The sequence below is a fragment of the Lethenteron reissneri genome, chromosome 32 (assembly GCF_015708825.2).
Source record: "Lethenteron reissneri isolate LAM-NWPU_2019-01 chromosome 32, ASM1570882v1, whole genome shotgun sequence".
Taxonomy (NCBI): domain Eukaryota; kingdom Metazoa; phylum Chordata; class Hyperoartia; order Petromyzontiformes; family Petromyzontidae; genus Lethenteron; species Lethenteron reissneri.
In genome coordinates this window covers 7,752,315-8,036,332 of record NC_083810.1, presented here as the reverse complement: position 1 = coordinate 8,036,332, position 284,018 = coordinate 7,752,315, and the positions used below count along the sequence as shown (strand labels likewise).

The window sequence follows — 284,018 nt, the reverse complement described above, 5'->3', positions numbered from 1 at the left end:
GTAAGCGGCGTGATGCGCACGGCGGCCATCTTACGTAGGGGGAGGCGTGCGTGACCTGAACGAGCGCGCCACTCGAGTGAATTGTATGGTGCAAAAAATAAATCACAAAATACGTTCGTCAATGATTAGGGACATTTCCTTACCGTATAGAATGATGATTAAAAAAAAATTGGTCATCGGGAAAATTTAAAAAAATGTTAAACTCTCGTTCGACTCCACGGTGTAAACAAAATCCAGCCTCCGACTTATTCTCCACTTTATTTCTTTTTGGCCGGTCTATTTACGTCCCACGAATAAGGTCCATTGCCCGAAACGTCGTACCTTTTGTTCATATCTCTTTTCAAGGCAGGGTCCGAGTGCTCGTGACGGAGCCCTCGAGTTATAGAGTTTCTAAACCCTCCTGTGACGTCACACGCCGGGGGGTGTGACCCCCCCCTACCTAAGATGGCCGCGACGCGCACAGCCACGCCGGGGGAGGCGCGTCCAGCTCGAACGCCATTGGCTCACGCTCACCCACGTGACCGCCGCCGAAGCCTCGCCTTGTACGCGCGAGGAAATGCAAAATTCTCTGTGTCTATCTTGTGTCTCTCTGTGTGTGTGTTGTGTCTCTCCCTATGTGTCTGTATGTGTGTCTCTGTGTGTGTGTGTCTATGTTGTGTGTGTCTATGTTGTGTGTCTCTCGCTGTGTGTGTCTGTGTTGTGTCTCTGTCTGTGTCTCTCTCTGCTTGTGTGTCTGTGTTGTGTCTCTCTGTGTGTGTCTCTGTTGTGTCTCTGTGTGTGTGTCTCTGTGTGTCTCTCTCTGTGTGTCTCTCTGTTGTGTGTCTCTCTCTGTGTGTTTATGTTGTGTGTCTCTCTCTGTGTCTGTGTTGTGTCTCTATCTCTATGCTGTGTGTCTCTGTATGTGTCTCTGTTGTGTCTCTCTCTGTGTGTGTTTGTGTGTCTGTGTTGTGTGTCTCTGTGTCTGTGTGTCTCTCTGTGTCTGTGTTGTGTGTGTCTCTCTGTGTGTGTCTCTGTGTTGTGTGTCTCTCTCTGTGTCTCTGTGTTGTGTGTGTCTCTCTCTGTATGTCTATGTTGTGTCTCTCTCTGTGTGTGTTTGTGTGTCTGTGTTGTGTGTCTCTGTGTCTGTCTGTGTGTCTCTCTGTGTCTGTGTTGTGTGTGTCTCTCTCTGTGTGTCTCTGTGTTGTGTGTCTCTCTCTGTGTGTCTCTCTCTGTGTCTCTGTGTTGTGTGTCTCTCTCTGTATGTCTATGTTGTGTCTCTCTCTGTGTGTCTATGTTGTGTCTCTGTGTGTGTCTATGTTGTGTGTCTCTCTCTGCTTGTGTGTGTGTCTGTGTGTCTCCGTGTCTGTGTTTTGTCTCTCACATTGTTTGTATTGCAATCGAAACGTCGTACTCTTATTATTTAACTTATTTTCTTTCTACGTTACTTTACCGAAAGAACCAAAGAGTATGCTTGGATCTTTCGGTAAAGTCACGTAGAAGGGAAGTAATAAAATAAAAATAATGAAGCATACTATTAGGTTTTGTATTCTATTAATATAATTGTATTCTTTTATTATTTCCCTTCTACGTGACTTTACCGAAAGATCCAAGAATATGAATCCCTACAGTCACGAAAGCTTCAAATCAAGTTTAAATGCAAGAGTGTTTAAACACGCAACAGTGGGGCTTTAGCGGCCAAATGTTCTCTTTAATAGGGGTGGGTTTTTGTTCTTTGGTGGGGTATAAGATCGCGTAAATATAAATGTGTGGCGTTAAGCCCACCACCACCGACCACCCAATGTAGTAAGATGTGTCACGTCAACACAACGTGTCAATTAGCTGCTGGTACAGCAGCAACGCCGATGTGTTGCAGAGTAAACCCACAAACATTACGAATTGGCGGGTTTAGCGACACGTTTATATTTACACGATCTAACATCCGCCCCCCTGCCCTCCCCTAAAAAAATTAACCTCTATTATGGCAAATACAAAACATCCCCAACCCTTATAATCAGTTTGCCTGTAGAGGCTGACTCCTTTGCCTGATGACGACCGCGCCTGTGTTGCGATCGAAACGTCGTGATTTGTTTTAATTGATTTTTCTACCTACGTGACTTTACCGAAAGAACCAAAGAGTATGGATTCCTGCAGTCACGAAAGCTTCAAATCAAGATAATACCAAGACAATTAACACATTCCTGCGGAGGGAGCTGGTAGGAACGTTGGGTTGCTCGGTCAATGGCCAGGGTCAACGGCGGCGTGGTGTATTCCGCAAATATGCCCGACTGTGAGGGCGGGCACAAGCCGGCGTGAGTAGGTTAAACGTTGAGTTTTATAAGGGCACCACGGGGTGACCAGCCCCTCCCCACCCAGCTCCACCCCTCCCACCCCCACCTCCCACCCAGCCCCACCCTCCCCACCCAGCCCCTCCCCACCCTCCCCTCCACACCCAGCCCAGCCCCACCCCTCCCACCTCCCACCCAGCCCCACCCTCCCCACCCAGCCCCTCCCCCCACCCTCCCCTCCACACCCAGCCCAGCCCCACCCCTCCCACCTCCCACCCAGCCCCACCCTCCCCACCCAGCCCCTCCCCACCCTCCCCACCCACCCCACCCAACACCACCCCTCCCTCCCACCCCCCACCCAGCCCCACCCTCCCCACCCTCCCCACCCTCCCCTCTCCACCCCTCTCATTTTTGGATGCACGACGGACGGACGGACACAATAATCCCCTGTGGGCTGGTGTAACCAGGAGGTTCCTACCAGTATTAAACTTGATGGATGTGATGTTGAACTTTTTTCGCACGGTTCGTAGCCAACCGTGCACAATCGGAGTTCTCGGGGGAAGGACAACAAACTCAACACAAAAAGCAGTCCTAAACAAATTCGTTTTCAGTCTAGATGATTTAAAAGAGGAAATGTCTCGGTGGCAACCTAATATCGGAAGGAAGAACGTTCCAGACGGCCGCAGATGCGCATCTAGACCAATTGAGCGTTGTCAAGCTCGCGTTCTAAAAACTAAACACAATTCACCGGCAAAACCGTTAATACCGATCATAAACATGTAATCATGCAATTTACCCGCAGGATCGTTCATTTTAAGAGATAAGTACTACTCTAAGTGGCCGATAACGGGGAGTTTTCACTGCATTAGGCAGGGCTGTAACTCTTCGCCAACGTTATCATTCATCTTCATCCAGCAGTGGACCGATCATGGCTGATGGAGATAATTGGGGTACATTGTTGCAATACGGGCTTTGGTCGAGCTTCGGATTCGAGGAGAATCAATGTTCATTTGGTTTTCCTATTTGGTGAATGTAGCATCCTCTAGTGGCAGCACGTGGTAATTGAAACCGTGAGTACATACACAATGGAGGTAAGTGTACGTATTGTATATCAAAATACAATACTGTGGAGTCATCAATTCCTGTCCTCACTATTAGATAAATTACCGTATATGCGAATAATTTTAAACGAGTATTAGTGAATATGAGACCCAAACTGCTAATGTACTCGCACCCACAATGAAACTGCATTTGCGATTTTAAGAAAATAAATTCCATATTAGTATAATATTATCTTCGTTCAAAGCGAAACTTGAATTTAAACAATACACACGCAGCCATTGTTAGGACTTACACAAGAACACACGAAAACTGTGCACGCATTTTTTTTGTGTTAAACAGGCTCTCGTGACTTTACCGAAAGAATCAAAGAGTATGGATTCCTGCAGTCACGAAAGCTTCTAATCAAGATTAGGCTCCCGTTATTTAGATGGAGTGCTCTTGCCAATAGCATCTGTTAACCCAAGCAGTAATTATTTAACAAGCCTGACCCTGTCGATGACACGCAGAATGTTGATACCGTTGCAGGGTTTGCTAACTTCAACACACCTGCTTGAACAATATTGCTATGGAAAGCCAGTGCAATATTAAGTTGGCACAGTGGTAACACTCGTGCGGACCTCACACCAATAAGCACCTGGGTTAGACTCCCGATTTGGATACCTATTTTTGCAGTTTGCACGTTTTGACCCTGTTCTTCACCGGTTTCCTTTGTGTTCTCTGGTGTCCTACCATATGTAAACAAAACATAATGTCATTGGTGTGGTCCAAATAACTTAATGTAGCAGGACCCTCATGAAAATTAGTCTTCGGACTCAGTTTAGCTTGCCTGGGTAAATCTGGAATTGTATATGTTGAGACAGAACGTAGTTATGTTCATATACTGAAACTGCTGCTTTGTTTTACAATTTCTAGAAATGTCTGTGTCGCCACCTGCTGATTAGTCTAGAGCAGGGGTCGGCAACCAAAATAACAAGAAGAGCCATTTCTTTCCAATTCGGTACAAAATTCAGTATTTCAAGAGCCGCAATGCATCTGAGTACATACTGTACATATCGTCAAGAAGCAGCCTGTAAAGAGCCGCATGCGGCTCCGGAGCCGTAGGTTGCCGACCCCTGGTCTAGAGCATTTCAAGTGTTCAACAAAGCCTCCCGGCTATTAGATGAACTATGGGAATCTTCAATAATTTTCCTTTTAACAAAGAAAATGTGTGGACGTAATTGAACCCATTAAATGGTTTTGTATAACTGCACACTGGTCAATTTGTTTTAAAATGGTTCTGACAAGCATTGTCTCGTATTTAAGCAGTTGAACGAAAATGGACAGATAACCTTATGACATTGGTGTATGTAATTGTATTCAGAAATAACAAAAATACCCACATTCTTCAATAACACTGTGGCCTTCAATGAAAAGATTAGGCAACGGTGTTCGGCAATTGCCAAAATTGGCCCAACGGTTCTAACCACATGCCACGCAAGGGAGACAACATAATTTTGTTGTCCAATTTCACAACAGTCGCCACTCGCCACGAAGTGGTGGCGATGTGCACTTTACACACACTCTTTAAGTGAAACAGCAACCCTGAAATGACACTCAGGGTTAGCTAACTACTTGAACTTGCTTGAGTTAAGTGTGGGATTAAATTGTGGAAAAACATACACTCTAGATTTGAAGCTTTCGTGACTGCAAGGATTCATACTTTGAGGTTTTTTTTCGGTAAAGTTACGTAGGTAAAAATGAAAAATACAAATAAAAATAAAATAATAATAATAAATGCAAAAAATGAAATAAATCAATGAAACCACGTCGTGAAAAGAAATAAATTAAATCACGTCGTGATTTAATTGATGTATTTTCATTTATTATTATTTTTTACCTACGTGACTTTACCGAAAAAACCTAAGAGTATGAAAAACATACACTTCACGTACAATTATCGTCAATCATGATCCATCCACTGCTGGATGAAAGCCTGTCCATGCCGTGGCCATCTCTCACCGTCTTGTAATCCATATAAGTCACACACACAACCAACAATCTCTGCCACAGCTACTATGAATGCCATAACGAAGCTCCGTTATTTCTGAGGCTGTCTATACGGGCACGTTACACGCGTCAGTGACTGGATTTGTTGGTACTGTTGTTTTATTTATATGTCGGCATTATTTTTCGTGTAAATAATTCGTTGTTTTTGCTCAATGTCCAGTAAATTGCTGCCACTGTCAAGATAGTCTTGGGCTGTCTTCGTCCACGTAAACAGAGCTGCTTAGCTCAGTGGAGCCCTTACCAGCTGCAATACAATCGTGAGTCAAATTTCATTGCTCCGTCTCCACAATGGTGGTATTTTCGCGTGTGTTTATTACTCCTTTGACTTTCACTCCATCCTTAGTCTCGACCACCGTCCATCATCCACCCATCCGTTCTCGCCATGACGTTACTTCTCAAATTCGTGGTTTTCATTTTGCTTTCTCTCGTAACTCCAAGCATCCACCGCCTCTTTACGTTCTAAAAACGACAAAAAGTTTTTTTTTCCAGGTAAGGCCAACCGAGCTATGTAGCTCCTTATCAGAAGCTCAATGAAATGGCTTATCGCGTGGAAATCTATAACAGCAGCCACATGCTCCAAACGCAAGTTTGATTAATTAAACTTTCCACTTTTCAAAATGGGACCTTTTTGCCAGTATCAAAGTATGAAAATGATAATTGCTATTTACCCTTTCTGGCAAAAAAACAGGTGTTAAGATGTTCAAATGTCAAAAACAAGGTTTTTATTTGGCATTTGAACATATTAACACATGCTTTATTGCCAGAAAGGGTAAAAACTATTCCATTTTTTTTTCATATTTCCACTTTTCGTTTCACATCCGTCCCTGTCCATATTACTGTGCCATGTCACAGCAGGTAACCCAGCAAACAGGCGCCGTTGGCAATCTCCTCGAACCGATCTGTTTGATGCAATTAATCGATGCAGACGATTATTTCATCGATTTAATCGATTAATCGATTAACGCTGACACCCCCCACCTCCCAACCCTCCAACGTTGCAGGCAGGAGCGTCACCCCCCTTCCCCCCTCCCTCCCCCCTCCCCTTGACCACGGGAGGAGGCAATGGCGGAGCAGACGGCCGAGCGCATCAACTCGGCACGGGAGACGCTGGACAGTAGGAGTCCCACGTACCCCCCTCCTCGGGCATCTTCCTTCCTCGTATCCCCTCGTCACCGGGACCCCTAAAGAACCCCCTTTGCCCCCTACCCCCCTTTCCTATCCCGCTGAGACCACCACCCCCGTGATCTCTCGTTGTAGGCCTCAGACCACGGGCTCGCCTAACGCGCGGCCGGGTTGCGAGGCGCCTAGGGCGGCCTGGGGCTGGAAGCACGCGAGGCCGAGGGCTTCGCGGCTCCACGACTCCCTGGCGGATGTTGTAATAATTGTACAAGTACAATCTAGATTTGAAGCTTTCGTGACTGCAATAATCCATACTCTTTGGTTATTTCGGTAAAGTTACGTAGGTATAAAATAAAATAAATCACGACGTTTCGAAAACAAACACAAGCGGTCGTCCTCCGGCGGAAAAAAATATAATCCAGCAGTGAAACTGCTGGATTATATACCTACGTGACTTTACCGAAAGAACCAAAGAGTAATTGTACAAGTATATTGTGCAATTTGTATAGCGGGTTTGATCGTAGGTCAGAACGCTGCGTGGAAGTAATGGATGTGTTTATTTTAGAGACCACCGTTCTCTCCATGTTGAAGGCTGCATCATTGGTCTCTGTGTACCGTCGCTATGCTGAGAAACGGTGGGGGATGTTTGTTTTGTGGCGAGGCAGTCGTAGGCAGAGTGAAACAAAAATAAGTTATTGAGTCTGGACTTAAACAGGGACCAGGGAGTTCATACCTGGCAGCCTCTTAGCAGTGCCCTAGCTTATTACAGCCCAATTCAGACCTTATTGGGTTACCCCGTGTACTTATACATCTCCTACGTTCCTCCTACAAAGTCCCGTCACAAAGGAGAAACAAACAGATATTCATAATAAAGGCTTTTGGGTTAGATCGCGTAAGTATAAATGTGTCATAACCTTCCACCACTCGACACAGCCAGTAAGGTTTGTCACGTAAACAACGCGCCAATTAGTTACTGCTTCAGCCCACGGGTGTGTTGGAGAGTAAATCCACAACATCTCCAACACACCGGTGGGCTAAAGCAGTAACTAATTGCCGAGTTGTTTACGTGACAAACATTACTGGCTGTGTCGGGTGGTGGGTTGCGACACATTTATACTTACACGATCTAACCCAAAATCTTTTATTATTAATATTGTTCGCGAAAGCCTATGTGTTAAATTGACAATTTATTTTTGCCCGCATGGGCCTGAAAACTCAATTTCCCTGCTCAAGAATACGGGTAAAGCGTATGGCTTGACACGGTATGGGGAGTTGGCAGCACTGAATGCAGGGAGGGGTCCAATGGAGTTCCACCAAAGCATAAGGCCAGCAGAGGAGAATGAGCGACCTCGCACTGAGCAACGGTGGACTGATTCGACGGAAAGCCTCGGTTGCCGAAGCAAAGGCGGCGCGGAGTGAGAGGACAGGGGGGAGAGGTGGGACAGTGGGTGGTGAAGAGTAGAGTGTGATGGGAGAGGAGAGTGCGTTGAGGGAAGTGGAGTGAGATGAGAGGGGAGAGGTAGGATAGTGTGGAGGAGAGTGAGATGAGAGGGGAGAGGTAGGGTAGTGTGTGGGGGAGAGTGAGATGAGAGGTAGTGTTTGGAAGAGAGTGACGTGAGAGGGGAGAGGTAGGATAGTGTGTGGAGGAGAGTGGGGTGAGAGGGGAGAGGTAGGATAGTGCCTGGAGGAGAATGAGATGAGAGGGGAGAGGTAGGATAGTGTGTGGAGGAGAGTGAGATGAGAGGTAGGAGCGAGTGTGTTGAGAGTGGAATGAGAGGGGAGAGGTAGGATAGTGCGTTGGAAGCGAGTAGAGTGAAATGAGAGAAGTAGGAGAGTGCGTGGAGGAGAGTGGGTTACGGTGGGAGAGCTATCTGCTGTTGCAAGAATAAAAAAGTATCGCGAAGAGGCACTTCTGTTTCTGCTGAGGATTTACTGTAACTGTTGCTCCTGCTTCTGAAGCGGACGGACGTTACTCTCTGTAGTCGGCTAGGTGGGAAAGTCCTCCTCCATACTGTGAAATAGAGGTCACTTGAATGGGACTTCAGAAGTCATCCTGCAATCTCTGCTTCTGTGGGCCGTCCTTAGACACTAAGAGTCACAGCGACCTGTGAGAGATGCAACTGCATACTTGGTGTCGTGGCATGATGCCGATGGCAAAATCAGAAGAACTTTTTGAAAATACAGTAATACTTTTTATTATGAAGCCATTGGAAAAACTCTTAAAAGGTCTTCGTGAAATGCATACGATGACATCTGTAGGCATAGACTCGTCACCGCTATAAAAACGTGGAATTTCAACCAGTGGCTCATGACCTCAAACTAGGGCGAGTCTATTCCCTTGGCAACCACGCTCGACTTAATATAAAGTGGTACAAATTTGATCAACCGTGAAAAGGCTTTTATGCAGGTTGACCTTCGAACGTGTGATTGAAATGCTCTCGCCACAGCTTCGCCTATAGATAGGCTTGTAACGATGCATTGATTTGTCAACTGAAGTCGATGATTGCGTTCATGATCCAGCATTTGAGTCGTGCGTGTCAATCATTTGCGAGAAGGGGGGCACGAGAACACAGCGCAGATCATGACACATCCCCGGGTCTTTCTGAACAGGAGAGCTGTTGTATACCGGCACCGACCCGTGTAGGATTAGATTTGTTATATACCAGGCTAATGGTACAAACGTAACTGTTTAAATGAGACGGTAAAAGCGTGACGAACAAGTCAATATTTTAATCGAGTCACCATGCCAAATCGTGGCAATTTGCGGAATCACTGCAAGTGGGAGGAGGAAGGTGGGGGGGTGTGTGAATCGATATGCGCTTAATGATCGATGTGGTCAGTGTACGGTTGATCGATTTGAGGTCAGCGTGTAGTTGACGTTTGGTCGGCTGTTTATAGGACATGCAGCCGTTGTCCCTACGTGCGTTGTCTGCGTGCGTGTCTTTTGTGTGTACGTGCATGTCTGCGTATTTATTCGTGTCTGCGTGTGTCTTAACGTATGTGTGTGCATGGCTGTGCATATCTGAATCTGTGTATTCATGTCTCCCATGTGTGCATGTGTCCTGCATGTGTGCATGCATGCCTATGTGCATGCGTAATGTCTGCGTCTGCATATGTCCATTCATGTCTATGGGTATGCGTGTATCTGTGTGTGTACATGTCTACATGTAAGCGTGTGTCTGTGCGTGCGCGCCTGTGCGCGTCTGTGTGTATCTGCATGTGGGGAGCGGTGGTGTAGCGGTTAGCGCGCTGCGCTACGAACCTGGCGACCCGAGTTAGATTCGCACTCACGACCAACATCATAGGCTTGCTAACAGTACTTATCCCAACAATCTGTTAATGCTATACAGGAGATCTTTGTCTTTTACTTGTGCATCTTTGTGTTTCCCACACTTCCGATTAGCACGGTTGTCTACTTACGGTGCGAAAGAAGTTCAACATATATCTGCCTATGCGCGTGTGTGTGTGTACGCGCGTGCGTGTAAGTGCGTATGTGTACGCGCGTGCGTCAATGTTCTCTCGCCCCCCTGCAGCGCTCATGGAGATGTCGCGGCTGCTCAACACGGGGTTGGACGCGGAGAGCCTGGCGGTGTGCGTGAGGCTGTGCGAGCAGGGAGTGAACCCCGAGGCGCTCGCCAGCGTCATCCGGGAATTGCGGCGCGAAGCTGAGGCACTGCGGGTCCGTGAGCAGCTCCACCGCATGGGGACGGTGGGGGGGGGGGGATGGTGTAGAGCAGTGGTTCTCAATCGGGGGTACGTGGAGCCCCTGGGGGTTACGTGGCAATGTCCCAGGGGGGGTACGTGAGGTGATTTATAAATGTGTGAAATTATATCATACGAGTCATTGGTAAACAATCACGTGTGAATCTGCCAATTTCAAATAACTACGGTAACATTAAAATCCATATTGTAACAGAGAACGCAATAAAGACCTTTCTAAACTCATTGATCGTAAAGAATGTGGTTTCCAGGAGTAACCAGCGAGCGCAAACAAATTACGTCGCGCATGCAGAGCATCCGTTGATTTTTTAAAAAAATTAAATTTTTTATTCGCTTGCAGTTACAAGCTAGTTAGGATACCTCACAAAATGGACAATTTGTTAAAATATTGACAATCATTATTCGTACATTTATTTATCAGAACCATGTTGGGTCATGCAAAGGGGGTATTCGGTTAAAACTAAATTCAACAAGGGGTACGGGAGCAAAAAAAAAGACGAGCCGCTGGTGTAGACGCAACGGGGCAGGGCATGTGAACTGAACTTTTCACCTCAAAGCGGATGCTTAGGGGGGGGGGCGGGGGGGCGGTAGGTTAGTGCAGAGGTAACACTGGTGACTCCACAGCAATTAGGGCCTGCGTTTGATTCCGACTCAGGTGCCTTTCTGCGTTGAGTTTGTATGTTCCTCCAGTGGTCTGCATTGGGTTTCCTCCGGGTTTTCCGGTTTCCTGCCGTAGCTAAAAAAAGACATACAATGTAACGAGTACATATATAGATTTCAGGTTTCCGCAGCCTTGCTTAAAATAAAACGTTCAACTTGATTCATATCCGAATAAAGTAAAAAAAAATGTTATTGCAACTGATGTTGGACAAACATCCTAACTCAATTGGGATTACACAAAGCAACATCGTCCCCGACTACACAAAAACTTTGCAGGATCCTCCTGAAAAAGAGTCTTGAGACTCTTATTAGGCTGTGAATATTTGATTATTGCCTTCGACCACATCATCCGGAATGGACACCCAACAAAGAACATTTAAAAGCTGAAAAGTGTGAAAATAGAGTACGGAAGGGGTGCACATTTGTAATCACATTGAGAGATGGAGGAACTCGCGCATTAGGAGGCACACGTAAGTTTGGATCATTGTATTGACCATTGTGGAGATGCAGCGATGAAATCCACTGTTATGCAAGTGGTAGACGACTGCTTGTTACTTTGCAAGAAATGGTGACGGATTGGGGAGGCCGTCGTCAAAATGTTGTTCCTTTTTTCCCCCGCTTATTCTGTCAATGTATGTATTTCCAATCTCATTTCACTCCTCAGGGCCACTTATATTGATCATTGCAGACACCACCTGCCCATGTGCCTGTCCAGGAATCGAACTGGGTTTCCCTGAATTGTTAGGCAGCACATGGATCACTGCAACACCCACCACTCCGCTTTACTATAAGCTGTGCCGCCCTCACTCCATATCCCACCTCGCCGCAGTAAATGAACGATAAATCATTCTTGTAATCATCGACTGTGGTCAATCCACTGCTGGACTAAGGTATCCCCAAGTTGTTGCCACCTCCCGTGATCCTTTGATGTAACAATCCAGCTTGCTCTGGCACACAGACGTCTTGATTTCATCGCTCTGTCTCCTCGGCGTCTTCTCAGATCAACGCTGCCCGATAATCCTCGGTGTGCGAACATGCATCAATTTAGATTGGAGCCCACTCCACCGCTTCTACGAATAATAACGATAAAAATAAAATAACCCCCACTCACCCTCTGTCTGCGTTAACCTCCAGGGGTCGCTTCCACTACAGCGAGAATGACCACTTCATTATAAATTATGACGCTTGTAATTGGTTTATCCGTGCATTGATTTCTACTGTACATGCAGTCCACGCAGCACTAAATTGCATCAATTGCTGATTACGGGGAAAAAATAAAAACTGCGGGGAGAGGGGAAAAAAACAAGGACATTAGCATTCACTTGGTGCAGCTTGGCATTGGCCATTGCCCCTGGGGATGTCGGGTGGAGCTTTAGGCTTTGAGTAGCCTTCCTTCCCTTCATTTTATAAATTCTGTCCCCCCCGATGTAATCCAGATTGTGCTATCACCGTCGCGTTGTCATGAGACGCAGAATTCATTGGGTTCTCTCGCAAAGCAGTGTGACCCTTCATATTAGAGAATGGCCCACGCAAGTGGATATTGAAGAGCTCCCTCCGAGATTACTTCACGTGACCTCTGGGGCTCACAGTAGAGGGCAACACTTTCTCACCCACCCCCCCCCAGCCACCGATGTTTTTCACATGACAGTCAAACCTAGATTTTAAATTCTCGGAGCTAATGTAGTCATTGGTGAAACAGAGCTGATTCCATCAACTCACCACACTTCAGAATCTAGTTTCATCGGAAGCGGCCGAAACCCACATTCCAACCCAGGATTTCATCGTTGCTGGCTCAGCACCCTGTCTATGAACCCACTGGGCCACCTCATTTTCTTTACCTTCCTACAGGATTGTTCATCTTCCGTCTTCTGCTTGTCGAACGACTACCGCTTGTAATCGTATCACGGGCACGTTTGGTATTCGCGTAATTTCGCTTTAGCGCAAGGAAGGTGCTAATGTTTCACAGACGAGTATAGTTTCACTCGAGGGGGAGATGTTGCCACGTGGCAATTAGACAATTTGTGAGTACATCTTTCAAATTCAGACACCTGCTCACGTTACCTGCTCCTTGTAAAATAACGTCGCCGGATGTTTTAACGTCCACTGCGAGTCGTGCGTCGCGTTTTTTCCGGTTAACGCCCACCGCAGTATTAATCGGGGCAGCCGCCGGGCTCTTGGGCCCTATCGCCGCTTTGGTTTTTAAAGCCCCTTTGGTGTGGGTGTGACGTGACCCACAGGCCGCGGAGAACGCCGTGGGCGGGAGGCCCGGGTGAAAATCACCGCAGCGAGAAAACCCCAGGGGGAACTTGACGGTGCCTGCTCCATTTCACCCCCACCCGTCGATCGCGATGAATCCATGACCTCTACACACAAGACGCTGCGTGCACGTTGTGTTGCGGGTTGCTTCAAACTCCAGTCCCCTCGTGACCCACCACAGTTCCTTGTTCAGCGGTCTTCGCTGTTCAAACGCAACCCTAGGCCCTTACATGCTGCACGAGCCCGATAATTGATAAACGGTAGTCACCACGTAACGTAGAGAGCGCTTCTTAATCGGCATGCCTCATTTTGATAGGCACGACCAAATATCTTCTACATAGCCTGTAACAAACTGCTATTCGTGAGCACTTGTGAAGACTGGCACGGCACGCGAGGAGATGGGTGGCCAGTACCAAGCCCGATCACTTTGGCCTCCCCTGGGCTGATATCATCCTGCACTAGGTACTAATTTAAGGCTGAGTCAAACTAAAGGAGGCCCAGGATCTTTTGAGATATAATGTGGAACACATGTATACACACACACACTTGAGATCTCGCTCTTATTTTCAATAAGTTCTAAACAGAATGTGACGGACACGTACACACCTCTGATTTTAGATTGTCAGTCTCTACGTGACGTGTGACAACAAGAACGACAACAGTCGTCACTTGCCACGAAGGGACGGCTCACTGGCAGGAAGTAACACGGGACAGACCCAGGTGTTATGGGTTATCCGACTGATATGCCTAGCACCTTAACTCCCCACGCCGTTCCCGACCTGTCGTGTGACGCACAGATCTTAATTTGAACGGGCTCTCTTGCGCGTCACACAATGCATTTTCTCAGTCATCGGGCTCCTTCGTGCAGCTCATAACCTCTCGGAATTTTGTTGCAACGGTGCGACACCGGTACACTTGCAAAGAAGTGCCATGGTGAGTCGCGGGGACTGGTAGTTTCGGAGGGGTGAGGGGGGGGGGAACGCTGGACTCTGTGATTTCCATAGTACACTTTGAGCACAGCTTGCATAAATCCTGCACGTTCACTCCCTTGCACACACGGCGGCGGCATCAGCAGCAGCAGCAGCTGTTCCATGCCCGTGACAGCCTGGGAGGGAGTCGCCCACCTTTTGTCGTGCTGCTCTCGCTGGCAATTTACTCCCTAACAATGTCACCCGCGAGTACGTTCCGCGATGGGTTTTGATGTCGCGTGTTTGTAAATAAAAGCCCGTTTCTACTTACGCGGTCATTTGCAAATGTTTTTTATGTATAATTTTTCGCCGTAATTATATTTTAATTGCACCGCCGCGGTCGCGTGCCTAGGTGACAATCTTTGTTCGGAACTCTTCCCAGCGAGCAATGCACCCCCTCTCCCCTCCCCCCGGTGTGCACAGCCTTGGAAGATGGATGCCTCAGAGCGAACTGTTTCTGACTTCACTGAAATTGGCCTCTCGGTCCGCACCAGGAATCGTCATCAGCCATGATCACTCCACTGCTGCATGATGGCCTCACCCCCATGCAGTCCGCTGTCTCTGGCAGTTCTTGCGACGGAACAGTCCGTCGAGCACCTGCACCACGAGCAGATCTGACCGAGAGATGGTGATGGGTTGGGGGACACCATGCAGCAGTGGATCGATCATGGCTGATGGTGAGTGGTGGTGTTATGGCACGTCGATTCAACGGGTAATCGATGTTTTTACTCACGACGATTGTGTGCAACAATAGATTTTTTTATTTGGATGTTAGATATGGTTTCAGATGACCCCCCCCCCCCCACTGCTTGAGACCGCTATACTCGTGTATTTTTTACATCGCTTATTGAATCGACCCTGAATCACAACAATGAATTGAATCCTCGCAGGAGTTTGTTATAAGTGTCTGTTGTTGAAACATTTGGATTTACCCTTATAATCATATTTTAAAGGTACCCAATGGTCATCAGATTTCACAAGCTAAGCATGGCCGGGCCTGCATATTGCTTGGATGGGCGACTGCCATGCGTTGCAGGTGGTTCGGCTACTGGGCTACGTTTTGGCAGCAGAGAGGACAGCATACAACTCCATTTAACGTCTATGCCCCCCTCCACGTCCCCCCCACCTTTAACCCACACTGACGTGGTGAAATAAGGTCAAACAACCCCACATGACCCGGCACATGGAGACTGAGACAATGATTCTCTGACCTGCAGTGAGCCACCATGTGCCACTAGGGGGCGGACTCCACTAGTCTCGGAGCGGCCTCGGAGAACTGCGGCGATGGATTTAGTTTCAATGGCCAGGCAACGGCACTCGTCTTCTTGGTTCTTTCGGTAAAGTCACGTAGAAGGGAAATAATAAAATAATACAAATTAAACATAATAAAATAATTCTCACGACATTTCGGCCACAACGCAAGCAGCCGTCCTCAGGTGAAGACCAGGTCTGTTCAGACGCTGTCTCCCCGACAGACCTGGTCTTCACCTGAGGACGACTGCTTGCGTTGTGACCGAAACGTCGTGAGAATTATTTTATTATGTTTTATTTTTATAATTATATTATTTCCCTTCTACGTGACTTTACCGAAAGAACCAAGAAGATGAATCCCTGCAGTCACGAAAGCTTTAAATCGAAATTCAACGGCACTCGGTTTGGGGGCAGAGATGAATCAATGACTTGGCTGGAAAGTTTGCCAAGACTCAAGCCTCGCTGAGTCTCAAGACTTTATATTTCCGCTGCTGCATGGAGGGGCGATGTGGTCACGTATAATGGTCACTACAACGAATGCCATTTTTTTAAATAAGTCGACTCAATCTTTATTTGATGTGCCAATACCGCCCTAAATAAAGTATCAGTGCACATTACAGCAGAACGGGAACGGTACAGGGACCTAGAGCAACAGGACAGCCGACTGTCCTGTGAATGACACTCGTCATAGGAATGTGGAATTTCCATCAACGGCTCATTGGTGTGTGAGAGCCCATTGAGACACCGGTGTATGTTTCTGTCTTCGCGGCTAAAAGAGGGGACGTGTGGATTACATAATAATCACAAGTTAGAGACGGCATGTTGACTGCCGGGACGAGTAAGGGGCCGTCCATAAATGACGTCACGCGGTTTTGGACGATTTTTGACCCCCCCCCCCCCTCGTCACACGGCGTCACAAAAAGTCAGACCCCCCCCTCAAATATGACGTCACGAAGCTCTGCCCCCCCTCCCAAATAAAACATGCTTCAAATCGCTTTAAAATATTGTCATTGTAGTGCGTATTTAATGTGGCGCTGCACTCTGATGTTGTAGGAGAAACATTTATTAAAAAGTCTAATTAAGTAGAACGTGTTTATATTTATTGAAAGTTGCGCATTTTTAGGTGACGTCACATTTCTCAACCCCCCCCCCCCTCGTCACACATCGTCACAAACGTCTGACCCCCCCCCCAGGTGCGTGACGTCATTTATGGACAGCCTCTAAGTCAGAATCAGAATCTGTATTTATCCTGGAGGAATCCGATGATCTATGATGTTCTTTTTCACAGATGTCCAGCGTCATCAGCAGCAGCATCGGCGTCATCATCATAATCATCATAATCACCATGTGTACGGATGCCTACTTTGTTGAAGGCGATATTGGTAGAATAAAATAAAGATTGAATGATTGGCCATGCCAATCATCATCAACAACAGTAGCATCATCACGACAATCATCAGCAGCAGCAGGGGAGCATTTCAAGTGGGGAGCACATTGGCGTTGGAAGTGATGACGGCCCGCGGTCGAGACTAACAAAGGAGTGGCAGCCAAAGGATGGAGGTGGTCACACTGCCGTGCAGTGGGCTTGAGCAGGGACGAGAGGAATAACGGAGTGACAGCCAACACAGGAGGTGACGTGCCCAGAGAGGACGTCCATCGCAGAGACGCAGTGGGATCTGAGGATGGAATTGCGCATTCGACATTTAAATCATTATTAGTGATCTCGTACAAAGGATGGGCCGTGATTCATATCCTTAGGTTTTTTTTTCGGTAAAGTCACGTAGGTAAAAACATTAAAAAATAAAATAAAAAATAAAAAATCACGACGTTTCGGAGGCAACACAAGCTTCCGTCTTCAGGTGGTACCGTCACAGCCACGACAGCTGTATCAAGTAAATGAGAGATCTCAGGAGTTACCACTCCGGTTATATAATGGTTGGAGAAGGTGGTGGGGCATGGGCCGCATCTTTATTGTTATTTTTTATTTTATTTTACTTTTATTTTATTTTACTTTTTAATGTTTTTACCTACGTGACTTTACCGAAAAAAAACCTAAGGATATGAATCATTGCAGTCACGAAAGCTTCAAATCTAGAATAGATGGGCCGTGAGTCGCACCGTCGGACCGGGAGACAGTTGGCAACGTCTTGGGGGAGGCCTTCATTCAGCAGTGGATAGATCACGTCTGACGATGGTTGCGATGGTGCCGTAAAGGATAAGCATGGAGGAGGAGACGTGTGGGTGAATGTGCCGTGTTCGCCAGATTACAAAGCACGCGCAGCAAACGTGCGCCCGGTGTCAAAGCAGCTCTACAAATGTGATCACGCGCACACTTATCGGATTATAAGACGCACCACCCCCACCCCTCCCCAACATTTTGTTCAAAATACAGGGGAGGGGGTGAGGAGGAGGGGGCCTATGGAAGTACCTCTCTTATAATGGGGGGGGGGGGGGGGGGATGGAATGTGGGCTGCTGATGATGAGGCGCTGGAGGGAGGGGACGAGATGGATGCGAGTCGGGGTGGTCTCGCATCTCATTGCTTCGCCTCTTATCGGCCACTTTGACAGCCGAGAGCCGTGATGTCAGTAGGGGTGGGGGTCGTGGCGGGGGGTGACGGTGGGGAGAGGGGGGGTGCACCCCTGTAGCGTCAGGGGGATGAATGAGGATGACTCCCCCCCCCCTTGTTTTTTTAAGGCTTGCCCCCCCCCCTCCCCCCCTTCTGAATTCTTATCGTAAAGTGAAAACTATTAGTAGATTTAAACTAAACAGTTTTTGTTTTACTTTCCCAGGTAAAGCCCACTGAGATATGTAGCAGTTTTGTTTTGTTTCCTTCCAGAAGCGACCCAGCCACAAATGATCGCGCAACGAAGTGGCTTTCATCAAGTGGACATTCATAGCGGCCACGATACTCTTCAACGCACGTGTCTAAATGTATCGGAGGGCAACATCGGAGGTCCTGAATGAGTCACCCTCATAAAGAGGGAGGAGTCTGGTGCTCGCAAGGGGCGGGGCTAGTGGCGGAGTGGGCGTGGCTATGTATTAAGTGGGCGTGGTTTAGGGAGCGAGGGGAGGGGCTGCCGGCTCAACTCTGGCTGTCGCCTGATGATGCTGGTTGTCATTACCGGCGAAACGTCGTACTCGAATTGTAAATGTCGTGGGTTTACGTGACAAACATTACTAATTGGCTGTCGGGTGGTGGCGGGTTTAACGACACACTTACGTTTACGCGATCTCACCCAAAACACCTATTATGGATATTGGTCGCGAATGCGAATGCGACCAATATCCATAATAGGTGTTTTGGGTTAGATCGCGTAAACGTAATGTCCTGGGTTGAGCTTCGCTGTAATGTCCTGGGTTGAGCTTCGCTGAAATGGTGCAGCAGGTACCCGCATCTGTGGTGCATCGGCCAGTCATCTCAGTCGACCCATGGCACCACCTGGGTCTGTCCCGTGACCTCCTGCCAGCGGGCGTTCGACACTTCGCGTGGCCTTAACGTGCACATGGCCTGGCACAAACGCCGTGGTGGCGTCACCGCCACTTAGTGGCAAGTGGCGGTTGTTGTTGTTGGTCTTGTTGGTGGTTTGCGCATTGCACCACGAGCTCGAGTTTTATTCCCAGGCCACGGCTATAAACGTCAGCGGCGTGTGAAATCCGAACTGGTCCTGGGCCTCTCCTCCTTTCATCAACCCTCACTGACCAGCGTGGTGAAGTACGGTCAAACAAATCCACATTACTGACACAGAGTGGGAAGGACTTCGTCTGTGAATTATTATTATTAATTTAACCTCTCGGTGAAGCGGATGTGTGGTGATGCACACCTGTGATCCAACGCGTCGGAGGCAAGTGTTGGTGGATCACGTAGAGATGCCATATAACAGTAAAGAGACAGCAAGCTGCTAAACCATCTGTGTAGCCCACATTTCAAAAGTCATGTCCTCTCTCTGTACGCATGGCGACTTTGCTGCGTGTACTCCAGTTCGCCTGCCACGTGGAGCCAAAATACTAAACTAAAAATGTCTCAGCAGGTAAGGCCCACTGGGCTGTTAAGTTTATTTTTCAGAAACGATCTGGCCACATTTTTCGATTTAAAGCTTTCGTGACTGCAGGGATTCATCTTCTTGGTTCTTTCGGTAAAGTCACGTAGAATGGAAATAATAAAATAATACAAATAAAACATAATAAAATAATTCTCACGACGTTTCGGCCACAACGCAAGCAGCCGTCCTCAGGTGTTGTGGCCGAAACGTCGTGAGAATTATTTTATTATGTTTTATTTTTATTATTTTATTACTTCCCTTCTACGTGGCTTTACCGAAAGAACCAAGAAGATCTGGCCACAAATGATAACTCAATGGCTTATCGCGTGGACATGTATTGCAGCCAAATACTCTCAACGCACTTTTCGAAACGTGGAGGGGAGACAAAAAAACAACCCCGAGGACCCGGAGAAGAATCCACACGGCCACGGGGAGATCGCGCAAACTCCAAATGCAGAGCAGGCGTCAGGCTCGGGATCGAACCCATGAAACCTCCGGTATACAAGGCGAGGTCGTTAACCGCTCGCCACCCCGGCGCCCATCAATAAGGGGCCGTTCATATATGACGTCACGCGATTTTGGACGATTTTTGACCCCCCCCCCCTCGTTACACGGCGTCACAAAAACCCCTCCTCAAACATGACGTCACAAAGCTCTGCCCCCCCCCCCAAAACCATATTTCCATTTAGAAAATTAAACATGCTTCAAATCGCTTTAAACTATTGTGATTGTAGTGCGTATTTAATGTGGCGATGTACATTTATTTAAAAGTCTATTTAATTAATTAGGTGTTGTCTATATTTATTTAAAGTTGCGCATTTTGATGTGACGTCACATTTCTCAACCCCCCCCACTCGTCACACATCGTCACAAATGTCTGACCCTCCCCCCAGGTGCGTGACGTCATTTATGGACGGCCCCGAACAAACAAAACAACGAATCGGTCTAACGTCCCAATGTGGCAGGACCCTCCTGAAAGCGAGTCTTGAGACTCAGCTGCGCTTACCAGTGTGAGCATTGTCACAGCAATGGGTTTTCGCCGCCTCCGCTGTTGTTGCGGCCGACGTTTTAAAAAGGAATCTCCACTGTTCCCGAAGAAGCTTCCAGCACGTGGCGCGAAACGTCGGACGTCGTGCTAAACAGCAACATTCGGCAAACGACTTGAATACGAGATTACATCTTCTTGGTTCTTTCGGTAAAGTCACGTAGAAGGGACGGCTGCTTGCGTTGATGCTGTCTCCCCGACAGACCTGGTCTTCACCTGAGGACGGCTGCTTGCTTGCGTTGTGGCCGAAACGTCGTGAGAATTATTTATTATGTTTTATTTGTATTATTTTATAATTTCCATTCTACGTGACTTTACCGAAAGAACCAAGAAGATGAATCCCTGCAGTCACGAAAGCTTTAAATACGAGATTACACTCTTGTGTGATTACTCGTCGTACTGTAGTGGGAGTAGTATTGTCGAACACGTGCTGAGGTTAAGCCGTCACTAACGCTAGCGTAATTGTGAAATGTGTCGACCTAAAACTTACACTTACGGAAGCATTATGTCTGCAAACGGCAATTTGAAAAGTAATCATTATAGAACAGCTTCAGAACAAAGTAGAAAATCTCTGGGCGGTGCACGGGCAAATTAACATTCATAGGAAACGTCACCGGTAGGTCTGCGAGTCAGACTCTCTCACTGCGGATTCATTAGGCCGGCGTGTGGCGAGATGTTAAGGGGCCGTCCATAAATGACGTCACGCACCTGGGGGGGGGGGGGGCTCAGACATTTGTGACGATGTGTGACGAGGGGGTGGGGTGAGAAATGTGACGTCACATAGAAATGCGAACTTTAAATAAATATAGACAACACGTTATACTTAATTAAATAGACTTTTTAATAAATGTTTTCTCCTACAACATCAGAGTGCAGCGCCACTGACAATAGTTTAAAGCGATTTGAAGCATGTTTTATTTGGGGGGGGCTTTGTGACGTCATATTTGAGGGGGGGGGGGTCTGACTTTTTGTGACGCCGTGTGACGAGGGGGGGGGGGGTAAAAAATCGTCCAAAATCGCGTGACGCCATTTATGGACGGCCCCTACCTCGCCTGGTATACAGGAGGTCGTGGGTTTGATCCCTACCCTGACGACGCCTGCTGCTGTATATTTGGAGTTTGTGGTGTCTCTCTCTCCCAATGATGGCGTGGATTTTTCTCCAGGTCCTCCGGTTTTCCCTCCACATTTAGAAACATGTGTTTAGAGTATGCGGCTGCGAAACATTTATACGCGATAAGCCACTTCGTTGAGCTATCATTTGTGGCCAGGTCATTTATGAAAGAAAGCTATAAAGTAAAATTTTGTCTTACCTGGTAAAAGAAAAAATATAGTTTATAGTTTGATTCTATCTCCAAATTTCCAGAGCGCTGCTTAGACTGGCTGGCTTACAAGGTTTTATCAGCGGCGTAAGGAACTATACGACTAGACTTGCAAGTTACACCTATCCATAACAATCCTCATAATATTGAACCCTATGTTTTGATCGATACCACACTTTGGGGACGCAAAGTTGACAGTGGTTGGAGTTAAAGGACTCGTCCCTGCCATGGTAATGTGGAATTTACACCACTGGCTCTGCAGGGATGCAAACAGAAGATGAGCACCAATGCCTCGATGCTCATTTGAGAAGTAGGAACTCGCGGTGACAGTGTCCCTACGGTCCCATGAACCGGTGCATGCAAGGATATACACAGGCATTCCCCGTTTAACGCGGTAGATACGTTCCTGAAGTGAAAAACGCGTTAAGCGAAAACGATTTCCTCTAAATAGTGTAACGACGACGTTTGGCGAGATACGATGTACAGTAGCCATGCACCCACAGTAAGGCGGCGGGACACATAAGTGAGGGTACGCTGCCGCGTTACTGTATCATTCCGCGTGCTTGAGCCAAGCAGCTCAAGAAAGTAGTTCGTTGTCGACTACTCAGAAATCGCGTTATAACGGTGCGCGTTCCGCGTTATAACGGCGCGGGTTTCCGCGTTGTGCGAAATGTGTCCCCAAATGGAAGAGCCGCGTGATGGCGACAACGCGTTCTAGTGTGACCACCACATCCCCGAACCGACCCCGCAATGAAATCCCTGGAGCCACCAGCGGTTGTGATTAACGGGGGGAGGTGGAGGTGGTGGTGGGGGGGGGAGAATGTCGAGGGGCTGTCTGGTGACTCGTCAGTCCGTGTTGTATGAAGCGAAACTTCTTCCCACACCACCACCACCGCCGCCAGACATCAACCCTCGCCAACTCCCCCGTGTGACCTCTCGCCCCTCCCCCCCTATTCCCCACCCGTACCCCCCCCACCAAGCTACGCCAGGACCCCACCGCCACCCACACGCGTTCACCTGTGATCAGCGGAGGGGAACACAGGCGGTCTCAGTGTTCCCGATTTCTCAGCCCCTACCCCCGCACCACCGCCAGCATCGTGACCACCACCACCACCTACTACTATCAAAACAACCGCCACAACCACCACCACCACTGTCAGCATCACCACCACCACTAATTTTCATCACGACCGTCACCACCATCAACACCACCACCTACTATCAAAACAACCGCCACCACCGCCACAACCACTACTTGCATCGTGACCATCACCAACACCACCACCACGTACTACTATCAAAACAACCGCCATAACCACCACCACTGTCAGCATCACCACCACCACCACTAACTTCCATCACGACCGTCACCACCACCAATCACGCACCACGACCACCGTGGAGAATGAGTCAGGGAGTGTGGGAGGTAGACACGTGCCCTGAGACAGATGGTAAACGGAGACCGACGGAGCAGACAGACGCATCAAATAAAATCTGATTCAACAGACACAAACACGGATGGGGCAATACATTTGACAAAAAACAGCCAGACAACCAGACAGGCAATACAGTCACATGGAGCAAAGCCAGACAGACACAGATCTAGACATACTGCCTGCTAGTGAGTCAGCCACGCAGACACGTACAGCTAGACAAAGACACACACATACAGCTAGACAGCCAACCAGACACACACAGATACAGCTAGACAAAGACACACACATACAGCTAGACAGCCACCCAGACACACACAGATACAGCTAGACAAAGACACACACATACAGCTAGACAGCCACCCAGACACACACAGATACAGCTCGACATCCACCCAGACACACACACGTACAGATAGACAAAGACACACACACACAGCTAGACAGCCACCCAGACACACACACATACAGCTAGACAGCCACCCAGACACACACACACACATACAGCTAGACAGCCACCCAGACACACACACATACATACAGCTAGACAGCCACCCAGACACACACACACACATGCAGCTAGACAGCCACCCAGACACACACACACACATACAGCTAGACAGCCACCCAGACACACACACACATACAGCTAGACAGCCACCCAGACACACACACATACAGCTAGACAGCCACCCAGACACACACACACACATACAGCTAGACAGCCACCCAAACACACAGCGAGAGTCACCCAGACACACACACACAGCGAGAGTCACCCAGACACACACACATACAGCTAGACAGCCACCCAGACACACACACGTACAGATTGACAAAGACACACATACAGCTAGACAGCCAACCAGACACACACACACAGCGAGACAGTCACCCAGACACACACACGCACAGCTAGACAGGCAGACAGCCACGGTCCAGCCATGCCCCCCCAACTCCCCTCCTCCAACTCCCACCGCCTCCCCACCGCCCACTCACCTCCCGGCCCCATCTCAAATTACCACACAACCAAATAATACAGCCCTTCAAACACAAGTTAATTAAAGAACAGATATACCCCCTCCCTCCCTCCCCCCATCTGCCCCCCACCAAACCCCCCCCCTCCCTGCCCCACAGTTCACTGAGCCAAAACGAGGAGGCAATCGTTGGCGATTATGGCCACTGCATGGGATATTTTGTTTTCTGCGAGCGAGTCAGGGGCAGGGGAGGGGGCTCAGAGGGTCTAGAGTTGGGGACAGCAGGAGGCGAGGGGTAGGAGGAGGGTGAGGGGGGGGGGGCTATGCCGCCGCCTTTATCTCCCCACGTCGTGGTGGCTTCACTCACCTCGGGACTCACTCACCTCGTTAAATTGGCGAGCCAGGTGCGCGGCGCGCGGCGTTTCGATGTCCTCCCCCCCCTCCCCCGCTCTGTCCCACCCACCAACCCTCCCACCCCCTCCACTGGGGCAAAGATCCTCCTCGGGTAGCCTTTAGCTGGTGGGGGCCAAGTGCCGTTAGCGAGCAACTCACGGATGGATGAAGGCCGTCATTGAAGGGGGTGGGGTGGCCGGCCACCTTTGTCTCCCCCCATGGTAATCCATTTTTTAGCGCACCGGGTCTTTATTTGAGGCCGAGTCGACCTAGGGAAGAGGCCCATGACCGGGTTCAGCTAATTGCCGGCTGCTGTTGGACGTGAGCGGGAATCGAACTCGGGTCGCCGGAGTGGGCTCGTAGCGCAGCGCGCTCACTGCTGCACCACCACACACAACATACAAAGATTCCCCGTATAGCCTGTAACAGACTGGTGGGGCAAGTGCTGCTAGCGAGCACTTATGAAGACCGGAACGACGTACGACAGGGTGGGTGGCAAACACCACGCCCGGCCGCCTTTGTCTCCCTAGTGGCGATGTTTACACACCGTACCAGGTACTCATTTGAGGCTGAGTCGGCCTAGGGGCAGGGCCCACGATCGGTTTAGATAATCGTCACCGGCGTTGGCCGTGAGCGGGAATCGAACCCGGGTCGCCGGGTCCGCTACACTGCCGCTCCCCACACACGGAGACACACGGAGAGACACACACGCACGGAGACACACCGAGAGACACACGGAGAGACACACACGCACGGAGACACACGGAGAGACACACACGCACGGAGACACACCGAGAGACACACGGAGAGACACACACGCACGGAGACACACGGAGAGACACACACGCACGGAGACACACCGAGAGACACACGGAGAGACACACACGCACGGAGACACACGGAGAGACACACACGCACGGAGACACACCGAGAGACACACGGAGAGACACACACGCACGAAGACACACGGAGACACACTCACGGAGAGACACGGAGACACACGGAGAGACACACACGCACGGAGAGACACACAGAGACACACACGCACGGAGACACACACGGAGAGACACACACACACGGAGAGACACACGGAGAGACACACACGCACGGACACACACGGAGAGACACACACGCACGGAGAGACACACAGAGACACATACACACGGAGAGACACACGCACGGAGACACACGGAGAGACACACGCACGGAGAGACACACGGAGAGACACACGGAGACACACGCACGGAGACACACACGGCAGCGCTGCTTGATAATGTATTGCATTCCATGCGGGTACACTCTCCATGTCTCATAGAGAGGGCAATTGTTCCACTTCTTCTGGAGGAGGAGGGAGTTGGAGTTGCGGTGGGGGTAAGGGCTGGGGGGGGTATGAAGAGGGGGTATGGGGGGATTAAGCGGGGGGTGGGGTTATGAAGGGGGGGTTATGAAGGGGGGGGGGGGGTTCATGAAGGGGGGTAATTCTACCTGTTAACGCAGAGCGATTGAATTTGGGTGGAGCGGAGTGCTGGAGGTAACTCGCTCAAGCGCGTACACGGAGACACAAAGGCGTGTGTGTGTGTGTCTTTGAGCGTGTGTGTGTCTTTGTGCGTGTGTGCGGTGGGGAGCGATAGTGTAGTGGTTAGCGCACCACACGGCCAACACCAGAGGCGGTTATGTGAGCCAGTCCCTCCCGCCTTGCCTCCACCCCCACCTCCCGCACCCACACTAGGTCGACTCGGCCTCAAATGAGTACCTGGTGCGATGCGTGAACGTCACCACTCGGGAGACAAAGGCGGCCGGGCGTGGTGCTGTCCACCCACCGCCTCGTGTCACCCTTCATAGGTGCTCGCTAACAGCCCTTGCCCCAGCAGGCTATACGGGACACCTTTGTCTATGTGCAGTAGGGAGTGGTGGTGTAGTGGTTAGCGCACTGCAATGGAAGCCACACGTCTCCCCGTCTATCTCCGTTCTCAAAGCTAGCAGCCTTCAACAACAGCAGCGGGGCGGGCGGCGGGGGGGGGGGGCTTCCGGACCGCCTTTGTATCCCCGTCAAACTGACGTTGACATGCGCCTGCTCACCGAAGGGTGACTAATTAAAAACATCTCACGCCCAGCCATCTTTTCCCTCCCCCTGCCTCTCCCCTCCCTCTCTCCCCAACTCCATCTCGACCACCTCACTCACCCTCTCCCCTCCCTCTCTCCCCAACTCCATCTCGACCACCTCACTCACCCTCTCCCCTGCTCACTCGACAAGCTCATCCGATCTACTCGGCAACTCCTAAGGGGAGGACGTCCACAGAGTGAAGGGAGCGATGAAATCAGCTCGTGCGTGGGAGCTGTGTGTGGATTGAGAGGGGCCTTCATCTGTGATGATAACAAAATAACGATTCCAACTTTATTACCTCGAATAAAGAGAGAGGGAGACAGAGACAGGGAACGGGTCAGAGGCGCGAGGGGCAACCCACGCACGAGTGGAGAGGCAGCGACAGCAGCCACGCGCCGAGCCGGCGCCAACAATTGCCCAAGCTCTGCGATCCTCTACAGACCAGTGACGTGCGGAGAGGTCAATGGCTGGGGAGGCACTGGCTCGTGTCAGAGCCAGATTCACACACTGAGGGAGGCGTGGCCTCGTGGAGGGGGCGTGGTCTCGCCGAGGGGGCGTGGCCTCGCTGAGGGGGCGTGTTAGACACGCCCCCCTCAGTGAGGCAGATGTGATAGCTGCCTCCCCTGGTGCTTTTTCATTGCAGTTTCACGACGAGACCAGCGAGCCTAAATATCTTTATACACATACGTGAAATAAGTTACCTGGAGTATGGAAGGAGAGGACATGATTAGAAGGGGTATACAAACATTACATTGGTGACATACTGAGATAGTAACAGGCACGCGCTTATTGCCCGCGCTCCATCCAGTTACTGAGGGGTTGCGCAATCAGAGGGGAGGCTGAGCTCGTCGCTGCCTCACCTCTCGTCTCTTCCTGTATTTGCAGCGGAGCTCCGCAAATTTGGCGATTTTTACTATAAAAATGATTGGAATCGTACAGAAATTACATTTATAACACAGATCAGTCGAAAAATCTTAATATTTATTTGATTTGATTATTTTTATTACTTTTCGTAACAGCTCCCCTGACCGCACGTCCCTGCTACATACCAAGGTGCTGTCAGCTAATTAATGAGTGTCTGTTTACATTGGGAAAGAAACCGGAGCACATGGAAACAAACAAAAAACCCCTCCGCGCACGTGCGAGGGACGACACTCGATCCCATACAGACGGAATACAATGGAGCCCACATTTGCCACGCGGTCTTTTCCCAGCGAGCCAGGGTACGGCTCCTTCTCAACGCCTACGGGAAGGGAGGTTCACAATTATGCTTTGCGATCCGCCAGCCCTTACTGCCTCCGCAGTAATTCGGTTAAAGGCGTGCGTAGCCACCACCATTCATTTATCCCGCAGTGGATTGGTGATGGCTAAAAACGTTTTCCTTACTGAACCTTTTGCTTACTGCCGGCCAAGCAGAACTTTCAAAATCTATTTGAGGGTATGTTTGTATGTGTGTGTTGAGTGAACTTGCCGATGACTGGTACCAGCGGTGTCAAGATCGGCCTCTGTGGAGGAGGCTCGTGAAGGACGCTACTGGGCAGTTGGAGGCAGTCGCCCTCCAACAACAACGGAGGGCAGAGGAGCGACGCTCACAACAACGAGCGGAGCGCTGGGTGTCTAAAGCACAGCAAGTTGGTACAGTAGGGGGCACAGGTGGCGCATCAGCCAGTCATCTCGGTCATCTCGGTCAGTCGACCCGTGGCACCTGGGTCTGCCCCGTGACCTGCCAGCAGGCGTTCGACACTTCACGTGGCCTCAAGGTGCACATGGCCTGGCACAAGCGTCGTGGTGACATCACCGCCACTTAGTGGCGAATGGCGGTTGTTGTGTGTTGAACGTCTCTCGCACCGTACGTAGCCAACCGTTGCAAATCGGAGGTGTGGAGGGGTCCACACGTCCACAGATTCACACCCACCCACCCACACCTCAGCAATATCCAAACCAAAGTGCGTGTCGACCGAGTGTAAAGGGGCCCTGGCAGTGACGGAAGTGGCCGAGCACTTTGTAGCCAGGCTCAAAGTGTCCCCCCCCCCCCCCCGAGTACCTGATCAGTGCGGCCAAGACGCCCACAGTGACGCATAAACACCGCTTTGGCGATCGTTTCCAAGTCGCAGGCCGCATATTGTGGCCGTAGTGGTTGGGTGAAATGAGGTCAAAGGCCGCGTGTGAAGTGACGTCACGGGCCGCGTGTGAAGTGACGTCACGAGCCGCGTGTGAAGTGACGTCACGGGCCGCGTGTGAAGTGAAGTCACGGGTCGCGTGAAGTGACGTCACGGGCGGCGTGTGAAGTGACGTCACGAGCCGCGTGTGAAGTGACGTCACGGGCCGCGTGTGAAGTGACGTCACGGGTCGCGTGTGAAGTGACGTCACGAGCTGTGTGAAGTGAAGTCTCGGGCCGTGTGAAGTGACATCACGGGCCTCGTGTGAAGTGAAGTCACGGGCCGTGTGAAGTGAAGTCTCGGGCCGTGTGAAGTGACATCACGGACCGCGTGTGAAGTGACGTCACGGGCCGCGTGTGAAGTGAAGTCACGGGCCGTGTGAAGTGAAGTCTCGGGCCGTGTGAAGTGACATCACGGACCGCGTGTGAAGTGACGTCCCGGGCCGTGTGAAGTGACATCACGGGCCGCGTGTGAAGTGACGTCACGGGCCGCGTGTGAAGTGAAGTCACGGGCCGTGTGAAGTGAAGTCTCGGGCCGTGTGAAGTGACGTCCCGGGCCACGTGTGAAATGAGGTCAAAGGCCACGCGTGAAGTGACGTCACAGGCAGTGTGTGAAGTGAAGTCACGGGCCGTGTAAAGTGACGTCACGAGCCGCGTGTGAAGTGACGTCACGGGCCACTTGTGAAGTGACGTCACGGGCCGCGTGTGAAGTGAAGTCACAGGCAGTGTGTGAAGTGAAGTCACGGGCCGCGTGTGAAGTGACGTCACAGGCAGTGTGTGAAGTGAAGTCATGAGCCGTGTGAAGTGAAGTCTCAGGCGGTGTGTGAAGTGACGTCACAGGCCGCGTGTGAAGTGAAGTCACGGGTCACGTGTGAAGTGACGTCACGGATCACATGTGAAGTGACGTCACAGGCGGTGTGTGAAGTGATGTCACGGGTCGTGTTTCGCTCACGGCCCGTAAGTTCTCCACCCCTGTCGACAACTGTAAAATTAAATGATTGCAAAATAAATTACGCACACACATCGCAGGCAGGGGTTAAGTTTACTCTTACGACGCACAAAAAAATCCGACTTTTAAAATTGTTTAATTTTAATAGGCTATTCTGAAAAAAAAACTAATTTAATATTAAACCGAAGGTGATTCATTATAATTTGGCAGATAACAAAAGACAAACACGCTCACACGAACGAACGCACGCACTCGTGTGTGTGTGTGCAGGCCTGGCTTTGGCTGCGCGTTTGTGCGCGCGCGTGTATGTGTGTTGAGGTGGGGGGGTAGGGAGAGACCCCAATGCTGACTTGTTGTACAAATACTAGCTTAACTCGCCAAAACCGCGAGATGGATATGCAGATGCGATAATGAATTCCAAGAGAGAAAATTAACTGTCAAAAATAATTAGATTTCCCGTGAAAATGTTGGCTTGCGTGTCCCGCCGCTCTGCGCATTCCTTTCCAAGCTGCACAATGACACTCCACGTGAGCGTCGACGGGGACGCAACGAACGGATGAGGGTTGCCGTAGGGGGGGGGGGGGGTGCTCTGCTTGCTTGTTTGTTTTGCGAGCGCCTATTAAGGCTTTTCTCGGGCAACTTCAGCAACGGCGGTGGAGGGTTGAGGTGCGGCTCACGATGGGAAAGAGGTTCTCGAGTTCGAATCCAGGGTTGGAACTCGACTCGGTACCATCATCTATCCTGGGAGAGTCGATAAAATTGGGTACCGCTTTGTGAATGTACAATCGTTTACACCCCTAGGGGAGTACACTGGAGATGGGCACTAATTGGCGCAAAGCTCGTTTGAGCAGAAGATCCCTTCGGCTTACGAGGGCTTGGAGTTAGAGCGGCGTGGCCAACACCACGCCCGGTCACCTTTGTCTTTCCACTACGGATCTGCAGTGCGGTGCGCTGACACCCAGAGCACGCGGCCCATCACTTCAGACCGCGCGTGGCACGTGACTTCGCTTCACAAGCCTGAAACGTCGACTAGTCGTTGTCTTGTTATGCGTGCTTAGGCATCGCTGCCAACGCAGAAGCATCGTGAAGAAGCTGCATTATATCCTTAGCAGGGGGTTGCTACAGAATCAAACTCGGGTCGCCGGCTTCGTAGCACAGTGCGCTAAGGGGCCGTCCATAAATGACGTCACGCACCTAGGGGGGTGGGGGGGGGGGTCAGACAGTTATGACGATGTGTGACGAGGGGGGAGGGGTTGAGAAATGTGACGTCACATCAAAATGCGCAACTTAAAATAAATATCGAATTGTTATAACACTAATTGTTATAACAACACTCCTACAACATCAGAGTGCAGCGCCACATTAAATACGCACTACAATGACAATAGTTTAAAGCGATTTGAAGCATGTTTTATTTTCAAAATGGAAATATGGTTTTGGGGGGGGGGGGCAGAGCTTTGTGACGTCATATTTGAGGGGGGTCTGAGTCTGACTTTATGTGACGCCGTGTGACGAGGGGGGGTCAAAAATCGTCCAAAATCGCGTGACGTCATTTATGGACGACCCCTAACCACTACGCCAGCGCTCCCGGCATCAACACACACGCACTGGCGTGTCTGTGGGGAGCGGTGGTGTAGCGGTTAGCGCGCTGCGCTAACGAACCTGGCGACCAAAGTTCGATTCCCGCTCACGGCCAACATCGGTGACGATTATCTGAACCGATCCTGCGCCTCCCCTAGGTCGAATCAGCCTACTCAAATGAATACCTGGTGCGGTATGTAAGCATCGCCACTAGGGAGACAAAGGCGGCCGGGCGTGGTGTTGGCCACACTCGTGTGCCTTGTCGGCCTTCATTAGTGCCCGCTAACAGCACTTGCCCCAACAGTCTGTTAAGGCTATACGGGGGATCTTTGTCTCTTTTGTGTATTCACGTCACATTGTGCTGCGATACGAACCCGTTGGCCCGAGTTTGATTGCCGCTCGCGGCCAACAACAGTGACGATGCTGGGCTTCCCCTAGGTCAACTCAGCCTCAAAACGTGTACCTGGTGCGGTGTGTACATCGCCACTGGGGAGACAAAGGCGGTCGGGCGTGGTGCTTGCCACCCACCCACCCGCTCGCGTGCCGTGCCGGCCTTCAGTGGTGCTCCTCGCTCTCAGCACTTGCCCCGGACAGTCTGCCGAGGCTACACGGGGGATCTTCGTCTTTGTTGTGGCGCGTCACATTGATCAGCAGCAGCATTTGAGGCGGGCGGGGTGGGGGGGTGGGGGGCGCCGGGCTAAAAGTGCCACTAATTGCGCCGGACATGGAACTCGCCCCCGCCGACGCCTCGTCTCGTGATGAACTGACCACTTTGCGAGACGCGTTGAGGTTGCCGCGCGATCCGTGCTGAGCACTTGGCGCGGCTCCGTTCCGCGCCCATTAACGACCGCTGGAGGCGGCGAGACTGTAATGGAACTCGCCGACGTGGTGGTGGTGGGGGGGTGTTGGGTGAGATGATGAGTAGAGGATGAGGACGTGAACAAGAGGGGAGGACGGGGAAGAGATGGGATGGGAGGAGGGGGGAGGGTGTACTCACCCCCTCCCCCCAGGCAGAGATTAGCGACCTTGCTTTATTATCCATCTCTGTGATGCAACTGAAGACTGCGAGGAATGACTTCTGTGTGTTTGCCCGGACTGCACGCTGCAAGATGTGGGGAGCGGTGGCGGAGCGGTTAGCGCACTACGAATCGGTCGGCCCTGGGTGTAGGTATGTCCACCTAACACGGGGTTTTTTTGTGGCAGTGGTAGGCTTGCGCGACCAACATTATCCACAATAAATGTTTATTTGGGTTCAATATAAGTGCGTTGTTAAACCTGCCACCGCCAATTAATAGTAAGGGTTTGTCACGTTAAACAAAGCGTGTCAATTAGTGACTACTCTTTCACATCCGGTGTGCTGAAGCACTAACTAATTGGCACGTTTTGGCAAACCTTACCGACTGGTTATTGTCAGGTGGTGGCGGCTTTAACAACATTTATATTTACGCGATCTCACCCCCGAAGAAGAAACTTCGATATGAGGGCTAACATTGTTCGCGAAACGCTGCTACTACTATACCACGTGTTAAACAGCGCCCACCTTGGACCCTGGCAGTAGACGCATTATGTGTGTGTGTGGGTTGGGGGGGGGACATCCTTTGCGGAGGTGGAGCGATGAAAGATTTTGAAAATCAGTCTCGTGCGCGGCTGCTCGGGTCGATTGCTCGAGGGGGCAGCTGTAGCCCAGCACCTTGAGCGCGCTTCGAGCCCGGCGACCCGAGTTCCATTCGTGCTCACGAAGGGTTCAGGCGCACGTGTGAACACGAGCGCGTTTGTTTGTGCACAGCAATAAGCGAAGAGGCTGTAATGCGTGAATGGGCATCCATGTGGGTGTGTGCGTGTAGTGGTTAACGCGCTGCGCTACGAACCCGGCGACCCGGGTTTGATTGCCGCTCACGACCAACACCCAGTGACGATTATCTGAACCGGTCCAGCGTCTCCCCTGGGTCGATTCAGCCTCAAATGAGTTCCCGGTGCAGTGTGTAAAAAAACATCGCCACTGGGGATACAAAGGCGGTCGGGCGTGGTCCTGGCCGCCCACCCCCTCGTGTGCCGTGTCGGCTTCATTAGTGCCCGCTAACAGCATTTGCCCCAAAAGTCTGTTCCTGCCAAATACCACACGGCTCAGCCGCAAATACCCTCGGGGACACACTGACCATGGCCTGGGTCGTGCCGCTCCAAAACACTCGACCACCTCGACTCCACCTGGGTGAAGATGCAGAGGAGGAGGAGGTGTGGGTGGGTGGGTGGAGGAGTGGGTGGAGGGGTGTGTGGCTGGAGGAGGAGGTGTGGGTGGAGGAGGTATGCAGGAGGTGTGGGTGGATGAAACGATGAATATCGATTCTTCCACCTCACGATACATACATCGATTCCCGTACTATATGAATCGACATTTCGATTTGTATAAGTTGTACACCATTAATAGATTTACGCCCCAATGATGAATGATAGTTGAACGTCAAGTTGGTAGAAATGTATCAATGAATTGATTAATATCGATTCGGACGCTCTCGATACAAGCATTGATGTGCATGTACAATAATAGATTACTCAGGATGTATGTAAATGATATGCAAATGTTACCTTCCAGCCAATGGAAGGAACGCGGGAGAACAAACGAGACGGAACAATACAAACGAGATGGAACAATACAAACGAGATGGAACAATACAAACGAGATGGAACAAAGGGATTGATCAAACAAAAGAGACAGAATAATACAAAAGAGACATAACGGACGATAATTAAGAAACACATTTAAACGAGACAGAACAAGTAAAACAATTACCATCAAGGCGGATATAATATTGCATCCAATCGTGATTCTGAACCGTGTTAAATTAGAACAATGTCGAGTTGGGAGGTGGTGGAGGTGATGGTGTAGGTGGTGTTGGAGGTGGTGGAGGTGATGGAGGTGGTGTTGGAGGTGGTGGTGGTGGTGGTGCTCGTGGTGTCGGTGGTGGTGTAGGTGGTGATTGTAGGTGGTGTTGGAGGTGATGGTGTAGGTGGTGTTGGAGGTGGTGGAGGTGATGGAGGTGGTGTTGGAGGTGGTGGTGGTGGTGGTGCTGGTGGTGTAGGTGGTGGCGGAGGTGGTGCATGTGGTGATGTAGGTGGTGTAGGGGTGGTGGTGTAGGTGGTGGTGTTGTTGTAGGTGGTAGTGGCGTTGGTGGTGGTGTAGGTGGTGGTGATGTAGGTGGTGGTGTAGGTGGTGTAGATGAGTTGTAGGTGGTGGTGGTGGTGCAGGTGGTGGTGGTGGTGTAGGTGTAGGTGGTGGTGGTGTAGGTGAGTTGTAGGTGGTGGTGTAAGTGGTGGTGTAGGTGGTGTAGGTGAGTTGTAGGTGGTGGTGGTGGTGGTGCAGGTGGTGGTAGTGTAGGTGAGTTGTAAGTGGTGGTGGTGTAGGTGGTGGTGTAGGTGGTGGTGGTGTAGGTGAGTTGTAGGTGGTCTAGGTGGTGGTGTAGGTGTAGGTGGTGTAGGGGTGGTGTAGGTGGTGGAGGTGGTGGTGGTGTAGGTGAGTTGTAGGTGGTGGTGGTGTAGGTGGTGGAGGGTTATTTTGTTAGGACGCCACGAGTCGCGCTCTCTCGCTCGCTAAGGAGGCAATCACTGCCAATCATCTCCGGACTGCCGCAATGAGAGACACCGCTCAATCACGCGGTGTCAGCGGCATTAACCTGCTCACACGTCACGTTTCAGGGGGGTAAACGCGCTGATGAGAGGGGTGGAGGTGGTGAGAGGGGGGAGGGAGAGTTACCCCCTCCTCCATCTCCTTTCCTCACTCCCCCGCAAACCCCGCACTGCTCTCGACCCCCCCCCTCCCTCACTCCCCCACAACCCTCAGGCACCCCCCCCTCCTCTCCCCCCCTCACCCCCCCCCCCATTCCTCCTCTCTCCTCCCAGGGATAATTGTCAGAAGAGGCGCGCTGCGTTTCACGCTCGTTGGACCCCCTGCGTGGAATTGTCGCTGTTACGATGGCCGGGGGGGGGGGGCGCTTGAGGGAGGGGGGAATCATTGTTTTAGTGGTGGTGGTGGGGGGAGGTGGTGTGGGTGGTAGTGGGGGGAGGGGGGTTGAGGGGAGGGGCTGTGCCCCCGGTCTCTCTCTCTCTCTCAAGAGTGGTCGCGTTAATCATTGTGACGCGTGGAGTGCTGGAAAGCACTGAAAGGCACCGAGAGGTCTTGCGACCTCGGAAGATCGGGTTCGATCCCTGACCCTCCCCCCACCCCTGCCCCTTTGCACTTACATCTTAATGTATCGATAGAGAGATGGATTATACCGGACTGTATATATCTATACAGAGAGAGACAGAGCTACAGACAGATGGACGGATTTCGATTTAAAGCTTTCGTGTCTGCAGGGATTCATCTTCTTGGTTCTTTCGGTAAAGTTACGTAGAATGGAAATAATATAATAATAAAAATAAAAACATGATAAAATAATTCTCACGACGTTTCGGCCACAACACAAGCAGCCGTCCTCAGAGAAGACAAAGTCTGAATGACAAGCCCCAGGCTTAAATAGTCGCTCCAAGCCTGGGGCTTGTCATTCAGACTTTGTCTTCTCGACAGACCTGCTCTCCACCTGAAGACGGCTGCTTGCGTTGTGGCCGAAACGTCGTGATAATTATTTTATTATGTAAAATTTATTTTTATTATTTTATTATTTCCATTCTACGTGACTTTACCGAAAAAACCAAGAAGATGGACGGATGTCACGATAATTATCGTCGTCGTCGTGAGCCGTGGTCACTCCACTGCTACATGCGCACTGCAAACGGATACACAGACGGAGCGCGTGTTTTTTTCCCCACGCACAGTGTGCATCTTGCTCACTGTGCGCTACTTACTCGTCGAGACAGACGGTTGGATGGACAGAGATACGGACGGATGGATGTGTAAGGGGTGATAATGGGCCGTGGTCGAGGCGGATGTCGGATTGGCAGCAAAAGGAGAGAGTGAGCTCAGTGCCGGATGAAGCAAGTGCGGTGCCTGGAGCGTGCGATGTTATAAAGGGGCCCTAAATGAAATAAAAAAAACGTAAATATTAAAACACGAATATTTTACGAGCATACAGCCAGATAATACACGAACAATCGCTAACCTTAAACACCCAGTCGTTCATAAAAGTTTAAGGCAGTCTAGTACTACAGTAATAGAGCAAGTGCAGAACCACCGAACTGGAATTGATAGCTTAAAAGCATTTAGCGCGGGGCCCTTGAAAGTGCGGGCTACTACATATGTAGTAGCTACAACATATACTTGTGTAGCTACTACATATGTAGTAGTATATGTAGTAGCTACTACTATATGTAGTAGATGTAGTAGTAGCTACGATTTGTGTGCTACTGGGGCTACTACATATGTAGTAGCTACAACATATACTTGTGTAGCTACTACATATGTAGTAGTATATGTAGTAGCTACTACTATATGTAGTAGATGTAGTAGTAGCTACGACTTGTGTGCTACTGGGGCTACTACATATGTAGTAGCTACAACATATACTTGTGTAGCTACTACATATGTAGTAGCAGAGGTGTGGACTCGAGTCATGTGACTTGGACTCGAGTCAGACTCGAGTCATGAATTTGATGACTTCAGACTCGACTTGGACTTGCATAACAATGACTTTGTCCCACCTCTAAGGTGTGGACTCGAGTCATGTGACTTGGACTCGAGTCAGACTCGAGTCATGAATTTGATGACTTCAGACTCGACTTGGACTTGCATAACAATGACTTTGTCCCACCTCTGTGTAGTAGTATATGTAGTAGCTACTACCATATGTAGTAGTAGATGTAGTAGTAGCTACTACCATATGTAGTAGTAGATGTAGTAGTAGTAGCTACGACTTGTGCGCTACTGGAGCTACTACATATGTAGTAGCTAGAACATATACTTGTGTAGCTACTACATATGTATTAGTATATGTAGTAGCTACTACCATACGTAGTAGTATATGTAGTAGTAGCTACGACTTGTGTGCTACTGGGGCTACTACATATGTAGTAGCTACAACATATACTTGTGTAGCTACTACATATGTAGTAGTATATGTAGTAGCTACTACCATATGTAGTAGTAGATGTAGTAGTAGCTACTACCATATGTAGTAGTAGATGTAGTAGTAGTAGCTACGACTTGTGCGCTACTGGGATAATCTGGCGGCTGCGAGAGCTCCTCGTGCTGACGGAAGTCACCGGGAGCTGAACGCTTTTAAATCCAAGACGTACTTGATGTGGGACCCACTGCTTTTGTGTGTGTGTGTGTTTAGTTTGTGTGTGTGTGTTTAGTTTGTGTGTGTGTGTTTAGTTTGTGTGTGTGTTAGTTGTGTTAGTTTGTGGTGGTGTTAGTTTGTGTGTGTGTTTAGTTTGTGTGTGTGTTTAGTTTGTGTGTGTGTTTAGTTTGTGTGTGTGTTAGTTTGTGTGTGGTGTTTAGTTTGTGTGTGTGTTTATTTGTGTGTGTGTTTAGTTTGTGTGTGTGTGTTTAGTTTGTGTGTGTGTGTTTAGTTTGTGTTTAGTTTGTGTGTGTGTGTTTAGTTTGTGTGTGTGTGTTTAGTTTGTGTGTGTGTTTAGTTTGTGTGTGTGTTTAGTTTGTGTGTGTGTGTTTAGTTTGTGTGTGTGTGTTAGTTTGTGTGTGTGTGTGTTTAGTTTGTGTGGTGTGTTTTAGTTTGTGTGTGTGTGTTTAGTTTGTGTTTAGTTTGTGTGGTGTGTGTTTAGTTTGTGTGTGTGTTTAGTTTGTGTGTGTTTAGTTTGTGTGTGTGTTTAGTTTGTGTGTGTGTTTAGTTTGTGTGTGTGTGTTTAGTTTGTGTGTGTGTGTTAGTTGTGTGTGTGTGTGTTTAGTTGTGTGTGTGTGTGTTTAGTTTGTGTGTGTGTGTGTTTAGTTTGTGTGTGTGTGTTTAGTTTGTGTTTAGTTTGTGTGTGTGTGTGTTTAGTTTGTGTGTGTGTTTAGTTGTGTGTGTGTTTAGTTTGTGTGTTGTAGTTTGTGTGTGTGTTTAGTTTGTGTGTGTGTGTTTAGTTGTGTGTGTGTGTGTTTAGTTTGTGGTGTGTGTGTGTTTAGTTTGTGTGTGTGTGTGTTTAGTTTGGTGTGTGTGTTTAGTTTGTGTTTAGTTTGTGTGTGTGTGTGTTTAGTTTGTGTGTGTGTTTAGTTTGTGTGTGTGTTTAGTTTGTGTGTGTGTTTAGTTTGTGTGTGTGTTTAGTTTGTGTGTGTGTTTAGTTTGTGTGTGTGTGTTTAGTTTGGTGTGTGTGTGTTTATTTGTGTGTGTGTTTAGTTTGTGTGTGTTTAGTGTGTCTTTAGTTTGTGTGTGTGTTTAGTTGTGTGTGTGTTTAGTTTGTGTGTGTTTAGTGTGTGTTAGTTTATGTGTGTGTGTTTAGTTTGTGTGTGTTTAGTTGTGTGTGTGTTTAGTTTGTGTTGGTTTAGTGTGTGTGTGTTTAGTTTGTGTGTGTGGTGTTTAGTTTGTGTGTGTGTGGGTGTGTGTGTGTTTAGTTTGTGTGCGTGTTTAGTTTAGTTTAGGTCTGTGTGTTAAGTTTGTGTGTGTGTTTAGTTTGCATGTGTTTAGTGTGTCTTTAGTTTGTGTGTGTGTTTAGTTTGTGTGTGTGTTTAGTTTGTGCGTTTAGTGTGTGTCTTTAGTTTGTGTGTGTGTTTAGTGTGTGTGTGTTTAGTTTGTGTGTGTTTAGTTTGTGTGTGTGTTTACTTTGTGTTTAGTTTGTGTGTGTTTAGTTTGTGTGTGTGTTTAGTTTGTGTGTGTTTAGTTTGTGTGCGTGTGTTTAGTTTGTGTGTGTGTTTAGTTTGTGTGTGTGTGTTTAGTTTGTGTGTGTTTAGTTTGTGTGTGTGTGTTTAGTTTGTGTGTGTGTTTTAGTTTGTGTGTTTGTTTAGTTTGTGTGTGTGTTTAGTTTGTGTGTGTTAGTTTGTGTGTGTGTTTAGTTTGTGTGTGTGTTTAGTTTGTGTGTGTGTTTAGTTTGTGTGTTTAGTTTGTGTGTGTGCGTTTAGTTTGTGTGTGTGTGTGTGTGTGTTAGTTTGTGTGTTTGTTTAGTTTGTGTGTGTGTTTAGTTTGTGTGTTTGTTTGTTTGTGTGTGTTTAGTTTGTGTGTGTGTGTTTAGTTGTGTGCGTGTTTAGTTTGTGTGTGTTTTTAGTTTGTGTGTGTGTTTAGTTTGTGTGTGTGTCTAGTTTGTGTGTGTGTTTAGTTTGTGTGTGTTTACTTTAGTTTGTGTGTGTTTAGTTTGTGTGTGTGTTTAGTTTGTGTGTGTTTAGTGTGTGTGTGTGTTTAGTTTGTGTGTGTGTGTTTAGTTTGTGTGTGTGTTTAGTTTGTGTGTGTTTAGTTTGTGTGCGTGTTTAGTTTAGTTTGGGTCTGTGTGTTAAGTTTGTGTGTGTGTGTTTAGTTTGTGTGTTTGTTTAGTTTGTGTGTGTTTAGTTTGTGTTTGTGTGTTTAGTTTGTGTGTGTGTTTAGTTTGTGTGTGTGTTTAGTTTGTGTGTTTGTTTTGTTTGTGTGTGTTTAGTTGTGTGTGTGTTTAGTTTGTGTGCGTGTTTAGTTTGTGAGTGTTTACTTTAGTTTGTGTGTGTGTTTAGTTTGTGTGTGTGTCTAGTTTGTGTGTGTGTTTAGTTTGTGTGTGTTTAGTTTGTGTGTGTTTAGTTTGTGTGTGTGTTTAGTTTGTGTGTGTTTAGTGTGTGGTGTGGTTTAGTTTGTGTGTGTGTTTAGTTTGTGTGTGTCTAGTTTAGTTTGTGTGTGTTTAGTTTGTGTGCGTGTTTAGTTTAGTTTGGGTCTGTGTGTTAAGTTTGTGTGTGTGTGTTTAGTTTGTGTGTTTGTTTAGTTTGTGTGTGTTTAGTTTGTGTTTGTGTGTTTAGTTTGTGTGTGTGTTTAGTTTGTGTGTGTGTTTAGTTTGTGTGTACTTAGTTTGTGTGTTTAGTTCGTGTGTGTGTTAAGTTTGTGTGTGTTTAGTTTGTGTGCGTGTTTAGTTTGTGTGTGTGTAGTTTAGTTTGTGTGTGTTTAGTTTAGTTTGTGTGTGTTTAGTTTGTGTGCGTGTTTAGTTTAGTTTGTGTGTGTTTAGTTTGTGTGTGTGTGTGTGTTTAGTTTATGTGTGTGTTTAGTTTGTGTGCGTGTTTAGTTTAGTTTGGGTGTGTGTTTAGTTTGTGTGTGTGTTTAGTTTGTGTATGTGTGTTTAGTTTGTGTGTGTTTAGTTTGTGTGTGTTTAGTTTGTGTGTGTGTTTAGTTGTATTTGTGTTTAGTGGTGTGTGTGTTTAGTTTGTGTGTGTTTAGTTTAGTTTGTGTGTGTTTAGTTTGTGTGTTTAGTTTGTGTTTGTGTTTAGTTTGTGTGTGTTTAGTTGTATGTGTGTTTAGTTGTGTGTGTGTTTAGTTTGTGTGTGTGTTTAGTTTGTGTGTGTGTTTAGTTTGTGTGTGTGTTTAGTTTGTGTGTGTGTTTAGTTTGTGTGTGTGTGTTAGTTTGTGTGTGTGTTTAGTTGTATGTGTGTTTAGTTTGTGTGTGTTTAGTTTGTGTGTTTAGTTTGTGTGTGTGTTTAGTTTGTGTGTGTGTTTAGTTGTATGTGTGTTTAGTTGTGTGTGTGTTTAGTTCGTGTGTGTGTTTAGTTTGTGTGTGTGTTTAGTTGTATGTGTGTTTAGTTGTGTGTGTGTTTAGTTTGTGTGTGTGTTTAATGTGTGTGTGTGTTTAATTTGTGTGTGTGTTTAATTTGTGTGTGTGTTTAATTTGTGTGTGTGTGTTTAATGTGTGTGTGTGTTTAGTTTGTGTGTTTGTTTAATGTGTGTGTGTGTTAAGTTTGTGTGTGTGTTTAATTTGTGTGTGTGTGTTTAATTTGTGTGTGTGTTTAGTTTGTGTGTGTGTGTGTTTAATGTGTGTGTGTGTTTAATTTGTGTGTGTGTGTTTAATTTGTGTGTGTGTTTAATTTGTGTGTGTGTGTTTAATTTGTGTGTGTGTTTAGTTTGTGTGTGTGTGTTTAATTTGTGTGTGTGTTTAATGTGTGTGTTTAATTTGTGTGTGTGTTTAGTTTGTGTGTGTGTGTTTAATTTGTGTGTGTGTTTAGTTTGTGTGTGTGTTTAATGTGTGTGTGTGTTTAGTTTGTGTGTGTGATTTGTGTGTGTGTGTTTAATTTGTGTGTGTGTTTAATTTGTGTGTGTGTTTAATGTGTGTGTGTGTTTAATTTGTGTGTGTGTGTTTAATTTGTGTGTGTGTGTTTAATGTGTGTGTGTGTGTTTAATGTGTGTGTGTGTGTTTAGTTTGTGTGTGTGCGTTTAATTTGCTGACCTTCCCCACGCCCTTCCCCTAAGCCCCGCCACCTACGAAGTGTGCATGCACACTACATAGTGCACACACACTACCAAGTGTGCACACACACTACCAAGTGTGCACACACACTACGCGTGCAGATTGCTGGTGGATCTCGGGTTAGATGGTGACGACGGCTGGGCGGGGAAGGAGGGGATGGGTGGGGGTGGGTCATCCAGCAGTGGACAGACCGTGGCTGATGATGAATGTGTTTGTGTGTGAGCACGCCGAGCTCTCAGCGAGGATTAAAGTGCACGGGCGTCTCGCTCCATGTGCCGGTGCGAATATGGGGGAGGGGGGGTAGCCCCCCCTCCCCCCACCAATACTCCCTCACCTCCACCTGATGCCCCCCCCCCCTTCGCCTCAGACCCCCCCCCCCGCCTCAGATCCCCCTTCCCCTCCCCCGACAAAAAAATACAGAAAAAAACACAATATAGGCGACGTGTCGGGCAAAGGCCCTTCTTCATAGCGTATAGATACCCCGCCCCTCCACTTCCCAGATGTCTCCCTCCACCCCCTCCAGTCCGGGCCCCCTCCCCCCGCCGCACCCCCCCCCTTCCCCCGTCACTCCCAGAGAAAACGAGGCTCTAAGTGTTACTTAGCGGGGGGTCCAAATCAGCCCCCCCCCCTCTCTCTCTCCCATCCCAGACACCCTCACCACGAGCCCCCAAATGCGCCTGCAGATTAAAGCCTAATCAATTAATGAATTGTGATAAGCGGAAGATCATCTCAAGCAGAGATTTTCACAGATCGGGGTAATTATCATTGTTAGGAATGCTGCTGCTGCCGTCATTATTTGGGCGGTTTTAGTAACGACGGGGATTGGCTCCGCGCGCGCCGACTCGCGTGCCAGATAGGACCGGCTGAGATGTTAACTCTCTCGCCAGGTATTCAGGAGGTCGTAGGTTCGATGTCGACCCTGACGCCTGCTGCGTATTTGGAGTTTGCGGTGTCTCTCTCCCCGCGGTCACGTGGATTTTTGTTCCGGTCCACCGGTTTTTCTCTCTCTACATTTAGAATCAACGTGCGTTTAAATTCTTCGGCTGCCTATAGATTTGCACATCATAAGCCAACAAGAACAATATAGCTCAATGGTGCCTTACCTGGTAAAATTAAGATAGTTTAGTTTCGTTTCGCTTTGTCTGTCCATTACAGCGGCAGCTTCGTCAGCAGCAGCAGCTTCACGTGATCAGTCATCATACACTACGAAATCAGCCATGATCAATTAACTGCTGGATGAAAGACCTCTTAACATCACCACCACCACCGCCTACACCTCACGATCCTTGCGATGTAACGATCCAGCCCGCAAACCGCACACAGCGAGCTGATTTCGCCGCTCCATCTCCTCCGCGGGGGTGCAGTCCAAGTCGGGACGCGTTCCAGTCCTTGGCTTCCACTCCGTTGTCATCCTCCACCCTCCTCCATCAATCGTCCCCCTTCTGGCCGTGACGCGCCCTTCCTTGTCCGAGCCCGACTCGCTCCTCTCGACATCGTGGATGATGTCTCCCACACAGCGGCGGAGGGAACGACATCGTCAGCTGTGGTCAGCTGGGGCCCCCCCCCCAATATTTGATTTGTAAACGCGCGGTCGCACCTGGGCTATATATGTCGCCGCGCTATATATATAGCCCAATTAGATTACAATAACACGTGGAACGTGAATGAAATGATTAAACAATGTAAACCACCTTCTAAAATAAGCTTGTGTAGCGGTTAGCGCTACGCTGCGCCACGAACCTGGCGACCCGGGTTCGATTCCTGCTCACGGCCAACACCAGCGACGATTATCTGAACCGGTCCTAGGCATCCCCTAGGTCGACTCAGCCTCAAATGAGCTACCTGGTGCGGTGTGTAAACATCGCCACTGGGGAGACAAAGGCGGTCGGGCGTGGTGCTGGCCACCCACCCCCTCCTGTGTCGTGCCGGCCTTCATAGGTGCTCGCTAACAGCACTTGCTCCAACAGTCTGTGAAGGCTATACGGGGGATCTTTGTATTTGTTGTGGGGGGTGCGGGGGGTGGGGCACCACTGCATGTCGTGTTGCTCCAGTGGCGTCGTGACGACATCATCAGCTCAGGGGCTGCAGCAATCGGTCACGTGGGTGCCCTCGATATTTGATTTGTCTCACACGGTCGCGGCTCCTCTTGCCAAAGCACAATCGTTACGCTCACGGTCTCGAACATTTAACGCTGTCGGGTCGCTCCGTTATAAATGAGCGTTGTTCTTTCACGCTGCTTGTTGACAACAAATCTCACGGTGGTTGTCAAGGTGGGCCCCAGCTCGTAGCTTTGGCCACCAGTGGTGGGGGGGGGGGGGGGAGTTGGGGGTTGGCAGGGGGGCTGTGTGCAAGCAAGGACACAGCCCCCCACCCCACCCCCCCGTTCTAAAGTCGACGCTCGGCGATAAACTCCCGACACAATCGCCGCGATCGCAGGCGACGCGGACGTGCGCCTCGCCTCGCTCGCTCGCTCGCTCCCGCGCGCGCGCGCGAATTCAATCACCGCGCAAATTGGTCCCCCGCGCCTCTCGTCTCACCCACGCGCACCGCGTTCGCGGCGTAGATAAGGTGGAGATAATCTCTCCCCCCCCCCCGCCCGCCCGCCAGACACCGGTACACTCGCAAGCGTAATTGGTGCTAATTAAGCAACGCGACGGCGGAAGGGCGACGCGGGGGGGGGGGGGACTGATAAGGAGCGGCGCGTGCGGACGAAATTTTAGGAAATACTGGAGGGGGTGGGGGGCAGGGTGGGGGGCAAAGTGCACTTCAGTCGGGTCCGTCCAACCGGCACACCACGTCCAATATACGTCTCGCACGGGCTGTGGTTACCACAGCGAGGTGTCGCCTCCTCGAGTCGACCAGCGAACGGGGCGTCTTTCATTGAGTAATGACGAAGCCGTGGCTGGATTCGATCGGACAAATATACAAAGTCCCCCCCCCCTCCCCGTGTAGCCTTTTAACAGACTGTGGAGGCAAGTGCTGTTAGCGAACACGACACGCGAAGGATGTGGGTGGCCAGCACCACGCCCGGCCGCCTTTGTCTCCCCAGTGGCGATGTTTTTGCGCACCGCACCAGGTACTGATTTGAGGCTGAGTTGACCTATGGGAGGCCCAGGACCGGTGCACATATTCGTCACCGATGTTGGTCGTGAGCGGGAATGAAACTCGGTCCGCCAGGTTCGTTGCGCAGCGTAGCGCGCACCGCTCCACCAGGCGTCGGTGTTTAAGAAGGGAGCCGGAGGTTACCGGACCCCTGGAATACCCGAACCCGCCCTGTCCAGCTTTGGGGGGATCGAGGGGGGCTGGGGCGAGTGAATGAGTTCCACATCCCCCCTTCTCCCCATTCCCCTCCCCCCTTCTCCCCTCCCTCTCTTCCCTTTCCGCTGCCCTCTGTCACCGCCGCTCACCCCGGGGCAGTTGATGATAGACCCAGCGGAGCGAAATTCAGCACGGGAGTTGCGTCTCCGCGAATCCATTGCGCGAAACGCAGCCGCGAAAATAAATAAAAACAAATAGATAAACGAATGGGTGACGAGCGCGGTGGAAGTACGATCTAACACCCTACAGCGTAGGGGAGAGGGAGGTCCTTCATCCAGCAGTGGATTTGACAAAGTCCCCCGACACCCACAAGTATGCAGCCCGTGACCAATTTAGCCCATCCACGACAAGCAGAAATTAGTTGTTGTTCTTGTGGCCTCGCACTGCTCTGGTTTGGAATTCCCTCCACCTCCTCCTCCCCTTCGTCTCTCCCCTAACCCCCCCACCCAACACCCCACCAAATTCGCTACGAAAACTTTGTCCGATACAACGCGAGAAAGTTAGCAACTGCTCTTCAAAGTATTTTTGTTTGTCGTTGGCCGCACGCACACCCACGCGCGCGCGCGCACCACAAAGACAAAGATCCCCCGTATAGCCTGAACATACTTTTGGGGCAAGTGCTGTTAGCGAGCACCTAAGAAGGCCGGCACGGCACACGAGGGGGTGGGTGGCCAGCACCACGCCCGGCCGCCTTTGTCTCCCCAGTGACGATGTACACACCGCACCAGGTACTCATTTGAGGCTGAATCGACATAGGAGCGACCCAGGTACCGGTTCAAATATTCGTCACTGGAGTTGGCCGTGAACGGGAATCGAACTCGGGTCGCCAGGTTCGTAGCGCAGCGTAGCGCTACCGCTCCCCACTACACACACACACGCGCACCACACACATACACACACGCGCACCACATCCACACACGCGGATGCAGCAGACGCAGAACAGTTGCCAACGACCAGATCGACCGATGCTGGACAGGCTGAACGATTAAACCACAATGCATTGTGGAGATGAGAACAATATAATTAGCAGAGGGATTTTATACCAATCTCGGTCGCTAATTTAGTTAAATGTAAATATTATAATACATTTCGTAAACAACAACAGCAACAATCGAGCTCGGTTGTAAGTTACAACTTTTTCTCAATTCAAGAGAGTGTTACCGCCTATATATTAACACCTTCAAGAGCGATGTTTGGTTGCTTTCACGGCCGATATAATTCATAATTAGTTTGCTTAGAGTGAGATAGATGTGTTGGTATCGCGCCAGATTTTTTTTAACGATCACCCTCCAACATCCGACGGAGTCGTCGCGTGTGATTTAATACAATCATCAAAATGCTCCTCGCTTTTCAACGTAACCGGTTTCGCTCAACAGAACTACTGAAACTATCGGCACATTTGCCCACCACGTGACAAAATAATTACGTTTGATCTGTCGGGTGGCGGAGGGTTATAGTCAACTAAAACTAGACTATGTTACTGGTAGGAACCTCATGGTTACACCAGCCAACAGGGGATTATTGTGTCCGTCCGTCCGTCGTGAATCCAAAAATGGGAGGGGTGGGGCTGGGTGGAGAGGGGAGGGTGGGGAGGGGCTGGGTGGGGTGGGGCTGGGTGGGGAGGGGCTGAGTGGGGAGGGTGGGGCTGGGTGGGGCTGGGTGGGGAGGGGCTGGTCACCCCGTGGTGCCCTTATAGAACTCAACGTTTAACCTACTCACGCCGGCTTGTGCCCGCCCTCACAGTCGGCCATATTTGCGGAATACACCACGCCGCCGTTGACCCTGGCCTTTGACCGAGCAACCCGACGTTCCTACCAGCTCCCTCCGCAGGAATGTGTTGTTATTCTACTTGATAAGGCCCACTGAGCCGTGTATTGCTCTTTCTCGGAAGCGACGTGGCTACCACAAATGATAGCTCAACGAAGTGGCTACTCACGTGGAAATATACAGCAGCCATATCCTCTAAACGCGTGACGTTGATTCTAAATGTAGAGAGAAAAACACGAACAAAAAATTCACACGACTACGGGGAGAAAGACACGCAAACTAAAATGTACAACGGGCGGGATCGAACCCACGACCTCCTGTGTACCAGGCGATGTAGTTAACATCTCGCCACGGTGGCGAGATGTTAACTACATCGCCTGGTGTACATTATACGGCACACCTGCATCGCGTTCTGCCACCCGAACGGAACGAACCGTGAATCTCACGAACCTTGTTCAACTCAAGGAACGCGTCAGACTCGTCTCCGCTGACGCCTACCAAGCAAGAGCGCCGTTTGTTGCTGGCCCCTAGGCGTTTCGGGGGCTTTGGCTCCGCGCTCAGCTAACGCCGTGAACGGAGTAAATAAACACAACGACGAGCACTCGTCTCGGACACACGCCGCCTACTGGGAACACGTGGGTTGGTCTGGGGGGTCTCGTCGCTGTGGGAGCCGGGGTTAGGAGGTTAAGATTAGGGGGCGGTGGGGGTGGGTGGGGGGGATGTGGGGGGGGGGGGGGGGGTGGGGGGGGGGGTGGAGGGGGGTGGCGAGCCGAGGGGACTCGAGGGGTCATCGGTTTCCTAGGTGACCCCCTTCCTCCCTCTCCCCCTGCAGCCGACGGTCGCGGGTTATTGACCCCAAAGGGCGGTGAGGTGGGGGCTAGAGGGGGGTAGAGGGGGATCTGATGGGGAGGGGGGGTACAAGGGGATAGAAGGGGGTTGAGGGGGGTAGAGGGGGGCTGATGAGGGCGAGGGGGGGGGGTAGAGGGGGATCGAGGGGGATAGCCGGAATAAGGTTGGGGTTGGGGGGATATTTCCATGAAAGGATTTTTTTTCCTTCTGGAATCTGCAGCTCTGGAGAAGCTACCGCGGTGCAACGGGGGGGGGGGGGGGGGGGGGGGTGCAGGACGCTGCACCGGCCATCCAGGGGTCACCGATTCGATCTCCAGGCGCGGTAGTTGCAAGCAACAGGTGCCCGTCGATTAAAGCCCCCGGTTGCGTGTTGCTGCTTGGTGGTGTTGTTCTTATTCTTAGTTTTTTTCGGTAAAGTCACGTAGGTAAAAAATTTAAATTAATAAAAGTAAAATAAAAATCACGACGTTTCGGAGGCAACACAAGCTTCCGTCTTCAGGTGGAACCGTCACAGCACGCTTGCTGTATCAACACGCTTGCTGTATCAAGTAAATTACTTGATGTGTTACTTGATACAGCTATCGTGCTGTGACGGGTCCACCTGAAGACGGAAGCTTGTGTTGCCTCCGAAACGTCGTGATTTTTATTATTTTTTTATTTTACTTTCATTAATTTAAATTTTCATCTACGTGACTATGAATCCTTGCAGCCACGAAAGCTTCAAATCTAGGTGTTGTTCTTGTGTTGCTGGGCGCTTCGCACTCACAGTCTGAATGATGCCCTTTGACCCGCGCCGTGTTCTCTAATCCACGTGCATCCACCTCGAACTCGCACTCGATGTAACTCCAAGCATCGTGCGTCTCTCGCCCGCACCATTCTTGCCCCCCTTGCCTTGCCCGCCCCCCCAGCCCCCCCCCGCCTTCGCGAACGATCTTGCACAATCACTCTCGAAGTGTGTGGACGAGTCTCAGGATTCATCGGTGCGGGTTGAGTTCGTGGGTCTCGGTTCGGGAGGGTTCGTAGCGGCAGCGGCGGAGGCGGGGAGTTGCTAAAGGGACGAATCCACAATCAATTGATTCACTCGCCACTGATGTTCGCCGTGAGTACACAGCGCAGCGCGCTAACCGCTGCGCCACCGCTCCCTCCCACCCCCGTCACCTCCTTCATAAAAAGGAATAAAGGCGCATCCCTGCAATTTCTTGGACACGCGGCTGCTGGCTAAGACAGCGCCTCCAACGAGACGGAGCTTGAGAGAGTGAGCCCACGCCCGCGAGGATTATGGCTGTACCCCCCATCCACGCTGGGCCCGATGTCCTCGTGAGAGTTGGGGGAGTTGCCCACACGGTGCCCCACCACACGTGGTGCCACCACCACCACGCACAGCGCTGGTGGACAGAGACGGGGTGAGGGGGACGGGGGGAAATGGGGAGTTGGGATTGGGGGGATTTAAGAAACTTGCACCATTGTTCCAGCTGTCGGCCTCATAATTACTCGCAATTACGAATCTTCAAACACAAAGAGATTCTCAAACCGAGGGGAGGGGGGGGGGCAGATTGGGGGCTGGGGTGGGGGTCGCTGTGAGTGGGGAGGGGGAGTTGACGTGGCCTGTGCCTCGGGGTGGGGGGGGGGTGCAGGAGATGAATGCAAGGTCACACATTTTTTAATCACTATATTTATTACAGGAATGCGCTGCGTGCCTTCTCTCAAACAAGGAAGCTCTTTCACGGAAGGGAAAAGCAGACAAGAAGAAATAAAGTTTCCTGCGGTATAAATTCAAGGTCGATAAATTCCCCCTCCCCCTCTCAATCCCTTCCTCCCCTCGAATCCCCCTCTACCCCCCTCCCCGCCACCCCCTCCCACACTTTGTTGATTGTCAATCATCAGCGAGCCGCAGCCACTTGTGTCAAGGCGAGGGAGGTTGCCGTCACTTCTATGGAGCAAACTTGCTTCAAAAAGTCACTCCACGTACACCAAACTTCCGAATCAACCGGACATAATCATCATCGTCGTCAACCACCCATATAGCAAAGACAAAGATCCCCCGTACAGCCTTATCAGACTGTTGGGGCAAGTGCTATTAGCGAGCACCTATAAAGGCCAGAACGTTACACGAGGGGGTGGGTGGCCAGCACCACGCCCGGCCGCCTTTGTCTTCCCAGTGGCGATATTTTTACGCACCGCACCAGGTTCTCGTTTGAGGCTGAGTCGACCTAGGGGAGGCCCAGGACCGGTCACAGGTGTTGGCTGTGAGCGGGAATCGAACTCGGCTCGCCAGGTTCGTAGCGCTAACCGCTACACCACCGCTCCCCACACATATAGCAACATACCACACGCCCATACACACTGAACACATCGCGCACACACACCTCATACACCCGACACCACACACACCCCATACACCACTCATCCCCACACACTACACCACACACTACACCACACCACACACTACACTACACACTACACTACACACTACACTACACACCACACTACACACTCCATCACACACTACACCACACCACACACTACACCACACACTACACCACACACTACACTACACACTACACTACACACTACACTACACACCACACACTACACACTACACTACACACTACACCACACACTACACTACACCACACACTACACTACACACTACACTACCCCACTACACTACACACCACACACTACACACTACACCTCACACTACACTACACCACACACTTCACTACACACTACACTATATACTACACCACACACTTCACTACACACTACACTATATACTACACCACACGCCCATACACACTGAACACCGCGCACACCCACCTCATACACCCGACACCACACACACCCCATACATCACTCATCCCCACACACTACACCACACACTACACCACACCACACACTACACTACACACTACACTACACACTACACTACACACCACACTACACACTCCATCACACACTACACCACACACTACACTACACACTACACCACACACTACACTACACACTACACCACACACTTCACTACACACTACACTATATACTACACCACACACTACACTACACACTACACTAAACACTATACTACACTACACACTACACTGCACCACACACTACACTACACACTACACTACACACTACACCACACACTACACCACACACTACACACTACACTACACACTACACTACGCACTACACCACGCACTACACCACACACTACACTACACACTACACTACACACTACACCACACACTACACTACACACTACACTACACACTACACCACACACTACACTACACTACACCACACACTACACCACACACTACACACTACACTACACACTACACCACACACTACACCACACACTACACTACACTACACATTACAGCACACACTACACTACACCACACACTACACCACACACTACACTACACTACACTCTACACTACACACTACACTACACACTACACTACACATTACACTACACACTACACTACACTACACACTACACAATACATTACACTACACATTACACTACACACTACACTACACCACACACTACACTACTATACAATACACCACACACTACACTACACCACACACTACACTACTATACAATACACCACACACTACACCACACACTACACACTACACTACACACTACACTGCACACTACACTACACACTACACCACACACTATACCACACACTACACTACACCACACACTACACTACTATACAATACACCACACACTACACCACACACTACACTACACACTACACTATACACTACACTACACACTACACTACACACTACACTACACACTACACCACACACTACACTACACACTACACTACACTATACACTACACTACACACTACACTACACACTACACCACACACTACACTAAACTACACACTACACTACACACTACACACTACACCACACACTACACTATACACTACACTACACACTACACCACACACTACACTACACACTACACCACACACTACACCACACACTACACTACACCACACACTACACTACACACTACACTACACACCACACACTACACTACACTGTACACTACACACACTACACCACACACTACACACTACACTACACACTACACCACACTACACTACACCACACTACACACTACACTACACACTACACTACACTCTACACTACACCACACTACACACTACACTACACTACACACTACACTACACACTACACTATACACTACACTACTATACACTACACCACACACTACATCACACACTACACCACACACCACACTACACTACTATACACTACACACTACACTACACACTACACTACACACTACACTACACTACATCACTACACACTACACTACACACTACACTACACACTACACTACACTACACACTACACTACACACTATACTACACACTACACTATACACTACACTACACACTACACTACACACTACACTACACTAGACACTACACTACACACTACACTACACACTACACTACACACTACACTACACTATACACTACACTACACACTACACGACACACGACACATGACACTACACACTACACTACACACTACACTACACACTATACTACACACTACACTACACACTACACTATACACTACACTACACACTACACTACACACTACACTACACTACACACTACACTATACACTACACAACACACTACACTACACACTACACTACACACTACACTACACTATACACTACACCACACACTACACTACACACTACACTACACACTACACTCGAGCGAGGCTCTGGAGGAGTCACAAAACGCGCATCGCTCGCGCGGTGTTCAGTGTCAAGAGGAGGAGGATGGAAGTTGAGAGGGGAGGGCGAGGGGGGGGGGTCTGAGCAGCCCCGAAAGCGATCGGCTGCTGTTTGTAGAGGCGAGGTGGTGGTGGGGGGTGGTGGTGGGGGTGGTGGGGGGATCTGGGGGTGGTGGTCGGGGGGGGATGGGCGGGGGGAGGGGGTGGAGACTGGTGACAGGGAGCGAGGTGGGGGTCTGCGTGCCTGTCGATGGTGGTGATGGTAGCAGCGACGGCGACAGGGGTTGGCTAGAGGGGGGAGGGGGTTAGAGGGATGGCGAAGGGTGGGGGGTATGGGGGGGGGGGTGCGGGGGAGGGAGGCAATCGGACATACAGGGGAACGCGATGTCCACGGTAGAAAGAAGCGGGTATAGAGACAAATAAAGCTCCACCCACAACAATCGCGCCCTCCCCTCCGCTCTGTCGCCACCACCACCACCACCAGCGCCGCCACCTCCAACCCACCACCAACACCATTTGTCGCGCGGCGCACGGCACGGCGCTTGCGCTGCGTTCTAACGCCACTGACCCCCCCACCCACCCACCCAACCACCCACCCCACTCACCCCACCCAGACCGTCATTACTGCGCTCGCTCCATCGCGGACAGATTGCGTCACCAAAACACGGACGGAGCAGGGTTAGACAGGGAGGAAGAGAGAGAGAGGGGAGGAAGAGAGAGGGAGGGAGGGAGGGGAGAGGCGACGCCACTGTTAGTCAAAGAAGAAGGTGGGAGGCGGTGTGTGTGTGGTGGTGGTGGTGGTGGGGGGGGGGGACTTCCTCGGAGTAATTGCGAAGAGGATCGAGCAGAAGCAGAGAGACGAGGAGGAGGAGAAAGAGGCCGCGTCTCTCTCTCGCTCGCTCTATTTCTAAATCTCGCGCGCGCGCGCGCACAGAAAGCGTCGCGCAATCCAAGTTTTTTGCGCGCGCGGTTCATTTCGAGACTACATAGCCCCCTCTCCATCCACCTCCTCCTCCTTTCCTTCCTTCCCTCCCTCCTTCCCTCCCCCTAAGCTCCCATGGCTGTCCCCGCTCCCCTCGTGCCTCCCTCGTCCGTCATGCACTCTGCGAGCGCTCCCGTGCCCGGCGGGGCCATGTACCGCCAGGAGAGCAAGAGCGAGCAGCCTTTCGGACCCCCATCCCCGGGAGACCCGCCGGCCAGCGGCGGTGGCGGCGGCGGCGGTGGAGGTCTCGGCTCTCAGCGCAGGCCCGAACACAACAAGGGCTACCCGGTGTCTCCTCCCGTCGAGAACTTGGCCCTCAGAGATCTCTACTGGTCCGAGTCGAAGACCCCGTGCTCGACGCCGTCCCCCTCGGAGTCGGCGTCGCCCGGAGGAGTCGCGTTCCTGCCCGACACCAAACCGCCCGTCTTCTCCGGCTCACCCACCTCGGAGTGTCCGTCTCAAGGTGGTGGCGGTGGTGGTGGTGGTGGCGGTGGCGTTTACATGCCCGACAGCAAACCCGTCTACCTGATGACCGAAAGCGCATCCATGAGTGTGGGCACCGCGGGGGGCGCGCCGCTCTTCCGCTCCGCGGGGGTTCCCGGCGGCTCGGAGCAAAAGTCGCCCTTCTCGTCGCACGGCTCCGGCTCCTCGGACGGCTCCCCCGCATCGCTGCTCAGCGGCCTTTATCTGGCACAAGAGCAGCACAAGTCCGCCTACGCGCCCAGCAGCCCGCCCGCGTCTCTACCGCAACAACAGAGCCTGCAGCAGCAGCAGCAACAGCAGCAGCAGCAACAGCAGCAGCAGCAACCGCAGTCTCAACCGCAGCAGCAGCAGCAGCCACCGCAACCGCAATCAGCGCCTCCTCCACCTCCCGATGGCTCAACGCCCATGCCGCCGCACCATCATCACCACCACCACGGCGGCGGCGTTGGCGGCGGCGGTGGCATCGGGAGCGGTCCCTCGCCACTCTCGTCCCGGGGCGTGTACCGGGTCGAGCCGGGGACTAAATCCATGTTCCCCGCGTCACCCGCGGGCGACATCAAGCAGTGCTCGCTCGAAGCTCAGTTCGCAGCAGCAGCAGCAGCCGCAGCCGCTGCTGCTGCAGCAGCTGCCGGCGGTGGTGGTGGTGTTGGTGGAGTCGCTTGCGTGAGCGGCGCGGGTGGCGACAAGAAGGTTGTGTACTGCACTCCGCCGCCGGTGGAGAACACGCCGGCTCACAACGAGTGCCGGCTCGTCGAACTCCACGGCGCCAAAGTGGCGTCGTTCACCGTGCACGGCCAAGAGCTCATCTGCCTGCCGCAGGCGTTCGACCTCTTCCTCAAGCCCCTGGTCGGCGGCCTTCACACGGTCTACACGAAGCTCAAGCGGCTGCACATCGTGCCTGTGGTGTGCAACGTGGAGCAGGTGCGCGTGCTGCGCGGCATGGGAGCCATCCAGCCAGGCGTGAACCGTTGCAAGCTCATCTCGCGCCACGACTTCGAGACGCTCTACACGGACTGCACGAACACGAGGTGAGGGTTGGGGGTGGGTGGGGACACGAGGTAGCGCGGCCTCCTTTCTATCCATCTCCTCCTCCTCCAGAGATGAACTACCTCTTCGTTTTTCCTCCTCGCCACCTCCTCTTCCCTCTCCTACTGCTCCTCGTCTTCCCCTCTCCTCCGCCGCTCCCACCGCGTTATCCATCGCCTCGTCCGCAACTTTGTCTCACACACACACGTAGAGCCCCCGTATAACATCAATAGACTGTTGGGGCAAGTGTTGTTAGTGAGCACCTATGAAAGCCGGAACGGTACACGAGAGGGGTGGGTGGCCAAAACCACACTCGGCCGCCTTTGTCTCCCCAGTGGCGATGTTTGCACACCGCACCGGGTACTCATTTGAGGCTGAGTCGACCTAGGGGAGGCCCAGGACCGGTTCGAGATAATCGTTACTGGTGTTGGTCGTAAGCGGAAATCGAACTCGGGTCGCTGGGTTCGTAGCGCAGCGCGCTAACCGCTACACCACCGCTCCCCCCCCAACGCATACACATTCCTCATTATGCTCGTGCTACAACTCCTCATCCACCTCGTCGTTCACCTCGTGAATAGGATTTGTTTGTTTTGTAAGTCAGGGTTTACTGACAACACAGCCCCCAGTGTCTCCACTACGCCAATTGGCAAGTGACAACATGACTACCGAAGTAGTACTTATGAAGAACTTATGAAGAACTTACTGTATAATGATCCGGGAAGACTTCACATATTTTACATGAGAAGCTACAGAGGACAGGATTCCTGGGGGAAACCGGGACGGGTGGCAACTGGCTGCACCTCCACCAACGCACCCCCCCCCTGCTCTTCACAACACCTCTTCCTGCACCTCTTCCTACTTCGTTCCGACACGCTGGTGGTGCGGGGTGGGGGTTCGAGGGGGGTGTGGACGATGATGATGATGATGATGCCACGACGGATGGGATCACAAAGTGCTTTGTGCCCGTCAGAGTAATCCTTGACATTCGCAGCATTAATGATGTCAATCACTCCCGCGTGTCGCGGTCGCGCTGCTGCTGCTGCTGTACACGGCTCTCCGCGGTTGTACCGCGTGCTCTTTGGCGAGCTGGTCCGACGTTTCGCATCCTCCTCCTCCCTCCATTACCCCCATCCTACCTCCTTCAGTTGCTGCAAATGACTCTTCTTTGTTGCCGAAATGTCTCAGTGTCTTTCCCGAAGAAGCTACCCACCCACCCAGTGTGTGCGTGTGTGTGCGCGCGAAACGTCGGACCATCTTGCCGAACAACACGCGTCGGATGGAGAGCGTAGCGAGGGTTGTCGTGTTTGGTTTATCCCAATGGCGCAGCGTGACCTCTTGCCGTCACTTCTATCAAGAGTTGCCCCCCTTGTTCAAACGAATTTTGTTCTGATAACGATGATGGAGAGATGATGGAGGAGGGAGTATGGGAGTTTCACCAATCTTTGCGTGATCCACCAATCCTTTAATTCCAAACGCCGCATCGCATGTGCGCCACGGAGTCCGGCGTAGACGACGATGATGATGATGATGATGATGGGAAGATGGAACTGGATTAAGATATTGTGGGAGAGTCACGGAGGTGAAAGACAGATGGAGGAAACGGGGAGAGTGGAAGACGAGGTCGGGGTGTGGGGTGGGGAGTTGGTTGGGAGGCTGGGTAGAGGGAGGATATGTGTTATCACAACTATATTAGTTCCACACACACACAGCTCTCTACGTGATCCACCATCCCTCATCTCCACTGATCGCTGAATCACGCGGACGCGCGGGCGGGCGCGCGGGCGCGCAGTCGCCACGGCCGCCGCTGCGCTTGCTCGGACGAGAGATCGCGAAATTTGTAAGTGGAGCGATCATCGGTGTCTCGAGATGAGATGATGAGTTGAAGAGGATTTAAGGTGCTCGGTGATAGACGAGGAGGAGGAGGTGAAGGAGGAGGAGGAGGTTGAGGAGCGATGGAAGATAACAGCATAATGTAGCCGCGTGTTGGTGTACTCATATCTCCCACGAAGAAATGATAACACTATAATAATGATGACAATTATAATGGGAGATGTGGGCTGGAATCGCGACGCGCTGATTCTACCCCAAGCGGTCCCTCACTGCACGCCGTGAAAGTTTCAGTTTTCACGACAACCCCGGGAGCTCTCTGTCTCTCTCTCTCTCTCTCACGCGCTCTCTGGGAGAGTTGTACCGCGTGTCGCTCGGCATGAGGTCCGACGTTTCGCTCCCGCCGCGCGGCCGGCACCTACGGTACGGGAAACGAACGAAACGAAATCTATGACGTTTTCAGTTGGCCAAGTATCCTAGATTGAGTTCCTGAAAGAACTCACCTGCTGTAGAAAACTCGCACGCAACGCAACGCGCTTGCTGCGAAACGTCGGACAACCGCGTCGAACAACACGGGAATTCAATTGATGCCCGCGGGCGGAAGCTCGCCAGCGCGTGCTACTGCGAAACGTCGGACGATCGTGCTGGAGAGTTAGTTCCAGACCCCAAACCGCGTTTTCTTCCCAGTGGCCTGCAATGTTTCGGAGCTCTCTCTCTCGCTCTTTAGTCTCTCGGCCACACTCTGGCGGAAACGCGTGACTTTTACGCGTTTTTTGAGCGTAAAGAAAGGCCACACACTCCCTGGGCGTTCGCACGTGTCCCCGTTGGATGTTTGCGCGTCCATCGCCAAAGTCCGCAAGACGCAGGACTCCGTGTCGTCTCGTGCCTCCTCCATTTGTCGAACACGACACCTCGACGACTCCCCCCTCCCACTCCCCCCCCCGCCATCTCCATCTGTCCATCTGTCGCCTTTCACCGATTAAAGCGCGGTTGGCTACGTACGGCGCAAAGGAAGTTCAGCGGATATAACAACAGGGGTTTACCCTTTCTGGCAATAAAGCAGGCGTTCAGATTTACAAACACCGAACAGAATCCAGTGTTTTGTCTCTCAAGGAATTCCGTCTGCATTAACCACACACAAGGCACTTGTGGTGAACAGCGAACAAACAAATAATATGCTCTGATAAATCGTCTTTGGGTCTTTGGGTAAAGCCACGTAGTGAGAAAAAATAAAAAATAAAAATTAGAATTTTTTATTATTTTTTCTATCTACGTGGTTTTATCAAAAGACCCAAAGAATATGAATTCCTGCAGTCACGAAAGCTTTAAGTCATGCGCTGATGAATATTTGGCGTTGTCTTCGAAACGGATTGGTCCACACCGGAGACAGCTTTCTCTTGAGCCTCGTCTCAAAGTGTTCGACCACAGAACGCCAAAAGGCGAGCGGCGAGCGGCGTGCAAACAAAGTTGGATAGGCACCGGACTGTAAAACTACCTTAAGCCCCCGGTGTCTGCCCCGTAATTATCGGCACCCACTGGAGACCCCCGTCCCGTTGAATAACCGCGCGCGCGCGTGGCACGCCGAGGTGACGGGCGCGTTGCGTCGCGCGGCGCTTGAACGGGTCACGCGCGCGCGCGCACGCGTGAGTAACAGATAGGCAAGATACGCGTAAGATGTATCTATATGTGTGCGCGTGTGATATATACATACAACGTCATCATCAGCCGTGATCGATCCGCTGCTGGATGAAGGCCTCCCCATGCCGCCATCGTCTCAGAGTCACGGATCAGCGACCGCACAATCCATGCAGCGCTTGCCCTTTACGCGAGCTAATTTAATCGCTCCATCTCCCAGGTGACGGTCTTTTCTCGGACGCGTTCAGTTGCAAATTGGATAATCAACAAGACAAAAGATCCTCCGTATAGCCTTAAACAACTTTTAGGGCAGGTGTTGTTCGCGAGCACAGATGAAGGCCGGCACGATACACGAGGGGGTGGGTGGCCAGCACCACGCCTGGCCGCCTTTGCCTCCCCAGTGGCGATGTCTACACACCACACCAGGTACTCATCTGATGCCGAGTCGACCTAGGGGAAGCCCGAGACCGGTTCAGATAATCGTCACTGGTGATGACCGTGAGCGGGAATCAAACGCGGGTCGCACGCACGGCACTCGCGCGCACTCACGCGCATGTATCGACAACATCGACAATCAATGAAACCGGAACTTCTTAGACCCTTGGAAGTGTTCAAGTCCCGGTTCAAATCCTGCCCCTGTCCCCTCTGCTCGTGACTCCCTCCGTGTCCGTGAAGTGTCGTGGCCCGGACCTTCACCCTGCGCTGGAAACTACTAGTTCTCGACCGGTGTTTAAATAAATACAATCGGGGAAGAGATTTTTAAATGTAATTGTTCCGAGACTCACCCCACGGTGTGAAGCGCAGTCTCCAACTCTTAACGAAACCCACTCCATCTCTCTCTGACCTTTCTAATGTACGTGCTACGAAGTAGGGCCATTGCCCGAAACGTCGCCTGTTTTGCGTTGACGAGCGCGCTTGTGTTGAGTTGTCTCGCAAATCGAGTCGTTTTCCCACTTCCAACGACGCCGCTAGCAAATTGCTTCCTCTTGTCGGAGTCTCGACACGAGTGAAGCAATCACCCGCAATCATCATCATCATCACCACTTACTGGGCTTCATCAGTCCACGCGCCACGCCGCGCCAGTCCGGTTGGTGAATTGTCTGACCATACTTCGCCACTCTGGTCACTGCGAGTTGGTGACAGGGCGATGTTGCGTTTGTCTGAGCGGCCAAACCAGCGCGCGGCGGGGATTAGAGGGGGGGGGGGTATTGCGGTTGAGCCGGAGGATGAAGGGTTACCGGTTCAGATCTCACTCGCCACTGATGTTCGCCGTGCGTGGCCCCGGATTCGAACGCAGCTCTCCCACCTCTGCTCCCCACCCCCACCCCCCACCCCCCTTCCTCCCCGCCGGGTTCGTAGCGCAGCGTACTCGCCGCTGCACCATCACCTCGACCTCTGTGCGCGTGTGTATCCCTCCTTGGGGAGCGGTGGTGTTGTGGTTAGCGCACTGCACACCACGAACCTCGGCCGAAACCAGAGTTCCACTCCCGCTCACGACTCTACAACGGCGGCGAACGTTTTTCTTCTCTACCTAGGTCGACTCAGCCTTGAATGCGGGGTCTATGATAATTACACATCGGCAACTTGGGGAGACGGCAGCGTGTTGCTCCCGCCGCCCCCACCAACCGACCCTCGTGTTCCGTTATCGGCCTCCACAATCGGCGCTAAATCAGCAGCAGTCAGCTCGAGGCTGCTGTACGGGGGATCTTACCCGTCTCTCCCGTAGTGTTTGTACAGAGGGCGCTGAGTTGGGGGATTCATTGCCCTGGATGTCCGCCCAATTGACTCTCGCTCGCGGTGGAGTTTGTCTATGCACGTGCCACTTGCTACTGCTGCTGCTGCTACACGCGAGGACATACATGCAACATCACCCGCAAAACACACTGAACGATAACACACAATAGCGGTACAATAGCCCGTTCGTTTGCCGAGGGCGCGACCCCACGGAGTCTCGAGACGCTCCTTGCGGGAGGGTCCTGCTACGTTTCAATGTTTGCCCGACTCCGGCAGAACGGCGCGCGTGGTGGAGTTTGCGCGGCTCGTGTCGCGCGCGCCGCCGGCTGCGTTGTTCGGCGCGATGTCCGACGTTTTACGCCCATGCGCTGCGAGTTTTCTTCGCTGATCGAGCGCCTTTAGACCGTTCGTGGAAGGGAAGCTCCGAGCACGCGTGGAGCACGACGCCGAAAGTCGTTGCCGAGCAAGAGGCAGCGCGGCACGCAAATCCGAGGATGCGTCGCAGAGCGATGCGTCTTAGATTCACCGCGGAGGCTTTCGCGAGCAGCCACCAGCGTCAGCGTCGTGCTCGAATCGTAAATGCTCTTGGGTTTTACTCTCCAACACGCAACCGGTGTGTGTGCTGAAGTAGTAACTCATTTGGCACGTTCTGTTTTACGTGACAAAGCCTTTGCTACTAATTGGCTGTGTCGGGTGGTGGCGGCGGGTTTAACGACACGTTCATATTTTACGCGATCTAATCCGAACACATTTATTATGGAGCGTTTTAACTTCGCGGGGTGGTGGTGGTGGCAGGAGAGGTGGGGGGGGGGGGGTTATCTGACAAAGTGTCCGCACAGGATGGGTCCACCGGACCCCGCGTTGCTTCCGTGTAGCCGTCGACCCACGTGCAATTGTTAAAGTCGCGCAAATTCACGTGTAGGTAGGGACCGACTCCGAATGGGGGGGGGGGGGGGGGGGGGGGGTGACTCCGAATGGACAATCACTTTACTCACGACGACGACCTTCTCAAGAAAGAAGAGAAACGCAGAGCCACCTGCAACGTCCCCAACTCTCGCCTTTAATTTAAGAAGGCGATGGGACGTGGCTGTCCAAAGAAGGCGATGTTACGTGGTTGCGTGAAGCTTCAACGATTCGTAAGAACGATGAATCGTCAGCAGTCAACGATACGGGGATTATTTACAACGCAGGGATTCTTTTTTGTTTGTTATCGCGAAATGACGACAGCTGCGGTTGGGGGAAGGGCCTTCATCCAGCGGTGGATTGAACATGGCTACCGCTGCTGCTGCTGATGATGATAATGCTGCTGATGATGAAAAATAATGTTCAAACAATGCGCAATTTTCAGAAGTTCCCTTGACAATGAACACGATAATGATTGATGGAGAGAAATTCTTAGTAAGGATTATTGTTATTACTTATATGGGACAATTTAATTTGAGATTATCTTTGGCATGTGAGTCTGACTTCTTGCCTTCCCCCATCATCCACCACCCCGGCTTGGAACTCACCGAATTGTCATGCACTATGAAGAAGGCCCATGGCCCGAAACGTCACCGATTAACTACTCCAGCAGTTTTTTCTTGCTGTAGTTGTCCCACCTGATGACGATTGCTTGTGTTGCGATCGAAACGTCGTGATCTTTATTTTTCTACCTCCGTGACTTTACCGAAATAACCAAAGAGTATGGATTCCTGCAGTCACGAAAGCTTCAAATCAATATTTTTTTAGATTTTTGTCTATGAACGCCACTCAACGGGATAGTTGTTGACGAACCCGTGGAGTGTTGTTGTTGACTTTGCTTGTGTAACCACTGCCAACGCAGCAGCCGCAGCAGCAACGGACTTGTACATCGGCGGTGTCTGTTCACGGTATTTGTTAGCCGGGTTTATGTTGGCGGTGTTTCAGTGGCGGTGTTTTAAGTGGCGGGGTTTGTTTCCCCGCGTGTTCGCTGGGCGATATTCGCAGCGGGCGACTGTTGCCAGCGCGCTGCCGCTTGCACCGGCAGTGTGTTCGATTGGCGCCTCGATAACTGGCGGTGTTTACACCATTGGAACCTCATTTGCCAGTAAAAAAACAATTATCAACTGGTGGTGTGTTCGATTGGCGCCTCGATAACTGGTAGTGTGTTCGATTGGCGCTTCTATAACCGTGGCGGTGGCTCTCGCTGGCCGTGTCTGCTCACCGCGTTTCGTGTTTTTGTTGTTGCTGTTGGCGGCGTTTGCGTTGCCCGCGGAACTTTCAGCGCGCTTCACGGAATCAGAATCTTTATTTAGCCCGGAGGAATCCGATGAGCTGTGAGGCTCTTCGTCGCAGATGTCCAGCTAGACGTCAGGGTACCGCGAGCTCATTGCGAGGTACATCCAACATCCCCCCGAACTCCACCCCCTTTAATTCCCACCAACTCCCCCCCCCGCAAACCCTCCACTCCCTATTACCCCCACCACCACCCTCGATTGTGCCCCCGTACCCTTCCTCCTCTGCGCGCGACCGCCGCTGTCACCAGCGCCGAGTGACCCCGCCGTGTATTGACCCAGGGGGAGCATCGTTGAGCCTCAGGGCTGCTCTTGAAGTGGGTCCTGCTCCATTCATGATATTTGGCCCGATTCCATCACGAGCACGTGGCTTGACCTTCGGGGTGGCAGGAATCCCGGGCGGAGAACCCGCGGGAGGGCGGAGGGGAATAGCTCACCACGCGCACGTGCGAGGGTTTGTAACACCGCACGCCGGCTGGCACTCATCGGTTTTACGAACCCACTTGCTGTACTGCTCGGGCAGGGGTGGCCAACCTGTCGTAGACCAAGAGCCCAAAAGTACCCCATGAGTTCTGCACAGAATCAAGTGTGTGTGTGTGTATATATGTGTGTGTGTGCATATATATTGACAGTTTTCGGCACAGCACGGGAGACATTAGTTATTGTTTGCTGCTACTTGTGATAGTAGCGCGTTCTGCGTTCTGCCCCTGCGATAGAGACGCACGTGGTGGATTAAAGAGCCGCATGCGGCTCGGGTGAGACGCCACAGTTGGCCACCGCTGCGATGGGGTTTGGTTGTTTCACAACATCTCTGCGTGATCCACCGACCCTTGCCGCCAAAGCGCTTGATCACACACATGTACCGCCACAACCAGCACCAACACACAGCCACTTAGGCCGGATCCGCAACCCGAGCGATCCGTTGCGACTCCAAAACTCGCTCTCGAAATCGCGTGTAGCCTGCTTTGTACACATCTGAGCGAGTAGTTGTGCAACAGGGGAACCACGCGGCGCATTCGGGATTCTTAACGACCCATCACAGCGCGTGAGAGCACGGCACGCGATGACGAAACGCGTCGCTACAAATCGCCGAGGTTTGCACAAGCGCTCGCAACCGGTTGCAAGAGACATCCGCGTATCAAGTGTTGCACGCAACCAAGTCGCGCAACTGGGCCCGTAACAGTTGATATTAGCTCACCACATTGATGACAGCAAATTGACTGACAACCATACCTGCAACTCGTTGCACGCGGTCCATTGGGAGTTGTTTGGCGACACCTCGCCACGCCGGTCGATGCGAGTTTGTGGAGGAGGCGGTGCCAGAATTGGGGAATTGAATCGCTGCACCACCGGTCCGCGTGTCGGGACAGTAAGCAGGCTTGGGGTCAACAGATTGCCAGAAGGGATGATGATGATGATCATGGAGACGATTATGATGATGATGAAGATGATTATGATGATGATTATGATGATGATGATTATGATGATGATTACGATGATGATAGCCGATGGACGAGATTGACGAGGGACTGGCAGCCGAAGGGACAGGGACACGAGAGGTACGACCACCGTGGAGACGGAGCGATGAGATGAGGAGCGAGATAGATCGTGGCGGCATCGCTGGATCGTGGGGTAATGGTAACGTCACTTGGGAGGCCCTCGTCCAGCAGTCGATAGATCCTGGCAGACGACGACGACGATGATGATGACAATGCTGATGACACGGGTATCTCCTCCTCCACCTCCTGCGCTCCAGGAACGCCATCCTCCGAATTTGCTTCATTATCCTCCTAATCACGGCCATCGTCATCATCAGTCTCATCCTCCGTATCACCACCATCACTATGATCATCATCATCATCAGTCTCATCCACCGTATCACCTTCATTATCATTATCAGCCTCATCTTCCGTATCACTACCACCACCATCATCATCATCAGTCTCATCCACCGTATCAACACCACCATCATCATCAGCCTCATCCACCATATCACCTTCATTTTCATCATCAGCCTCATCTTCCGTATCACCACCACCACCATCATCATCATCATCAGTTTCATCCACCGTATCAACACCACCATCATCATCATCAGCCTCATCCACCGTATCACCTTCATTATCATCATCAGCCTCATCTTCCGTATCACCACCACCACCATCATCATCATCATCAGTTTCATCCTCCCTATCAACACCACCATCATCATCATCAGCCTCATCCACCGTATCACCTTCATTATCATCATCAGCCTCATCTTCCGTATCACCACCACCACCACCATCATCATCATCATCATCATCAGTTTCATCCTCCCTATCAACACCACCATCATCATCAGTCTCATCCAACGTATCACCTTCATCATCATCATCAGCCTCATCCCCCGTACCAACACCACCATCGTCACATCATGATCATCAGTCTCATCCTCCCTACCAACACCACCAACACCATCATCATCATCATCAGCCTCATCCCCCGTACCAACACCACCATCATCATCAGTTTCATCCAACGTATCACCTTCATCATCATCATCAGCCTCATCCCCCGTACCAACACCACCATCGTCAGCATCATTTCCCCGCTCCTGCCCCTCCTCCACCCCGAGCCGGGCGTGAGAGGAGGGAGATCCGCTCCCCGGGCATCATCACGATCTGCGCCGTTCGCCTCTCTGTGAATACGCAACGCGAGCGCCTTCATTACCACTTAATTAGAATTTGTTCAAAGTCATCACAGTGCGCCGATGTGCGAGGGAGGGGGTGATGGGGACAGTGGGGGGGGGGGGGGTCGTGAAGTGGTATGAGAGTGAGAGGAGTCGTGGCGCAGCGGTGAGCGTCACACTCCAACGGCCCCCCCCCCCCCCGCGGCGACCTGGGTTCAATTCCAACTAACGACCCAATAACAAGTGGCGAATGTCTAAATCAAGATACAAAAAACAGGCCTGGGCCTCTCCTAGATCGACTCAGCCTTGAAATGAGTACATGGCGTGCTCGCTGGGTATTCCTCAGAGCTGGGGAGACAAAGGGGGCCGGGCGTGGTGCTGGCCACCCACCACCCACTCTTCCGCATGCCGCAACGGCCTTCATAGCTGCTCGCTTAACAAAAAGCACTTACCCAAAGAGCCTATTAATGCCTCTACGGGGGATCTTTGTCTTTGTGCAGTCGCATGCGTCACCGATTGACCAGTGTGGTGAAGTATGGCTAAGCAAATCCCCGTCACCGATGGGCGTGGGGGAGGTCTTCATCCAGCAGCGGATTGACAACTGTCTATGATATGTTTTACTGGCAAAGGAGGTTCCAATGGTGTAAATGCTCACCCCGAGCTCTCATACTCTGATGGTGCATTGTCCTTGAGTTGTGCGCCTTTTGGCGTCATCTGGTCCAACACCATGTGAGACTAGGCTCTAAGGAAATCTGTTTCGGGTGTGGACCAATCAACTTCAAGGACAGTGCACATGATCAGAGTTGTGTTTTTGTTTGCATTACGACTGCAGGTATTGTGGTCTATGTAAACATGACTCCTTGTAAAAAAAGGTGTCAGTTTTGTTGACAGATAAAAGGGTAAAAACCCAATTATCATATTTTGCTACTGGCAAAGGAGGTTCCAATGGTGTAAATGCTTACCGAGCTCTCATACTCTAATGGTGCATTGTCTTTGAGTTGTGCACCTTTTGGCGTCATCTGGTCCAACACCATGTGAGACTAGGCTCTAAGGAAAGCTGTCTCGGGTGTGGACCAATCAACTTCAAGGACAGTGCATATCATTATCAGAGTTGTGTTTTTGTTTGCATTCCGACTGCAGGTATTGTGGTCTATGTAAACATGACTCCTTGTAAAAAAAAGGTGTCAGTTTTGTTGCCAGATAGAAGGGTAAAAAAACAATTACCAACTGTCTCTGAGTTATTGCTCTTTAGCCTGCAAGCGCATCCGTGTTGCGCGTACCGTCTTGTAGCGGCTTCGGGAGTGTAACCATCAGCGCTGTGAAGACACGCAACCCTAATCATAGGTGCTCGCCACCGCAGGTACTTGCGCCAACAGTCTATGTAGGCTACACGGGGGATCTTTGTCTTTTGCTTTATTTGAAGTTCTAAGGTGGGAGTGGGGGATAGGGGACGGACAAAGCTACCTATGATTAAAAGACCACTATCACCGTCACCGATATTACCACCACTACCACAGGCATCCTCACCATCACCAATATCTCGACTGGTATCAACTATCACCACCACCACCACACTCATTATTACCACCACCATGATCGCTATCACTACCACCACCACAATCATCATCATCACCACCACCACAATCATAACAGCGATCACAGCCATCAACACCAACCTCCATCACTCCAGTCAAACGCGTTCCGCCTACAGATAATTATATTTAACTATCGATAACTATTTTTTTCAGCAGCTAAGGCCCACTGAGCTATTTCGCTATTTTTTTAGAAGCAACGTGACCACAAATTATAGCTCAACGAAGTGGCTTATCGCGTCCACATTTTTTTTTACAGCCAAATACTTTAAACGCACGTTGATTCTATTCAAACTCCAAATCTACAGCAGGTGTCAGGATCTGAATCGAACCCTCGACCTCCTGTACAACAGGCGAGGAAGTTAACATCTCATAGCCACCGTGATGATGAGAGATAGACACGCAAACTCCATATATACAGCAGGCGTCAGGGTCTGGATCGAACCCACAACCTCCTGTACACCAGGCGAGGAAGTTAACATCTCATAGCCACCGTGATGATGAGAGAGAGACACGCAAACTCCAAATATACAGAAGGCGTCAGGGTCTGGATCGAACCCACGACCTCCTGTATACCAGGCGAGGTAGTTAACATCTCGCCACTGTGGCGGGTTCCCCACGTATTGCTGCCGCTGTGGTTGTTGTTGTTGTGGTGGATTGTTGTTGTTGTGGCTGCTGCTGCTGGTGTTGTTGTTGTTTAGCGCAGCGGCTGTTTTAACACCGCCTTAATTCGGTGTCACAACGTGCAACGCCCAATTGAAATGACAAACAAATTACACAACCTCACAGCTCGGGAGCGCTCGCAGTCAGAACATAAAGACAAAGACAAAGACCCCCCGTGTAGCCTTAACAGACTTTAGGGGCAAGTGCTATTAGCGAGCACCTATGAAGGCCGGCAGGGCACACGAGGGGGTGGGTGACCAACACGACGCCCGACCGCCTTTGTATCCCCAGCGGCGATGTTTACACATCGCACCAGGTACTCATTTGAGGCTGAGTCGACCTAGGGGAGGCCCAGCACAGGTTAAGATAATCGTCACCGGTGTTGGCCGTGAGCGGAAATCGAACCCGGGTCAGCAGGTTCGTAGCGCAGCGCGCTAACAGCTACACTACCGCTCCCCACACACACACATGCACACACACATACGCACACACACGCACACGGACGCACACATATTCACGCAAACACGCAAACACACACGCGCAGGCACGCACACACAAACGCAAAGATCCCCCGTATAGCCTTAACAGGCTGTTGGGGCAAGTGCTGTTAGCGAGTAGCACCTATGAAAGCCGACACTGTGGCACACGAAGGGGTTGGGTGGCCACACACATACACACACATACACGCGCACACTCAACTAGAAGCAGAGAATGCAAACGAATTTGGGAGCGAAAGAGACAGGGAAAAAAAAGAATCCGTGCTGAAAAAATAATTAGGATTTAATTCGATTGGGAATTATTAGAACGAAATGTCACACGCGTCGAATCTTGCTCTCAAAACGCAGAGAAGGGAGCGAGAGAGAGAGAGTGTGAGAGATAAGAGGGAGATAAGAGAGAGAGGGGAGAGAGAGAGAGAGTATTTTTTTTTTGCAGGTGACATGTGCTGCTTATTGCTGATGGGCCGAGAGCGCAATTAACAGCTCTTGCAAGGTGATGCCGCCGGTCTGACTGCGTCCCGTTTCTCTATGACAACAACAGGGAGGAGGAGGAGGAGGAGGTTTGCGTGATCCAACTTATTTCTTTATTTTACTCGCGCGCCCCGGGTTCGACGAGCCGATGACGCTCGGCGAGGCGTCGGCGCGAAACGTCGGAAAATTTTGGTTTTTGGGCAGAGTAACGACGATTGCGCGTCGGCGCGCCGTGGACACGCGCGCGTTGCGTTCACGAGTCGGCGAAACGCCCCAAATGAGCAAACTGACGGGCGTGCCTGAGAACAACGCTCACGGTGGGCTACGCACGGATGCGAACGAAGTAACGACGGAAACACGCGCGCGCGTGCATATACGTAGAGGTATTGCAGATCTTGGGCAGTTTTTGGGTGGCGCGGGCTAACCGCCCGGCTGCTGCTGCTGCTGTAGCTGCGGTAGCTTTGCTATGTTCCACGAGTGACTTCTACATCTAACCGTTAAACAATGTTGGTACAGGTGGTATGATCACTCGAAGTTGTTGTTCCCGTGTGTGTGCGTGTGTGTGTGCGTGTGTGTGTGTTCCCGTGTGTGTGTGTGTGCGAAAGACGACCAGGCGTGGTGCAGCCCACACCCACCCCCGCTTCGTGTGCCGTGCCAGCCTTCGTAGATACTCGCTAACAGCACTTGCCCTTACAGTCTGTTGCAGGCTATACGGGGGGTCTTTGTCTCTGTGTATCTCAAACAGGTCACCGATTGGAACGTTGCGAGTTCGAAATCCTGGTTTGCGGGGCGGAGGGGAGAGGTATTGAGGGGGGTTGACTCAGCCTATCATCCCTCCCCCGGGTCTATAAAACGAATTTCCCCCTCGTGGGTTAGTCAACAGTTGTTGCCCTATGAGTAGGCTCCCCCACTCGCCATAGGAACGTGGAATTCCCACCAATGGCGTAGGGCTGAAAACAGGGAATGAAAAACGCCTCTATGCTCACCTGAGCAATACATCAATTCGACTTCTGTTCTTTGTTTGTGGTGATCGTCAGCGCGGATTAGTCGGGGCGATGTTTGTGCGTGTGTCACGTGCATATGCCATGCTGTGGGGAGCGGTGGGATCGCGGTCAGCGCACTGCGCTACGTAAACCGATCACGGTCAACACCAGTGACGATTATCTGAAGCGGTCCTGGGCCTCCCCTAGGTCGACTCAGCCTCAAACGAGTACCGGTTGCGGTGGGTAAACATCGCCACAAGGGAGACAAAGGCGGTTGGGCGTGGTGCTGGCCACCCACCCACCCCCTCGTGTGCTGTTCCGTCCTTCATAGGTACTTGGGAACAGCACTTGCCCCAACAGTCTGTTCAAGGCTACACGTCTTTCTTGCATGTCATGTATATGTCATACTCTTTGGTTCTTTCGGTAAAGTCACGTAGGTATAAAAGAAAATAAATCACGACGTTTCGGGCGCAACACAAGCTGGGAAAGCGTGATCTGCTGCTGATGCAGACTCTTTTAAAAGGTTTTTCAGCAGACCACGCTTTCCCACCTGATGACGGACGCCCGAAACGTCGTGATTTATTTTATTTTATACCCACGTGACTTTACCGAAAAAACCAAAGAGTATGGATTCCTGCAGTCACGAAAGCTTCAAATCATGTGACATGTCAGTTAACCCATAGCACCTGGGTCCGTCCCGTGACCTCCCGCCAGCAGCGAGCCGTCGATGCTTCATTCACGCGATGGCCTTGAAAGTGCACCTAGCCTGGCACAGGCGCTGTGCCACGATGTCACGGCATCTGAACCAGGTTTTGGGTTTCGCCAAGGTTTACTCGGCAGCCTCGATGTTGTCGCTCGCCTTCACCACTTTCCCCCAAACAGTCAATGTCGGCTATACGGGGAATGTTTGTGTCTGTGCGCCACTTAGATTCGCATTGGCATCGGCACGCGTTAGCGCACGTGCGAGTGGATACGATCAGAGCAACGAGCGCCATGGCGCTTGTGCCAGGCTAGGTGCGCTTTGATTCCTTAAGTAATGCACGCTACCGTGAGCACGTGTTCAAACAGAAACTGACGTGCGCGCAAAATTAAACGCGTGCTCTCAAACGCACCGGTGGTGCCGAAACAATGGTAACTGTCGTGGTTGCACACGTGACAGCTTCATGCATTCGGCTGTGTCGGGTGGAGAAAGGGTATACGACACACATTGGCATTGTTCTCACGCGATCTCACAACAACAATTATGAATCGTACGACTCACGTACACGCGATCAAGCACTTACACAAAGATAAAGACGCCCCGTATAGCCTGCACAGACTGTTGAGGCAAGTGCTTTTATTCGAGCACCTATGAAGGCCGGCACGGCGCACGAGGGGGTGGGTGGCCAGCACCACGCCCGGCCGCCATTGTCTCCCTAGTAGCGATGTTTACACATCGCATCAGGTACTCATTTGAGGCTGAGTCGACCTAGGGGAGGCCCATGACCGGTTCAGATAATCCTCACCGCTATTGGCCGAGGGCGGAAATCCAACTCGGTTCGCCGGGTTGGTAGCGCAGCGCGCTAACCGCTACTCTACCGCTCCCCCACAAATACACACACACATCGAGACACACACACACATATACACACACACACACTCTCCTATAAACAAACATACACGCACAGACAGACGCCTAGAGACAAAGATCCCCCTGAAAGGATTCATTTACTTTCGGGGCAAGTGCTGTTTGCGAACACCAACGAAGTCCCGCGCGGCGCGCGAGCCGGTTAGGTGGTCAGACTGCGTCTGTCTCCCCAGTGGCGATGTTCACTACACACCGCACCAGCTACTCATTTGAGGCGAGAATCGATCTCGAGGAGGCCCAGGACCGGTTCAAAGATAATCGTCACCGGTGTCGGCCGTTAGTGGGAATCGAACTCGGGTGGCCAGGTTACGTAGTGCTAACCGCGGCACTACCGCTACACTCGTGAACGCGCACGTGCCCAGACGCTTACGCACGCGCGCGAGCACCATTTGCTTGCCCGTGCCCGGGTTGTAACTCGTGCTGATGGGTACCAAGGCGTCGTCACGGGCTCCAGGCACCGCGCGTAAGACGAGGAGGAGGAGGCGACGGCGATGACGGTGACGCGGAATGCGACTCCTGCATTGCGCGCTTCCCCATCACGCCGGGGGGTCCGCGGTGCCCGGCGTTAGTCTACGTGTGCGTGTGTGCGTGTGTGTGTGAGTGTGCGTGTGTGAGTGTGCGTGTGTGCGTGTGTGAGTGTGTGCGTGTGTGTGCGTGCGTGTGTGCGTGTGTACGTGTGTGTGTACGTGTGTGTGTGTGCGTCAGTGTGCGCGTGTGCGTGAGTGTGCGTGAGTGTGTGCGTGTGTGCGTGTCCATGTGTGTGCGCGTGTGTGTGCGTGAATGTGTGTGCGTGAGTGTGCGTGCGTGAGTGTGCGTGAGTGAGTGTGTGTGCGTGCGTGAGCGTGCGTGAGCGTGCGTGTGTGTGCATGTGTGTGCGTGTGTGCATGTGCGTGCGTGCGTGAGTGTGTGTGTGTGAGCGTGCGCCGTGTCGATCTCCACAGGTGCTCGCTGATTGCACTTGCCCTAAACGTCTGTTAAGGCTACATGGGGGACCCCTTTGGCGGCCGGGCGTGGTGCTTGCCCCCCCCCTCCTCCCCCCTTGTGTGCGGTTCCGGCCTTCATAGGTGCCACTCGATAACAGCGCTTGCCCCAACAGTCTGATGAAGGCTATAGGGCGGGGGGTAACTGTGTGTGTGTGTGTGTGCGTGTGTGTGTGTGTGTGCGTGCGTGCGTGTGTGTGTGTGTGTGCGTGTGTGTGTGTGCGTGTGTGTGTGCGTGTGTGTGCGTGTGTGCGTGTGTGTGTGTGCGTGTGTGTGTGTGTGTGCGTGTGTGTGTGTGCGCGCGTTCGTGTGTGTGCGTGTGTGTGCGTGTGTGCGTGTGTAAGTAAACCGCGACGAAACCCGGCGCCCCAAAGTTCAATTCTCGCTCATGACCAATACAGAGCGGGGCAAATTTGAACCCGTCCCAGGAGCGGTGTGTGGAGTGGTGTGTTACGTGGGTGACTGTGCCTGTGGCTGTGTGTGTGTTGTTTTGGGGGGTATGCTGCGTATTGTGTGTGTGTGAGCGCGGCGTGTGTGGGACTGGGGTATCATCTCACGCTGAAGAGCGCGCGTGTGTTTGTCTCTAAATTTCCGATTTAAACTCCCAACACCGCCTGCTCATTTAAGGCGGAGCAGACCTAGGCGCAGCGCCTCGCGCTGGTTCAGAAACCACTCAGCCGGGTGTGCCCGGGTCCAGCGACACGGAATATTTATTTGCACCCGGCACACCGCATCCAGTATACCCGGAGCCACAGGTGTGGCTACTAGTTGCGTGTCTCTGCTCGAGTCTTTCTTAAAAGCAATCCCGTAAAAAAAAACATTCACTATAATATTGAATGAGAAATTAAATGAAGATTTCTGTTGCATCGTCGCGGGCACCTTGAGCGATAATGACGGTAGCGGATTCATCCACCAGTGGATTGATCATGTCTGCTGCTGCTGCTGATGATGATGTTGGGGAATTATCCGAGGTTATGTCAACAATAGTAACCTCACCTCCTCCGCCGTGTCGTCTCCCGCCACTCCGCGTTCGCTCCTGAACAACTCTCCTTACCCAAACGCACACTCACCCCCCCCCTCTCGCTCTCCCCCCTCTCGCTCTCCTCCCTCTCGATATCCCCCCCCCCTCGACCCCCCCTCGCTCTTCCCCCTCTCGCCCCCCCTGTCGCTCCCCCCCCCTCTCACTCGTGTTTGAAGAGAGCGAGGTCGGAGCGCGCTCCCTGTCGCCTCGAGCGCTCGTTTGGTTTCTCCGAAGGCGTCATCCTCTCTGTGTTCAACTTCTCTCTCTCTGTGTACGTTTTGCCCACGCGCAACACGTACACACACACACACATACACACGAACACATACGTACATACACACACACGCGCATGCACGGACATCCAGATGAAATCACCCGCTATTCACACACACACACGGTTGCTCACGCACGCATGAAAAAGCAAAGGAAAAGGTCTCCCTTAGGGCACTACCAGACTGGATGGGGCAAGTGCTGTTCGTGAGCATGAATTGCCGACAAGGCACACGAGGGGGTGGGTGGCCAGCAACCACGTCCGGCCGCCTTTGTCTCCCCAGTGGCGATGTTTACTACACACCGCACCGGCTACACTTTTGAGGCTGAGTTGACCTTGGGGAGGCCCAGTACCGGTTCACTTGGTGTTGACCGTGAGCGGAAATTGAACTCGGGTCTCCGGGATCATTAGCGCAGGGCGCTAACCGTTGCGCCACCGCTCCGCGCGGATACAAACAACCCACAGCCGTACGCAAAATGCAACAACCTTCACGGGCTCGCATTCTTCAGAACCCTTGTCCGCGTGTTCACTGCTTTTTACACTCGCTCACTCACTCGCTCACTCGCTCACTCGCTCGCTCACTCGCTCGCTCACTCGCTCAATCGCTCGCTCACTCACTCGCTCGCTCGCTCACTCGCTCACTCGCTCGCTCACTCACTCACTCGCTCACTCACTCACGGGCGTGCGCGCGAGCGCCCGACCGCCAACACACGCGCACGCGCACACACACGGGAACACACTCGCGCACGTATACGCGCACTCGCACGCACGCACACACACACACGCACACACATACACACACGCGGGAACACACGCGCGCACACACACGCGCACTCGTGCGCACACACACACACGGAAACACGCGCGGACGCACACGCGCACACACAAATACTAAAAACAAACGCGCGCGCCCGTGCGCCTACGTTCAATTACCCGCGCGCGCACAGACGCTCAAAGACAAAGGTGCCCAGCAGTTTGCGAGCACCTATGAATGGCCACCGGGCAGGCGAAGGGAGCGCGTAGCCAACACCACGCCCGGTCGCCTTTGTCTCCCGAGTGGCGATGTTCACACATTGCACCGTAACAGAAATACACACGCACACCCAAGGAAAAGATCCCCCGTATAGCCTGACCAGACTATTGGGGCAAGTGCTTCTAGCTATTAGCACCTATGAAGGCCGAAACAGCACACGAGGGTGTGGGTGACCAACATCACGCCCGTCCGCCTTCGTCTCCCCAGTGGCGATGTTTTACACACCGCACCAGGTACTCATTTGAGGCCGAGTCGACCTAGGGGAGACCGGTTCAGATAATCTTCACTGGTGGTGGCCGTGAGCGGGAATCGAACTCTGATCGTCAGCTTCGTAGCGCAGCGGGCTAACCTCCACACGACTGCTGCACACACACACACACGCACTCTCTCACACTCACAAACACTCTCAAACACTCACGATAAGGCTCTTGTCTTTGAGACGTGAACCCGTTTCGAGTGCTTACTTTTTCCGGTCAGTGGCACGCGCGTGGGGGCAGTGCGTGAATGAGTGTGTGTGCGTGTGTGTGCGTCCGTGTGTGCGTGTGTGTGTGTCTACGTGGGGAGCGGTAGTGTAGCGGTTAGCGCGCTGCGCTATGAATCTGGCGACCCGGGTTCCATTCACATTCACGGCCAACACCGATGACGATTATCTGAACCGGTGCAGGGCCTCCCCTAGGTTGACTTGGCCTCAAATGAGTACCTGTTGCGATGTGTAAAACATCGCGACTAAGGAGACAAAAGCGGGCGGGCGTGGTGTTGGCCGCCCACCCCCTCGTGTTTCGTGCCGACCTTCATAAGTGCTCGTTTACAGTACTGTGTAGGCAACACGGGATATTTGTATATATTCGTGTGTGTGTGTACGTGTGTGTGTAAGTGTGTGTGTGTACGACGATTGTAAGTTCCAGTGAGGTGTGCATGTGCGTGGACGCTGGTGGCTGTCGAGGTGGGGAGCAGTGTGTGCCGGGGTGTTGAAGGAGAGTTGAAGAGGAGGAGGAGGGGGGGGGGGTCAGTGAAGGGGGTGGTGGGGAGGGAATTGAAGAGGAGGAGTAGAGGGAATTAGCATCTTCATACAAACACGACTCTCCAACTGGTTTGTCACTCCACGGGCATGGATGAGAACAGAGCGATAGGCGATGAAGGAGACGCGGAGGGAATGGGAGGGAAGCTGTAGAACTGTGTGGTGCATTCAAAGGAATTTGTGTCTGCAGTATGTGAGCGTGGGGGGGGGGGGGGCAGTGTGCGAGAGAGGAGATGCTTGGGGGTGGTAGGGTAGAGGAGGGATGTAGTGGTGGCGGCGGGGGGGGGGGGGGGGGTAGAGAATCTGGGCGGATCCCCGGTACTTGCTGACGCGCCTAATGCAAGATAACGATTATCTGGATGGTCAGAAACATTTGGTGAAATTTACGCGTTCGTATCGATTGCGCGGGCGCGTTGCATTAGGCGGGCGGTGTGTTTTGACTTAGCGACTAATCCTATTATTACTCGTGCCGCCGAGGCCAAACACAATTAGTATTCCGACTCGCATGCAGTTGATGTAAAGTGTCATTGGCAATACTTTCCACTAATTAAATTATGCAAATGAATCAAAGAGAGAGGGAGGGGGAGGGGATGGAGGCGGGAGGCGTCGGAGATGGAGGAGGAGGAGGAGGAGGAAGGGGGAGGGGGTGGGGGATGGGGGCGGGGCGGCGGGGGGGGGATAGGAGGGCAGTGCGTGACCGTGGCGGAGTGGCTGATGAGAAGAGAGTGGTGGCCGAGTGGCACGGAGATCACACACACGAGCATAACGACAAAGACGACCCGTATAGCGCACACGGCAAAGTGCTGTGAAGCGAGCACCGATGATTGTCGGCAGACCGCACGGCGCACGAAGGGCCGCCCCTTCAAAGGGTACTCGTCGTGACTGAACACCACGCCCGGCCGTCTTTGTCTTCCCCGGCGTTGATGTTTACGCACCGCACAAAGGTGACAATTTTAGGGCTGAGTTGACCTAGAGGAAGCTCACGACCGGTATCAGATGTTGCGTCTCGGGTCACCGGGCTCCTAGCGCACGCGATTCAGGACAAAAAACAAAGATCCCCCATGTAGCCATAGCATACTTTTAGGGCAAGTGCTGTTAGCAAGCACCTCCATTCCACACACAATACAAAGATAAAGATCCTCCGTATAGCCTTAGCAGACTGTTGGGGTAAGTGCTATTAGCGAGTACCTATGAAGGCCGGCACGGCACACGAGGGGGTGGGTGGCCAGCACCACGCCCAGACACACAAAGACAAAGATACACACACACACTAAGACACATAAATGTAAACACACACACACACAGGACCGACCTTAATTTGTGCTAAAAGAAACATCAATTAAATTACTCGTGTGTCCTGCTCTAAAGAGGGCTATTGTTCGCAACATCACTTCATTAAGATACTGCGTACATTATTCACATATGAGACAGTTTGCTAATTGGGAAGCTGATAAACCCAAAACAAAATGATCATTACATTTTAAACATGTGCACGCATATATGTACATAACACACGACGCGTTTAACAAAGACAAAGACCGCCCCCCGATATAGCCTCAACTGACTTTTGGGGCAAGTGCTGTTTGCGAGTAGCAACATGAGGGGGTGGGTGGCCAGCACCACTCTCGTCCGCCTTTGTCTCCCTAGTGGCGATGTTTACACACCGCACCAGGTACTCGTTTGAGGCCGAGTCGACCGAGGGGAGGCCCAGGACCGGTTCAGATATTCGTCACCGGTGTTGTTCGTGAGCGGAAATCAAACTCGGGTCGCCGTGTTTGAGGCGCAGCGTAGCGCTAACCACTGCGCCACCACTCCCCACTACGAACACACACGCACGCACACGCACCGTTAATGCGTTACCCTCTCAGCGCAGTCGCCACTGATGTCAATACCTCAGTTCGATTATACGATTAGGGCTTAAACGCTGCACTCTTCCATAAGGTCTCACTTCATAAATAACAACAAGATGCTGTTTATTTCCACGAGATGGAGAGCGAGAGCGGTGGCGCAGCGGTTAGCGCGCCGACCTACGGGGAACCCGCAAACCTGGGCTCGCTCCGCAGGTGCACGAGGAGATGGCGCTCGACACGAGCACTGCAACAACACAAACAGTGGGGACATTCACGAAACCCTACTTGCTGTACTGCCTGCCACACGTCGGCCACCTCGCTTGCAACCCAGCGAGGGGTTTGGGAGTCTACGTGATCCACCAAGCCATAACCTCCCCCCCTCCTCGTCCCCCCGTTCCACCCTTCGCCTCCCCCACTGCGTTTGATCGCTCGCTCTTATGGGAGGTTAAGGCGCAGGCCCTGCAATTTCTTTGCTCATTCCGAAGGAGCCTCCATTGCAGGGGGGAGGAGGAGTGGTTTACATAGTTTGGCCTTCTTTGCCACGTCGGGCAGACGTCTTGGGGAAAAACAGGGGGTGTGAGTGCCCACGCTTCACCCCACCGCACATGTGCCTTGCCGATTCGGCTTACTGGCGTGTAAGTGCGCCCATGCGTACTAACGAGTGGCCATAGGCTGGGAGGGAGGGGGGCGGGGTGATATAGAAGTGAGTTGCCCCGTGCTTGAGATGCCGCGCGGGGAGATCGAGGGTAAGGCAGAGACGCGGTAGCAGCAGCAGCGCAAAAAAAAAGTGTAGCACGGCACAGACAACTAAAAAACCCCCCAACCCCCATATCTAAACGTTTTAAACGGGCATTTGATATTATTATAATTATATTTTTCCCTTTCTCTCTCTCTCTCTCGCGCGCGCTCTCTCTCCGTCAAACGGTTTCATACAGAGGATTTAACGCAGCGTTTTAAAATTATTAGGCGCGTTAACCACTTAATATAGCGCAGAGGCTGCGCTTTAAATTAAAATGACCTGCCTGGCGCCCTTCATACGTCGCATCAATGACTCCCCGATTACTAGCGGCGCGCCGCGGAGACGACGAACCACCAGCACCACCAGCACCACCGCTTCCCACGCGGCCTCCTCCCCTCGTCCCCCCCTCCCCTCGTCCCCCCCTCCCCTCGTCTCCCCCCCTCCCCTCGTCCCCCCCCTCCCCTCGCCCCCCCTCCCCTCGACCACCTCTCCCCTCGCCCCCCCCTTCCCTCGCCCCCCCTCCCCTCGTCCCCCCTCCCCTCGTCCCCCCCCTCCCCTCGTCCCCCCCTCCCCTCGTCTCCCCCTCCCCTCGACCACCTCTCCCCTTGTCACCTCGTCCCCCCTCCAGTCGCCCCCCCTCCCCTCGTCCCCCCCTCCCCTCGCCCCCCCTCCCCTCGCCCCCCCCCTCCCCTCGCCCCCCCTCCCCTCGACCCCCACCTCCCCTCGTCCCCCCCTCCCCTCGTCCCCCCCTCCCCTCGCCCCCCCCTCCCCACGTCCACCTTTCTCCCTCCCCCCCCGCCCCCCCCTCCCCCGTCCCCCCTCCCCCCCACCCAACTAACAACTCGCTGTACGGTGTTTAGACTGTTGGGGGTGGGGGGGGCACAGAAAGTCTGCAGCAACCACGCCGTCTCATCCTCACCGAATACATCACCAGCACTGCTTCCCCACGCTACGCACCACCGTTATCCATCACCAAATTACATGGGGGGGGGGGTGAATAGACTGTTGGGGACTGAGAGACCTTCAGGTACCCAGAGTTCTCTCGTCACCACACCCCACGACCACGTGCCCTCCAGGGCGACTACGGGGTGCCCAGTCTCTCAGCATCACCCTCTCAGTTCCCGTGCGGTCAACCACCACTACCACGTCCAATGCAGGGCGATTAGACTGTTGGGGTCAGTTAGCGGTGCATAGAGGAGACGCGTTCACATTTGTTGACGTGAGGACAAAGTGTGTCAACTGTGAGCCGAGCTATTTACATTTTAGAATTAATTGCCCGGTAGGCAGGCAGTGCCGGAGGGGGGGGGGGGCTGGGGGGGGCGGGGGGGGGTTACCGTCGCGTTTTTTGTGAGATGGCCTCGTGGCGGTGAGAGAGCTGGGTAGGTGCACGCTGTGTGTGTGTGCTGTGTATGTGGGCTGTGTGTGCGTGCTGTGTGTGTGCTGTGTGTGTATGTGTGCTGTGTGTGTGCTGTGTGTGTGTGCTGTGTGTGCTGTGTGTGTGTGTGCTGTGTGTGTGTGCTGTGTGTGTGCTGTGTGTGTGTGCTGTGTGTGTGCTGTGTGTGTGCTGTGTGTGTGTGTTGTGTGCGTGCTGTGTGTGTGTGCTGTGTGTGTGCTGTGTTTGTGTGCTGTGTGTGTGCTGTGTGTGTGTGCTGTGTGTGTGTGCTGTGTGTGCTGTGTGCTGTGTGTGCTCTGTGTGTGTGTGTGTGCTGTGTGTGTGCTGTGTGTGTGCTGTGTGTGCTGTGTGCTGTGTGTGTGCTGTGTGTGTGATGTGTGCTGTGTGTGTGCTGTGTGTGTGTGCTGTGTGTGTGCTGTGTGTGTGTGCTGTGTGTGTGCTGTGTGTGTGTGTGCTGTGTGTGCTGTGTGTGTGCTGTGTGTGTGTGCTGTGTGTGTGTGCTGTGTGTGTGCTGTGTGTGCTGTGTGTGTGCTGTGTGGTGCTGTGTGTGTTGTGTGTGTGCTGTGTGTGTGTGCTGTATGTGTGCTGTGTGTGGGTGTGCTGTGTGTGTGCTGTATGTGTGCTGTGTGTGGGTGTGCTGTGTGTGTGCTGTGTGTGTGCTGTGTGTGTGTTGTGTGTGTGTGTGCTGTGTGTGCTGTGTGTGTGTGCTGTGTGTGCTGTGTGTGTGCTGTGTGTGTGTGCTGTGTGTGTGCTGTGTGTGTGTCCTGTGTGTGTGTGCTGTGATTGTGTGCTGTGTGTGCTGTGTGTGCTGTGTGTGCTCTGTGTGTGTGCTGTGTGTGTGCTGTGTGTGCTATGTGTGTGTGCTGTGTGTGCTGTGTGTGTGCTCTGTGTGTGTGCTGTGTGTGTGTGCAGTGTGTGCTGTGTGTGTGTGCTGTGTGTACTGTGTGTGTGTGCTGTGTGTGTGCTGTGTGTGGGTGTGTGTGCTGTGTGTGCTGTGTGCTGTGTGTGTGTGTGCTGTGTGTGTTGTATGTGTGCTGTGTGTGTGTGCTGTGTGTGTGCTGTGTGTGTGCTGTGTGTGTGTGTTGTGTGTGTGTTGTGTGTGTGCTGTGTGTGTGCTGTGTGTGTGCTGTGTGCTGCGTATGTGTGTGCTGTGTGTGCTGTGTGTGTGCTGTGTGTGTGTGTTGTGTGTGTGTGTGTTGTGTGTGTGCTGTGTGTGTGTGCTGTGTGTGTGTGCTGTGTGTGCTGTGCTGGCTGTGTATGTGCTGTGTGTGTGTGCTGTGTGTGTGCTGTGTGTGTGTGCTGTTTGTGTGTGCTGTGTGTGCGCTGTGTGTGCCCTGTGTGTGCTTGCGTGTGCTGTGTGTGTACTGTGTGTGCGTGTTCTGTGTGTGTGCTGTGTGTGTGCTGTGTATGTGCTGTGTGTGTGCTGTGTGTGTGCTGTGTTTGCGTGCTGTGTGTGTGCTGTGTGTGTGCTGTGTGTGTGCGTGCTGTGTGCGTGCTGTGTGTGTGCTGTGTGTGTGCGTGCTGTGTGTGTGCTGTGTGTGTGCTGTGTGTGTGCGTGGTGTGTGTGCTGTGTGTGCTGTGTGTGTGTGTGCTGTGTGTGTGCTGTGTGTGTGCTGTGTGTGATGTGCTGTGTGTGATGTGTGTGTGTGTGCTGTGTGTGCTGTGTGTGTGTGTGCTGTGTGCTGTGTGTGTGCTGTGTGTGTTTGCTGTGTGTGTGCTGTGTGTGTGTTGTGTGTGTGTTGTGTGTGTGGTGTGTGTGTGTGCTGTGTGTGTGTTATGTATGTGTGCTGTGTGTGTTATGTATGTGTGCTGTGTGTGTGTTGTGTGTGCTGTGTGTGTGTGCTGTGTGTGTGCTGTGTGTGTGTGCTGTGTGTGTGCTGTGTGTGTGTGCTGTGTGTGTGCTGTGTGTCTGTGCTGTGTGTCTGTGCTGTGTGTGTGCTGTGTGTCTGTGCTGTGTGTGTGTGCTGTGTGCTGTGTATGTGTGCTGTGTGTATGTGCTGTGTGTATGTGCTGTGTGTGTGCTGTGTATGTGTGCTGTGTGTGTGCTGTGTGTGCTGTGTGTGTGCTGTGTGTGTTGTGTATGTGCTGTGTGTGTGCTGTGTATGTATGTGTGCTGTGTGTGTGTGCTGTGTGTGTGTGTGCTGTGTGTGTGTGCTGTGTGCTGTGTATGTGTGCTGTGTGTGTGTGCTGTGTGTGTGTGCTGTGTGTGTGCTGTGTGTGCTGTGTGTGTGCTGTGTGTGTGTTGTGTATGTGCTGTGTGTGTGCTGTGTGTGTGCTGTGTGTGTGTGCTGTGTGTGTGCTGTCTCTGTGTGTGGTACCTCATGTGGAGCAGTAGTGTAGCTGTTAGCGCGCTGCGCTACGAACCCAGCGACCAGAGTTCGATTCCTGCTCACGGCCAATACAGAGTGACGATTATCTGAAACTGTCCTGGGCCCCCCCTAGGTAGACTCAACCTCAAATTAGTACCTGGTGCGATGTGCAAACATCGTCACTCGAGAGACAAAGACGGTCGGGCGGGGTGCTGGCCACCCACCCCCTCGTATAACATTTCGCCCTTCATAGGTGTTCGCGAACAGCACTTGCCCCAACAGTCTGTTAAGGCTACACGGGGGATCTTTGTCTCTATTTACGTGACCGTGTCGTCTACACGCTGTCTGTTGATTATGTTAACGGCAGGCTTTGATTCCTAAAGCAATTAAAGAAATTGTGCCGTGTTTACTGAATGTGGAGGTATCTTTTTTAATTAACGAGACGACGCGTTGTCTCGTACAATTAAGGGTTTCAACCCGAGTTTAATTGCGAGCCGGAGTTTTGGGGGACAGAGCTCCGGAAAACGTCTCCTGCCTGGTTATCCAGGCGAAGAGTGAAGGGGGGGGATTCCATATTCCATTAGAAGGTAAACCAAAGGACTAACCGATAATCGATTATTATCGATAATTAAAGTACAAACGTGCAGATTATAATCGATGCTTTTCGATTCGACATTCGTGTTGTATGGATCAGGATTATCCAGCAGCCATGACAGGTCTCTGTATGTGCAGCGATGTTAAAATCATCGATTTTTTTGAAAACACTTTCATCGATAATCAGAATCACTAACAGGGGTCATTGCCCGAAACGTCGTCGTCTCGTATATTGTTTTCATCTTCAGGGCAGTGTTGTCGATTTTCTTTTCGTTTGAAGGGAGGGGGAGAGGGTGGTGTCATCATTTTCAAGGATGGCAGTGGCGGGGGGAGGGGGCGGGGGGATGGGGTGGGGGGGGGGCAGTGGTTGTCTGCGAGCACCCATTAAGGCCGGAGCATCGCACTCCGCGGAGGGACGCGAGTCAGTGTCGTGGCACGTGTATAGTTGCACGACTGTGTGACGCACGCACGCACGCACTCACCGTAGTAGAGCCATCATTTTAGGCCGAGTGGACCTAGGGGACGCCCACGTCAGGGCGGCCGGAATGTCGAACACGTGCGCGTCTCTGGGATGGTGGCGCTCAGGACCGCCACGTGCGGTCGTGTGCGAGGCTGTTTGTGTACTCGTCTGTGTGTATGTGTGTGGGGAGCGGTGGTGTAGCGGTTAGCGCGCTGCGCTACGAACCCGGCGACCCGGGTTCGATTCCCTCTCACGGACAAACACCGGTGACAATTATCTGAAACGGTCCTGGGCCTCCCCTAGGTCGACTCAGACTCAAATGAGTACCTGGCGCGAGGTGTAAACATCGCCACTGGGGAAACAAAGGTGGCTGGGCGTGATGTTGGCCACTCGCCCCCCTCGTGTGCCGTGCCGGACTTCATAGGTGCTCGCTAACAGCACTTGCCCCTACAGCCTGACAGGCTACACGGGGGATATTTGTGTGTGTACGTGTGTGTGTACGTGTGTGTGTGTCTTTTGGTGGGAACGGTGGCGCAGTGGTTAGCGCACTGTGCCATGAACCCCACCTGGCGCGGTGGTGGCCTCCAGAGCTTCTCGCGAGCAGCACTTGCCCCAAAAGTCCGTTAAGCCTTTACGGGGCCTCTTTGTATGCCCGTGCACCTGCGTTTACGCATGTGCGCTCGTACGTTTGCATGCACGCACTTACATGATCACGCACGTACGTTCGCACGTACGTGTGTACGTATGCGTGGACACACATATATGCGTGGTTGCACTTGTGTATGTGCCACGTACGTGTGCGTCTATAAATATGCATACGTACACGTACGCGCAGTTATGTGCATATCAGAACGCAGGTTTGCGTGCGTATTTACCTGTGTGTGTAGTTTATAGAGACGAGCCAGCCTCAAACGAGAACCTGGTGCGGTGTGTCAACATCGGTCAGCAGCTCGCAGGCTTAACAGCAACTTGCCCCTACAGCCTGTCGAAGGCTACACGGGGGAACTTTGCCTTTGTGTCCCTATGAGTGAGTATGTGTGGGGTGACGTCGAACTCGGAACTGTGGAATGTGGCGAGGTGGCTGGTGGGGGGTGGTGGTGGCTGGTGGGATTCGGGGGGGGGGGGTGATGGGTGGGTGGGTGGAGGGAGGGGGGCTGCCCCCTCAGCTGCCCCCCCCCGACTCCCCCCGCCCCCCACGGCCGCGAGCGGGTGATTATAGAGGACAGCGGCGCGAGGAGGAACCGCAGCCCGAATTTAATAAAAGCATCAAACGCTCCGCTGGCTCCTCTAATTGTAATCCATCAATTCTGATAATCAGCGGCAGGCGGAGGGGACGCGGGATGAAGTGTAGCCCGCGCCCGTTATCCCTCATTCCCGGAGCACCCGCACGCACGCACACACACGCACACGGGCACACACATACACACAGGCACACACACACGGGCACACACACACGGTCACACACACACACAGGTACACACACACACGGGCACACACCCACAGGCACACACACACGGGCACACACCCACAGGCACACACACACGGGCACACACACACAGGCACACACACACGGGCACAAACACACAGGCACACACACGCACAGGCACACACACACGGGCACACACATGCACACACACACGGGCACACACACGCGGGCACACACACGCGGGCACACACGGGTACACACACACATAGAGATAGACACACACGTGTACAAGTATGTCTACAACTACACCCACACACTCACCCCCGCACGCACAAAGACACAAAGACACACACGCGCGTGCAGTTACGTATGCAACTACGCACGCACGCACACGCACTCGTGCACGCACACACACACACACACAGGCACACACACACAGGCACACACACATACAGGCACACACACACACAGGCGCACACACACAGGCACACACACACAGGCGCACACACACACAGGCACACACACATACACACACGGAGGTGACGTGGGATGGAGTGTCACCCACGCCAGTTAACCGGAGCGCACACAAAGTACAAAGATCCCCCGTGTAGCCTTAACAGACTATTAGGGGCAAATGTTGTTAGCAAGTAGCAGCTGTGAAGGAGCCGGGCATCGCACACGAGCAGATGGATGACGAGCAGGGCCGCCTTTGTCTCCCCAGTGGCGATGTCCACATAGGGGAGGCCCAGGTTCAGTGCACGAATCGAACTCGTGTCGCCGGGTTCGTAGCGCAGAGCACTGACCACCCCACTACCGCTTCGACACAAACAACAACAGCCACCATTCGCAACTAAGTGTTGCTGACGTTACCACAGCACTTGTGCCAGGCTAGGTGCACTTTGAGGCTACGCGAAGTCATAAACCTCCGATTAGCACGGTTGGCTACGTGCGGTGCGAAAGAAGTTCAGCAACACACACGCACACACGTCTCGAAAGTCTCCGAGGAGTTACGCGATAATTGACTGAGATGACTTCCACGCGCACCACCTGTGCTCGCCACTGTGCCAACTTGCTGACCCGCCCCCACTGGACATCTGTGAAAAAAGAGCTTCACGGCTCATCGGATTTATCTTCTTGGTTCTTTCGGTAAAGTCACGTAGAATGGAAATAATAAAATAATGAAAATAAAACATAATTAAATAATTTTCACGACGTTTCGGCCACAACGCAAGCAGCCGTCCTCAGGTGGAGAGCAGGTCTGTCGAGTAGACAGAGTCGACAGACCTGCTCTCCACCTGAGGACGGCTGCTTGCGTTGTGGCCGAAACGTCGTGAGAATTATTTTATTATTTGTATTTTTATTATTTTATTATTTCCATTCTACGTGACTTTACCGAAAGAACCAAGAAGATGAATCCTTGCAGTCACGAAAGCTTTAAATCGAAAGCTCATCGGATTCCTCCTGCAGTTTAAATGAAGATTCTGATTCTGATCGTGTTGAGTTTTAGTCGCCCGGCAAATCCGTTTCGTTGTTGACGTCGTTGTTGGAGAGCGACTGCCTCCAACTGCCCAGGAGCGTCCTTCACGAGCCTCCTCCACAGAGTCCAATCAGCTTCACATCCTCCCGTATCACATCAACGTTTCTCTTCTCTAGCTCCATCTGTTCTCTGGCCAAACAGACGCCGCTTGCTTGGGCATGCCGTGGCTGGGCATGACCCAGCCAACGTAGCCTCCTCGCCTGACGGAGGAGCTCACCGATGGAACTGTATCCAGATCGTTCAAAGATCTGTGAGCTCCTCACACGCTGTTCTGCAGGTGTAAAGCCGCAAGTGACTTTTTTGGTAGAATTCACGAGTGATTTGTGATCACGAGCTAATGAGGCAGTTTCCATCTCCACAGTAACCTACGACCGTCACTCATCCTTGCAGTGCGGCACGGCTCTCCGACGCTCCAACCGAAGGCTGTGGTAAGCCTCTTCATTCTCAAATTCGGGATTTTGTGGATGGTGGAAGTGGGCCTGTCACTTTATCTCAACGAGCAGGAACACCTCCGCCATGAGCCGGGGTCTCTAGAAGGTTTGTGCCTGACTCTTCAGCCTTGCCTGCATCTCTCGACTGATGTTCATCCTTTACGGGGGAACTTGACACCACCATTCCTCACCTGTCTGTCGGTGCCTGATACGCACGGCTTCCCACACCTCACCACCACGATCACCGCCACGAGTGGAGGACCGCCCACCCCTCACTCTGGACTGGAGCCAGAACCTGTCAAACCAGACCTCCTTTCTTCCACAGAGGACCATGCGTGTTCCGATCTAGCTTTCGACAACGACATGGCAGCCTCTCCTCCGCAGGGAGCGTTTGAACGCTCCACGTGGCCAGCTACGAGGGAGCTTGGTTGGGGTGGATGGGGTGGGGGGGGTCAGTCTCCTAGCTGACGAGCCCCCCCATTCGCCACTGTGGTGGCTGCGACGACGCTACGCGAGTAACGGCTGATTAGTGTGAGTCGTCCCCCAATGACATTGTTCGCGACCACCACAGTCTTACCGACTGGCAACCATCATGGAGGTGGCGGTTGTTTTGCAAATCAAGACTAAGTACGGTGCGAAAACAGTTCAACGTACAGCACATGAACAGACTGTTGAGGCAAGTGCTGTGAGCGAGCACCTACGTAGACCGGAATGCCCCTGCCGCTTTTGTCTCCTTAGCGTCGATGTTTACACACCGCACCAGGTACTCATTGCTTGGGGGCTGAGTCGACCTAGGGGAGGCCCAGGACCGGTTCAGATAATCGATAACGTTGGCGGGTCGCCGGGTTTCGTAGCGCAGCGCGCTAACCCCTTCCGCTCCACCACCGCTCCCCACGCGAACACACGGACGCACAAACACGCGCTTGTAAGCACAGTCGCGCACACGTATAAACACGCACGCGCGCTTACGCAAACACACGAGGAAAGACGCGTTCACACCCATGCACACTAATACGCAGGCATACACAAGTCGTGTATACACAGGCACAGATGTGCATGCACCCCGTGGGTAAAGCACACGCGGTTAAACTCGCGTACACAGAGGCACGAATACGCAGATTCACACCCGAATATGTACACACGCGCGCACGCGTACCCATACGAATAAAGAAAAACATCCCCCGTATAGCCTTGACAGACTTTTGGGGCAAGTGCGGTTAGCGAGGACATATGAAGGCCGGACCGACATACGAGAGGTGGCGGTGGGTATCGACCATGCCCGGCCGCCTTTGTCTCCCTAGTGACGATGTTTACACACCCACCCTGCTACTCAATTGAGGCTAAGTCGATCTAGGCGAAGCCTGTGCCTCCGCTTCTTCCCACACACGCCCGCGCACACGAACAACAAAGCAAATACGCACGTAGACACACACACACGCACACACGCACACGCGCATACACGCGCGCATGTACACACACACACAGAGGCACACACACGCACACACACAGAGGCACACGCGCACACACAGAGGCACACACGCGCATACACGCGCGCATGTACACACACACAGAGGCACACACACGCACACGCTCACACGCACGCACACACACAGAGGCACACGCGCACACACAGAGGCACACACACGCACGCACACACGCACACAAACACACGCACGTACACACAGAGGCACACACGCACGCACGCACGCACACACACACAGAGGCACACACGCGCACACACACACGCACACACACACAGAGGCACACACACACACACGCACACACACACGCAGAGGCACACACACACGAACACACACGCACGCACCCAGACACACACACGGACCGAGCTCGCGGCTATTAATTGTGAGCGCGCGTGTCCGTGCGCTACCTCCGCCCGATCTCAAGGGCACCCGCCCCAAGTCGCAAGTTCTCCCGCCTCCTCTCCCTCCCTCCCTCTCCTCCCTCCCTCCTCCCTCCCTCCTTTCACTCTCCTCCCTCCCTCTCTCCTCTCACTCTCTCGTCTCTCTCTGCTTCTCTCCTTCATTCCTCTTACCCCTCTCCCACCCCTCCCTGCCGCTCTCCCCCCCTTCTCCTCTTCCCCTCCACCGCCCCTCTCACCCTCCCACCACTCTCTCTTTTTTTACGATCAGTGGAAACAAGAAGATGCTCGGTGTAGTCGGCACTTTGCTTCGTTCATCATTTCGTAATTTTTTTTATTAAAACTTTGCTTTATGTAAACCCCCACCTCTCGCTCACTCTCTCGCTCTCTCTCTCGCACCACTCTCTCTACTCCTCCTCACCTTCTTTCCTCTCTTGTCCCACCTCTAATTCTTTTTTTCTTGCAATCCACCGTTTCTCTCGCACTATGCGGTTTCGCTTCGTGCGATTTCGCGCTGTGTAGGCGGCGGCTCACCTATTTCTAATTCTAGATTTGAAGCTTTCGTGACTGCAAGGATTCATACTCTTAGGTTTTTCGGTAAAGTCACGTAGGTAAAAAAATCAAATTAATAAAAGTAAAAATAGAAATAAAATCAAATAATAAATCACGACGTTTCGGAGGCAACACAAGCTTCCGTCTTCAGGTGGAACCGTCACAGCACGATAGCTGTATCAAGTAAAGATAAATCCCAAGAGACCCGACCTTGTATATATACTACCTATTTCAACCCAAACTTCGCGATGGTATGCGATTCGAATTCAATCTACATCTGTGCCAGGGGGGGGGGGGGGGGGGTCGTCAAGCAAAATAATAACAACAAGAGCCATTTTATTGTTCGATTTCGGCAAAAGAACAACTCAATATTTCAAAAGCCGCAAATCAACGTGAACACGTTTGTACATGACATGGCGTAAGTCACGAAGCAGTTCGCCAAGATCCCCACGCGGACCCGCAAGTTGTCGACCCCTGGGGCTATGCGTTCGAACGTGGGACAACTGTGTGTGTGTGTACTGTGTGTGTACTGTGTGTGTGTGTACTGTGTGTGTGTACTGTGTGTACTGTGTGTGTACTGTGTGTACTGTGTGTGTGTGTGTACTGTGTGTGTATTGTGTGTACTGTGTGTGTGTACTGTGTGTGTGTGCTGTGTGTGTACTGTGTGTGTGTACTGTGTGTGTGTACTGTGTGTGTGTACTGTGTGTACTGTGTGTGTGTACTGTGTGTGTGTACTGTGTGTGTGTACTGTGTGTGTACTGTGTGTACTGTGTGTGTGTACTGTGTGTGTACTGAATGCGCTACTCGGCAGGCTGCTGTCTCCTCGTGCGGTTTCCGTTTGTGAGCCCCTCCCCCCCCCCCTTTTTTTGGAACGCATCTACTGCAACTACTACAACTACTGCTGCTGCTGCTACCGCATAGAGCGAGTGACGCATGTAATGTTGGGTGGACAGAGGCTGCGCGCGGGTGGGTGGTTTGGGTGGATCGGGGAAGTAATAATCTCGAAACTTCGCGTTCACAGGTCGATCACAGCGTGCCGAGAGCAATCGCAGGCCGCTGCGTTCAGGCCACTGACAATCGCGGTCGAATTAATTAGATCGGATGATGGGCCACTAGCCGCCACTGCTCGTCAGAGCGGGTCCGCTGTGCCATTATTAATTGGCTAAACGTTCAAGCGTACGCACCGCGGCTACGTTGACGAGCGACACAATCACAACAACATCAACATCATCGACCGATACGAGCCGTCGGGATTTCGACTCCTTTCTGTTTGGAAGTTTTGCGCGTTCTTCACCGGTTCTGCGTAGGTGGTTCCACCGGGTTGCCCCCCCCCCCTCCCGCCCCCCCCCCATAGCTAAAACGAAACAGAATTCAATGCGATGTCTCTATTGTGGTGTTGGCGCAACCAATGCTATGCAGGAGCCTCCTGAAAAGAAGCGGTAATGACGGTGCCAGGGTTGCTTTATTATTGGGCCAGCGCTAAGGGATAGGGTGGTGAGCAGTGGCACGCCTGTGTGTGGTGGTGTACACATGTGCGGCACTTGCCCCAACAGTCTGTTGTAGGCTACCAGGGGGTTATTTGCCTTTGTACATGTGTGCGCCTCTCGACTCAGCCTCCAGTGAGGCCGACTCAAGAGTGCCCGGTGCGATGTGTGAGCATCGCCACTCGGGAGACAAAGGCGGCCGGGCGTGGTGCTGGCTACCCACACCCCACCACGTGCCGTTCTGGCCTTCATAAGTGCTCGCTAACAGCACTTGTCCCAACAGACTGGTACAGGCTAGACGGGGGATCTTTGTCTTTGGTTTTGTATGTCCGTGCGTGTTTATGTTTTCGCTTGCGTGTATGGACAACACAATTTACAGCACAATTTGAATTTATATGGCTTCTCTGGAGCCGTGCGTGTGTGTGCATGTGTGTATGTATGTGTGTGTATATGTGTATGTACGTGTGTCTATATGTGTGTATGTATGTGTGTCTATATGTGTGGGGAGCGGTAGTGTAGGAGGTAGCGCGCTGCGCTATGAACCTGACGACCCGGGTTCGATTCCCGCTCACGGCCAACACCAGTGACGATTATCTGAACCGGTCCCGATTCTCTTTGTACATTTCAACGTGTGCATGTTTTTTTGTGTACGAATAATGTGTAGTGGGGTGGAAAGGGGGGGGGGGAGGCATGCGTGGTTGAGATGGAACCATATAATGTTGAGTGACGTTGAAAGGGACCGCGTTGGCCCCCGCTGCCTGCTCGCTCGCGACGTATTTTACATTTTTAACGAGGGGGAATTTGTAATTCCTTGCAGCAGAGATCTCAGCGGGCAAATTCATTACACGCGGCTGCCCCCGTCACACCGAGCCACGTGTACACAGCCGTGTACGCTACCTACGCGACGTGCAATGCACATTGGAGGGGGGGGGTGGTGGCGGGGGGGGGGGGGCTGCCAGCTGATGGGTGAATTGCAACAGCCGCGAGATCGTGAAGAGATGGCGACGGCGTATAATATTAAAAGTATATATGTATCTTTCTATCTCTCCCTGTATATATGTTTTAAATAATAATAATAATTACTTATGTGTGTGTGTGTTTATCTATCCAGGAAAGGCGCACCGTGTCTTAGGAACTGTTTTTGTGTGTTTTTTCTCTCTCAAGAGGGGTCCGGTCGTTGCAGTGAGTTGTGTTTATTATTTGTTTGTTGTAATAATCATCATCATACACGTTGGGAAGAAACTGAAGCGCCTGGAGAGAAAGAAAAACGCACGCGCGCAAGGGAGCAACGCTCAATCCCCGTACAGGTGGAATAGACACATGGAGATTAGTCCACTCGCTGTACCGCCTTCTCCTGGCATAGCCAGGGTATGGCAACTCGTCGACGCCCACGGGAAGACGGGAGTTTCACAGCCCATCTGTGCGGTGATCCACCAACCATGGCTCCTGCCTCCTCACGGCGCTGGATGGCAGGCAGCCACGTGCAACGTAGCCACCACCGCCTGGATTGGAGGGAGAGATGCCTTCATCGAGCAGTGGGTAGATCATGCCTGTCGATGGCGGTGATGATGATGATGATGCTGGACACACAGACAGACAGGGTTCCACGTTGTCTATCGTTCTTCGGCCAGAGCAGCGAAACGTCGTTTTTTATTGGGGGGGGGGGGGGGGGGGAGGAAAACTCCTGCGACCATCCGAGACGAGACAGCCACGCGCGGTGGCGGCCCGCGAGCGTCGTCGGATTTCACATTCGCAATTTACGACGGCGGATTTTTACCGCGCCTCTCAACGCGACCGCGTCGCCGTCGCGGCTTGCGCGGAGACAGCGGGGAGCGAATTTATTTGATGGAGGCAACAAGCCAGCAGTCCCTCAGTCAGGGGCAGAGGTGGGTAGGGGAGAGAGAGAGAGAGAGAGGTTGTGGGAGGATTTGGAGAAAATAAAATAAAAAGTCAGGCCATAAGTCTGCCACCGCGTGTATGTTGAACTTTGTTCGCGCTGCACGTGGTTTGTACGATGTGGCTCCACGGGCCAGAGCAGAACTTGGTACCGCCGATTTAATTACACGGCCGATGCGAGTGTATTGCAGTCCAGTAACATCCCGATTTACTTCATCATGAATGCCGCTGCCTGATTCGCGTCGCCGGAACCGCCACACTGAACGTCGCTGAACGGCGTCGTCCGTCCCTTGTCGTAAAACCGTTGCCGTCTCGGTCTTCGTCTCCGCCACCTCGCCCCGTAAATCGCTTCGTCGTTTCCACATTCGTCGCCGCACCGTTCACGAACGCATCCTCGACGTAAACCGGGGCTTGTATTTGCAGTGCCCCTCGATAACCCCGACTCACTTCGCACGGGTTATCACATCAACATATTGGAACCGCTCGAAGTTAAGCCACCAAAGTGAGATCTCTGCTCTGGGCTCGCGAAACTCGTGGGGCAGGAAGTCGACAGCACGGACGGCTGGGGCAGAATGGAGTTCCCTGCCGGCAATGGGACGAGCGGATGCGATTGATGACTGCGAGTAACGGACGGGCTTTAGCCGCGGTGTTTAATTGCTACCGGGAACAATCGGGAACCTCGTGCCGGGTACGATTTTGTTGGCACGCAGCATCCCACATCTCGTCCATAATGTCGGGATGATGTGGCTTGGCGGTTCACTTTGTACTCGAGTGGCATAGTGCATCACGGCCGACACCACCTTTCTGCAAGCTCGTTTCCCGCATCTCTGCGTGCCATCACTCCGCACCTCCCACTAGCACGGTTGGTTTTGCGTACGGTGCGAAAGAAGTTCAACATGCGGCGGTTCGGAACATTTCTGAGTCGTAAATGATGTCCCTGGCTGGAAGCAGTGAGCGGGACACTGCTGTAGGTGGGGGAATGGTCAGTGCGCGCAGGACTTGCAAATCCAGAGGTCGACGGTTCAATTCCCCTGCGCGGCAATTGGGACAATGGGGACGCTCTCGTAAAGTTTTCCCCGTCTCTGTCCAACCCCGCGGTATAAATGGGCAACGGCACGGCTGGGGGTAAAGTGTGGGTACCTCCAACACGTTTGGCAAGCGTACAAGGGGAGGTCAAACTGACAAATACACCCTCGAGAACAGAAGAGATTTATAGAGCTCTCTCTCTCTCTCTTTCTCTCGAGTGGAGGGACTTGCAATAGCAGTGGCGTGAGCAAGCAACTGCAGGGCCGCGCCTTTACCGTTGATCACACGTGGTGTAGCACGTGGCCTGCTGCCTGTAGTCCAGCTCTGTGGAGGCAGCAGCGAGGGATGGTGGATCACCGCACAGATGGGCTGTGAAACTCCCTTCTTCCCGTGGGCGTACAGGAGGTGCCATACCCTGGCTCCCGAGGTGACGGCAGTACAGCAAGCGTGGACGAACCGCCCACTGTTGATTCCCTCTGAGTGAGAGTTACCGGCTTGCGCGAGGCGTGGGGTTTCTCCCGTAGCTCCAGTTCCCTCCCCACGTGTATAATGATAATGATAACAACAACAAAACCACTCGCCATTAATTGGCTAAAGGGGTCTTAAAATAACAACTAAAATGAGCCATGCCACTCAGTGTGACTCTCCTGGACACATACATTATAAGCAAGTTATTATTATAATAAGTCCTAATAACGGAGGCAGCTCCCTCCACAACATCCATGCTCCCTGCAGAAGCCTCGCAGCCGCCTCTCCCAATTAACCCCGATGTCACGAACTCGCTCAGCCAGAGGCACCTGCAGACTGTGTGTGCAGACTGCGGTGCAGAGTGCTGGGAGTGTGAGTGCAGACTGTGTGTGCAGACTGTGTGTGCAGCGCTGGGATTGTGACTGCAGTACTGAGTGTGTGTGTGCAGTACTGTGTGTGTGCAGCGCTGGGTGTGTGCGTGTAGTACTGAGTGTGTGTAGTGCTGTGTGTGTGTGTGCAGTGCTGGGAGTGTGTGTTGCGAGTTAGCACTGATTGTCCTCGCCAGCAGTCCACTTGTTCACAGCACTGCCCGTGCGAGTGGCAGGCCGCGTGTGGAGTGGCAGAGTGTGGATGCCGTGGCAAAGGAGTTTCCGTGGGTAGACGGCGTGTCAAGGCGCAGCCCCGCAATTGCCGGCTCACGCCACGGCCGGTGGAAGGGCTTCCTCTGGGGGAGGGGGGCAGCTCCAGAGAGCCTCTTTTTGAAGAGGTGGAAGATGTACCGGGGATGAGGAGGGGAGAGGTTTAGGGGGGTGAGGAGGATGAGGAGCAGGAGGAGAGATGTAAGGGAAAGAGGAGAGAGATGAAAGAAGGGATGGAGAGTGAGATGCAAGAGGGGGGGGGGGGGGTGGGTGGAGGAGTCGGGGTGCGGATTAAGGAAGGAGAGACATCATCTCAGGAAGAGGTGGAGGAGGATGAGGTGGAGGGGGGGTAGATGAATATGCACGGGAGGTGGAGGAGTATGTGGGGTGGAGGAAATACATGTCAGAGGAGGAGAGAGATGTAAGAATGGGACAGAGATGTTGTGTCCAGGGGGTTGGGGGTGGGGGGGGCGTGGGGGGCAAGGGAGGGGGTCTGGTTGCTGAAGGGGTTTTACGCTTTGGAGGAAACGATGGAAGCCTGCGGCGCGCGGAGCAATCGATGCGGAGTCGTTAACGCGCCCAGTGCGCGGGGCCCCGCGTCGAGATTGATCCGAGCGCACGAGGCCCTCTGCGTCTACCATACCCCGACACCACAACCACCACAACCACCACAACCACCACCAACCAACAACACCACCGCTGCCACTGCCGCCACGACCGCCACCAGAGTAACCACAAAAGCTACCCGCCGCCGCCGATAACGACCCAAACGACCACGGGGGGGGGGGGGGGGGGGGGGCATCATCTCAGCTGCGCAGATTCGCAAACGCACAAAAGACAAAGATCTCCCCGTAGAGCCTTAATCGACGGTTGGGGCAAGTGCTGTTATCGACCACCTTTGTCTGCTGATGTTTACACATTGCGTCCGGTACTATTTAAGGCTGAGTCGACCTAGGGGAGGCCCACGGGCAGTTCAGACAATCGCCGTTGGTGTTGGCCGTAAGCTGGGAATCCAAGTCAGGTTGCCGGGTTCGCAGTGCAGCGCGCTAATCACTGCGCCACCGCTCCCCACAAAGTGCACCAAACAATGACCCATATATGCAATGTATATAAAACACGATTTTTGTATTGTTATTTTTACCAAGTAAGGTCCACTGAGGTGTATGGCTCTTTTTCACGTGTTATAGCCCCACGAAGTGGCTTATCACGTGGACATTTATAGCAGCCCAACAACTCTAAACGCGTAATGTTGATTCTAAAAGTGTGGGAGGGAAAAAACAGGAGGACCCGGAGAAAAATCCACGCGACCACGGGAAGAGAGAAAGAGACAGACATGAAAACTCCAAATATACAACAGGCGTCAGGATCGGGATCGAACCCACAACCTCCTGTATACCAGGCGAGGTAGTTAACATCTCTCCACGGCGGCACCTGCTGTTGGCTTCATCGGTATAACTGCTCCACATGAATTATAGATGGCAGTGACGCATCTTTGAAGTCACGAGTGCTGACGACAAAATCTGCTGCTATTATTGCCGCTGATGCTGCCACGTGTCTCTGAGGATCCGCTCAGCTCAGATAAACTCTGGAAGTCGGGTCGTCGCGATTGAATGGAAACATTGGAATAAAGATTAATCTGCGACGTTCAGAGTGGGGGGATTTACCATGTATAAGCACCGCGCGTGAGATCATCACAACACGTCCCATCAGATCCTTTACAATCATATTAAATATCAATTATATACCATCACATATCATCACGTTTTTTCCAATCACAGCCTATGCATTCCCATTAAATATCAATTAGATCGCATCACATACTATCGCGTCCTACCCCCAGCACATCCTCTACAATCCCATTAAATCATATCATATCGCATCACACACCTTAAAGTCCCGTCTCCAGCACAGCCTACACAATCCCATTAAATAATATCATATCGCAATCACCCACCTTAACGTCCCGTTTCCAGCACAGCCTACACAATCCCATGAAATAATATCATATCGCGATCACTTTCTGTTCAGTGCTGTTCGATACAAATCTCACGTAATCGCGCTCCATCACCAACAACGGAACGCGTCTCAGAGGGCACGTCCGACGAGGAGATGGAACGACGAAAGCAGTTCACGTGCAGGCGGGAGTCCTTCCGTAGAGCGAGCGGCTCGGAGTAGGAAGGACGTGAGTTCGATTGCTGGTTGGGGGGCTGACTCCCGCCTCCGTGTGTCAATAAAGCGGGTCACCCACTTTGTTGCGAACGTCAAAATCGGTCGACCACTTGGAAGACTCATCCCCGCCATGGGAATGTCAAGCTCAAGTTCCGAGGAGATGTCGTGTGTGTCAGTCTGCTGCCAGGAGGTGGGCAGTGACGTCGGCACCCTACCGCCCGACTCTTGCGAATGACTTCAGGGGATCTTTAACGTCCACGATGGAGCAGCACGGCGCTCAGTGGCTACTTTGGTCATCGCACGGCGCCCGCAATAATCAGGGCTGCCGCTCGATTCGAACCGCGACAAGTGGCGAACGCGCCCACCTCTCGGCCATGTCACAAGCACCCTTCAATTTTGGCCCGTACATTATTAGTCTTAATAATAAAAATCATTGCCATCATATAACAGACGTTGAGTTAAACCACCGCGGAAGCGCCGGTTGTTTACTCCAGGTAGCGTCCGTCGGGGGGCGCTTCCTCAGATCTCTCTTGAATGTTGGGGGGGGGGGGGGGGGGCGCTTCCTCAGATTGCTCTTGAATGTTGGAGGGCGCTTTCTCAAATCTTTATTGAATGTTGGGGGGGGGGGCGCTTCCGCAGATCTCTCTTGAATGTTGGGGGGGGGCGCTTCCGCAGATCTCTCTTGAATCTTGGGGGGCGCTTCCACAGATCTCTCTTGAATCTTGGGGGGCGCTTCCGCAGATCTTTATTGAATGTTGGGGGGGGGGCGCTTCCGCAGATCTCTATTGAATGTTGGGGGGGCGCTTCCGCAGATCTCTCTTGAACGTCAGACACTCCTGCCTCCGCCACACCTCTCTCTCTCCCCTCATCCCCACGTCTCACTTTAGATCATCGATCTGAGTCGCGGGCGTTTTCCTCATTGACAGAGTCACGCAGCCCCCCTTCGTTTTAGTCTCCTTTATTTAGCCCTCGTTATTTAAGCTTTGCTATCGGAGGAGCGGTGGCGCAGCGGTTCGCGAGCACTGCGCATCTCGCTACGAACCTCCCGGCCACGTGAGTTCTCTTCCCGGGCCACTCTTAACAACATCGGCGGCGAGTGAGGTGCGTGCGTGGATCGGGGATATCTGCGACCCATTAGGCCTCGTCACCGACACGCACTGAGCAGCGTGGTGAATTAAACAAACCCCACGGCCCCATCACGATGATGGTGATGATGGTAACGACAACGGCTCGTGATGATGATGTTGTGTGTTGGTCTCTATCCAGCAGTGGATCGGAGTCACAGTGATTCCCTGCTCAAACGAGCAGGCCTGAGGCAGTGGTGGGCCATTCCACATTGCTATGGCGGGGATGAGCATGCCTATAGGACAACCGCTGTTGAGTTGCACGCGAATTTGTACCCATTGTATCCACTCCGGAGAGATGATGGGCCGAGCAACCCCCGCGTTGACGCAACGTTGGGGGCCAACGTTGTGTCAACGTTGGGCCCCAACGTTGGCCCAACGTAAACCAAAGTTGGGGAGCGGCGATGCAGTGGTTAGCTCGCTGCGCTACGAACCCGGCGAGCCGAGGTCGATTTCTGCTCGCGTCCAACAACAGAGACGATTATCTGCACCGGTCCCGGGCCTCAGCTAGGTCGACTCAGCCTCAAATGAGTATTTGATACGGTGGGCAAACATCGCCACTGGGGAGACAAAGGCGGCCGGGCGTGGCGTTGGTCACTCACCCTGTTCTCATTGATGCTTGCGAACAGCACTCGCCACAACATTTTGTTCGAGGATCTACGTTGTTCATTGAGTGCGCGCGTAGGTAAGTGAGTAGGTAAGTGAGTAGGTGAGTGAGTAGGTGAGTGAGTAGGTGAGTGAGTAGGTGAGTGAGTAGGTGAGTGAGTAGGTGAGGGAGTAGGTGAGTGAGTAGGCGAGTGAGCGGGAGGGTGAGCGAGTGGCTGAGTGAGTAGATGAGTGAGTAGGTGAGTGAGTAGGTGAGTGAGTAGGTGAGTGAGTAGGTGAGTGAGTAGGTGAGTGAGTAGGTGAGTGAGCGGGAGGGTGAGCGAGTGGCTGAGTGAGTAGATGAGTGAGGAGGTGAGTGAGTAGGTGAGTGAGTAGGTGAGTGAGTAGGTGAGTGAGTAGGTAAGCAGGCGGGTGAGTGAGTAGGTGAGTGAGTAGGTGAGTGAGTAGGTGAGTGAGTAGGTGAGTGAGTAGGTAAGCGGGCGGGTGATTGAGGAGGTGAGTGAGTAGGTGAGTGAGTAGGTGAGTGAGTAGGTGAGTGAGTAAGTGAGTGAGTAGGTGAGTGAGTAGGTGAGTGAGTAGGTGAGTGAGTAGGTAAGCGGGCGGGTGAGTGAGTAGGTGAGTGAGTAGGTGAGTGAGTAGGTGAGTGAGTAGGTGAGTGAGTAGGTGAGTGAGCGGGAGGGTGAGCGAGTGGCTGAGTGCGTGAGCGAGTGGAGGCATCAGTGCAGTGAAGTTCACGGGAAGAAGTGACACACGTGCATTCCACCCGCCAACCCACACACGCAGCTCCCATCCCTTAACCTCATTCACCATTCTCCTCCTCCTCCCCCAACCACAACAACAACAATCGCCATGCGCTTGTGCCAGGCTAGGTGCACGTTGAGGCCACGTGAAGTGTCGAACGCCCGCTGGCAGGAGGTCACGTGGCAGACCCAGCAGGTGCCACGGGTCGACTGACTGAGATGAGTGGCCGATGCACCACCTGTGCCCCCTACTGTGTCAACTCCCTGTGTTTTATCCACCACGGCGCTCCGCTCGTTGTTGTGAGCGTCGCTCCTCCGCCCTCCGTTGTTGTTGGAGGGTGACTGCCTCCAATTGCCCAGTAGCAGCATCGTCCTTCACGAGCCTCCTCCACAGAGGCCGATCTCGACACCCCCCCCCCCCAACCACGTACAACAACAACATCAGCACCACCACCACCACCACCTTCCTTCTCACGGCCAGAATGAGTGTCGTGGGGTCGCCATCGCCCAAGTCTCCGTCTGTTGCTGCGGGCGAGAAGTCGATGCAGCGGTAACAACGGCCAGAGCCAGCCACGGTTTTACGGCCGTGGCGTGGCTCGGTGGCAGGAGTTGTGATGAGGAGGGGGGTGGATGCGGAAGAGAGAGTCGGTGGTGGTGGTGGGGGGAGGGTGTGAGATGGCTGGGGAGATAAAGGCGGCCGGGCGTGGTGCTGGCTATACCATCCTCATCTTGCGTCGTGGCGGCCTTCATAGGTGCTCGCTGGCAAGGCTTGCCTCCAACAGCCTTGCGCAGGCAACGAGGGGGGGGGGTCTCTTCGCTTTTGACTTTGAACGCGTGTGCCGTACACCTGCCTGCGAGTGTGCGCGTCGGGGAAGCGGTGGTGCACGCGCTCGCTGGCAGCACTTGCTCCAGCAGTCTGTTGTTCAGGCGAAACGGGAGGGGGGGGGGATTTTTGTCTGTGTCGTGGCTAGCACGCTATGAACCCGACGACTCGAGTTCGATTCCCGGCTCACAGCCGACATCGGTGATGAATACCTGAAACTTTGCGGGGCCTCCCCTAAGTCTACCCAGCCTTAAATTAGTCTCTTGTGTTGAGTGTGTAAACGTCAGCGCTGGGGTAATATAAAGGCAGGCGGGCGTGCGGGCGTGTGCCGGTGCTGACCTTCGTAGGTGCTAGCTAACCGCACTTGCCCTACCAGTCTGTTAACGGCTGTACGGGTGGTCTTTGTCTTTGGCTTTACCTTTGTGTGTGCGCGCGCGCGCGCGGCATGAGCCGTCGGTTCGCATTGCAATGTCGCTGTTACTCATATCGAGTTCAATGAGAACAGCACAACCATCTGTCTGTCGCGGGATAATTTCACTCGCTGATGTTATTTTTCCAATACATTACCGAAGCAGTCGAGACACACGCGAATTTAAACGACTATCCTTAAAACATCAACAGCAACAACTGCTACGACTACAACACGATTTGTATTTATACTGCGTCGATGGGACTCTTGATATTGCTTTAGTTGCTGTGAAACAAGGCTTACTTGGAGATGATGGTATTATTTTGATTGTTGGACCACTGCTACGCGCATCACCACCACCACCACTAACTACGACCACTACAATCGCAATCATCATCATCACCACCATCACGACGAGGTGATGGAATAGCAAGTACTCATTTGAGGCTGAGTCGATCTAGAGGAGGCCCAGGACCGGTTCAGATAACGGTCACTGGTGTTGGCAACGCGCTAACCACGGACACTACCGGCTCCCCACACGTACACACGCAGACACCAACACAAAATTGAAACAATTCACAAAACTGCGGATATTGCCTCACCTGCTATAGGAAATATACGTTTAAAAAAAATCATCAAATTCACCCCAAATCTTCATAAGTTAATGACGATCAAAATAAACGAAATTAGAAATGCATGGGATACAAAAACACATTTGAACGCAGGACGAATTAATTCGTCAAATTAAATCAACGGCAGCTTCGAACAGAACCCGGTAAGGGGCCATCCATTTAGTCCGTACGCAAAAATCTGTCAAAACTTGACCCCTCCCTGTCCGCACGCGGACTTTTTACCCCCCCCTCCCACCTGCGTTCGTACGCCTGACGCACCCCCCCACCCCCCCCCCCCCCGAATCCTATAGAACGGCCGATATTTAATCCACGCAGAAACGATCAAGGATTAATAATATTAACGTCTTTAAGCAAACAGAAAGTCCACCGCCGGACTATCTAACTCAGTTGAAGGCCAATGTAGACAAATTATTATCGAGGCTTCACCCCCCCCCCCCCCCGTTCCCTATGCGTACATTGTCAGTAGACCCCCCCATACGCAAGCGTACGCGTTTAGGTTAACCCCCCCTCCCCCCTCCATGCGTACGCACTCAATGGAAGGCCCCTGGGGACGCAACTCAAGGACAGCCGGACGGACGACGCGAATTTATACAAATTGCCTCTGGATTACACTCAATTCTGTAAATGTCGAGAAACTCCCTTCACCCCACCCCCCAAACACTCCCTATCACCGCCCGCCACGCCTCCACTATGACAGAATAATGGTGGGCGTCGAAGAGGAACCACAGCCCCTGTCTCGCCAGGAGAAGGCGGTACAGCAAAGTGTGGACTCCACGTGTTCCCTCTGTAGGGGATAGCGTGTGGTCCCCTCGCTCCCCTCGCACGCGTGGGTATTCTCTGTGTGCGTCGGTTTCGTTAAAGATCCGTTGACGCTATTCGCACGGGATTGCTAGACCACGTGTGTCGGCAGTCACGGGTGAAAATGTTTGCCAGAGAGAGATATGTGTAAACAAACAAAAAAATACTGTTAATTGTTTTAATTGGGTACAAACCCCAGAAAGCAACCCTCGCATGTGAGACGTAGCTCGCGGCCTCCTGGGTGATATCTGTGCTTTCATGAGAATGGCGTGAATAGAAGAATCCACAAACCCCGAATTGCGCACTTCGAAAATGATTTTATTTGATCAGGTAAGGCCCACTGAGCTATTTTTCAGAAGCGACCTGGCTACACGTTATAGCTCAATGGCGTGGCTTATCGCGTGGAAATGTATAGCAGCCAAACACTCTAAACTTGTGATGTTGATTCTAAATGTGGAGGGAAAAACCGGGGGACCCGGAGAAAAGTCCACGCGATCACGGTGAGATAGAGACACGCAAACTCCAAATATACAGCAGCAGGCGTCAGGGTCGGGATGGAATCCTAGGACTTCCTGCATACCAGGCGAGGTAGTTAACATCTCGTAGCCGCCGTGTTGCCCTTCCATTGGTCACTGTCACATTGCCCTGTCCTCTGGCGGATGGAGTGGGTTGGGGTGAGTGGTGGGGGGCGGAGGGGGGGGCTGTGGGGTGGGGCGGTAGGGGTGGGGGCGACACGTAGACGCAACGACAAAGCGAGAGAGAGAGTCACACACACACACACACACCGGCGAGATCAATAAAAATAAAACAAGTTTTATTGAAAGTTGGGTGGGAAAAAAAAAAAGGCGGAGAGAGCGACCATCTGCCGCGTAACGTTCCTGAATCCTATCTTGCGTCCCATATTTTCGTTTCGCGGGACCTCCTGGTGAGACATCGTCTATAGAGGAAATTTTAAACCGGCCCAGTTTTTTTTATCGGCTTTTTAATTAGGCTGACAGATGGCGAGAGAGGCCCGCAGTTAAGTTGCCCTTAATTGCTTTTTTTCATGCGAGTGAAATGTTATCTGCTATGCTTTGTTTACAGGAATTGAAACATACACTGTGGCTGACAGTGGGGGACGGAGCGACGGGATGGAGAGACGGAGTCTGGGGGTAGGGTGGTGGTGGTGGGGGGCTGTGCGGGGGTTGGTGGGGGGGGGGGGGGTGGTGGGGGGGTGGTGGTGGGGGGGGGGAGATGCTGGGGAGGTATTCGTGGGAGATTTGGCGCAGGGAGGGGTGATCGTATACGGGAGAGATAACAGTGATGCACGCACGCACACTTGTGCCTGCATGCGCGCGCGTGTGTGTTTATATACGTGTGTGTGTGTAGATATACGTACTTTAGCATTGGGGAGACAAAGGCGGCCGGGCGTGGTGTTGGCCACCCACCCCCTTTCGCGTGCCGTGCCGGGCCTTCATAGGTACCATCCGCTTACGGCACTTGCCCCAAAAGTCTGTTCAGGTTTATACGGGGGAGCTTTGTCTCTAGCCTGGCACAAGCTTTCCAGGGACATCGCCTGTCACTTGGTGGCGAATGGCTGCTGTTAGTGTTTCACGTGTGTGGCTGTACATGGGAAATTACGCACGTGTTTGCGCCTGTGAGTGTGTGTGTACGTGTGTGTGTGTACGTGTGTGTGTGTGTGTGGTGGAGGTGGGGAGCGGTAGTGTAGCGGTTAGCGCGCTGCGCTATGAACCTGGCGACCCGGGTTCGATTCCCGCTCACGGCTAACACCAGTGACGATTATCTGAACCGGTCCTGGGCCTCCCCTAGGTCGACTCAGCCTTAAATGAGTACCTGGTGCGGTGTGTAAACATCGCCACTGGGGGAGACAAAAGCGGTCGGGCGTGGTGCTGGCCACCCACCCCCTCGTTCGTGTATTGTTCCGGCCTTCATAGGTACTTGCCCCTACAGTCTGTTAAGGCGTATTCGTTGCGAGCGGAGAACGGTGGCGCGGTGGTTGGGGCACTGCGCTCTGTGCCTGGCCGGACGAGCTACGTTCAGTGGCGAGTGACAATCAGAAGCGAAAATGGTCACTCTTCCCTGAAGTGGACTCAGCCTCGACTGAGTACACATCAGCACTCGGGGAGACAAAGACAACCGGGCGTGGTGATGGTCACCCCCCACCCCCTCGCGTGCCGTGCAGGCCTTCAGAGGCGCTACTCGTGAACAGCACTTGCCCCAACAGTCTATTAGTGCGCGCGCGTGTGTGTCAATGTGTGTGGGGCGGTAGTGTAGCGGTTAGCGCGCTGCGCTATGAACCTGGAGACCCGGGTTCGATTCCCGCTCATGGCCAACACCAGTGACGATTATCTGAACCGGTCCTGGGCCTCCCCTAGGTCGACTCAGCCTCAAATGAGTACCTGGTGCGAAGTGTAAACATCGGGCGTGGTGCTGGCCACCCACCCCCTCGTGTACCGTGTCGGCCTTCATAGGTGCTCGCTAACAGCACTTGCCCCTACAGTCTTTTAAGGCTATATGGGGGATCTTTGTCTTTTATCTTTGTGGCTGTGTGTCAGTGTGTGTTTCAGCGTGTGTTCGCGCTGAGACCTCAGAGTGACTCGGCGTGCAAGCGCTGCGCACCAGTGAACAGCTGTTGTGGTTGAGGGTTTGGTTTTTTTAATATCTAGTCGATGAAAGTGCCAGAATTTCTCTGTGTGATCCATGAGCTTTCTTCCCTGGGTCCCCCCCCTCTCACCCCCTTTGTTGCAACTGCTCCATCTCCACTTTGCTCCTGTGTCGATCCATAATCCCCAGCCATTATCTATCCACTGCTGCAAGGGTGGATGCCTCATGGTCACGGCTTAACAAACACCAGTGGTTAACCATCACCAGTGATTAACCAACACCAGTGATATCTGCACCGGTCCTGAATTCCACCCTCACTCCATGCCACCACCCCATATTCTATTAACAACCTGCACCTAACCGGCGTGGTGAAGTATGGTCATGTAACCCCGCGTGACCGTCAGGGCGTGGGAAGGCCTTCATGGAGCATTTATGTTTGTTTGCGAGCTTTTGTAATTGTTACGATTATAATTATCACCAATTAGTTCCACGTGTCCCTTGGAAAAGCTACATTGAGTCTCATTGGACACTTACCTGATTATACATTGAAGTGTTTTTATATTTCATTACTGATCGATAACAACACGAAACTGTGCATGCGCAGTAGCGTTGTGACCTCGGTTCAATCAAAATTCTCGTTAACTAATTTCCTAATTAACTATAGGCAAGAGTTTAAACAAAATGTATTCTTGGACAGACACGGAGACACACGCAGAGACACACACAGGCACAATAACAACAACCGCCATTCGCCACAAAGTGGCGATGACGTCACCACGGCGCTTGTGCCAGGCCATGTGCACCTTCAGGCCACGTGAAGTGTCGAACGCCCGCTGGTAGAAGGTCACGGGGCAGACCCAGCAGGTGGCACGGGTCGACTGACTGAGACGAGTGGTCGATGCACCACCTGTGCCCCCTACTGTGACAACTTGCTGTGCTTTAGCCGCCCGGCGCTCCACTCGTTGTTGTGAGCGTCGCTCCTCTGCCCTTGTTTTTTGCTGGAGGGCGACTGCCTCCAACTGCCCAGTAGCAGCGTCCTTCACGAGCCTCCTCCACAAAGGCCGAATCACAAAGACACAGAGACATACAACAACAACAACAACAACCGCCATTCGCCACTAAGTGGCGGTGACGTCACCACGATGCTTGTGCCAGGCCAAGTGCACCTTGAGGCCACGTGAAGTGTCGAAAGCCCGCTGGCAGGAGGTCACGGGGCAGACCCAGGTGCCACTGGTCGACTGACCGAGATGACCGAGATGACTGGCTGATGCACCACCTGTGCCCCCTACTGTGCCAACTTGCTGTGCTTTAGCCACCCGGCGCTCCGCTCGTTGTTGTGAGCGTCGCTCCTCCGCCCTCCGTTGTTGTTGGTGGGCGACTGCCTCCAACTGCCCAGTAGCGTCCTTCACGAGCCTCCTCCACTGAGGCCGATCTTGACACCGCTGGTACCAGTCATCGGCAAGTCCACTCAGCTCCACGTCCTCCTGTACCACATCACTCCATCTCTTCTCCAGCCCGTGCCGCGCCCGTCTAGCCCCCTCGATCCGGCCGAACAAAAGCTGTTTAGGCATGCGGTGGCTGGGCATGCGGGCTACATGACCCAGCCAACGCAGCCTTGCCTGCCGGAGGAGCTCACTGATGGGACTTTGCCCAGATCTTTCAAGGATTTGTGAGCTCCTCACACAATCCAGCCTGGTTAAACCCAGGATGGATCGTAGGCAGGCCAGCCTAAATGTTTCCAACCGGCGAAGATGCTCCACCAGGGGGGTCCACGTCTCGCAAGCGTAGAGAAGGGAGGGAATGACCGTGGCCGAGAAGACCTGAAGCTTCGTGCGGAGCGACAGACCAGGTAGCTTCCACACAGCGTTACGCAACCGATGAAAAGATATTGCCGCTCGACTGATTCGGAGTGAGACCTCTGCTGATAGACTGGAGCCGGTCATAAGCATACTGCCCAGGTATGGGAAACTCTCCACTCTCTCCACAGAGACATACACACACAGACACACATACACACACGTATACACACATAGACAGAGACACAGCCATACACACGGGCACACACAGACACGGCTACTATGCATCGTAACCTTAAACTCTTTGGACCATTTAAACTTTAAAGAGACGACTTGGAATCCCGTAACCATCCTGGAACTTGGATATTCACCGCTGCGCCTCCTGCCACTGACCCTCTCTTCCCCTACATGCATCCCTCATCTGCACCCCCATCATCATGAATCTTATAGCGAAAATGTTAAAAATAAAATCGTAATAAATTAATTTATTTATTTTTGACGACTCCGTCCCACCGCGCACACAAACGCCGCGACCCACCCAGAAATCAATCCTCTCATTCTTCGCAAAGCACTCGGGTGGTTGCCAAAATTGCCGTAGTCGCAAACAAAACTTTGAAACTTTGATCAACGCATCGTGTGGAGCTCGTCGATAGGAACAGCTCGCCGTGACGTTCGCCTTCAACAGGCACGAAATGACGTCGCAACGCAAGTTCTTGCGAGAGACGGGGGCTTACGGGACCCCGGGGTAGTTCAGGTGAGAAAGAAAATGGGTGGATTGGCGGAGTAGGCGCGCGAGGGGGGGGGTGTTTTGGGGAGAAGTCGTTGTGGGGGAGGGGGGGGGTCAGAACACAAAGTGAGCGTCGTGGCCACGGCGGGGGAGGAGGAGGAGGGGGGGAGGGGGGGGGGGGTGAAGAGGAGGAGGGGGGGGATTAGCTGCAGAACGCGAGACGCAAAACGCTTCTAATGACCTCTTAAACCCAGCATCATGAATCACTCGCGCGGTAGGGGGTGGGGGGGGGGGAAGGGCGGGGTGGTGGGGGGCTACAGGGTATGGATAATGAAGGGGGTGCAGAGCGAGACGGTGGCTGGGACGAGGTCGCGTTGGCCCCGCCGATGTCCGTCGCGACCCGACTCGAGGAGGACGTCGATGATCGATGGGACTGGTGGTGCCAGGGACCTCGTTGGTGGTGCCAGGCGCCTCGTTGGTGGTGCCAGGGACCTCGTTGGTGGTGCCAGGCGCCTCGTTGGTGGTGCCAGGCGCCTCGTTGGTGGTGCCAGGGACCTCGTTGGTGGTGCCAGGCGCCTCGTTGGTGGTGCCAGGCGTCTCGTTGGTGGTGCCAGGGACCTCGTTGGTGGTGCCAGGCGCCTCGTTGGTGGTGCCAGGCGTCTCGTTGGTGGTGCCAGGCGCCTCGTTGGTGGTGCGAGGCGCCTCGTTGGTGGTGCCAGGCGCCTCGTTGGTGGTGCCAGGCGCCTCGTTGGTGGTGCCAGGTGCCTCGTTGGTGGTGCCAGGCGCCTCGTTGGTGGTGCCAGGCGCCTCGTTGGTGGTGCCAGGGACCTCGTTGGTGGTGCGAGGCGCCTCGTTGGTGGTGCCAGGCGCCTCGTTGGTGGTGCCAGGGACCTCGTTGGTGGTGCGAGGCGCCTCGCTGCCAGATTGTTCAGTGTCTGGAACTTTTCGCCCTCGCTCCATCCGCGCCCACCACCACCACCACCAGCAGCCCCACCGGCAGGCGCCACCCACGCCCCGCGCGGTCTCATCCCGGCACCGCACGGAGGCCACCGCGTCCTCTCCCCGGTCGGCGAGAGGCCGGGTTCGCCACTGCCTCGAGGCAGCAATAAACCCACCCTGCTCAATGCTTCATCAGACTCACCCTATAAATAATCGCCTTCTCCCACCTCGTCTCCACACCACCCCACCCGAGCACCCCTCACCCCAACCACCCCTCCCCGACCCCCTAGCTCCTCCCCTCCTGCCCTTTGCTACCTCTCTGTTGGTCACAGCAAGTTCTTTGAAGAAAGACTTTAACCGATGTCGGGAAATGGGAGGGGGGTGGCGGAGGAGCCCCCCCCCCCACCCTCCCCTTACCCCCTCCCATCCTCCCCTTACCCCCTCCCACCCACCAGCCTTAACCCTTGATCCCCAGTGACCATATGTGCGGAATGATTAAGAGCGGAGTCATGGAATCCCGCTGCCGTCGTGACGTTAAGGGAACGTGCGTTGCGCCCGAACCTCTGAGGCAAGGGTTGGTGGAGCACGCAGAGATCTTCCAAGCTGCTCAAGTGGCCGCACGGCAAGTTGGTTCTTCGCGAGAACGTGGGCGACACACGTGCGCGGAGCGTTTGGTAAGATACGTCGGCGATCGGGTGATACACGTGGCGACAATGGTGGGCGATACGCGTGGTTAAAGCACGTGGTGCTGCGATACGCGTGGTGAAAACAATGGCCGATGCACGTGGTTAACCACGTGATCATGGGATACGCGTGCTGCGAACAATGGGCAGGGCGGTGCACGTGCTTGACCACGTGATGGCAGGATACGCGTGGTGAGAACAATGGGCGATGCACGTGGTTAACCACGTGATCATGGGATACGCGTGCTGCGAACAATGGGCGGTGCACTGCTTGACCACGTGATGGCAGGATACGCGTGGTGAGAACAATGGGCGATACAATGGGCAGCAGCAGCATCGACTTCAAAGAGAGGAGGGAGGGAAGAGAGGGAGCAGAATGAAGAGAGAGAAGAGAGCTACAGAGATGGAATGGCAGAGAGGTGGTGGAGAAATATTGCAGAGAAGGATACGAGGATTTAGAGAGACTGGTAGACTTTTTGACTTTTAAACAACTTTTATTGCCGCCAGCAGCAACAGCACTGGAGGCGATTTCGATACGAAATACACAAAGTCACCAGCAAACAAATGAAAATAAACGCTACAAATCCACGCGCTGCGGCGCGAAAAGCACCGCGCACAACGCGAAAGAAAAGTCACGTGGTGGTGGTGGTGGTCATCGTGCACGCCACGGTGACGAGCGAGCGCTTCAGAAGGTGAACACGAGGGTGCCGTCCACGCTGGTACAGAGAGGGGCTTGTCCGGCTCCCCAGCGTTCGAAGAAGACGTGCACATCACCGACATGTGTGTGGTACGCGTGCTCCAGCCGGAGCCGCGCCTTAAGCAGGCCTCTGAACACTGGAAGCACAGAGCAGCCGTCAGTGTCACCCTCCAGCATCTTTTTTCTCGTTCTGTACACCGCCAACTTCGCCTGAGCACAGGCGAAGTTGGCGAGGTCATGTCGCTTGTTAGCCAGGTAAGGCACATCATATACGAAGCTGCTGCTGTTGTAGAAGGGCACCCCCAGTTTCCTTAAGATGTCCCCCAAAAGGCGGAACATTGGTTTGAGCCGCTGGCAGTGTAAGTATTGGTGGGGCAGATCCTCCCTGGCACCGCAGAAAATGCACAAGTCTGTTACCCCTGGCGAGATTCGGCTGAGCCACACGGCCGATGGCAACGTGCAGTGTGCCAACCTTCACTGGAGGTCACCGCAGCGTTTGGCTACGGGAGACTTGTACATTTGTTTCCACTGAGGGGCGGTCGCAATGAGAGGAGAGAAATGGTTTCTCCATTTTGTGTCCGGTAGGTCGGCCAGGTCCCGGGAATGCAGCACCTTTAGAGAGAGAGAGATGGCGAGAACTTGTGAATAGAGGTGGGAGACGTAGAGAGTAGGTGCGAGGCGAGACGGGGGAAGCAGTGGAGAGAAAGAACAGAAGTCGGGGAGAGAGAGAGACGTTAGAGAACCTGGAGGGCGCAGCAGGAGGGATGGAATAGAATGAGGCCAGAGTGAGAAGAGAGAGAGAGAGACGAGGTGGGGGTTTACATAAAGCAAAGTAAAAAAATAAAAAAATAAAAATTACGAAATGATGAACGAAGCAAAGTGCCGATTACACCGAGCATCTTCTTGTTTCCACCGATTGTAAAAAAAGAGAGACGAAAGAGACAGAGGGAGGGATCGAGAGAGTGAGATGGAAGGTTGGAGAGAGGAGAGAAGATGAGGAAGGGAAGGGAGAGAGAGTGAGAGAGTGAGACGAGGAGGGAGTGGACAAGAGAGGGAGGGAGAGACGGGGAAAGAAAGAGAGAGGGAGGGAGGGAGAAATGTCGGTCGGCACTTTGTCGCGGATTTATTGTTGGCGAGGAACACGCGCTGCCTTCGAGGCGTCTCCGCTCTCGCTTAAATCTCCACTCGGGCCGATAAAGCAGCGAGAGTTCATCAACATTGGCGGAGCGCGCGGTATGGGGGGGGGGGTATAGCGGAAAGAACTCAAGACATTCTCCATTTCTCCCCCGCCCCCCCCCCCAGACTCGACATATCACCCCGCCACCCCCCTCCCCACAGCGGCCCCTCCCCAACGCCCCAGCATCTCCGCTCTGTCCTACCTTGCAGTTTCACTTTAGATCATCGCACGCTACGGACCATTTCATTCCTGACTGTCATAACAACCATCTCGCCCGCGTCGTCCTCAGCGCCCGTCATCCTCGGCTCGATTCCCTCGCCTCCCTCCACTCCCTCCTCCTCCTCCCTCCACTCCCTCCAATCCCTCCTCCTCCCTCCACTCCCTCCTCCTACTCCTCCCTCCACTCCCTCCACTCCCTCCTTCTCCCTCCTCCCTCCACTCCCTCCACTCCCTCCTCCTCCTCCCTCCACTCCCTCCTCCTCCCTCCACTCCTTTCACTCCCTCCTCCTCCCTCCTCCTCCCTCCACTCCCTCCTCCTCCCTCCACTCCCTCCACTGCCTCCACTCCCTCCTCCTTCCTCCTCCTCCCTCCACTCCCTCCTCCTCCCTCCACTGCCTCCTCCTCCCCCCTCCTCCCTCCACTCCCTCCTTCTCCCTCCTCCCTCCACTCCCTCCACTCCCTCCTCCTCCTCCCTCCACTCCTTCCTCCTCCCTCCACTCCCTTCACTCCCTCCTCCTCCCTCCACTCCCTCCTCCTCCCTCCACTCCCTCCTCCTCCCTCCACTCCCTCCATTCCCTTCACTCCCTTCACTCCCTCCTCCTCCCTTCACTCCCTCCTCCCTCCACTCCCTCCTCCTTCCTCCACTCCCTCCACTCCCTTCACTCCCTCCTCCTCCTCCTCCCTCCTCCTCCCTCCACTCCCTCCTCCCTCCACTCCCTCCTCCTTCCTCCACTCCCTCAACTCCATCCTCCTTCCTCCACTCCCTCAACTCCCTCCTCCTTCCTCCACTCCCTCCACTCCCTCCACTCCCTTCACTCCCTCCTCCTCCTCCCTCCTCCTCTCTCCACTCCCTCCTCCTTCCTCCACTCCCTACACTCCCTCCTCCTCCCTCCACTCCCTCCTCCTTCCTCCACTCCCTCAACTCCCTCCTCCTTCCTCCACTCCCTCCTCCTCCCTCCACTCCCTCCGCCTCCCTCCACTCCCTCAACTCCCTCCTCCTCCCTCCACTCTCTCCACTCCCTCCTCCTCCCTCCACTCCCTCCTCCTCCCTCTCCTCCCTCCACTCCCTCCACTCCCTCCACTCTCTCCACTCCCTCCACCTGCTGATGCTGCTGCTGCACTTTAAACAGCAGCAGCGTTCACCCCACACCGACTTTGAAGAGACACTTAGGAGGCCTCACCTCTTTCTAGAAGGCCCCACCTCTTTCTCGAAGGCCCCACCTCTTTCTAGAAGGCCCCACCTCTTTCTCTAAGGCCCCACCTCTTTCTCTAAGGCCCCACCTCTTTCTCTAAGGCCCCACCTCTTTCTCGAAGGCCCCACCTCTTTCTCGAAGGCCCCACCTCTTTCTCTAAGGCCTCTTTCTCGAAGGCCCCACCTCTTTCTCGAAGACCTCTTTCTTGAAGGCCCCACCTCTTTCTCAAAGGCCCCACCTCTTTCTAGAAGGCCCCACCTCTTTCTTGAAGGCCCCACCTCTTTCTCGAAGTCCCCACCTCTTTCTAGAAGGCCCCACCTCTTTCTTGAAGGACCCACCTCTTTCTTGAAGGCCCCACCTCTTTCTTGAAAAAGGCCGCCACCTCTGTCGCGTGGCTTTCGAGCGACACTGCGCTTGGCTCCGAGCCTCGGAGTCACGGCCATTCACGTCCGTGAAATATCGTGCGCGTTACAAATGGCATTATTATTATAGCCCAGACCATTCTCACTCTGTCATACTGCAGCCTCGCAGGGACTTAATGTAAGAAGGATTGCATCGAGTGGGATGGTATGAGAGACGAATTGAATCGGTGACGGATTGTATCGGGGAATAGATTATTGGATGGATAGGGATTGGAAGGATTGGGAATGGATAATGAAAGGAATTCAAAGGGTGAGAGATTGAATAGGAGAGGAATAGTAATCGGAAGGTATTGAACGGAAGGGAGGTTGGACGGGATAGGGAATGCATGGAGTGAGTGTAATTAATAGCCTTTTGATAGATTGCCATTTTATAAACGAATGATATTGAATGGGGGTTGGGGGAGGGATTGTATACAGAGGGATTGAATGAAGAAGGGCGTTGAATTATAAAGAGAGTGAATAGCAGCTCGAGTGAATAGGCAGGCAAGGCATTGACTTTGAGATTCAATTGGATGGAGGAATGTTCATGTGTCCTCTCTTTCGCAGTGCACGGTACGTGCGACGATTGGAGTGCATGATACGTGCGACGATTGGAGAGCTTGATACGTGCGACGATTGGAGTGAATGATACGTGTGACAATTGGAGTGCATGATACGTGCGACGATTGGAGTGAATGATACGTGTGACAATTGGAGTGCATGATACGTGCGACGATTGGAGAGCTTGATACGTGCGACGATTGGAGTGCGTGATACGTGTGACGATTGGAGTGCGTGATACGTGTGACGATTGGAGTGCATGATACGTGCGACGATTGCAGTGAATGATACGTGCGACGATTGCAGTGAATGATACGTGCGACGATTGGAGTGCTTGATACGTGCGACGATTGGAGTGCATGATACGTGTGACGATTGGAGTGCATGATACGTGTGACGATTAGGAGTGCATGATACGTGCGACGATTGGAGTGAATTATACGTGTGACGATTGGAGTGCATGATACGTGTGACGATTGGAGTGAATGATACGTGCGACGATTGGAGTGCATGATACGTGCGACGATTGGAGTGCATGATACGTGCGACGATTGGAGTGCATGATACGTGCGACGATTGCAGTGCACGGTACGTGCGACGATTGGAGTGCACGGCACGTGTGACGATTGCAGTGAATGATACGTGCGACGATTGGAGTGAATGATACGTGCGACGATTGGAGTGCACGGTACGTGCGACTATCGGAGTGGAGGTGACATCAGGACGGTTGTGATGGTGGGGGCCGGCTGGCTGTGAGTGGCGTGAGGCGAGCACCCCTTGTGGGGGGTGGGCTGGGAGTTTGTGGCCCGAAGAAGGACGGGGAGGGGGTGGGGGTTGGAGGGGGGGTGCATGGAAGTTCATATAACAGAAGAAGAGGAGGGAGACGATGGAGGGGGGGATGGGGGGGTCGGCTACCGCACCGAGAAAGAGAGAGAGAGAGGGCGAGACGTTGATCTTTGTTTAAGTCAGTTTCGTTTGAAATGCCCGCGATGGGCAGAGAGCGTTTAGCGTCTCTCGATCTCTCCCCCCCCCCATCCGCCCTAGTCCCCCCGTGTCTCTCTCTCTCGGCGTCAGCACTCGCCATCACTCTTTATCAGCGATGAGCGGCGCGGCCAATTTAAGGAGCAGCGCTCCAGATGGCGGGACGACGCGGGGCTCCCGCGCAACAGAGAAGTCGGGGAGACAGGCAGAGAGAGAGAGACACGGGGAGACAGGCAGAGAGAGAGAGGGGGAGATGAGAGGCACGGGGAGAGAGGCAGAGAGAGATGAGAGGCACGGGGGGCGAGAGAGGCACGGGGAGAGAGGCGGCGGGAAGGGAGAGACACACACGGGGAGACGGGGAGAGAGACACGGGGAGAGAGACACGGAGAGAGAGAAACGGAGAGCGAGAGAAACACACGGGGAGACGGGGAGAGAGACACGGGGAGAGAGACACGGGGAGAGAGACACGGGGAACGAGAGACACACACGGGGAGACAGGCAGAGAGAGAGGGGGAAGATTAGAGGTACGGGGGGCGAGAGAGACACACGGGGAGGCGATGAGAGAGACACGGGGAGCGAGACACGGGGAGAGAGACACGGGGAGAGAGGCAAGGGGAGAGAGACACGGGGAGCGAGAGACACACACGGGGAGACGGGGAGAGAGTCACGGGGAGCGAGACACGGGGAGAGAGACATGGGGAGCGAGACACGGGGAGAGAGACACGGGGAGAGAGGCAAGGGGGGAGTGAGAGACACACACGGGGAGACGGGGAGAGAGACACGGGGAGAGAGACACGGGGAGAGAGACACGGGGAGAGAGACACGGGGAGAGAGACACGGGGGAGTGAGAGACACACACTGGGAGACGGGGAGAGAGACAGGAGAGTGAGAGAGAGGGGGGGGGATGCGACTGTTGTGGGGAGAGAGAGATTCCAGGAGGGAAGGGGGCGGCGATGGGGGCTGTAGCGGTAGATGGGGGGGGGCTGTTTGAGATATTTTTTTTGGGGGGGGGTTGGATGTACGGGATGGGGAGAGGGGGAGACGAGGCGAGAATGATATCGAGAGAACTCGAGACATCGCGTATTTCTTTGGTCCCGTTAAGTAGATGGGTTCAGTGGCGTATCCTCGGAATAAATGCAGGAATGGGTCCCGTTTATTGTGTAATAAATTTCGGTGACGGGTTTTAAAACAGGACTGGAGGCAGTAATAGGGACTGGGCCGAGCAATATTTCCATGCGCGTTCTAGCCGACAAACAAGACGTCATAAAATCAAAATTGATGAGTTTGTTTATGCCATCAAAAAGTCCTGTAAATTTGTGTGTGTGTGTGCGCGCGCGGGCGTGTGTGTGTGTATGTGTGTGTGTCCCGTGTATGTGAATGGTTGTTCGCCCGCAGGGTGACTGTACATCAACCAGAACTATTATTTCCAAAGCCGGTTCGGGATAGGTCTCTTCTGTTAAGGAGGTGTAAGCGCGTTCGCTGTCTACGCTAGCCCCCTGTTGCACGCACAATGCGTGGAGGGTGACCCCCCACTCACTCACTCACTCCCTCTCTCGGAGCGATCTCTCCCAGTTGGTTTATGGGCAGCGTTCTCTTCTGCAATCCACTCCTGGAACTCATCTCATATTTTATATTTACAGAGAGCCCCATTAGCCCAAGGCGCTTTATAACAAAGTTTAAAAGCGGTGGCCAAACAAAAAAGCGAGTCATTCAGATCGGCGAGGGAGTACGAGGGCCGATGAATGAGTGGCCCTAACAGAGGGCAAGTGGGAGTCACCAAAGGGCTGTAGGGGAGGGACGGGACGGAGTGGAGGGGCGAGGGGACGGAAGGGAATGAGCAGTAGGGGAGAAAAGGCGACGCTTCGTGAGAGGAGGTAACAGAAGGAGGTTAAGAAGGGGGCTGCTTAATGTACAGGGGTAGTATTGAGTCGATGTCAGTGTTGGATCTATGGTGCAGTGTTGAGTCCGTGGGCAGTGTTGAGTCCGTGGGCAGTGTTGAGTCTACGGGGAGTGTTGAGTATATGGGCAGTGCTGATACTATGGTGCAGTGCTGAGTCTATGGTGCAGTGTTGAGTCTATGGTGTCGTGTTGAGTCTATGGTGCAGTGCTGAGTTTATGGGCAGTGTTGAGTTTATGGGCAGTGTTGAGTCTATGGTGCAGTGTTTAATCTATGGTGCAGTGCTGAGTCTATGGTGCAGTGCTGAGTTTATGGGCAGTGTTGAGTCTATGGTGCAGTGCCGAGTCTCTGGTGCAGTGTTTAATCTATGGTGCAGTGTTGAGTCTGTGGGCAGTGTTGAGTCTATGGTGCAGTGCCGAGTCTCTGGTGCAGTGTTTAATCTCTGGTGCAGTGTTGAGTCTGTGGGCAGTGCTGCTCAATGTACGGGGAAAGTTAATTCCAGTGGAGGGCTGCGAGGATGGAGAACGATCGAAAACGTGATTGGGCACAGGGAGAAAAAGAGACAGCGAGAGAGAGAGATAATATTGTGAACGAAGAGGACGGCAGGGGACATAGAAGGAGATGAGATGAGAGATAGAGAGGCGGAGATTTCGGTAGGGAACGGTGATGGATGACAATCCCTCCCTGCCTCACCACCAACCTCAGTGTCCTGCCGGTCGTGTGTGGTCACGGGCAGGGGCCGATGTTCAGGACCAGGTTAAGTGGCCACTCGCCCGCTGCTGATGTTTCAGCCGTGGTCGGGAATCATCTGTGCGTGTGTGTGTATGTTGAACTTCTTTCGCACCGTACGTAGCCAGCCGTGCCAATCGGAGGTGCGGAAGGACACGAAGATAAACGCAAAAAAGGAGTTCTTAAGACCGAGAAATGCGCTAACCACGAGGCCACCGTCCCACCCCGACAACGTACGATCATACATTTGCTACGTTGTGTGTGTGTACATATTATATATATATGTTTCCCTAGTGCTGATGTTCACAAAACGCGCCACTTACTCATTTAAGGCTGAGTTTATCTAACGGGAATCCCAGGACCAATGGTGAGATATCACTCGACGCTGACTTTAGCCGCGGCCGCCAGTCGAGGTTATCGGGTTCAGCGCGCTGACCCCTGCGCCACCGCTCCACATATATGACCGTAACAGACTGTAGGGGCAAGTGCTGTTAGCGAGCGCCTATGAAGGTTGGAACGGTACACGAGGGGGTGGGTGGCCAGCGCCACGCCTGGCCGTAACACACACGTGTATACGTTTACAAAACACCAACTCCGAGCACTGATACTGATGATAAGTGGGATGATGAAAATGATGATGATGATCGGGATTTTGAAAGGAAGTATGCGGTGAACAGTTTGGAAGTTCGCAAGTCGAAGTGGCGAGCGAGGCGTTGTAGATTGTGCCCGACGCGTGCAAAGTTTCGTTGCGACCGAGTTCAAATAAATTCGTGAACGGATTCTTCTTCTTATTCTTTTCGAAAATAATTTATTCTGCACACGTTACGATCCTAGCCACGCGCTGGTTAACCTAACGCGTTGAAACATCAACACCGAGCCGACACGGTTGAAAGCCTCGGTTCAACTCCGAGTATCAGCCGCACTGACATTGAAACATCGTTCTCAAGTAATGCATGGCTCTACCCGGTGGCTACATCACGGGAAGGGAAGTCGCGCCTAGGAGGTATGATGTGCGGGGAAAACTTTTTTAACACGCAGGCCCTTCGCGACCAATATTGTGATTAAGAATAGTGGTGACTGCTTGATGATGATGATGGTGGTGGTGACGATGACGCTGGCTGTAACTATCAGCGACGCTCTCCAACACGCGGTCATTAAATTGCACTTTTATTCAAACGACAGCCCTTTGAAGTGGCCGTGTCGGGTGGAGGAGGATTTTACGACGCACACACATTTTTTTTTACCTACGCGATCCGTCCCGGAAATTAATTATATATATATTTGGGGAAAAAAGGGACGAAGGAATGTGAGAGGGAAGAGAGAAGAGACAGAATGAGAAATAAGGGGGAAAGGTTTTGGGGAAAATGAACGGAGAAACGGGAGCATCGCGTCAGGAGAGACGAGGAGTGGGGAAGAGGCTGCATGGAGACCTCGCCGGTGTTGCTGCTGCACGGAGGAGCAGCGTCTGTTTTCACAGCGGGTGGTGGCGGAGAGGGGGGATGGGTTCAGAGTGGAAGGGGGGGCGGGGCTCATAGGAGTCACGTGATTTACGTGAGGCTCGAGCCGATGTAGATATTATACGAGTGGGTTTTACATATCGCTGATGGGGTTTAAATCAGAACTTGGAGGCAGCGATGGAGAGCGGGCCAAGCAATATTTCCACGCGCGTTCTTGCCGACAAACAAGACGTCATAAAAGCCAAATATATGAGTCTGACTATAGTTTATTCAGCGTGGTCACCAGTGATTGTACAACAAAAAAAAAACCCATCGCGTAAAATTTGGTTGCACGTTTAATTTGGCTAAATCAGAGAAATCCAATCAAAACATGTCGGATTTATTTTTTGTCGCGCATCGAACATTGCTCTGAGAGGCAGGGCGCGTGGGATAGTGTTGCTCCCTGCTGCGTGGATCAGAGGTCACGTGAGAGGTCACCACTCTGACATCCACCGGAAAGGGATCTCAGATGTAGTTCTGTGATGTTCGCTTCCGCGGGCCGTTCCTCGACACGAAGTGGGGGGGGGGGGGGGGGGGGGGGGTCGCACGTGGCGCGGAGAGAAAATTCAAAAAGGATGCATCGGCTCGTGTGACGACAATTGGAATAGATATTTCGTGAGCGAGACAAAGAAAAAGGATACAATAAAACTCGAACATTTTTGGGCGGAATTTCTTTAATCACCTTAGCGGCATTCGAGCAAGTGGCGTCGTCCGCTCATTCGCTATGCGTCGTTCATTCACTCGCTCAGTAGATCCGTCCGTTCATTCGCTCGCTCGCTCATTCACTCGGCGCAGCCTCGGGAAAGTCACCTCGTGAAGAGCGGCAATCTGTTCATCAGCGCTTACACGCGCAATGAGTTTCAATTAAACACCTGAAACTGATATAGCGATGCGCAGCCCGGGCGATATGAGGATTAATACGCCACGCTTCGGCGAGCTGCCTGTATCCATCACGGCGTTCGCCTGACAATGTGAGGTGGTGGCTGGCTGGGACCCCCCCCCTACCCCCAGCCGCCACGACATGATGTGGGGGCCGAGCCCCGCCCCTCAGACATCCCCTCCCCCATCCCTCCCACCCCTCCCCCCACCGCAGTGTCTTCCTCCCTCCCTTCGCGTGTCTCATGCAAAGCGTGATGCTGTTTCGGAGAGCGCGCGCGCGAGTCTTGGCATGAGCGCAGAAGTGGAGTGGAGGAGCGTTGCGCTCTAAGTGAGAGGGGGGGGGTAAGGGTGAGAGTGGGGCTGGAGGGGGGGGGCGAGAGGGGAGTTAGGGTACCGGCCGGCCTTCAAATATGCAACTCGCTGAGAGCACTTGCCCCAAACGTCTGCTGAGGCTATACACCTTTGTCTTTATCTATGTATGCGTGGAGCAGTTGTCAAGCGGCTAGCGCGCTGCGAAAATAATCCGGCGACCCGAGTTCGTCTCGAAAGTTGCTCGTCTCTGTCTCGACGCCAGGTTCATGCAATGACATCGACGACTGGTGAGTGTGTGAATGAGTGAGTGGGTGGGTGAGCGAGTGAGCGTGTCGCTTTGATCTGCAGCGTGGTGCTTGAACACAACGTGGTGGTTGAACACAGTCTGGACAAGCTCTCAGCAATGGGTGGAGGAATGGGCGAGCGAAGTTCACGGTGATCTTCATGAGCGCTCGTAACTGCGTCGAATGGAACAGCCACATTCCGACCGGTTCAACTTCGGGAAGTTGATCCCTGCACCGCCTCCAACCCTCCGCCTCCACCCGACTCAGACAATGTCTTGTCAAGTCATCCACATCTCTGGCCCGTGTAGTCACGGCGAAGAAGGGCCATTGCCCGAAACATCGCGCCATCCGTGCGTGATGCCAACCACAGGGTCAAAAGTGAGGAAAACCGAGGAGGAAGAAGAAGCGTGCACACGCATGGCTTCTGCGTCCTCTTTTTCGCAAGGCGCCCTTCGCCAAGCAAGTAATTCACTCGCGATGCGTCCTCACGTCACGTTTCAAGCCACGTGATGAGAACTATGTGACGTCATAGCCCCCCCCCCTTCCTTACCCCATTACCCCCTCTCGCTTTAACTTTACATTCAAAGGGAATGCGTTCACGATCTCAGCCTTCATTTGAAAGCGTGAATAGCACTGGCAGTGGAGAGGTGCGGGAGGGGGGCTCTGGTGAAAGACAGAGAGGAGGAGGCTGAGTTGGTAGTTGTGGTTGCAGTGGTGGGCTCGGTCTGACTGCAGAGGTTAGTTAAACGCCAGACTTCTGAGCGAAGCCACGTGCGAGGCACATGGCCACATTGCACACAGGAACCCCAAGTACAACATAGAGAAAGATTCCACCGTATAGCCTTGGCTGACGTTTGGGCCAAGTGCCGTTAGCGAGCACCTATGAAGGCCGGAACGGCACACGAGGGGGTCGATGGTCAGCACCACGCCCGGCCGCCTTTGTCTCCCCAGTGGCGATGTTTACATACCGCGCCAGGTACTCATTTGACACATCCCCATGCCAAAACACGTGCCCAAATAATCATACCACATGCCCACATACATACATACACACACATACACATACATGCCCATATACATATACACATACGCACAACACATGGCCACATACACACATGAATAAAACATTACATACCCATTGTGCAAAGACAAAGATCCCTCGTATAATCTTAACAGACTGTTGGGGCAAGTGCTGTTAGCGAGCACCTATGAAGGCCAGAACGGAAGACGAGGGAGTGGGTTCCCAGCAGCACGCCCGGCCGCCTTTGCCTCCCTAGTGGCAATGTTTATTCGCACCGCAACAGGTACTTTATTTTAGGCTGAGTCGACCTAGGGGAGGCCCAGGACCGGTTCAGATAATCGTCACCGATGTTGGCCGTGAGCGGGAATCGAACCCGGGTCGCCAGGTTCATAGCGCAGCGCGCTAACCGCTACACTACCGCTCCACACACACGCACACGCACACGTGCACACACACACGTTCACAACTCCGCACAGACAGATTCAAGAATCCACCTGGCCAGGGCAAAACAAAGTGTCAAGGGCACAACGGAGAAAGAGAAGGACGCATGTCGCAGAGGGATTCGTTTTTCAAACGACAAAACATCATCATCATCTTTCGATTAAAAGCTTTCGTGACTGCAGGGATTCATCTTCTTGGTTCTTTCGGTAAAGTCACGTTGAAGGGAAGTAATAAAATAATAAAAATAAAACATAATAAAATAATTCTCACGACGTTTCGGCCACAACGCAAGCAGCCGTCCTCAGGTGAAGACCAGGTCTGAAGACGCTGTCTCCCCGACAGACCTGGTCTTCACCTGAGGACGGCTGCTTGCGTTGTGGCCGAAACGTCGTGAGAATAATTTTATTATGTTTTATTTTCTTATTTTATAACTTCCCTTCTACGTGACTTTACCGAAAGAACCAAGAAGGTCATCATCACCACCACGTATGATGCTACTGCTGCTGCGTTGGCAGTGGTGCACAAGCAGAGTAAACAAACTGAACACGTGGGTCAATAATACCATTGTGTGTGTGTGGGGGGGGGGGGGGGGCTTATATTATATAATAAGCGACGTTTCGGGCAATGGCCCTTCTTCATAGCAAAACAGAGGGCAGATAGATAACGCAGATAGCGATGACAGAGACAACGATCATTCTGTAATGACGATTCGCTCGATCTCTCTAGCCCCTCTATTTATGCGCTGCTATTAGTAAGGGTCGTTGCCCGAAACGTCACGTAGAACACATGTATATTATTTCCTTTGTTTCTCCGTTTAAGGTAACGGTGCTGTGGACGAGCTTGTTGATGTTTCTTTGCAGACGCATCCAACCGCGTGGTCGTACACCCCCGAGGTGGTATAAACTTGAGCGGTTAGTTAGAATTCGATGTAAAGCTTTCGTGACTGCAGGGATTCATCTTCTTGGTTCTTTCGGTAAAGTCACGTAGAAGGGAAATAATAAAATAATAAAAATATAACATAATAAAATAATTCTCACGACGTTTCGGCCACAACGCAAGCAGCCGTGCTCAGGTGGAGAACAGGTCTGTCGAGAAGACAGACTCTGTCTTCTCGAAAGAACCAAGAAGACGGTGAGTCAGAGTTTATCCGAACGCGGCCCAATAACAGCGAGTTACGTGGCGGCGGCCGTATGCGTGGGGGTTAGTACCGGGTCGGTTTCTCTCATTGGCCGTGTACAAGTCATCATGATCGCTCCTGGAGTTGCGTTCGCTTGCTCGGGCTGGTACCGATTGATACTCCGGCCCATGGACTATTGGAAGCGGGAGGCCTTCATCCAGCAGTGGATAATTTCTGCTTGCTGCTGCTGCTGATGATGATTACAACGACGATGATTTCACACGAATTGCCAAAAGGTTCATAAGCTGTCGAGTCAACTCAACTCGACAGCTCTCGCTCGCTCTCTCGCTCGCTCTCTCCCAGCTCTCCTCTGTTGTTCTCTTTCCCTCTCGCTCCGTCTCTCCGTGTGTGTGTGATGAGAGGAAGTTTGGAGATGGAGATTTCCCGAGATTGGGCCCCTGGGAATTTTAAACGACGCCGCCCTTTTCACATTTGTCGCTGTTCACCCCCCCCCCACCGACTGCCCGGTGACTCTTTGGGAAGTCTCCCAGACAACGGCTGACATTGGAACGCGCCGCCACCACCATCAGCAACAGCACCACCACCAGAACTACCACCACCATTATCAGCACCACTACCAGCACCACCAGCACCACCACCATTATCAGCACCACCACTACCAGCACCAACAGCACCACTCCAGGACACACATCACACACACACACATCACACACCATCTCTGCGCGCGCACGACACAAACGAACGCGCACGTGACCTGCCTCGCACGCGCGTCTCTGCGCGCACGTGGCAAGCGGCGGCCTTCGCTTGGGAGCGGGTCGACGCTGGGCAGCGCTGGGCAGCGCTGGGCAGCGCTGATTCGAGGCGAGCACAAAAAGAAGTCTCCCTGGGCTGATGGGATCGGTGCCCGCGACGCCGTCGCTCATGCGGACGAAGGCGTCGATGGCATTCCGCCTGTATCCGTGCGCGCTGCGGGTCGCGTCCTCGGATGGTGGCACGGTTGCCTACGTAGGGTGCGGAAGAAGTTCAACATGCAGTGTGTGTACACACACACACAGACACACACAGACACACAGATGGGTTACCTCGCTTTGCGAGATCGAATTGTTTGTGGTGCTGCTGAGTTGGCAGCGATGCACCACCACCAACAACAAAGTCAACACGCTCGTCAACAACACCGTGACCTTGATAGAGTATGCGTATATAATCGGCGACGTTTCGGACAATGACCCTTATTCATAGCACATCGTGACATCGGCGATATGAATTGACGTGACAACGCATTCGACCCCCCACGCCTCTGTCCATCCAGCAGTAGGAATGGCTAGACCACGGCTTCCCTTGTGCTTTGTATGCGCTATGAAGAAGGGTCATCGCCCGAAACGTCGCAGATTTTTGGTTTTCTTTTCAAGGCCGCAGTGTCGTGTGTGTGTGTCATTGTTCTGTGTTGTGTGTGTGTCTGTGTCATTTGCTCTATGTGTGTTGTGTGTGTACCTTTTGTTCTCCGTGTGTTGTGTATGTGTGTCATTGTTCTGTGTGTGTTGTGTGTGTGTGTCATTGTTCTGTGTGTGTTGTGTGTGTGTGTCATTGTTCTGTATGTGTTGTGTGTGTGTCATTTATTTTCTCTGTGTGTTGTGTGTGTCATTTGTTCAGTCTGTGTTGTGTGTGTTGTGTGTGTGTCATTGTTCTCTGTGTGTTGTGTGTGTGTGTCATTTATTCTCTCTGTGTGTGTCATTTGCTCTGTGTGTGTTGTGTGTGTGTGTCATTTGCTTTGTGTGTTTTGTGTGTGTGTGTCATTTATTCTCTGTGTGTGTGTTGTGTGTGTCATTTGCTCTGTGTGTGTTGTGTGTGTTGTGTGTGTGTGTCATTTATTCTATGTGTGTGTGTGTGTGTCATTTGCTCTGTGTGTGTTGTGTGTGTTGTGTGTGTGTCATTTATTCTCTGTGTGTTGTGTGTGTGTCATTTGCTTTGTGTGTTGTGTGTGTGTGTCATTTATTCTCTGTGTGTGTGTGTTGTGTGTGTCATTTGCTTTGTGTGTTGTGTGTGTTGTGTGTGTGTGTCATTTGTTCTGTGGGGCCGTGTCCTCTATGGGGATTATTTGGACAGAGAGGCGCGCATCGATTCCCCACCTGTTAGAGTTTGCGAGGAAAAGCTGTTTAGAGGGTTTTCATTTTATCGGATTGTTACTCCCCCCCCCCATTTCCACCCCTCCCTCTCTCCCCACCTTCCCACTCCTTGTTCTTTACTGTTAAATGGATTGTATCCGATCGATAAAGCTTTTTGAGGATCGGGTATGCTTGCGTGTCAGCGTGTGTGTGTATGAGTTAGGGTGTGTGTGTGTGTGTGTGCATGTTTGTGTGTATGTATGTTCGTGTGAGTGTGTGAGCGGTGGTGCAGTGGTTAGCGCGTTGCGCTACGAAGCTGTTGACCCGCGTTCGATTCCCCGCGGCCATCACCAGTGGCTAATATCTGAACCAGTCCTAGTGTGATGTGTGATTATCGACAAAAGGGAGATAAAGGCGGCCGGGCCTGGTACTGGCTACCCATCCCCTCGTGTGCCATGCCGGCGTTAATAGGTGCTCGCTTACAACACTTGCCCCAATAAGCTATGAAGGCTATAGGGAGATCTTTGTCCTTTGTAGTCGTGGGGGTGGTAGTTAGTGGTGGCAGTGGTGGTAAGTGGTAGTGGTGGTAGTGGTGGTAAGTGGTGGTGTTGGCAGTGGTGGTATTAGTGGTTTTAGTGGTGGTGCTGGCAGTGGTGGTATTGGTGGTTATAGTGGTGGTGCTGTTAGTGGTGGTATTGGTGGTTATAGTGATGGTGTTGTCGTGTGTCGCAGAGCTAAGCCACACCAACATATGTTCTTACACACACAGCGATGTCTGGGTTCTTAGCGGCTTTACTTATTGTACTTATTTATCAAGTTAAAAGCCACACACTGAGAGCTGCGGAACTCTCCTTTTCAGGAGGGTCCAACTGCTTCTACATTTTTTAAAATGTAACTTAAGATATTTTAAAATATAATCAACGATGAGCGTGAATTATTCGTACTGCACGTGTGGGAGGAAAGCGGAGCACCCGGAGAAAAGGCCACGCATACGAGCAGGGGCAACACTCGATCCCCGTACAGATGGAAACAGATGACAATTAGTCTACTTGCTGTACTGCCTTCTCCTGGCGAGCCAGGGTTTTGCACCAGGGTAATCACGATGATGGATCTTACCTCATCTCATGTAGATGTATTAAATCACCTTATTCAATGGCGCTTTACAGCAATTATAAACTTGTACATGAGATAATAGTGGTTGAGATAAAGAGGGGGCTATTAAAAGTGGTGGTGTAGTTATGGTGACAGGTCGGAGAACGGGTGGGAGTGGTTAAGGAGGGTTTGGGGTAGGCATGGTGATAGGGGTAGTGATAGCAGTTGGGGTAGTGATAGGCGTTGGGGTAGTGATAGGGGTTGGGGTAGTGATAGGGGTTGGGGTAGTGATAGGTGTAGGATAGGGGTTGGGGTAGTGACAGGGGTTGGGGTAGTGATAAGGGTTGGGGTAGTGATAGGGGTTGGGGTAGTGATCGGGGTAAGGGTAGTGACAGGGGTTCGGGTAGTGATAGGCGTTGGGGTAGTAATAGGGGTAGGGGTAGTGATAGGCGTTGGAGTAGTGACAGGGGTTGGGGTAATGATCGGGGTAGGGGTAGTGATAGGGGTTGGAATAGTGATCGGGGTAGTGATAGGGGTAGTGATGGGGGGGGCGGGCAGAGAGTGGCAGTAGCAGGATGATGTGCTCGGTGAGAAGAGATGGGGATGGCTTTGAGGGATGAACGGAAGCAGGCAGTGTGTGACGATGACCTGGTGCGGTGGGAGTTGCTGCCAGTGAACGGGAGCAGGTAGCGAGAAGGAACGAGAGAGCGAGACTGAGCGCAGCAGGGCGAGGGGGGGTCACGGAGAGTGATGCATCCGCCTTGGTGATGGCTATGGGGCAGTAGCGGCAGCAGCAGCAGCGGCAGCAGCAGCAGCTCACTCCGTGCTCCACACGGACAGACCCGGTGGAGCACGGATGTCAGAACTTCCGCAGATGAGCGAGCGCATTGGCCGCGCGATCGTGTCCCAATGCGGCGGTGGGCCGCGTCTCGGGGTCTCTGGGGTCTAGGGCAGTGGTCGCAACCGGGTACCCGATACCCGTACCCTACCCGACACCCGGCTACCCGGCCAGGTACGGGTACGGGTACCCGTTTGCGACCCTGGTGCGGCCGGGTACGGGTAGGCCGTGAGTCACTGGTGAGTAACCGTTTGTCACTCATTTCGGGTATGGGTACGGGTAGGGAACGGGTACCCGTACCCGGCCGGGTACGGGTACCCATTTGCGACCCTGATGCGGCCGGGTACGGGTAAGGAATCAAAACCCGTTTGCGACCTCTGGTCTCGGGGTTTCTGGGGGTCCCTGGGTCTGGCCCTTGTTTCCTAGCGGACGGGGCAGAAACGATCGTCGCCGCGAAGCTGCTGAACCACGAGTGGAAGTTAATGCGCGTGAGGACCCTTCAGGTGCCTCATTCATGCGGCGTTGCCACGGCGACCCGAACATCACAAACCCTCGCCGCTCACTCGTCGGCGAGAAGTGTTTGCGCAAGCGTTAGAGTTGACATCCCTGTCACCTCCAGCCCCCCCCTCGCCCCCCCCTCCCACCCACTCTCAGCTACCTCGTCTCTGTCTCAGGTACTCCGCTCTCAGCTAACATTCCCTTTCAGACCTCCCCCATCCCCTCTCAGCTCCTTTTCCTATCAGCCCCCCCCCCACTCCCTCTCAGCCCGTTCCCCTATCATCTCCCTCCCCTCCCAGCCCCCTTCCCTCTCAGCCACCCCCTCCCCCCGTCTTCTCTCAGCCCCCTCCCCTCTCAGTCCGCTCCGCGCTCAGCCCCATTCCCCCTCTCAGCCTTCCCCCCCCCCACTCCCACTCAGCCCCCCCCGCCCTCTCTCAGCCCCCTCCTCTCTCAGTCCGCTCCCCTATCATCTCCCTCCCCTCCCAGCCCCCTCCCCTCTCAGCCCCCCCCCCGCCCTCTCTCAGCCCCGTCCCCTCTCAGTCCGCTCCGCTCTCAGCCCCATTCCCCCTCTCAGTCTCCCCCCACTCCCTCTCAGCCCCCCCCACTCCCTCTCAGCCCCCCCCCCACTCAGCCGCTCCCTCTCAGCCCCCCCCCACTCCCTCTCAGCCCCCCCCCCCCACTCAGCCGCTCCCTCTTAGCCCCCTCACCTCTCGCTGGACTTGTCTCGCATACTCTACAGTTGCATGGTGAAGCAAAGTGACCAGGGCAGTCACGCCCCCCCTCACTACCTTCCCCTCCCCTCCACCACCACCCCCCCCAACCCTCAACCCCTCCCAACACATGTGGTTTTTCTTTGAGGTCCCCCAAGTATCACCCCTCCCCTTGCCACCCACCCACCTCCCCTACCCCCCTCCCCCTACCTCGCATCTCCCCACTCCGACAACACAAACTCCAAATCACGTGGAGTACCCTCGCAATACAACGTGGATTTATGGAGCATCTCAACACGACCGCATTTCATCTCGAGATACTGGACAAATATGGGAAACGAGCCCAACTAGAAAGAGGAGGGGGGAGGGGGGTTATGGGGGGGGGGGAGGAGGCCCCGGGGGGAGAGGGTGGGTTGGAGAATTGAGTTGTGTTTTTTTTTTATCATGGTTTGTCTTGTTTTTGTTGTTGTTACGCTTCTCAACTAAGAGGCGGAACGCGTTGGATGTGTCCCTCTCGGGGGGTCGGCAACCCGCGGCTCCGCAGTCGCATGCGGCTCTTTAAGAGCCGCTTCGTGCCTCCCGACGGAGTCATCGCAAACTAAATATACACACACGCACATAAAAAAAAAAACCCTCCTAAATTATTTTCTATAAGCGGTGAACGCCAACAAAGCCAACAATGAGTTACAAATCATCGCCGTTCTTAAAAACGGAGGTTATAAAATGTTTCAGTTTAACACGTCGGCTTTCGCGAGCAATAGCATCCATAATAGAGGTTTTTCTTTGGGTTAGATCGCGTAAATATATAAACGCGTCGTTAAACCCGCCACCACCAGACACAGCCAACTAGTAAGGTTTGTCACGTTAACAGAACGTGCCAATTCGTTACTTAGTACAGCAACAGCGGTGTGTTGGGGAGCAAATCCACACCATTTACAATCTGAGTTCGACGTTTCGGCCGTAATTACAACCGGCATCATCAGGCGGGCAGCCAGATTTGTGTAAACGTATCGGTTGGGCGTTGTTCAATAAGTGCCCGTTCTTATATTCACGCCCATTTGCGGCTCTCGAAATATTAATCTTTTGTATTTTTTTTTCTAACTTCGTGGACTGCAAGCAAAAATAAGTATAACCCGTAAAAACAAAGTTTTTCACTATAAATCCTTTATATGCGTGGCGGCTAGAGTCCTCTCGTCCTCTGGCTTGAGATGGCTGCCACCTATGGGTCAGATGATTGTCTGCTACCATTAAGCAATTGGTAATTAAATATTTAATTTGTTTTCCCTAAACAGTAAAATTTTGGAAAAACATTTTCACGAACATTAATTGTCTCGCACAACGAGTCTGTGTGGAAAATGTCAGCTCGATTGGATCACGGGAAGTGGGTTAAAAAACGACCGAAAGATTTGCACGGTCCTAAGCAAGCAAGCAAGCACGCAAGCAAGCGAACTTAATATAAAGGATTTAAAAACAAACGACTCCTCTCGTTACTTTTAGTCAGCCGACCCCCTGGTGCAGGCTGGACGACGGCTTGGCGGGTGACGATGACTCCCGTAGACGAAGGATGATTCCCTGGGCTGGCACACACACACGCACGTCTCTCGCGCCCTAGCCACTGCTGCTCTACACGGGCGGATTTGGTTGTGCGGGTAGCCGCCGCCACCGCCGCGTGTTAAATACAGGCAAGGAATGTGAAGTTAAGAACTCTCTAAGACATTGTATGTGGCGGTCGCCATCCCCCCTCCCCTCACCCTCCCACCACCACTCTCCCACCACTCATCCAACGCCTCCCAGCTTGTACAGCTCAAGGCGCAGCCCTTGGTTTAGCACCTCTCAGTAGTGGTAGTGGTAGGCTGTCGCGACCAATATTGTCCATAATAGAGCGGTTTGTTGGGGTAGGATCGCGTAAATATAAGTGTGTCGTTAAATTCTAGATTTGAAGCTTTCGTGACTGCAAGATTCATACTCTTAGTTATTTCGGTAAAGTCACGTAGGTAAAAAATTAAATTAAAATAAAATGAAAAATAAAATCATAATAAAAATATTTGATTATTTTATTTTTTATTAATTTTAATTTAATGTTTTATTTACGTGACTTTACCGAAAGAACTAAGAGTATGTGTCGTTAAACCCGCCACCACCCGACACAGCCAAAGTAACAAGGTTTGTCACGTTAACAAAAACATGCCAATTAGTCTACTCGTTCAGCACTAACCGGTGTTGTTTGAGAGTAAACCCACAACACTTGCAGTTGGAGTACGGCGTTTCACAGGCAATTGAAACCAGCCTCAGCAGAGGTCGCAAACGGGTTTTGATTCATTACCCGTACCCGTATCCGGCCGGGTACGGGTACCCGTTCCCTACCCGTACCCTACCCAAAATGAGTGACAAACGGTTACTCACCGGTGACTCACGGCCTACCCGTACCCGTACCCGGCTGCACCAGGGTCGCAAACGGGTACCCGTACCAGTACCCGGCCGGGTACGGGTAGCCGGGTATCGGGTAGGGTACGGGTATCGGGTACCCGGTTGGCGACCTCTGCTTAGAAAAGGTGCGAGTAGCCACGCGTTACCCCACCACACGCATGCCAGCCCATCGAACTATGTAGTACCACACCCATTCCTTACTGGACTGTGACCGGTGTGGCAGCGGGACAGATTTAAGAAACTTTCCGCGCCGGGAGCTGGGATCGAACCGGTTTTGCTCTAGATCGCAGGTTCCAATGGGACTGACGATTTGTACACAACACTGTGGGTGGGGGGTGGGGGTGGGGGGCTTGCTGGTGTTAGCGCTCTATTAAGTCTTTCATTGCCCGAACGCGCAGTGTGAATTGATACCATAAACCAGTGTCTGGGTGATAATAACAGCAGCCGCAGCGGCAGCAGCAATCGTGATGATGATGATGACGACGACATCCCTGTACTCGCTGGAACATAGAGCGATGGGCACAGCGGTTTCCGCGCTATGCACCCCGGCGACCGCGAGGCTCGAAATCCCCACGGACAACATCAAGTGGCGAGTGACATCCGAACGTGGGGATTTGTTTGACGAATGCTTCGCCAAGCTGCGTCAGGGCGAGTGTGGTAGAGAGCCCCGGAAAATGCGGGGTGGGTGATGAGTCCACCTCTGGCAGGATGAGTGTGTGTTTGTGCCGTGCTTCATGATGGACTACTGCAAGTGATTGGAAGCCTCTCCCTTACCGAGGATTAGGATGGGACTTTCAAATGCACAGAGCTCAGCGTTGTATGATTCTAATATGATGATGATGATGATAATAACATCGCGGAGGACGATGCGATTATATAGAGGCCCTGGTAGTGACAAAGGTGACTGAGATAGCGAAGATTATGCACGTGGCGCTGTTGACAGGTTGACAAAATGTTCCCCCTCTAGCACCCGATCAGTGCGGCTTAGGATGCTCGCGGTGACGGATAAACACCGATTACGCGCCTGTTTGTAAGTGGAAGGCCGAAATGTATTTGGCCCACGGGCCGTATCATCTTCATGTATTGCGTGTGTCTGCCCGTCTGTCTGTCTGTGTGTCTGCCCGTCTGTGTGTCTGTGTGTCTGTGCGTCACCGTAGATGTGGCGGTAGTGTAGCGGTTAGCGCGCTGCGCACTACGAATTCGGCGTCGACCCGAGTTCGATTCCCGCTCAGGGCCAACACCAGCGACGATTATCTAACCCGGTCCCGGGCCTCCATTCCGTCGATTCAGCCTCAAAAGAGTGCGTGTGTAAAAAACATCGCCACTGGGGATACAAAGGCGGTCGGGCGTGGTGCTGGCCACCCACCACCTCGTGTGCCGTGCCGGCCTTCATAGGGTGCTCGCTTTCAGCACTTGCCCCTACAGTCTGTTCAGGCTACACGGGGGGATCTTTGTCTTTGGTGTGGGTCCGTACGTTGACAAGCACCCACGCCATCGAGGAATGGAGGGGAGGGGCAGGGCGGGGGGAGGGGTGGGGGGGGCTCCATTCACGATAGAGCCCACTCAGCCCCGCCCCTCCAATCCACCCACTGCCCCTCCCCTCACCCCCACAGCCGGAGAGAAGCACTCAGCGAGACTTGAGTGCGCGTGTTGTTTATTCTTCACTTAACCTACAGACAGCAACAACAACCTACACACAACAACAACAACCTACACACAACAATAACAACCTACACACAGCAACAACAATCTACACACAACAACAACAACCTACACACAACAACCTACACACAGCAACAACAATCTACACACAGCAACAACAATCTACACACAACAACAACAATCCACACACAACAACAACAACAATCCACACACAACAACAACCTACACACAGCAACAACAACCTACACACAACAACAACAACCTACACACAGCAACAACAATCTACACACAACAACAACAACCTACACACAACAACAACAATCTACACACAGCAACAACAATCTACACACAACAACAACAACCTACACACAACAACAACAATATACACACAGCAACAACAATCTACACACAACAACAACAACCTACACACAACAACAACAATATACACACAACAACAAGACTCTACACACAACAACAACAACCTACACACAGCAACAACAATCTACACACAACAACAACAACCTACACACAACAACCTACACACAACAACAACCTACACACAACAACAACCTACACACAACAACCTACACAACAACAACAACCTACACACAGCAACAACAACCTACACAACAACAACCTACACACAACAACCTACACACAACAACAACCTACACAACAACAACCTACACACAACAACAACAATCTACACACAGCAGCAAAAACAGCCTACACACAACAACCTACACAACAACAACCTACACACAACAACAACAACCTATACAATAACAACAACCTACACAACAACAACAGCCTACACACAACAACCTACACAACAACAACCTACACACAACAACAACAACCTCCATAACAACAACTTACACAACAACAACCTACACACAACAACAACCTACACAACAACAACCTACTCAACAACAACAACCTACACAACAACAACAACCTACTCAACAACAAACTCATCACAACAACAACAACAACAACCTACACAATAACAACAACCTACACAACAACAACAGGCTATACACAACAACCTACACAACAACAACCTACACACAACAACAACCTACACACAACAACAACCTTCACACAACAACAACCTACACACAACAACAACAACCTACACAACAACAACAACCTACACACAACAACCTACACAACAACAACAACCTACACAACAACAACAACCTACACATACCTAACCAACACAGCAACAACAGCCGCCACTGGCCACGAAAGTTGCCGCGACGTCCCCACAGCGCCTGTGCCAGGCTAGGTGCACCTTGAGGTCACGGGAGCTGTCCAAAAGGGCGGCCGCTTGCAAGATTGTGGGGGGGGGGGGGGGGGGGGGGCAGTAGTCTCGGGGCGCCCTGCGGGTTCATTCATTGACGCTGCAAAGCCGCGTGCGTTGGCAGTGGCAAGCTCAAGACACGAGTGGGTCCACCATGGGTGGAAAAAAAAACCCGATTTTTCCAGCGGCAGGCATCGGGTTTTTTCTTTAATACAATTAAACCCGATTTCGGTGGAATGAAAACCTGGTTTAATGAATACGAACTCTGATCCAAGGCTTAGGCTGCTTCCTCGTCGGTGCTGCTATCGTACTCGGGGGGGGGGGGGGGGCGTCGGGCACGGGGTAGTCGTAGAATGCGGCGGGCAGGTTTGTCTTGATGAACACGAGCTTCTCCTCCACAATCGTGGGCGCCAGTGAGTTCCTTAGCTTGGAATGGATGAAGCCCATCGTTGAGAAGTTGGCGAAGTGCGGTTCTGCAATTAGAACCAATTAAACCGGATTTCTCCCAATCTCAAATGATCGGGTTTAATATAAAAAGACAATTAAACCCGATTGTAAAAAACCCGACTGTGCCACCCTTGGAGTCCACACGAGCAGACACCATCGTACACCGTGTGTGTGTGTGGCCTGCGAAAGGGTAAACGTACGTTCATTGGCGACGTTTCGGACAACGACCCTTGCTTGCACTCGCGGGGAAGCGCCAGGTGTTACGCATGGGTTGGCTTCTTGGCCGACGCTCATAAAGCGCTAATCACTGCGCCACCGCTCCCCACATTGTAAATAAATTATTAGTTTTTTTTCTAGACACGGTGTCTCTATTCCCCTCGTTTCTACCCCCTTTTATCCCCTTCCACCCCCTCCCCCTCTACACCCCCCACGCCCCCTCCTACTCCCCACCTCCCCCTTCCAACTCCCTCTCTCCAGCACCTGTGATCATAACCCGCACTCTGGATTAACCGCATTATAAACACATTAGGCCTACCGCAGATCCCAGGACGCTTAAGTCTCGGTCATCTTCATTAAATTAGGATCCAATAAGAGCCCCCCTCCCTCCCTCCTCCCCCCACTTCTTCCTCCTCCCATCCTCCTTCTCCTCCTTTTCCATCATCATCATCATCCCATAGCGAACCGGCACACTCAAGGGTCGCCGGTTGCTCCGGTGATGGGAGGGATGAATGGTTGTGTTGGTTGTGGTCTTGGGAAGGCGAACGAACGAAGCTCACCCCCCCCCTCCATCTCCCCGCCCCCCAACGCATCTGGACTATCGATCACTTGTATCGCGTACGTGTTCATCACTGGTCATGATCAATCCACTTCTGGATGAAGGCTCTTAACCCCTCTCTCCCCCACGCTGTAGTCGTCCATCGCGCCCCACCACAATCCATGTCGCTCACGTGCCACTCGCAACGGTGTTGCCGCGGGAGCGTCGCTTTGTTGATATTTTAAACGCAATGTCTCTGCATTTCACGCGTGGTGTTCTCAGTGTTGGGCACTCACGCATCGCTTTATTTTAGTGCCCTTTGTTGACGTTAAGTGCGGCTCCCTCTCTCGAAATGTCTAAACGCTCGATACCGCAGTGTGTAGCCTTGAAAAGGAAACTCATACGAGCGACGTTTCGGGCAATGACCCCGTTTTCATAGCGCTTCGTTTTTGCCCGCGTTCGTCGCGCGGTCAGCAGGAAAGTCGGCAATTTCTCCGCGTTTCCTTTGACCACCACGCGGCTTTATTGACGCAGAAACGAGCGTGGAGTTTTGTTGTTGATGTTGTTGGCTGCGATTGCGTCACGGTGTCAACTACCTCGCCTGGTGTACAAGACGTCGTGGGTTTCGACATTGACGTCTGTTGTATATTTGGAGTTTGCGTCGCTCTCCCTGTGGTCGCGTCGATTTTTCCCTGGGTACTCCGGTGTTTTCCCTCCACATTTCGAAGCATTCGCTCGGAGTATTTGGCTGCTGTACACTTCTACACGATGAGCCACTTTGTTGAACTATCATCTTGGTAAGGTCGCTTCTGATAAAGAGCTCAGTGAGCCGTATCTGGTGAAATATGTTTTGTTTTTAATATAAACAGTTTGTGAACCACTGCCAACGCAGAAACATCGGCGAATCACAGTAAACAAATAGAGTATATATAATTTTTTTATTTTATTTTTTTCTATCTACGTGACTTTACCGAAAGAACCAAGAATATGAATAACTGCGGTTACGCAAGTTTTAAGTACAAATTTAAGTCAAAATTGTATTATTGATTGATTGGTTCATTGAAAAGCTGATTCCATCGTTCCATCTCTCGCGGTGGTCATCCTCGCGGGCGTGATGCCTCCTGTGGCTCCCATTCTGTCACTCCCCTAATGCGGTCACTGTGATTTCGCTGTGTGGGTGTCTCTTTGTGTGTGTGTGGGGAGCGGTGGTGTAGCGGTTAGCGCGCTGCGCTGCGAACCCGGCGACTCGAGTTCGATCCCGCTCACGGCCAACACCCAGTGACGTTTAACTGCACCAGTCATAGGCCTCCGTGAGGTCGACTCAGCCTCAAATAAGTACCTGGTGCGGTGTGTAAACATCGCCACGAGGGAGACAAAGGCGGCCGGTGGTGGAGCTGGCAACCCACCCCTCGTGTACCGCTTCTGCCTTCATAGGTGCTCGCTAACAGCACTTGCCCCAACCGTCTGTTAAGGCTATGCAGGGGATATTTGTCTTTGTACGGGTTTGTATGTCTGTGTGTAAGGGGAGCGGTAGTGTAGCGGTTAGCGGGCTGTACTACGAACCCAGCGACCGAGTTCGAATACGGTTCTTGACCAATAACACTGGCAAATATTTTAACCGGTCCTGTGTCTCCCCTAGGTCGACTCAGCCCTCAAACGAGTACCTGGTGCGGTGTGTAAACATCGCCACGAGGGAGACAAAGGCGGCCGGGCGTGGTGCTGGCCACCCACCCTCCCTCGTGTGCCGTGCCGGCCTTCATAGGTGCTCGCTAACGGCACTTGCCCCAGCAGCCTGTTAAGGCTATACTGGGTGGGGTGTGCGTCTTTGTCTTTGTGTGCCTCCTGCCCGAGACTGACGCATTTCAACAAATGTCGATAAATATGAAATGTTAATTGCGGCAGAAAGCTGACACCGGGTGGGGGGATGGGGGGGGGGCATGGAGAGAGGGGCTCTTCCTCGACTCCGTGACTCCATGGAGACCTTTGCCTCTTGGGGGCGCGGGGTCGGGGAGACGGTGAGGGCGGTGGGGGTCTCGGTTTTATGGGGGGGGGGGGGAAGCAATCGGAGCAGTAACACGTGCGTCCCTCTCCCTAAGTGTGGTGGCTGGTTGTGTAGCTCTCAATGATTGCTATCATCCCGCACGTCTGCCTATGTGTTTGCCTCTGTCTGTGGTCTCTCTGCACGCCTCTCTCCGTCTTCCCCCCTTGTCTCTGTCTCTCGGTGTCTATTGTCTCTCCGCATTTCTCTCTCGACCCCCCCCCCACCACCCTCTCCTCCGCGCCTCTCTCCGTCGCTCTCCTTGATATCGTGAACCTGTGCTTTGGTCTGGCACGGGTTTGGCACGGGTCGGGCACGAGTTTGGCACGGGTCTCGCAGCGGACTACCACGACCAATCCCTGTTGCCGTCAACAGAGATCGGCAAGGTGTGAGTGCACCTGTTTGTGCGTGGGGAGCGGTGGCGCAGTGGTCAGCGCGCTGCGCTTCGAACACAGTGACTCAAAGATTTTTCGCGCACGGCAAACACCAGTGACGTTTCGCTGAACCAGTCTTGGGCCTCCGCTAGATCGACACACACCCCGCCTGGCTATCACGCCAGCGAGTTTAGTGCACGCGTCTGTGACAGCGGATTTGCTTGCTGAGCTTCAGCAGAAGTATCGCGTGCGTTGTGTGTGAGTGTATGTGGTGAGCGGTGGCGCAGCGGTTAGCGCACTGTGCTACGAAACCCGGCGGCCCAACAATCAGTACCGAATCACGCGAACCCGGTCCTGGGCCTCTCCTAGGTCGACCCAGCCTCAAATGAGTCCCTAGTGCGGTGTGTGAACATCGATGAGTAGACATTAAAGGCGGCCGGGCGTGGTGTTGGCCACCCACCCACACGAACAGCACTTCCCCCTGAACTCTGTTGAGGCTATACGGGAGATCTCTGCATGTGCGAGTTGGTTTCGCTGCAGTTCATCACAAGGTGCTGTCGGCTGTTCAGTCTGATACTCGTTGGTGGTGCCGTCTGGTCGTGATGTACCGCTCTGGGTGGTGGGGTAGTCGGTAGTGCAGGTTGGTGCTGGGCTCGGAGCGATCTCGTAGCGCAGCTTGGCGCCGGCTTTGCTCGTGGTTACTGCTCAGTAGCTGGAGTAGGGGGGTGGGGCAGGAGTAGGGGGGTGGGGCAGGTGGGGCAGTCTGGCGTTGATGTGCCCGGGAGGAGGAGGATGAGGCGAGAGGGTCGGTGATAGTTGGTGATGGTCGGGGTCGTAGTGAGTGTCCCGTGGTGGTGATGGTGGTGGTGGTGATGATGATGATGGGGTCACGGGACGCGTTCCCGCGCGCGCTGATGCGCGGTCTGAACCCGGTCGCCCCGAGTCACAACGATTCCGCACCAAAAAATAAAATCGCTTTGATGTTGTCGTTTTTTCTTCCCCTTCCACCTTTGACGGATTCATCCGTCAGGAGCTTGCGTCCCTCACGCACCGCCCCAACTCCCCTCCGACTCTCTCACTCCGTTTATCTCTCCGTTACTCCCCCCCCTCCTCCTCCCTCCTCCCCCTCCCTCCTCCTCCCCCCTCCTCTCCCCCCACACCGCGCCCGAGCCACCGCTCCTTCGCAGCCACCAACTCCACCCTGCCACCCACCGCACCCCAAATCCACCCATCTCCCTGACTCTCGTCCCTCCTTTGCTCCCACCTCCCTCCCCTCTTAACTTCCCTCTTTCCCCCCCTCACCCCTTGCTCCAGCCCCCCCACTCCCACCCTCCTCTCCTCCACCCCCTCCCCCTAAAAGTCCTCCTCTCCTTTGTGTGCGCGCGTCGGCCGCAGGGCCGCGACCTCGTTTAAAACACACTGTCAGCCCGTGACAAATCGCGCATAAAGAGAGAGGCCCCCCCCCTGCATCCTCCCTCCTCCTCCCTCCTCCTCCCTCCCTCCCCCTCCCTCCCCGAGCGTGGCAGCCCCGGCGCACAAAGACAGCCGCTGTACCCCCCCCCCCATCCTCTCTCTCTCTTACTCTCTTCTACCGCTACTACCACGAGTACTCCAGCAGTAGCAGCAGCAGGAGTAATAGTAGTGGCAGCAGGAGACTTATAACCGGCAGCGGTGATAGGAGTGGCAGCGCGAGACGCAGCGCACGGACAGAGACGCGCTTCTCTTCCCCTCGTTCTCGGGCCCTCTTATTCTCTAGCAGCAGCAGTTGCAGCAGTAGTGGCAGCAGCAGTAGTAGCAGCACAAGAATGACCAGTAGCAGCAGAAGCGGTGACAGGAGTGGCAGCGGGAGACGCAGCACAGCGAACGGGCAGAGACGCGCTTCTCTTCCCCTCGTTCTCGGGCCCTCTTATTCTCTAGCAGCAGCAGCGGCAGCAGTAGTGGCAGCAGCAGTAGTAGCAGCGCAAGAATGACCAGTAGCAGCAGAAGCGGTGATAGGAGTGGCAGCGCGAGACGCAGCACAGCGCACGGACAGAGATGGGCTCGCTCATTCTATGGCAACAGCAGTGGCGCTGGTGGTTGCCGCGACCACTGCTAGCAGATGTAGCGGCGCTCGCGGTAGCCGTAGCAGCAGCAGCATGTGTAGTTGCAATGAGCAACATAAGTAGCAGCAGCAACAGTAGTCGTAGCTATAGAATCAGATATCGTCGGAGTGACTCTCGCAGCAACTGCAATATCAACAGTAGTGCTGTTGCAAGCAACTGCAGTACCAGCAGCAGTCTTGTTGCAAGAAACTGCAGTACCGGCCGTATTCCTGTTGCAAGCAACTACAGTACCGGTCGTATACCTGTTGCAAGCAACTGCAGTAACAGCAGTAATCCTGTTGCAAGCAACCGCAGTACCAACATTAGTCCTGTTGCAAGCCACTGCAGTACCAGCGATATTCCTGTTGCAAGCAACTGCTGTACCAGCAATATTCTTGTTAAAAGCAACTTCAGTACCAGCAGTAGTCATGTTGCAAGCAACAGTGTGGCAACTCTCGCTGCCTTACAACAACAACAACCACCACCTTCATACTGCTCTCCCCTCACATCTCGGCTCCCGTCTCTTTATCTCTCCAAACTCGCTCCGTCTTCATCCAGCAGATCCAGAGCAACATTGCGTCCGAGACTAAACGCGCAAAACAAACCACGGCGGCGGCGGTGGTGGTGGCGGTGGTGGTGGTGGCCCAGTGTTGTTGGTTCACAGGCGGTGTGGTGCAACGTCTGCCAGCTATTTAGGTCGATTGACCCGTAACACCTGGGTCCGTGCCGTGACCTCCTGCCAGGAAGTCTTGGAAGTGGTGTGCATTTACGCAGGAGGAATCCGATGAGCTATGAAGCTTTTTTGTGTTTTTTTTTACAGATATCCATTAGGGAAGGATAAGAACGTTACGACAACGACAAACAATACAAAACACGATATAAGTGAAACGTAAATAAACCACAAAAAAATATACAAATAAAATGAAACACATTTTTTTGTATCTTACCAGGTAAAGCCCATTGATGTATTAATTTATTTTTCAGAAGCGATCTGGCCACAAATGATAGCTCGGCGAAAGTGGCTTATCGTGTGGACATTCACAACAGCCAAATAATCAAATGTTTGGCACGTGGGTCTTAAGTTTCCCCGCACACTCCTGATCCCCCCTCTCTCTCTCTCTATTAGCGGGGTCTCTAAGCGAGTCTCTAACTCTTTCTCTCTGAGCAGAGAGAGACCAGGGGATGGGTGGTGGGTGGAGGTTTGAACTCGGCAGGGGGGCGAGGCGTGCACCGGGTTGCGGGGGGTTGAGGGAGGGTGGAGCGGGTGGGAGGGGAAGGGAAGAGGGGATTGGAATTGCTGCGAAGTGGGGAATAGTCCGGTCCGGGGTTTTGTAAATTCCGCTTCTCCCCCCCCCACTTCCTCCCAATAAAGGGGGCAATAATCCTCTACGATTTTTATTTGCTATTTTGTTTTTATCACGGAAGCCACCACTGAGCTATATATAACTCGTTTTCAGAAGCGACCTGGCCACAAATGATAGCTCAACAACAAAGTGGTTTATCACGCGGAAATGTCTAGCAGCCAAATACTCTAAAACCTATATGATGGATACGCGCAAGATGTTGATTTTCAACTAGGAGGGACAAACTGGAGTACCCGGGGGAAAATCCACGCGACCACGGAGAGAGATTGAGGCACGGAAACTCCAAATATACAGCAGCATGCGTCAGGGTCGGGATCGAGCCCACTCTGTTCGGCTCTTACCTGTGGCGTATCCACACTGCGAGGGGGGTTAGCAAAACACGGAGCGGATCGCTCTGAGCGCACGCAGCCGCTATCCAGCAAGGCTATTTATTATATGTAGTTACATATTTACTTATAGCGTTATTGAGAAACGTGTAGAGGGTTTTGTGGTACGTGTGCCTATGCACCACCATCAACGCAGAATCACGCGATATCAAAAGCGGTCGTCACCGCATCGCGTGGCGCTTTCCGATGCGCTTCTGCGGCCGTCTGGAACCTTCTTCCTTCTAATGTTAGCAAGCCACTGGAGCTAAGCGGTTTCAAATCATCATTATCTCCATATTCAAAACTCGTTTATTTAGAACTTATTTTTGTGTTTAGTTTGTTGTCCTTCCCCCGCACCTCCGGTTAGCAAGGTTGGCTACGTACGGTGCGAAAGAAGTTCAACATACATGTATTATTGTTATATTATGAACACAATTTGTATCATGAGACTACATTGCATATCATACGGTGTTTTAAGGAGTGGGAGGAGCGGTGGCGCAGCAGTTAGCGCACCTCTCTCCTACGCGAGTGGTCCTATCCATCATTGTCTTATGGCGCGTGTGAATTGAAACCGTGAAGGAATGCCGGGGTGGTGGTAGTCATAAAATAATCCTCACGGTGGCCAGTCTCTACTCGAGCAGAGAGCGGTGGCGCAGTGGTTAGCGCACTCCGATGGTAACCCGGCCACGGCTAACATCACTTCCGAGTGATATCTAAACCCGTCCTGACCCCCCCCCCCCACCCTTCCCACCATCAGCCACTCGTACTGGCCAGCCTGCCGAGGTATGGTCACGCAAACCCCCATTGAACAAAATACAAAGAATATATCTTTATTAAATTGATAACCAGCCGAGTAACGGGATGACTCTTACAGGAGGGCCACGTGGGAGATGGAACGCTGATGGAATAAGTTAACGTGCGGGTGCTGGGTGGATGAATACATCGCAGGATCGTGGGATATGGAAACGGTTGGCAGATGCTTTAATCCAGCAGTGGATTGACCATGGCTGATGAAAGTGATGGATTGGGGAGGCCTTCATCGAGCAGTGGATTGACCATGGCAGGATGATGATGACAAACACGTCAACACATACTCAGGGCATGGCGTTCGTCTACTCTAATGGGTCACAACGCTGCTGATGAAACTCACAAGGGTTGAAACTCAACAACACTACCACATCAATAACAACAACCATACCTCTTAAAGAGGAAGCAGGATAAACGGTGACGTTTTGGGCAATGCCCCTATTCGTCATGCTTCTTCGAAGCGAAATGTGGCCACCGTTGCTTTCGCTTGCTTCAAAAACAAAAACAAGCTGTTGCTGGACCACATTAGGCCAGAAGGCGCCTCGTTTTATGGACTTAAATGTTATTTATTTTATCTTGGCAGATGAAACAGACCCTCGTGTATTTATTTATACATTAGGGATTAGAGATTTTTTTTTAAATTTCAGATGTGTTCTACTTTTTTGTGTTGGTCAGCATCCCCCATCGGGTTCACGGCGTGTCCCCCACCCCCACGTCCTGCTTGCTCGAGTCTATGGGTCTCTGCGTGAGTCTTTGGGATGGGTGTGAGTCTGTGGGCCTCTGAATGAATCTGTATGTGGGTTTCTGCGTGAGACTGTGGGTCTGTGTGAGTCTGTGGGACTGTGTGAGTCTGTGGGTCTCTGAGTTAATCTATGGGTCCCTGCGTGAGTCTTTGAGACTGTGTGAGTCTGTGGGTGTCAGTGTGAGTCCGTGGATCTCTGTGTGAGTCTGTGGGTCCCTGTGTGAGTCTGTGGGTCTGTGTGAGTCTGTTGGTCTCTGTGTGAGTCTGTGGTTCTCTGCGCGAGTTATTAGGACGGGTGCGAGTCTGTGGGTCTCTGAGTTATTCTCTGGGTCCCTGCGTGAGTCTTTGAGACTGTGTTAGTCTGTGGGTCCCTGTGTGAGCCTGTGGGTCTCTGAGTGAGTCTGTGAGTGAGTCTAAAAGCAGATGATGGGTATACTGTCAGAGAATAACTTGTAGTTCGCTGATTGTTGACTGTGCAGCAGCTGCTGCGAGATCTGGTGGAGCGGTGGTGGTGGTGGTGTTATCATCAACCGCTCTGACCATGATGATATCTTGACCTTCACCTGCTCTCTTGAGATGTTTGGCCAGTGTCGTCAATAGGTGTTTGGCTTCGTTAGGAACAGGACATTGGAGTAACCAGATAAAAAAACAAAACAACACTCACCACGCACACGAGGTTGAAACACTCAGCACTTGCATCTCCTAATCACACCTCGACACCAACCCCACACCTACAACACCTGGCCAGCACCCCCCTCCTCCTCCTCCCGTTACAACCCGCGAAAACACATTGCGGAGCCGTACCTACAGCAACAAGCGCGAAACGCTACTCAGTTGTCACAACGAGCACCCGAACTTCGCGAACCAGGTCCGCCTCCTGGCAAAGTGGTCGTGGGAACGCAGCAGTAAGGGCAGTAGAGGGGGGACGTTACACCCCTCCCCTTCAACCCCCGTTACCCCCTCCCCCTCACCCCCCCCCACCCTCCTTAGCCCCCACCTCACTCTTCACGCCGACCCCCCGTCTCCCTTACCCCAGATAGGCTTCGTCTATTATTATTTTTTTTATCTGCAGGGCTTTGGATATCCCCAGCGGAGCGTTCGTAGTGATCTGTAAAGCAACCACAGCCGACATCTGCCCCAGCAGCTCGCTAGCTCCCCTCCCCTCCCTCCCTCCCTAGCTCCCCTCCCTCCTCTCCCCCTTTCACATATTCACAATGGGGGCCCCCGTTTAGTCCTATAGACTGTCGTGGCGATTGCTCATTCGCTGTCCGTCGGCGATAGCTTTCCCATTTAGAAACCGCCTCGGTGCTGTGGCTAACAACCCACCCGCACTCAAAGACAAAGATCCCCCGTGTAGCCCGAAGAGGCTGTTGGAGCAAGTGCTGTTCGGGGAGCGCCGAACACCACAGCCAGCTTTCGATTTAAAGCTTTCGTGACTGCAGGGATTCATCTTCTTGGTGTCTTTTGGTAAAGTCACGTAGAAGGGAAGTAATAAAATAATAAAAATAATTATGTTTTATTTTTATTATTTTATCACTTCCCTTCTACGTGACTTTACCGAAAGAACCAAGAAGATGAATTATGTTTTATTTTTAATTATTTTATTACTTCCCTTCTACGTGACTTTACCGAAAGAACCAAGAAGATGAACCACAGCCAGCGTCACGCCTGGCAGCCTTTGTCTCCGCAGGTGCTGCGGTGGTTTTTTTTGTTGCTTGCGTTCGTGACACTTGCAAGTGGATTAAGACTCCGTCAGCAGATGCTAACCCGTTGTTGGGACATGGAACTTAAGGCGGCCGAGTTTGTAGTGCAGTGTGTTAACTACCATGTCACCGCACGCTCACTCACGGATGTATGCGTACACACACAGCCGCACATTTACACACAGCTCGTGTTAAATGATGCACTTTAATTCTGACGTATATCGTGTACATGAATGGCGGTAACTTCTTTAATTCGACATGAACATTAGCCGTCGTTGTTGAGAATATAAATGACAAAATAGGCAAGCCAAACGCTGTCCCCTTCACGTATTTTTTTTGATCGTCTGGGGGAGTGCATCAATTTAAGCGGCATTGATTCAACACAAGCCAACGACTACTGGGACCAGTTCCGACACACAGCGTCTCGTCAGCAGAGTCAGGTCTTGCTCGAAACAACGCCGATGAACCACCGAATAGGTGCCATCGGCAAAGACCACCTGTTTACGATTCTACGAACTTCCATCGGTGATTAAACGCGTACACGTGACTGTAGATCATTCATCTGCACCTCACTGAGTCTCAACACTCTCACTCGGGAGCCTCCTGCTACGCCCAGAGACGTTTGGCTCCGAGTCACATGAATTCTTCGTGAGAGGTCAACTTCGTGCCGGAGGCAATCGTTGAACCGTACGATAGGTTGACACGATCAAAAGCTCCGCACAGATAGATTCAGGAATCACATTGCCGCACTGTCGTCCATCTAAGCGAGTGTGGCCTTTGCTGCGACCCGTGACGTGCGGCGCCCGGCCTTACGCAAATAGTGAGAACACCCCCATCATCATCATTATCATCGTGCTACTGTTAAACCCCCAATGGTTTCAAACGGTGTGGGTGGCACACATCACTGATGATGCCTTATCGGCGAAAGTGCCCCCCCCCCAGCCACCTCGCTCCTTCTCTGACAATGAGAACACCGATCTAAACGAGCCTACAGGAATCCCAAGACCTACAACCCCACGGTAGGGTTAGGACCGTTGGCAAGCCTCTCCCTCGCCATAAGTCACGTGTGGCGCGCATTGATATCGGGGGCGGTGGTGGGGGGTGGACAGCGGCTCAGATTTGCGCGGATCTTGTAGCCGGCACCACGTGGCTCGGAGCAAGCGAGACGAGTGACTGGTCGAGACAAAGACGACGGGGAGGATGTAGTAGGATGAGGAGGAGGATAGAGAGAATGAAGAGGAGGAAGGAACGAACGAACGAATAATGATGAAGAGGAGGAGGCGGTGGTGGTGGTGGTGGAGGGGGTAAACGCGGCAGAGATGTTGAAAAGGAGGAGGAGGATGTAGAGGACGATATAGACGACAAGAGATGACGATGAGAATGAGCAACAGAGAGAGAGGTGAGGAGGAGATAGAGGAGGAAATGCTAACGGGGAGAGATGATGAGCGCGAGAGAGAGAGAGAGAGACACGAGCCGAGTTATAGGAGGAGGATGGAACAGATGAGATCGGAGTAGAGAGATGAGGTGGGACAGAGACGAGGAGGAGGGAGTAGGTGTGAGAGGCGGTGTACGAGGAGGTGGAGGTGGAGTGGTTGCATTCATTCGCCTTGTGGATCATTAAAATCGATAGCGCGGGCATCGTCATCACCGGCTGAGCCTTCGACTTGCCCGTTGGGGTCCATCAGAGAGGGGTGGGTGGGGGGTGCTGAGGCGCCGTTGAGAGACGCGCAGGGGAAGTGGAAGGGACGCGATCGCGGGCCCGGCAGGGGTTCGGCAGCTCGCGATGGTAATGAGCGATTAGAAAAATGTCCCGTTTGACCTAGGCGAGTTTGTTAGAGACTGTCAAGAGCCAATCCCCACTCTTTTTTTTTAGCCTCCACTTTTTTTTTAATCTCCCCCCCCCACCACCGCCCGCCCGCCCGCCTCTATTCTCCTCCACCACGAATCGCTCCTTCGCCTTCTTGTCTCGTTGCTTTCTCTCTCTCGGCCATCGTTTCTGCGACGACAGTCGACCCCCCCCCACCAACCCCACCCACCCTCTCAGCCTCCTCCTCCCCTCCTCCTCCTCCCTCCTCCTCCTCCCTCCTCCTCCCTCCTCCTCCCTCCCTCCTCCCGTCGCTGCCGTGTCGGGCCGTCAAGAGCTGCGCTCTGACTCCCGACACGCGGCGCTCTCGCCGTCGGAAATTGATGAATCGTATATAAAATGCAAATGAGTAGGCATAAATCTTAACCGTCTGACAGTTTAATTTATGAGCGGCTTAATGAATGCAGATTAGTTTTAATTAACTATTCTCAATGACATGCGAACTGTCCGTCCTTCAACAAGGAGCGCAGCCACAGAGCTCGCTCCCTCGCTCGCTCTCTTCCTCACGTCTCTCCTCGCTCTCTCGTTCTCTTCCTCGTCTGTTGCCCTCCTCCTCCTCCTCTTTCTCCGACTCATTGCTATTATACTCCTCGCTCTCACCGTCTTCTCTCGCGCTCTCCCGTTCTCGTCTTCCTGTCTCTCCTCGCTCTCTCCTCCTACTCCTCCTCTTTCTCCGAATCTTTTCATCATCATCATCATCATCATCTTTCCTCGTCTCTCTTCATCCCCCCCCTCCCCACACACATCCTCTTCATCTCTATTCGCTCCTCAACAGCTATACCCACATCAGCAAGCAATCATCCCTCCTACTCCTTTATTCCCTCTCTTTCTCTTCATCGCTATTACCTCCTCCCACTATGCTCATTATTATCATATCTCATCATCATCCTCCCCTTGCTCATCCTCCTTCCTCGTATCTCTCTCTCCCTCCACACTCTCTTTCTGTCCTCTATCTTCTCTCTTCCTCTTCATATCTGATCATCATCATCTCTAATCATCATCATGATCATATTGCGGCCAATCCCCCTCTCTCATCTCTCTCCCCTTTCTCTGTCTCATCTCTCTCCTCCTCTTCTTGCCTCTCTCCTCCTCCCTCCACCTCCTCCTCCCTCCTCCTCCCTCTCCCTCCTCCTCCTCCCTCCTCCTCCCTCCTCCTCCCCCCTCCTCCTCCTTCCACCTCCTCCTCCCTCCTCTTGCCGCTCTCTCTCGTTCGCTCTCACCGGGCCCGAGCAGGCGGCACGCGGCACGCGCGACAGCTCCGTCGCCTCGTGTTTTCACAGCTGCCCTCTCCAGCAATGAGAACGCCAGACGTCACGATCAAAAAACTCGCAGCTTCCCTTTGAAACCGTGAACGGCGAGAGTGGGCGACCCTCATTACTCTGGGATAACATCACGCGCCGCGGCACTAAAGAGTTTTTCAATTCTTCCCCCCCGCCTTACCCCCTTCCCCCCACCGCCACCACCCTCCCCCCGCAAGAGATCTTACAACAACAATAACAACAACGCACGCACGCAGAGAGAAAACAAAATAATCCAAAACTTCTAAAGTTATTTGTCAAACACAAAAAAAAATCTAATTTCGCGTAAAAAGAGGATTGAAGTTGTTTTCCCTAAAAACATTGACATAATTAATACGTGGAAATGTATGAAATTAAACATATAAATAAACATGTGAATACATGTCAGATGTAAGAATGGTTGCTATATTTGTCAGCGAGGATACGAATCACGAGTTCGCTTGGGAGACGATTCCTCTGCCCCCTGGTGAGAGGTGGCGAATAGGGGAGACCTGCAATCTAACGTCAGGAGAGAGCAATTGTTGAGATGATGCCATCCTGAACGATGATTATTATGAATACGCCTTTTGTTGGTCGGGTAACTTGCCGTACAAAGGCAACGATCTCCCGCGTGCGTAGCTTTGAACAGAACTTCGGGGAAAGTGCTGTTCGCGAGTAGCACCTATGAAGGCCGCCACGTCACACAGAGGAAGGTGGGTGGCCAGCACCACGCCCGGCCGTCTTTGTCTTAACAGTTGACGATGTTAACACAGGCAACAGGTACTCATTTGAGGCTGGGTCGACCTAGGGGCGGCCCAGATAATACACACGCAAAAGACAAAGATCCCCGTAGTGTAGCGGTTAGCGCTACGCTGCGCTATGAACCCGGCGACCCGGGTTCGATTCCCGCTCACGACCAACACCGGTGTTGATTATCTGAACCGGTCATGGGCCTCCCCTAGGTCGACTCAGCCTCAAATGAGTACCTGGTGTACCGTTACAGCCTTAATAGGTGCTCGCTAACAGCACTTGCCCCTACAGCCATGCACACAAAAATCCCCCATATAGCCTTAACAGACTGTAGAAGCAAGTGCTGTTAGCGGCACCTATAAAGGCCGGCACGGCACATGAGGGGGTGGGTGGCTAAGACCACGCCCGGCCGCCTTTGTCTCTAAAGTGACGATGTTTACACACCGCACCAGGTACTCATTTGAGGCTGAGTAGACCTAGGCATGCACACACACACACGTATACACATACATGCAAAACAAAGACAAAGATCCCCCGTATGGTTACACACCGCACCAGGTACTCATTTGAGGCTGAGTCAACGTAGGGGGAGGCCCCGGACCCGTTCAAAATGTTCGTCACTGTTAGTGGTCGTGAGTGGGAATCGAACTCCGGTCGCCGTGCGTGTGAGCGTGGTGCCCTAACCACTGTCACTAAGTGGCGTTGACGTCACCACGGCGCTTGTACCAGGCTACGTACACTGAGAGACCAGGTCAAGTTTCGAAGTTTGCTGACAGGAGGTCACGGGTTCAGACCCAGGTGTCATGAGTTGCCTGAAATGACTGGCAGATGCACCACCTGCGCTCCCTACTATGCCAACTCGATCTATTTTATCCATCCGGCGCTCTGCTCGTTGTTGTGAGCGTCGCTCCTCCGCCCTCCGTCGTTGCTGGAGGGCGACTGCCTCCAACTGCCCAGTAGCAGCAGCGTCCTTCACGAGCCTCCTCCAATGTTGACACCTCTGGTACCGGTCACCGGCAAGACCCCAATCATCAGCTCCACGTCCTCCTGTACCACATCAGCCCACGTCTTCTCTAGCCCGTGCCCCGCCCGTTTACCCCCCTCTAACCGGCTTGGCCATGCGGTGGCTGGACATGTGGGCTACGTGACCCAGCCAACGTAGCCTCGCCTGCTGGAGGGAGTTCCACAGTTGGGGGGGGGGGGGGGGGGTAACCACAGTAAACGCCCGAGCAGGCAGGTAGTCGACGCAGCTGGATTGAACATAGCGCGCGCGTGTCAATATCCTTCCGAACGCGTGCCCCTTTCTGTTTCCTCCTCCTCTTCTTCTTCTTCCTGGTTGTACCGTGCGCTCAGACAACGGCGTCCGACGTTTGGCTTCACGTGCCCGAGTGTCCAACACACGTGGGGCGAAACGTCGGACATCGTGGCCAACGACACGCGGTGGTACGACCGGAGAATCACGCAGCAGCAGAACCAACCCTGCCGTGTCTGGGAGAAAACAAAAAACGCGGCGACGCTGATGACACTGGGGGGGGGGGACCCGGCTGACTGTGGGTTGAGGGTGCTGCCAATGACAGAGTTAACATTCAGCTCGGTCGAAGGTCCGAGGGTGGAGGGGCGGGTGAGGGGCGGTGAAGGGGGGGGGGGCAGGAGGCGAAGGCCCGATGATGGGGTCGCGGTTGGGGGGGGGCTGTTGTGGAGAGGTGGGGGAGGGGGGGAGATTAGGAGAGGGAGGGGGGCAGCAGCTAAAATTCACTCGCTCCTAGCGGGGAGTTGAGCAGTCATTGGAGGGGGGTTGTCGCCACCGCCCGCTAATCGGGGGGTGGTGGTGGGGAGGGGGCTGGGCTGGGTGGGGGGAAGCGGGGGGGTTTGGTGGGGAGACGAGGGGGGCTGGGTGGGGAGACGGGGGGACTGGGTGGGCAGACGGCGGGACTGGGTGGGGGAGACGTGGGGGCTGGGTGGGGAGACGAGGGGGGGGGCTGGGTGGGGAGACGGGGGGACTGGGTGGGCAGACGGGGGGGGGGGGGTGCTGGGTGGCGAGATGGGAGGGGCTGGGTGGGGAGACGGGAGGGAACTGGGTGGGGAGACGGGAGGGGGCTGGGTGGGGAGACGAGGGTGGGGGGGGCCTGGGTGGGGAGACGTGGGTGTGGGGGCTTCCCCCTCCCCCATTCCCAGCTCGTCCGTTTATAGTTGTGACTTCTGACACAACAGCGCGCTCGTATTCTCCGCGTTGTCATGTGTTTTCTCTTTCTGACTCTCTTTTGTCTTTGAAGTAAAAGCCACCCCCACCACCAACCCCCACCCCCACCCCATCGTGCCCTCCTCCTTCTTCTACAAGAGACGAAAACGCAGCGCACATTTGAAATATGGAGCGTGTCTGGAACCACTCTTACCGCGTTTAAATTCCTGCGCACAACAGAATTCCTTTGCTGTCATCCAGAAAGCATTTAGATGAACGCCTCGCGATGTGCGTGGTGCTTGGGATGTTGGTGGTGGTGGGGGGGGGGAGGTGAGGAGGATAGGGGGAGGGTGAGGAGGAGGAGGGGGGTATCTCCTGGGCAGCCCCATGGAGGTTTCTATTCCTCCTCCTCACGATGAGAATCGGGTCTCTATTCTCCTCCTCTGTTAAGGGTTCCTCCTCTCGATTCGTGCAGGGGGGGATTGAGTGGAGTTCACTCGCTATACCTGTGAGCACTCAAGGTTGACGATCAAAACACCTTATAGACACACTTCTTCCAAAGCATCAAGTCGGCATTCGCCACGCGTGCTTGCGGTGAGACGTGTGTGCGTTGTCCTTGCAACTGATTGGCCGACGCCAGAGACAGCCTCTTACATGCCTCTGTCTTGGCTGTGTGTGTACGTATGTTGAACTTCTTCCGCACCGCACGTTACCAAGCGCGCTGATCGGAGGTGCCGGGGAGCGACGACAAAACTCGACGTAAAAAATCAATTCTAAACAAAAGCTGTAGGGCCAAAGGCTGCCAAAAGGCGAACAGGACAAGGGCGATGCAAACGCCGAAGTATTTACGAGCTCGGGTTAAGCAGTTCTATCTCCGTGACCCCTTTTAGCCAGTATCAATGCGACGTTTAAAACATCTTAACACCTTTTTTCTCTTCTTAATCATCCAAGTTCAACCAGGGTATGTGCGGGTCATTGCTTTCTCTCTCTCGCTCTCTCTCTGTGATGTGGGTCGTGCGCTGCTCCGCTGCTGTTAGTAACTGCGAGCAGTGTCACGCTGCCCGGCTCACGATACGCACAGCCCCGCCGGTCCGAGTCCATCTCCCGCCCCCGCAGATGAAACGGCGGTGGCGAGTTGCAGTGACTAAGACGCACGGTCCTCGCTTTGTTGTTCGGCGGTGATGGGCTTTATCGTGATCTGCACGTTTACATTGATGGACACGTTTCGTCAACGTCCGCTACATCTGTCCGCCTCTCTTGGTTGTGGTGGTTGTGGTGTTGGTGGCGGTGGTTGTGTTCACGTTTTACGCACACGTGGTGGTGGTGGTGATTGTGTCCGCGTTTCACGCAACCGTGGAGGTGGTTGTGGTGGTTGTGGTGTTGATGGCGGTGGTTGTGTTCACGTTTTACGCACACGTGGTGGTGTTAGTGGTGGTTGTGTCCGCGTTTCACGCAACCGTGGAGGTGGTCGTGGTGGTTGTGGTGTTGATGGCGGTGGTTGTGTTCACGTTTTACGCACAGGTGGAGGTGATGGTTGTGTTTGCGCGTCATCCACACGTGGCGTTGGTGGTTACGTTGGTGGTTGTGGTGGCTGTGTCCGCGTGTCACCCACCTGCACGCTTCCCTTGCCCTTGTCGTCAGCTCCAGGCCGGGCCGGCCCCCGAAACGAGCACACGGACTGCTGTCGCCCGACAGCATGCTGCCCCACCACGGCCTCCTCTCGCCCGGCGTGCTCTCTCCTCCAGGTAACTGGGGAGGCGGGGAGGACACTCCGCACTCACCTGGGCATCAGCATCATCAGCATCATCATCATCACCACCACACACACAAGGATGACATTGATTGATCGAATCGTTCATCCGTTCATTGATTTACTAAACCATGATGCCGCCGCACACGCTCATGTCTCTTCCCGGGTGCTGCCGCCGTCTCCGCGAGGTGACGGTGGGGGGGGGGGGGGGCGGTCAGCTGGGGGGGGGGGGGGGTAGGTAACGGGGGGCTGGTGGGGGGGGCAGGTCAGGGCTAGGGAGGGGGCACTGCGACTGCGGTGGTGGGCGAGGGAGGGCGGAGGTGGGGGGGGGGGGGTTATTCATTGATTCATTCGGTGATTCGTGCACTGTAGTTCGTGATTCATTCAGTTTTCTTTCGTTCCGTGGCTCCACGCGTTTCCTTTCTCTGAACACCCCCCTCCCTCCACGGCGTTATTTCGGACCTCTACGATGCACGCGGTTGGCTACGTACGGCGCGAAAGAAGTTTCAACCATGCGTACAGCAATGTGCGCATGCACCGTTACTTTTTTGTTTTTTAATATCGTCGCACAAAGTTTGATTCCCGCTCGTGCGATGAATTCCTTTGACCCGTTAATTCTCGGGGGGTGGTTCCGCAACGGAACGCGATGTCTCTCTCTTTGTTTCTCTTTGGATGGTGCCACTGCTTCGTAACTTATTCATGCGCACAGCAGTTCGTGAAGGTTGCTCGCGGATGATATGTGTTGTGCATTGTGCGCTATAAATAACCATAACGACCGCGGTGATTACGATTACAATCAATACCTGTCGCATCGGTGCAAAAAGAGCTTCGCAGATAATCGGCTTCCTCCTCCGGTCTAAATAAAGATTTGTATTGTGAGCGATGACTTTGTGTCTCGTCATGGCGCACCGCCGATCGGCACGGTTGGCTACGTACGGTGCGAAAGAAGTTAAACATACATGATCATCATCACGATCCATGGGCAGATAGCTCGTAGGTGTGAACTGCACATGACGTAATAAATATATAGCTAGTTAACATATTATATATATTATTGTACAGGGGGGGCAGTGTATTGTGGGTGGGGTGGGGGTAGCTTCATCTAGCAGTGGATTGACCATGTCCGATGATGATCATATACGATTTTGTGGTGGGGGGCAGTGAGCGGTTATTAGCAAACTGTGCTGTGAACCGGGCGGACCTGAGTTCAATTCCCGACCACGGCTAACATCAGTGGCGAGTGACAAATCGTGGTGATGTGTGATTACCAATCCTCACTGCCGATAACAGCGTGAGGGAAGGCCTTCATTCAGCCGTGGATTGACAAAGGGCAGAACATTATATGTGTTTATCTATGAGCGCGGGGTGGTTATACCATACATCAACACCGCTACTCGCCTTCAACAATTGAGCGTTCAGCCCCGACGAAGCTTGGTGGAGCTGAATGGAGTTTAAACGAGCCCACAAACACTTTGTTGTGAAAGACTCAACGCGTTCGAGCCCCTGAGTTTGAACTTCCACGAAGCTCACGGTCCGCCCTGAATCGCATCCACTGCACAAACCACGGCAGCAGACGCGGATACCCCGATGATGCACACATGGAAACTTTAAAACAAAAAACTCGCCAGTGTGCGACTGTTGTCATCCAGAACAGACCGTACAACAACATCAATAACAACAACAAGATTGCACGACTCAATGCCCGACCTCACAGACATCATCACAGCGAAACGCGACTCCGACAATCCTGACACGGTTATTATAATCTGGCTTGACCACCTGCATGTGGAATTGTGCTTTGTCGCTCTGCATCTACATCATCATCTACATCATCATCATCTACATCATCATCTACATCATTATCTACATCGTCATCATCATCTACATCATCATCTACATCATCTACATCATCTACAGCATCATCTACATCATCATCTACATCAGCTACATCATCATCATCATCTACATCATCTACATCATCATCTACATCATCATCTACATCATCATCTACATCATCTACATCATCATCTACATCATCATCTACATCATCTACATCATCATCTACATCATCATCATCATCTACACCATCATCTACATCATCATCATCTACATCATCATCTACATCATCATCTACATCATCGGCTACACATAAGACGAACTACAACGCTGTTTCGTGAAGTGGGGGGGCGAGACGGGTTCGGACATCACTCGCCACTGACGTGAGCCGTGAGCAGGGCTCTAACCACCGAAAGCACCCGCCGCCGATGACGTAAGCGCTTCCATAATAGGTGCTCGCTAACAGCGCCCATCAAATCTACAAACACGAACGACTGCACGGGGGGGTTGGTGGGGGGGACAAGTCGGCTTCCTTTGTAAACGTCTGTGAACTCGTTTGTACGAGTGTAGGGCTGGTGGGGGGGTGGGGGGCGTCGTGGAGGGAGGCGACCAAGATAAACAGGGGAGTAAAGAGTCAACGTTGGAGCTGACAAGCTTTCAAGGAGCGGGTTGAGGGCTGGTGGTGGTGGGGGGAGGGAGGTTTGAACCCTAATTTCACGACAACGCGTCTCGCTCCGCAAAAAACAGCGCTGCATTATCAATCAATCTCCCTCAAGCGCCTTTCACGGACACGGACACACACAAAAAAAAGCAACAGTCTCCTTTTGAAAGCGCAATTATATTTTACGCTATGGATATTACACAAAGCAGATTCCTTTAGGCGGAGGGGTGGGGGTCGTTTGTGTTGGGGGGGGGGGTAAGGGGGGGGGCTCGGTGGGGTAGGGGCCTGCGCGGGCTGGGGTTGGAGGCGGGGTGAGTGAACTCGAAATCGGTGTGGGAATCCAACTGGTACAGGGGAATGACGAAAGGAGTTAGGGCTGCGCATTGCTGTTGTTTGTACACGCACATACACACACACACGTGTGCAACATCTCCGATGATTAATAATCTTCAATCGACGATTCGTGTAAGTCTTCTTGGTTCTTTCGGTAAAGTCACGTAGAAGGGAAGTAATAAAATAATAAAAATAAAACATAATAAAATAATTCTCACGACGTTTCGGCCACAACGCAAGCAGCCGTCCTCAGGTGAAGGACGGAATCCCTGCAGTCACGAAAGCTTTAAATCGAAAAGATTCGTGTAAGTATATAGACAAAGATCCCCCCCCCCTGTAAACCCTTGAAAAGACTGCTGGGGCAAGTGCTGTTAGCGAATAGCACTTATGAAGACCGGCACGGCGCACGATGGGGTTGGGTGGCCAGCACCACTCCCGGACGCCTTTGTCTCCCCAGTAGCGATGATTACACACCGCACTAGCTTACTAATTTGAGGCTGAGTCGACCAAGGTGAGGCCCAGGATCGGTTAAGAAAATCGTCACTGGGTGTTGGCCGTGAGCGGGAGTCGAACTCGGTTCGCCGGGTTCGTAGCGCAGCGGCGCGCTAACCGCTACACCACCGCTCTCCACATGCACACATGCACGCACACGTATACACACACACACATACAGGCACACACACATACAGGCACACACACATACAGGCACACACACGCACGCACGACGATCTCCTGGGTTAAAGGGGCTGGTGTATTATAGCCACCACTGCAGTACTTTTTACTGCAGTGCAGAACGTTGTGAAGTACACGTACAGCTTTTTATTGCAATGGATGTACTTGCCCCCGTTATGCGAACGTGGAATTGGCACCACCGTCTTAAAAGAAGCAGTCAATGTTATCCCCGCGACGATTAGATTAACCGTCACACGATTCTGAGGGGGGGGGGGTCTCCGATCCCATTACGTGATTAAATTCGATTAAATTCGATTATTATTTTAACATTGCTGGGAACAGTACAGCAACAACAAAAAAACCCTCAACGCATTAATCAATAACACTGGAAAATTGCCCGACGTTTCGGGCAATGGCCCTTCTTCTTGGCACACACTACTACATCGTGTGCTTGACAAGGCCACAGTGTTAAATCGTTGACGCATGCGCCCAGTTTGTTGTGTTGACTGTTTTGACAGCCGCGGCAGCGGCATCACCAAATAATTTGTTTGATTTTGAGAATGATAGCGCCTCTGGTAGCTGTAGGCGCGAGGAGAACCCATCGCTGTACCTTACAAGGTATACGATACGCAAGTACGGCAAGTTTACACCATTGGAACCTCATTTGCCAGTAAACAACATAATTGGTTTTTTACCCTTTTATCTGGCAACAAAACTGACACTTTTTTTTTTACAAGGAGTCATGTTTGCATAGACCACAATACCTGCAGTCATCATGCGTGCGCCTTTTCGTGCGCCTTTTGGCGTCATCTGGTCCAACACCATGTGAGACTAGGCTCTAAGGAAAGCTGTCTCGGGTGTGGACCAATCAACTTCAAGGACAGTGCATACATTATCAGAGTTATGTTTTTTATTTGCATTATGACTGCAGGTATTGTGGTCTATGCAAACATGACTCCTTGTAAAAAAGGTGTCAGTTTTGTTGCCAGATAGAAGGGTAAAAAAACAATTATTACGGCAAGTTTAACAACCTCTGCTAACAACAATGAATCGATACGATGTTACATCCACGGAAATCCAGTGGAAACGATCGTCGCAAGTGTCGCTTCGATCGATTTTGTGGGCCAGGGTCAAGGTCAAGAGGTCATCGCAGCCAATGTTGTGGGTGCCACCGTACCTCGCCGTCGCTTCCTTCCTTCTGCCAGATATATCCTAAGTCGGGTGCTCTTGCAGTCTTACACACACACACGCACACTGCCATTAGGTCTACCCGTTTGTTTCACAGTATACTCTTCCTGCAAGGGTCGCTCTTACAAACTCACCACCACCAACTTTAGGTCTTCTCTTCCCCTTGGTCGCTGACCTCTGGGTGCCCCTCCACTGCTCGTCTCGGCGACCTGCCCTCCCCCCCCCCGACTCTGCGCACGCGTCCCACCCATCACATACAACACACAGTTGCACCATTGGTACCTCATTTGCCATTAAAAAATATGTGTTTTTTTACCCTTTTATCTGGCAACAAAACTGACACCTTTTTTTTACGAGGAGTCATGTTTGCATAGACCACAATACCTGCAGTCAATATGCAAACAAAAAACATAACTCTGATAATGTATGCACTGTCCTTGAAGTTGATTGGTCCACACCCGAGACAGCTTTTCTTAGAGCCTAGTTTTGGACCAGATAACGCCAAAAGGCGCACTCCTTGTAAAAGGTTTCAGTTTTGTTGCCAGAAAAAAGGGTAAAAAACCAATAATCAACACACAGTTGCTTTTGTTCCTATTTCAATTTGCTTCGTTGCTGGAACTTTATTTTGTTATCTCTTTATTAGTGTTATCTCGCGATGGCCAGATGCAGTCTCCGTCACGTGGTATGAAGGAGGTCGTAGGTTCGATCCCGACCCCTGACGCCTGCTCTATATTTGGAGTTTGCGTGTTCTCTCTCTCCCCGTGGGGTTTTCACTCCCACGTTTAGAAACATGCGTTGATAGTATTGTCTGCTATGAATGTCCACGCGATATAAGCTACTTTGTTGAGCTGTCATTTGCGGCCAGGTCGCTTCTGATAAAAGAGAGCGAATAGCCCGGTGGGCTGTATCTGCTAAAATAAAATAAAATCGTTTTTGTTGTTGCTTTTGCTCGTGTGATTTTGGTGACCCAGGTCACACTTGCAAATGTGACTCATGGCCAAGTCCCCTTGAGTTTTCACCTGCTGGACAAACAGCGTCGACTTGAAAGCTGGCACCTAAACAAACCGAGAATCTCTTCCCGATTGCATCGACAGCGCTTTCCTGCCACGCGTTTGTTGTTTCTCCAAACTTACACGTTAGTTCATCCGATCCAGCCACCGCGTTGTTAGCATCTTTCACGTGCAACCTACAGCTCAGACGCTTCTTCCCCAGTGGCTTTGTGGGTCAGAGCCGCGGCTCGCTGGGCCCGATGATTGTTAGCGAGCGCCTATCAAGGCTGGTAGTACACAATTGGCAGGGCGGAGGGGTAGGGGTGTTGGTGTGGCAAGCACCACGTACACCGGGCCGACGATTTCTCCACAGCGGTGCTGTTTGCTGTTCGGACAACTGCACCATATATATACAAGTATTCTTTTTTTAAGGCTGAGCCGACTTAGGAGGAACTCAAGCCAGCTTCAGATACCCCTGTACCACCGATGCGCGGGCATGGCTGGTTGATTGAACCCAGAAGTTTGGCCTCGTAGCTTAGTCCGCTGCTCGCGGTACCGCCTCTCTATACCAAGACAGACTCTGTCAGTGAGCACCTATTAAGGTCCGCGACATGAGCACGTGGGTGCGGTGTGGACAAGACCTCACGCCCGGCCACATTTCCTCCCGGCCTGCTGATTTTGACGACCGCCCCAGCTGCTCAAGGCAAGGCTGAGTCGCCCTACAGTTAAGGGGAGAATCGCGATCCTGTCCGCTATCACTCGCTGTCGGTGTTCGCAATTCCGTGACCGGGAATTGAACTCGGGTGGCCGGGTGCGTAGTGTAGTGCCTAACTACCCTACAGCCCCCGCGACGAGTACAATCCTTGTCAACGTGGAACGTTGGACCAACAGTGGTTCCAACCACCATGCCAACGTTGGCCGGACGTTGAAATGTTTACTGGGATATATCATTTTGCAATCAAAGGTGCGACATGAAGTTGTATTGACGATTAGCCCTGTTTGGGTGGCGGCCGCGCGTAGGGCAATCCGCTCCGTGTTTTACCACCACCACCAGCAGCAGCTTGTCTAGGGGGGGGGGTAACGAGGCAGGCAATGGGTCGTGCTGACCAACTGCGCCACCGCTCCCCATTGACACACATCCTCCCGCTCGGGTCAGCGTGACACTTTAAAAATAAATGCAGTCTCCATCCCTGCACCTCCCTCCCTCCCCTCCCTGCCCTCCTCCCCCTGTCTCCCTGTACCCCCCCCACCACCACCACATCGCTCGCGCCCAGGCCTGGGTCCCACGGGGGGCGTGAGCTCTGGCGCCGCCTTCCCGGAGAGTCTGAAGATGAAAAAGCTGAAGCTGGAGGCGGTGAATGGCGTCCATGGCAATGGTAACCCGAGCAACAAGGAGGGCGACACCACCGAGATGTGCTCCGCATCGGCCGGTGAGACGGGGGGGGGCGGGGGGCGGGGGGTGAGGGGGAGGGGGGATTGGGGGTGTCTGTGTTTTGAGTGCGTGTTTATTGGTGAGCGTGGTGTGTGTGTGTGTGTTGGCACAGTTGGGGACCACAGGGCGGGAGGGTACATCTGCCAGGCATCTCATGTCAGTCAAACCGTGGCACCTGGGTCTGTCACGTAAACCTCCTGCTGAGCAGAAAAAACATTTCACGTGATGGCCTCAAGGTGCACCTAGCCTGGCACAAGCGACGTGGTGGCGTCACTGCTAATTAGTTGGGAACGGCGGTTGTTGATGATGGTGTGTGTGAGTGGATGAGTGAATGGATGAGTGAGTGAGTGGGTGAATGTGTGGGTGAGTGAGTAAGGGGAGCAATAGTGTAGCAATTAACACACTGCGCTATGATCCCGGCAACCCGAGTTCGATTCCTGTTCACGGCCAATACAAGTTACGATTATCTAAACCGGTCCTAGGCCTCCCTTAGGTGGGCTCAGCCTCAAATCAGTATCTGGTGTGGTGTGTAGAAACATCGCCACTGGGGAGACAAAGGCGACCGGGCGTGGTGTTGGCCACCCACCCCCTCGTGCACCGTGCCGGCCTTCATAGGTGCCCGCTAACAGCACTTGCCCCAACAGTCTGTTAAGTCTATACAATAGATATTTGTCTCTGTGTGAGTGGGTGAGTGTTGTTGTGACCTGCAGTGCGGTGATGTTTGAACACCCATTAATGACAAGACCAAACAGTAGGTGTCTGGTAGAGCGAACCCTCAATATTAGTGAGTGAAACGTTCACAGGAATATAAACTACAAAAGTAGCGATATTAGAGTGATAGAGAGGCAACTGACCGCTGATGAGTGAGCGTGCACTGCCCCATTAATCACTCTGACTGCTGCTTCATGTTGATTTATATCAAGGGCACTGAGATGGGAACTGGGTGCTCCACCCCCGATATGTTTGAGTTGGAGTCTGGGCCAGGGTTGTGAAAGTGACTTGTTTCGTGGTGGCATTGACGCGAGACCCTGGCCACAACGGGGAAAAAGCTTCAACTCTCGTCCACGCTCTCTCCCACTCCTCCTTCCACTCTCTCTCTCTCACCCACTCCTCGCTCGCTCTCTCCCATTCGCTCTCTCGCCTTGTTTTCTCGGCGGTGTTTAACGCCCGAGACAGTCCCCGTCCACCCCCGTGGCCCGTGCTCCTGTCCCTCGTTAATTGCCTGTCACCCGGGGTAGCCGGCGGCTCGGCTCACGGAGCCCTTCGTGCTAAAGTGACTGCCAGAAATCTCAGCATACAAACACTCCCCCCCCCCCCACACACACACATGCAAACACCCCCCCCCCCCCCACACACACGCAAACACTCTTGCATCCCCAACACACCACCCCCACCCCCGACGCATCCTCCCGTTCAAACCTTGATGTCCACGCTGCACGCGCGCACACGCGCGACCCGAACGGTTACCGCTGCACCCCGCGGACACGCGGACTGGGCTGCCTTTGCTGGCAATGACACCCACAACCGCCACAAACAACACCACCCACGGCCACCGCCAAAGTGACCACCACTACCGAAGAACAAACATCCCCCGGCATAGCCTCATCAGCCTGTGTTGGCATACGCCTTGTTGTTGGTGAGCGCCGGTGAATATGCCGGTGCCGGACGCGCTACGAACCCGTCGACCCGAGTTCGATTCCCGCTCGCGGACAACACCAAGGACGATTATCTGAACCGATCATGGGCCACACCAAGGTCGACTTGGCCTCAAATGAGCAACTGGTGCGGTGTGTAAACATCGCCACTTGGGGAGACAAAGGCGGCCGGGCGTGGTGCTGGCCACCGACCCCCTCGTGCTCGCTAACAGCACTTGCTCCTACAGTCTGCTAAGGCCATACGGGGGATCTTTGTCTTTTTAAATCTTTTATATTAAGTTCGCTTGCTTGCTTGCGTGCTTGCTTGCTTGCTTACGACCGTGCAAATCTTTCGGTCGTTTTTTAACCCACTTCCCGTGATCCAATCGAGCTGACATTTTCCACACAGACTCGTTGTGCGTGACAATTAATTTTCGTGAAAAAAAATTTCCTAAATTTTTACACTGTTTAGGGAATTTTTTAAAATATTTAATTACCAATTGCTTAATGCTGGCAGACAATCATCTGACTCATAGGTGGCAGCCATCTCAAGCCAGAGGACGAGAGGACTCTAGCCGCCACGCATATAAAGGATTTATAGTGAAAAGCTTTGTTTTTACGGGTTAATTTTTTTGGTGTGCAGTGTGGTGGCGGTGGTGGCTCACACACCCCTCCTGGCTATCACGCCAGCGAGGTGAGTGCACGCGTCTGTGACAGCGGATTTACTTGCTGAGCTTCAGCTGAAAGTATCGCGTGCGTTGTGTGTGAGTGTATGTGGTGAGCGGTGGCGCAGCGGTTAGCGCACTGTGCTACGAAACCCGGCGGCCCAATATTCAGTGACGAATCACGTGAACCCGGTCCTGGGCCTCTCCTAGGTCGACCCAGCCTCAAATGAGTCCCTGGTGCGGTGTGTACACATCGCCACTTAGGAGACAAAGGCGGCCAGGCTTGGCACTGATCACTCTCAACCTTCTTCGCGTGGGGTGCTGGCTTTCATAGGTGCTCGCCACCAACAACAACAACTTGCACCTAAAAGTTCGTGAAGGCTGCACGGGTGGAGGATCTTTGTCTTTGTGTGGGTGTGTGTGTGAGTCGACGGGTGGTTGGGGCGCGTGACAGCGGGTTTGTGAGTTGGTGGATAACAGCACTTTAGAGAGTGGGGTTTGGGGGGGGTTGGCAACCGTAAGAGAAGAAATGAATTAAAAATGAATGCTTTATGCGTTGCTAGACGTACGTACGTTAAAGCGCATGTAGGTTTGCAAAGTGCACTGCTCTCTCTCAAACACCCACGTGTCCCCATACCCGCGGTGCCCACTCTACTTTCAGAAGTTGAACGCACACGATTGCTTTACCCCATGCACGGCAGACATTTGGATGGAAAGACGTGCATACATAATGTAGCCACTCACTCGTTTACCTCATTCAGCAACACACACAGCTATCCACTCACCAATCCACACCGTCACGCAGCCATATACTCACCTACTCACTTACCCACCCGCTCACACTCCCATACACTCACCTACTCACCCACCTACTCACACACTCATACACTCACCTACTCACCCACCCACTCGCTCACACTCCCATACACTCACCTACTCACTTACCCACCCGCTCACACTCCCATACACTCACCTACTCACCCACCCACTCGCTCACACACTCATACACTCACCTACTCACTTACCCACTCGCTCACACTCCCATACACTCACCTACTCACTTACCCACCCGCTCACACTCCCATACACTCACCTACTCACCCACCCACTCGCGCACACACCCATATACTCACCTACTCCTCCACCCACTCGCTCACACTCCCATACACTCACCTACTCACCCACCCACTCGCTCACACACCCATACACTCACCTACTCACCCACCCACTCGCTCACACACCCATACACTAACCTACTCACCCACCCACTCGCTCACACACCCATACACTCACCTACTCACCCACCCACTCGCTCACACACCCATACACTCACCTACTCACCCACCCACTCGCTCACACACCCATACACTCACCTACTCACCCACCCACTCGCTCACACACCCATACACTAACCTACTCACCCACCCACTCGCTCACACACCCATACATTCACCTACTCACCCACCCACTCGCTCACACTCTCATACACTCACCTACTCACCCACCACTCGCTCACACACTCATACACTCACCTACTCACTTACCCACTCGCTCACACTCCCATACACTCACCTACTCACCCACCCACTCGCTCACACACTCATACACTCACCTACTCACCCACCCACCCACTCGCTCACACACTCATGAACTCACCTACTCACTCACGCACTCAATGCTCACACACCTATACAACAAACAAAGACCCCCGTATAGCCTTAACAGACCGTTGGGGCAAGTGCTGTGAGCGAGTAGCAACTATAAAGGCAGGTACGGCACACGAAGGGTTGGGTAGCCAGCACCACCCTCGACCGCCTTTGTCTCCCCAGTGGCGATGCGTACACATCGTACCAGCTACTCATTTGAGTCGACCTCATGCACTCACTTACTCACCCACCCATTCACTCGCTCAGGCACTCATACACTCAACTACTCACTCACCAACACCCACCCAATGCACCCGCTCAAACATCCATACACTCTCATGGCCAAACACTCATCCACTCGCTCACCAACGTGCTCACCAAAGTAAACTCTCACATGCACACATACTCTTGTAACCGATTGCACACACTCACTCTCACAAATATCCCCCGTGTAGCCTTAACAGACTGTAGGGGCAAGTGCTGTTAGCGAGCACCTAGAGAGGCCGGCACGGCACACGAGGGGGTGAGTGGCCAACACCACGCCCGGCCACCTTTGTATCCCTAGTGGCGACGTTTACACATCGCACCAGGCACTCATTTGAGGCTGAGTCGACCTAGGGGAGGCCAAGGACCGGTTCAGATAATCGTCACTGGTGTTTGTCGTGGGCGGGAGTCGCCAGGTTCGTAGCGCAGCGTAGCGCTAACCGCTACACTACCGCTCCCCACTCTCACACACATCTACTCACTCACCAATCCATTCTCTCACCTACGCACACGTGCACGCACCAACCAAGTCACTCACTCGTTCACACACTCACCTAGTCATTCAAACAATTACTCACCTCTACAAACACTCATCCATGCGTTCACTCAGTCACCCGGGTATTCACGCAAAAACACGTCCACTCACCCATGCATTCACAGGAACACGCGCCAAACACCAACGTGTGCGTAATATTACCCACCCTCTCACTCACCCATAAACTCACCTACACCCCCACCCGCCGATCCATAAGTTAACGTACTCAGCCACCAGGGTTGCGATTTCCGCATGGAAAATGCGGAAGGAGGGTTCAAATTTTCCCGCATTTTTGCTAAAGTCAACCGCAAACGGTGGAAAGACTACTCCTATGACCGCGCGCTTTTAACAACACGTTAATGCGTTCTATTGGAAAGGATACATCATGTACATGTGCTCGTAATCACGGCTCCGCATTTGAATAAAGTATGTGGTTCTTGTGCGGAAATGCGGAAATCATATATTCATTCCAATCAGTAACTCAAAGCCCTACGTGATGCTGGGCCTTGCATGTATCCTTTCCAATAGAACGCATTAACGTGTTGTTAAAAGCGCGCGGTCATAGGAGTAGTCTTTCCACCGTTTGCGGTTGACTTTAGCAAAAATGCGGGAAAATTTGAATCCTCCTTCCGCATTTTCCATGCGGAAATCGCAACCCTGTCAGCCACTCACTCACTCACCCGTACCCTCACACTCACCTACTTATATGGTCACACACCGTCTCATCCACCCATGCATTAACCTATTCACCCACCCGTCCGCTCGCACACTCACCGACTCATTCACATACCCAAACACTCACATACTCATTCACTCAAACACTCATACAGTCACCCACCCACTCAACCACACACCCATACGCTAACTTGCTCATTCACCCAGCCACTCACTCACCAACACTCCATATATACATTATCCTACTCACCTGCTCACCCGCTCAAGCCCACTCACTCACCCACCCATATTCTCAGATGCACAGACACCCGCCCATTCACACACACCAATCCAATACAACCGCCATTCGCCACTAAGTGACGGTGACGTCACCACGGCGCCTGTGCCAGGCCAGGTGCACTTTGAGGGCACGTGAAGTGTCGAAGGCTCGCTGACAGGAGGTCTCAGGACAGACCCAGATGCCATGGGTTGGCTGACTGAGATGACTGGCAGATGCACCAGCTGTGCCCCCTACTGTGTCAACTTACTGCATTTTATCTGCCTGGCTCTCCGCTCGTTGTTGTGAGCATCGCTCCTCTGCCCTCCGTTGTTGCTGGGGGGCGACTGCCTCCAATTGCCCAGTAGCGTCCTTCACACACACACCCACTCACTCACCCTCCTGCCCATACATTAACCTATTCACCCACCCACTGGCTCACGCAGCCATATTTAACCCACTCGTGAACCCAACCTCTCACACACCCATATGCGCATATACTCACCCACTCATTCACCCACCCTCACACCCATAAATTACCCCGGTCACCTACAAACTCATCCGCTAGTTCGGAAACTTTCACTCATTCATCCCACCCGTCCTCACTCAAAGACAAAGATCCCGCGTGTAGCTTCAACAGACTGTTGGGGCAAGTGCTGTTAGCGAGTACCTATGAAGGCCGGCACGGCACACGAGGGAGTGGGTAGCCAGTACCACGCACGGCCGCCTTTGTCTCCCCAGTGGTGATGATTACAGACCTCACCAGGTACTTCAGATAATTGTCACCGGTGTTGGCCGTGAGCAGGAATCTAACTCGGGTCGCCGGGTTCGTAGCACATCGCGCTAACCCCTACGTCACCCACCCTCACTCACCGACACACTCACCCACTCCACCTACTCACTCACCCACCCACCCACCTATAAATTAACTTACTCGTTCACCCACCCACCCACTCACCCATCATCCTACCCGTCTATTAACCTTACGCTCACCTACCCACCCACTCATCCGCCCGTGCGCGCACGCGCGCGGCGGCTCCACGACTCGGCTCAGATCACGCGCTCGCGACGACAGTCTGGGGCAGCGTGAACGCGATTCCCGCGGCATACGCCTGCCTAGGGGGGGCGGGGGGGGGCGGGTGGGGTGGGGGGATTGTTGGGGGCGCTCTCAGTTTTGTTCTTTTAATAATCAATCAATAGGCCAACCAGCTCGCCATCTGTCTGGGAACACCCCTCCATCCCTCCCCACCTCCTGCAACCCCCCTCCCCATACAGCCCCAACTCGCACCCCCATTGCACCCCCATCACGCACGCACAGCCCCCACCGCCCCCACCTCTTCTCAGTCCCCCTCCCCCCCCGCCTCGCCTCCTGTGGCATCTTTGTGCTCATGTCAGGTCCTATTGTGGAGCATTCCGCCAACCACTCACCCGGCATCCCTCCGATCCCGGGCCGCCCTGCCGACATCCCATTGTCTGTCCCTTATCAGCCCTCGGCTCGCATCATCCCCTCTCCGTCTCGCATCCCCTCTCTCTCGCATCCCCTCTCTAGCCTGCTCACCCTCTCCGCCGCCTGCGATCGAGACCGCCACACTTTCTGCGAGGCTCAGCCGGAGCTCCCACGCGCTGCAATCGGCGGGCAGCCTTTCCCCCCATCGCTCCGTCAGCCCCGCTCACGTTTCCCAAGAGCCGCGCCCAAACGACAAAGTCGCTCCGCCAACGCAATCGATTTTTTCCTTTTTCTTTCTTTCTTCTGGACCCCATGTCTAACGGAGAGCGGCCCTTGCCCGTGAACATCTGGGCAGTTCACTCGTCGTCGGTTCCAATCAAGGCTGCATCCCCTGCTGATGAGACGCTCTTTCGTCAAAGCCGGTCCAGAGTTTGCTTGTACTGAACCAATGCTGCTGCAATGATGCGCCGCTGTGAAAGTGATTGACGGCGAGCGTGAACAACGCGTCTGTTTTGTTTGTGCACGGACAGATGTATGAAGGAGACATAATTTCTAGATTTGCCATTTCTGGCATTGTCACCCCTGCAGATTGCTCATAGGCCCTGCCCACTACCCAGGTAGCTCCGCCCACTGCTCAAGTAGCCCCACCCACTCCCCAGGTAGCCCCGCCCACTACTCAGGTAGCCCCGCCCACTGCTCAGGTAGCTCCGCCCACTCCCCAGGTAGCCCCGCCCGAGTCATCTTGAGTTGAGCACGAGACCAAGAAATGTAAAAATAGGACAAGATATCGATTTTCACAAAAGATTCGAGGGGAGACACCGGGACAGACTTCATGAAAGCACTGGGACTGTCCGACCTAACCAGGTCAATTGTTAGCTCTACTGAAGATCATTACGGTGAAGTCTTTGTGCAAGAACTTAAAATATATATACATACCGATGCCTATGTTGTACTGATGATTCCTACCAACGGTGAACCGGTACACAGTTGTTTGGCAATCAACTGCTGCTGTATAAAAATAATGACGATAATTTTGACTCCTTTGAGTTGGTGGTCTGGAACAAGGCGGTGCGATGTCAGGTTCAAGTTTAATCGAAGTCTATTTTGTTACACCAGGTGAGAACTCAAGAGACCAGGGTAGAGTATCATGTGCTCCGTATAATCCAAATGTAGTCATTTGCAGTGTAATCCTTCGAATTCGGTAATTTTGGACCCTGATGCGCAAGACATGATGGGAGGAGCGATCCCATCGTCACAATCTTACTTATTGCCCAGTAGAAACCACATGTTCCACGTGTTACTTTCTTAAATGGCATACTTACAATTGTACCAAGCAATGACAGTTCCCAAATGTGCTGCTGCACACGACGAAACGCGTCGCTGCCAATCGGCGAGCTGATCGATGCCGTGAGCAATCGATCGTGCAACTGTTCGCAAATGGTCGCACGTAAGCGATTCGGTAGCTCGGATCCAACGTAGGCTGGAGACAGACAGATGACACCGAGAGAGAGAAAGTATCGCACATGCAATGTGGTGGTCACGTGACACGCATGCAAGGCATGATGGGTAGGAGACGCGCCCTCCTGGTATTTGTGAGCAGAACACCTCTGGGTGGTGTTGAGTCCAATCCGCCCTGGCACTTGCACCCGAACTGATTATTTTTCAAAAGAGACCTGGCCATAAATGATATCTCAACGGAGTGGCTTATCACGTGGAAATGTATAACAAACCAAATACCCTAAACGCCTATTGATTGTAAATGTGGAGGGAAAAACCGGAGGACACGGAAAAAAATCCACACAAGCACACGGAGAGAGAGAGAGGGAAAACACGCGGACTCCAAATGCACACGCGTCATGGTCAGGATCAAACCCACGACCTCCTGTATACCAGGTGAGGTAGTTAACGTCTCACCACCGCGGCGCCCCATCCCCTTAGGTGGATGCCCTCCCGGAACCACCAATGCTTGTCGCTACATCCACCAGGTGTCCAAATACGGACCCGGGCTTAACCCCCACCCGCCCTGCTTTCTCCTCCCCCCGCCCCCCCCCGTGTTTCCGGCAGGTGGAGGTGAGGGTCTGTGGGACAGGGGGAAGCACCACTCCCCCAAGACCCCCCTGACCCCCCCGGGGATGAGCGCCCAGCCCCTGTCGGCGACGCACGGCCCCCCCACCTCACACCCCCTCACCCAGCTCCAGCAGAGCTCCCTCTTCTCCAACGGTGAGGCGCGAGACGCAGTCAGTTGTCGGGGGTGGGTGGGTGGGTGGGGGGTAATTCATTGTAGTGGTGATGATGATGGTGCAGAAGACCCTACCAGTACATTGCCTCTATGGGTCTCTATGCGAGTCTTTGGGACTCTCTATAAGTACACGGGGCTCCCAACGAGTGTATGGGACTCTATACACGAGTCTATAGGTTTCTCTATATGGGTATAGAGCTATATGGGTTTCTATTTGAGTGTTTCTGAGTCTATTCGTCAATATATTGGTAAATGCGTGAATCTGTGAACGTTTATGTAAGTGGGTTTCTGTCTGAGTTTATGGGTCTCTATATGAATCGATGGGTCTATATATGAGTCTATGGGCTCTCTATATAAGTAGATGGGTCTATATACGAGTATATGCGTGAGAACGCTGCAAATGATGATGCCACTGCCAGCACATTTCAGTTTTCTCAATGAATCCACGTGCCCACGTAATCACCAGAGTCTGGAAGTCTCTGAGTGGAGTTTGTGGCCTCCTCAACCCAGAGCCAAGGGGGTAGAAACTCGCCGCCCATAGAATCCACCTCCTATACAGCGACGCTCAGCGTAACTTCGAATTTTGTAGAAATCGAAAGTGGACGTAGACAAAAATAATCTGAAAAATGCCCAGAGAATAACGGATTCAGATTGATTTTCCACTCAAATTATCATTGAGGTATTGGTGCTCTCATACTGTTTACAGACCTCAGCCAGTGGTGAGAATTCCACATTCCGATGTTGGGGGCGAGTCTATCCATAGGACAACCAGGGTTGAATTCCCCATAAATTAGTACTTAATTTATCGATCCCGGAGTGATGATGGGTTGAGTCACCCTGCCAACCAGGAATTAAACTCGCGTTCCTTCCCGATTGCGTGCCGCTCGTTCTACGCCTGAGCCACCTGGCCGGTTAGGAGAGGAAAAAAGAGAGAGAGAGAGAGCGAGAGATGCGCTTGGGATTACTCTGCAGAGACGGAGAGATGAGCACGTGGGATTAGAGAACCGCGCGCAGGTTAGAGACCGTCATTCAAACCGTGAGGAAAGGTGAGCGGTGCTTGCTGGGCAGGACGCATCACACGGCTTCGAAGGGACGACGGCGAACGGTCAAGGATAATGATGGAGCGGCAGGCAAGGAATGCAACCGTGTGGATAGGACGTGGAAAGCAAAGCCTTGATGCGGATCGAAGAGATGGCGTCATTAATTAAATGAAAGGCGTCAAAGCGTCTCGACGTTGTTTTTCCTTCTTTTTTTAAAATGAACTCTGGGCACGAAAGAGCGATGCAGATATTCAAAAGCGATGTTTATTATCGAAAAAAATAACGAATCATCGGAAGTAAAATAGCAAACACCTCATAGTCTGAGGAGAAGGTTGTGGTTGTTGTTGTTGTTGTTGTGTTTCACGGTCAACACAGAACCACACACATGTGCGTCACTTTACCGGGATGTATCATTACAAAACAAAAACTTAATAAATGTTTTTACTTAAGACGAGGAATCAACAACAATTATTTAATAACTTTATGCATACAACACAGTGGCAAGAGGCTCCTGCTGAATTAAAAACGCTCAACCGCGATCTTAAGTCGACTTTCCAAATCACGTCGAAAGATCGAGTGATTTGCAATATCGGAGGGTATTGGACCAAAGGCTCAAGGCTATTGATGCATAGTCAACACCTAACCAGCAGCAGCTAACTTAGTCTACTTTCCAGAACATGGACATTAAACGTATCTACAGCCTACACGATACCCCCATCAATGACGCTTGGAGAGGGACCAAGTTTTTTATTATGAATCGAAGTCTTTTAAAATTAAGGACGGCCGACGGACGGGCATGCGGGATGGTATATTTTCGCCGATATTTTTGGGCCTTTCGTCCCGAGTGAAAAACGCAACCTCTAGAGGAAAAGATCGATTTGCCAATCCTCGTCGCAGCGATCAATGCCATAGATGTCAAAACCATCGGCATCTCTCGCACGCGGTGAGCTAGATGGCGTCGGCCCGGTCTCCAACGACTCACGCAGAGACCCATAGAGTCCACATCGATGTTAAAATAAAATGTATCAAGTTTTTTTTGTTTATGCCCATCGCTAAATACAGAGAGCGTTTGACGAGCACGACCACCCAGGAAAGAGAGAGAGAGAAGGTGATGACAGGCGCTGCACAGATGGTTACGTTTCAGAACCATTGACGGGGTGGTGACCGCTTGGGGTAGGCCTTCAGCCAGCAGTGGATTGATCCTGGCTGATGATGGTGGTGATCATGATATGTGAACGTATTCATCTGCGGGCGGCACAAACGGCCATGAATATTCAAATCACCGTTTGAGTAAATATTGCTTGTGTTATTTATTTATGTGTGTGTGTGTATTACCTAAAGTGCTATTCCGATTGCCTCTTGTGTTCGTGGATATTTAATCACTGCATTATATAAAAAAACATGTTTTTAACAAATCTTGTAAAACCTTCCATCGCCAATGTGACCCATGTCATACAACGCACTCAATGACCCAACGACTGGAATGGAACGTTCTGTTACAACAATTGTGTGTTGTGTGCGCGTGTCTTGCTTGCGTACGTGGTTCGAGACGTGGCAAAACACGCGAGCACCTGCGGTAATCGTGCAATTTGGTTTTTAAAAATGTTTTCGAGGCGGGCCGAGTCGCTCAGAGGTCAGAGGCGATGAGTCATCATTGCAGAGGTCCCAGGTTCCGACGACGCAGGATTCAACCACCAATTGCGATTGAAACCGGGCTCTCGTGTGGATGGGGGGGGGGGTGTAGTGATCTGATGGTTTTGGCATGGTCACCACTGACTCACTCACACCGAGACCCATACGAGAGTCGCATAGAGACTCATAGATTCACATGGACACCCACGGGGACTAGATTGCGATTAAGACTGGCTTCTCAAGTAGTAGTTGGTTGATGTTTCAGACTAGTCACACAAATACCGTCATTTTAAATATGGTCCTGTCCCGCACTTTATTGTAGTTACAATTTCAGGTTTGAGAATCATAATATCGGTTTTACTGTCATGCAGCGAACATTACTGTAATGTGGTAGAGTGGGTGGGCAAGTGCTACGCTCTACTACTGTGTGGACCAGAGGGCACGTGAAGGGACCTCAGGGATAGCTCTGTGATATCCGCTTCCACGGGCCACTCTCCAGCATGGAAGATCGCGAGATTTACGAATTGATTATTCACCAATTTGCACAATAGGGATAAAAATTGAGTGGGGAAATTTACAAAGAAGTTTGTAAAATATGTGCACCGCTCTGCGGAAATAATTCATGAAGTCATTCGCAAACTCAACGCATTCGTCAATAACATTGTGGCCTTGAAATATAAAAAAAAAACATATAGTAACAAGTGACGTTTCGGGAAAAGGGCCTTCATAGCACATGAAAGATGTGTAAACAAATTATGCCATTTATGCACTGTGAAGATGTGTACACAAACACCAACAATGCACTAAGATTACCAACAATACGAAACGTCGCCTGTTATACACCTTTTCTTTCAAGGCCACAGTGTTATTGTCGAGCGTGTTGAATTGTTAACTGTGTTTGTGCACCACTGCCAATGCAGCATTACCAGCAGCAGGAGCATCAGCAGCAATTGTTTTTGTCTGATCAAATATTTGCGTCAGTACGAAATAAAAATAACGTTTCTTTGGCCCACGTCCGGCAAAGGGACAGCAAGATGCTGTTTTGTTTTCGCCAAGTCCCCGTTTGTTGCTAGTCGGTCTACAGGACGAAACGTGTTGATGGCTCTCACCATTGGTGATGGGGCAAATCGAGCATAATTCTATAAATACTTCTGCCACGTCGCCCATCCTCCAGCGATTGATTTCTCCCGGAGCTGTGTGGCCGGTTTGACCCTGACGCGCACGAAATCACATTAGCAGCGAGTGTGCCCCCCCTCACCCCCCTTACACACAGACGACAAAGATCCTCCGTATAGCCTTCGCACACTGTTAGGGCAAGTGCCGTTCTTAAAGTCAGAGTCAAAGTGATATTCCTGCTCAAGTGATCATTCGGTCATCGGTGCTCGTTTTGTTTACAGGCCTGAAGCAGTGGTGGAGACATTCCACGTTGCTATGGTGGGGGCGTGTCTATGCATAGGACAACCACTGTTGACTTAACCACAAGTTGTTATCTATTGTATCGACCTCGGAGAGATGATGGGCTGAGTCAACCGCCAAATCAGGAGGTGAACTCGCGATTGCGAGCTGCTCGCTCTACGGCTGAATGCTGTTGGCGAGCGTCTATGAATGCCGGCATGGCACACAAGGGGATGTGAGGCCAGCATCACGCCCAGCCACCTTTGTCTCCTGAGTGGCAATGTTTGCACACCACATCAGACTGAGTCGACCTAGGGGAGGCCCAGAATTGGTTCAGATTATCGTCACTTGGAGTTGGCCGTGAGTAGGAATCGAGTTTGGGTCGCTGGGTTCGTGGTACAGGACGCTAACCGCTACACCACCGCTCCCCACATGGCATACGTAAATACACCAACATTGCACTTGTAACTGATGTTAGCCGTCACCAGAATTCAAACTTAAATCACTGGAGATTGGGACCCCGTAGGGGGGAGGGCGGTGGGTGGGGGGGTTATCCCCAACAATATCAACCTTTGCTGTCTGTTTAACACGAGGGCTTTCGTGACCAATATCATCTGTAAGAAAGTTTTTTTTTGGGTTAGATCGCATAAATATAAATGCGTCGTTAAACCCGCCACCACCCGACACGGCCAATCAGTAATGTTCGTCAAGTAAAAAAAAGTGCCTATTAGTTACTATTGCAGCGTACCGTTGTGTTGGAGAATAAACCCACAACATTTACACGTTGAGTACGACGTTTCGCTGGTGATTACAACAACCAGCTTCATCAGGCGATTAACCAGATAAAAACTCAGGGTCTGTTTTTTGATCGCGGGTTCGCTCATCATTAATTGCGGCGGTTCATTTTCAAATATTCTGCGCCGTGAGATATCCCGATTGTGATGCCCCATTTGTCTCTTAACCAGGGGCTCAGCTACCACTGTGGGTGTCGTGGCTATCCGGACACTCCCAAAATGTTCTAGGTATGGCTCAGAGACACCCACAGAATGTTGGACGACAAATAAAAAAAATCTGATATTTTTGTGCTCACGACTCCGCATTCGATAATCCGAGTGAACGTGGAACCTTGGGCCAACGTTGCGCCAACGTTGGTCCACCCGCATGCCAATGTCTCGACGTTGGCGTGTTTCCCAGGAAGGTGACATAAATGCTGATTGTGCCGCTGATGGAATATTTAATACCGTGTAACAGTGGCGCATGAGCAGCAGCAGGCTCAGCACTGAAGATAGTAGCCAGTAGGAGTTGTGTAGATGTAATACAATCACAGTGCAGTAGAACGCTTAACCGTGATGAAGGGGTGGAGGGGGGGATGAAAGTAGGAAGGGCCTATCTGTAATCTACCCAGAAACCTCCTGGAACCGTTTCGCTAGTACGATACCCCGAAACTCCCACAGTCTGGCTGAAACCCCATGCGCTTAACTACAATGCATCGCTGCGAGGGAGATGTGCTCCTGATTGCTCATCAGAAAAATACCGAAAATCTGGCCTGGATATGAAATTTCGGACGATTCAGAACCCCCCCCTCCCAGCAACTTAAAATGTAGTAAAAAAAAAAGGGAAGTGACGTCACAAACACCACTTCACTTCTGCTTTCCCGCCAAAAACAGGCGGCACGTGGCGTCCAGTGACGTCACAGTCGTGGGCACATAACTCGGTGCAGCTGATCTGAAATTTGGAAAAAAAAGTTACCCTTAAACTTCCTTTAAAAAAATCCCAAACCATCCTCATTATTCTACTTTAGTTTTTTTTACTGAAAATAGTCAGCGACAAATATTTACTGTCGATGGCGCGTGGGGGCGCGGGGGCGGTGGGTGGGTTGATGAAAAGTCCCGAGTCAGAATCAGACTTCGTGTATATATTCATACTGGAAGAATTTGACGAGCTATACAACTCTTTTTCACAGATGTCCAGTAGGGGCGGGTAAGAACGTTTACAACAAACAAAACAATAACGCGATAGGAGTGCAATGTATAGGAAAGGTAAACAAAACACTTTAAACAAATATACAAATAAAAACTAAACCATTTTATCTTACCCTGCAAAGCCCACTGAGTTATCTAGCTTCTTTTTCAGAAGCGACCTGGCCACAAATGGTAACTCAACGAAGTGGCTTATCACGCGGACATTTATAGCAGCAAAATAATCTAAATAACACGGTGCGACTGATCCGAAATTCCGAAAAAAAAGTTACCGTAACATTTCCTCAAAAATCTAAAACCATCCCCATTATTCGTTTTGTGTTTTTTTTGTTACTACCTGAACATAATCACTGACAAATATTTAAAGCCGAGGGCGTGGAGGGGGGGGTGAAGAGTGAATTATTTTAGTCCAGGGGATCGGCAATCAAAATAACAATAAGGGGCATTTTTTTATTAAAAGCTTTCGTGACTGCAGGGATTCATCTTTTTGGTTCTTTCGGTAAAGTCACATAGAAGGGAAAGAATAAAATAATAAAAATAAAACATAATAAAATAATTCTCACGACGTTTCGGCCACAACGCAAGCTTCAGACGCTGTCTTTCCGACAGACCTGTTCTTCACCTGAGGACGGCTGCTTGCGTTGTGGCCGAAACGTCGTGATAATTATTTAATGTTTTATTTTTATTATTTTATTATTTCCCTTCTACGTGACTTTACCGAAAGAACCAAGAAAAAGGGGCATTTTGTTTCGAATTCGGTACACAAACCCCCCCGTCGACATGTGACGTGGCGCATTGCACCGCGTGGTGAATACGAGACTGCGGGTCCTTAAAGAGCCGCACGCAGCTCCCGAGCTGTAAGTTTGCCGACCCCTGTTTTAGTCAGCCTCGTCATCATCATCATCTCTCTCTCTTTCTCGTCTGCCCCCTGCCCCCCCCCTCCACGAAACCCTCCCCCCTCCCAAAACCACCCTGCCCCCCAAACCAAATCTCGCCTCCCCCTCCCAAAACTACCTCCCCCCCCCCAAAACCACCCTGCCCCCCCCCAAACCACCCTCGCCCCCCCTCCCAAAACCACCCTGCCCCCCCTCCCAAAACCACCTTCCCCCCCCCCAAACCACCCTGCCCCCAAACCACCCTCGCCCCCCTCCCAAAACCACCCTCGCCCCCCCTCCCAAAACCACCCTGCCCCCCCTCCCAAAACCACCTTCCCCCCCCCCAAACCACCCTGCCCCCAAACCACCCTCGCCCCCCCCCCTCCCAAAACCACCTCCCCCCCAAAAAAAACAATTCTGCCCCCCCCCCTCCTAAAACCACCTCCCCCCCCCCCAAAAACCACTCTGCCCCCCCTCCCAAAACCACCCTCGCCCCCCCTCCCAAAACCACCTCCTCCCCCAAAAAACCACTCTGCCCCCCCTCCCAAAACTACCTTCCCCCCCCCTTCCAAACCACCCTCGCACCCCCCTCCCAAAACCACCCTCGCCCCCCCCAAAACCACCCCCTCCCAAAACCACCCCCCCCAAAAACCACTCTGCTGCCCCCCCCCCCTCCCAAAACCACCTTCCCCCCCCTTCCAAACCACCCTCGCCCCCCCCCTCCCAAAACCACCCTCGCCCCCCCCTCCCAAAACCACCCTCGCCCCCCCCCAAAACCACCCCCTCCCAAAACCACCCCCCCCCAAAAACCACTCTGCCCCCCCCTCCCAAAACCACCTTCCCCCCCCCTTCCAAACCACCCTCGCACCCCCCTCCCAAAACCACCCTCGCCCCCCCCAAAACCACCCCCTCCCAAAACCACCCCCCCCAAAAACCACTCTGCCCCCCCCCTTCCCAAAACCACCTTCCCCCCCCCCTTCCAAACCACCCTCGCACCCCCCTCCCAAAACCACCCTCGCCCCCCCCCAAAACCACCCCCTCCCAAAACCACCCCCCCCCAAAAACCACTCTGCCCCCCCCTCCCAAAACCACCTTCCCCCCCCCTTCCAAACCACCCTCGCACCCCCCTCCCAAAACCACCCTCGCCCCCCCCCCAAAACCACCCCCTCCCAAAACCACCCCCCCCCCCAAAAACCACTCTGCCCCCCCCCCTCCCAAAACCACCTTCCCCCCCCTTCCAAACCACCCTCGCCCCCCCCCCCTCCCAAAACCACCCCCTCCCAAAACCACTCTGCCCCCCCCCTCCCAAAACCACCTTCCCCCCCCCTTCCAAACCACCCTCGCACCCCCCTCCCAAAACCACCCTCGCCCCCCCCTCAAAACCACCCCCTCCCAAAACCACCCCCCCCCCAAAAACCACTCTGCCCCCCCTCCCAAAACCACCTTCCCCCCCCTTCCAAACCACCCTCGCACCCCCCTCCCAAACCACCCTCGCCCCCCCCCAAAACCACCCCCTCCCAAAACCACCCCCCCCCAAAAACCACTCTGCCCCCCCCCTCCCAAAACCACCTTCCTCCCCCTTCCAAACCACCCTCGCCCCCCCCCCTCCCAAAACCACCCTCGCCCCCCCCCCAAAACCACCCCTCCCAAAACCACTCTGCCCCCCCCTCCCAAAACCACCTTCCCCCCCCCCTCCCAAAACCACCCTCGCCCCCCCCCCAAAAACCACCCCCCCCCAAAAACCACTCTGCCCCCCCCCTCCCAAAACCACCTTCCCCCCCCCTTCCAAACCACCCTCGCCCCCCCCCTCCCAAAACCACCCTCGCCCCCCCCCTCCCAAAACCACCCTCGCCCCCCCCCAAAACCACCCCCCTCCCAAAAACACCCCCCCCCAAAAACCACTCTGCCCCCCCCTCCCAAAACCACCTTCCTCCCCCCTCCCAAACCACCCGGCCCCCCAAACCAAATCTCGCCTCCCCCTCCCAAAACTACCTCCCCCCCCCAAAAACCACCCTGCCCCCCCCCCAAACCACCCTCGCCCCCCCTCCCAAAACCACCCTGCCCCCCCTCCCAAAACCACCTTCCCCCCCCCCAAACCACCATGCCCCCAAACCACCCTCGCCCCCCCTCTCAAAACCACCCTCGCCCCCCCTCCCAAAACCACCCTGCCCCCCCTCCCAAAACCACCTTCCCCCCCCCCAAACAACCCTGCCCCAAACCACCCTCGCCCCCCCCCCCCCTCCCAAAACCACCTCCCCCCCAAAAAAAAACAACTCTGCCCCCCCCCCCTCCTAAAACCACCTCCCCCCCCAAAAACCACTCTGGCCCCCCCTCCCAAAACCACCCTCGCCCCCCCCTCCCAAAACCACCTCCTCCCCCAAAAAACCACTCTGCCCCCCCCTCCGAAAACCACCTTCCCCACCCTTCCAAACCACCCTCGCACCCCCCTCCCAAAACCACCCTCGCCCCCCCCAAAACCACCCCCTCCCAAAACCCCCCCCCCAAAAAACCACTCTGCCCCCCCCCTCCCAAAACCACCTTCCCCCCCCCCTTCCAAACCACCCTCGCCCCCCCCCCTCCCAAAACCACCCTCGCCCCCCCCCAAAACCACCCCCTCCCAAACCACCCCCCCCCCAAAAACCACTCTGCCCCCCCCTCCCAAAACCACCTTCCCCCCCCTTCCAAACCACCCTCGCACCCCCCTCCCAAAACCACCCTCGCCCCCCCCCCAAAACCACCCCCTCCCAAAACCACCCCCTCCCAAAACCACTCTGCCCCCCCCCTCCCAAAACCACCTTCCCCCCCCTTCCAAACCACCCTCGCCCCCCCCCTCCCAAAACCACCCTCGCCCCCCCCAAAACCACCCCCCTCCCAAAACCACTCTGCCCCCCCCCTCCCAAAACCACCTTCCCCCCCCCTCCCAAAACCACCCTCGCCCCCCCCAAAACCACCCCCCCCCAAAACCACTCTGCCCCCCCCCTCCCAAAACCACCTTCCCCCCCCCCTTCCAAACCACCCTCGCCCCCCCCCTCCCAAAACCACCCTCGCCCCCCCCCTCCCAAAACCACCCTCGCCCCCCCCAAAACCACCCCCTCCCAAAAACACCCCCCCCCCAAAAACCACTCTGCCCCCCCCTCCCAAAACCACCTTCCCCCCCCCTCCCAAACCACCCTCCCCCCCCCTCCCAAAACCACCCCCTCCCAAAACACCCCCCCCCCCTCCCAAAACCACCTTCCCCCCCCCAAAACCACCCTCGCCCCCCCTTCCCAAACCACCTCCCCCCCAAAAACCACTCTGCCCACCCCCCTCCCAAAACCACCTTCCCCCCCCCCCCAAAACCACCCTTTTCGGGCCCCCCCCAAACAACCCCCTCCCCCCCAAACCCCCCCCCCCCCCCCCCCCCCCCCCCCCCCCCCCCAATCCCCCCAAACCACCCTCCCAAACAACCCCCCCCCCCCCCACCCCTCAAAAACCACTTACTGCCCCCCCCCTCCCAAAACCACCTTCCCCCCCCCTTTCCAACCCACCCTCGCCCCCCCCTCCAAAACCACCCTCGCCCCCCCCCAAACACCACCCTCGCCCCCCCCCCCCAAAACCACCCCTCGCCCCCCCTCCACCCCACTCCCCCACCCCCCCCCCTCCACCCCCCCTCCACCCCCCCACCACGTGACTCAGGCCTGGAGCACATGGGCAGCGCGCTCCCCTTCATGATGATGTCGCACCCGCTCCTCCCCGTCTCGCTGCCGCACGCCGCCTCCGTCACCATGGCGATGGGTCACATGACCCACCTCGGTGGCGGTGGCAACGCCAGCAACATGGCCGCCGGGGCCGGCGAGGCTCAGCCCGGACACCCGCTCCGGCTCGACGCGGGCCTCAAGGTAACCGCGGCGGCCGGGGGGGGGGGGGGAGACGACGCGACGGGCATCGTCGTCGTCATCATCATCACCCTCCACACCGACACAACAACCACCACCACCACCCCCCTTCGTCCCCACGCCAGCCCAGACACCCTCCCCCCACCCCAAATAAAATCTCAGCCGCGTCGCCACCGCCCACCCCTCGTGGTTGCCTCCCGCTCTGCAGCTGCGTGATGATGATGCTGCTGATGATGTTGCTGCTTATGATGTTGCTGTGCCTGCTGATGATGCTGCTGCTGATGATGCTGCTGCTTATGATGCTGCTGTGCCTGCTGATGATGATTCTGCTGATGATGGTGCTGCTTATGATGCTGCTGCTGCGCCTGCTGATGATAATGCTGCTGCTGCTCTTGCAGGAGGATGATGCTCCTGCTGATGATGCTGCTTATGATGCTGCTGTGCCTTGATGATGATGCTGCTGATGATGCTGCTGCTTATGATGCTACTGCTCCTGCTGATGATGATAATGCTGCTGCTCTTGCAGGAGGATGCTGCTGCTGCTTGTTGCGTGCTGCTCCTGCTGATGATGCTAATGCTGCTGATGATGCTCTTGCAGGAGGATGCTGCTGCTGCTTGTGTGCTGCTGCTTATGATGCTGCTGTGCCTGCTGATGATAATGCTGCTGCTGCTCTTGCAGGAGGATGCTGCTGCTGCTGATGATGATGCTGCTGTTTCTGCTGCTGCTGTTGCTGCTAATGCTACTGATAATGCTGCTGCTGATGATGCTGCTGCTCCTCCTGATGATAATAATGCTGCTGCTGCTCTTGCAGGAGGATGATGCTGCTGCTGCTGCTGTTTCTGCTGCTGCTGCTGTTGCTGCTAATGCTACTGATAATGCTGCTGCTGATGATGCTGCTGCTCCTCCTGCTGATGATAATGCTGCTGCTCTTGCAGGAGGATGCTGCTGCTTGTTGTGTGCTGCTCCTGCTGATGATGCTAATGCTACTGATGATGCTCTTGCAGGAGGATGCTGCTGCTTGTGTGCTGCTCCTGCTGATGATGATGCTAATGCTGCTGATGATGCTCTTGCAGGAGGATGATGCTGCTTGTTGTGTGCTGCTGCTGCTGATGATGCTAATGCTGCTGATGATGCTCTTGCAGGAGGATGCTGCTGCTGCTTGTGTGCTGCTCCTGCTGATGATGATGCTAATGCTGCTGATGATGCTCTTGCAGGAGGATGATGCTGCTTGTTGTGTGCTGCTGCTGATGATGATAATGCTGCTGCTTGTTGTGTGCTGCTCCTCCTGCTGATGATGATAATGCTGCTGATGGTGCTCTTGCAGGAGGATGCTGCTGCTGCTGCTTGTTGTGTGCTGCTGCTGCTGCAAACGCGCGATGAGCAGGGCTGGCATTGCAAGGGCAGGCGAGCAGGCAGGGCAAGCTGCCCTTGCGGCTCGCTCTCCCCTTGCTCTCTCTCCTCTCTCTCTCCTCTCTCTCTTTCCTCTCTCTCTTTCCTCTCTCTCTTTCCTCTCTCCCTTTATCTCGCAGAGATCGAGAAGGAAAGACGCGGACAGCAAGAGCCACGGCCGCTGCTTGCAATGCCGGCTGAAGGAATTGCCATCTATTTGTTTATTATTTTGGTAGATTGTGTCGTGCGATCCCATCGGCTCGCTCCTCACCATCATCTGACAGGGGGGTGGCGGTGGGAGGGGGTGGGTGATTAATAATACACGAGGATGGGTTAAATGAAAACTACACGCTAATGGATTGTAATTGAAATGCATTGTGTTCGTATCGCCGTGTAGATCCGAATTAAATATTCAAAACATTGCTCAATAACATTGCCCTGAAGAGGACAAGTGGCGTAATTGGTGACGTTTCGGGCAATCGTCGTCCTTCAAAGCGGAGGCACAGAGAGGTGGCCACACGGGCTTGAGTGAATAATAGTTGGGAGAATGCATTCGTATCCACCATGGTGCCCTGGTAGACATTTTCTTTTCAAGGCCATTTATTTTTTATTGTAAAATAAATTTATGATAGAGATAACCTCTCTGTCTCATATGAAGAAGGGGCTAATGCCCGAGATGTCATGTAGTGTATATATATATATATATGTTTTCCTCTTGAGGGTAGTGTTATTGACGAATGTCTAATATGAGCCACCTTCTGATATACCTATGACGATAAACTTGACACGTCAATAACACAAAGAGGCTTTAAAAGGAAAATTATGAAAAGCAGGCGACGTTTCGGGCATTAGCTCTAATCTTCACAATACGTAGAGAGGCCAGAGATAGAGTTTAGTTTTTATTGTTAATTGTGCTTGTGCCAATGCAGCAGTAACACCATTTACATGGTTTAAATTATATAATGCCATTATATTACGTTTACATCCAAATTGGTATAATAATCAATCAGCTGTGCTCAGTCCACTTCTGGATGAAGGCCTCCCCGTGCCTACGATGTCAGAATCAGCATCTTTATTCAGACTGGAGGAATCCGATGAGCTATGAATCTCTTTTGTTTTCTACAGATGCCCTGTGGGGACGCGTCAGGAAGTTACAACAATACAAAATATAAGAATAGGTTTGACCCTTTCTGGCAATGAAACAGGTGTTAAGATGTTAAAACACCAAACTGAAACCTTTTGCAAGGAATCCTGTCTGCATGAACCACATATACTATGAGAGCATGTGGTTTTTTATGCATGTTCACAACTATATGTGGTTAATGCAGACATGATTCCTTGCAAAAGGTTTCAGTTTGGTGGTTTAACATCTTAACACCTGTTTTATTACTCTTTGGTTCTTTCGGTAAAGTCACGTAGGTATAAAATAAAATAAATTAAATCAGGACGTTTCAGGCGCAACACAAGCGTCCGTCATCAGGTGGGACAACCGCAGCAAGAAACAATTGCTGAAGTGGGCAAAAGGGGTGCTTGTATCAAGAGGCCATATAGGTAAGGGGGGGTGGGGGGTAAAACCTATTCTGAAATTTTGATACTAACAATATAAAACCGATAGGAGTGCAAAAACACCAATAGGAATGTAACAATCCACATCGAACCCGCACATCAACTGATTCCATTGCTCCATCTCCTCAGGGGACGTGATGTCTTGACGCATTGCATCCGTTCAGTAACAATAATTAAGATGAAAATTATATTATAATACTATTACTCTATTAGAAAACTGTTTTGCTGGCAGGCAGGAGGGAGGGATGGGCAGTCACGTCCACAGGATGTGTGGGCTGCCAGTTGTTTTAAAGATTATAACACGGCAATCCATTTATAGACACCTCACTAAAATAATAGCGATAAATTTGAGAAATATATATTTGATTCCAAAGCCTCTACTCGTCTCCCACCAGTGCACGTGCATTCAGTATTTTAACTCTCTCCCCCATCGCTTTCACGATGTTGAGAATGCCTTAATCATCAGCTGTGATCAATCTCCTGCTGGACAAATGCCTTCCCAAGCTGTGGCGGTCCCCTCTTAGTTCTGCGATTCAGTAGTCGGCCCTGCACTTGTACATGAGCCAGTCCCATCGAATCCTATCTCCCCGCTGGCTGTCTTCTTTGGCCGCAAACCCTCCTTTGGCCGCCACTCAGTAGTTATTCTCGCCCACCAGCCGTCCTCTCGTCTAGCCGATGTGCCCACTTTTCTTAACGGTCAAGAATTACATCTTTAACGGACGCATGAATAATATATCCTTCGCGATAATATTTCGTGAGCCATGTTCTGATGGGCTCGTGTGCTGGATTGTTGCACCGCAGGACTGTGGGAGATGGCGACGGTTTGGGGGTGGGGGTCATCATCCAGCAGCGGATTGGTCACAGCTGCTGCTGCTGCGCCGGATGCTTGTTTATCGTATTGTATCTCAGCTGTAAACATTGCAGGCCGCTGCGTGATCATCTGGTTTTGTTGTCGGTGTGTGCGTGTGGCTCCTTGTTTCACGATGTATGTCACCCAGCCACATCAGCAAATTATTGACAGCTGCAGCACACAACAACAACAACCGCTACAACAACAAAGCGGCAAACAAACAGGAAGAACTTTAGGGTGGTGGGTGTGTAGGGAACGGTGGGGTGGGGTTCAGTGGGGGGTGTGGGGGGTGGTTAGGCGAGTGGTGGATAGAAAGAAAATCAAATCAATGCGCGCCTAACGCCAATGATTTAATAAAAAAACAAACGGAACCGGACAAAGATGCGGCGTTTTCTTTCCCGCGGATGACATCAAAGGAGCGCGGGTGATCTATAATTGGTATGCCGCGTGGCACAGCCATCCTTGATGGAGTGGGCACATCAGCAGTATCTGTGGCCTGAGTCAGCCAAAAAAATGCCGCTATTGACAGCCTTGTCTGCGGCAAATATTGGCACGGGTGACAAATGGCTCGTCTTCGCTCATATTTAATTCCGTTCTTGTTTACCCGTTAAGAGCTATCACTTTGCGTTTCTTGTTTTTTTTCCAGGCTTCCTTCCATGGGGGAGGCTGGGCGTGTGATGATTAGACTCTTATAAGCTGGGTTACGGTTGTGGGGTGGGGTGGTAGCGGTTGACGGTGGTGGGTGGATGGAATGTATTTATCTTTTTTGTTTATTTTTTTTCGGTAAACAAGATTAAATCGGCTGCGGTGTATCGCGAGGAGCCAATCGTAGATCACGGACGGCCTCGGCCGTAATCCGTTTAGGCTCGGCGGCGTGCATTTGTCACATCTCTCAAGTGAAGGGGGCCATTACTGCGCGATGGCGGGTATTATAACGCGTCCGATCGTGGCGGCACGTGAGCGGGCGACGAGCTCATTGGAAGCGACACGTTCTCACGGTGTGCCGAGCCGCTCCCGAAACACTTAGGCGAACAACGCATGTACGCAGACGAATGGACGAGTGAGCGAGCGAACAAATGAACGGACGGACGAACGGACGAACGGACGGATGGCAAATGTGGTGCCAGATGGATCTGTGCAGGGCCCTCCCCTTGCCTCCCCTCCACGTAGCGAACCTGTGATTAATTAGAGGCTGCGAATTAAAACATCACAGTGCACACGGCGCGAGCAGAACGCCTGTCTGCCTGTCCAAGTGTCGGCACAAGTGTCATCTGGCTGTCTAGCTGAATGTCTGTCTGACCAGCTGGCTGTCTTGTCTGTCTATAGGACTGTTCGCCTGTCTCTTCATGTGTTTGGCTTTGTATCTATGTATCTATATCTGCCAACATGTATGGTTACTTGTCTGCCTGCTTGTTTGTCTATGTATCTGCCTTTCTACTTCTATGCACATATCTGTCTTAATATATATCTCTGTGTACGTAAACTCGTCAATTTATTTTGTGGTTTGCCTCTCTGTGTGCCTGTCGGCCTACTGGTCTGTCTACTTACTAATGTGTCCGTCTCACTTTCAAATTGTTTACCATCCAACCTGCCTCTCTGTCTTTGTCATTACATTTCTACACGTCTTGGCCTGAATATAATTTTTTTTATAGTTGTTAGCCTGCATGTCTTTCTGTCTGCCTTCCTTTTGCACACCTGTCTGCTCACCGGTCTGCCTCTCCATCTGTCCGTGTCACCTCTGATGCCTCTACTCGCAACCACAAACCTCAATTCAAGTCACTGGCATTGGCTGCAGAGGCAGGGTCTGGCTTTCACTCTCGTTCATCTTTCCGTTTGTGTCTCTGCCCATCTGACCCATTATTCCAGCCACCTGTCTGTTTGTCCCTCCATGTGTCTGTCTGTCTATCTGTCTGTCAGTTCCACCCCCTCCCACCCGATGCCTCTTCTCGCTCGCGCACGCCTCTGCAGCGCTGGTTGTGGCTGCAGCGCGATGCTCGGGCGTTCACACTCAGATAAATCACGGGGGCAGCCGCCACGCACGCACGCCACGCGCCCCATAAATCAGCCTCCTCTGCATTTGGTCGGACGTCTTTATTTAATTACACGGCGGCATGCATCCGCATACCCCACGGGCGAGTGTTTTTCCGTGATTATGAAAGGGATTTCATTTTCGGAACGTGCGTGTTTGTGCTTGTTTGTCTCTTTGCACCTTCCTCCACCACCTCTTTGCGTTTGACCTCTGACCCTTACAATCATAACACCTCACTTATTTCCCTCCCTCTCTCTCTGGATCCCTCCCTGTTGACCCGGACTCCATGACCCCTGCTAGGAGAGGAGTGAGGAGAGGGACAGCTCCCCCGAGCCGTCCCCCATGCGGAGGCAGCGATCCGAGGAGCCCCCGTCCCCACGCCACTGCTCCCCGCCAGCGCTCGCACACGGATCCATCGAGCGACTCGGTGGGTCACGTGGGCGCACACGGGCCCCTCTACCGGGTAACCTGGGTGCTAGTGGGCATATTCTACGGGTCACTTGGGTCCTAGCAAGCATATCTACAGGGTCATCTGGGTGCTAGCAGAATATCTGCTCGCGGGTGCCTCAACCAGGTAACTTGAGTGCTCACGGGCATATCCACCCGGTCACACGTGCTCTAGCAGACACCGCTACTGGGTCACACGGGTGCTAGCAGGCACCTCTACTGGGTCACCTGGGTGCTAGCGGGCACCTCTACTGGGTCACCTGGGTGCTAGCGGACATTAATTCTGGGTCACCCTGACATCTAACCTGGGTCATAAACTTCTCTCATGCGTCACAGGGATGCTATGGAACAAATGTGTTTGAGAACAACCTTTCTGGGTCAAGCGGACGTCATCTCACCTGGGTCACGCACATTCATACTGGTGGACATCTCACCCCGGTCACAAAGGCACTGGCCTCCGCATCTCATGACGAACGTCCGTAGTGAGGGCGGTCACGTGGTCGCTCGCTGCAGTTGCACCCTTCGTGCCAGTGTATTTTTCCCGTAGAGACGGGGCTAGCGTGCGGATGTTTTGTCCCTACCCACGGGGTTGCGCTCTTACGCAGGTGTGCCCCTACACAGGTGTGCCCTTGCACGGGTGTGCGTTGGTGCGTGCGTGCGTGGCAGGAGGCGTGCACCAGAATGGGCTGTGCGTGGGGCCTGTGCCACTCCCCGCCATGGCCCCGCGGCCCGGCAGCCATGCCCGTGACGACGCCAAACACGACGGCAACGACAGGGGCCTCGCCGAGCAGAGTGAGTCACCGCTCCTGGTCGCCGATCGTTGCCACTCGTTGTCACCGCGCGCGTGTGCCGTTTCTGTCCCGTTTGTGGGGGGGTGGGGGCGGGGTGGGGGGTGACCCCCGTGTCTTCGCCAAACCGCGATGAAGGCACGGAAACCACAGCGCGGACACCCTCAGCAAAGCATGTGTCCCTTGCACCCCCCTCAAAAAACTATAACAGGCTCCCCCGTAAACGTAATTTGGCCCTGCTCACACACGCTTCACCGACGCACTATACGTCGCGGCAGCCGTGTAGCCTGAGCTTTTATAAAGAGGGGGGAGACCGGGCATGATACCGCAATGGCTTAGATGCCCATTGCTTAATTATACTTATCATGTTACTTGATTATAAGAGTTTAGAATGGGAGGCTGAGCCTTCAGTGGGGTGGTGGGGGGGGGGGTTCAACCTCTTTTGGCCACCCCCCCTACTCTCACTCCCCCCCACTCGATGCCACGGGGCTGCCTCAAGGACTTTTGTACACGTGACGGTGGACGAGTGGTGGAGGCATGAAGGTATGGGAGGTGTTTCTGGTGGCAGCGCATCCCACCACGGGATAGAGGGATGACATTGGCTCACGTGCTGGAGCTCGTGGGATTGTTACATCGCAAGTACCGTAAGAGAATGCCGATGGCTTGCAGGAGGAGGCCTTCATCCAGCAGTGGAGTGAACATCGCCGATGAGGACGACGACGATGACAGTAATCTGTGATTGATGACGATAGAAGCCGATGTAGTCCCCAGGTCTCGGCAGTGCCCGTTATGAAGTTACGCACGGACGGTTCGCGTGATTCTGTGGTCGTGACAGAATGGTTAGTTTGTAATTCATTGTGAAGTTGTGTTTAATTCACGACAGCGGCAAGCGCAAGGACTCGTGACAGCAGTCAGCATTCATTTGGGCACGGACGCGGCCCAGCGGCAGCATGTTCGCCTCTTGTCGCAGAGGTTCAAGGTTTGAATCCAGCAGCGGCCCCAGTTAATACCGCGGCGTTGTATTAAACGTAGTAATAATACCACGTGCCATCTGCTTCACTCGCAGCGGACGTTAGAGAGATCCCCCCGATGTCATTCGCAAGAGCAGGCCATCGTGTGCCCCCGTTATGGTCCACATTTGAACAGATTCGTGAATTACACTGCAAATTATTTGCTTTGGTAAAACCAAATAGCGATCCTGCTCTCTACTGGTACTCTGTATCCATCTGTGAAACACAGTGGCTGTGATAGCCTTGTGCTGTAACAATGGGGCAAATGGCAATTTATACTAAATCATTATTATTATGATCATCATCATCATCCTCACCTTGTGGGAAAGTCAATGGTGGTTGTCCGATGAATAGACTAATCCCTGCCTTTGGAATGTGGGATTTCCAGCACAGGCTGTGCAGGGGCGGTGCATGGGATATGAGCACCAATGCCTTCAACTGCTCATTTGCACAGGAAACCACTTTTGACTTTGACTCTGGGGCAGGGAGTGGGTGAGTGAGTGGGGGGGTCGTTGGGTGTCGGTGAAAACCAAGCATAAACGGTCTCATCAAATGCCTCTGTCTGACATTTGACATTTATATTTCCCCAACAAAATGGCAAGAGCCCAAGGAGCAAACAAAGGTGAACTAACGATAATTACGGCGATCATTCCGTAATTATTAAGGCCAAGGTCCAAGAGGTCGTCACGGCCCTTTGCCGTTGAGGCCGCCACACCCGGCCATCGCTTCTCTCCTGCTGCTAGATCCCTTTCGTCACGCGGCGGCGGCGACGGCGGCTTATGATGCATGTGGCTGCTTGTAATTCAGCACTGTGGAGGCAGCGAGGGTTGGCGGATCACGCACACAGATGTCGCGAAACTCCTTTACCGTGAACGTCGGTGAACGTCGAGGTGCCCCATATCCTGGCTCGCCAGGAGAAGGCTTGACAGCAAAGTGTGGTGCCAATGAGGGCGCCAGAGCTTGGGCAATTGTCGGCGACAGTTCTGGCTGCCTTCCTGCTTTGCTTGTGGTGTTCCCGTGTCTCTGGATCTACACATTTGTAACTTTAACTTTGAACTTCAGACCCCTCAGATGGGATACAATCTACATCTGACCTCCAAGGACCACTCTGACAGTCTCATTACTTCTGTCGCCATCTGGCAACTGCCTTGTCAGGAGGTGGGAGTGCCTCCACTTTACCCCACCACACATGGCTGATTAACTGTGGTGTACTGTACTCAATTATACTGCCGGGTGGACAGAGTCGGTGGAGAGGGGTGGAGAATTTCAGAAACTTGCACCGTCATTTCAGTTGCCATGCGCGGAGATCGAATCTGACCGGCGACCTCTGCATTGCACCACAAATTAGGGATTGCTTTTTTTCCTTTAATGGTGAGAAGGTGTGTTCTTGTGCCCGTGCACGCATGTGTGTGTGTGTGCGTGCGCGATCGAGTGAGCAAGCGGGCGAGCGGATGAGCGAGCGAGTGGGCAAGTGGGCGGGTGAGCATGGGGGCGAGCGGGCTAGAGTGGGGCCGCCCGGGCGAGCAGATGTTACGAGCCGCGGGGTGGCACCGATGGGGGCAGGGGTGGGTGTGTGGCGGGAGGGGCTGGGGGGGTGGAGGCAGGAGGGGGGCACAGGCTGGCAGAGTGCAGGGGGTTTGGCAGAGGGGGTTGGGTGGGTACAGACCAGGGCCACGCGAGAGGGGATGGAGCTGTGCGGGGGCGGGGATGAGAGGGATGGGGTTGGGCAGTCGTCCGCCCTTCTCCTCTGGTCCCTTGCTTCATTTGAAATGGAAAAACCTCCTTAGATCGGCCACCGGAACAGATGACTTACGGCCGCAGAGACACTGAAATCCAAGCCAGACCAAATGTTGCGTGGTTATAAATATTTTGTCCTGGGCACCGTGGGACCCGGGATGAGTGATTAGTGGCGATACAGCTTCGTCTGTGCTGCTACATCAGAGCGGAGATTTTTCATATTAACTTTTCTTTCTGCTTTTTTTCTGTCGACCCCCCCTCACCCGCCCCCCACCCCCTCTGCCCCTCCCCTCCGTTCTTCATTACGTATATTTTTTTTCCACCCTGGCACAGGACCCGGTCCTTATGCCTCAAATTGGCTGTAATAAACCCCTCCACTCACATCCACGCAACTTCATCCGAAAATTAAATTACATTTTAAATCATCGCATTAATGAACAGTTTGGGAAGAATATGAAATTTTGCGAGACACGTTCTCGGGTTTCAGATATCGCACACACACGCGCGTACGCACACCACGCGCACACACACGCACGCACACACATGCACACGCACGCACGTGCACCGAATACGCCGATATGACAAGATGTGGTGACGGTTCCGCGCCACGCGATCAGCATCGCGCGGCGGCGTGGGATAAATCGCTCGCCGATTAGCGGCTCCCAAACCCAGTGCCTGCAGTGCTTGCAGTGCTGAGGCTGTAGTGAGATAGACCCCCAAATAAGTTGATGTTGAAACTTTAACCAATTACTCAGTGATGCTGCTGCTCCATTGGTAGTGGTGCACAAGCATAGTCAACAAAACAAAACGAAATCTCAACACCATAAAAGGAAAAAAAGGAAAAATATATAATAGATGATGTTTTGGGCAATTTTCCCTTCATGACAGCACATCTACTTCACCTGTGTGGCCGATGTAGATGCAGAGCAGCAACTACAATTTCACATTCAGGGGGTCAAGCCAGATAACAACGTCAGGAGCAGCGGAGTGTAATTGCTGTGATGTCTCCTCTGTATTTGTGGATTCGGGCATTGCGTCGTTATACGTTGTACGGTCTGTTCTGGATGACTGCAGTTGCACGTTGGAGATATGAAAATTTTCCATTTGGACATCAGGTATCCGCATCTGCCATGGTTTGTGTGGACAATCAAACCCAGGGATCTTCTGAGTTGGGTCTTTCACATGGCACTGTGATATGAATAAGGGTCGTTGCATGAAACGTTTCCTATTATTCATCATGTTTCCTTTAACACCACAGCGTTATTAATGGCGATTGTTGTCAAGATGTAAAGCGATTGTCTGCTCAACTGAGCGTCATCTCACATTTCAGTGCTGGTTATTCTGCATTCCTACGGCGGGGATGAGTCGATCCATAGGACAAACGCTGTTAACTTCCCCACAAAAGTGGTACTACTCATTTTGTCGTCGTCTGCAGAGAGGCGGCGGGGCTGATTCTGAACCCCTCCCAACTGGGATGTGAACTCGCAACCTTCCGATGGCGAGCCGCCCGCTCTACCGCTGAGCCGCCCATGGTCCTTCGATGCGGACGAGCAAATCCGTGCGATGTTCCTTCTCAGTGAATTTTCTTTCGGAGACTTTTTTCTTTTTCTGTTTTGATTAGAATATTTGAATTGTAAAACAGAACAAAAAAATTGTACATGTATGTATAATATATACTGTATTTATATATATGCCCGGATGATGATATCGCGTCCGACGAGGAAATTGAGTGATGAAAATCAGCAGGTGGGATCCTGAGTCATGGTGACAGTGTGGGGAAGCCTTCATCCAGCAGTGGATTGATCATGGTTGATCTGATGATAACGATGGTAACGGTGATGTTGATATAATTTATACAAAGAGCCACCACGGAGCCTCTTGGGTCTTTCACGCAGGGCCTGCTGCTGTCCACGCCTGTTAACCCATTGCAAGCACAATCCTCTTTACCCAGCCCCCCTGTGTACTCTGTGATTATTGCTCTCATTTCTTCCTTCCATTTTCTCTCTTTCCTTTTATCTTTCCCGCTTTAGATCGCAACTAGGTTATGTATGTATTTACTAGCTGTGCCCACCCGGCTTCGCCCGGGACTTGGATCCACCACGCCCGGCCGCCTTTGTCTCCCCAGTGGCGATGTTCACACACCACAGCAGTTACTCGTTTGAGGCTGAGTCGACCTAGTGGAGGCCCAGGACCGGTTGAAATAATCGTCACCGGTGGTGGCCGTGAGCGGGAATCGAACTCGGGTCGCCGGGTTCGTAGCACAGCGCGCTACACTACAATGCGTTACGCTTCCACATGAGCGGGTCACGTGACAGATTTGACGTCACAGCTCACTTGGCATGCAAAAAATAGATGCATTATTGAGCTCTCCCCCCCCCAAAAAAAAACTAAAGTGTATTTTCATAATTTGTGCATGGTGTACAGTCTGGAAAGTACCCACATGGCAAATTTCAAGTTTGTTGCATTTCGGGAAGTACGCTAAACATTTTGAACAGACACATAATCACAGCTTTGCCTTTTTTATATATGGAGATATATCCATCCCTCTATACCACTGCAGTCACTCTAGTCACCGGCAGTCAGTCACCTCTTTGTCACTCTTCTATCGCTACTATTGTGGTTGCTGTTCCCATTACTGTCACTTGTCGAATCCTCCACTCGTGTTGGTTGAGGACTATGTTGCACCAGACTCGAGTGTTTCGTCTTATCTCCACACTTTAAACCACCACACTACAGGTCACACACAACAACACCCTCTCACGTACCCACGCACCCACTTACTTACTCACCCACTCACTACACACTGCTTCTTCACTCGAACTGCTCCACTCTGGAATTCCCTCTTCTCATAATCATCATCTCTTTGCCCTCAAGCTCTTACGATATATACCGAGTACAACTTCCAGAACAGTGCTGATTGTCGCGGGCCGCCGCTTGACATTTTCTGGGCGTGTGCTCAGCAATTGTGTAAAAATACCCGATACGGTGATCCTTTGCATCCCAATTCTGTTGAGCTGAAAATGTGAAATAGTTTTTTTTTTTTTAAAGCCAGCACGATAATTAATATCGAGGGTTCACGTACACGCTCGCTCGCTCGCGAATCTTAGCCCAGCCCGTGTCGTATCGTCCTACCAAAGCCACCACCTCTCTCTCCCCTTCTCTCTCTCTCTCTATCTCTCGCTCTCTTTCACCCTCTCTCCCTCTCCACGGCAAATTTTTACATGCAGAGCGTCAAGCGGGAGACACAAACACACGGACTTTGCGTGACATTCAAGTTTACAACGGCACTGACCTTGAGTGCAGAGCTTCATGATGCCCGAATATTAATTACCCCACGCGCCCGCACACATGCCGTGCACAGACGAGAGTGTGCGGGTGGATCGGTGGGGGTGGGGGGGGGTTTGAGGGAGCGAAGAGGGGAGGCGAACGAGCGGGCGAGACAGGTAGGGTAGTGTAAAATTATGAAGGCTATCACCAACAACGAGTAGGCGCTATAAACAACGGCCCGTTAGGACTTGTAATAAGTGCAGTCCCCTAAAACTAAACAATAAATACATCATTATTGCATCAGTTAATTTAGAAAACTGAAAGCTTGCCCAAACACATCGCCTATGCAGTATCCATTTACAAAATAGGGTGAATCAATCATTTGTGCGGCACGCATGCACACACGCGCACGCACGCACGCATACATGCGTAATATATTTATATTTGTGTGCGAGTGTGTGCGCGCGCGTGTGTTTAAACCTATACGTTGTTTTCAACGTAATTTGATTTTGTAACTCGCTGAGTGAGAGCAGAGGAAGCGTGGCGAGTGTGGGAAGCGATGCGTGGTTTTATCTGCGTTTTTTTTTTACCGTCGCCCAAAACAAGATTCGCGATTGTATTTTTTTTCTTCTCGGGTTTCCTTTTAGCCAGTCGGTGAGTTTCACTCGGGTAAGGCCCCTTTCCCACCCTGATTTTGACCCCTTTGCTCATCCATGCCACGTTGTAATATAATAATAAGACTGATCAGGGCTTTATGTAACGCGTGATGTTTTTTTCTTCGGAACACTGGTATAGATAGGGTAGCTCGGAGTTGGCATTATTGCCGTAAAGGCACTACCACTAAATGAAAAGGTATTGTCTATACATAATCCTATATCCTGGTGCTCGACATTCATATAATCCTATGAACTGGTTTATCCATAACATTACTTTATATCTGTGTGCTCTATATTTCTCTGAACTGGTTTATTTGAAATAATATGGCGAGATGGATGTGCCAAGGTGCCAAAATGATCCCCAGAACACCGTTGTGGACCGTTCCGGCTGAAATTGCGCGCTGTTCACAATGTACGAATGTGAACGAAGAATATTCAAAACACGTTCCTCAGTAGCACTGTTGTGGCCCGACAAAAAGAAAACGTGTACGCAATAGGCAACGTTTCGAGCAACGACACGTCTAGTCACGGCACGTAGAGAGAGGTCCAGAGAGGTAGAGTTTGTGTGTTTTATTGTTAACTGTCCTTGTGCACCACTGCCAATGCAGCAGCAGCAGCATCACCAAATAAATTGCCCAAAAAAGAGAGGTCTCAGCCAGTCTACGTCATACCGGCTGTGACGCATGGATCAGAAATTTTATAGGCCCAAAACTCTGAGCAGCCAGCGAAAAGCAACAACCATTGAAGATGTGATAGGTTGAGAGTTAACGCCTTCCTTCAATTGAGCAAGGTTACGAGAACTTGGGAGGAGGGTGGGGGGGATAGAGAGTCGATGGGTAGATAATTCCACGGACATGAACAAAAGCTGAAAAGTGCGCAAAGAAGCATGGCGAGATGCATGCTTGGAGTTACACCGAGAGACAGAGAGAGGGACGCATGGATTCGAGAAGTCACCCACGCAGGTTAGAAACATCACCTTCGAATGTTAAGAAACACGTAAGTGGCCTTGCACAGCACACATCTCGGACAAAAGGGCATGACGGCCAGCAGTTGAGACTGTTGACAGCTACATAGGAACATTGGCCGTGGAGACGGAGCGATGAAATCAGCTCAAGCGCAGATGGTTTGGTTGCATAACTCGCACCGTGAGAGATGATGATGATGATGATGATTGCTTGGAAGAGGACTTCTTCCAGCAGTGGATTGAACATGGTTGAAGATCGTGATGATTCAGGGACAAATGAACATGATATTCTGTTTGACACTTCACAGACGCATCCCTGCTGTGTTTGATATTGGATTCGCTACATCGCAGGGACTGAGATTCGACAACGGCTCGGTGCGGGTAGGGGTGGGGGACGGAGGTCTTCATCCAGCAGTGGCTTTATCATGACTGATGACGATAGCGACGGCGATGATAATGATGCTCATCCGTGTGGCGAGGAGGGTGCATCTGTCTGTTTCGCTCTTGTTCACCCCAACTCCCCCGAGCGAACGGTTAAAGAACGCGCGGCGGAATGAAACGGCATTGGGGGTAGAATTGAGCTTTCGTCCGTCGTATATTGACATCCGCGTGCACGCGCTCTTTACACCAGGGAGACAGGACCCCCCCTCCACGACCCCCCCCCCCCACCGATACACTTATCAGCAGCCGGCACCGATCGATGCAGACAGACAGCATCACACGGACGGTATGATTGCACTCGACAGAAAATTAATCGAACGAGGACGGCAGGGGAGTTTTGTGTGTGTGTGTGAAAGCGACCAGTTTTTTTAGGGGGGGGGGGGGTTGGTGGGGGGGGGGAGTGGAATCAGAAAAGCCACAGCGTAAAGTAACAATAATAGTAGTAATATTAATAAAAAAAAGTGTTCCGTGTCAATTTATCTCGCTTACACGCTGATGTACTTTGTTCGTAGCCGCACCGCTGCCAATTACCTTGAGTGGAATGGGATGTTGGGATGTTTGAGCGAGCGAGTGAGCCGGGTCCTTCGTTTTTTCTGTCCGTCCGTCCGTCTGTCAGTCAGGCTGTCAACGCCGCTCAACAGGTTTAGCGTTGCTCTCATTGCGGACAGCTGACGTCTCGCGTCGATTCACCGGTGGTGGTGGTGGGGGGTGGTTGTAGTTTGGATCGTTTGAGAGATCTCTTTTGTCAGACGATATATATTTATAATAACAAATACTCCCACAGCGCAAAACGGTGAATAAATGCGGTCAGACCAACGTTACGTCGCGAGCAGACGGGTGTCATTGAGCCCAGCGGGCGTCATTCACCAACCGCTACTACCACAACCGCCACCAAAAACAAAGATCCCTTGTATAGCCTGTAACAGACTGTTGGGGCAAGTGCTGTTAGCGAGCACCTATGAAGGCCGGCACGGCACATGAGAGGCTGGGTAGCCAGTACCACGCCCTTTGTCTCCCCAGTGGCGATGTTTAGACACTGCACCAAGTACTCATTTGAGGTTGAGTCGGCCTAGGGGAGGCCCAGAACCGGCTCAGGTAATCGTCGCTGGTATTGGCCGTGAGCGGGATTCGAACCCGGATTACCGGGTTCGTAGCACAGCGCGCCAACCGCTACACCACCGCTCCCCACTGCCACCACACACACACATGAGTCATGGGGCTGCGCTTATCTTCCATGACATTCCTGCACCAGTGGTGGAAATTCCACATTGCTATGGCAGAGATGTCTCTCTACGGGGTGATCGCTTTTAACACTATAATATATAACGAGCGCGTATGGTATCCATGCCCTTCTTAAGGGGGCACATGGCTGTCGCGGAAGACGGGTGAGGGTCTGCCAGCGGGGGAGTTAGGGCGATGTTGCCATCATCGTCAGTGGGTTTTACCCATCTTGATTTGAAGCTTTCGTGACTGCAGGAATCCATACTCTTTGGTTATTTCGGTAAAGTCACGTGGGTATAAAAATAAAATAGATCACGATGTTTCGGGTGCAACACAAGCGTCCGTCATCAGGTGGGAAACCCTGATGACAGACGCTTGTGTTGCGCCAGAAACGTGATTTATTTTATTTTTATACCGACGTGACTTTACCGAAAGAACCAAATCGTATATGGTTTTTACCCAGTTACGTAATTGCTCCTGTCTGTGGGCGACTTGGTCCGAGTAATCCTCCACGAGTTGGTAGCTCTGCCGACGCTGCGCACATGGTTACGACCGCGACGATGCTGATGATGCTGATGATGATTTTGCTGCCGATGGTAATGAGCTGAGTTGACGCCCGTGGGGCGAGTGTGGGCACTTAAGTGGCCATCGCGTCACGTGACCACCTCCCGTTCCCGTTGTTCCTGCTGCCTTTGCTCTTTTTTGCGAGTGCGTGCGAACGTGCGTGTGCGCGCGTGTGTTTTCCGCGTGCGTGTGTACACACGCACGCGGAAAACACACGCGTATGCACGCCCAGACATAGCGCACGCGTGCGTTTGCGCGCGTGTGTGTGTACGTCGTCGTATTATGCTCGGGAGGGCCCAGATGAAAATGAATGAGGATCCTGCGCTGTGGCCCTAAATGTCAACCTGAGCCATTTATATTTCAGCAGCGACAGCAGAGTGGAAGGCATAAAACCTTATTCATCAAGCAGAATCCATTAACGTGTCACAGTGTGTGACCGGCTTTAAAAACACGCGCGCCCGCATGTTAATGCGCTGCTCTCCGGCTCAAGGATGTCAATATTTAACAAGTGCAAATGAGAAGCGGCTACGTTTGCAATGCCCTGATGTACGCAGGCCCCCCCTTTATTTCTCCCCTTCTGCCCCCCCCGTCCCCCACCTACCCCCCACACACGTCGTCCTACAACCACCACCAACAACAACAACAAATAGGGGATGTGTTCCTGGAGATGTGACTGACAGGAGCTCTGCCGCTGTTGCGTGTTGTGGCTGGTCTGGATACTCACACCACGTGTCTAGATGTAGCTAAGAGACACCCACACCACGTGTCTAGATGTAGCTAAGAGTCACCCACACCACGGGTCTAGATGTAGCTAAGAGTCACCCACACCACGTGTCTAGATGTAGCTAAGAGTCACCCACACCACGTGTCTAGATGTAGCTAAGAGTCACCCACACCACGTGTCTAGGTGTAGCTAAGAGTCACCCACACCACGTGTCTAGATGTAGCTAAGAGTCACCCACGCCACGTGACTAGATGTAGCTAAGAGTCACCCACACCACGTGTCTAGATGTAGCTAAGAGACACCCACACCACGTGTCTAGGTGTAGCTAAGAGTCACCCACACCACGTGTCTAGATGTAGCTAAGAGTCACCCACGCCACGTGACTAGATGTAGCTAAGAGTCACCCACACCACGTGTCTAGATGTAGCTAAGAGACACCCACACCACGGGTCTAGATGTAGCTAAGAGACACCCACACCACGTGTCTAGATGTAGCTAAGAGTCACCCACACCACGTGTCTAGATGTAGCTAAGAGACACCCACACCACGTGTCTAGATGTAGCTAAGTCACCTACACCACGTGTCTAGATGTAGCTAAGAGACACCCACACCACGTGTCTAGATGTAGCTAAGAGTCACCCACACCACGTGTCTAGATGTAGCTAAGAGTCACCCACACCACGTGTCTAGATGTAGCTAAGAGTCACCCACACCACGTGTCTAGATGTAGCTAAGAGACACCCACACCACGTGTCTAGATGTAGCTAAGAGTCACCCACACCACGTGTCTAGATGTAGCTAAGAGACACCCACACCACGTGTCTAGATGTAGCTAAGTCACCTACACCACGTGTCTAGATGTAGCTAAGAGACACCCACGCCACGTGACTAGATGTAGCTAAGAGTCACTCACACCACGTGTCTAGATGTAGCTAAGAGACACCCACACCACGTGTCTAGATGTAGCTAAGTCACCTACACCACGTGTCTAGATGTAGCTAAGAGACACCCACGCCACGTGACTAGATGTAGCTAAGAGACACCCACACCACGTGTCTAGATGTAGCTAAGAGTCACTCACACCACGTGTCTAGATGTAGCTAAGAGTCACCCACACCACGTGTCTAGATGTAGCTAAGAGACACCCACACCACGTGTCTAGATGTAGCTAAGTCACCTACACCACGTGTCTAGATGTAGCTAAGAGACACCCACGCCACGTGACTAGATGTAGCTAAGAGACACCCACACCACGTGTCTAGATGTAGCTAAGAGTCACTCACACCACGTGTCTAGATGTAGCTAAGAGTCACCCACACCACGTGTCTAGATGTAGCTAAGAGACACCCACACCACGTGTCTAGATTTAGCTAAGAGTCACCCACACCACGTGTCTAGATGTAGCTAAGAGACACCCACACCACGTGTCTAGATGTAGCTAAGAGTCACTCACACCACGTGTCTAGATGTAGCTAAGAGTCACCCACACCACGTGTCTAGATGTAGCTAAGAGTCACCCACACCACGTGTCTAGATGTAGCTAAGAGACACCCACACCACGGGTCTAGATGTAGCTAAGAGACACCCACACCACGTGTCTAGATGTAGCTAAGAGTCACCCACACCACGTGTCTAGATGTAGCTAAGAGTCACCCACACCACGTGTCTAGATATAGCTAAGAGTCACCCACACCACGTGTCTAGATGTAGCTAAGAGTCACCCACACCACGTGTCTAGATGTAGCTAAGAGTCACCCACACCACGTGTCTAGATGTAGCTAAGAGACACCCACACCACGTGTCTAGATGTAGCTAAGAGTCACCCACACCACGTGTCTAGATGTAGCTAAGAGTCACCCACACCACGTGTCTAGATGTAGCTAAGAGACACCCACACCACGTGTCTAGATGTAGCTAAGAGTCACCCACACCACGTGTCTAGATGTAGCTAAGAGACACCCACACCACGTGTCTAGATGTAGCTAAGAGTCACCTACACCACGTGTCTAGATGTAGCTAAGAGACACCCACACCACGTGTCTAGATGTAGCTAAGAGACGCCCACACCACGTGTCTAGATGTAGCTAAGAGTCAACCACACCACGTGTCTAGATGTAGCTAAGAGACACCCACACCACGTGTCTAGATGTAGCTAAGAGACACCCACACCACGTGTCTAGATGTAGCTAAGAGACACCCACACCACGTGTCTAGATGTAGCTAAGAGTCAACCACACCACGTGTCTAGATGTAGCTAAGAGACACCCACACCACGTGTCTAGATGTAGCTAAGAGACACCCACACCACGTGTCTAGATGTAGCTAAGAGTCACCCACACGACGTGTCTAGATGTAGCTAAGAGTCACCCACACCACGTGTCTAGATGTAGCTAACAGTCACCCACACCACGTGTCTAGATGTAGCTAAGAGACACCCACACCACGTGTCTAGATGTAGCTAAGTCACCTACACCACGTGTCTAGATGTAGCTAAGAGACACCCACACCACGTGTCTAGATGTAGCTAAGAGTCACCCACACCACGTGTCTAGATGTAGCTAAGAGTCACCCACACCACGTGTCTAGATGTAGCTAAGAGTCACCCACACCACGTGTCTAGATGTAGCTAAGAGACACCCACACCACGTGTCTAGATGTAGCTAAGAGTCACCCACACCACGTGTCTAGATGTAGCTAAGAGACACCCACACCACGTGTCTAGATGTAGCTAAGTCACCTACACCACGTGTCTAGATGTAGCTAAGAGACACCCACGCCACGTGACTAGATGTAGCTAAGAGTCACTCACACCACGTGTCTAGATGTAGCTAAGAGACACCCACACCACGTGTCTAGATGTAGCTAAGTCACCTACACCACGTGTCTAGATGTAGCTAAGAGACACCCACGCCACGTGACTAGATGTAGCTAAGAGACACCCACACCACGTGTCTAGATGTAGCTAAGAGTCACTCACACCACGTGTCTAGATGTAGCTAAGAGTCACCCACACCACGTGTCTAGATGTAGCTAAGAGACACCCACACCACGTGTCTAGATGTAGCTAAGTCACCTACACCACGTGTCTAGATGTAGCTAAGAGACACCCACGCCACGTGACTAGATGTAGCTAAGAGACACCCACACCACGTGTCTAGATGTAGCTAAGAGTCACTCACACCACGTGTCTAGATGTAGCTAAGAGTCACCCACACCACGTGTCTAGATGTAGCTAAGAGACACCCACACCACGTGTCTAGATGTAGCTAAGAGACACCCACACCACGTGTCTAGATGTAGCTAAGAGTCACTCACACCACGTGTCTAGATGTAGCTAAGAGTCACCCACACCACGTGTCTAGATGTAGCTAAGAGTCACCCACACCACGTGTCTAGATGTAGCTAAGAGACACCCACACCACGGGTCTAGATGTAGCTAAGAGACACCCACACCACGTGTCTAGATGTAGCTAAGAGTCACCCACACCACGTGTCTAGATGTAGCTAAGAGTCACCCACACCACGTGTCTAGATATAGCTAAGAGTCACCCACACCACGTGTCTAGATGTAGCTAAGAGTCACCCACACCACGTGTCTAGATGTAGCTAAGAGTCACCCACACCACGTGTCTAGATGTAGCTAAGAGACACCCACACCACGTGTCTAGATGTAGCTAAGAGTCACCCACACCACGTGTCTAGATGTAGCTAAGAGTCACCCACACCACGTGTCTAGATGTAGCTAAGAGACACCCACACCACGTGTCTAGATGTAGCTAAGAGTCACCCACACCACGTGTCTAGATGTAGCTAAGAGACACCCACACCACGTGTCTAGATGTAGCTAAGAGTCACCTACACCACGTGTCTAGATGTAGCTAAGAGACACCCACACCACGTGTCTAGATGTAGCTAAGAGACGCCCACACCACGTGTCTAGATGTAGCTAAGAGTCAACCACACCACGTGTCTAGATGTAGCTAAGAGACACCCACACCACGTGTCTAGATGTAGCTAAGAGACACCCACACCACGTGTCTAGATGTAGCTAAGAGACACCCACACCACGTGTCTAGATGTAGCTAAGAGTCAACCACACCACGTGTCTAGATGTAGCTAAGAGACACCCACACCACGTGTCTAGATGTAGCTAAGAGACACCCACACCACGTGTCTAGATGTAGCTAAGAGTCACCCACACCACGTGTCTAGATGTAGCTAAGAGTCACCCACACCACGTGTCTAGATGTAGCTAACAGTCACCCACACCACGTGTCTAGATGTAGCTAAGAGACACCCACGCCACGTGACTAGATGTAGCTAAGAGACACCCAAGCCGTGGTAGAGTATTCCAATGCCACGTCAAGCGAACGCTTCTGGTGCTGACGACGAAACCTGTCGACACAGAGCGGCGCACGCACACCAGCCGGCTCGGCCGCTCGGCACTGAGTCAGTAGCCAGCAAGAGCTGCGCAGACCATCATGTGATCACAGTGCGGTAGAACTCTTCTTATCCTCGATGAAGGAGGAGGGGGGCCGAACCTGTACCCAAGAACCGCTCACTTGTAGAACACTGCCAGAGTGTCCCGTGTTTTCGGAGATCCAGACAGTGAGTGTTCCGTGTGTTTTGTGTGTTCCGTGTGTGTGTTTCGTGTGTTTCCTGGGTTTTGTGTGTCCCGTGTGTGTGTTTCACGTGTTCCCTGTGTTTTGTATGTCCCGTGTGTTCCGTGTGTTCCGGGATCTGCTGCGCTTTTTGCCCGATCCTTTGTAGCGCTGGTCACGTTGACGGGAAGCAAGAACACATCAACAGGGTGGGAGTGTTTCACAAACATTGTCGCTCTTATTGGTGAGACAGCCTTTTGTAGGGTTCCTAGTGCCGTGTTGTAATCATGGTCAGCAGACAATGAGAATCAGATTATTTATTCTCGAGAAATCCGATGAGTTGTGAAGCTCTTCTTGACAGATGTCTAGACTGGACTTGCAACGTAGGGGTTGCATCTTCCATACCCATCACCCTGTGCGGCAGTTGAAACCGCCTCTGTCCACCCAGCAGTATAAATGAGTACATCACAGTCGGTTATTTGGCTGGTCTCCGTGTGGTGGAGTAAAGTGTGGATAACTCCGACGTTTTCTGAGACGTGTCGTTGTTGGGGGCGGTTTGGATCAATTAATCGTCTGGCCTGGTGTTTCAGCGGGAGAGCAAGTGGCTCCCAATAATCGTTTGAAATCCGAGTTGGAATCCCGATTAGTGAGGGGAGGTGACAAGCCCCATCATCGCTGTCGGGTCAACAGAATGACCACCACCATGTGCCGGGGAAGCGAACAGCTGTTGTCCTGCGGACAAACTCACCCCCGACATAGGAACGTGGAATTTCCACCACTGTTTCGGGGCTGTGAATGCGGGAGTCGAGCCACCGATGTCGCAGTTGGTCACTCGAGCAGGAAATCGCTTTGGCCGCGACTTGATTCTCCTTTGGCGTTGCGTGTGCGAGACGCGCTGTTTGATAGACCGCGCAGATGCGGACGTGTGTTTTTTGCGGGAGGGTTTGGGGGCGAGAGGGAGGAGGGAGGAGGAGGAGGTCGAGTGGCGTTCGTCATCATTTGCATGCATGCATATTGAACTTCTTGCGCACCGTACGTAGCCAACCGTGCGAATCGGAGGTGCGGTTTCGAGCCTCGCATCTCCTCTATTGTTGTTGTTGCTGTGGTGGCGGTTCGTCGCGCGACCGTCGCAGTCCGAGTGAGAGAGGGGGCCCTGACGAGGAAATGTCAAATCCTTCCCTTAATTTGTTTATCCGACCGGGCGAAGGAAAAACACGATAGATTAAAGCGATCGCCGAGCGCTGGCAGACGCAGCGCGTTAATTAGCGAACATCCTCTCCAATGCACTCCGACTAATGCTGCGCGCAAACACGGCCGCGGGAAATCTGCTGGGATACGGGGGGGGGTGAAATAAAATTAGTATTTTTAGACAAAACACAATAAAAAAGACCCACAACAACGCCACAGCCGCCACCACCACTGTTTAAAAAAACAGACAGAGCCAGAGGTCACCTCTGATGAGTGCTGTGGTGTGGCTGTGGTGTCTGATGTTTGATGTCCTAAACAAGGTTTCAGGGTTTTTTGTGGGTGTGTGTGTTGGATTGCCATCTCTGTATTAATTCGTAATTTATTTGGTGATGCTGCTGCTGCTGTTGCTGCTGCTGCGTTGGCAGTGGCGCACAAGCACCGCTAACAACAAAAAACGGAATGCGTTCATCAGTATCAACACTGCGTGTGTGGCCTTAACAGTATATTATAGGCGACGTTTCGGTGAATGGCCCTTCTTCATGGCACACCACTGCGTTAGGTTTTCGCGATTGTGACCTGTGCAGCTGTCAGATGGGTTTTCGGGTTTGGGCAGCGTTGTCCGACGTTTCGCTTCGCACTCCAACAGCTTCTTCAGAAATCTAAATTACAACGAAAATGTTGCGACCCAATAATACATTGCTGCACGACCAGAAAACACAACGGGCAGCTGCACAGCAGCGCAAGCGTGAAAACCCACGCAGCGGTAAGGTCACAAAAATAAATCAAGAAAAGTTTTGAGGGGCTGTTCGGAGATGTCACGAAAGTTAGGGAGAGGTGTGGCGTTGTGAGATTTGAGGCAAGCCAGACCCAGAAAAAGTACCCCCCAACCACCAACCGTCCAAGCCCCTCACCCCCACCCCACCCCCACCCCACCCCCACCCCACCCCCACCCTCACCCCCTACCCCCCTGCCCCTGCTCAGACAGCCGAGCAAACTTTCTTGGATGTTGTTGGAAATGTTTAAACTCCGGCTGACACTTAAGGTCAAAATATTTGATTTCTCCTTCATAAAGCAATTTAATTATTAACTTTTCCAATTAAGATGGTAAATTCTTTATCAAATTAATGTGGGCCCCGTTGCAATGTGTCAAACAGCGACAATGCGCGAGGTCGTTTGTCGGGAAGAATGTAATTTCCTGATATAAATTGCTTGCCGCGCTGACACCATTTAGAACGTGCTGATAGCCGCGGTGCGGGCCTTCCCGGCCGCACTTGAAATTGACGATGACAAAGGGGGGGGGGGGGGGGGGGGGCGCTGTTTTTTTCTCCAAAACACTGATCTTTGCTAATTCCAATAAAACGCGCGTCGAATATATTTATTCACGCTTTGTTGTTTAACTTCAGCCGCTTTGTTTTTCCCCCGCTCGGGCCGCCGACCGATGGGTTTCGACCAGGCGAGAGAGGTGGTGGGGAGCGTTTTGGTTTATCTGGCAGCTATCGCCTCCCGTGCGCTCACCTCCACTCGCTCTTATTGGCAAAGTCAAATTAACGACAGTGGGGAAACCCCCCCCACCCTCCACACACACACACACAAATAAATAACTAATGTTGAAAATAATAAACAAGCCCAAATGAACAAATTATTATTTTTTCTTTCTTCCGTAGGTACGCATTAAAATCCTTTAATAAAAATTAGGTTTGCCTTAATCGGACATTAAGAAGGCGTGTGCACAGCTGGTGATAACTTAAGCCACTGGGGCAATCTTAGCAAGAGAAGATGGGCAGCAACGGGAGGAAATAATTCCCACATGGACACTGCGTGCGTGCATTTGTAGAGAGCTCGTCAAGCGGTTAGCACACTCCGCTATGGGCCCCTGCGACCCGAATTCGACCTACATCCGACGTGCGTCAGTGGCGATTACCTGAACCGGTCCTGGGCCTCCCCTAGGGCGACTCAGCCACTTAAATACATACCTTTGTGCGGCGGTGTATAAACATCGTCACTCAGGTTTACGAAGGCCGGGTGTGGTGCTGGTCGCCCACTCTCTTCGTGTGCCGTGCCATCCTTAATAGGTGCTGGCTGACAGCACTTTCCCCGACAGTCTGGTAAAGGCCATACGGGGGATCTTTGGCTTTGTTGGGCGGGATGAATGGTGCCGTGGTTGTAATGATTAGCAAATCCAGAAGTTGTCGGTTTCCATTTGAGCCTTCGGCGTCGCAGTTGAAATAATGGGGGGGGGTCCAACTTGATTAAATCCCTCTTTGGCACCTTTGTCCATTCAGCAGTGTCTACTGACACACCACAGCTAGCCAATCGGCAGGTCCGCGAGTGACGGGGTAAAGTGTGGGTAATTCCCATCTCTGACAAGACATCTGGCCAGCGTGGACTACTCTACATTTGTATATTTTGTTCAGTGATTTGTTTACCTTTCCGATACTTTGCACTTCCTCTCATGTTTTTTGTTTGTTGTTGTAACGTTCTGACCTGCCCCTACTGGACAGGTGTGAAAAAGAGCTTTATAGCTGATCGGATTCCTCCAGTATGAATACATACCTGATTCTGACTCGGCCACAATTTTCACGAGAGATAGGAGCTGTCGATAGGCTCTTCCCGTGGAGGCCTTTCTGCTCGCAGTGGCGAGATCGAGCAATTGCATGGGCTGCACCTTTCCCATTTTTATTTTCGCTCACTCAAACCGAGCCACTGGACGCTCACATGCAGCCACTTGTAACACTCGCACCTTAAGATGCGTGGTGGGGGGTATGAGCGAGGACACGGGTTAGAATAAAACACACATCCCAACAACGGCGACTACGCAAAAAAAAACAACACGTGCGAAAACCCTAGCGGATGGAGCTTTATGGGCGGCGGTTGTGTGCACGAAAGTCGCTGATGGTGTGGGTTTAACGGGGGCTCATCCTCCCGAGAGTGCTCTGTGGGGGGCACTCACGTTCGGAGTGGGGGATGGGAAGCCGGGTTGGAGGAGGAGAGAAAGCAAGAGAGAGAAGGAGGCGGAGGAGAGAGATGGCAAGACAGAGGAGGAGGAGGGGTTGATGATTATGAAGAGAGGAGGAGGTGGAAGAGGAGAATGATAGAAAGGAGGAGGTGGAGACAGGTGCATGAGAGGAGGAGGAAAATGATGATGATGATTACGAGGAGGAATGATCATGAATGCTGAGGTAGAGGAGCAGGAGGATGAGACAGGAATGAGGAGGGAGGGATGATTTAAAGGAGAATATTGAGGAGGAGGAGTAGAGACAAGGAGAAGCAAATATTGCTTAGGAGGCAGACGACAGAGAGAGCTGAGGAGGAGAGAGATGCTGATCAGGAGGAGGAGGAGGGGGGCAGTTGCATCGTTGGTGTGCGGCGTAGCGTTGAGTGGCTGCGTTAGCCACTTAACCGCTCAACTGCTGGGCGGGCGTGTAGGGGTGGGGGTATCGGATTGGGAGGGGGTGGGGGGGGGGGTCCCTGTGAAACGGAGCAGGAGGAGAAAGCGCTGAGTCGGGTGGCGCTCTCCCTCCTCCCGCGTTCTGCCCACTCAGCGCCGATCCAGGAAACTCTGCACTATTGTTCCCTGCCCGTTCCTAAAATTATGCTTTTATTTTATTTTGCGTTGAAAGCGACTCCGTTCTCCTACGCGATTTCCTATTTGACAAAAAATAATAATTACAAAAATCAGTATGAGGTCAAGGCGCAGCCCTGCAATGTCTCGCCCCCGCCACTGCCGCCGAAGGAAGGGCTTCCACTCCAGCCAACTCACCCCACGCGTGGCAGAAGAGTGGGTGTTACCCACACGTTACCCCACCACACGTTACCCCACCACACGTTACCCCATCACACGTTACCCCATCACACGTGAACACGACCTGGCGATCGGCTCACTGCGGTGTACCCACGTGTACTGTGGGGGTGTGGCGGGGGGGGGGGGGGAGTCGGGGGCGAGGGGATTTAATAAATCTGGCCTACTCTTTCACGCTGGACAGACGTCTTTGTCCCAGGTGGGAGTACCCACACTTTACCCCACGAAGCACGATCTGACCCCTGTGATTTTGGTTTCCCAATGATATTGTCGGGGGGACAGAGGTGGGGGGGGGGGGACTTAGGAAACTTGCTCCATCGTTTCAGCTGCCGCGGCGGGAGATGAAATCGAACCGGCGACCTCTGGATTACAAGTCCAGGGTGCTAACCGAATTCACGGAGGTGAAATTAAAGAGAGAGCAAGCAGAGAGAAAAGAGAGAGAGAATAAAAAGCCGGGACTCTGTAGAAACCCGCGGTGAATTAACCGCACGGTACTGACAAAGCGCCGCGTGGCCCCCAGGTGCCGGCGTTAATGTGATTGAAATGCTGACAGATTTCTTTTTTTTTATTGTTAATTAGTTAATGTGCTTGCCTGCAGTTTTTAAACTTTGATTTTTAGCCGAAACCCACTTAAAGCCATGCCGACGGGTTCTCGGTGCCCACCCAACCGCGGTGCCCTTGGTCACCCTGCGTCTCCCACCGCCATCCTTACACTACGCCCCCCCTCCGCTACGCCCCCTACCATGAGGAGCCTGAGCGGAAAAGCGAGGAGGGTGGTGGCGGCGGTGGCTGCGTGAATGAAGGTCGCGGCGATCTGAATGAATCGGAGCGGGGGATTTGGCTTAACACCGTCATAGCTGAGGCGGGGTGTCTCATTCATTAATTCAAAGATGGACTCATTCATTTCATTCATTTAGCTGTTCATTCTCTTCCTCATTTTCAGTGTTGATGCATTCATGTGTCTGCCGACTCCATTGGTTGCCCCCCCCCCATTCATTCATGGAATGCCCCGTTCATTAATGAATGTATTGACTTGTTCATTCACCGATTCATTCAGATCTTTGAAATGTAATTCATTCTTTTCATTTCACCATTCATTTCTTTCATTGAACTATTCACACTATCATTTATTTTAGCTATTCAGTGGGTTGTATGTATGTTTAATGTCCTTCGCACCGTACACAGCCAACCGTGCTAATCGGAGGTGCGGGGGAAGGACAACAAACTAAACACAAAAATCAGTTTTGAAGTAGTAATGAGTTTTAAATCTACATTTAAAAAGTGCATAGCTCCAGTGGCTTCCTAATATCGGAAGGAAGAGTGTTCCAAACGACCGCAGAAGCACATCTGAAAGCGCACGATGCAGTGACCATCTTTGTTTAATGACTAGCCAAAAGCCACTGTGAGGCTCACCGGAGTTCGCGTGATGGTTTATATTCCTTGACGAGATCAGTAAGGTATTGTGGCTCATTTGTGGCAAACGCTTTGCGTGTAATGATTGTGAAACCAATGCAGCTCAGCGAGCACTGGACAGACATGGTCGGATCTTGCAGTACCCGTCACGAAACGTGCCAAATTATTTTGTACATGCTGCAGCTTGGTAATGTTTTTGGCAGATGTCCCGTAGAGTGGTGAGTTGCAATGATCGAGCTTTGTTGATACTATGCTATCCCATTCACTCATTCAATCAGCCTCTCATTCATTCACTCACACATTCAATAAGTAATTCACCATGTTTATTTTAGTGGATGAGAACTCACTCTCTGGTCGTGCCCCCCACCACCACCACCACCACTTTACTCGCATGATCGCCCCCCAGCCATGCTGCGCCTCACGCACAGAGTTGCCACCTCTAGCGTGGAAAAAAAAACCCAAGCGTAAATATATTTACGCGAGAGAAAAATATCTCACAATACCAGGAGAGCAGATGACTATGTGCAAATGCAATGCCTGAAATGGTTTTATTATTACGCAACATATATATACAAAAATTGTATCAATGTCCACGGGAATACTAAAGAGTATTTCCCAGGACAGCTTCTGCAAAGAGAGGGCGGTCCTGGGAAATCCAGGACAGGTGGCAACCCTACCGCGGTGGGGGGGGCGGGGGCTCCTTTAAGCCTCTCGCTCCTGCGGGACCCATCCGCAGCAAGCTGCTGCATCGCCTCTGAGCGTCCTCTGCAGACCTACTTCACCTGGCACGTGGCAAGGCCAGCGCCGGGCAGATGGACACGCAGAGGCGTGCGTGCGTGCGTGGGTAGATGGGTGGGTGGGTGGGTGAGCGGGTGGTTGGGTTGGGTGGGAGGGTGGATAGGCGGGTAGGTAGTAGGTGGACCTTCCGCAAGCCAGATTACGGTTAAATGCACGCATTTAACATGAAGGATCTTAGCAGGCATGTAATGGTTAATTGAACCGTGGGTTATATCCGGGTGCTCAGGTGGTTTGTTGGGTGACCGAGTAGATGTGTGGGTAGGTTCGTAGGTTAGAAGGTGGTTAGGTGTGTGTGTCGGAGGGTGGGTGAGTGGGTGGGTTAATGGGTGGGCGGGTAGATGGGTTGCGTGGGAGGGTGGGTAGATGGCTACATGAGTGGGTGGATGCATTGGTTGGTTGCTTTAATGTTTGGGAATTAGGTTAAAACATCATTTTTAACTATACACATCAAATGGTGGGTCATGATTGTGTGTGTTGGTGAGGGGGGAGTAGGTGCGTGGGTGTATTGGTTAGAGGGTGGTTAAGTGCGTGAGTCAGAGGGTAGGTTTGGGGTTTCGGTGGGTGGATGAGTGGGTTTCTGTGGGTTAGTGGGTGGGTGGGTTGGTAGGTTCGAGGGTGGATAGGTGCGTTGGAAGGTGGCCAGGTGGCTGAGGTGTCAGAGCACTGAGCCACCACCACTATGATCCTGGGTTCGAATCTGGAATTCAGTCGCCTGTGATTAAACCGGGTTAAGTCTGTATGTATGTATGTTGAACCTATTTTGCATCTTCCTTATCCAACCATGCTAACAAGTTGATGTTCTCAGCCTGGTCACTGATAACTGCACAAAAAGAAACCCCTGACATTAAATTCATCTCTGCACTTATGTTACCTCTTTTCAGCTCTTGAGGATTACAAAACCAAATAGTTTAATTGGCATGAAGTGACAAACACCGTTTGCAAGGACATACATGAATTAAAGAGGTTTACTGACAGTGACCTCCGAAGAAATTCTCTGACAATCTTACAGGCACCGTCCTCTGACACAGGGTGATGCACTGCTAGCTGCGAAGGGTCGAAATGTCCTTGTCTCTCTGTAACATGACGTAGCGATGGCACAATCCGGATACAAGTGGGGTGGGGGGAGGGGGTAAAAAAACTCATCCTTTCGTTTCCTCCCTGGCGAGGCCTCTCCCCTCCCTGCAATAAACAAGACTCTCCGCCCACACGCACGTACAGGAATTTAATTAAGCGCATTCGTCGGCAGGAACTTTTATTATTGGAGAATTGAAATAACAGAGCGGAATTGACGAACGGCCTGTGACGTGACGCAAGGGGGTTCCTGCCCTGACCTCCGGGGTGAGAGTACACCTGAACCGTGATTGTCTCCGTCAGCCGTGCTCAGTCCACTGCTGCTTGAAGTTCTCCCCAAGCCGCCCGCCCAGCCCATCTCTCTAGGGTCCTCCGACGCAAACATTCCATTTGGTACCCCGCCGCACGGGTCGATCGCGTCGCTCCGTCCTTTGGCTGGCACTCCCGTCGTCGCTCTCGACAGCGGTCCGTCATCGATCGCCGCCGTGATGTGTCCTGCCCAAGCTCACTTGACTTGTCCTCGCAGTCCGTATCATGTCTAGAATATGCGCGTGTTCTCTGACTCGTCGTGGTCCCCGGCGTTTCACTCCGTGTGCCAGCACGTGAGAGAGAGAGAGAGCGGAGAGAGCTGTACAGGCTCAAATCCCAGCTTAGCCTTCCGAGATCTGACAACAGTTCAGTTTCCAACGAAGCTCCCAGCAATTGGAGCGAAACGTTGGACATCGTGCCGAACGACATGCGGTGGCATCACACGGTAACCCCGGACGAGTGGTAAAAAGTTGAACCCTGGGGTGCGCAGGTCAACACAGTTATGAGAAGTCTGCAGGGTGACTTGGGGAGCAGCTAACAAGTCTCCCCCCCTCTCCCACCCCCTCCCCCCCCCTCCCCTCTCCGCCTAGAAGATGGAATGGCAGTGGGGATGCTGGCCGGCGCGGCGGGGGATAAACAGCACAGCCTTGCCAGCCTCGCTCAACTCCACGCAGACTTCCCAGCCGCCGCCTTCCTCTTCCCAGACGGGCTGTCCTCCACCGAGACCCTGCTCACCAACATCCAGGTACGGACCTTCGTGCCGCCCGCCCGCCCGCCTGCCCGCCTGCCTGCCCGCCCGCCTGCCTGCCTGCCTGCCCGCCCGCCTGCCCGCCCGCCTGCCTGCATGACTGCGTGACTGCCTCCCTCGCAACAGCCGTAGCTCGTTGGTCGCTCCAGGTTGAGGAAGCTGCAAAGTCCGCCCCGGGTTTTCCAGTCGCGGGTGGTAGTAAGCGGAATTCGCCAATAGTGATTTCTCGCAGAGAGACCCGCAGACTCGTATAGAGACGCACTGACACGCAGAGAGCCACTGACTTGCATAGACATGCACTGGCTCGCAAACACTCTCCCCTCACAACACACTCCTCACCCCTCACTCTTCACCCCTCACCCCTCACCCCCCACTCCTCACCCCTCACCTCTCACCCCTCGCCCCTCACTCCTCAGCCCCCACCCCTCACCCCCCACTCCTCACCCCTCACTCCCCACTACTCACCCCTCACCCCTCGCCCCTCACTCCTCACCCCTCGCCCCTCACTCCTCACCCCTCACCCCCCACTCCTCACCCCTCACCCCTCACCCCCCACCCCTCACCCCTCACTCCTCACCCCCCACCCCTCACCCCCCACCCCTCACCTTTCACCCCTCACCCCCCACCCCTCACCCCTCGCCCCCCGCCCCTCACCCCCCACCCCTCACCCCTCACCCCCCACCCCTCACCCCCCACCCCTCACCCCTCACTCCTCACCTTTCACCCCTCGCCCCCCGCCCCTCACCCCTCACCCCCCACCCCTCACCCTCCACCCCTCACCCCTCACCCCCCACCCCTCACCCCTCACCCCTCACCCCCCACCCCTCACCCCTCACCCCTCACCCCTTACCCCTCCTCACCCCTCACTCCCCACTCCTCACCCCTCACTCCTCACCCCTCACCCCCCACCCCTCACCCCTCACCTTTCACCCCTCACCCCCCGCCCCTCGCCCCCCGCCCCTCACCCCTCACCCCTCACCCCTCACCCCTCACCTTTCACCCCTCACCCCCCACCCCTCACCTCTCACCCTCCACCCCTCACGCCCCTCCCCTCACCCCTCACCTCTCACTCCTCTCCCCTCACCCCTCACTCCTCTACCCTCACAACACACTCCTCACAACACACTCCTCTCCCCTCACAACACACTCCTCACATCTCATCACAACTCTCATCCCACCATGCAGACTCAGCTGCAAGTTCACCACAACGCCTTCTCATCTCACTGCACGCACACACCATCACGCGGGAGCCGCTGCGTTTGGCGGGACGTGGAGTCCGTACTGCGCGAGAGTAATGAGCCTCCGTGCGTAACCACTCATTTACACAGTCAATAAATCATGGCCTGCTGTGCCGTGGCACACTGATAGCAAACGCTTTGCAGGGTTTAACAAGAGCATTTATTAATAGGCGAATGGACGGGCAGACGAACGAACGAACCCATGAGCGAGTGGAACGGGCGGTCCTAGACGGACCGTGCTAGCCACGTGGGTCACATAACCAGAGCCCCTGGCAGTGCCCGGGCGATCCCGTGATGTTATGTAAACGATTACGCCACCGGTTATCGGTTCGACTGCTCGGCTAATCGGAGAAGGCTGCCTCCGTGCAGAACTTGGTTGCGAGCCTGAGCGAACGGTTGTGCAGCTTAGAACCGCTCTCGAAACCGCACAATTTAAAATCGCCCGTAACTGCTTTGTCCGTATCTGAGCGAGGAGTTGCACAACAACAAAGATGTGTCTGAGCGTAGCTAAAGTGCGCTGGTCACACCCTCTGCACCATGTGGTGGGGGGGGAGTGGTAATTTTTGTCTTTAGTGTGTGCCTGCACGTGGTAACGTGCGTGCGTAACGTGCGTGCGTAACGTGCGTGCGTGTGTGACGCGCGTGTGTGTAACGTGCATGCGTGACGTGGCGTGACGTGGCGTGACGTGCGTCCCAGGGCCTGCTGAAGGTGGCGGCCGACTCGGCGCGGGCGCAGGACAAGCAGGCGCAGCTGGAGAAGTCGGAGCTGCGCATGGAGATCCTGCGGGAGCGCGAGGTGCGCGAGGCCCTGGAGAGGGAGCTCGCCACCGAGCAGCGCAACCGCGGTACGACGCCGCCGCCGTCGTCGTCGTTGTTGCACGGGTTGCACGCGCTCGCGGTTACGCAGTTTCAATTCAACGTCAATGTTTATTTGTTGCATGGAAGATCCCGTGTAGCCAGTTCCCCAGCTAGTTTTTAACGCTAGAACAACAACGACATCGTCAGAGGGGTACACTCCGCTGCTCCTGATGCGGTTATCTGGCTTGACCATCTGCATGTGAAAAGTTATTGCTCTGCATCTTACTTCAGCCATACGATAGAAGAAGAAGAAGATGAATATCACAGCGATCCGCGCGGAAGAACGGGCAACATCGGAACAGGGCGCGTCGGAGGTGCAGGCTAAAATAATGCGCCGGGAACAAACCGTAACAATATTAACGATATAAACACAGGCACGTTGCACCGAAAACCGGGACGTGGTAATGAATGCTTGTAGGGGAGATGAGGCGGATAAAGGCGAAGCGAATGCGGCTGAGTGAATAAAACAACAGCCATCGGGGGAAAGTGACGAGTCGCAGCAGGGTTGAGCACGGTGATTGCGATGTCGATGGTGGAGTTGCGTGTTTTTGACGGAAGCCGTCCACCTTCCCGTACGCGGGGGCGTCTCGGAGCGCTTCACATTGGGCGTTCCCCCTCTTCGCGAAACAGTTTGAAAGGGTATCCCAGGTGGCAGCCGTGTCCCCGTAACACGACACGCAAAAAGAAAAAACACTCGTAAAAAGCACACGGCCTTTGTGCGTTATGCATGTGTGCGGAACTTCTTTTGCACCGTACATAGCCAACCGTGCTAATCCGAGGTGCAGGGGAAGGACAACCAACTTCACATAACAATCAGTACAAATCTGTTAGAAAAGCAGTTATGCCAGGTTTTATGCGTTTTTATGCCTTGTTTCAAGCATACGGTTTTCCAGACCTGCACTGTCATTCTATTGCTTAGGAGTTTTTTCATCGTACTACAGATTTGATTATTGTGGGCATCAGCTCGGCTGACATGGGCCCGGTAGCGTGGAAGTGGGGACTCCACATAAAAAAGGTTTCCAGAGGCAGACTTTGCAGCAGTGAGCATTGGTGACTGTACTATACTGTGCTGATGAGTGCTAATGAGGACGAAACCGGTCCACATAGTCACTGCCGTCGCCACCACCAATTATTTTGATGGTAACCGATAGACATGTGGGACCACAATGCAATGCTTCTTCAGGAGCCCGCCTGATGGCACTGTTTTCTTTACACAATGCACAGTTTGGCTGCGTTACTCTTTTTTATTTTCGTTCGTGTGTGTACGCGCGCGCGTGTGTTTATGCGTTCCCGTTGTGCGCGCGCGTCTGTTTCGCAAACTGTGCGCGCACGCGCAGAACTCGTGCAGAAGCGTCTGAAGAAGGAGAAGAAGGCCAAGAGGAAGCTGCAGGAGGCGCTGGAGTTTGAGGGCAAGCGGCGGGAGCAGGCCGAGCATGCGCTCACGCAGGCCACCAACCCCGACGGCCTGCGTGGCCTCGGAGGTGAGCTCGCCTCCATGCGCCGAGTCTCTCCGGGGTTTCCTCTTTCCCTCCTCCTCCTCCCTCCCCGGTGTGACATGATAATGTATGCTCGACTTGTACGGACAACATGGTCGCCCGACGTTTGCACGGCACCACTGTTTAGATTTAAAGCTTTCGTGACTGCAGGGATTCATCTTCTTGGTTCTTTCGGTAAAGTGACTTTACCGAAAGAACCAAGCAGAGGCACCACTGTTGTCGACAGGACAAACGGGAGAGGGATGTGATACAACAATGTGGATTGTTTGGCTGCTGCTGCAGACGCAGCTGCGCTGGCAGGGCAGGTGGCATCCCGAGCCACCAGTGGGAAAGTGAGACGGAGACAGAGCTGAATTATCGGTAACATTAAACATTATGTTGGTGATGCTGCTGCGTTAGGAGTGGTGCACAAGTACAGTTAACAACACTCAACACGTTCCGTGCCAATAATAACACTGTGGTGTTATAGTGACAGATGGCGTCGGCTTGCCGAGGGAGGCCCGAATCCAGCAGTGGAAATGCTGCTACTGCTGCTGATGCTGCTGCTGATGACAGTGACCCTAATTTTAAACCGAAATATTCGGGGGAAGAAATATTCATTTATATTTTAACTAAGTTTCTGCCTAGAAGCCTCCGTGTAAATGCCAAGAAAACGCAACACATTTTGTCAATTGCCCTGTGTGGCCTTAATCGGAAAAATCTATAATCGGCGACGTTTTGGGCAATGACCCTTCTTCTTAGCACTTGAAGAAGAATGGCTCTTGCCCAAACACTCCGAATATTTATTATATACCTTTCCTTTGAAGGCCACAGTGTTTTCAATACGTGGTTCTGCATCACCTGATGGACTCTAGGCCAATGGAGCTTCGAGAGGAAGGTGACCGACCGACCTTGAGTGGGGTGCAGGCCCCTTTCCTGAACTGGGCAACCGTTGGGAGAGAAAGCGGAGAAATTCCCATGAGACCCAACATTTCCAATCTCCTGCTCGTCCCCGAAGGCCCGCCTGCATGACCGTGTTGTTGCGAGTTAATCTCTCTCTAATAAGGCATTTCACAAAATTCATAAATAAGGCATTAGGAAAAAGAGACGTTTAGAGATTTCATCCGTCTGTTATTCTAATGTGTACATATATATGAGGTAACCAGTCAGGATGCCACTAGAGTGCCAATTTTTTCGGACCAAATCCGGACATATGTTTCAGTCAGCCTAGGTATTTCAAAACTTTGCAGTAGACTGTAATGAAGTTCAACGCAATGCCACCAGATCTCGGTACAAATCTATCCTTGCCACTCGAACACGGACGTCGTCGGTTCGTAATCAACTACGGCACAAACCGTAGTTGCCACCTCTGATGTACAAAACACCAGGAGACATGTTAAAAAGAAGAATAGCTCACGATAGTGGAAGTGGGGAGAACTATGTGTAAACGTGTCATCTGGAGCGGTGTATTCATTACTATGATCATCAGTATGCAACTGACAAAAACCGGGTCTTTATTGTCCCGGGAAAATGTAAGGACTTCCCAGGATGCAGCTGTGGGCAAGTGAGACGGAGCGAGCCGAATTTGCCGGTGAAATTAATTAAATGATCTGGTGACGCTGCTGCTGCCGCATTGGCAGTGATGTCACAAGCGCAATTACCAAAAACGAACTCCACACACTCATCAATAACAACACCACCTTGTGGCCTTCAATGTAAAAATGGATTCCGTGATTGAGTGTATGTGCTTTGAGAAAGAACCATTGCCCGGACTGTCGCCTGTTGTATACTTTTCCTTTCAAAGCCACGGCGTTATTGACGGCAAAGTGTTGAGTTAGTTTTTTCCCCCCCACTGTGAATTGTCAGTGGTGTGGCAGAAGGAAGGGGGTATACTCTTTGGTTCTTTCGGTAAAGTCACGTAGGTAAAAAATTCTAAAAGTAAAAAAATACAAATAAAATAAAGAATAAAATAAATGAAATCACGATGTTTCGGGTGCAACACAAGCGCTCATTATCAGGTGGGACCACCATAGAAGCTTCTGGCTGAGGTGCCTGAAACGTCGTGATTTAATAGATTTTATTTTAAATTGTATTTTTTATTTTTAAACTTTTATAATTTTTTACCTACGTGACTTTACCGAAAGAACCAAAGAGTATGGATCCTTGCAGTCACGAAAACTTCAAATCTAGAAGGAAGGGGGTGTCTAGGGGGCTCGCTCGGCCGGTGCCTGATGAATATTCTTTCTCTGCGCATGGTTCATTTATGTCCTGAAGAAGAAAAAAAAATGTACATCTTGGAATATTAAGAAGTTTTCACACCAAACACGGACGGCAAAAACTAAAATTCAAACGTTTGCCATGTGCCGTTGTCTGATGTGAAATTATTAATTTATTATTATCACGGTTGTTGAGCAAAGACCCAAAGTCCCAAAATGTGAAGCCGCCGGCAACAAACAGCACTATTGTGAAAGTTGTAATAGACATGTGTTTCTTAATTATCAGCAAAGTTATTTTCGTAATAGCTTGGGGAAAATAGATGATGCTGAGAGGAGGGGATTCGAGAGTGAAGCAGCATGAGGGACGTGTGTTGCACAAAGAGAAGTGTTTTGACCTACAGTGTGGTGAGTAAGTGGGTGAGTGAGTGGGTGAGTGTGTGAGTGTGTGAGTGGGTGAGTGAGTGTGTGAGTGAATGTGTGAGTGGGTGAGTGAGTGGGTTAGTGAGTGTGTAAGTAAGTGGGTGAGTGTGTGGGTGAGTATGTGAGTGAGTGTGTAAGTAAGCGGGTGAGTGTGTGGGTGAGTGGCTGCGAGTGTATTGTTGCGACCTGCAGTGTAGTAGTGAATGAACATATACTGTGGACGAGACGAAACAGTCAGTGTCTGCTAGACCTCAACCTCAACATTGGTGGATGAATCAATGAGCAGAGTTCGTGGGGACATTAACCACGGTAGTACCAATAGGAAGAGTGAAACGGGCACGACTAACCACCAGTGAGTGAGAGAGTGACTGCAGTGATACAGTGAGTGCTGGATCATCAGTTAGTTTGACTGCTTTACGGTGACTTCTGTCAAGCACAGTGAGGTAGGACCTGGGTGCTCCATCCCCAGATATGACAGCAGCAGGATTTTAACTTTGACTGAAAATGTAGTTTTGTCCGCTAATTCATAATTTGAATTATCTGCTGCAAACAGAAATCTGCCGCTACGGATTCTCTGAGCGAGGAGCAGAACTCCTGGGAGCAGCTGCCATCGGTGTGGTTGTTAAAGAAATTTGTTGTTGTTGGCAGTAAATGTTTGTAGAAAAAAAAAAGCGCGTGTCCGCAAACCATCGCCGGGGCGTTAAGATTTTGACGTAAAACTTGTGGCAGTTTTTGTCATGGAGATAAACTAAAAAAAAGCAAAACGGCAGATGTGATTCCAAAAAATCCACGGCGCCAAATTAAAATGTGCGGGAGGGCTCACTATTCGTGAAGGGCATGTTTATAGGGGGGCGGGTGGGGTGGGGGGCGCTGGATTGATTTTAATATATTTTCTTCTTCCGTGTTTTTGTTTCGCAAAAAAATGTAAATACCAAGCAGCGCGGCCAAAAAAGGCGATGCCGGGAGAGCGTCCAAGGCTTTAACATTTAGCACCAAAGCCGCCCGGTAGCCCACCCCCCTCCTCCCTGCCCACCCACTCCCCCACTGCCTGCCAGGGGTGCTAGGGAAGGCGACCCAAACACACAAACGGATTAGCGCGCCCGCCCAGTCGCCTACTTGCGCGCGTGCGCGCGTGTGCCACGACCCTTCCAGTCATCACTGATCATTGTGTCGGCGCTCTGCCGCTTGCTGCTCACACGCGCGCCCACCGACGACAACAACACCACCACGGTTAAAATACGACACGGAGGCCAATCAAGTAATGTTGCATTAGAGTCTCGTGTGGCCGGCACTGGGGCCCGGATCCTACACTTGGCGTGCACACATAAAAGTGCACTCCGGGTATAAGGGGCCGCACCATAAATGAGAGCCATCCTGCAGTAATGGGTCGTTTAGTTGGAGAGTATAATATTTCAAAGGGAGTTGCGCGGGGTGCGTGCCTGAGTTGTGGGTGCGTGCGTGTGCGCGTGTGTGTGTGTATGTGCATACCTGTGCACGTGTTTCCACGTGTTTGCGTGTGCGCGTGTGTGTTAGTGTGTGCGCGCGTGTGGGGAGCGGTGGCACAGTGGTTCGATTCCCGCTCACCACCAATAACAGTGGTGAATATTTGAACTGGGCCTTAGCTTCCCCTCGTTCGACTGAGCCTTAAATGTGTAACTGGTACAGTGTGTAAACGTCATCACTGGGAAGACAAAGGCGGCCGTGCGTGCTGCTGGCCACTCATCTCCTCCGGCACCGTGTTGGCTTTCATAGGTGCTCGCTAACAAAATTTGCGCCAAAAGTCCATTGAGGCTTTTGGGGGTCTTTGTCTTTGCATATGTACACGTGTTTTGTATTTGCCGATGCATATGTGCATGTGGTTGTGTCTGAACCTGTGTATACACTTGTACATGGTTATGCATCTGTGGGTATGAGAATGTCTGTGGGTACATGTGGGTGTGTGTTGGTGCGCGTGTCTTTTTGCAGGTACACGTGTGCTTGCGTGTGTGCCCATGTGTGATGTGTACGATTCAGAGGTGAGCAGGTGCTAGGCATTGCTAAGTGCCCGCGAATAAGCTCTTGCCCCCAAGAAGTCAGCTAAAGGCTAAATGGGGAATCTTTGTCTTTGTGTGATACAGAGCCACTGAGCCCCATGATGGAGGGAGAGAGAAGTGGACAGGGGGAGAACGAGAGAGTGGCTCAACAAGGTGAGATCATTACTGTTTGCGCCACGGTGGCAAGATGTTAACTCCCTTGCCTGGTACACAGGAGGTTATAGGTTTGATCCCGACACTGATGTCTGTATATTTGGAGTTTTGCATGTTCTCCCCGTGGTCGCGTTGATTTTTCTCCGGGTCCTCTTGTTTTTCCCCTCCATATTTAGAAACATGCGTTTCGAATATCTGGTTGCTATACTGTCAATTTCCACGTAAATAGGCCACTTTGTTGAGCTATCATTTATGGCCAGGTCGCTTCTGCAAAATAGTTGTATCGCTCAACGGGCCTTACCCGGTAAAATAAAAACATTTGTTTTATACTCTTAGGTTTTTTCGGTAAAGTCACGTAGGTAAAAAATAAAATTAAAATTAATAAAAGAAATATTACTTTTATTATTACTTTTATTAATTTAAATTTTATTTTTACCTACGTGACTTTACCGAAAAAACCTAAGAGTATGAATCCTTGCAGTCACGAAAGCTTCAAATATACATTTGTTTTAGTTTAACCATGGCCAATTGTCTCAGGGGGTTCAAAAAAGCCCGTGTCCGAGCACTGTAACGACGTCGCTGAGATCCTGGGTTTAAATGCGGGTTTTGGACACTCACGATGATGTCCACGTTCTCCGGTTCCAGGTGTGACAGTTGATGGTCGTGGCCAAGTCACCAAGTCACCAGCGACTGCACAAAAAATGCCAATCGTTACATTTGGTGTTGCACTTAATTCGGCGAATATTTACAGCTGTAGAAATTTGAAGCATCGGTTTGACCATCACGCGACAAACATAACCGCGACGCTTTTATTGAATGGGGAAAATCGTTTCACAAAGCACGAACAAAGTGGGTAATATCTGTAATCGTTATTTCATACTTTGCCGTGAAATATATACAAAAAAAAACATCGAACGAGTGATGATAATCATTCGTTGATAAACAGACGATATGAATTATCGTGCACCCTTATGAATGTTGAACTTCTTTCGCGCCATACGTAGCCAACAATGTTAATCGGAGGTGCGGAGGAAGGACAACAAACTAAAAAAAAGCAGTTCTAAAGAAGTGAGTTACCAATCTAGATGCTTTAAAAGTGCATAGCTCCAGTGGCTTCCTAATATTGGAAGGAAGAGCGTTCCAGACGGCCACAGAAGCGCATCTGAAAGCGCGCGATGCAGTGACCGTCTTTGTGCGATGGCTGGACAAGGATGTATATAATCGGACATGTATCGCATTATCGCCGCGTCGTGGAAGTGGTGCTTAATTTCAGCTAGAACAGTCTGGAACCTCGTTCCGGGGATTGTTTTGGCACCCAGCCACATCTGTCTCTAATTATTTTCTCCCAACTCACTTATAAACCTGCTTATACGATTATAGGAATATCCCGTACAATAATATACAACTATTATGATTACAGAGAAACCTTGCTTTGTACTCGAGTGGTTCTGCCTCATGCCGATAATCCCGACTCCAAGCCAGGCTAGCAGCAGGAGCGTTCTGGAAAACACCGCGGTGAGGAATTGAATCCGTGTGCGTGAAATGTTGAGGTTGGGCTCCCAACCTCAACATTTCTCCATTCCCTGGGATCACTGTTTCGTGAATTATGCGGAGCTTCTCTGGGAATGTTCAGGAAGTTAGGCAGGGCAGTCTTGTGGGGGTGGGTGGGGTGGGGGTTTGTAGGGGTGGGATTATTGAGGAGGCGTCCAGTGAAGGAATGTGGGAATGTGTGGGAACCCGTGGCATGATGCATTAATTAACCAAGGAGACCCCACGACTCACAAACACCGCCCCGTAAATCCGCATGCCCGCAGCCATCCAGTCATCTACCACTTGAGATTGTGATAAAACAATGAAGTTTAATAAAGAAAGCACTCGTCTTATATTTATGCGAAGACAAAGACCCCCCCTCCCCCCATCACCCTGTGTGGGTTGCACGGATCCTGGGGCAGGTGATATCAGCCGAGTGGTCTGGCTAGTACCCCGCCCGAGTGCTGATGTTTACACACCGCACTAGGTACTCACTTTTAAGGCCTAGTTGACCTCGGAGAGGCCCAGGACCGGTTGAGATATTCTTCACCGATATTGGCCGTGAGCTGAAATTGAACTCGGGTCGCCGGGTTTGTAGAGCAGTGCGTGAACCACTATACCACCACTCCGCATTTAACATACACAAATATACACACAGTCTTATGCAAAGTGTAAATGAATAAAAATAGGTGTGACGAATCCGGAATCTACAGGGTAGTTTCAGACGATCCTCCGACGTGTGTTGTGGTTGTAGTCCCGCATGAAGTTCGGTCACGATTGTCCGACGCTGCGCCCAACACAGCGTGCCGAGCAATACGCAGAGCAACAATAACAACAACACAACAACCCGAGTACACATTGGAGAGCTCTGCCTCCGATTTCCTTCCCCCCGCACCTCCGATTAGTGCAGTTGGCTACGTACGGTGCGCAAGGAGTTCAACGTACACACACGGACACACGGCAGCAGCGTGACCGCAAACACCCGCGCAGAAGTTGAGAGTTTCAGGTTCTCGAGTTAAATCCGGCCGCGACTTGCCTCTGCTTACTTGGTGACGGTGCTGCTGCCGCCACTGCGTTGGCAATGGTGCACACGCACAATTAACAACAACAACAACTCAACACGCCCCTCAAAAACAACACTGTGTGTGTGGTCTTAAAAGAAAATATTTAATAGGCGACGTTTGGGGCAGTGGCCCGTCTCACAAGCACATAACATTTTACGAAGAAGTGCGATTGCCCAAAAGGCCACCTATTTGATATATTTCTTATTTTAAGGCCACCACTATTATTGATGAATGAGTTGAGGTTTTTTTTGGTATAATTGCTTGAGTTAATATCTGCTTACAGAGACACCGATCACGTCACACCCCCCCCCCCCCACCTCGCACTACCTGTACAGCGTGTTATTCGAACGCTACGCTACTCGTGTTTTGTAATTAATCGCTGTCCCCGTTTAAGCCTGGCCATGTAAACCCCACTCAAACCGTACTCGCATAAATGGTGCGGCACATGAATCAATGACGCTGCTCGAAAGAGGAATATATGTGTGTATGTAAGTCGTCGTTTCAGACATTGCCCCTACTTGATAGCAGAGAGAAAAGTTAAATAGCGGCGATGGTTACAAAGCCGTCGCTGGGACGGTCAAGCGGCTGGAAGCAGTGATTGTGGGGGTGCTGGCGTTAACATTTCTTAAAATCCTCGTGCGATGATAGACACATGGATGTATAGAGATGTATTGAGAGCAGAGACACGTGGATAAAAGATCGAGCTGCATTGCGATAAGAGGAGAGACACAGATGAGACAGAATGATAGTGAGTGAAATGAGGGATGCCGACAAGAGACGGATGCAGTGAGACGAGACGAGAGAGCCGCAGACAAGATTGAGACGAGAGATTCATTGTCTTGGTATTCATATTCTTGGTTCTTTCGGTAAAGTCACGTAGAAGGGAAATGATAAAATAATGAAAATAATAAAAAATATTATTTCCCTTCTACGTGACTTTACCGAAAGAACCAAGAATATGAATCCCTGCAGTCACGAAAGCTTTAAATCGAAATGTCTTGGTATTATCTTGATTTGAAGCTTTTGTGACTGCAGGAATCCATACTCTTTCGTTCTTTCGATAAAGTCATGTAGGTATAATATAAAATAAATCACGACGCTTCGGGCACCTGATGACGGACGCTTGTGTTGCGCCCGAAACGTCGTGATTTATTTTATTTTATACCTACGTGACTTTACCCAAAGAACCAAAGAGTTTGTCTTGGTATGTTTACGTTATGCTCATGTGTCCGTTTTATATTTATTTGGATCTCCGTTCGAGCTGATATTTGGTGCATTTATATATGTTTCGTTCAAGGAATCCACAGAGCCCCTCGATTCGCTTGGGGGCCCTGCGCTTTTACTTTTACTCTGCTTATGCCTCACGCCGCCAGTGGGCTGGGCGGCTGGAACGGCCTAAGCGGCGTAGGAAATAATACGGATAAATAACGGACTTATTCAACCTCCACCACCACCACCACCCACCCACCCACTGCCACTACGGGCGCTACCACCCCCGATAGCCCCCCCTGTAAACAGGTGGGCTCATTGTCCCGCCTCATTAAGCCACTTGATTGTTTTATGTCGCTAATCGGCCACACCTGGGGCCCCACAATCTGTCCGCTTCCACCAAAGACGGCTTGTCATTCAGAGTTTCGTGGGGGTGGCGGTGTCTGCGCTGCACGGTGATCTCTAGCCGAGGATACCCGGGTCCTTGATTCGGCGAATCGGGGGACGGGGCGCGTGGGTCTACAACTCCTGTTTTACGTACGGCTGTTGCCCATCCAGGGCCACCACGGTGGCAAGATGGTTTCTCCCTTGTCTGCTATGCAGGAGGTTGTGGGTTCTATCCTAGCCCTGACGATGCCTGTATATTTGGAGTTTGCATGTTCTCCCCGTGGTCGTGTGGGTTTTTCTCCGGGTCGTCTGTTTTTTTTCAGTACATATTTAGCAACATGCATTTCGATTCTTTGGCTGCGATTTATTTCCACGCGATAAGCCACTTCATTGGGCTTTCATTTGTGGTCAGGACGCTTCTGAGAAATAGCTATATAGCTCAGTGGGGCCTTACCTGGTAAAATAAAAAATAGTTTTAGTTAAATCCCAAGCCCTATCCAGGCTAATACCTGCTTAGCACTAACCACGGTAAAGGCCCAGCCCTGCAATGTCTTGCTCATGCCACTGCTGGTGCAGTGGGACCTAAAGAGAGCTCTGCACAGCCGCTTCCAGAGGGGCATTTGGCCTACTTTTTTTCTTTCCCTGCTGGCCAGACGTCTTGGATTAGACGGGGGGGTTCCCCGCAATTGTACCCCAGCGGGCGCGCCTCCCTGCCGACTAAACTACACCGTGCCCGTTAACGTTGCCGGGTAGACGCTGGGACTGCGAGGAGATCGTCTTCATCTGAGGATCGCAATAGGCAGATGTATTGGAAGTCATCGGAAGTGCGGGGGGGGGGGGGTGGGTGGGGGGGGCAGGGGTGGGCTTGGGGGGGGCTCTGGGCTCCATTAGATTTGCGGGGCTTAGTAGTTGTTGAGGAATGATGCATTATTTACGACGCCTGTGGCCGGCGTGCGTTTACCCAGCAAGGACACGCGGCGCAGGCAACATTTTAATAGCGGCGGCGCTAGCGGAGCATGCAGCATTCCCCGTAATAAACCATAACAAACAATCGAGGGGGACCTAATGAAAAATAAATAAATGCTAACACAAATTTATACGAGTCGTTGGGAGAGTATTGCTTCGCAAGGGGGGAGGGGGTGGCTGGTGAAGGTGGGGTGAGAGGCAGGATTTGGGGGGGAGTGCAGGGAATGAACGGGACAGGAGGAGAGGATACGATGGGACTTGCGTTGGTCATTCAGGGAAGGGGTGATGGGTGGGGGATGAAGGGAAGGGGTGGGATGGGGAATGGGGGATGGGTGCGGTGGGGGGGGAGGTTGGGGGTGCGTGGAGACAAAACATAAAAAGAGGAGATTGGAAAGATGGAGCGCGCCTGAGAAAGCCTGCACACCATCACGCGCCGGCAAGAAAAATCGATCCAATCTTTTTTAAAAGCAATGGCAGGTGACCCCTGACCCGTGTGGGTTGTGCTGGTGCCGCTTTTATTGATACCAAACCCGGCGCGTAACCTTGGCTCAAGGGCGCGGCCCAGCCTCTGTTCCGCGGGACGCGGGCCTCCATGAAAAAACATTACTCAACCCGCCACGAATAAAACATTCGGCCCTCTTTCCTATCCTCTGCCCCTCTTCTATTTCACCCGCTGCCTCCCCCCCGCCACTGCCCCCCCCCCATCCTTCTCTCTGTCTTTTTCTTACGCGGCGGCGTAAATTCGTCGCGCAATATTTTTGTTGGGGACGCTGGCCGTGCCGGAGAGTCATTGGCACCTTAACTTGAGTAGTACAGTGGATGTGGTGTGCTGGGTAGCGGAACTATTTACCCCCGTTCACTGACTCACTCGGGGACCACTCCGGTTGAAATTCAACGTTTCTTGCTAAGTAACCACAAATAGAAACGCTTCGTTGGCTCTGGTCGCCCGGGCCCGCTTGTTTTTTTGGCATTCGAGTTCCGCCAGGGGCTGGTTATCACGTCTCCCCCCCCCCTCCCGCTGATTACTACGTTTCCTGTCTCTCACTGAGAGACGTAAAACGTCAACAACACAAAAAAACCTCAGCAATAACAAATAAAAATAATGTGCTTTTTGGGGTTTTTTTTTACTCGGGTACCAATTTTTTTTTTTAGCTGACCCAAAATAAATCTGCGGGACTGTTGCTGGCGTGGAAGTGCGCAAGGTGGAAGGGTGAGTGGGCCCCCGGGATGTTTTTGCTCTCTGATAAAACTCTGATTAATGCGCCCGATTTGACTGCTGTTTTTGTGCCCCCTTACCGGTACAACACACAAGGAGGGGAAACGCTTACCCAACTTCCTCGGCAAACAATGCCACTCCACTGGCTTTTATCAGATGCATGTTGATTGCCGCACGTCGCGCAACGACCACCGCTACCACCACCGCCGCCACCGCCCGGCAGCCCAACCCAACGTGACTCCCTTGTTCTGCTGCAAAACCAAGAGCAAAAAACAGGAGCGGGCATATTTTTGGCCGTATCCTTGCGTCTGGCCGATAAGCCGACGCGGCGGTACTTGAAATGCTGAACTCCACTACGAGCCTCGCGCGCGCACGCTGCGCTGTTTTACACAAATGTTTAGGTCGCGGAATTATTTTGGCAACAGCGTGCCTGATCACTGGGGTGGTGGGGGGGGGGGGGGTTGCGGTGGGCGAGGTGGTGGGGTCCGTGTGGGATTTGGCGATGCGACTGCGCGTGTTCTTACAGCGCCTCCTCGAATGTGATTCGAGCCGCACCGAGAATTTGAAAGGTGTCCCCTCCCGGAGAAAAAGGAAGATCCGCCAACTGCTCAGCAGATGTTGCGAGCAATTTCTCCCCCCCACCCCATTTCCACCGCACCTCCCTCCCCACCCATCCCCCGCTCCATCAAAAGCTAAAGCTGGCGCAGGACTGCGCAAGGCATGCGTGTAATAATTATTAGCACCTTGGTTAGTGTTACGTGATTAATTCCATAATCGGCGCAGCCCAGCGCGTCGGTAGCAGCAGCAGCCCCTGCGAAGTGCAATGCAGGCGGAGGGAGGCTCTGCGAGTGCGCACGGGGAAAGGCCGAGCGTGTTTCACGAACGTGTGAAGCCTGCCGGTATATTTGCACAAAGTTTATTGTCGGTATGCGTGGTAGTAAATATTAATATTCGGCTAATTTGATGGCTCAATTGGTTAATGGCTAAAGTCACTCGGCGTCTTAAAACGCGCGCGTGGTGACGCTGGGACCAATCGCCCCCGCTCACCCCCCTCCCGCCACCGTGTTAGCGAGTAGGATTATAGCCCTCCAAATGTCCGACGTTTTACACCACGTGTTGAGGGCTTTTCAGGAACTTAAACGAGTCATGTTGTTGATGAACTAGTCGATGTGTGTGTTGCATTTGGTGGGGTAAAGCGTGGGTACTCCCTCCTCCTCCAAAACGTTTGGCCAGCATGGAAGAGCAGGCCAAGTACACTTTAGAGGGAACATTAGAGGTCCAATCGCCTATAGGGTGGCGTGGCAGAGAGTAGGTGGCAGTGAGTGGATCAGTGTGGCCTGAGTTGTAGCGTAGCCCAGGGCTTAATCTAAGACTTCCATTGAGACCCATAAACTTACATTGAGACCCATAGACTTACATAGACACACAACTACTCAAATTGATTGAGATCCGTAGACTTATATAGAGACCCATAACCCTACATTGAGACCCATTGACTTAACATAGACACTCATAGATTGACACAGGGATCCATTTCAGTCACGTTTATCGGGCCACCGCCCCATATTGACTCTCCTTGGTCACGTGCCACATACTCCAGTCTTACCAGCGACGAGAAAAATGTCTCCGAACTCGGCACACCAAATCCACTGTAGTCACGTGTGCCCACCTCGATTCTTGCCAGCAAGCCAGAACATCTTCAGCGAAAAAAGTAAGCTCTGGACAAAACGGTCACAAGAGGTGAACAAGAGCGGCACGTGGAGGCTGTGTGTAGGGGCTGTGGAGGTTGTGCGTTGAAGGCTGTGTGGGGGGAGGCTGTGTGGAGGTTGTGTGTGGAGGCTGTGTGGGGGGAGGCTGTGTGGAGGTTGTGTGTGGAGGCTGTGTGGAGGCTGAGGTTGTGCTTGGAGGCTGTGTGGACGCTGTGTGGAGGCCGAGGCTGTGTGTGGAGGCTGAGGTTGTGTGTGGAGGCTGAGGTTGTGCGTTGAAGGCTGTGTGGGGGGAGGCTGTGTGGAGGTTGTGTGTGGAGGCTATGTAGACGCTGTGTGGAGGCCGAGGCTGTGTGGGGAGGCTGTGTGGAGGCTGTGTGGAGGCCGAGGCTGTGCTTGGAGGTTGTGTTTCAGTGGCACACTACGCTATCTCAGCCCACATCACTTAGCGGATAATAACAAGAGAGTGCGCAGCGTCCCTGGGGGATTGTGTATGCATTTTTGAGCGTTATCTCCTTGTACGTGTGGGTTTTATCCAGTGGCTATGGTTTTCTTTCTATAAAAAGTGCGTGTATATATAATACACAAAGCTAAAGATCCCCCGCGGAGCCATCAATAGACTTTTGGGGAAAGTGCCATTAGCGAGTAGCACCTATGAAGGCCGGCCCGGAACACGAGGGGGTGAGTGGACAGCACCACGCCCGGTCTCCTTGGTCTCCTGAGTGGCGATGTTTACACAATGCACCAGGTATTTATTTCAGGCTGAGTCGACTTAGAGGAGGCCCCGGATCTAGTATAGATATTTGTCACCGATGTTGGTCCATGGGTGTGCGAATTGAACTTGGGATGCCGGGTTCGCAGGGCAGTGTGCTAACTACTGCGCCTCTCCTCCCACATATATATACACACGTGGGGAGCGGTAGTGTAGTGGTCTAGGGAGTTTCGCTACGAACCCGGCCACCCGAATTCCACTCCCGCTCACGGCCAACACCAGTGACGATTATCTGAACCAGTCCTGGGCCTCCACTTGGTCGACTGAGCTACAAACGAGTACCTGGTGCAGTGTGTACACATCAGCGCTAAGGAGACAGGGCGTGGTTTGTGGAGGATGGCCCGGGCTGTCGGCTTCCAGAGGAGGGTGTTTTGTGGCCTGCTTCTTCACACCGGTCAGACGTCTCCGCAGAGGTGGCAGTACCCACACTCAACCCCACTACGCTCGACCTGCCGCTTGATCGACTTCAACCGCTGTTGTATATCTAAATGTTGGTGCTGCTGCTTGGTGCACAGATCCCAGGGGAACCGTTGTTTCAACCGCCGCGTCAGCAGAGTGCATCTTACCGGCGACCTCTGGATCGCAAACCTACTGATTCGCTCACCTTCGCCACACCGGTGTGGCAGCGTCGGGCTCTTGTAAACGATCAAATCGCGAGGATTATCATCATCATCAAGTTTACATTTTGTCTTGATCATGCAAGATTCACCCATGCGTTTTCCATCTGCATCACCTTTCTGTGCGTCCTTCCCCCCCCCCTCGCTCTCTCCTTCCCTCCCCCCCAACACTCTCCCCCCACACCCCTCCCCCTGCCCCCCACCCCCTACCACCCCCATCTACCCCCCCAAAACCCACCCCCTCCCATTTCCCGGTTAACAGATGGGCTGGGAATAGACATTCTCTCTGTTTGTAAGGAACAGATGGCCAGGGACTGGCTCAGAGTGCTGGATTTTTTTTCTGCGTGTGTTTTTTTCCCTTTTTCCCTCTCTCCGTGAGATGTGAACGCAGCAGCAGTGAGCCGCTTTAAAATATACGGCTTCGTCCACTGATCTCTGCTGGAATTACACGAAATAAAGTCGCTCAAAGAGAGAACGAGAGAGAGAGCTTTCATATCCGCGCGTACAGAACGCGGAACAACGTAAGACAATGATTATTCCGCTCGTGTGGCGTATGCCCATCGAGGGGCATTGGTGCTCATCTCCTGCTCATGGCTCTGCTGAGCCAGTGCTGTAAATTCCACGTTCCTATGGCGGGGCGGGGAGGGGTGCGGTGAAATTATATGCCTCTGTTGGCTTCGCCCGCAAAGTGGTTGTTGTTGTAGCCTGCCCCCCGGTGGGGAGTTGAACTCGCAACCTTCCGCTTGTGAGCTCCTCTCGCTGAGCCACCTGGCTGTATAGTGTGAGCCACTCTACGATATACGCGTGACGAAAACAAATACACTCGGCACATTTCGTAAAATAACACCGTGGCCTTACAAGGAAGAGTACGTGAGAGGCGACGTATCGGTGGGGGCAGGGGGGCGGTGGCCAAAAGCACGTCAAGTAATCCGTTTTATTCACGCGGACATAAAATAATGAGAGCATGTGGTCATTCCAGCCGCACTTAAGCCACCAAACGATGTAGGTCTCCCTACACCGTGTCAGTTACGTCGCTATTTTCTTTTCCCATACTTCACGCCGGTCAGTGAAGGGGGCGGTCGGTGGGTCGGGATTGGGGGTTGAAGGGGATGGGGGGGAGATGGGGGGTGGGAGATTGCCCGGTTCTGACATCACTCGCCGACTGACAGCTGCCATCATCGGGAATCAAACTCGGGTGGCCGGGATGGCGACGAAGAGCCCAAACGTGCGCCGCGCTCGCGAGAGCCCCTTGGTTTAAACGGCGCCGTCGCATTTCAGCCGCTCGTTGCCACAACAACAGCAAAAAAAAGGCCGCATTTCACTTGCAATAGTTGTGTTATCTTTCGATTTAAAGCTTTCGTGACTGCAGGGATTCATCTTCTTGGTTCTTTCGGTAAAGTCATGTAGAAGGGAAGTAATAAAATAATAAAAATAAAACATAATAAAATCAAATAATTCTCACGACGTTTCGGCTACAACGCAAGCAGCCGTCTTCAGGTGAAGAATGAGACACTGCCAAGCTAGGAGCTTATATATATGCTGAGTTGGAGGTGGAAGAAGAAGAGAGCCTTAACAAAAGAATGTGCATATCAAGAGGAGTTGTGTTATCGTCCAGGATTGTTGTCTCACGCAAGGTGGTGCACCGCTCGCCTGTTACCGTGAAGGTTCTCAATTGAAATGTGCTGCCGCTAGACGTGACAATGGCACAGCGATAAACTGTCGTGTTGTATGTATATATGTTTACACAGTATAGCTTGACAATGCTTCTGTGTGTGCAGTGGCACACTAGCACTATTAACAGGAACAAAAAACATTTGTTGACAACACTGGCCAGCTCTTAGAAGCTGGCTACACATAGATGAGCTCTCTGTGGAGCTTCCCATGTTATAATATCGATATAATAATAATGTTGAGTTTTACACACAGCGTCATCGTTCATGCAAATTGCATCTCTCAGTCGCCGAGGAACCACAACCAAGCCCGAAGACAGCGTCCAGGCAGTGAGCCGGCGCTACCAACGTTCACCCGAGCTCTGCAATCCTCTGCATAGCAAGATGTTTTCAGGCAATCAATGAGTGTTTGCGTGCGTGATGAAACCCAGGGTGTTCTGTAAGAGGCCGCTCCCAGCAGCAGCGGCGTGAACCAGCGATTGCTCCTTTACCTTTACCCCCTTGTGGCGGCAGTTGGGGGCGTGGGATTTAAGAAACTCACCCCCCCCCCCCCCCCCGTCGTTTCGAATGCCGTGCCGGGGGATTTAATTGAACCGACGAACCCCCCCCCGTTTTGGATCGCAAGTCATTAATCACGGTCGTCTTTGTTTCCTTGTCTTTGTTTTTTTGTCGCTTTTGCAGAATCGAGGATGTCCTTCAAAAACCCGGGACTCTACTGACCGGGCGTCAAGGTGGCAACGAATTGGGTTGAGGGGGTTGTGGGGAGGGTGGGGGGTTGGGGGGCAGGGCAGGGTTGGGGCGGGGGGTGGATGGCGTTTGGACTAAAACGAGCGGACGGAGTTGTCAAGGGTCACGCAGCCAAGTGGTCAGTGGCGATCACAGCCCAGGGGCCCCTGTGGGGGTGAGGTGGGGCGGGGGGGGGCTGGGGCGGGTGGGGGGGGGGGGGCATGTCCGGGGGTCGAGCCCCCCGTGAACCCAGGGGGGGGGGTCCGGAGGCTGCCCCGACTCTTCCCGAGCGATTTCCTGTTTGTGCCCCGGCGTGCGGGGGGGGGGGGGGGGGGGGGGGGGGGGACCCGTGCTTCGTGCCCGTTGCTGCGGCTGCCCCCCGCGTGTGTTTGCGGGTCGAGAGGGCCACCGGACGTCCGACGGTTCACTCCACGTGCCGGGAGCTTCCTCCTTCTCCTCCTCGTCGTCCTCTACTTTTTCTGCAGCTGAATTCTCCAGGAACCCGAAAACACATCGGGAGCTGCTCGCAAGCGGCTCGTAAAAAATAGGGGGGGTGGCGGGGGCTGGCTGAGAATTTGTTGACACTGAATCCCGGTGTCTGCGGGAGTGAATCTGCATGTCCCGTCTTTACTTGTGGTTGCTGAACATGAACGTGTGTTTGGGGCGTGGGGGGGCGGCCCTAAGATGCTGCAGCGGCTGGCGGTTTTTTTTGGGGGGGGGGGGGGCGTGAGGAGGTCAGGGTTATGATCCACCACCCCTCCCCCCCCTCCCACTTGGATATTGATTGCGGTTGTAAAATATAAAACGGAGTGTGCCCCTCTCATACTCCCCCCCCGCCCACCCCTCCCCCCTCTTCTCCCACCACCCCAACAACACGTCCATACACATTCCCTCCTATTCCTTACCCACCCCCCCCTACCCCCCTACCCCCCTTCCTACCCCCCCTCCCCAAAAGATAGATTAATGCAAGGGCACTTTGCGATGGTGCGAACACAAAATTCAATAGAGAGCACTGCCCTACAGCCAGCCATGCTCGGGAGTATAACACACACAAAAATACGAGATGCACCTTTTTACAAACTTAGTTTTTTCTTGTGTAATTTATGATTTTATATACTTGTTTTCAAACAGTGCACAAATCCTCTCTCCCGTGAGTGTCGCCTGTGTCGGGGTTCACCGGCGGTGGCGGTGGTGTGTTTTGCGGGAAGCTCCCTCGTTCAGGGGGAACCCTACTGATTTATTCTACAGATCTCGCATTCCCTTCCCGTGGTGGGCGGCGGTGGCGCGGGTGGGTGGGGGGAGGTTGGCGCTCTTGGTGGTGGCGCTGGAGGTGGCGCACCGCTGACCCACACGCACACACGCACGGACGGGCGCGACGCCACTTGACTATGTAATTACGAAATGGGAGTTGAGGACGCAGTTGCTCATGCCAACGGTTAATTGTCGCCAGAGTTAGCTCTTATAAGATCCATTGTACAGTAACGAATCTGCAGTCATTTTTAACGCGAGCGCAAAAAAAAAAAGATTGAAGAACGCGCGCGCGCGTACACACACACGTGAACAATACTTGCTGTAAAATATTAACACTGTTGTCTTACTTCGGGCCCCGTGAAACGACCGGGGTTTCCTGTAACACTTTCATAAATGATGGCACCCATCCTGTAACTTCCAACTTTTATGTGACCGTTGTTTTTTTTTGTAAAAATCAAAAAGCTGAAAGAAAAAAAAACGTAAGAAAAATATTAAACTTCACGTCCGGATCTTTTTGTGTTCTCTCCAATCGTCACGCACACGCTCGCGTAACGCGCACACTCGCGTAACGCGCACACGCGTGTAATACGCACATGTGCGGCGCACTCGTCGAGGTGAAAACGACGGGGAGGGTGGCCGCCGCTGCCTCGGAGACATCACGAAGCTGGGCTGGAGCCCTCTGAGATCCTGGGTTCGAATCCAGGCACCAGTTGCCCCCGAGATTAAACCGCGTCTTCCCAAGTGTCGTGAGTTGATAGCTTCGGCATGGTCACTGATGACCAAGCGAACCGTCAGATTGTTAAATGTTATTCTGTACTGAATTCGTAAAATTTACAGCTCCTGAACATGAAAATATTGAAGTCGCTTTCATGTGGCGAACGTTACTCTCACATGGCCGAGTGTGGTAGGGAAAAAAGCCCTTGATTGTGTGGACCAGAGGTTACGTGATGGGATCTCAGAGGTAGCTCTGCAATATCCACTTCCGTGGGGCCGTGATGACGGGAAGCGTCGCGCGTCTGCGAGAAATCTCAACGTATTGTTCCGTCTCGTGACGATGCGACGCTTATTTAGTGTGATTGGGGTGACCGTTTTGGGGAAAAATAATTATAAAAAAAAACTAAGTGAGTTGAAACGACGAGTGAGCGAAGATGAACCGGAGACTGGGGTTGAGAAATCGCATCGTGGTATTTTGTTGGACGAACCGGTGACGCAATGGGAAATGAAACTGAGGCAGCTGTAATAAAGCCCTCTCGGTTTAAACCCAGGCTGTCATGGGATTTCAACTTGGATCACAAAGGAGTTTAAACTCGGGACTAATGGGGAATTGACCTCAAACCATCATGCGATTTGAACCCACATTATTGAGGGATTTGAAGGCCAGGCTAATGGGATTTAAGCGCCAATTACCGTGGGATTTAAACGGAGGGTTTAATGGGATTTTAACTCGAAACCACTGGGATTTGACCGCAGCAATACTGCGGTATTTAAAACCGGACTCCCATGGGCTATGACCTCATACAGTCATGTGATTCAAACTGACACTATAATGGTGTTTGAACTCAGACTTGCATTGTGCGTCGATTCCGTAGTCATGGCTAAGCCATCAGTGGGCCGTTGTTTCGAATGCCCCTGCAGGTGTTGTGATCCTGCACCCGTCGCAATGCCTCCTGCATTGGCTTCACGTCTGCATTGAGCGCGATGAACAATGAATCCCCATCATCGGGAATGTCAAAACTCAAACTGAGGACCACACCCAACCTGAATTCGAACAAATCAGGGATTAATTTTCTCACCATTTCCCGGGTTCCCTCGTAGACTGGAGTAGCTGGCGCGTGGCTTTAGTGGCAACCACGGGCAACAATGAGGTATACTGGATGTGGTGTGCCGGGCGCCACTCCCTTGGTCAATCCACTGCTGGACAAAGGCATCCCGAAGCAGTTGCCATCTCACGATCCTGCGACGCATCGATCCACGTAGCACCCACACACGAGCTTATTGGGTTCCTCCGGTTTGAATAAATATCCTGATTGTGATCTAATTGCTTCGTCTCCTCGATGCGCGTCCTCCTGGGAACGTTTCCCTCCTTTGGCTGCCATCATAATTATCGACCATCGTCCCCGACGCATCCCTGCCCAAGCCCGATTTTCATCGCAGGTCGGAGGATGTCATTGGCACTGCGTGCGTTCTCTAATCCAAGTGCTCCTCTTGCCCTCTGCCAACTGCATTGCGGATGGTCGTGCCGCTTCGAGGCAAGGTTCACCAGCGCTGCCGTGAGTGATTGGCCACGATTTTGGAACGTGTGTGGCCGTTACTCCGGCCTCCAGCGAGAAGGCAACAAGCCGAAATGACTGCGCGGGTCCTGTAGCATATTATAAAGGGGCCCTAAATTAAACATTAAAGCACACATTTTTTTACTTGCATAGTAAAGTTATTGTATTTTTTTCATTTTTCATACAGCCGGGTAATGCGACAAATCTCTAACCTTAAACAGCCAGTCGTTCATAAAAGTTGAAGGCGGTATAGTGCTATTGTAATAGAGCAAGTGCAGAATCACTGAACCGAAATTGATAGCTTGAAAGCATTTAGCGCGGGGCCCTTGAAAGTGCGGGGCCCGTAGCTACTACATATGTAATAGTAGCTACTACATATGTAGTAGTAGCTACTATTACATATGTAGCTACTTTTGCTACGAGGATAATCCGCCACTGCATAGTCCCCTGTTTTAAAAAGCTTAAACGTCACGATTTAAAGCTTTCGTGACTGCAGGGATTCATCTTCTTGGTTCTTTCGATGAAGTCACGTAGAAGTGAAATAATAAAATAATAAAAAATTCAGACGCTGTCTTTCCGACAGACCTGTTCTTCACCTGAGGACGGCTGCTTGCGTTGTGGCCGAAACGTCGTGAGAATTGTATTTTATTGTTTTATTTTTATTATTTTATTATTTCCCTTCTACGTGACTTTACCGAAAGAACCAAGAAAACTTAAACGTCACGTTGCGAACCGTCCACACGCCCCAGGGATGTTTCTCGACCCGCCTCTAGTTGTAAGTATGTTGAACTTATTTCCTACCGGACGTAGCCAACTGTGCTAATCGGAGTCTGTCCAGTGACCCCTTCCTTGTCCAGCAAAGCCCTACCGTACGACACTTCACGTCACAGCCTCAGAATAAGTGTACCTAGCCTGGCACAACCGCTGTGTCGAAGTCACTGTCACTCAGGTGGCGAATGGGCGGTTACCGTTACACGTCACGAATCCGTCCTCAAAATCATCACCATCGCTGCGCAACCAATAATGAATCGGCTGCTTTGTGTTAACGCTTAATGCGAACTGTTTTTGGTTTTATTTCACCCCCCGATCCTGAGATATTCATTTGTGCCTCCCCCCCCACCCACCGTGAAGAATGAGAAGACGCCCAGCTGGCTAAAACATTGCCTCCTTCACTCTCAGCGGTGGAGGGGGTGGGGGGGAGGGAAAGACAGCAAATACCACAAACAAAACCAATCTGCTATTTCTGTTTAATCAGCTCACGTAAATAGAGGCGCGCGCGCGTGTGTGGAGTGCGGCACGCGCACCTTGTTTGATTTACGCTCTTAGGCAAATGTATCGCGGGTTAAGGCGACAACTAAATGCACCGATTGACGCGAAAGTTGCCTACCCCGACGACGTCTTTACTTAACGGAGATTTATAAAGCCCCAAAATCCTTAACGCCGCGTAAATTCGTGCCAGGCGGGGAGGGTGGCGAGTAGATTCGTAAATAAGCGGACGTTTAGCGAGATACGCTGGGGATTTGCTGCTGCTGCTGCCCGTTGGTGTCGTGGGCGAGCGCACTTGGGCTCGATTCGATCTCCAGGCGCAGCAGTTGAAGGAACGGGGCAATTGATTGAACCTCGGCCGCTAGCGTAGCTCACGCCCCCTCCCTGTCTTCCTCCCGGCAGCGTATAAGTGGGTAACACCGGAGTTGACATCGACAGACGAGAATTCGCGTGTGGTCGGTGGGGTCAAATATGGGTACTCGCGCCGAGGACAAAGATGCCTGTCCGGCGTGGAAGAGTAGGCCAATATATATCAATCTGCTGGCAGGGTTGGCCACGTGCGTTTTGAAAAGAAGTTCAACATATATCTGCCAGCAGCGGCGTGAACGACATCGCTTGTGCGCGCGATCAGCAGCGCTGAGATCCATCTCCGAGCTGCCCCGCGACACCAATGTAACACTCACGTGCGTGTGTGGTCGGGAGCGGTGACACAGTGGTTAGCGCACTCCCCGCCCACAGACAACATCCGTGATCAATATCTGAGCCGTTTCTGGGCCTCCCCTAGGACGCGAGTACCTGGTGCGGCGTGTAAACATTGGCACTTGGTCAGGTCATCTCAGTTTGCAGCCCGCATGCCCACCCACAGCATGGCCAAACAGCTTCTCTGTTTGGCCAGGGAGAGGGGGGCTAAACGGGCGCGGCACGGGCTACAGAAGAGATGGAGCTGATGCGGTACGGGAGGATGGGGAGCTGAGTGGACTTGACGTTGACCTGGTATCGGCGGTGTCAAGATCGACCTCTGTAGAGGAGGCTCGTGAAGTACGCCACTGGGCAGTTGGAGGCAATCGACCTCCAACAACAACGGAGGGCGGAGGAGCGACGCTCACAACAACGAGCGGAGCGCCAAGCGGCTTAAACAAAGCGAGGTGGCACAGTGGGGGGCACAAGTGGTGCATCTGCCAGTCATCTCAGCTGGTCAACTCTAATACCTGTGTCCGTCCGGTGACAGCTTGCCGGCAACGAGCCTTCAACGTTACACGTGATGGCCTCAAAGTTCACGTAACCATGCACACAGCGCTGTGGTGACTTCTGTGCCACTCGATGGCGCATGGCGGGTGTGGTGTCTCGTATAACCGCGCACTGTATCATAATTCATAGGATTCACAGCATCCATCGAGGTGGCGAGGTCTCACGCAAGCGAGAGGAACCGGTCCATTTGCTCAACCTATCTGCCGACTACTTTCATACCTACCTAACCCTTTGCGTAACTACCTACGCACTGGCCTGCTTCCATATCTACCTATCTAGTACATAGCCACCGAGCCACCTATGTCTCTACCTCACTGACCTACCTACTACCTACCTACTCACCCCCTCCACACCTGCCCACCCGTGCCCACGCACCTCACCACTACCGGAGTCGCTCACGAAGCGCTGCGACGTTTGGTGTCTGCCAATCTCCCTAGGAAGTGCGCGTCAATTAAACGCTGACGCGTGCAGCTGCCGTCATGGATGGAGGCGGGGAGGAGGGGAGCGGGGAGATAGAGAGAGAGCGAGCGGTCAGTGGCCCCGTGGGTCTGCTTCTCTGTCTTGTCGATACATTGGAGTGCGATTGTGATGTGGTTGTGGTGCTGCGCCGTGTGTGCTGTGGTTGTGACGCGGGGTAGTGCAGTGCGGTGCAGTATGGTGCAGTGTGGTTGTGGTCCAGTGTGGTGCCATGTAGTGCAGTGTGGTGCGGTATGGTGCGGTGTGGTGCGGTGCTTCTGTGGGGTGGTTGTGGTGCACTGTGGTCGGGGTGTTGTGCAAGTGTGGTTGTGGTTCAGTGTGGTGCTGTGTAGTGCAGTGTAGTGCGGTCTGGTGCGGTGTAGTGCAGTGTGGTGCAGTGTAGTGCAGTGTGGTTGTGGTGCAGTGTGGTGCCATGTAGTGCAGTGTGGTGCGGTGTGGTCCTGTGTGGTCGGGGTGTTGTGCAAGTGTGGTTGTGGTTCAGTGTAGTGCTGTGTAGTGCAGCGCGGTATAGTGCAGTGTGGTTGTGGTGCAGTGTGGTGCCATGTAGTGCAGTGTGGTTGTGGTGCAGTGTGGTGCTGTGTAGTGCAGTGTGGTTGTGGTGCAGTGTGGTGCCATGTAGTGCAGTGTGGTTGTGGTGCAGTGTGGTGCCATGTAGTGCAGTGTGGTTGTGGTGCGGTGTAGTGCAGTGTGGTGCTGTGTGGTGCGTTGTAGGGCGGTGTGGTCCAGTGTGGTGCAGTGTGGTTGTGGTGGCGGGGGGGGGGGTGTCACCTTGTGTATTCAACTCCTTCCCGTTCTTGGTTTACCACCACCCATGCAATTCGTGGGGGGGGGGGGGTGCCCGGGGCTGTAGTCGTTTTTAGGGGGCAGTCACAACTCCTGAGACGCTGGGTTCGACTCCAGCTTTCTGCCACTGGTTCTCCAGCGCAGCGATTAATTGGGTATTTTCTCTTTGGTTCGCTGATCGTTGTGCAGCAGGTTTTAACTAATAACCCTCCACCACCCGACAGAGCCACGTGGGGGGGAAACGCCGATTGGTGTTTCAACAAAACAGGAGGAGGAAGAGGATGATGTGGTTTATTTATTTATTTAATTCGATGTTTCGCTGGAGATTGCATCCAGCATCATCAGGATGGTGACACAAACTCGGGCGTGAGTTGAAAATCAAGTGCAGTGAGTTGCCCGGTCACCAATGGCTCGATGTCAAACCCATCGCTGTACATGTTTGGATGTCACTCGACTCGGTAAGAGTCCAGCTATGAGAAGAAAACAAACATAGACGTTACCGTTTCATTGGCACGCAATGAACACTCCCAGCAAGGCACGTCATGCATTGTGTATCCCTGGTCGGCATTCAACGCAGCACAGGCAGCACTCACACTGTGGCTTTAAAAGGTTGGAGAAAAACACATTTCTGCGGAGGGAGCTGGTAGGAATGTTGGGTTGCTCGGTCAATGGCCAGGGTCAACGGCGGCGTGGTGTATTCCGCAAATATGGCCGATTGTGAGGGTGGGCACAAGCCGGCGTGAGTAGGTTAAACGTTACGTTTTATAAGGGCACCACGGGGTGACCAGCCCCTCCCCACCCAGCCCCACTCCTCCCTACCCAGTCTCTCCCCACCCTCCCCACCCTCCCCACCCAGCCCCACCCTCCCCACCCTGCCCCTCCCCACCCTCCCCACGCAGCACCTCCCCACCCTCCCCTCTCCACCCAGCCCCACCCCTCCCATTTTTGGATGCACGACGGACGGAAGGACACAATAGTCCCCTGTGGGCTGGTGTAATCAGGAGGTTCCTACCAGTAAAATATATAATAGGTGACGTTTCGGGCAGTGGCCCTTTTTCAGTGAGTTGATCAGCATGTTCCGCTTGGTGGTGGAGGAGGAGGAGGCCGACCTACCTTCAGGGCTCCATCTAGGAAAGAGGCCCTTCCGCCAGCAGTGGCGCGAGCACGCACTTGCGGAGTTGCGCCTTTGCCTTTTAACCTCTGACCGCCCACACCCCCCCCCCCCCGACTCTCACAGCCATCCTATGAGACACGGGCCGGCTCCACCTGCTCACTGCGACGTCAGTTATTCTTATTTCGTACGGCTGATGATGTATAATATGCATAGCAACAAGCCAACAATTTCACACTCAAGCTGGTCAAAGTCAGATAATGACCGCGTCGAGAGTGGCGCAGTGTATCGCTGTGACGTCTCCTTCGCATGTGTGGATCGCGGCATTGCGTCGACACATGGTGTGGGATCTGTTCTGGGTGGCCGCAGTCGCACACAGTGGCCATCCATGACATGTTGTACGATCTGTTCTGATCGCACACTAGTACTGGCGAGTTAAAAACAAGTATAACCCGTAAAAACAAAGTTTTTCACTATAAATCCTTTATATGCGTGGCGGCTAGAGTCCTCTCGTCCTCTGGCTTGAGATGGCTGCCACCTATGGGTCAGATGATTGCATGGCACCATTAAGCAATTGGTAATTAAATATAATATTTTTGTCCTAAAAAGTGTCAAATTTTGGAAACATTTTTTCACGAACATAAATTGTCACGCACAACGAGTCTGTGTAGAAAATGTCAGCTCGATTGGATCACGGGAAGTGGGTTAAAAAACGACCGAAAGATTTTCACGGTCGTAAGCAAGCAAGCAAGCGCGCAAGTGAACTTAATATAAAGGATTTTAAAAAAATTGAATGTGAGCATCAGGTATCATCCGCACCTGATTCCATGGTTCGTGCAGTGGATGCGGTTCAGGGTGGACCACGAGCTTCGTGGAAGATCAACACCCAAGGGGGTCTTCTGCGTCGCGTCTTTCACAACAAGGCGCATTGTTTGCGAGGTTGTTTTGAACTCCATTCAGCTCTACCGAAGTGAGCAGTCTGCGTGTCTACATCGTCATCATCATTTTCGTCGTCATCATCATCATCACCACTCGACATCGTAAGCAAAACAAAGCGGGATTCAATTGACGATGGCAAGCAGAGCCCCCCCCCCCCTCCCCGCCGCCACTACCTTCCCCCACGAAAAATGTCGTTTCATAACAAGTCACCTACCTCCATGAGTAAATGCTCGCACAAGATGCTGTCGGGGACGTATTAAGGGAGGAAGCTGTCGCGAGGAACACAACTGTTCTGTCCGCTCAGACTGGAAACGTGGTTTTTTTTTCGCTCGGAGAGAAGCTATTGACTCGTGCATCGTGGGTACTCTGTAAGGACACGGACGGAGGGGGGAAGAGGTGGGTGGGTGGTGGGGTGGGGGCTTGTACGATATCGCTCGTGTCCTCGAAGTGACAAGATCAGCTGGAAACACGGCGGCGAGATAAGGCGCTATTTATTTTGGTTGTTTGTGTCGCCGGATGATAATTGTTTCTGCGCAAATGCGAATCGTTTGTCATGGAAGCGCAGCGAAAAGTGGCGCCGTCTCGGCCGTGCGAAATATCCTCCCGTGAGTAGTGCAGCAGTGGAGTGTACGTGAATCAACAGGACTTTATATCGACTATTAATTGCTCACCATGTGAAGCACACTAATATTTTAGCTCTGTTGCAGAGACGACCGGGCCGTCGCACGTGATGATAGCTTCTCGAAGTGTGCTGATATCATCACCACCACCACCACACGTGCGAATTTATAATAGCAGCTAAACAATATAAACTGCGTGTTGATTCTTAATGTGGAGCGGGAGGGTAAACCCAGAGGGACCCGGAGAACAATCCACGTGATGGGGGGAAGAGAGATGAGAGAGGTCGCAAACGGGTTTTGATTCCTTACCCGTACCCGGCCGCACCAGGGTCGCAAATGGGTACCCGTACCCGGCCGTACCCGTACCCAGGCGCGGGTGGGTTGATTCTAGGAACTTGAATTGTGAGAAGAGACAAGACGTTGGGAAATGAGTGACAAACGGTTACTCACCGGTGACTCACGGTCTACCCGTACCCATACCCGGCCGCAGCAGGATCGCAAACGTGTACCCGTACCCGGGTACGGGTAGCCAGGTATCGGGTAGGGTACGGGTATCGGGTACCTGGTTTCGACCTCTGGAGAGATGAGAGAGAACACGCGGACTCCGAATGTATAACAACAGGCATCGTCAGGGTGCGGGATCGAACCCACGTGCTGCTGCGTAGCAGGTGATGCAGATCGCGTCTCCTCGCCATCGCGGCGAGATTGCACTGTTGGGTTCATCACAGAAATCATTGAATTACGTTTTGTTGTTGTTGTTGCCAGGAACTTGTGGGGATGTTATATCGATGAAGATCGCAGGGTGCTTTGTGTTCGCATTGTGTTTGCAATTTAAAATGGATATTCATTTGCCATAAATATGCTAAATTCATTTGTTGATATGCAAATTCCTTTGTCAAGGCGCCCTTCCTCCTCTAACCCAGCTTAAATATACGCTGCCAAGCTTGGTGGTGTTCATTCAGACGCTGTCTTTCCGACAGACCTGTTCTTCACCTGAGGGCGGCTGCTTGCGTTGTGGCCGAAACGTCGTGAGAATTGTATTTTATAATGTTTTATTTTATTATTTTATTATTTCCCTTCTACATGACTTTACCGAAAGAACCAAGAAGATATTCATTTATTGTTTATCTCTACCCATCCCCCTCCAAAGAAAACTCCAATGGAGGGTTCCCCGTGCCTCCAGACCCCACCACCAACACGCTCCGTGCTTCCACGTTTACCAATTTACACCGCGTTGAAATGCAAATTAGCTCGTTCCGCGATGTACACCTCACGCGCCCGATGATTGTTAACCACGTCGCACGGTGCCGCGCTAAGCAATTAACGCTGTCTGCGTTAATAGAGCTGATTCCAATTAGTATTGTACACGTGTTCAGTGCGTGCGCGCGCGTGTGTGTGTCCACGCGTTGCACGTGACGCATGCATCGTTTAATCGCGTCGCGCGCCACGTGGGACTTGTTTAACAAGCATCGGGCGCGTGAAGTGCGGCACGAGTTAATCTGTAGTTGAATGAGGAAGTGTCGGAAAGGCGGAGCGTGGTGGTGGGTCGCGGGGACTGCAGTTTGGGGAACCCTGGCCCAATGAATTAGGGCGCCACGGTGTAGAAATGTTAACAACCTCGCCAGGTATGCAAGGAGGTCGTGGGTTCGAACCCGACCCCAACGATGCCCCTGCTGTATATTTGGAGTTTTGCGCGTTTCTCTCCCCGTGGTCGCGTGGATTTTCTCTCCGGGCCATCCGATGTTTCCCCTCCGCGTTTAGAATCGGCGTCCGTCTCGAGTATGTGTGGCTGTTGTGCATGTCCACGTGATAAGCCACTTCGTGGAGCCATCGTCTGTGACGGCCAGGTCGCTTCTGCAAAAGAGCCACGCGGCTCCGTGGACCTTAGCTGCTAAAACAAAAACGTAGCTTGGAGTTATCGTCCGAGGCCCGGACTCGGTATCGCTATCAACAACGTGGAGCGTCGGTGGCTTATTTAAAAAATGAAACGAACTAAATCCCCGGCTTGTTGTGACACGTCGCGCAGCCTGCGTTTGCGTGCGAATCCTCTGGGATGCAAACGTTTCTCTTTTAGATTTCGTTTTTTTTACATCTTTTAATTACAGTGCCACGTTCCCACCTGACCAACCACGAAACCTGCTGAATGTAGCAGTTTCCATTAGCGCCGCTTTAACCTTTTCACCGGCGAGTCTGCGATCCGGCGGCGTTTCGCCGACACTCCCCGGGTTAAAGGGAGGCAAACACGATTCTGGCTCTTGGCGGTCTCGGGTGATGTGGGAGCGTTGCAGTTGGATTTATTGATTGATGATTGGAACACAAATGCAACGCGTGGCAGTAGTGGCATAGTGGTAGTGGTGCCGGCCTTCGTAGGTGTTCGTTAATAGCACTTGCCCCCCCCCCCCCTGCAGTCTGTTGAGGCTATACGGGAGAGTTTTATCTTTGTGATGATGCTGCTGCTGCTGCACCAGTTCTGGGCTCTCCCACCAGACCGGTTCTCCTGGGAGGCTGCGTTAACCACGGAGACAGCGCTGATGATGAAGCCACTGGCAGTGCACTCCAGTTTATCAATGCATCTCTAAATCTATGTGAGTGTCTGGGGATCTGTGTGAGTGTCTGTGTCTTTATATGGTTATCTGGGACTCTATGTCAGTGTTCGGGTCTCTATGAAAGTACATCGGTGCCTATGCGAGTATGTAAATCGCTGTAAATATCTGGGTCTCGAACGTGAGTCCACGGGTCTCTATGCGAGTCTATGGACTGAAAATTGCCTCCGGAAATTTACGTCGCCTCTATGTGATGCGAAGAGGCCTCATCCATACCGGGCCCACACGTCCGATGTATCGAGTGGTTCACCGCGTATGAACCCTGAGTGGCTCACCACGTATGAACCCTGAGTGGCTCACCACGTATGAACCCTGAGTGGCTCACCACGTATGAACCCAGAGTGTTCACCGCGTATGAACACAGTGGTCATCACGTATGAACGATGGTGAACGTGTGTCATTCTCAGAGGAGGCAAACTAAGCCAAACCAGGGTCAAAACACGCCACGTGCTATGCGTATGTTTGCTACTCATCGGCGAGCGGCCTGAGGCCAATAGACTCGGCGACGCTGGAGGACCCGGCTCGATCTCACGCTGTGGCTGAGAGAGACAGAGAGACAGATGTTGACACCACGATTCTTGGCTACGCCGACTCCGTGTCTCTTTGGCTGACCGAGCCGGTCGCCGACGACCGCGCTGAGATCATCGACTCGCAGACTTGAGGCAATCAACTTGGGTCAACTTCTTGGTTCTTTCGGTAAAGTCACGTAGAAGGAAAATAATAAAATAAAACATAATAAAATAATTCTCACGACGTTTCGGCCACAACGCAAGCAGCCGTCTTCAGGTGGAGAACAGGTCTGTCAAGGAGACAGGGTCTGACAGACCTGTTCTCCACCTGAAGACGGCTGCTTGCGTTGTGGCCGAAACGTCGTGAGAATTATTATTTTATTTATAATTTATTATTATTTTATTATTTTCATTCTACATGACTTTACCGAAAGAACCAAGAAGATGAATCCCTGCAGTCATGAAATCTTTAAATCGAAACTTGGGTCAACATACGCCTTTTGAATAAGACGTAGAGACGAACATTCCCCATGTGGCCTTTCGCAGACCGTTTGAACAAGTACTTTCAGCGAGCACCTATTAAGGCCGGAAAGGCACGCGGAGGGGGTGGTGTGGGTAACGCCACGCCAAGCCGCCTTTGTCTCCCCACTGCTGATGTTTACACACAGCACCGGGTACTCGACTCGTTTGAGACGGAGTCGACCTAAAGGAGGTCCCAGGAGCAGGTCAGATATTCGTCAGTACACGTTAGTCGTGGGGAAGGGTAGTGCAGCGGTGAGCGCACTTCAATGCGTACCGGGTGACCTGAATTCGATTCCCGCTCATGGCCAACGGCAGTGACGATGATCCGAACCGATCCTGGGCCTCTCCTAGTTCGACTCGGCTTCAAATGAGTACCTGGTGCGGTGTGTAAACATCGCCACTGAGCCGTGGTGCTGGCCACCCACTCCTTCGTCTGCCGTGCCGGCCTTCAAAGGCGCTCGCTTTCAGCACTTGCCCCAACAGTCTGTTGAGGCTATACGGGTGACCTTTGTCTATGTTTGACCAGACATCACGAAACGCTGACATCTGAGTGATATCCGAACCGGCCCTGGGGCCCGCGCCTCTGAACTTTCACCAACTACTGCACGTCTGTGACGCAAAAGAGCTTCATAGCTCATCGGATTCCTCCGGCATAGACATGAAAGTAAAAAAAAACAATCTTATTCTGAACGTGTCGACGATATTTGATATATTTCGATTTAAAGCTTTCGTGACTGCAGGTATTCATCTTCTTGGTTCTTTCGGTAAAGTCACGTAGAAGGGAAGACAGTCAGACTGTCTACTTGACGGACCTGTTCTCCACCTGAGGACGGCTGCTTGCGTTGTGGCCGAAACGTCGTGAGAATTATTTTATTATGTTTCATTCTTATTATTTTATTACTTCCCTTCTACGTGACTTTACCGAAAGAACCAAGAAGATATTTGATATATTTACCATTACGAGTGGTTCTGGCTGCCATACCACGGGTACTGAAATTTTCACCACCGGCACGGGAGAGAAGACGGCTCCACCGGCGCTCGTCCGCGCCATCCAGAAGGGCAGCGAGCGAGTGGCGAGGGAGCGACTACGTCGTTGTCGCGAACCCGGTGCGCGGCGTAATGAGGTCAAACCGGGCACGGATCGAGCCTCGCGCGCGAACAATGCCCGTGATTGAGGCAATTAAGAGAGCAGCAACGCGGCCAATTAAACAGCAGCAGCAGCAGAAGCAGCAGCAGCAGCAGAAGCAGCAGCAGCAGAAGCAGCAGCAGCAGAAGCAGCAGCAGCAGAAGCAGCATCAGCAGCAGCAGCAGAAGCAGCAGCAGCAGCAGATGCAGCAGCAGCAGATGCAGCAGCAGCAGATGCAGCAGCAGCAGAAGCAGAAGCAGCAGCAGAAGCAGCAGCAGCAGAAGCAGCAGCAGCAGATGCAACAACAACAGCAGCAGAAGCAGCAGCAGAAGCAGCAGCAGCAGATGCAACAACAACAGCAGCAGAAGCAGCAGAAGCAACAACAACAGCAGCAGAAGCAGCAGAAGCAACAACAACAACAGCAGAAGCAGCAACATCGCGCTCCATTCTTGGACGCTCATGCCTGGAGCCGCCGGACAGCTGACGATCGGCGAGATGTTAACTCCCTCGCCTGGTCTACAGGAGGTCGCGGATTCGATCCCGATCCTGACGCCTCCTGCTGCTGTATATTTGGAGTCTCCGTGTCTCTCTCTCTCTCTCACCCCTCCCCCACCCCCGTGCTCGCGTAGATTCTTCTCCGGGTCCTCCGGTTTTCCCCTCTACATATAGACTCGACATCACGCGTTTAGTGTATTTGGCTGCTGCTGTACATTTCCACACGGCAATAAGCCACCCCGGCTGGCCATCATTTGTTACGGCCAGGTCGCTTCTGAAAAAAAAGCAATCGAGCTCGGTGGGGCCTTCCCAGGTAGAATAAAAAAAATTGTTAAGTTTTAGTTTATTTCATCGTGTTTCATGCGCTCCCCCCCTCCCCATCTTCCTCGCCCTATGCCTTTCTCCACAGCCAGCTCTGTACAATAAATAAGTCCGTTTTATAGACTTTTCAACGGCGCCTGGATAAAGGTCAGGTCTGCCTGTGAGTCCAGCGGAGTCGCTCTCGCGCCCCGCAGTTTACGTGTTGGATTGTTTTGTTTCTGTTACCTCTGCCGCCGCCGCTGCTGCAGCCGTATGTTGCGCTGAACTTCTTTCGCGCCGTACGCAGGTACGGGGGAAGGACCACAAGCGAATCGCGCGCTGTGACGGCTTCTCAACGCTCGCATTGCCCTCCCTCGCACCCCGTGAACGATTCCGACCGCGGTCGTTCACGGCCCGGATGGCTTCGTGAGAAAGCGAATTGAATTGCGACGGAGGGCGGCACAACGGTGAGAGAACGCGTCGAGGCTGGGAAAAAAATGACGGAATTACGATAATTATTGAAAATCGTAATAACGCGACTACGTTCCATTTGTATGGCTGCGTCGGGTGGTGGATGGTACTAACGGCACACATTTGCCGAGATCATTACGTGGTGGCCTAACCCAAAATAATGCTGTCAGTCTTCACGATTGTTTGCAAATAAACCGACGCCTCAAGCTAGCGCCTGGAGTTGGAATAACGCATTGCGAGTTGTAGTTTCATTCCGTGTGTGAACGACCGTGCTTCTGAGCCACATGTTGCATAGCAGGTAGCACGCGGTGATGAGATGCAAACACATTCGGAACGAAAACTGCAGAAGTTGCGCAAAGAAGACCGGAGGAGCGCCCGCTTGGAAATGACGCCGAGAGACAGAACGAGGACGGCTCTGATGAGAGAACACACGCGGGCTACAGACACACGTCCTGGGCATCCGTGAACTAAAGAGCTTTATAGCTCACCGGATTCCTCCAGCATAAATACGTCTTCCGATTCTGAAGTCTCAAAGCGTTAAGGGTGACCGAATGTGGCTCGGGCAGAATGCGTCACGGATGGAAGAGGCGATGGGCCCTCGTGGTCAAGGATAATAACGGAGTGGCGGCCACGGAATGGAACGCGCTCTGAGAGTTCGTCCACCGCGGCGGTGGAGATGGAGCGACGATCAGGTTGTTGTTGTTGCAATCGTGGAATCGCCGCGTGCGATGGAGGTGGCGGGGGGGGGGGCGTGGGCGGAGAAGGGAAGGGGGGTGGAAGGCCATCCAGCAGTGGATTGACCACGGCTCATCACGATGGTGAACGGTCGCACATCGTGTGCCTGCCTTCTCATGTGCGAATAATAACGCATGTCGGCAGCGTGGGGGACAGAGGGCATTTGGGATCGATGTATGCACGGCTATGCCCCCCCCAGCCCCCCTCCCAGCCCAGCATCCCACCCCGCGACCCCACATCCCCCCGAATACCCCTCCCCAACTCTCTTATCCAGTCGGCATTTGCAAATGTGACCGCGAGCAGTCAAATACTGCCCCCACCCCTCCACCGCCTGGGAAATCAATACTCGATTAAAACCAATATTTGCTCTTTTGCTGATGACTTCTAATAAATAAAAATAAATAACAACGGCAGATTAGCTTCAAAGGAAAAGGTAGAGGCGCGGCCAAGTGAGCGACCGTTAAAGTGATAACACGAAGGCGTGGAGACCTCAGCCGTCGTACCGCTGGCCATGCCGAGATCTCGCGGTTGGTCCGCGAATGAGCTAGGGGATCTATCTGCAGTCCGTGTTTCCACTCCCCCCCCCCCCCCCGTGACTCAACGTCATCGGCATCAACATCGACCTCGATCTGTCCACTCGCTGGATAAAGGCCACCCAAACCCATTCTGTTGCCATCTTTTCGCGGTTCAATTCCGGGCAGCTTCCACGCGGGGCTGGCATCGTTCTGCTCAACCATTGCAGCAGTGGATGGGCCAGCGAGATTGCGTGTCGATCGGCGCTTCCACCACTCTTTGGTTCTTTCGGTAAAGTGACGTATAAAGAGAAAAATAATAAATGAAATAATAGCATACGACGTTTCGATTGCAACACAAGCAATCATCATCAGGTATAAAAGAAATAGCAACAAAAATCTAATCAGAAAACTATAGACAGACATATGAGCAGAAAAAATACACTAAATACACAGGCAGAGAGAGAAAACAAAAAACCCAGAGAGAGAGAAAAATATAAACTTGAAACTTCCCCGTAGAAGTGGTTCGATCTTAAATTTGGAGCTTTCGTGACTGCAGGAATTACTCTTTGGTTCTTTCGGTAAAGTCACGTATAAAGATAAAATAATAAATTAAATAATAGCATACGACGTTTCGATTGCAACACAAGCAATCGTCATCAGGTATAAAAGAAATAGCAACAAAAATCTAACCAATAAACTCTCTCTCTATTTAAGGCCTCGTCACAGAGACGTTCTCTCTCTATGTGCCGATGTGTGTTCTCTCTCTATGTATCTTTGTGATATCTGTCTGCTTATATGTCTGTCTATAGTTTTCTGGTTAGATTTTTGTTTCCATTTCTTTTATACCTGATGACGGTTGCTTGTGTTGCAATCGAAACGTCGTATGCTATTATTTAATTTATTATTTTATCTTTATACGTGACTTTACCGAAAGAACCAAAGAGTAATTCCTGCAGTCACGTAAGCTTCAAATTAAGATTGCTTCCACCACTGTTGCTGTGGAGGATCCCGCAAGTAGATGACGATGCGTTGCCCGACCCTGACGCCTGTGTGTGTGTGGAGTTTGCATGTTCTCCACGCGGTCGCGTCGATTCTTCTACGGGGTCTCAGGGGTTTCGCTCCACATTTTAGAAACGTGCGTTTACAGTATTTGGCTGTTGTACATTTCCACGCGATAAGCCACTTCGTTGAGCTATCGTTTGTGGCCAGCACGCTTTTGAAAAAAAAGAAGCTAATGGCTTAGTGCGCTTTACCAAGTAAGATAAAAAAAGAGGTTTCGTTTTATTCGTGTATATATTTGTAGGTGATGTGTTTACCTTGCACAAGTCCCACTGACGTTCCTTAGCGGCGAATACTCTGTATCAATGGGACCTGTTTGCCAGTCACAAAAATTAAAAACAACATGAATAGGTTTGACTCTTTCTGGCAATAAAACAGCAGTTAAGATACGTTTTTTTCCAGGCATCAAGTCTGCACTTCACTTACCACACGTACTTGTGGAAAAACATGCAGACAACCATGCTTTGATCATGTACGCATTGTTTTTTAAACTGATTGGCCTGCACCAGATACAGCCTCCTTCATGGCCTTGTCTCACCAGTGTTAGACCAGAGGACAACGCCGATTCGGGCACGTACGCACCCACGTCCGTTATGATGGCATGCGTGGTAACGGCCTTGACGTTCCCTTAGTTCATAGACAGCAGCGACGGCTGCGGCCATGGCGTCTACACCACGGGTAGGGGAGGACAGTCGAACAGAGGAAGGTAAAGAATGAGAAAAAAAGATGTGAAAGAAACTGAGAAACGGGAGCAAATGGTTTTAGGAGAGATGATGAGCTGCTGCTGCGGCTGCTGCACGGAGCAGCGTCTGTTTTCACAGTGGGCTGAGGTGGGTGCAGAGGGAGGGGCTCAAAGTTGGGGGTGGTCACACACAGGTCACGTGATTCACGTGAGGCTTGCACTGCTTTAGATATATATATAGATTACCCCAATGCTCTGTGCAGAAACCTCTCTACTGGAGGGCATAAGCTTATTGAGTTAGTCGCTTACGACGTCTCGACATAACACAATAATCATTGAGCGTTGCTGTGGAGGATGCAACAGCACATCTGTCTTTTCACGTAGTTTTTTTAAAAGTAGTTCACTCATCTCATCAGCCACACGGTCCTCTGGCAAGGGAATCTGTTCAACAGCATTGGTCTAAAGGCGAGTTTCACACCTGGGTTACCAAGTCGCACGAAACTCGGTTGCATGCGACTTGGAGTCGCTGTCACTCACTCACGCATGCGGACGCATCAGCAAACCTTCGTAAAAGCCAAACGTCCCGTTGACCGATTTCGACGTTCCAGTGTCTCATCATCATCATCATCAGCAGCAACATCATCAGCAGCATCATCATCATCAGCAGGCGTGCGTGCGTTGCGAGGGCGAGATGGGAGCCAGCTGACAGGGCAGTGAGGATGGCGGTGGTCCGCGTGTGGGCGTTGAACCAATGTCTCTCTGGACAAATGGGCCCCGCGTATTTCACACATCAACTCTTATTGCTTTTATTTAATAAGTACCGTAGGCTCGTAGTTTCTGAAATCACTCCCCTCCATCCCAATTCCCACCAATCCCCCCCCCCCACTCCGCCCCCCCCCCCTCGACCCCATCTCACGCCCCGCATTCCTAGAGCCCACATTGATGGACGCATATTTGTGTATAAATATCGGCACCAGGGAGACAAAGGCGGCCGGGCGTGGTGCTGGCCACCCATCCCCTAGTGTGCCGTGCCGGCCTTCATAGGTGCTCGCGAACAGCACTTGCCCCAAAAGTCTGTTACAGGGGATCTTTGTCCTGTACCAGTGTGTGTACTTGTATGTGTACATACCCTGTGTGTGCACCCCTCTGTGTGTGTACCCCTCTGTGTGTGTGTACTTGTATGTGTGGGGAGCGGTAGTGTAGTGGTTAGCGCGCTGCGCTATGAACCTGGCGACCCGGGTTCGATTCCCGCTCACGGCCAAAACACCAGTGACGATTATCTGAACCGGTCCTGGGCCTCCCCTAGGTCGACTCAGCCTCAAATGAGTACCTGGTGCGATGTGTAAACATCGCCACTAGGGAGACAAAGGCGGCCGGGCGTGGTGTTGGCCACCCACCCCCTCGTGTGCCGTGTCGGCCTTCATAGGTGCTCGCTCACAGCACTTGCCCCAACAGTATGTTAAGGCTATACGGGGGATGTTTGTCTTTGTATATATATATATACCCTGTGTGTACCTTTCTGTGTCTCCAAGCAGCTGTGTACCTACGACCGATCTGTGCCAACACAGTCACAAAGGAGCGGTGCATCTGCCATGGCAGCGATCTCGACCAGTTAACCTATAACACCTGAGTCTGTCCCGTGACCTCCTTCCAGCGAGGCTTCCACACTTCACGCGATGGCCTCAACGGGCACCTAGCCTGGTACGGGCACTGTGGCCACGCCACCGTTGTTTCAACTGCGATACAAAAGCAAAGATCCCCCTATAGCACGCATAACACATGGAGGAAAGTGCTGTTAGCGAGAACCTATAAAGGCCACCTTTTGTCCATCTCCGTAACGAGATATTCAATTGAAGGCCGAGTCGACCTAGGGGGGGAGACAACGGCATTAATGTTGGCCGCATGCGGGAGTCGAACTCGGGTCCCCCGGGCTCGGAGTGAAATGCGCGAAGTACTGCGCCGGTGCATCCCACGAAACAACGATACAGACCCCCCGCTCATCTTGCTATACAAAGACAAAGATCCCCCGGATTTTTGGAGCAAGTGCTAATAGCGAGTAGCATCTATGAAGGCCCCCCTTGTGGCGATGCTTATACAAAACAAAGACAAAGACCCCCCGTATAGCCTGTAACAGACATTTGGGGCAAGTGCTGTTCGCGAGCACCTATGAAGTCCGACACGGCGCACTAGGGGGTGGGTGGCCCGCACCACTCCCGAGCGCCTTTGTCTCTCTAGTCGCGAATTTGCACAGGTACCAGGTACTTACACACTCGGGTACACACATTGGTGCACACACAGGGGTACATACACAGAGAGGCACACACACACGGGTACACACACACACGGGTACACACCCACAGAGGGGTACACACACACACACATGGGTACACACACACATGGGTACACACACAGAGGGGTACACACACACGGGTACACACACACGGGTACACACACACACGGGTACACACACACACGGGCACACACACACACACATGGGTACACACACACAGGTACACACATACACACAGGTACACACACACACGGGTACACACACACACACGGGTACACACACGGGTACGCACGCACACACACACAGGTACACACACACACGGGTACACACACACACGGGTACACACACACACGGGTACACACACACACACGGGTACACACACACACACACTAGTACACACACACAGGTACACACACACACAGGTACACACACACGGGTACATACACACACGGCATCATCCACTCCCCGACGAACGGCAGGACGCGGCTATGAACGCGCGCAGACGCTGCGCTCCTCCCCTCGCTCCACCCCTCGCTCCTCTCCGCATCAAGACTCCCTATTCCCACGTGTGCCCCTTTAATTGAAGCGATGAATTAAGTGGGAAAAATCTCCGCGAGAAGGGGAAAAAAGAAATAACAAACAATAATAGTAGCGGTGATAGTAGTAGTAGTAATAATAAACAAATAAATATTAAACCTGCTGGCGGTAAGGGTTTACGGGTTTGAGCTAATGTCATGTGAAATCGACGGCTGCGCAACACTCCCACTTTAGGATATTTATAGACGGATCTCTGCTGCATAATTGATCAAGGATGTTAATCCACACACACACACACAAACATCTCTCTCTCTCTCTACGTGCGTGTGTGCGTTGTCGCTTTGCTCGATATAAGCGGTTAGATGCGGCACCCGCGTATTCACCACCATCAGCGTTGAGGTCTACATTGCCTCGCCACCCACCCACCCCCTCCTCCTCTTCCTCCTCTATAGTTCCAGCACCCCTCTTACATCCCCTATTGCCCCCCCCCCCCACCACCCGGCACTCCTCCCCAAGATGCTACACTCCCATCCCACAATCTTTATTCTCTCTCTCTCGATCAGCTTTCCATTCATTATGGGGGGGTGGGTGGAAGGTCGCGAGTTCAAATATCGGTCGCGAGTCGGAATATGGCCCAGCAACGTCATCAGCAGTATCAGCACAAATATTATCATCAGCATCATCATCAACATCATCAGCAGCATGATCGTCATATCTCTCTATCATTGTCATGCCTTCAAGGTCGAAACACATCGTGCAACTTTGTGGGAAATCGACACGGGAATGTGTAATTTCGACTCAATATAAACTCTCATTGTGCTGTGTATTGCGTTGTGCGCAATTCATGCGTCGATGCTTAAAACTCGCTGCACCACGGGCAAGCGATGCTCGTCTACGGCCCTGCTGGACAACGGTCTGCGCACACACACTCACACGACAACAACAACCGCCATTTGCCACTAAGTGGCGGTGACGTCACCACGACGCTTGTGCCAGGCCATGTGCACCTTGAAGCTACGTGAAGTGTCGAACGCCCGCTGGCAGGAGGTCACGGGGCAGACCCAGCAGGTGCCACGGGTCGACTGACTGAGATGACCGAGATGACTGGCTGATGCACCACCTGTGCCCCCTACTGTGACAACTTGCATTGCTTTAGCCATCCGGCGCTCCGCTCGTTGTTGTGAGCGCCGCTCCTCCGCCCTCCGTTGTTGTCGGAGGGCGACTGCCTCCAACTGCCCAGTAGCGTCCTTCACGAGCCTCCTCCACAGAGGCCGATTTTGACACCGCTGGTAAAAGTCATCGGCAAGTCCATTCACACACGCACACACACACGCACACAAAGATCAAAGATTCCCCCGTATAGCCTTAACAGACTGTAGGGGCAAGTGCTGTTAGCGAGCACCTATGAAGGCCGGCACGGCACACGAGGGGGTGGGTGGCCAACACCACGCCCGACCGCCTTTGTCTCCCCAGTGGCGATGTTTACACACCGCACCAGGTACTCATTTAAGGCTGAGTCGATCTAGGGGAGGCTCAGGACCGGTTCAGATAATCGTCACTGGTGTTAGCCGTGAGCGGGAATCGAACCCGGGTCGCCAGGTTCATAGCGCAGCGCGCTAACCGCTACACGCAGTAAATGTGATGGGTGGCGCCCGGGGATGGGGTTATTCGACCATACTTCACCACGTTGTTCAGCGCGCGTTTGTCAAGGCAGTGGGTTGCCCCAGGACCGCTCCAGTATCACTCGCACACTGATGCTCGGCTTGGTCTGGAACCGAACTCACTCTCGACGGGTTCGGAGTGCAGCTAACTACTGAAACCACTGTGCCACTCCGAACACAATCATAACAACAACTACAACTCAATTGCATCTTCTTGGTTCTTTCGGTAAAGTCACGTAGAAGGGAAGTAATAAAATAATAAAAATAAAACATAATAAAATCAAATAATTCTCACGACGTTTCGGCTACAACGCAAGCAGCCGTCTTCAGGTGAAGAATGAGACACTGCCAAGCTAGGAGCTTATATATAAGCTGCGTTGGAGGTGGAAGAAGAAGAGGGCCTTAACAACTCAGCTTATATATAAGCTCCTAGCTTGGCAGTGTCTCATTCTTCACCTGAAGATGGCTGCTTGCGTTGTAGCCGAAACGTCGTGAGAATTATTTGATTTTATTATGTTTTATTTTTATTATTGTATTACTTCCCTTCTACGTGACTTTACCGAAAGAACCAAGAAGATGAATCCCTGCAGTCACGAAAGCTTTAAATCGAAACTCAATTGCACGTTGTGTATGTGTGTGTGTTACCGCGACGGCCTAGCGGTAGCACGTTCGCCGATTTATTTGCGGTTCAAAATCCAGCGGCCGCCCAGATTAATACCGCGTATCTATTTACCGTAATACATATTGCTTTGCAGTGGACGTTAAAGATCCTGTAACGTCAATCGTTGATCAAAATGTGCCACATTTGAAACATTACCCCACTCCCCCCCCCTACTGTGGAAATACACTGAGACTCAGTAAGGTTTTTTTTTCTGGGAATACACGGATAACAAAAAAAAGTTCACAATAGCATCGCTTAAGACGGGGTCGGGAACGCTCAGTCACCTGTAGATGTTTAGATTGTCACGAATGTTGCTACGACTGGATAATAAGACGTGTGTGTGTGTAAATGCTGTAGTTGCTCATCCAAGCTAGAGTTTCCCCAGCTGTAGCCCCTTAGATTTAACGGTGCTCGGAGACAGTGGTGCGTTGTGATAAACGTGCAAAGATCCTCCTTTAACAGACTATTGGGGTAAGTAGCGAGTGGCTGGCGCTACACACGAGGGGGTGGGTGGCCAACACCACGCCCGGTCGCCTTTCTCTCTCCACTGGCGACATTTACACACCGCACTAGGTACTCATTTAAAGGTTGAGTCGACCACGGGGAGGCCCAGGACCGCTTCAGATACTCATCACTGGTGTTGGTTGGTCACGAGTGGGGATCGAACTCGTGTCGCCGGGTTCGAAGCGCAGCTCGCTAACCGCTGCACCACCGCGCACCTGATTCACGTGGTGACTCAAGGGAGAGGATTATAGAGAACGGGAGGGGGACGGGGTGGTGGGGGCTGTTGGGGGGGTGCACCCACCTGGTGAGGTTAGAGGTGAGAATGGCGTTAGGTGGGGGGGGGTAGAGATTTTCGTGAAGATAAAAGGGGGCACATTTGAATTAAATGTAATTGGGGGGGGGGGGGTGTAGACACAAATCTGCAGCCGCTGCCAAATTCCACATGCAGGCCATCTGCTTTATTAGGATTATCATTGGAACGAATTAATTATATATTTAATCGTTCCTATTATATATTTTTTCTTACGGGAACGCTTGCTTGCTTGCTTGTCCGCGTCTAATCATTCCACGGGCTGTACTTGGCGACACGGGCAAGACAGTGCGCGCGCGCACGTGCGTGTGTGTGTTTAACGTGTTCCTAGGCCGATATGTCAATCCACTGCTGGATGAAGTGAAGGCTTTCTCCACACAGTGTATTAATGGTCTTTGGGGGGGGGCATGGTTTGACCATACTTCACCACACATGTGTGGGGGGCGGTGGACGGGGGGGATCACTCGTCACTGATGTTATCCGCATGGCCTAGAATCTAACTCATGTTCGCCCGGTTAGTAACAGCGGCGCGCTGACCGCTACACAACCACCGACGCTCCGCCCCAGAAAGACAAAGATCCCCCGTATAACGTTACCAGAATCTCGGGGTAAAAGCTGTTATCGAGTAACACCTATGAAGGCCGGGACGGAACGCGAAGGGTTAGGGGATGGGTGGCCAGCACCACGCCCCACCGCCTTTGTCTCTCTCGTGGCGATGTTTACTACACACCGCATTCGGTGCTCATTTGAGGCCGAGTCGACCTCGGGGAGACCCAAGACCGGTTCATATAATCGTCACTGGGTGTTGACCTGAGCGGGAATCGAACTCGGGTCGCCGGGTTCGTAGCGCGGCGCGCTAACCACTGCACCACCGCTCTCCAGCAGGGCACGCGCACACACACACACGCGTGTATGTCACTACCGTGCGCATTTCGCTAAAGCGCACACACACGCACACACACGTGTATCTTTCTTCACCTCCATCCCCCCACCTCCCTACCGCCCAATACCTACTGGAGCTCCATACTTCACCGCGCTGGTCATTGCTGGTGTTGTTACATTTTAGACGCGGCTTAAACAAAGCACTTCTGCTGTTACCTTGAAGGGCGGTCAATTTCTCTCCTCCCCCAGACCCCTCTCTCTATATAAAGCTATTTACTATTTGTTATTTATTTATTGTATTACAATGCTATTTTATATTTATTAGTTTTGTTTCCTCTCTCTCTCTCTCTGTACACGGCACACTAAGATTTCGCCTTATATGTCACGCTAACATGCAGCAATGGTCACCGACTTCAAATGGACTGACGATCGATGCCGGAGATCGATACCGCGTCCGCCGTGTTTTACCACATCTCAATTAGGCTGAGTGAGGCAGATGATGTGCTTTAAATATTTATTGTCTGATGGGTGGGAGGGAGGGAGGCTGGGATGCTGGGAGGCGGTGGAGAAGGAGGGAGGGGGGGCTATGGCTGGGTGCTAGCAGAGTGGAAGGGTAGGGAGGGCAACGGGAGGGAGGCGTGGAGGGGAGGGAGGGAGGGGAGGATTGGATGGGGAGAGAGCGAGAGAGATAGCAACAGCAGTGTTCTGTAAAGCGTTTGAAATTTGAGAGTCCAGCTTGTCATTAATAAAAGAAAATGTTGCAAGAGCAGATGGAGGGATATGGAAATTGTGAATTCACTCGGCTGAATCGAGGAATTAAATATAAAATAAAATAGAAAGAGACGCAGCTTTTTTCTGTGCGTGTGTTGTTGGCAGGCGGTAATGCCCACAAAGGGCGCAATAACGATTATTAATTTCTTTCTTTTAACTCAGAACGCGGGCGCCGCACAGTTGCAACGAATTTGTTCGCGTGGTTCAACAATAGCGAGGAATTAAGGACGCCCATTGTCTCCTCGGCCGCAACTTGCGATGTGGCGGCGCAAATTGCGGGCGAGAGAGACGTGATGACGCTGATTAGATCGTGCGTGGGTGGCAGTGATTGCGAACGTGACCATCGTTCGGGCTACGATCATGACACCGATTGCAATCAGGACGATGATGGTCATGAAGACTTGATTATGACGACGACGGTGATATTGATGGCAATGATAGCAAGACGGACGTTGTTGATGATAACGCCGATGATAACGTCGACAGCGTTGATGATGCAATCATGATGATAATGATGACGACGCTGATGACAATCGTAATGCCTAATAATGACAATTCTCACGACGACGACGACGACAATGTCTATCATAACGACGATGGCAACAATCGCCATGACGAATGTCCATCACGTCCACGATGATGGGAATCACAATGATGACAATCATGATGACGACGCTGTCAATATCAATAACCGCACGCAGGAAGTCCCAGAGGCCCCCCCCCTTCAACTTTCAAGTGCCCGCTCCTCGTGATGGAGGGTGGCGGCGGCGGTGGTGGTGGGGGGGCTCCTAACGCGTCACCGACTCTGCTCGTTTTTCAATTCAGCCCAGAGGAGACCACGCGTCTCCCTCTCGTCTCTCGCGTTCCTCGAGCTCTGCATCTTTGAAAACAGCGCCACCAACACCACCAACACCACCGCCGCCACCACCACCACCACCACCAACACCACCGCCGCCGCCACCACCACCACCATCAATACCACCAACACCACCACCGCCGCCACCACCACCGCCACGCACTCATCCTCCAGAGCCGGCCAGCCAGAGGGGACCGGGGCCACGGGGCGAGAACCCCTGCCAGGGTGCGGCGAACGACACAGGACCACTCCAACCCACACGCCACCACCCATGCCGTGTTCCCGCGCGCCGCGCCGCCCCGTCAAGGTGTTGGCTGTGGGCAGAGAGAAGCCCTCGCCTTAAATCACAGTCTCATTTGAGCGCCGAGTCGCTCCTCAAACAGCGCCTGTAGCCAAAACACGGTCCCTTGGCTGGGTCTTTCCCTGCAGGTGGCCCCCACAATCAATGCCATTCACGGAATGCTCGGCCCAGCGCGATGCCGACGGTTCAAACCAAAGCAATTTCACTTTGTGCTTCTGTCACCTTTGTCCTTCAATGGCTTTCGGTTTTCGTGACACTGACACCCGCCTCTGTATTATCTAGCCACGCTAAATGACAGGCCGCACTCCAAACCCCGTGCAAATCAAAGTGCCTTCATGCCGAGCTTCTGCTAACGCCAGTGAAATGTTAAATGATTTATTTTCTGTCAGTCCGCAGAAAAGATCCATTATAAAGTGTAGCCGAGACGTCGATTTGAAAGCCGGCTTTTTTTTTTAAGACATCTGCTGTTTAGCATGTCATATTCTCGGGGGCAGCCAGGCAGCAATTAATCTGCCCTGGCAGAATAAATAGCGTTATCTGCGATGTTATCCGTTACTCATTCCAGCAATTTGAATTGGAATTGATTTTGCAGTTTGGCCGCAGGCTGGATGGAGACATAAAATTTACGTCATTTGTCAGAGTGGCGGTTCAGGGCATAAATCAGTGGTGGGGCTGCCGGGAGAGAGGAGGGGGGAGATGGTGGTGGTGGGGAGGGGATGTTGGTGGCAGGGAGGGGATGTTGCCGGGGATGTTAGTGGTGGAGGGGGTAGTTGATGGGAGCGGAGGCAGTGATGGAGACGGAGGACCGGGAGAGAGAAACACTTTTCCCGTGCCGAATATTTCGTTGCTCGAGTTTTAACATCATCAGTATCATCATCAGTATCATCATCACCGGACATGATCTATCCACCGCTAAATGAAGGCTTTGCTACAAACTCTCGCGGAGCCTCACGATGCAACGACGAAGCACATCACTCATCCCGCACGTCAATCCACACGCGGAGGGCGGACGGACGTTCCCTCTGCGACGTCTGCTCTCTCGCACCTTTCGCTGCCATTCCGTCCAGAGTCTCGACCACCGACCGACAGGGCCGGCCATCATCCCTTGCAGCCACGGGGTGGGGTTTGTTTGGTGGGGAGGGGTGGGTGGTGGTGGAGGTGGGCGGGGTGAAGTGAGTTGTAGGAACAAAGTGAGAGTTTAAATACGGGAAGTTGAAATCGCGTTACCTGCGCGCGCGCGTGCGCGGGAGTGGACCGGAGGTGGCGTTAACCAAGCGCAGGTGTCCTCTCTCATTAACACTTCATTAAATTGCAAATTCAGTTTTTACACCGTGTGACTAAGATATGAAGAGGGGTGGGGGGGGGGGGAGAGGAGTGGATTCAAATCACGAACAAATACATAATTTTAGCGCCGTTTGAAAAATAAACACGATTATATGTGAACACGCAAACACGTGAACACGCGCGTGAACAGACGAACACATTCACACGTGAACACACGAACACGTGCACACGTGAACACACGGACGCACACACGCACGTGTATATTGCCAAGCCAAACAAAAGGACAATGGGTTGTATGCGGTTCGTGTGTCTGTAAAAAATAAGGGACATTTACATGAAAGCGGTGAATGAAAAAAGGATAGGGTTTCGGTGCGAATGTGTAAATGTTTTGAGTTATTTTCCCTTTAGTCCTGGGAAGGGTGCACGTGACGTTTTGCAATAATTAACGCGCCACTTTAATTCAATGAGATTAATGATTTTATTTCATTTTATTTATGAGTGTTCCATGTTTTTTGTGAACAATGTATGAATATTCCGATGATACGGAAATCAAGGGGCATTCATGGGTAATCATCAGCCTCGGTCGATCTACTGCTGGATGAACGCAGATGCGCGCACACACAGACACACAAACACAGACACACACACAGAGACACACACACGAACAAAGATCCCCTGTATCGCCATAACAGACTGTAGGAGCAAGTGCTGTTCGCGAGCACCTATGAAGGCCGGCACGGCACACTAGGGTGGTGGGGGTGGCCGCCCGCGTCTCCCTCGGGGTAATGTTTACACACCGCACCAGGTACTCATTCGATCTCGGCGAGGTCCAGGAGCGTCTCAGAGATTCGTCACTGGCGTTGGCTGTGAACGGGAATCGAACTCGGGTCGCCGGTAAACTCGCGTGAACACGCGTACACACACGCGCATGGGTACGCAAAGATGCACAAGCAAGCAACTACACATGAAAACACACCAACAGAAAAAAAACAGCGTCCAATATTATTCGTAATAAAGGTTTTTGGGTTAGATCTAATTGGCGTTTTGTTTACGTGACAAATCTCTCACTAATTGGCTGTCTCGGTTGGTTGAGGGTTACGACACATTTATACTTACGCGATCTAACCCAAAAACCTTTATTATGAAGAACTAAAGCTGCCATTTGTCACGAAGTGAATGAAGGTGGCTTAATCACAGGAGTTGTGCCAGGCTAGGTGCGCTTATGAAACTACGTGAAGTGACGAAGGCTCGCGGCTGGCAGGAGGTCACGGCACAGACCCAGGTGCTATGGGTTAGCTGACCCAGATGCCTGGCAGAGATGCACCACCTGTGCTCCCCACTGTGCCAACCGCTTGTCAAAACAGCCACACACAAATACAAACATTGCCCGGATAGCCTTTAACGGACTACTGGGGCAAGTGCTGTTAGCGGGCACCTATGAAGGCCGGCACGGCACACGAGGAGGTGGGTGCCTAACACTATAATCGGCAGCCTTTGTCTCCCCAGTGCTGGTGTTTATCAGCTAATCATTTAAGGCTGAGTCGACCTAGGGGAGGCCCAGGACAGGTTCAGCTGTTTGTCACTGGCGTTGGCTGGGAGCGGAAATCGAACTCAGGTAGCCGGGTTCTTTGTGCAACCCCCTTACCGCCACACTATCGGTCCCCACGCTCTAACACACATGCACACACATGACCAAACACCCCTACCCACCACCCACACACACGTACCCTTCAAATTGGTGATAATGACTGTGATAAAGATGACGTCATAGTGGTTGATGGTGGTGAGATCTCACGGCACGGATGTCGACCGTGGCCTGGAAACGAACCCAGGTCGCTGAGTTGGCGGCGCAGTGCTCTAACAACAACAACACGCACGCCGCAACAAACACCCATAGACCACACGCCCGCACAACCTCCTCCTCCTCCGAACGAGCTTTGCCGACTTAAAAGCGTCCAGGCTTTGTAGTGCAATGCGCCGAGCCGCAAATGAGGCGCGTGCTGGATGGTGCTAATTGCAGAGGCCGGTGCCAGTCCCACTGGCTTGGAGCCCCCCCCCACTCATCCCCCACACTAAACTAACCCCCCCCCTCAACCCATCACCCCACCAGCCCCCCCCCCCCTACTGCCCCCCCCCCAAAAAGCTGCCTGCTCCAGCCCCCCTCCCACGCCACATCTGGCGTGGCGCACGTGCGGACCCCCCCCCGCCGCCCCCCACAAAATCGACCCCGCCCCTATCGCCCCATCCTCCCCCCCACCAAACACCCTCCCCACCACCGCCCCCCACCCCGCCTCACTTCCATTATCCCCCCCTCCTACATCCAGCCCTCCCCTTCTCCCCGCCATCCCGTGTCTCCCGTGTCCTTCCGTCCGCTGTGACGCACCGTTCTCTCTCGATAAACACCCAGGCATCGATGTCTACAACAACAACATCATCATCATCATTATCAACGTTATCATGGGCCATGGTCAATCCACTGCTGGATGAAGACTCCCCCGTGCCGTTGTCGATGTCCTTACTCGGCTGGGACGCAACATTCCAGACGGCACCCAGCGCAAGTGGAGCACCCGGAGACAAGCCACGAGGCGTCCGAGGGGATGTCACAAAACGACCACCGATTTACCATTGCACCTTTTGAGCACAACAACAAAAAAACGAGGCTAAACACAAACCCCAATTTGTGCGATTAACTTCTGGAGGGAAACGCAGTTTCACGCGACGCGATGCCAAGATAAACACGAACGTTTGAAACGGATCTCAACGACTTTACTGGATTTCCAATGATTTTTTGTTGTTGTTGTTATTAAATCAGAATAATTGCAATTTTATTTTGCGACGAAAGTTGTTGGGAAAATCGACGGGATGGATTCTAAACAGACGCGTCCTTTCAAAACGATGTGTACGGCATCACGAGAGATGCCTGCTTCTTCTCAGCTATGGAGGTTGCACGTGAGCTTATTTAGGGCATAAAAGTTAACTTTTAGTTTATGCCATGAATATGCAATTGTCCTTTAGTGGACCTGCCTCTTAACATCTTACAAAGACAAAGATCCCCTGTATAGCCATAACAGACTGTTGGGGCAAGTGCTGTTAGCGAGCACCTATGAAGGCCGGCACTGCACACGGGAGGGTGTGTGGCCCACACCACGTCGGGCCGCCTTTGTCTCCCTCGTGGGTGATGTTTACACATCGCACCAGGTACTCATTTGTGGCTGAGCCGCTAAACAGAATGAGTTGGGATGTGATCTGCTACTGCCTTGTATTCATTCTGCTTCGGCTCTCACTCTCCCTCTGGAGTTGAGGGACGGCGTCCGGTTGGGAAGGAGGTCTTCGTCCAGCAGTGGATTGACCATGGCTCGTGATGATGATGATGGTGGTGGTGGTTATGAAGGCATCAGAGCCTGTCCACTTCGTTCAGTTGTATCGCCAGTGCGCGCGTGTGGGTGCACATCCAGTGGCGTGTAGCGGTTCGTTGTCCTTCCTGTGCACCTCCGATGAGCACGGTTGGCTACGTACGGCGCGAAAGAAGTTCAACACGCATACGTGTCACGCGTTCCGCTGCGCTACGAACCCAGCGGCGCCTTAGACGGATGCCCGCTCGCGGCACAAAATCCAGTGGCGAATTTCTGAACGGTCCTGGGCCTCCCCCCCGGGTTAACCCAGCCTGTAAACGACCTCGTGCGGTGTGCAAACATGAGCACAGAGGAGACAAAGGCGGCCGGGCGTGGTACTGGCCACCCACCCACTCGTGTGCTGCTCTGTTCTTCGTAGGTGCTCGCTAACAGCACTTGGCCCAACGGTCTGTTAAAGGCTATACGGGGGGGGGTCTTTTGTCTTTGTAGTTGCACTTAACATCACACGATCTCCACACAAGTCCGACAGATGTATATATTATATTTTACTATTATTATTACTGCTACTACTACCCCGCGATGTGTTCGCTCTTATTTGTGTGTCTGCGAGTGTTTAAATCAATCATCGGTCCCGGACGACGAACGCCGGGGCGAGGGTGACGCCGCGTGACCTTTGCGGCAACACACACACACACAGACACACACACAGACACACACACATACGACACACATACAGACATACACACACACAGACACACACACAGACACACACACACAGACACACATACAGACACACACACAGACACACACACAGACACACACACAGACACACACACAGACACACACACACAGACACACACACAGACACACACACATACAGACACACATACAGACACACACACACACAGACACACACACAGACACACACACAAACACACACACACAGACGCACACACAGACACACACACAGACACACACACATACAGACACACACACAGACACACACACAGACACACAAACACACATACAGACACACACAAACACACACACAAACACACACAAACACACACAAACACACAGACACACACAGACACAAACACACAAACACACACACAGATACACAGACACAGACGCACACACAGACACACCCACATACAGACACACACACAGACACACACACACAGACACACACACACACAAACACACAAACACACATACAGACACACACACAAGCACACATACAGACACACACACAGACACACACACAAACACACACACACAGACGCACACACAGACACACACACAGACACACACACATACAGACACACACACAGACACACACACAGACACACAAACACACATACAGACACACACAAACACACACACAAACACACACAAACACACACAAACACACAGACACACACACACAGACACACAAACACACAAACACACACAGAGATACACAGACACACACACAGATACATAAACACACACAAACACACAGACACACATAGACACACACACAGACACACACAGACACACACACAAACACACACAAAACACCCACACACAAACACACACACAAACACACACACAAACACACACACACACAGACGCACACAAAAAGAGAGACGCGTTGTCCCGAACGAACGATTGATTGATCGAGGACATCTCTTGGACGAGGTGGCCGGCCCGAGCAGACAACGCGGCGAGGGAGGGACGAGGGAGGGATGAGGGATGAGGAGGAGGACGCGAGACGGTAGCTCGAGTCGAGATTGCTCGACGCGTTGCTGCGTTCGAAAATTAATCGACGGCACGACATCGAACCGCTGACTTGCCCGCGCTCCCGCGCGTTGCTGCCCGGCTCGACCGCGCGTTGTTCGGCGCCGTGTCCGACGTTTCGCGCCCAGCAGGGACTTGTCCCATGCGACGAGGATGCTCCCGGCACTCGCAGCGAAACGTCGGACATCGTGCCCGACAACTCGCGGTGGCTTGCGAAAACACACGTGGTATGAGCCATGGTGAAGACAAGACTCAAGGTTCCCCGTATCACTTTTGCATAAGTGGTTGGGCTTTAACGTGTTGTGAGCGAGCATTTGTTAATAGAGGCTGGCACGTCACACGAGGAGTCCAGTGGTCATCACCACGCCCGACCACCTTTGTCTCCCCGGTGCTGATATATTTTTTTCACTACACACCGCTGTCAAGTACTCGTTTAAGGCTGAGTCGACCTAGGTGAGGCCCAGGACCGATTCAGAAAAATCGCCACCGGTGTTGGCCGTGAATTCGTGTCGCCAGGTTCGTAGCGCAGCGTGCTAACCACGATGCCACCGCTCCCCATACCACGATACACACAGACACACACACACACGCCTGCACGGTCACCGCACGAATTTCAAGATAAGCGTTGACAGTATTAGAACTGTATTTATTTTTTTCATTCTTTACAATCCGCTCCCCCCACCCACCAACCCACCACCCGGCACTCACCTACCCATCTCCCTTCCGCCTCCCTCCCTCCCCCCGACCTGCCCCCCCACCTACCTCCCCACGCCCAGCACTCGCCCCCCCCCCCTCCTCCAGCATCTATGAGGACGTAACGGGTTTGACATTTGTGGAAAGTCATGGGCTCTCTCCGGAGGCGTCCGGACTTTAATGTTCGCAATCAATCATGAGCGAGTGACGCATCCTCCCGGCGCGCCGCGCCATCGGTGACACTCACGCAGTGGCACACACGTGCGGCGGTGTGACACACGTGCGGCGTGTACGCACGTGGAGTGTGTACACGTGCAGTGTGTACACGTGCAGTGTGCACACGTGGAGTGTGTGTACACGTGCAGTGTGTACACGTGGAGTGTGTACACGTGCAGTGTGTACACGTGCAGTGTGTACACGTGGAGAGTGTACAAGTGGAGCGTGTACACGTGGAGTGTGCACACGTGCAGTGTGTACACGTGGAGTGTGTACGCGTGGAGTGTGTACACGTGGAGAGTGTGCACGTGCAGTGTGTACACGTGGAGTGTGTGTACACGTGCAGTGTGTACATGTGGAGTGTGCACACGTGGAGTGTGAAACACGTGGAGGGTGTACACGTGGATTGTGTACACGTGGAGTGTGTCACACGTGCAGTGTGTACACGTGGAGTGTGTACACGTGCAGTGTGTACACGTGCAGTGTGTACACGTGGAGGGTGACACACATGCAGTGTGTCACACGTGGAGTGTGTACACGTGGAGGGTGTACACGTGGAGTGTGTACACACGTGCAGTGTGTACACGTGGAGTGTGACACACGTGCAGTGTGTACACGTGGAGTGTGTGTACACGTGGAGTGTGTACGCGTGGAGTGTGTAAGCGTGGAGTGTGTACGCGTGGAGTGTGTACACATGGAGTGTGTACACGTGGAGTGTGACACATAGTGCAGTGTGTACACGTGCAGTGTGTACACGTGGAGTGTGTGTACACGTGCAGTGTGTACACATGGAGAGTGACACACGTGCAGTGTGTACACGTGGAGTGTGTACACGTGGAGTGTGTAACACGTGCAGTGTGTACACGTGGAGTGTGTACACGTGGGGTGTGTACACGTGGAGTGTGACACATAGTGCAGTGTGTACACGTGCAGTGTGTACACGTGGAGTGTGTGTACACGTGCAGTGTGTACACATGGAGAGTGACACACGTGCAGTGTGTACACGTGGAGTGTGTCACACGTGGAGTGTGCACACGTGGAGTGTGTACACGTGGAGTGTGTGTACACGTGCAGTGTATACACGTGGAGGGTGACACATTTGCAGTGTGACACACATGCAGTGTGACACACATGCAGTGTGCACACGTGCAGTGTGACACACATGCAGTGTGTACACGTGGAGTGTGTGTACACGTGGAGTGTGCACACGTGGAGTGTGTACACGTGCAGTGTGTACACGTGGAGAGTGACAAACGTGCAGTGTGTGTGCACGTTCAGTGTGTACACGTGCAGTGTGCACACGTGGAGTGTGTAACACGTGGAGTGTGTACACGTGGAGTGTGTACACGTGGAGTGTGTACACGTGGAGTGTGTACACGTGGAGTGTGTGTACACGTGCAGTGTGTACACGTGCAGTGTGTACACGTGGAGTGTGTACACGTGCATTGTGTACACGTGGAGTGTGTCACACGTGGAGTGTGTACACGTGGAGTGTGTGTGTACACGTGGAGTGTGTACACGTGCAGTGTGTACACGTGGAGTGTGTACACGTGGAGTGTGTACACGTGGAGTGTGTGTGTACACGTGGAGTGTGTACACGTGGAGTGTGTGTGTACACGTGCAGTGTGTACACGTGGAGTGTGTGTACACGTGCAGTGTGTACACGTGGAGTGTGTGTACACGTGCAGTGTGTACACATGGAGGGTGACACACGTGCAGTGTGTACACGTGGAGTGTGATACACGTGGAGTGTGTACACGTGGAGTGTGACACACGTGCAGTGTGTATACGTGGAGTGTGCACACGTGCAGTGTGTACACATGGAGTGTGTACACGTGGAGTGTGACACATAGTGCAGTGTGTACACGTGCAGTGTGTACACGTGGAGTGTGTGTACACGTGCAGTGTGTACACATGGAGAGTGACACACGTGCAGTGTGTACACGTGGAGTGTGCACACGTGGAGTGTGTACACGTGCAGTGTGTACACGTGGAGAGTGACAAACGTGCAGTGTGTGTGCACGTTCAGTGTGTACACGTGCAGTGTGCACACGTGGAGTGTGTAACACGTGGAGTGTGTAACACGTGGAGTGTGTACACGTGGAGTGTGTACACGTGGAGTGTGTAACACGTGCAGTGTGTACACGTGGAGTGTGTGTACACGTGCAGTGTGTACACGTGGAGTGTGTACACGTGGGGTGTGTACACGTGGAGTGTGACACAGTGCAGTGTGTACACGTGCAGTGTGTACACGTGGAGTGTGTGTACACGTGCAGTGTGTACACATGGAGAGTGACACACGTGCAGTGTGTACACGTGGAGTGTGTCACACGTGGAGTGTGCACACGTGGAGTGTGTACACGTGGAGTGTGTGTACACGTGCAGTGTATACACGTGGAGGGTGACACACATGCAGTGTGACACACATGCAGTGTGCACACGTGCAGTGTGACACACATGCAGTGTGTACACGTGGAGTGTGTGTACACGTGGAGTGTGTACACGTGCAGTGTGTACACGTGGAGAGTGACAAACGTGCAGTGTGTGTGCACGTTCAGTGTGTACACGTGCAGTGTGCACACGTGGAGTGTGTAACACGTGGAGTGTGTAACACGTGGAGTGTGTACACGTGAAGTGTGTAACACGTGGAGTGTGTAACACGTGCAGTGTGTACACGTGCAGTGTGCACACGTGGAGTGTGTGTACACGTGCAGTGTGTACACGTGGAGTGTGTACACGTGCATTGTGTACACGTGGAGTGTGTAAGCGTGGAGTGTGTACGCGTGGAGTGTGTACGCGTGGAGTGTGTACACGTGGAGTGTGTAAGCGTGGAGTGTGTACGCGTGGAGTGTGTACGCGTGGAGTGTGTACACGTGGAGTGTGTAACACGTGCAGTGTGTACACATGCAGTGTGTACACGTGCAGTGTGTACACGTGGAGGTGTAACACGTGCAGTGTGTACACGTGGAGTGTGTACACGTGGAGTGTGTAACACAAGCAGTGTGTACACGTGGAGTGTGTACGCGTGGAGTGTGTACGCGTGGAGTGTGTGTGTACACGTGGAGTGTGTACGCGTGGAGTGTGTACGCGTGGAGTGTGTACACGTGGAGTGTGTGTGTACACGTGCAGTGTGTACACGTGGAGTGTGTGTACACGTGCAGTGTGTACACGTGGAGTGTGTGTACACGTGCAGTGTGTACACATGGAGGGTGACACACGTGCAGTGTGTACACGTGGAGTGTGATACACGTGGAGTGTGTACACGTGGAGTGTGACACACGTGCAGTGTGTACACGTGGAGTGTGATACACGTGGAGTGTGTACACACGTGCAGTGTGTACACGTGGAGTGTGCACACACGTGCAGTGTTATGGCGTTCGCAATTGCAAAATACTCGTGTCAATCCCACGAATGTCAACTCACTGACATACGTGGATTGACATTTATGCAGTGGCACAATTCATGGCACATTCATTCGTTGGAATGCACTGCAACGTGATTTGCAGACGCAATTGCAAGCATTGACATTGCCACTCATCTCCATGTCTGTGCCACTGTATCTGTTTGTTTGGCACACGTGGGGAGCGGTAGTGTAGCGGTTCGCGCACTGCGCTACGAACCTGGCGATCCGAGTTCGATTGTTTGAACCGGTCATGGGCATCTCCTAGGTCGACTCAGCCTTAAATGAGTACCTGGTGCGGTGCGTAAAAAAGATCGCCATCGGGGGGGCGTGGTGCTGGCCACCCACCCCCTTGTGTGCCGTTCTGGCTTCATAGGTGCGCGCTAACAGCACTTGGCCCAACAGTCTGTCAAGGCAATGTATGTTTGATTCACGTACAGAGTGTGTATGTATGTTAAACTTCTTTCGCACCGTGTGTGGCTTACCGTGCTGCCAGACTGTTGTGAACAAGAGCTCTTAGTGCACAAGGGATGGGTGGCCAAGCCCAACGCCAGGCCGCTTTTGTTTTGACTTCCCAGTGCTTATGTTTACACCACCGCACCAGGTACTCATTTGAGGCTGAGTCGACCTAGTGGAGGCCCAGGTCCGATTCAGATAATCGTCACTGGTGTTGTCCGTGAGCGGGAATCGAACCCGGGTCGTCAGGTTCGTGGCGTAGCACGCTAACCGCCGCACCACCGCTCCCCACCCAATCACACAAACGCACAGTGACACAAACACACAATGACACACACACGCAATGACACACACACGCAATGACACACACGCACAGTGACACACACACGCACGCACGTACAGTGACACACACACAGTGACACACACACACAGTGATACACACGCACAGTGACACACACACAGTGACACACACACACGCACAGTGACACACACAGTGACACACACACACAGTGACACACACGCACAGTGACACACACGCACGCACAGTGACACACACACAGTGACACACACACAGTGACACACACACACAGTGACACACACAGTGACACACACACACGCACAGTGACACACACGCACAGTGACACACACACAGTGACACACATACAGTGACACACAGTGACACACACGCACAGTGACACACACAGTGACACACACACACACAGTGACACACACACAGTGACACACACAGTGACACACACACAGTGACACACACGCACGCACAGTGACACACACGCACGCACAGTGACACACACACACAGTGACACACACACAGTGACACACACACACAGTGACACACACAGTGACACACACACACGCACAGTGATACACACGCACAGTGACACACACTCACACACACACAGTGACACGCACACAGTGACACATACACACACAGTGACACACACACAGTGACACACACACAGTGACACACACACACACAGTGACACACACACAGTGACACACACACAGTGACACACAGTGACACACACACACACGCACAGTGACACACACGCACAGTGACACACACACACACAGTGACACACACACAGTGACACACACCCACAGTGACACACACACACACACAGTGACACACACACACAGTGACACACACACACAGTGACACACACTCACACACACACAGTGACACGCACACAGTGACACGCACAGTAACACACACACAGTGACACATCACGCACAGTGACACACACACACAGTGACACACACGCACAGTGACACACACGCACGCACGCGCCGTGGAGATGAAAGTGCCATGATCTCGCCCGGTAGGGCCCCGACACCCCCCACTCTGAAGTTTCCAAATGTCACAGCCAAGGCGCTCTTTTACCTTTTTTTACATTTCTTTCTTGTGAGACATTTCTTACAAAGAAGAATTAAATTGTTCGGGGGTAATACAGAACGAGGTGGTATATATATATTTAAATACTGAAATAAAGGGGCTCTTTATTTTAACCCTCTCCCAGATGGCAGCGAATTTCAAGTCGTCCCGATCGTAAATTGAAATACCGACTCCGATTGCTCAGCATCACGCTCAGCGGCAGAGACAAAAGCCTCGACGAGCCTCAAGGATGTTGTCCGGGACGGTTGCTGCGACATGCCCCGATTGAAAAAAGCGCTTTTCAGCTCATCGGATTTCCTCCAGTCGAAAGTAAAGACTCTGATGAGATGTCTGCGTCGTGTGCGAGGAAACTGGAGAATCCTTGACGAACTCAGGGTGGGGGGTGGGTGGGGGGGGGGGATTGGTGGGTTGGGGGGACACGTGTTTACGTACGGTGGAGGTAACACTCAACAACACTCCCGTCTACTCACCACACCTCACACACCCTCCCTCACTTGCCGGCAACGACATTCAGATAACGGACAATTCTCATCCCTTCGACTAAAGCGTGCGCGTTCGTGGTGAGAACACAGCTGATTTGCCAAAGCGGTGAAAGGGAGGAACGATTGTGACTCTTGTGATTAGGGAAAACTTAAAAAAAACACACCAAGTTCAACGTGGGGCGCCCCGCTCGCTGTGTGCGCGTGTCGCGTTACTCGGAGCGGTGGCGCCAGGAGCTCGGAAGAGTCGAACGTTGGCGAGTTAAATGCCACGAGAATTTCAAAGCTCATCCTCGGAGGGCGGGGAGAGATTGGGCGCGACGCGACTGTTTGGACGGTGGCTTCGTTAGCCACCGCTCACGCCGCCAAGCAACAGACGAAGACCCCCCGTGTAGCCTTAACAGATTGTTTAAGGGGCAAGTGCCATCAGCGAGTAGCACCTGTGAAGGCCGACACGGCACACGAGGAGGTGAGTGGCTAACACCACGCCCGACCGGCCGCCTTTGTCTCCCGAGAGCGATGATGGTTTGCACACTACGCACCGGGGCACACATTTGAGGCTGAGTCGACCGAGGAGAGGGCCCAAGAGGCGGTTCAGAAATTCGCCGTTGTTATCGGCGGTGAGCAGCGACCGAACTTGGATAGACGAGTTCATAGCGCGGCGAGCGCGCTGACCACTGCGCCACCGCTCCCCGCTGTCGCACGAACACTCGCACGCTTTCATGCCGCCCCGTGAACACCCCCCCCCCACCCTACAGCCCCCCCACCCTCGCCCCAACACCTCTACTCTCTGATCAACTTAAATCCAAACCGCGTGCTATCGCAGGCGGATATCTAATGAGTGGGCGGCAAAGCAACAGAGGGCATCAGGACACGACCACGCGCATGGGGAAAGTGGAAAAAGTAAGAATTCCAAATGCCACATTTAGGCAGATCGTGGTGTTGGGTGCTTGTGATGGGGGCTGGTGGGAAGAGTAGGGGCTGAGGGCCTCAGGAACAGGGATGTCGAGAGGGGTGGTAAATTCCAAAAAAATAAAAGTGGCCAAATAACTAATAGGCCAATAAATTGCGAAGGGTGGGTTAATGCATGAAGACTGGTTCATGTTTAAGTTTTAAGTTAGATTGTGTTTAACCAGGTGAGAGCTAAAAAGAACAGGATGAATCTCGTTCGGAATTAAAACCCTGGGCATGAGTCCATCAGTAGGGGCGGCGATGATTGCTGCTGTGTTTATAATCCCAATTACGTATTTTTTTTCGGAATTGACAAATTTGGACTGTGACGCCTTTCACACGATGGCATACTCTTGCGAATGACGCCAGGGGATCTGTAACGTCTACTGCGAAGCACACGACGCGTGCTATTATACCGGTCAATACGCACACCGTAGTAGTAGTATTAATCAGGGCGGCTGCTGGGTTCGAGCCGCGAGCCTCTGCAACAAGGTGCGGACGCGCTACTGTGGGGCCGCGTCACCGCCCCAACACGAGCCTCGTACCTGCAGCAATGAAACATTCCTGACTCTGACAACCACCGCTTCGTAATGTGGCACCCCGAATCACGTGGCCGTAGCCTCATTCTCACCACCTCGCCACCCTGAAGCGCGTGGTCATGCCCGTGATCCCAACCAATCATCCAGCGGCATTAACCCCACCAGCACCTCTGGCCTTAACCAACCAGTCACGAGCATTAACCACACCGTCATCAACCAGCAAACCAGGACCAGCCCTGTCGCAGACCCCCGAGGCTCCAGCCCGAAACGTCGCAAGCGCGTCGCGTCCTCTCTCCGCGTCCTCTCTCCGTGCGTGCGGCGCTCGGAAGCGTCGCGGCCGCTCGTTCATCTCGTGATCGTAATTAAGCGCGCCGAGCGAAATAGGGCGACGCATCGGCGCGCAGATTAATATTACAATCAAGCGCGGCGGCCCTAACAAACTTTGATTTCCGGGCTTTAATCATCGGCTTTGTACATTTGCCGCATCTCATTTGTCCTCGGCTGTTCACGGCGGGACGCGCGCGCCCGCGCGAACGGTCGAGGCGTCTCTCCGTTGCCGTCGTTGTTGTTGTTGATTTAACCCCTGCGATGTCCCGAGTGCGACACCGGAGATTCGACGCGCAAACTCTTCCACCACGCCCCACCCTCCACCACTCCGGTGGCAACATCCGAGCTGAATCAGCGCGGAAACCCCACGGTACAGGTAGCTTTTTTTCCCACTGTGACTGTATTCCGCGCCGAACCGGAACGATGATTCCGGTTCTGCGCCTGGTATGCCGGAGGTCGTGGGTTGTGTAACTTCATCTCTTCCATAGTTCTATTAACTACTTGCCGAGGGATGGCGTAACTGACAGCACGTGCTTTAAAAGCGTTATGGGGTTTAAAGTCGCACTGCTTGGAAGAATACGCAGAGTAAAACGCAGATGAATAACTTCATGAAGTGAACATTAATTATCTGCTGAAAAGTACCGTAAAACCGCACACAAACAAACAATGTAACACACTCATGAGACATGCAATTACAACGTCGTGAGAAACGGATATCGTGCATAATCATAGTTTAGTCCTTAGTTTTTTTGTGGCTGTTGTTGTTGTTGCTGCTGATGCTACTATTGCTGTGATCACGGCTGCACGGATGTCCCTTGTAAAATAGCCGGGACTCTTTGAGCAACACATCACATGAATTCTAGATGTGAAGTTTTCGTGACTGCAAGGATCCATACTCTTTGGTTCTTTCGGTAAAGTCACGTCGGTGAAAAAAAAACGAGAATTAAAATAAAAAATAGAAACAACTAAATTAAATCACGACGTTTCGGAAGCAACACAAGCTTCCGTCATCAGGTGGGACAACCACAGCAATTTTTTTTATTGAGACAACAATTTTGTTTATTGAGACAACAATTTTGTTTATTGCTGTGGTTGTCCCACCTTATGACGGAAGCTTGTGTTGCTTCCGAAACGTCGTGATTTAATTTAGTTATTTCTATTTTTTATATTCTTATTTTTAATTTTTTCACCTACGTGACTTTACCGAAAGAACCAAAGAGTATATCAAATCAACTCACCCACTCGGCATGGGGGGGGGGGGGGGGGGTTAGCAGAACGTCGCATTGTAAACAACGGGACACGCATCAACACGGCGTGGCCATTCAAGATCGACACCACGACGAGCAAGTCCACCGGCACACCAAGCAGAGCTGAGACAATACGTTAACAGAAGTCGATTTCAAATCGACATTTTTGTTTTAATTCTCGTTGTATTCCGTGCGCATTACGTTAGCCTGAGTCGACCTCGGGAAAGCCCAGGACCGGTTCAGATAATCGTCACCGGTGCTGGCCGTAATCGGGAATCGAACTCGGGGGCAGGTTGGGTGTTCGTAGGGCATCGCGTTCACCGTTGCACTACCGCTCCCCACCTACCGCCCCCCGCCTACCGCCCCCCACCTACCGGAACCCCGCCTACCGGAACCCCACCTACCGCTCCCCGCCTACCGCCCCCCGCCTACCGCTCCCCACCTACCGCCCCCCACCTACCGGAACCCCGCCTACCGCTCCCCGCCTACCGCCCCCCGCCTACCGCCCCCCGCCTACCGCCCCCCACCTACCGCCCCCCACCTACCGCCCCCCACCTACCGGAACCCCGCCTACCGCTCCCCACCTACCGCCCCCCGCCTACCGCCCCCCACCTACCGGAACCCCGCCTACCGCCCCCCGCCTACCGCCCCCCGCCTACCGCCCCCCGCCTACCGCCCCCCACCTACCGCCCCCCACCTACCGCCCCCCACCTACCGGAACCCCGCCTACCGCTCCCCACCTACCGCCCCCCACCTACCGCCCCCCGCCTACCGCCCCCCACCTACCGGAACCCCACCTACCGCTCCCCGCCTACCGCTCCCCGCCTATCGCCTAATCTCCTCTGATGCCAACACTCGTGTGCTCGCAAAACTCGTGGGATCAATTTTGGATACCCTATGACTGTCGCCGTGACCATTTCACCAAAATGTTACTTCGTGGTTGCGACTGACCGGCCCGGGTGGAAGGTTGATAGAGGGGATGGAGAGGGGTGTGATGTGTGTACCGTATGTTGAACTTCTTTCGCACTGCACGTAGCCAATCCTGCTAATCGGAGGTACGGGGGGGGGGTGGAAGGCAATCGATAGGACGACCGCGCAGTGGATAGATCAGCGCTGACGATTGATGCTGATTGTAATAATGAATGCTTGTAAACAAAACCCACTTGTGTTTTGTGTTATCAGTATAATTTGTGTGCTCCACCTACCCCCCCCCCACCCCAAACTTCACTCGCTCGTGCAAAGAAAAAAATAATAGTAAGAGCGTAATTATAAACAAAGTTTGCGTAATGATGACAGCCAACGGTCGAACTACAAAAACACAACAGGCCACATTTTTTTATTGTTTGATAATAATAAAAATAAATGTGGCGCTTTGCACACGGGCACGTATCCCCCCCCCCTCCTCCTCCACTCCCCCCTCCACCACCTCCTCTTTGTGACGTGGATTCCGCGACCCACGAGGTTAATTGAATGACCTTTGGTGGGGTTCCTCTCGCTCGAGCCGTAATCTTCAAAAAGTTTTCCCTCCCGTTTAAAAAGAGTGTCGTTGTCAATCTTGCATTGCTGCCCAATCACCATCAAAGTGGAGACGGTGAGGTTCTGGGGGGGGGGGTTGAAATGGGTGGGGGGGACTACCATGTCCACAGATGTTTTGCCCAGTCAGATGTGTCCACAGTCCCTCCCAGTACTGATTAAAGGCACTAAATCAAATCTACGGCTAATTGGTGTTTGACTGATTGCGTTTAGCACCGATGGGTAACTTGCTAATTACTGCCGTGCTAAAATAATTAGATTCGCACCTTTACGGGGAAGAGAAAAAAAAAATGCAAGGAGAAAATAATCAAGGGCTTTCATGCGGAGACAAATGTAGTGGTCACAACGATGGCACCCGGGCGTCGTGTTTAATCTCACGTAAACACGTACATTTGTGTTAGCTTTTGTTTTTACAAATAAACGACTTCATTGAACATTTTTAAAAGATTACATTTAATCATTATTTGTGTGCGCGCGCGTGTGTGGTTTTTTTTTTAGGTGCGGAGAAGAACATCTGGCCGTAATTAGGCTCGCGGGCTCAGTGCTGTTCGCGTCTTTGAAACGCTCCGTAGCGACGATGCCTCCATCCATCGCACGTGGAAGGGCGTGGCGATCGAAGGGGCGAAGACGATTTCTGACATTTCTCACAAAGGCAAAGGTCCCCCCCCCCCACCGTATAGCCTTGGGGCAAGTGCTGTTAGCGAGCAGCAGCAGCAGCGGCAGCGGCGGCACCTGTGTGCTGATGTTTGTTTACACACCGCACAAGGTACTCATTTTAAAGGCTGAGTTGACCTAGGGGAGGGCCCCAAGACCGGTTCAAATATTTGTCACTGATTTTGTCCGTGAGCGGGAATCGAATAACTACTCCCCAGCGACACGTGCTCACACACAACCGCCCTTCACCACTTCATGGCGGTGGCGTCACCACGGCGATTTTGTGCCAGGCTACGTGCACATTGAGGCCATGTGGAGTGTCGAAGGCTCGCTGGCAGGAGGTCAGGGGACAGACCTAGGTGCCATGGGTTGACCGACTGAAATGACTGGCAGAGGCACAACCTGTGCACCCCACCAACTTGCTGCCATGTATCTACCCGGCGCTCCACTCGTTGTTGTGAGCGTTGCTCCTCAGCCCTCCGTTGTTGTTGGAGGGCGATTGCCTCCAACAGCAGAGTAGCAGCGTCCTTCACGAACCTCCTCCACAGAGGCCGATCTTGACACCGTTGACACCAGTCATCTGCAAGTTCACTCAGCTCCACGTCCTTCTGTACAACACTCCTCTAGCCCGTGCCGAGCCCGTGTAGCCCCCTCGACCTGGCCAAACTAAAGCTGTTTGGGTATGCAGGATACGTGTGTTTGTGGCAGCACGTGGCGAACGGTGATTATCACACATACACACACATACACCTGGACACACCTGCACACACACGGACACACACACTCACAAGGGCGCGCAATACCGAGTGATTTCAACGCGACAACGCAAAAGCATTTGCGATTGAAGCTCCTGCATGCGGAACCCGTTACTCACGCCTCTCTCCCCCAATCCATCTCCCACTCTCTCCCTCCCTCTCTCCCACTTTCTCTCCCCTGCCCCCCCCCCCCCCCTTGCTATCACCAACCAACCACCAGCCCCCCTCAATTTTTTTTTTAGTGGCGAGTATCTAACAAACAAAATCTGCTGTCAAATCACGGCCCTCGCAGCTGCGTCGGGCCGGGTAACGAGAAACATCTGTGAAATCTTCACAATCTGTTGCTGTGTTTGTGTGCGTGTGTACGTGTTTAGATTATTGTGTATATTTTATTATTATTTTAACACACACACACACATACACACGCGCGCGCATAAATACACGCGCACACACGCACGCGCGCACGCACGCGCACGCACATAAATACGCACACGCGCGCACGCACACACGCACGCACGCGTGCGCGAAGGAGTGTTTGATGTCAAAATGCGTTCCGCTGCCTGCATTGTGAAGGAGATGGAATCTTTTGACCTCACCCACCCCCCTTTAACCGGGGGGGGGGGGGGGGGTGGACACACGTTTAGCAGCAAAGGGGACCAGCTAAGGGATCGACGTAAATCATTGCGAGCATTGGTCAATCCACTGCTGGATGCTCACGATTATCCTTGCGATGTAATCACCCAACCGATCGCTCCATCTCCTAGCCCCGCGGGACGACGTCCTCTCGGACGCGTTCCATCCATCCCCTTGCCTGACCACTGGCCATCGCTCCTTCTCGTCGTCACGTGGCCTGCCAAAGCCCACGTGACTGCTTTCAAAACAGATTGAACGATATTGTTATTATTAAAAGTGCGTACGTTCGAGTGATTCCACGTGTTCCCCTTTGGGAGGCAAAAGTCAAGGTGATTTCCTGTTCAAATGAACATCGGGACGACGCTCGACTTATTTGTACAGTCTTGAGCCAGTGGCGGACATTCCATGTTCCCGTGGCAGGCGCGAGTCTATTCGTAGGACAACCACTATTTGGTTTTCCCCCAAAAAGTGGTACTTATTTTATCGACCCCTGAGAGATGATATTAATAATCATAATGTCGTAGTTCATGCCAATCGCATCAATGAGGAATCACAGACAAAGCTGGAAGGCAGCCGGCGCCAACAATAATTGCCCAAGCTCTGCAGTCCTCTATATACGAAGATGTTTTCATCCAATGAATGAGTGTCCATAATGTACAGGTGGGAGGAGAATCTGGAGCACCCTAAGAAACCCACGCGTCCAAGGAGGGGTGAGGGGGGGGCAGAGGGCGGGAAGGGTTGTATGTGTACGGTCCGAAAAAATCAACGTAAATAAATGAATATAAACTCTAATCCCATCAGTCCGCACTTTGCCTTCTCCTGGCGAGCAAGGCTTACGGCTGATCCACCAACCCTCGCTGCATCCTTCCACGGTGCTGAATCAGAGGCCACGTGCAGCGCAGCCACCACAGGCCGCGTGAATGAATAAAGCCCCACACCAGAATTTGAACTCCCCCAATTGCGAGCGGCTCGCTTAAACCACTGAGCCACCTGGCCCCCGGTCCCTCCGTCAACGTGATTCCAAGCACGAACGTGACCCCTAAAAGGGGGCATATTGGGGGCTGTGGAGGCTAGGGGGTGGGGGTGATGGGGGGGGGGATGAGGCAGAGTCGATAGCAGAGGGAGCAACGCGCGAGTAGGAGTGCTGGTATGACCGGTGGAGGCGGTGCTGATTTTTCTGCGTTCGAGGACGAACGCAGCCGCCACCGTAAAATCGCAGCACGGGTTCGACTCCGGCTTGCAGCCAAACCTGGTGGACAAGGCGATGCGATCGTGAGGTTCGTGTCCTGAGCGGGGCTGGCTATCACGATGTTGGCGGCAGCGGAGGGCGGCGTACAATGTTGTGCTGTACTTATATGCTCCCCGCCGCCACCAACGCACACCAAAACACAATACAATACATTATACGGTGATTGCTGCTGCTGCTGCTGCTGCGTTGGTAGCGATCCACAAACAACAACACACACTGAACACATTTTGTCAACAAATGTCTTGAAATGAAATATATGTATTTTAAAAGGCGACGTTTCAGGCAATGGCCCTTCTTTACAGCACGTAGAGAGGCCGGGCAGGTTAGATAAGCAGATAAGCAGACGACATAAAAAAAAAACAACATGCGAAACTATTTCGTTCACAACCCATAGGCCCCAAGGTCTTCTGGGAGTGCATCATCGTTTCAGCAGCATTGATTCAAAACAAGCAAGGATCCGGAACGGTTTTTGACATTCAGTGTCTCTTCAACAGAGCCAGGCTTGCTTCAACCAACTGCCAGCTGTTTATTGGCAACTACCATCTCTTCATATGGGTATTTGAAAATAAAAAATCGTAACACGAAGATATGGGTTCTGAAGTCGACGATACGTAACGCAAAATAACCATGAGGTTCGTTGTGAGAATATAAACAACTAAATATTTGATGCAACCAGCGCGGTTATGTCTGGTCAAGCGATTGCCACGACCCACACGGCTTGGGGAGGCATTCATCCAGCAGCTGATTGGCAGGGCAGTACTTTATCATTATCATAATCATCACCATCTTAAAGGTGTTACATTCATAACCAGGACAAAGACATCACTCACACAACTCCAGTCACCCGCTCACAGGCGGTCAGTCGCCTGCGTATCGCTCTTCCATTGCTACTACCATGGTCAACTGTTCCTGTGGACTTCAGGCATTGATCCCTCTACCCTCATTGATTGAGGACTCGGTCTCCCAGGCTCTGGTTCATCTCATCCACGCTGCGTTCAACCACCACCAACACACCGTAAGTCAAAGCAACCCACATACTCACTCACCCGTACACTCATTCATTCACCCTCTCATTCACCCACTCACTCACCCAATCACTCACCCAATCACCCACCCACTCACTCATCCACACTCACTCATCCACCAACTCACTCACCCACTCACCTACCCACCCACTCACTCATCCACTCATTCACCCACTCACCCACTCACTCATTGACCCACTCACACACCCACTCACCCCCCTACCCACCCACTCATCCACTGACTCATCTACCCAACCGCTAACACACCCATCCACTCACTCATCCACGGATTCACCCATCCACTCATTCACTCACCCACCCACCTACTCATCCACTTGCTCATCTACCAAACCGCTCACTCCCATCCACTCACTCACTCACTCATCCACTGACTCACCCATCCAATCACTCACTCACTAATCCACTGACTCACCCATCCACTCACTCACCCACGCACTCACCCACTCACCACATTGCAGGTCACCTCACTTCTCTCCTGGAACTGCTCTACTTTTCGATTCCCCCATCCCACTCGTCTCTTTCTCCCCACCCCACCAAGTTCTTACAACAACAACAATAACAACATCCGCGCTCAATTATATGAACCACCTTCAATCGTGCTGCTTGTTGCTGGCCGCTTGGAGTTTTTTTTTGCGGGGGAGGGGGGGGGGCTTTTGGATTTGTGGCTCAGCAGCAGTAACGAAGAACTAAATAAATAAATAAAACACGAAGCCAACAGAATTACGGCGACCGAAACCACGCACAGCACGCGTCGCGCGACTTAAACACAATGTGTGTCATGTATTTTAAGCCGAGTCTAATAATAATAATAATAAGCCCTTTAATAGTTTCAAAGCGAAACAAAAGTCGACCTTCCCAGCTGTGCAGCGACGGGGATTGGGCGGTTGCAGGCGACCGCGTGGAGTGGCGGGGGAGAGGGGGTGGGGAGCGGTGGCGCAGTGGTTAGCGCGGAAACTCCGCTCGCGGATCGGACCGAGGTTCTGTTCCCGTTCACGACCAAATGACAGTGGCGAATATTTAGAACCTATCCTGGGCCTCCACCCCCCCCACCTAGGTCGACTCAGATTTAAATTAAATGAGTACCAGGTGTGATGTGTGAACAATATCAGACAATGTCGGGCGGGCGTGGTGTTGGCCACCCACCTTCATAGGTGCTCGCTCATCAGCACTTTCCCCAAACAGTGTGTCGGAGGCTATACGGGGCATCTTTGTCTTAGTGTGCTCCAGTACAATAGGAAGCGGCAAGCGGAAAACCCCGTCGACTCAGCCTTAAACGAACACCTGGCGTGCTGTGCAAACAACATCAGCCACTTGGGAGACAAAGGCGGCCGGGCGTGGTTCTGGTTGCTGGGTGGACAGCGGCGGGGGGGGGAGGCGGAGGGTTTTTAAGAAACTTTCACCGTTGCTTCACCCTGCCGCATCGGGACATTGACTCGAAACGGCGGCCCAGTGGATCTCAGTTCCAGCGATGTGTCGACCATTGGGGCTCTACGATGATACCATCCGTGATGTTTTATCCTCCCCCAAAGCTGCGAGCACCGAGCCGCCAACTCAGGGAGCGAGCGAAGTTACCTATTCACACAATCGTACCGATTTCCTGCTTAAATGGACATTGCTGCGTTGTTTATAACCCTGAGCTGGTGGTAGGGAAATTCCACATTCATATGGCGGCGTGTTGGGGTATGGGGGTGGGGGTGCGCATTTCTATCCACAAACAAACAAAACCGCTTGCGCATCCAATCCACACACACACACACAAATAAATAAATCACTCCAGCAAACGTGAAGAGCCACGTTTAGGAAAAGTTTGGCCCAGTGTATCTATCGCAATTCCTAAGATGTTCCGGCACGGCTAATCCGTTTACACATTACAAACAGTTTTCAGAGATTTGTCCCAGCTGGCTGAGCCGCGGGTGCGGAGGAATGGGGCTGCCTCTGCCTCTGGTTCGCATTTCGCTCTTTTATTTGGTCCTTTGAAGCGCGCGGGCAAAACACATGGCACAAGTAACATTAAACAGGAAAAATACCACCCCACCCCGTGCCTCCCCGCCATCCCTCCTCCTCCTCCTACTTCCCCACCCATCCCAAGTCCGCACTAACCCACTCTACGCAAAGACAAAGATCGCCCGTGTAGCCTTAACAGACTGTCGGGGCAAGTGCTGTTAGCGAGCACCTAAGAAGGCCGCGATGGCAAACGAAGCGGGTGGGTGGCCAGCACCACGCCCGGCCGCCTTTGTCTCCCCCGTGGCGATGTTTACACACCGCACCAGGTACACGTTTTAGGGCTGAGTCGATCTAGACTTCGGAGGCCCAGGACCTGTTTCAATATCCGCCACTGGTTTTGATCATTAGCGGATATCAAACTCGAGTCGCTGGTTTCGTGGCACAGCGCGATAAAAGCTGCGCCACCGTTCCCCACATACACACACACACGCACACACACGTAGACACACACACACGCACACACACGTAGACACACACACACGTACATACACACACACGCACGTAGACACACGTACATACACACACACGCACGCACGCACGTTCACCCATTCGCCATGCCTCGCGCGCCGCTATTCCTACCAACGACACCACCACCTCTCGTATAACCACCACCACCACTACGATCGACTTAATCACCACCATCACCACCATCCACTTCAACACTACGAGCAACCAGACAGTGGTGGCTACGCGCGTGGCTGCCTGTAATCCAACGCTATGGGGGCAGTAGCAAGGGTTGGTGGAGCAGGCACACGTTGTGAAAATCCATGGCAGTGTTCGCCGAGGAGGTGCCGTGCCCCCTCGCTTTCCAGGAGAAGGCGGTGCAAAACAAATGGTGGACTCCCATCTGTTCCATCTGTATGGGATCGAGTGTTGTTCCCTCGCACGCGTGGGTTTCCTCCGGTTGCTCCGGTGTCACCTCCCACGTGAAATGTATGGAGGACCGCAGAGCTTGGGCAAGTATTTTGGTAGCGCTGGCTACTCGCCGCCTCGCTCGTCTGCCGTTTCTCCTCCTCGCGCCCCTGAGTCGTCCACTCTCCCTCTCTCTCTCCCTCCAAGAGTCTGTGCGACGGCTGCGTCGTAGTATTAACAGTTGACATTATTATTATAAAATATCACTCACGATCTCCTTCTTGTACTTCCACCACCACCACCACCACCGCCACCACCCCATGTATTTGGCAGCCACCACTCCACGGCGCGCGGGTTTTATTTCTTATTTTTTTGTCTGTAGCAGTAAATGCTTCAAAGCGCCTAACGAGAGCTGATCCCCGCGATATCCCACGGCGCGATCAGCGGAGCCGCTCCAACACGCGCGTGGCGCAGCGAAGACGGGCTAAAAAAAAGAGTGCGGGGATTGTGAGCGGCGACCGAGGGAGTCTACCCGGGCTCGCTCCGATGCGCGCGAGTGAACGCACGCACACACACAACGATCTAACCCACCCACCCACCCACTCACCAACCCACCCACCAATCCAACCACCCCCCACCAACCCACCCACCCACCCACCCACCCATCTGCCCGCCCACCGACCCACCCACCTACCAACCCACCCACCCAACCACCAACCCACCCACCCACCAACCCACCCACCCACCAACCCACCCACCCACCCACCCACCCACCAACCCACCCACCAACCCACCCACCCACCAACCCACGCACCAACTCATCCACCCCACCCACCCACCAATCTACCCACCCACCCACCAACCCACCCACCCACCCGTATTAAAATAAAGCAAAAAAACATTCTTCAACTATTTATTTTAATTTTACCAGGTAAGATCCACTGACCTATATAGGAGCGACCTGGCCAACGTCTGATGGCTCAACGAAGTTGGTTGCTCACCGTGTGGACACGTATTAGCAGCTGGATGCCCTTAAACGCGTGATGCTCATTCTAAATTTGGAGGGAAAAACCGGAGGGACACCGGAGAAAAATCCACGCGACCACGGGAGCACACGCAAACTCCACATTTTACACAGGCGTACGGATCTGTGGGTTGAACCCACGACCTCTTGTATACAAGGCGAGGTAGTCAACATCTCGCCACGGTGTCGTCCATAGCCTGGAACAGAATAGTCGAGGCAAGTGCCGTTAGCGACCATCGACAATGACGGGCACACGCGCATACACAAGACAACGATCCCCCGTATATCCTTTAATAGACTATTGGTGCAAATTGCTGTTCGCGAGCACCTATTTAGGACGACACAGCACACGGCGGGTATTGTGGATAGCACCACGCCTGGCCGTCTTTGTCTCCCTAGTAGCGATGTTTACATGATGGCCCAGGGACTAATTTTAGGCCGAGTCGACCTCAGGGAGGCCCAGGACCGGTTCATATATTCGTCACTTTGGTCTTGTGCGGGAAACTACTCGGGTTGCCGGATCCGTAGCGTAGTGGGCTACCCACTTCGCCATCGCCGCTGGCTGGTAGCGCACACACACACACAAGCGCACTGACACACACGCACACACCTACACACGTGCACACTGACACACACATGTGTGCACGCTGACAAAAAGACAAAGATCATTCGTATAGCCTTAAGAGATTGTGGGGGCAAGTGTGTTAGCGAGCACCTATGAAGGCCGGCACGGCACACGAGGTGGTGGGTGGCCAGCACCACGCCCGACCGCCTTTGTCTCCCCAGTGGCGATGTTTTTACACACCGTACCAGGTACTCATTTGAGGCTGAGTCGACCTAGGGAAG

At 52.5% G+C, this 284,018-nt stretch overlaps 2 protein-coding genes across 3 annotated transcripts; both read left to right on the top strand.

Moving 5' to 3' along the window:
- The first annotated feature begins 6,359 nt into the window (after window positions 1-6,359).
- On the top strand, window positions 6,360-14,366 carry MZT1 (mitotic spindle organizing protein 1). The gene is made up of 3 exons (XM_061563886.1): window positions 6,360-6,486; window positions 10,025-10,170; window positions 13,109-14,366. Exons 1-3 carry the CDS (start codon window positions 6,435-6,437, stop codon window positions 13,142-13,144), a joined length of 234 nt encoding a protein of 77 aa, XP_061419870.1. The 5' UTR covers window positions 6,360-6,434; the 3' UTR covers window positions 13,145-14,366.
- A 38,755-nt stretch (window positions 14,367-53,121) lies between these two features.
- LOC133349950 (dachshund homolog 1-like) lies at window positions 53,122-275,486 on the top strand. 2 transcript variants are annotated; one of them, XM_061563855.1, is made up of 13 exons: window positions 53,122-54,857; window positions 150,313-150,416; window positions 157,375-157,530; window positions 166,719-166,874; window positions 171,926-171,982; window positions 177,490-177,692; window positions 183,825-183,951; window positions 184,593-184,763; window positions 209,114-209,268; window positions 211,206-211,353; window positions 212,704-212,847; window positions 217,595-217,663; window positions 275,454-275,486. In XM_061563855.1, exons 1-13 carry the CDS (start codon window positions 53,422-53,424, stop codon window positions 275,477-275,479), a joined length of 2,952 nt encoding a protein of 983 aa, XP_061419839.1. In that variant the 5' UTR covers window positions 53,122-53,421; the 3' UTR covers window positions 275,480-275,486. The 2 variants fall into 2 exon arrangements, with proteins under 2 accessions (XP_061419839.1, XP_061419838.1); XM_061563854.1 differs by lacking the exon at window positions 275,454-275,486 and adding an exon at window positions 229,482-230,444.
- Window positions 275,487-284,018: the final 8,532 nt, after the last annotated feature.

What these genes read in the sequence shown, in the direction of transcription:
- MZT1 (XM_061563886.1), top strand. Translation starts at nt 6,435, where the DNA reads ATGGCGGAGCAGACGGCCGAGCGCATCAACTCGGCACGGGAGACGCTG. An exon ending in GGCACGGGAGACGCTGGACA is followed by an intron (nt 6,487 to 10,024) that starts GTAGGAGTCCCA and finishes GCCCCCCTGCAG; the next exon opens with CGCTCATGGAGATGTCGCGG. An exon ending in GCGAAGCTGAGGCACTGCGG is followed by an intron (nt 10,171 to 13,108) that starts GTCCGTGAGCAG and finishes CGTGACCCACAG; the next exon opens with GCCGCGGAGAACGCCGTGGG.
- LOC133349950 (XM_061563854.1), top strand. Translation starts at nt 53,422, where the DNA reads ATGGCTGTCCCCGCTCCCCTCGTGCCTCCCTCGTCCGTCATGCACTCT. An exon ending in CAGGGGCCTCGCCGAGCAGA is followed by an intron (nt 184,764 to 209,113) that starts GTGAGTCACCGC and finishes CTCTCCGCCTAG; the next exon opens with AAGATGGAATGGCAGTGGGG. An exon ending in CGAGAGAGTGGCTCAACAAG is followed by an intron (nt 217,664 to 229,481) that starts GTGAGATCATTA and finishes TCGCTTTTGCAG; the next exon opens with AATCGAGGATGTCCTTCAAA.